Raw genomic sequence first — 210,879 nt, 5'->3', positions numbered from 1 at the left:
CTCCATCTGCCACTTCTCGGCCCATTGGCCCATCTGGTCAAGATCCTGTTGTAATCTGAGGTAACCCTCTTCACTGTCCACTGCACCTCCAATTTTGGTCTCATCTGCAAACTTACTAACTGTACCTCTTATGCTCACATCCAAATCATTTATTAAATTGACAAAAAGTAGTGGACCCAGCACTGATCCTTGCGGCACTTCACTGGTCACAGGCCTCCAGTCTGAAAAACAACCCTCCACCACCACCCTCTGTCTTCTACCTTTGAGCCAGTTCTGTATCCAAATGGCTAGTTCTCCCTTTATTACATGAGATCTACCTTGTTAACCAGTTTCCCATGTGGAACCTTGTCAAACATATAGATCACATTGACCACTCTGCCCTCATCAATCCTCTTTGTTACTTCTTCAAAAAACTCAATCATCTTCTGATTTATCTGGTAAATGGTATCTGCACAGATATGTATCTCCTTTCTGGATGCCAATTTTTTTCCATTAGAGTCCAGCTATTGCTGCCAGCAATTTTAGTGCCCAAATATTTAATAGCTTTACTTTTGTTTTAATTGTGCTTTGGATGTGGAGATTATTACCCAAAGCAGTTGCCCCTGCAGAAGGGGCACTTCTTCAAAGGCCTGTAGACTACAAAGTCATAAAGTTTCACAGCATGGAGACCCTTCACCTCTTCATGGCTGCACCAGTCATGAAGTATTATAACCATCTATTCTAGTCCCATTTTCCAGCACTTAGTCTGTAGCCTTGTTTCCAATGTCACTTCAAGAGATTAACTTATTTGACAGTTCCTGACACTACCACCCTGTGAGTTCCAGATACCTGCCACACTCTTCATGAAATAATTCTCCCTTAATTCCACACGTTCATTCCACCCTTTTTATCTAAAATTAATGCCCTCTGATTATTGATGCCTCCACAAAACAAAAATGGTTCTTCCAGGATATCTGGTCAGCATGGACGAGTTGGACTGAAGGGCCTGTTTCCATGCTGTACATATCCATGACTCTATTTACCCTGACTTTGTCCCTCAGAGTTTTGTACACCTTAATAAGGTTCCCTCAGGCTTCTCTGCTCCAAGGAAAACAACCACAACCTATCTTCATAAATGAAACACTCCAGCCCAGTCAAAATCCTGGTGAATTTCCAATGCAATCATATCCTTCCTACAGTATGGTGACTACAATTATGCACGGTACTTCAGTTGTGGCATAACTTATACTTTTCTCACATGTTTCCATTTGCCACTATGCTGCCCATCTGACCACCACATCAATATTTTCCTCCTCACTCTTAGCACACTTCCAATTTCCAATCAGAACTATTCTGAAGAAGGGTCACTGAACTTGAAACATTAGCTGTTTTCATTCAACAAGAGCTGCCAAATCTGCTGAGTTTCTACAGCAATTTCTGTTTTTGTTTCAGACCTTCAGCATCCGTAGTTCTTTGTTTTACTTCAACCAATGGGATAAGGTTTATTTATTTTAAATCTTTATAACTTTAAACACATCTAGCAAACATCCCATTAGCTTTCTCAGTTCTAACAGGAATAGCCTCAGTTTCCCCAGTCGACCCATATAACCAAAATTACTCAATCCCAGGACTATTACAATAAAGTTATGGTGCACTTTCTGAAGCCTTTATTGACCTGGCAACAACATTGTTAACGTGTTGTTACTTTATCTCTAGTTTGGCCTGGCATAGCGGCTTCCCGGTCTGGTGTAGTGACCTCCCAGGGCAAACTCATGGTGTTATGGGCAGCACCCTTGGTGTGGGTTCTCTCAGCCCAGCATGGCAGTCTGGAGCGATCTCCCGGCCTCATGATCCTCAAGGTGAAGCTTGGCGTGGTCTGGAGCCAGAGCAGACCGAAGGCTTGGTGCCAACATGGTATGGGTTGGAAGAACGCTGTTCTGGACTTTTATTTCTGCAACGCTGGACATTTAAATTCTCTATTTCCTAAGATTTTGTAACTAAAGATGCAGTACCTAGGTACCTTGTACTTAAGATGGCGCTGCAAGTGGTGATGTATAAACTTTTCACTATACTCCTTGAGTGTATGTGATGATAAAACTAATTCAATTCTTTTCATCTTTCTATCAAGACAGGCTCTTAGCAGTTGCCAGTCTGTATACAGCTCCTGGAAGATACACATGTTTGAATCAATGTTAACTCTCCTTTGATTTCTTCATCCCTTTTCTGTGCACACTCATTGCTTCTTCAAAAGGAATAAAGATTATTGGGAATGCAGTCCCCTGGGAAATCATAGGCATTAATTCATGTCATTGCACCTGATAGCATGAATTGACTCTGAGTTGAGCGAAGAGCAAGAACCTAAATCATTATCAATATTCATGAAGTTTCATTTTGCTGAATCACTGGCATGCTTCACAATTATCTTAGAGACTCACCTCTGTCAACTTCCAGTTTAATCATGATGCATAAATCATTGGATTGAGATTAAACAGTAAGGCTCTCAGCATTAGAGTGGCTTAATGAAAGCGTATGCTTTTTACATCCTGGAATTTCATTGCCCTACTATTGGTGACTGCATCTTTAGCTATCAAGAGGTTAAGGTTTAGAATTCCCTGCTTCAACCTTTCATCCTTAATTGGTGTTCTCCTTAAGGACACATCTTGAAACTTACTTCTTAGGCCAAGCTAATCACCACTTGTCCTAATTTTTCATCATGTAGCACAGTAAGAATTTTTGTTTAATAGTATCTGTGAAATACCTAGAGATGTTATACTATTCTTAAGGTAGATGCTATGTGATACAAAAGCAAGTTATTGTTGTAATGCTGTGGAAAACTTCTTGGATTCGGAGTTCTTGTTACTTTAGATTAGATTAGATTACTTACAGTGTGGAAACAGGCCCTTCGGCCCAACAGGTCCACACCGACCCGCCGAAGCGCAACCCACCCATACCCCTACATTTACCCCTTTAACCTAACACTACGGGCAATTTAGCATGGCCAATTCACCTGACCCGCACATCTTTGGACTATGGGAGGAAACCGGAGCACCCGGAGGAAACCCACGCAGACACGGGGAGAATGTGCAAACTCCACACAGTCAGTCGCCTGAGTCGGGAATTGAACCCGGGTCTCTGGCGCTGTGAGGCAGCAGTGCTAACCACTGTGCCACCGTGCCGCCCACTTCTAATGCAATTGTTAATTTTTTAAAATTAGCAACGTGCACAATGTGGTTCAGTATCTAAAAAAAAAATTAACTTTTAGGATGAGGAAACCTTGTGTTGCAGAGGCAGCAATCCTGCCTCTAAGCCAGAGATTCCAGGTTCAAGTCCCATCCAGGAGCTGATGGCCTGGAAAGAGTAACTGTAAGGTCTGTATTCTTTTACTTTTCTGTATTTTTGATTGCAGACTAAAATGGATAAACTTACTTTTTTAAACCAAGTACTGGGAAAAGAATTGCCTATCTTTTAAAAGTGAGTTGCTGGAAGTCATTGTAAGTTGTTTTTACACTGTTGCTTTGCAAAAAGTGGATGAGGTAAATTAGCATGCCAGTGTGTTTGTGTGCGTAATAAGATTTGTCTGATAACAGATAGTTGATTCATTTATGCAATTGTGATCAACTGTAGGTGCCAAAGGTCATCAACCTGACAATGCTAATTAGTTCCTGGGCAGCAGAAGAGCTTGTAATGTATTGACAAAATAGACAGGGGATTTTCTCGATATCTCTCAGCAGCAAAGTAACTGGGCTGTTGCCTCTAACTGTGATCCTGACTGTGATCCTGAATAACTGATGCGTTTTCAGCAAAGAATGGAGAATCTAGAAGGAAGGACTTTGAAGAACAGTAGGTATCGGGAAGAGAAAGTAATATCTTATTGGAGTCTGCGAAGCAGGTCCATCAAACTGTATTTTCTTAAGTTTTGTCATTCTACCCATACCACCTACATTATTTTGTATCTGTATGTGCATGCAGGAATTTTAAAAGGGCTAAGAGTGTTAACTAGTAAATTTATATATTAATAGTTCATAGTTGATTCCCTACAGTAGAACTTATTTGTAATAAATAGTAGTTGTTGTTAAGTTAAGAAGCCTGGTTGGTGCTTTCTGTTAACCTGATTGCACCTGATAGGTAAACTGGGGACTCTGTGGGGCATCAATTGCCTAGAGGGCTGGCATAGATCACACTGGTGCCAACAGCATGGGGTACTGTCCCCTTTGCATATTTGTATAAAATCATTTTTTGTGGTGACCTCCAAGAGCAGTGGGGTTCAAGAATCAGTGCACTTTTTTGAATAGAATGTAACAGTGTTCATAACATGGTCATAAAATTCAGTGTCAACTTGTAAATCCTTCTACCCTATACTAATGGCAAGCAGTAGGAGTCGGGAAAATTCCCAGTCAGGCACGTGACACAATGAAATTGAGATCTTGGTGAAAGGTTCCGATCCGAAACAGCAAATCCCCTGCTCCTCAGATGCTGCTTAACCTACTGTGCTTTTTTCCAGCTCCACACTTTATCAACAATGAAATTGAGATCTCTACCATCATAATCCATAGCTCCAAACTACATAATGGAAAATTGCAGGTTGTCCTACCAACATTAACTCTGTGGGGCATCAATTGCCTGGAGGGCTGGTGTAGATCACACTGATGCCAACAGCATTGGGTACTATCCCTGTTCAAGTTGGATTGGGTTTAGGATGTGCCTTGTTGCCATGAATACAATGGAGCTCGTTGTCCTGTAGGTCAGGCCCGTCTTTGGGCAGAGAATTCAAGAAGATTTGTAGATGCAATGCTTTATTAGAATTTTTAAATTATTCCCCAGTGGGGCGAGGGCATCACTGGTTGGCCCATATTTATTGTCCATTCCTAGAATACAGAATAGAATATACTTACAAAACACACAGACAAGGTCGTTGCTTTTTTTGGAAATGATATATTTCACAGAATGCTGCCTCTTAGAATACAAATTTATTGTCATGTTTTACATGAAAAAATATAGGAAAAAGTTTTATAAGTCATCCCACCACGGACCTGCAATGACAGGAGTCATACATAATAATTTTAAAAAAAGTAAAATTAAGACAAAGCTGAAAATGTGTTGCTGGAAAAGCGCAGCAGGTCAGGCAGCCTCCAAGGAGCAGGAGAATCGATGTTTCGGGCATGAGCCCTTCTTCAGAAATGAGGAGAGTGTGCCAAGCAGGCTAAGATAAAAGGTAGGGAGGAGGAACTTGGGGGAGGGGCGTTGGAAATGTGATAGGTGGAAGGAGGTTAAGGTGAGGGTGATAGGCCGGAGTGGGGGTGGGGGCGGAGAGGTCAGGAAGAAGATTGCAGGTTAGGAAGGTGGTGCTGAGTTCGAGGGTTGGGACTGAGACAAGGGCGGGGGGAGGGGAAATGAGGAAACTGGAGAAATCGGAGTTCAGCCCTTGTGGTTGGAGGGTTCCTAGGCGGAAGATGAGGCGCTCATCCTCCAGCCGTCGTGTTGCTATGGTCTGGCGATGGAGGAGTCCAAGGATTGCATGTCCTTGGTGGAGTGGGAGGGAGAGTTGAAGTGTTCAGCCATGGGGCGGTTGGGTTGGTTGGTCCGGGTGTCCCAGAGGTGTTCTCTGAAACGTTCTGCAAGTAGGTGGCCAGTCTCCCCAATATAGAGGAGGCCACATCCGGTGCAGCGGACGCAGTAAATGATGTGTGTGGAGGTGCAGGTGAATTTGTTGCGGATATGGAAGGATCCCTTGGGGCCTTGGAGGAAAGTAAAGGGGGAGGTGTGGGCACAAGTTTTGCATTTCTTGCAGGGGAAGGTGCCGGGAGTGGAGGTTGGGTTGGTGGGGGGTGTGGACCTGACAAGGGAGTCACGGAGGGAGTGGTCTTTTCGCAACGCTGATAGGGGAAGAGAGGGAAATATATCCCTGGTGGTGGGGTCCGTTTGGAGGTGGTGGAAATGACGATGGATGATACGACGTATGTGGAGGTTGGTGGAGTGATAGGTGAGGACCAGTGGGGTTCTGTCCTGGTGGCGATTGGAGGGGCGGGAAGTGGAGATGCGGTGGAGAGCACCGTTGATCACGTCTGGGGGGAAATTGCGGTCTTTGAAGAAAATTAAGACAAAGGTAACCACAGTTCAGTTAACGACTCTTGGGCTTAGGAAAAGCCAATTAAGGAATGATGGAATACCTTGAGATGTAGGTGGGATGAGACCACCATTCTGGGACAAGACTGCCATTCCAGGACAAGACCACCACACCAGGCCACTGGGATACCTCATCGCCGAAGATAAAAGAGTACCTCCACATGGGGATGAGATCTCCAAGCTGAGACAAGACCATCACACTGGGAGACTGCCATGCTGGGCTGACGTTTCCACTTCTCCTTCTTCAGGCCCCGGGGCTAGCTGTGAACCTAGAGCCTCAGCCTAGCCTATGTGTGAGTCCCTGGGGGAGTCAGCCCAAGACCTGTTCCTCACTTGCTGGGAGACCCTCGGCTGGGGAGGTGCAATATCTGGTTTGTCATGGCATTGTTGCTGCTACTCCTACCAGAGGCCACCTCCTTCACTTGCCACTCCTGGGCTTAGAAAAAGGGAAAAGAATAAAATATTAAAAGAAATAAAAAGTGCAAGAGTAAAAAGAAGAAAAAAAAAGAGAAAGAAAACCGACAGGGACGAACGAGCCCCTGACTCACCTGATGAAGGAGCGATGCTCCGAAAGCTAGTGTGCTTTCAATTAAACCTGTTGGACTATAACCTGGTGTTGTGTGATTTTTAACTTTGTACACCAATGAGTTTGAATAGTAGTCACTATTGTAATGTAGGAAAAATGGTGCTCAGCAAATTCCCACAAATAGGAGTGAGAATGATCAGGTGATCTATCTTTTTGTGATGTTAATAGAGCTAAAGATTGGTGAGGATGCTAGGGAAAGCTATCCTGCTCTTCTTTGAAATAGTCTTAAAGAATTTTTGTATCCATCTGAACTGGCAAATGGGACATCAATCCAACAAGCTATTTGAAAGATCATACCTCCAACAGTGCAATGGGTTCCCAATACTGACTAATGTTTCACCTTGATCTGTACACTCAGGCCTTGGATCCCAAGTCTAATTGGATCTTTCTTTGGTTTTACCTGTTCATCATTTAGAAAGAATCTGTTTTACCATTTTAGGCCTAAAATGGATTACCTCAGTCCATAGGAACACAGGAAATAGGAGCTGAAGTCGGCGATTTGGCCCAATGAGCCTGCTCCACCATTCCATAAGATCATGGCCAATCATCCACCTCAATACCATTCCTTTACATCAGTACCACACTCCTTTATATCTTTCCTATTTAGAAAATATCTTTAATATCAAGAACATAGTGATTTGATGTCAAGACTTTAATTTTGGAGCTCAATGTTCCATTTTGGAGCTCTGTCCCAAATTTGTACAACTGCTTGCTCAGCAGCAGCTGTTTAAAGGCGTTGCCATTGATATACTATGCAATTGGAATTAGAATTCCTGCTGTGTGGAAACAATCCCTTCGGCCTAGCAAGTCCACAGCATCCCTCTGAGGAGTAACCCGCCCAGTCCCAATCCTCTATTACTTTACATTTCCCCCTGACTAATGCACCTAACCTACACATCCCTGAACACTGTGGGCAATTTAGCATGGCCAATTCACCTAACCTGCACATCTTTGGACTGTGGGCGGAAACTGGAACACCGGAAGGTAACCCACACAGACAAGGGGAGAATGTGCAAACTCCACACAGACAGATGCCCGAGGCTGGAATCAAACTTGGATCCCTGATGCTGTGAGGCAGCAGTGCGAATCACTGAGCCATCGTGTCACTCCCCTGTTACTTGCTAGTTGATCTCTTCTGGCTGTTGCTTTGATTCTATTAAGTACCAAGTATCTTCTAAAATTGTTTAACATTTCCAAATTTTTAGAAGTGGTGTGACAAAAAAGGTGCGAGGGGAAAAATTTAAAAGGGACTGTGGGGCAACTTTGTTGTCACAGAGGGTGGTGCATGTATGGAATGAGCTGCCAGAGGAAGTGGCAGAGGTGGGTGCAATTACAACATTCAAAAGATACTTGGAAAAATGCATGAATAGCAAAGGTTTAGAGAGATATGGGCCAAATTCAGGCAAAAGGGACTAGTTCAGTTTAGGCTCCCTGGTTGGCATGGATGAGTTAGATCGAAGGGTCTGTTTTTGTGCTGTATGACCCTCAGTACTGTAGGATGTCTTGCCATCTCACTGCTTCTACACAAACCAGTTGCTTCCAGATAAGATGCACTAGATATTCCCCTTAAAATGGCACTCAATTTGGAAAATGAACAGAGACTATGCAGAGAAAGATGCGCTTCCAGAAGAGGAAGGACCAGTATCTCTTTATAATGTGAAAACTTCCAAAGGAGAATCATGCTAGAGTCAAAATGTTAACTTTGTTTCTCTTAACATAGATGTTGCCAGACCTGCTGATTTTCCCCAGCACTTTGTTTTAGTTCAAATTTCCAAAATTGGCATTACAATAGCGCCTCGACATACGAACGACCCCGTTCATGAACAAATCAGTTTACAAACAGGATTGTATGTAAAACTTTGCTTCAACATACGTACGAAATTCAAGGTACGAATGAAGGGACAAACGCAAAAAGCCTGTGTGCGACCGTGTGGTTTCATTGTTCTGCGTTGCTACGCGCTTGTTGAACGCAAAAGCTCTCGGGCCCCATGTGATCTCATTCAGTTCGTCTTTGGCACGTGCGCTGTGAACAGCCGTCCAAGCATTCTTACGCTATTTGAACAATGGGAAAAATTGATTCAGTTCGCGAACCGGGTCCCGGAACGGATTGAGTTCGTAAATCGAGGCGCTACTGTATTTTGTTTTTGTGTGTCTGTAATGCTATGCTTTAATCTACACAGCTTACAATATCATTTACCTGGAAGCAAAATTCACTTGAAAATGCTCCATAATTCCAAAGGAACATAAGCTGCCTTTTCTGCCACCTCCAAAGGGATTTCACTACCAGACACATTTCCCTCCCTTGTCAACATTTCACAGGGATTGTTGTCTCCAGGACACTGGCCCACTCTCCCTCCACTGCCAGCACCATTTTATCCCCACTGCACCTTCCCATGCAATCCTTTCCAATGAAACAGCGATCTACCTGCGCCTCATACAATTGAGGCTCCTGTATTCGCCACTCATAATGGGCCTCCTCAACACTGGGGAGACAAAACAAAGCTTGGGTGACTACTTTGAGGAACAGCTCCACTCTGTCCATAAAAATGACACTGAGCTTCCAGTTACCTGCCACTTCCACACACCACAGTGTTCCTAAACCAACATTTCTGTCTCAGTTGCAATATTCTAGTGAAACTCAATGCAAGCTGGAGAAACGACACCAAATCATCCACATAGGTACCATACAGCTCAACTTTGAGTTTAACAACTTCAGAGAGTCGATGTTCATCACTCATTCCCAAACCCCGGGTTCTAATTGCTAATGTTATCCCTTAGTTTAGGAAGGGTAGCAGGGATAATCCAGGTAATTATAGACTTGTGAGCCTGCTGGAGAAGATACTGAGGGAAAGGATCTATTTACATTTGGAAGAAAATGATCTTATCAGTAATAGGCAACATGGTTTTGTGCAGGGAAGGTCATGTCTTACCAACTTAATAGAATTCTTTGAGGAAGTGACAAAGTTGATTGGTGGGGGAAGGACTGTAGATGTGATATACATGGACTTCAGTAAGGCATTTGATAAGGTTCACCATGATAGGTTGATGGAGAAAGTGAAGTCACATGGGGTTCAGGGGGTCCTAGCTGGATGGATAGAGAATTAGCTGAGCAGCAGGAGACAGAGAGTAGTGGTGGAAGGGAATTTTTCAAAATGGAGAACTGTGACCAGAGGTGTTCCATAGGGATCTGTGTTGGGACCACTGTTGTTTGTGATATACATAAATGATCTGGAGGAAGGTATAGGTGGTCTGATTAGCAAGTTTGCAAATGACATTAAGATTAGTGGAGTAGCAGAATAGTGAAGGGTACTGTCAGAGAATGCAGCAGAATATAGGTAGATTGGAGAGTTGAGAAGAGAAATGGCAGATGGAATTCAATCCAAGCAAATGCGAGGTGATGCATTTTGGAAGATCCAATTCTAGAGTGAACAATACGGTAAATGGGGAAACAAAGAGATCTGGGTGCTCAGGTCCATTATTGACCTACATTCCTACCTTCAGGGAACAGAGTGGTCAAGAAGACAGATAGCATGCTTTCCTTCATCGGACAGGGTATTGAGTACAAGAGTTGGCAGGTCATGTTACAGTTGTATATGACTTTGGTTCAGCTATGTTTGGAAACTACGTACAATTCTGGTCACCACATTGCCAAAAGGATGTGGATGCTTTGGAGAGGGTGCAGAGAAGGTTCACCAGGATGCTGCCTGGTATGGAGGGTGCTAGCTATGAAGACAGGTTGAATAGATTAAGATTATTTTCATTAGAAAGACAGAGCTTGAGGGGGATCTGATTGAGGTCTACAAAATCATGAGAGGTATAGACAGGGTGGATAGCAAGAAGAATTTGCCCAGAGTGGGGGATTCATTTACGACAGTCATGAGTTCAAGGTGTGAGGGGAAAAGTTTAAGGGAGATACATGTGGAAAGTTCTTTACGCAGAGGGTGGTAGGTGCCTGGAACGTGTTGCCAGTGGAGGTGGTAGAGGCAGGCATGATAGCATCACTTAAGATGTATCTAGACAGATACATGAATGGGCAGGGAGGAGAGGGATACAGATCCTTAGAAAATAGGTGACAGGTTTAGATAGAGGATCTGGATCAGCACAAGCTCAGAGGACTGAAGGTCCTGTTCCTGCGCTGTTATTTTCATTGTTCTTTGTTTTGTCTTGTATGAGGCGCTGCCAGTATAGCCAACACTTTCAGGAGGGCAAAACGGGGACATGAGATAGCTTTGGCAAATAGAATTAAGGAGAATTTAAAAGGGTTTTACAAAATATTAAGGACAAAAGGGTAACTATGGAGAGAATAGGGCCCCTCAAAGGTCAGCAAGGCGGTCTTTGTGTGGAGCCACAGAAAATGGAGGAGATACTAAATGAATATTTTGCATCAGTATTTACTGTGGAAAAGGATATGGAAGATATAGACTGTAGGGAAATAGATGGTAACATTTTACAAAATGTCCAGATTACAGAGGAGGAAGTGCTGGATATCTTGAAATGGTTAAAGGTGGATAAATCCCCAGGACCTGATCAGGTGTACCTGAGAACTCTGTGGGAAGTTAGAGAAGTGTTTGCTGGGCCTTTTGCTGAGATATTTGTATCATCGATAGTCACAGGTGAGGTGCCAGAAGACTGGAGGTTGGCGAATGTGGTGCCACTGTTTAAGAAGGGTGGTAAGCTCAAGCCAGGGAACTATAGGCCAGTGAGCCTGACCTCGGTGGTCGGCAAGTTGTTGGAGGGAATCCTGAGGGACAGGATGTACATGTATTTCGAAACTGAAAATGTGTTGCTGGAAAAGCACAGCAGGTCAGGCAGCATCCAAGGAACAGGAGAATGGACGTATCAGGCATAAGCTCTCTCCTGTTCCTTGGATGCTGCCTGACCTGCTGCGCTTTTCCAGCAACACATTTTCAGCTCTGATCTCCAGCATCTGCAGCCCTCACTTTCTCTCATGTATTTCGAAAGGCAAGGACTGATTAGGGATAGTCAACATGGCTTTGTGTGTGGGAAATCATGTCTCACAAACTTGATTGTGTTTTTTGAAGAAGTAACAAAGAAGATTGATGAGGGCAGAGCAGTAGATGTGATCTATGTGGACTTCAGTAAGGCGTTTGACAAGGTTGCCCATGGGAGACTGATTAGCAAAGTTATATCTTATGGAATACAGGGAGAACTAGCCATTTGGATACAGAACTGGCTCAAATGTGGAAGACAGAGGGTGGTGGTGGAGGGTTATTTTTCAGATTGGAGGCCTGTGATCAGTGGAGTGCCACAAGGATCGGTGCTGGGTGCTCCACTTTTTGTCATTTACATAAATGATTTGGATGCGAGCACAAGAGGTACAGTTAGTAAGTTTGCAGATGACACCAAAATTGGAGGTGTAATGGACAACGAAGAGGGTTACCTCAGATTACAATGGGATCTGGACCAGATGGGCCAATGGGCTGAGAAGTGGCAGCTGGAGTTTAATTCAGATAAATGCGAGGTGCTGCATTTTGGGAAAGCAAATCTTAGCAGGACTTATACACTTAATGGTAAAGTCCTAGGGAGTGTTGCTGAACAAAGAGACCTTGGAGTGCAGGTTCATAGCTCCTTGAAAGTGGAGTCGCAGGTAGATAGGATAGTGAAGAAGGCGTTTGGTATGCTTTCCTTTATTGGTCAGAGTATTGAGTACAAGAGTTGGGAGGTCATGTTGCGGCTGTACAGGATATTGGTTAGGCCACTTTGGAATATTGCGTGCAATTCTGGTCTCCTTCCTATTGAAAAGATGTTGTGAAATTTGAAAGGGTTCAGAAAAGATTTACAAGGATGTTGCCAGGGTTGGAGGATCCGAGCTACAGGGAGAGGCTGAACAGACTGGGGCTGTTTTCCCTGGAGCATCGGAGGGTGAGGGGTGACCTTATAGAGGTTTACAAAATTATGAGGGGCATGGATAGGATAAATAGACAAAGTCTTTTCCCTGGGGTCAGGGTGTCCAGAACTAGAGGGCATAGGTTTAGGGTGAGGGGGAAAGATATAAAAGAGACTGGGCATTGCCTCCACCCTTTTCAACTCAACCAACCTAACATCAGCATAAAATCACCTCTCTCCATCTGCTTTCGGATCTAACGAAGGGTACTGGGTTCAAAACATTAACTCTTTCTGTTTTTCAATCCACAGATTCTGCCAGACATACTGAGTTTCTCCAGCACATGCCATTTCAAATAAAGGTGTCACCTCTCAGTTTTGCAGCATGGGAAAACTTTCTGGCTCAATCCTGAGCCTAAAGATTATTCAATTGTAGCAGTTTTTTTTGGTTTGGATGTAGAATTAGAGGACAGCGCAGCTCAGGAGGCGGCCAATCGGTCCATCAAGTCTGTGCTAGTTGGGGGCGGTATGGTGGTTCAGTGGTTAGCACTGCTGCCTCACAGGGACCCGGGTTCAATTCCCACCTCAGGCAACTGTCTGTGTGGAGTTTGCACATTCTCCCCGTGTCTGCGTGGGTTTCCTCCGGATGCTCTGGTTTCCTCCTGCAGTCCAAAGGTGTGCAGGTCGGGTGAATTGGCCATGCTAAATTGTCCGTAGTGTTAGGTGGATTAGTTAGGGGTAAATATAGGGGGTGGGTTTCTCTTTGGAGGGTCGGTGTGGACTTGTTGAGCTGAAGGGCCTGTTTCCACACTGTAGGGAATTTAATCTAGTTCTTTCCAAGAGTTGATTCTGCAGGCTTGCTCACGCTTGTGCATTTTGTTTGCTCTTTGACTATTTATCCAACTCTCTTTTAGGAGCTGCTAATAAACTGGTGTTGCCCATAGTGTTAGGTGCATTAGTCAGAGGGGAATGGGTCTGGGTGGGTTACTCTTTGGAGGGTCAGTGTTGGGCCTGTATGTTTCCATACTGTAGTGAATCTAATCTAAAAACCTGTGTTCAGAGTCCCATCAACAAACTCTTTAACGTACCTGGGTGTGTCTTTTTTCCCAAACAGTAGATCTTGTTTTCCCTTTGACCCACTCTGACCTTGCTGCTCCAATCCACCTCTCTCTTTAATTCTCTGGATCCAGCCTGCAGCCCGTTGCTATGGCGACCACCGCCGCTGCATCGTCCCCAGCCGGTGATGAAAGGGAAGCTCGGATTGGTCGCCCGCGGACACACAAGCCGTCCGCGCGAGCCACGCTCCGGTTGGTTCATTGCGCGCGTTTTTAACCGCCCATCCAATCAACGGAAGCGGGTGTTTCTGATTGGCCCGAGGCCAGCGGATGACGGACGACGATTGGTCCAGTCCGCCGTCTCCCACCCCCGAAGGGGTGGTGGCGGAAAGGCGCTCCCCTATTGGCGCGGCTGCCGGTGCGGTGAGCCGAGTGGTTGAGCTGCACACCGAGGGGGCGGTGATTGACAGGAAGCGGGGGTGTGACTCCAGAGGATCCAGGTCAGTGGTTACGTCAGCGGCTGGAAGTAGGTCAGTGGAACCTTGCGACATTGTATCCGTGGCGGTGGCGGTCCAGGTTCAGGTTCAGTAGCGAGGTGTAGAAGCCGACGACAAGGCAGCACACCCGCAGGAGGGAATACCTTTTAGCTCTCCGCCCATTGCAAGGTGAGTGACCCACTGCCGCAGCTCAGGCTGCAGATATTTGCGGGGGTTGGGCTTTAATACTCTCTCTTCCCCCCCCCCCCCCCCCTCCACTCTCGATCTACAGGTTAATCCAGTTTGCACTCGCCTGGAACTGGAGCCAATGGATCCCCACTTCCTTCTCGCTGCATCCCCACTTGTTCCCCACGCATCTCCCCTACAATGTATTTTACACCTTTGCAGACATTGCTTTCAGTTCGAAAGAGGTTAGCATTCGTGCTTTTCCCTTCCTGTCATAACAAACGAACCGTTTTTCTCTCTATCTTTTTATCAGTAAACAACTTCCAACTTGCACTGCATCATTCAGAAGCTACTTCGTGCAATCAAGCAATTTGCAGTGGTGGAAATGCCCTTTTTATTTATGACGTTTGTGATTTTGTTTCCTGTGGTCTGATACTGTGTTTGTGTGCGTGTGTGTCTGATCTAGTAGTCATTGATGCAGGGTTTTGCCAACCGAAATCTCTGCTCTCCATTAATACTGACATCTTGTATTCTTCCAGTTCTCTTTGCCCTCACCATCCTGGCCTCCTGCTGAATAGGCCCTAAATTCCGGAAATCCTTCCTTAAAACCTCTTCGTCTGTCTTAGCACCTTTCAAGACATTTCTCAAAACCTGCACTTTCTGATGGAACATTGGGTCACCTTACTTAATAGTTCCTGACGTTTCACTTAATAATGCTCCTGTGATGTACCTTGAAACTTTTTACTCTATTAAAGTTCCTGCGTACATGCACATTGTTGCAGATCAATGAGGTGTTTTGGATTGGTGTGACATAAATAAAATGTGTATGCCAAAATTAAAACTAAACAAATAATGTTGAAATGCAAGTCCATCTGTTTTTTTAAAAAAAGGTAAAAGTTAGCATCTGGGGTATAGATTTTATTTCCTTTATTCTTTTCAAGGGACATGGGTATCCCAGGCAAGAACTGCTGCCCACCACCAACTGCCCTTGAACTGTGGCATGCTAGGCCTTTGGGAGGGCAGCTAAGAATCAGCCATATGTCTATAGGTCTGAAGTTGCATGTAGGCTATATCAAGTACATATAGCAGATTTCCTTCCCTAGTTAAAAGATAATTTCTTCTCTAAAGAGCCTTGGTTTTATTTTTGTTTTGTCAATTGGCAAAAGTTGGCGTGGTTGATATTACAGCGACCAGTTTTATATTGCAGATTTGTAAGCAAAGTTCAAATTCTATCAGTTGCCATAGATGCATTTGACCTTGTGTTCCTCAGAGCATTAACCTGAACCTCTGGATTACTAGTCTACTGGTATTACCACTATGTCACCATCTCTCTCTTAGAGTCGTAGAGATTTACAGCATGGAAACAGACCCTTCTGTCCAACCCATCTATGCCAACCCAATCTAGTCCCACCTGCTAGCACCCGGCCCATGTCCCTCCAAACCCTTCCTATTCACATACCCATCCAAACGCCTTTTAAATGTTGCAATTGTACCAGCCTCCACCACTTGCTCTGGCAGCTCATTCCATACATGTACCACCCTCTGTGTGGAAAAAGTTACCCCTTATGTCTCTTTTATATCTTTCCTCTCTCACCTTAAACCTATGCCCTCTAGTTCTGTGGTCTGTTATGTGGTAAATGTTGTACCTTACGTTGGATTCACTTCTGTAACCATGTTTTTCTGACCTCGTTGAATTTGACAAATGTTAACTGCTATAACTAGCTATGGAAAATGCCTTATTTTACATATTTGGTGGTCTTAAAGCTGTATCATGTTTGTATGTTTTTTTATTCCTAAAAAATTCCTAAACATCTGATTAGCATTTCATTTATTACATTTATAAACTTCAGCTGCTTTGACCCAATAACCTGGAATATTCCCCCTAAATATTTATTTAGTTCTATGCCTCTTCTTCCTCGTTTAACATGCTCTAAAACCTGTGTCTGATGAGGCTTTTGGCCTCCTGTCTTTGATAATCTATTGCATAGTTTAGTATGAAGCATTTTAGAATGTTTTGCCATGTTATTAAGTCTGATTCTCATATTTGGAGCTGATATTCTGAGATTGAGTTGTGCATTTCTGCCCATTTTGCATTGTGAACTGAAAATATATTATTATTTTTAATTTCTTTATGTAAAGTGTACCTTTGTTGCTAATGCCTACCTCAGCATGTATGTCAGGTCTGTGTATTTGCGTATGAAACACCTTTTGTAAACCCGATGTATCTCACTGCTGCACGGTTAAGGCTCAGTCAGGAGTGTTGTGATTTTTGTATGTATTAACTGAGTGGGATATTTCCTCTCATTTCTGTATTCTTGGTATTGTAATAGTATTCTCTGACTTTTTTTTTAGGGGAACATTTACCATGTTTGTTCTAATAGTGACTGAAGGAAAACTTCATTACATGTAAAATGCTTCCACACCATGCAAAACAAAACACTGGTCATTTTTAAGATTGAGGCCTTACTCGTAATCAGTTTAAAATTTGTCCATCAATTTTAATCAGTGGAGATCATTACAGCTAGTCCAACATATTTTGAAGAGGTTACTCTATGAAGATAAATTCTGCTTGCTCTCTACAATTTCCCTCCCGCTAGCCCCCAAACACCACTAGGCACTCAAACAAGTTCAAGGTAATTTTAGTGATGGCCATTAGAGGCTGCAGTCAGTCACAGCCACCTCCATAACCTAAGGGGTGTTTTAGTTTCTGGGATAAAATCCAAAAGTTGTAAATTATTCTGCGAAACAAATCTGTAAAGCTGTTTAAGAGTTATGACCTTAAAAGGTGCTGAAAATGTCCACAATCAAATATCCATAACAGCAATAAAAAAAGACTGCTGATATAGTGTTTTCATGGCTACTGAGCTCTTTACAGCTTGGTTTTAAAGTGTAGTTGCTGTATAATGTCGGCAAAATGACAACCTATTTGTGCACAGCAAACCTCCGCAAACCACAATATGATAATGAACAGGTAATCTGTTTTTGTGAAGTTTATTTGAGGATTACACATTGGCCAGGATCTTGGGGAGAAGAGTTTTGCTGATCTTCAAAATTGTTTGATGTTTACCCAGTTCACAGTTTAATATCCTGCCTGAAAAGGGACCATATTTTAGCTCTGTGCTGAAGTGTCAGCCTTGCTTTTTGTGCTGAAGCCCTAACCTGAACTTGGAATTTGGAAGCAAGGGGTACGACCCACAGAATCAGAGCTGACACTGATCTCTGGAGGGTGTCTGAAAAATAGGTGTCAACAGTGTAAAGTTTGAAAAATTACCAATGTTTCCATTTGTGGACGACCAGAGCTAAGGCCATATTTATAAGATAGTCACTAATAAATGCAATAAAGAACTTAAGAGAAACTTTTTTTTTAACCTAGAAGCATGCAGAATTCTCTACCCAAAAGAATATTTATTAGAATAAGAAAATTTTAAAAAATGATCAGGAGTGTATTATACAGCCCTTGAGCCTGCTATGCCATTCCAGATGATCCTAACATGATAACCATATGTGGGAAAAGGACATGCTGATATGGAGGAGGTTCTCATGGACCATAACACTAGCATGGACCGTTTGGGATTAATGGCCTTTTCCTGAGCTATAAATTCCAAAGCATTCCATGTAACTCTGGGGAATGCCATGGAAGGTCAGTTATTAACCCTGGTCCCATCCTATATCAACTCTACGACCACTTTCCCCATAACTGATTCTTCCATCAGTGCTTCCTCTGGCCACCTACCACACTGAATGCTGTAATTTCAGCTGTTTCACTTTTTTATACGTCAGTAGCCTGTGCATTTCACTTTACCATTCATAATTAAAAAACACAAATACAGGAGATCGGATTAGGCTATACAGCCTGTAAAGCCTACACTGTCATTAGTACAGTCATGGCTGATCTTGGACTTCAACTCCACCTTTCCACTCTTACCCCAGATCCCTGAATTCTGCATGATTTATCTTTTCTTTTTTCCCTTTTTTAATATTATCCAGAAGTGCTCTCACACCCGACTGAATTTAGCAGTGAGAACATTGTTCAATCACTGTGACTTTCTTTTGTGCGTTTTTATTCCTTTTGTTAAATACTAACCACCATTATAATCACCTGTGCAGTCAATAAATTTATTTCCAAGGAAAGTTCACATTGCACATAATGGGCTATCAAAAGTGAGGGGAAGGTAGGGAGAGGGGGAATGGGCTAATGTGCTTGTTTACAGCTCCCTGTTGTTGGCTGGACAGGTTGATAGGGTGGTTAAGAAGGCATACATGGTACTTGCCTGCCTTTATCAGTTGAGGTGTAGATTATAAGAGCTGGGAGGTAATGTTGGCGCTGTACAGAATTTTGTTTGAGCCGCAGCTGGAATAGTGTGTGCAGTCTGGTCACCATGCTGTTGGAAGGGTGTGATTTTACAGGAGGGGATGCAAAGAACATTTCCCAGGAAGTTGCCTCGGATGGAGCATTTCAGTAATGAAGAGAGGCTGGATAAGCTTGGACTGGTTTGTTTGGAGTGGGAGGAATGAGGGGGGGGTTTGTGGGGGACAGGTGCCTGACATAATGTCATGAGGGGCATGGACAAGGTGAAATTAACAAGAGGGCACAATTTTGAAGTGAAAAGCAGGGGGTTTAGAGGGGATTTGAGGAAGAATATTTCACCCAGACAGTAGTAATGATCCGGAATACACAGCCTGGGACTTGGGTGAAAATTTAAAGTGTCATAACATTCAAAGTATTTGAAAGTGGGACGAGTTTATATTTTTGATGGTACAAACTTGATGCGCCACGCTTTCTTCCGTACAGTATGATTCTATGATCCTTCATACTTCCCCTCCGTCTTCACAAATCAAAGATATTGCAGCTTCCTGCTCTAATTTGTTTTGTTAGAGAGTTGAATGATATAGTGTGGCACAGATAAGGGAAATATTAATCCCAAATGAATTGACATGAAAGCTATCTCTATGTTGATATTGCCAACCCTCAGTGCTGCTTTCCAGGTGTGCTCATTGCTTACGTTTTGCCGATCTATTTCTTATGTATCATATTTGTGAAGGCAGTGAATAATCAGTTGATTTCTGGATGTGTGGGGAGGTTGGATGTTGGGAATCAGAATGTCATTCGGAAAAAAAGCTGCAGGTTAAGTTCAAAGTTGAGCCACTTTAAATATTCCCAGGGAAATGCTTGCACGCTGAGAGACGTTCATATTAGTCATGTTTGGTGTCAGCCATAGTGCAATAGACAGCCCCCTCTCCCTTCTGATAGGTCATGGATTCAGGTCACCTGCAGCAATTTGAGTACAAATATCTGACACGTTGTACTATGAATGCTGCACCTTTGGATGTTCCATCTTTTAGATGACACTTTAAATCGAGGCTTCTGTCACTCAGGTAGGGACATAAACTTCCATGGGATGCTTTGAAGAGCAGCAGGAGCATTCTCCCTGTTGTCCTGACCAATAGTTTAACCCTCAAGCAATACTTACAAATTTAGAAAGCTGACTATCTGTGATTATCAAATTGCTTTTTTGTGAGAGCTTGCTTTATGCAAATTGACTCCTGTATTTCCTACATTACAACCAATGCATAAGCGCACTTTGAAAAAGTTTTTAATTCACTGCAAAGAACTTTGAGGCACTTGAAGTTAATGAAAGTGCAAGTTCTTTCTATGGTCACAATCATATTTTAAATGACCATAAAATCCCTTGCTGCAAGTTGCCAAGTTTCAACAGTACTGTATTGGTTGAAACTTTCTGTCAGATACAAAGTTGGGAAACTGACCTCCAAGAACTGGGGAAATCCTGTTCTACCATGGATCCATGGACCTTAGTTTGCAAATGTCCTGTGGACACAGGGATTTGGGCTATCTCTCTGCCCAATTACTTCCCCACTTATTTGACTCCTCCACCTACTTGTGCAAGCACTGATCAATATTCCAAGAAAAACCATTGATTTTTTTCAGTATGTAATAATCTGAAACTGCTCAATGTCTTTTCTTTGTTTACAGTTCATGTTTTCATCATGAAAGCTTGCACATTGTCACAAGGTAATTGTGGAAAGTGTACAAGATTGAGCATCGATTTTTCTATGCTTTTAGGTATTTCATGCAGTAATAGCTGCATCACTTAAATTTGCTTTCCTTTTAATAATGCTTCTTTGAAATTGTTGCTCATGGGAGCAGCAAGAGGTAGTTCAGCCCCTGAAGGCTGTTCCATTGTCCAATTAGGTAACAGCTGCCCCTGTGAGCCTCATTATTCTTATCTGACAACATCTAACTGTCTCCGTTTTGAAACTATCAATGGACCCCCACTAGGCCCAACACCCTTTAGGGGTGAATTCCTAATTTTCACTGCCCCTATTTTTGAAGAAAGTCTTCCCTCCATTACCTCTAAATGAACTGGCTCAAGCTTTGAGGTGATGCCCCCTTGGCATGATCTTTACCCCAGCAAAGGAAGTAAGGTTCATAAAGGAAAACCGTCCATTTCTTCTAGTATCTTAAACATCTCAAGGACAGCTCTATTGATTTTCTCTGATTAAGGGAATTCAAACTTAGTCTATTCTCATAATTTAACCTTTTTATTCACAATATCGTTCTGATAAATCTCTGCTCCCTCCAGAGCAAATAGATTTGTTTTGACGTACAGTGCCCAGAATGTACACAGTGCTTCCAATGGAATCTACTGAGTTCATAATGTCAACATTTTACATTTCAGCCTCTTTGAAACAAAGAAAATTGATAAAAATGTTTTTGTACTACTCTAACACTCAGTGATTTCCTGTGAACCCAAAATCCCTCTCTTCACATCTTCCCAAAGTTTATTGTGTTGAATGCTTTCATAATCTTTGAACACCTCCAACAGGTTACTCCCCACCTTCTCTTTTGTAAGAAATCTTTCCAGATGGATTTAAACTCTTAATTCTGGTATTAGGCTTGTATATCTTTTTTTTGCACCTTTCCTGGTGGCTGTTAATCTAATTTATAACATTGGGGATCTCTGCACAGTACTCTGTATGAGATCTAACAAAGGATTGACGCAAACTTAACACATCCTCTCTGCTTTTTAATTATCTTCTTGGAAGTGGACTTCAATGCTTTGTTTGCTTTTTTCCATGGCTGCATTATCCTCCATTGTTGCTTGTATTGATTTGTGTATCTAGATTTAACTCTGTCATATCTATAAGCGTAACCTCATCTGTCAAAGCTTATTGTGAGAGACAAGGGTTAATTCAGCACTGATGGTAGCACCGATTCTTTCTCCAACAGCTGATTCATCTGACCTACTTTAGGATTGACCTTGATTTATTGCTTAGTAGAGGTGTTAGCCTCCCATGTAATCAGCTTTGGTGTATGATTAAGCCAGTCACATGACTGCTCCTTCAACAATCGAGCGATGAGAAAATCAGGTCTTGCTGCGTGGATTCCCTTTTGTAGCACTTCAAGTCGACTGAAGGTTTGGTTGCTTTTAGAATGACTATATTGCTGTGCAAATTAGCAGAAAGAAATGGAGCAACCTAATGAGATAAACTGTACTGTTTCCAGGCCATCACTGTTGGCATTTGCTCAGATTTCACAAGGGAACTTAATCAGGAAGTCGCCTATGTGGCATGTATTCAGATGGCCTTTATTGTATCTTGGCAACATGATTGGTTCGGGTAATTTGTTTTTTTTTTATTTTCTCATAAAGCTCCCTGACATATTGTTATCAAGAAACCATGTTCTATTTTTGAGTGTGTACAGCTTATGCAAGAACTTTTGAGTACTGCTACAGTAATACCATAAACTTAGTGTATAAATCTGTACTGAAACATTTGCTGACAGCTGAAAATGTATGGAGTTTAATCATTCTTTTAATGTCATTTTTCTTGGGATGTGTATGTGGATGATATATTGAGCATTTATCACCCAATCCTTAGTTACCCCGGTTGGTGGTAGCTGCTGCCTTGAACCATTGAATTCCATGTAATGAAGGTGTTCAAATGTGTTACATGATAGATTTCCATGATTTTGACTCAGCAATGATGAAGGAGCAGCGATGTACATCAAAGCCACGATGGTGTGTGACTTGGAGGGAACTCAGTGACTTGGTAGTGTTCCTACATGTCGGTCTTGTCTTTCCAGGCGGTGAAGATCATGGTCTTTGGAGCTTCAACAGAGGCTGGTAAATCCATGGAACTCATTGCTGCAGAAGACTGTTGAGGCTAGGTCATTGAGTGTATTTAAGACAGAAATCAGTTCTTAATCAGTAAGGGGAGGAGGCAGGAGGATGGGGTTGGCAAAGATATCAGGAGGAGAAAGTGAGGACTGCAGCTGCTGGAGATCAGAATCGAGAGTGTGGTGCTGGATAAGCACAGCAGGTCAGGTAGCATCCAAGAAGCAGGAGAGTCAACGTTTCAAGCCATTCCTGATGAAGGGCTTATGCCCGAAACGTCAATTTCCCTGCTCCTCGGATGCTGCTTAACCTGCTGTGTTTATCCAGCACTGCACTCTTGACTGAGAAACATTTCAGCCTTGATTGAATGGTGGAACAGATTCAATGGGCCAAATGGCCTAATGCTGAACCTATATCTTATAGTTTTATAAATTTCAGCTCTGTCTTATTTTTCCTTGCCTTCTGAATCAGGACTCTGTTATTTTAATACTTCAATAGCTCTATGTACAAATAGCTTTTGTTGTCTTTCTCTCCTCCTTTGGTTGATATTCTCAGTGTCAAACTATAATTGTTTTCCCATCACATTTGTCTCCTAGGATTTGGTTGATTTTGGCAAGAGAGGAATTTCCCAGAAATCTTCCTTCAAATTTTTTTTTGAAAAGGAGGACGAGAATGGTATTTCTTACTACATCCATCTTCTAGCTCTGCAAAGTAGTTCAGACGTCCCTCCCTCCAATCCAGTTAGGGTGGATTAACCTCTGTCCATGATCACCATCTCGGGCTAGCTGTGGTTGAACAGTAGGTGTCAGTCTGGGAGGAACAGTACCTGTTTTCAAACACTACATCATAATAATCAGTTGTCAGACACCGATGATGGCTCCCCATGTTGTAAGGGAACCTATATGTGGGTTAACTCTAACATAGTCTTGGTGAAACTCAGTGTCGGATGGCCAAATCTCCAGAATTTCCTGGTTTAATCTTCAGGATAGTAATGTGAGCCACCTAGGACAAAAATCAGAGGGACAGTAAATTTATAGTGGTGGGATTGCAAAAATGAGGCATGGGAGGAAGAGGGGCAAAAAAATTCCTGACTGCCAACCAGGTAATGAAATATCTATTTACTTAGCATTGCCAAGATGTGCATGTGGTCGGGGTGCAAAAGTTCAGGAGATGAAAGCTCCAAGAATGGACCCAACCGTTCTTCCTCCAAGCAATCCTTTCTATCCTTGTCCTCCAACACTGCCCCCTTCCATCGGGTATGAGCAATGTCAGGATGTGTTGAAACCTGGACTAATAATCTTGACAATGTAATTTCAGATCCCACCATGGTTTTCTGAGAACTAAATTCATACAAAAATAATCAAAATATTTGCTTAAAGAAGCTGGCTGGTCAAAGTGTGCATGGACGATTGTAAAAACAAAACCGGTTTGTTGAAGTCCTTTTGAAGGGAAGGGAACCCGTTGTGACTCCAGTTCCACACGATGGCAGTCCACTCTGGTTGAACGTGTTTCAGGAAGCTTACGCACATGCTCTTTTGCCTCCATCTGCTTTGCCTGCAAACTCCAATTCCATATCCGCTGTCTTCTGAAATGGTTTAGCTAACCCACTTAGTTGTATGCCGACCTTGCCAAGGACACCTACATTGTGAGAATGTATGACAAAATGTGTCATGCAGCTGTCCTTTGAAGGCTTCTGTATACCATTTTTACTAACAATCTGAATGTATTAATACTCCATAAATGCTATTCCCTTGTCACTGACTCTGTTCCCTTCCTGGAATCTACGTGAGGCTTGACCAAACTATAGGGTTGGTATCTTGGATGACCCGAGGCTGAGATTTCAGTCTCCAATTTCAACGTCATAATGATTAACCTAGACTCAGAGTCATACAGCATGGACTCCGACCCTTCAGTGCAACAGCTCCATAATCCCAAACTAAACTAGTCCCACCAGCCTGCGCTTGGCCCATATTCCTCCAAGCCTTTCTTATTCATGTGTGTATCCAAATATCTTAAGTGTTGTAACCGTACCTGCATCCACCACTTCCTCTGGACGTTCATTCCACATACAAATGACTCGCTGTGCGTAAAAAAAAAAGTCCTCATGTCTTCTTTTGTAAATCTTCCTTCTGTCTCCTTCAATGCCCCATTGTCTTGAAGCCTCCACGAGACATGTGCCATTCACCTTATCTATACCAGTCATGGTTTTATAAACCTTTATAAGGTCACCCTTCAACCTCCTACACTCCAGTTTAGAAACAAAAGTTCCAGCTTAGCCAGGTTGTCTTTATAATTCAAACCCTCCATTCCTGGCAACATTCTGGTAAGTCTTTTCTGAACCCTCTCCAGCTTAATATCCTTCCTATAACAAGACAACCAGAACTGGGCAAAATACTCCAGAAGAGACCGTACCAATGTACTGTACAACCTCAACATGATATCTACTTCTACATTTATAGTTGACCATGCCCTCCCAGATTCAGCTCATCTGCTTGTGAAGCCCTCAAATCTCCACTCCAGACTTGACTACTCCAATGACTTCCGAGCCAATGTTATGTCCTCCATAAAGTACACTCCTCTCTAAACATCCTGCTGCCAGTGCTTACTTCAGTACGTTCCATTCATTCATCATGTCAATTCTTGCTAATCTACACTGGCTCTTAGGCTAGCAAAGCATCAGTTTTAAAGTTCTCCATTCTGGTTTGCAAATTTTTCCGCAAACTCACCCCTTCCTAGCGCTGTAATTTCCTCCAACCCAACAATCATAGATCTCTGCACTCCTCTAATGCCCATTTTTTTTGCATGTTCCAAATTTTAATCATTCCACCATTAATGCATGGGCCATAACCCACCTGGGACCTTTCCCTAAAATGCTCTTTAATTGCAAGTTGTTGTTTGTACCCTTGATCAATATTTGTTTCTCAATGCATAAAAATCAATTATTTGGTCATTTGCACATTTGTTTGTGAGAGCATGTGCGTGAATTACCTGTCACATTTCCTCCATTACGAGTGAATGTACTTCAATAAAATGTTTCATTGGCTTTAAACGCTTTGCAATCATCTCAGGGATGTGAAAGGCGCTACAAAGGGTCCTCGATTATCCGAAGGACACAAGCGGGGAGTATTTTGTTCGGTTAATCGAATGCTGGCTTATATAGTTTAGCCAACCATCGGGACTTTGTGATCTTGCCAGATAATCCGATATTCGGATAATCGAAGTTCCTCTGTATATCAATACAAGTCTTTCTTTCTTTCCACCACCTGAAATGGACAAAGGGAAAATGGAAGGAGGTAAGACCGTCTTTTAAATGGATAGACTCTAAGGGTGGCTTTGTTTCTCTGTACACATTGGAAAGTAAGACAATCATTAGAAATTTAACAGCAGCAAAGCATGCCATTTGGTTCATCATGCTAATATTTATGCAAGCTTTGGTTTATTGCCTCATGCAAAAAATGACACCACTAACAAAACTACACTCCCTCAGTATTTCATGGAAATGTTGGTCTGGATGGTGCATTCTACACCCAGAGAGGCAGGGGATGTGGGTTTTACCAGTTTGATTTCTCATTTTACATAATGCAAATTCTTGGTTTGTGATAAGGTGATGCCTGAGGACTCTCTGAGCACTTAGTGGAGTCTCTAAGGCTACAATCGGGCACCTTGAACTCTCCTCATCTAAACTTCTAGGCGTCAATTTGGTTCTTTTGTGAGGATGTCTGCGTATATTTTGATGGAAGTTGGGGGTCTGGGGGTGTGTGAGGTGGGGGCTGCGCATGTGAAATGCATAATAATAAGGTGGTATGTTGACCTGGAAGGTAACTGTAATTCTGTACTTTAAAATGTTCCAGATCATCCAATGGCAGACCAAAATATGGACATCTCCTCAACAATAAATGATTTTATCTCATCTGATCCAAGTGGATTAATATTGAACTCCTTGGGCACAGCAAGCATGGACTTTAACCGGAAGCGCAAAGGAAGTTCCACAGATTATCAGTAAGTTTAAATAATGATGGCTTTATCTTCAGTTTGACAACCTCTCTGCAGCAGATTCTCAATAAGAAATTCCCTCTTTATTACAGAATCTACTTGACTCTTTCCACATCTCCGTGTCTTTTGTTATCTATTTGTAATGGGGTGGATAGGGTAGATGCAGAAAGGGTGAGAGATGGTAAGTAGATTGTGTGGGCAGGGGCTATGTGGGGGTTTGATGTTTGGGAATCCAGACCAATATAAATGTAAATATTTATTTCAGACGTTCGTTAGTTTGTTTTAGCTATTAAGTGGGTCGTCTCCAATTCCAGAAACATGGGCACACCACTAAGGTGACAATCCCCTGCCTGGTGCTGCCACAGTCAGAAATGGCAGCTGTGAAAGGAAACATGACTCTAAAAGATTCTCTGCGTTATTCTGAAGAAGTGGAAGGAAGCTGTCCCTGGTTTTCTACCCAATATAAATCCTTCCATCAAAATCACACAGGAGCAAAAATTATCTGGTGGTTGTCTCTTTACTATTTGTGGGAGCTTGTGTGTCCTGTGTTTCTTACCTTACACTGTCCTGCCTACATTTCAAAAATTACTTTGTTGGCTGCACAGCCCTCTGGGATAATGTCAAAGGCACTCAAGTTTTTTGGCTTTTTGTTTCTTGGAGAGAATAGTCTGAGATATTCTTCAGTGACATTGAATTAGGGCACAACCAAAATCATTTATGAAGCTGTTGGAAGTTTTTAAAGATGACCATGGGACCTAAGAAGATACCACCACTCTGAGTTCAGGAGCTTAGAATTGGATAACGGCTTGATCGAGATATCAGTTTACAAATAGGCCATGCTGCATCAGATCATCATCCTGTGTATTTAAAACATTGCATGAGTAATTTTGCATTTTTTAAACTGAGAGATTCTGTTGTTAGAATAATTGATTTTTATGGTCACATTTCAAGATTGCAGCTTACATATGCTCAATTTGTTAAGAACTAATTCATGTATTCCAGTTTATAACAATTGGCTTGGATGTCAATTATTTCTTTTGCGCACGCACACACTTTTGATGTGATCAGTTTTACGGAAGAGCTTGCAATTATATCGTAGTTCTCTTTATGAGTTGCCAAGTGCTCAACAACCAAGTACTTTAATTGAAGCGTAGCCAGTGTTGTTTTTGAACAAAGGACAGGAGATAAGCAGACATTAACTGCTAGGTCTTGGCCAACAGCAACCATGGTTCTATAAGAAGTGGCTGTTGAGATAGAAAATGCATTGGTTTCTAGTTTCAAAAATTTGCTACATTCCAGGAAGGTCTGGTCTGACTAGAAAATGGTGTTTGTGACTCCTATTCAAGAAAGAATGGAGACAGAAAGCAGGAATCCACTGGCCAGTTAACATCTGTCATAGAGAAAATGCAGGAAATCTATTAAATTATGGCAAGGCATTCAGACAGTGCCATTGTAATCAGACAGAGTTGACATGATTTTATTAAAAAGAAATCATGATTGATTAATATGTTGAATTTATTTGAAAAAGTTGCAAACAACATGGATAAAGGAGAAGATGTGAATTTGCTACATGTAGATTTCTGGAAGACATTTGACAAAGCAATATATCAAAGTTAAAATTCACACGACACCAGGTTATAGTCCAACAGGTTTAATTGGAAGCACTAGCTTTTGGAGCAGCGCTCCGAAAACTAGTGCTTCCAGTTAAACCTGTTGGACTATAACCTGCTGTCTTGTGAATTTTAACTTTGTACAGCCCAGTCCAACACCAGTATCTCCAAATCAATACATTAAAAGTTACTACACAAATAAGTCCTGATGGCATTGGGAATAACATATTAGCATGGAAAGAAGATTGGTTAACTAAAATAACCTAGAGCAGGCACTTTTTGAGTTTGGCAAGATGTGGGAAGTGAAGTGCCAGGAATCAACCCTGAGACCGCAACTATTTACAATTTATTATCAATGATTGGGTGAAGGGACTGAGAGTGTATGTTTGCTAAATTTCTTAATGACACAAAGACAGGTTTGAAAGTATTTTATGAAGACTGCATAAGGACTGTAAAAGAATATAAATTGGTTTCAAGATGGTAAAAATCTACCAAATGGAGTAAAATATGGGAAAATTGAAACTCCTCCACGTTGGAAGGAAGAATAGAAGAGTATGTTACTGAAATAGAAATTGCTGAACTCTGAGGTGTAGAGAGATCTGGATGTCCTGAACATGAATCAGATAAGGTTAATGTGCAGGTACAGTAAGTGACTAGAAGGGTAAATAGAATGTTGTCATTAATTGTAATGAGAATGGAATATCAATATCATAATGTTTTGCTACAATTGTATGGAAAATTGGCGGGGCCACATTTGGGTACGGTGTGTAGTTTTGGTCTCCATATTGGGGAAAAAAAAGGATGTCAGTACATTAGAAGCAGTTCAGAGAAGTTTCATTTAAATGATACCTGGACTTGGGGTAGGTTGCAGCTTGCTTAATGACGGACAGGCTGGCCTTGTATCCTTTGGAACTTAGAAGAATGAGAGGTGATCTTATTGAAAGATCCAGAAGGTACTTGACAGTGTGGACACTGGAAGGATGAGACATGAACTAGGGGACACAGTTTATAAATAACCCCCTTTTAAGGTGAGGATGAGGAGAATGTATCCATGAAAGTCATGTGTATTTGGATCTCTTCCCTAGAGAGCAATGCAGCCTGAATCGTTGAATGTTCTTAAGGCAGAAGTAGGTAAATTCTAAACTAATAAGTGAGTCGAGTGATATTGGGAGTAGGAAAGTAGAATTGAAACTCCAATAAAATCAGCCATGATCTTATTAAATGATGGAGAAAGCTCAAATGGGTTGAATGGCTCATTCCTTCTCCTAATTTCTATGTTTGTAGTAGAGCAGTATGTAGTTCTGGTAGGTGTAGGAAATTATAAAAGAACACAGTAGATCTGCAAAACTATAGTAGTTAAGGTTCAGTGTAGATAAATGTAGGTCATTCACTTTGAATCTGAGAAAATAAATTGGCACATTTCTAAACAGTGTAATATTAGGAGTTCAGAATGTTAAGGGGTTTTGTTAGGATAGATCTCGAGAAACTATTTCTTCTTGTGGAAAATCCAGAACAAAGGAATACAGCCCAAGCCATGACAGTCACCCATTGAGCCAACTCATAGACCTCACTGGGGAAGGTAGTTCCTCAAGAACTGTTGACCTGAAATGACAGTTCTGGTAGCAAATGGGTTTAGTTGAAAATGGTGATTGAATGGTTTTGACCAACAGGTCTATTATCTAGCATTTTAAGCCATTGTAAATTCATTTGTCATGGAAGTAAAAGGATTATTGTCCTTATTTTTTCTCCGACTTGATGGCTTTTAGTTTGAAAATATGAAACAACTTAGCACATGTCCACTTCAGAAAGCTAGGAGTTGGGAGGAGAGAGACAGGATGGTGTAATGAGTTGTTTCAAATTGATCAGTAAGTGGCACCAGAGCAGAGTCTTTTTCACACTGATGAGTCACTCAGTTCGATCAAACAGAGTGCTTTCTGAGCTCTGACATTTTATGATCTATTAGATTTTGACTCATAGATTTAGCTATTTAGACACTCCACAGACCAGTCAGGAATTAGACATTTTTCTATTTGGAAAATTTGTTTCCAGCTATAAACTGTCACTAATATAGTGAGTGCTAGGTCTTTTTTATTTCCATGAAGGCTTGATGTAGCTGGGAGTCACTGGATGTTGGATTTTAGTCACAATAGGCTTAATTAAGGAAGGGGGCTGATCTTCACTGAATGATGTCAGTAAGATTTTTAATGACAAATTGATCACTTTTACTGATTTTTATTAACCAGTCTTTAAAAAGTGTTTTTTTTTTGAGAGTCTAGTTCAAGTTCTCAAACTGTTATCATGCTATTTTGAATTGTTGATAAATACCTAAAATAGAATCTTTGTGAAATTTCATCTGTACTGTAGAGACCTTTTTAACAAGTGATAGTTCGTACAATGTAATGGATGACTTTGTAAACTATGAATCATCTTGATACACAGGTAGAAGGTGTGTTTATAGAGCGCCTTCCAAGACTTCAATGTCCCAAAGTGCTTTACAGCCAGTGAAGTATATTTGAAGGGTTACCACTTCTGTGATGTAGGAAAGTGTATTAAGAGGTTATTCAAGTGTGGACATGGGATTTTGGTGCTTCGATTTAAACATTGTCTATAGTCAACACCAACCTTACAGTGTGGGTTTTCATGAAATATTGTAACAAACTGTTTTTGTAGAACAAAGGGATACAGCTGACTCATACCACCTCATCATTGTGTTACACCTTTTTGAGCTGAAAAATGTGTTGCTGGAAAAGCGCAGCAGGTCAGGCAGCATCCAAGGAGCAGGAGAATCGACGTTTCGGGCATAAGCCCTTCTTCAGGAATTTTGATCCAAGTCTGTTTTCAGCCTTAACATAGAATACAGAACATCCAGCTCTTGACTCCTCATGTTCAGTCATGAATTCGCTCTCCCTAGCTTGTGTGCCCTCTTTCTGTCCACTCTGCCCCATCTTCTCATCCAATCCTTCATTTGCCCATTTGTTCCTACCTTCTGATTTGATCTGTGCCTCCCCCTCCCCATTCACCCCAACATTTGTTGGGTTTCCCTTTTGGCATCTCGCCCATTGGCACCCTCTTTCATTTGCCCACGCTTCCTTGGATTCTTTGCTTGTTCGCTTGCAATGTCTGCCTGGATCATTTTTCTTCTGCCATGGCCCTTTTATTCCACTGCCCACGCTACTTTTGCCCCCATATTTCCCTCTATCTCTTGTGCAAATATGCACAGAGCCCTTCTGCTTTAGGTGGTTCTATTTGCTGAAAAATTCCATGAGCCACGTTGGAATAAGAGATGGTAGTGTTTGGCTTGGACAGACTAATAATTCTGTAGCTGTTGTTTGCATTCTGGAACTGAGGAAAGCCTTCCAAAGATTATTTGTTTGTGTTGCTTTCAGAGATGGGATGGACACTGACAAAGAGGATCAACACAACAGGTATAATCAGATATTTTTTTAAAATTGAGACTTCATGCTTTAGAAGAGCTAATTGTTTTGTTTCTGGTCAACCTTAAAGATACCTCATGTGAAAAATTTGGATAGTAGTAGTGAGTCATATGTATTTGCTCGTTTCTTATTGATTCATGCACTTTTTACACTCTGATTTTTACATGAGTAATTTGCAGATCTCCATTGTCCTCTGAGGTATAGGATACTTTGTTTAACAACATGGGGACATATCATTGTGTTGGGTATAAGTTAAAGTAGCAGCTTGCTTTTATATTGCACACTTTGACATAGTAAAATGTCCCAGGGCAATCAAGAAATGGGACCTCCTGCTAAGCTTCCTTGTTCTGGAACAATGCTGTAATTTCCCTGTTATGACACTGAGCAGAAATTGCTAGGTTGCAGCATAGGAGGCAACATAGCAAAATAGGTTGATCATCCTTCCAATTATAGAACCTGACTAATTCTGGTTCCATGGCACCCATCCCATTATCATCTTCCAACAAATTGTCAACAAAACTAAACAAAAAATATCCCCAAGTTGTAGACAAAGTTTTGTGAATGTTAAACCATCCCTGGAAATGGTATCATGTTTTTGTTACCTCTGCACCTGACTAATTCATAGCTTTTCTGGCTGGTGCTTCAGCTAAACACTCCCTGAACTGAAATTCATCCAAAACAAACCTAGTTATTACCCATCCCCTTGCCTGCTCATCAATCAGAGCAGCATTTCTTCCAAGTTAATAGGCTGGGTTTTCTGAGGCAGTCTTTCACAGATCAGCACTCCACCCAACCCCCACAAAAAAAATGAAGGAAGGGAGCTCCTCATGTTGGCTGGGATCCCCCCTCAGTCGAGGCAAAACGCTCAGAGACACAGTATAGTTTTACTTTCTTCATTTTTACTCCGGGCTCTGGAGGGAGAGAGCACAATTGCCCAGGTGCACAGAGACATGAGTTCATGGTCTTCACTCCGGAACAGCAGTTTCTTAATGAATTAATACTAATTTTACAGGGAGGAGCATCTAGATAAGACAACATACGTATTGATTAGGTGACCATTACAATCAACGAGTGTCAATAGTGAAGATTAAACCATCTGGTGTTACACAATGAATGTTCTTAACCTTAACTGGCTTCACATAATGAATATTTTTCACCTTGTTAAACTGACCTTATATGTTGAATGCTTCCAATATTGTTAAATGGCTCTACATAATGAATGCTTTTCCACCTTGTTAACCCATTGCCCTTGCCTTCCGCATCTTATTGTTAACTGTAAGTTGTTATCTGATCTGAGTCCTGCTCAGCTGAATCTCTTGTTTCATAAAACTCAACTTAACTCTTTCCCTACCTGCTTACACCCTATACACGTTCTCATTCCCTCCTTTTATTATTTCATGATAACCAATGGCACTGCCAGCTTTCATAAGACTCTGACAGCTAGCATCTAAGCAAGTTATTGACACACAGCATACAGTGATTATAAAAATAAATTACTAGTCTGTTACAGTAGATAGAATTTGATGAATCCTTCCATGTAGGGAAAAAAATTCAAGTTTTATCTTTGATTAGATTACAATAGATTAGATTAGATTACATTACATTACAGCATGGAAACAGGCCCTTCGGCCCAACAAGTCTACACCGACCCGCCGAAGCGCAACCCACCTATGCCCCTACATTTACCCCTTCCCTAACACTACGGGCAATTTAGCACGGCCAATTCACCTGACCTGCGCATCTTTGGACTGTGGGAGGAAACCGGAGCACCCAGAGGAAACCCACACAGACACGAGGAGAATGTGCAAACAGTCAGTCGCCTGAGGCGGGAATTGAACCCAGGTCTCTGGCGCTGTGAGGCAGCAGTGCTAACCACTGTGCCACCGTGCCGCCCACAAACCCATAAACTTCTAAATTGTACTGCCTAAACAATTTAGTTAATTATAAACAATGGTGCTGAAATCAAACACTTGCGTACCTCATTCAGGTTATTCAAAAATTATTTTCCTTTAACAAATGAATACTTGACTAATGTGAAAGCTGTCAGGAAAAGTATTTCCAAAATCTGGAACAGCAAGAAAACAACAATGTTTCCTGTGCTTAGGCCATTTAAGAGGTAGTTTCAGTTCAGATTTAAATCTCAAACGTTCGTGGGAAACAAATGCAGAATATATTAAAATATGTTCTCTAAATGAAAGTTCCCAAGTGAAACAGTCGGAATTACTGTGGCAACTTTGATAGAAATCAACATTGTTTGAATTTGCAATATGAAGGGGGCCAATGAAGTCTGAACAAGAATTGAAAGAACTGAAACAGCCTTAAGTTCTAATATGCTCTAAAAACATCAAACTCAAAATGCACTCTTCCTTTTGTGAACACTTTGCATTATAAACACAGCAGCAGCAAAGATATCCTAATACAATACTCTCATCTGGTTAAAGCATGACTGCTGACCCTACTGTTTTTTTTTAAACAGGCATTGTAATATTTCAAACACATCAGGGGCTCAACGCATTCATTCAGTTTGTCTTAAGGTTACAAGTTTGATAGTTTTAAAAACGACATAATATCGTACAATTTCAATGTAATAACAAAATCTCCCCCACTACACAGCCCACAAAATACATTGAATAGAAATCCTGATTCAAACAAGGCAAAGCAGTTACTTAAAAAGGCTTTTCCGAACCAGTATTTTAACAAATTAAAGTATTTAAATATCAAACACTCACAGCATGGCACAATTTACATTGCAACTTTCCGTTTTCAACCCAAGTATTAGTACAACCTTAATTTCAGTGTTTTCTCTTTTTTTTTGTTTTGCTGAAATTGTACTTAGAAAAGAGAAAACCCTCCGAGTGGACTGCATGCTGCCGCAGTCCAAGCCACACTCTTTTTCTCCCCCGTCCCGCCATGAACACAGATTCACAGAACCTCAAATTTTGCCATTAGGGGACTTTAATCCCTTTCTTACTTTACTGTTCACAGAGTGCTCATATCTCACTTAAACCCACCCAGGGGACTCGAACCCCAGCACCGTGCAGAGGACTCTAACCTTAAAAACCACACACCCCTGCCCCTCCTCCAATGCAGCGCAGAAGGCTTGAAACTCTGCCTGCCAGCATGCTTGTGAAACTGTGTCTATCGACTGAACTAATTACTGTTTGAGGAATCCATAGAATAGAGAGCAATCAAGCAAGGGGACCATCTCCAACACACAGGAATATCGAGAAGGATCAAGGTTTAAAATCTTACCTTGTGGGTCCGTCCGTCTCGAGATACCGATGTTCTGGGTGGCCGCTGACACTGTTCGATCATAACTATTCATTTGGATCCTGCCGGCTGCGCCAATATTGTCGTCCCGTTCTTCTCTCTTTCCCCCCCCCCTTCCTCCCCCTCAGTTAAAGCAAAATGATCAGAGACACAGTATGGCTTTACATCCTTCATCTTTATTACGGGCCCTGGAGGGAGAGAGAACAATCACCCATGTGCACAGGGACATGAGTTCTTGGTCTTTTCTCTGGAACAGCAGTTTCTTAATGAATTATTTAGTCATTTTACAGGGAGGAGAATCCAGATAAGGCAACATACATATTCATTAAGTGGCCATTACAGTGAACGAGTGTCAATAGCAAAGATTAAGCCATCTGATATTACACAATGAATGTTCTTAACCTTAAATAGCTCCACATAATGACTACTTTTCCACCTTGCTAACCCATTACCCTTGCCTCCAGCACCCTGTTGATAACTAATTTCTTATCTGATCTGAGTCATGCTCAGCTGAACCTCCTGAGTTTTGTGAAACAAGAACCTCACTCTTTCCCTACCTGCTTATACCCTATACATTCTCACCTATTTCTGAAAGGAGATTCTGCTCAGGATAACTGTCAAAGATTTGGCACAGATTTGATGGCCCAAATGATCATCCTTATGTAGAAGGTGGTGACATTGTGGTAAGGTCATGGGACCCGTCATCCAGAACCCAGACTAATGCTCTGGAGACATAGGTTTGAATTCCACTATGGCAGGTGGTGAAATTTGAATCCAATAAAACAAAACTCGCTTAATGGTGACCATGTAACCACTGTTGATTGTCATTAGTGAACCAGATGGGTTTCTTAAAATGGCCTTTAGGGAAGAAAACCTCTCAACCTTACCTGGTTTAGCTTACATGTGACTCCACACCATAAGAATGTTTACTTTTAACTGCCCTCTGAAATAGGATACAGTGAGGTCTGCAGATGCTGGAGGTCAGAGTTGAGTGTGTTGCTGGAAAAGCACAGCAGGCCAGGCAGCATCAGAGGAGCAGGAAAATCGACGTTTCAGACCAAAGCCCTTCATCAGGAATGAGGCTGGGAGCCTTGGGGCGGGGGCGGTCGAGAGGTAAATAGGAGGGGGGTGGGTCTGGGGCGAAGGTAGCTGAGAGTACAATAGGTGGATGAAGGTGGGGGGTAAAGGTGATAGGTCGGAGAGGAGGGTGGAGCAGATAGGTGGGAAGGAAGATTGACAGGTGGGACAGGTCATGAGGATGGTGCTGAGCTGGAATGTTGTAACTGGGGTAAGGTGGGGGAAGGGGAAATGAGGAAACTGGTGAGGTCCACATTGATGCCCTGGGGTTGGAGTGTTCCGAGGTGGGAGATAAGACCTTCTTCCTCCAGGCGTCGGATGATGAGGGAGTGGCGATGGAGGAGGCCCAGGACCTGCATATCCTTGGCAGAGTGGGAGGGGGAGTTGAAATGTTGGGCCATGGGGCGGTGGGGTTGATTCATGCGGGTGTCCCGGAGCACTGTCCTCATGACCTGTCCTACCTGTCAATCTTCCTTCCCACCTATCCGCTCCACCCTCCTCTCCGACCGATCACCTTTACCCCCACCTCCATCCATCTATGCACTCTCAGCTATCTTCTCCCCAGCCCCACCCCCTTCCCATTAATCTCTCCATCCACCCCCCCACCCCCCGCCTCATTCCTGATGAAGGGCTCCAGCCCGAAACTTCGATTTTCCTGCTCTTCTGATGCTGCCTGACCTGCTGTACTTTTCCAGCAACACACTCTCAACACTGTCCTCTGAAATAGCCAAGTGAACCATTCAGTTAAGATAGTTAAGGATGGGCAATAGATGCTGGTCTAGCTAATGACGTCCACGCCACATGAACAAATTTTTTAAAAGATTACGTAAGATTCGATAATGTGTCTAATGTGAGAGTACGAACTGGTGCCCTTTTTTTTTTTAAACATTAATCTACCTTCTGTATTTGAGAAGTTGGACAGGTGACTCTCAGATCTTCCATGTTACCTGGTATCTAACAAGCCAGCCAAATGTTTAACCAAAGATATGTGGCCCATATTCAACACTACGGTGTTTCTATACAGAATTCAAAATCTTCCACAAACCTTAGCACTTGTACCTTGACTTTCCATTGAATTTTTTTTCTAAGTGCAGCCTTGGTTTAGTGGAGAGTGCTTACTTTAAATCAGTGAACTCGATCATTTGAATGGTGTAAATCAGTTCCATTTGCAAATCTAAATTTCAAATATTTTTCACAACTTAAGCCAACGAGTCCACCAAAATATTTCTGAGAATATGATGGGTTTTATCATAACTTTACATATCTCTCTTATCTAGGATGGAATGTACAGATCAACACGGCAAAGTCAAAAATGCCAGGTAATCCTCCAGTTCTTTGTACTGTATTTTTAAAGCTCGGAATCAGAACTCAAGAAGCTGGGATTGTTCTTCTGAGGGATGAAAAGAATAACTGGGAAATTGCAATAGAAATTTCCAAACGAATCGGGAAGCAAATGGATTAAACTGGCAGGGTAGTCAATAATTAGAGGACTCCGAGGCAGTGTGTGTCAACATACACATTGTAGGATGAAGGACCTCTCTGACATTTTCTTGGGCTGGAAATGGACAGTGAATGTTGAAACAAATACAGAAATTGCTGCAAAAACACAGCAGGTCTGGCAGCATCTGTAGGGAGAAAGCAGAATTCACATTGCGGGTCCAGTGACCCCCCCCCCCTCCAACAAGAACATGTTGACAAAGCATTTTAAAAAGGATTGAATCCTGTCATTCTGTAAAATATCAATTAAAGTGCATCCACCTAAAATCATTTAACGGTGCAACTGTCTATTAAGCTGAATCTGGGAGAGTTATTGCATTCTATTGCTCACATTTCAGAGAGGCTCATAGCCAGATTGAAAAGCGGCGTCGGGATAAGATGAACAGTTTTATTGATGAGTTGGCATCGATGGTGCCAACATGCAATGCCATGTCACGGAAGTTGGACAAGCTCACTGTGCTTAGGATGGCTGTACAGCACATGAAGACCCTAAGAGGTAAGGAACTAGGAAGTGAAGGTTGGCTGCAATTTTGTGATGTCCAACAAACCTATATGAGATTTGTTTATTTGTTGCATAAACAATTTTACTATTTTTCAAACTGCATTGTGCACAAGCACTGAAATTGGAAGACTGTAAAAGACCTCGGTCCCTCTGGCTTCACCTACAAGCCTGGTAGTCACCTAATACAATGACAATGGAGTTTTGGCAAGTGATAGAAGTCAGATGTGGTGGCTTTGTGGTTACGTTACTTAAGAGCCATAGAGATATACAGCATGGAAACAAATCCTTTAGTCTTAAATCAATCTAGTCCCATTTACCAACATTTGGGCCATATACCCCTGACCCCTTCCTATCCAAATTCCCATCCTTTTTAAATATTGTAATTGTACCAACCTCCACCAGTTCCCCTGGGAGAACATTCTACATATGCGTGAAAAAGTTGGTCCTTGGGTCGTTTTTAAATCTTTCTCTCACCCTAAATCTATGTGCTCTAATTTTGGAATCTGTTCCCCTGAAAAAAAGACCTTGGCTATTCACCCTCTCTATGCCCCTCATCATGATTACTTAACTGGTAATCCAGCCACCTGGACTACAACTCAGAGATATGTGTTCAATGGCAGTTGGGATATTTAAATTTCGTGAATTAAATAAATCTTAAATTCCAAAGAAAATTTCCATACTGGCAACCATCAACCAAGCAGATTGTCAACATGTCCTTTAGGGAAGAAGATCTGTTCTTCTTCAACCTAGCTTTGTTTTTGATTCCATATCCATAAGACTGTGGGTTTTTTTTTAACTCAATTATCTCTGACGGGGCTGAGTAAGCGACTCAGTTGTATTCTCTGCAGCCTGGTCAAGAGGAATTAAGAGATGGGGCATAAAGGCTGGCCTCGCTCAGGGACTCCCACCTCTGAACATATGATGAAAATATATTCGATCTCTATCAATGAGTCTGCCCAGACTCAAAGTGAGGAAAACTCGCAATTGCAGGAGAGATTTGGAAAAGTGGAAGTCCGAAACCATCTGTTTTTCAGCAGATCAGTTTCCCTTTCTGAAGTTATGATAAGGCAACTCTAAATTCCAGTGAGAAAATTATGGAATAAAATGTAATAAATCTGTAGCAATTGCACATCAAACTGGGATAATATGTTGTAAATCAAGCCCCACTACTTCTGGAGTCATACAGAAGATTTGAATTGAAGCTATGTACAGTCCCCCAATTTACTTGACTGTCAGACCAAGGTTGATTGAAAGCAGAGACCAGATTTCTGTACTAAACACGAGTTATTAACTATTCTAAGTAATTAATCTATGTCTGATTTATTAAAAGTCACAACTCTCAGTAACTGCTGCAGGAAAGGTAATTGGTTTTCACTGCAGCGAACAGCAGCTTCAGCTGGGGCGAATAATGGTTTGAAATGGAATTAAATTTTCAATCTAATCTGATTTTAATATTAATTCTTATACCTGTTTTATCATTTGTGGTTTCAGGAGCCACCAATGCTTACTCAGAGGCGAACTACAAACCTGCCTTCCTTTCAGATGATGAGCTGAAACATCTTATCCTCAGGGTATATTTTTATTTTTCACAAGTTCCTTTTTAATAAAATTATCGTTTGGTTTGCAGTCTCTATAGGCCTCTTGCTATGTTTATGAACCCTGACGAAAGTGGGTAGAGCAGATGCTGGAGATCAGAGTCAAGGTCAGAGTGGTGCTGGAGAAGCACAGCAGGTCAAGCAGCATCCGAGGAGCAGGAAAAATCAACATTTTGGGCAAAAGCCATTCATCAGGCATCTGATGTTTATGAACCCTGTCTATTTCTACAATACTCAGGGCATTGTGTTTTGTGTAACACATCAGAAAAAAGAGAATCAGTTTCTAACTACTTTCTTGATCTTAAGAAAGTCTGACTTCACCCAGGGACTGAGCAATAAACTGTCAAGAGTCATACAGCACGGAAACAGACCCTTTGGCCCAACTCCTCCATGCTGACCAAGTTTCCCTATAAAAATATTCAATAAGAATTATCTCCGAATTGACCTCTGAATTATGGGTTTTAGATCACTTCCTTGCATATGAATCACAAAAGTGACAAATTGGGCTCAGTAGTTAGCGCAGCTGTCTCTCAACCCCAGGGGCACATGTTCAGTTTCACCCTCGGATGACTGACTGTATGGAATTTGTATGTTCTCCCCATGTTTGCAAGGGTTTCCTTCAGGTGCACTGGAGTTCTCCCAAAGTCCAAAGATGTGCAGATTGGGTGGATTGGCCATGCTACATTGTCCCCTAGTGGCCAGGGGATGTGCACGCTAGGTGGGCTAGCTATGGTAAATGTGGGGTTATAGGATTGGGGTCTGGGTGTGGATGGGACACCCTTCAAAGGGTCCGTGTTGACTCAATGGGCTGAATGTCCTCATTCAACACAGCTGGGCTTCTATGATTCTAAATTAATTAGCAGTGCACCACCAGGATAGTGCTTTATCAGTGAACAATGCCACGGATGTTCTACTAGTACAGCCTGCTCCACTTATCCCAGAAATAAGTTGGAACTCTCTACTATTGGGAATGGCTGAGGTGAATGGTACAGATATATTTAAAGGATCACTGAATAAATACATGAGGGAGATGTAGAATGATGTGTTGATGCAGTGAGATGATCATGAGATGATATTGATGTATTGGCGTATTTTATGCTGTATTTGCAATGTAATGGTCAGAGGACCTATACTACTGAGATTGTCCTGCTATGTATGATGGCTGCTATAAAGCAGCATGTGGTCTTGTTACTTTTTATTTGTAACTATCTTTCTTTGAAGTACAGTCAGTATTCAGTCTAAATATGTGGAGGTGTAGTGATGTACATACAGGGGATTTGAAAAACTTAAGTATACAGAAGATATTAAATATTAACCCAATATTAATTACCTACCTTAGTTCTTACATTCAGTGCACATTGTTAAGGTGGAAGCATGTGAGTAAACATAGGAATTTCTGAATTAATAAGCCGATGCAAAAATTCCAGCAATGTTTGAAATTGATATTAATGTAAATGGATAATGGTCATCACTTTGTCTTACATAACTACCCATCATTTAAAAATATCTTGTTAATGACAGATAGCAAAAGAAACAAGTCCTTAGGTTCTTAAGTAGTCATCAAGGATTGACTTCAGGCAGGAATATGAACGCTGCAAGTCTTGCAAATATCTGACTTTCACATTGGAGTTGAAACAGTGTCATCAGTGCCAAGCTGTGCAAGCTGCATTCAGCTTGTGCATGGTTAGGTGCAACTTGTTTGTGCCCATATGTAGGGAAAGTGTCATTGCCATATCCATAAATTCTGAATGTTTCTAGAAAATTGACAGAAGAGTCACTATTCTCTTTGTGACAGAGAAACAAAGCAGATATGCAATAATTGGATAAAATTTGTGAATGTCTTACTGTAAAACAGGAACATATGTCAGGGGGAAGGCCATTTGCATTCAAGCCGTTTCCATAATTCAGCATATCTCGACTTTATCCACCCGCCTTGGTTGCATATTTATTTATACTCTTGTCATATAATGATCCATTGATCTCAGATTCAGAAAATGGTTAACTGAGTTAACATCTATTACTTTAAGTGGCAGAGTTACACATTTCTACCACCCTTTACACACTATGCTTCTAAATGGCTTGATCCTGATTAGAATCAGGACCCCTCCCTGAGACCCTCCATCAGCGAAAATAAGTACCTCCTCTAAGAGTTCCTTACAAAATCCTAAGCATCTCAAAAAATAAAAGTTATACCTTAACTCACTACATTGCAGAAAATGCAAGCCTAATCTCTCTTTGTGATCTAACCGTTTGAGCCTTTCAGTTGAAGTTGCATATAGTTCACGTGTTTTGCAGCCATAGCTGATACAGTGGTAGCCTTCTCTTGAAACTTTGAAGCAGAGTTTGATAGATTGAGTGCAGATAGCAAGGGGACAGGGAAATTGAATTATGGAATTACTTTAATTCCAAGGTCTAGAATCACAGCCAGTGAGTTTCACCCCTGCTATCAAATGGTATCTACCTAAAAGAAGTGTGAAGTTAGGTGCATGGAGTGCAATGTAGCAAAGTGAACCAGGTAGGTGATGCAGTGTTTAAGGTCGTTAGGAGTGTGTGGAAGAAATCGGGTCTGGGTGGGGCAAGGAAGGGTAGGAGTCAGGCCTGGAGGTGGAGAAGGGAATGGTGGTGATTGAGAGGGATAGGGAGAGGAGAGACTGAGTGGAGGTTGGGAGCATGGCGAGGAAGCCCACTCAGATCCAGAGTTGGGTAAGGGGGTTAGAGGAGTAGGAAAGTGGGGAACTAGTTTGAAGAGGGTTTGAATCCAGAGTGGGTCATACTGGGGACTGATGATATTGGGTGTGATGGGTTATGGGCTCCCTGGGAGTGAAATGGGTTTGGGGGGGGGTGGTTTCTGAAGCTGGTGAAGGAAATGGTTTTGTACCGAGTGGGGGAGGTTATCAGGTTTGGTGGTTGGGGGGAGGTGATGGGAGGAAGGAGAAGAGGAGACCAGCTCCTGGAGGGAGGCAGGAAGGGGATGCCAGGTTATGGTCTGGAAGGTGTAAATAGTCAGGGGGCCTGTAGTTGGGTTTATGTGGGGTTGGTTGAATAGTTATTCAGGGTCAGATAATGTGTTCAGTAATCTAACTTTTTCTGAGTAACTATTTACTTAATTTCACCTGAACCTTTTGAATTCTCTGATTTAGTGGATGTTTTCAGAAGGTTCCAAATGTTGAGGAATTGCCTAGTGGAATCTTCAATTTCCTGTGTAATTTTTTTGAAGGTTGCTACAAAGAGGATCCTGCAGGATCTTATGTGCAGCTCTCATCTGCACTGGAATAATGACTGGCCAGTGACAAGTCCAGATTACTCCCTCTGTATTCAGTCCCCCAAAATCCTTCATAATGTTTAAGGCAGCTTCTCAGACAAGAGTATCTTAGCCTTTCAATTTTTTTTCCTCATTCATATGCACTTGCATTTATGATATCGTCCTTGTAAAGTTTCTCTCTATATCCTATCTGTCCCTCTATCCTCTTTTCATGATGTGCTGATGAGAATCACACAGTACGCTGTGGTCTAAGGTTCAGAAACCGTATAATGCGAATTCCCTACTTTTCAATTTATTCCTCTTGAAATGAAGTCAAGTTCTTGATTTACTTTTCCTTATGGCCAAACTAACCATGGCGCATCTTTGTGATTTGTGTATTTGTACTTCAAGATCCCCTTCTTCTGTCCCAGCGAGACTTGGACTTTCCAAGGAATGTGACCTCCCTCTAGCTCCTACCAAAATCTCTTTTATGTGTTTAATTTGGTAGTTATTTGTTTATATTAAAGTCCTCCTGTAATTTGTTGCATTCCTCCTCCGTATTGACTGTCCCCAATTCTCTGCTCTGCAATCTGCAACACGAAACATTGTGTTTCAATTTCAGTGTCCAAACTGTAAATGCAAAATGTTATCAACAGTTGTCCCAGCACTAATCCTGGTGGAACACTGTTTGTCACCTTGTGCCACTCTGGATAAACCTACCCTGTACTCCCGCTCTTTGCTTTCTGAGTTGAAACCACATTCTCTGACGTTATTGATTTGTCGAGTCCGGAGTGCCTATATTAAAGACCTGTTCAAAACCTAGTTAAGTTACATCTACTGTATGGCCATTGTTACCTCCTCAAATTATTAAATATGTTTGGTCAAATCCTGTTATGAATCTCCTCCTGTAACATCCTCATTTTCCTATCATGTGCATTCCAACCTGTCCCTAAAGGACTCCACTTCATTTCACCTGCACTCACGCAATATGAGCGCTGGGGAAAAATAAGCACTACTGCAGTTAGGCAGTAGTGTGGGGGTTAGCAAAAAAAAAATGAACAGCAGATTCTCTGAGGGAGCTGGAAGAGAAAAAAAAATAAACAGGAGTGTCAGAGGTTCTGTTCTGTCTAGGTGCTGGTTCTGAGAAAGCTGAATCTCTGGCAAGGATTCAAAAAAGAGAGAGAAAAAAAGCGCTCCACTTCATTCTCATTAGGATTTATTACCCAGTTGTGATAAATGACCGCTTGCTAATCTGTTTATATATTGGAGTGGGTATTCACTTATTGTAGTGGAGAGAAGAGGGACAGGTATTGTCTTTTACTTGTAAAATGTTTACTCATCAAAGATTTGCTGTTCCTCTAGGCGGCTGATGGATTTCTTTTTGTTGTGGGCTGCGACAGAGGGAAGATACTTTTTGTGTCTGAATCGGTTTTCAAAATTCTCAACTATAGCCAGGTAAAGTCGTACAGCCACTATACCATTCGAGTGTTGTAATGGGTCCAAATGTCTTCAATATTGCAGCTGTATTGATATAGCCTTCAGTAATCAGAAATGGTTCCAGCTTGAAGTTTAATGATCATTGAAGAAGAATTTTGCAGGACTTCAGGGTGGAGCTGGGAAACTGGATTAAATTAACCTATTTGAAAAATTAGTTCTGGTGTAGGCACAATGGCCTTAATCTGCTGTGATTCTATTCATTCATTGTTGATAGTAATTAAATATATTCTCTATATTTGATGCAGTAAAAGTGCCTTTGTTCAAGTTTCACTTTATTGAACGATAAATACTCAGCGCTTTGGGATACAGTTTTAGGAAATTGATAAAGTTACAAGACGGAATATGAGAATTATTTTACATATGGTGCTATGAATTCGAGTTGGCCAAAAAAAGTGGTAGAAGCAGATTCAATTGCACCATTCAAAAGGAAATTGGATAAATACTTGTAAAGAAAATAATACTTCTGAGTTTATGGAGCCACTAGTTGGGAGTGTGTGAATAATGGGATAACTGTTTCAAAGAGCTGGCACGGGCACAGCGCCGCCTGGGGCTCGGCGCCAAGGGAGCCCTGCGCCGCTTGGGGGGGCTCAGTGCCGAGAGAGCGCTGTGCCGCCTGGGGCGCTCGGTGCCAAGGGAGCCCTGCGCCGCCTAGGGCTTGGCACCGAGGGAGCGCTGCGCCGACTGGGACCCGGAGCCGAGGGAGCGTTGCGTCGCCTGGGGAGGCTCGGTGCCGAGAGAGCGCAGCGCCGCCTGGGGGGCTCGGCCCTGAGAGAGCGCCGCGCCGCACCGCCTTGGGGGCTCGGCCCCGAGAGAACGCTGCGACGCCTGGGGGGCTCAGCCCCAAGAGAGCGACGCATTGCCTTGGGGGCTCGGTGCCGAGGGAGCGCCACGCTGCCTGGGGGGCTCGGTCCTGAGAGAGCGCCGCGCTGCCTGGGGGGCTCAGCCCCAAGAGAGCGCCGCGCTGCCTGGGGGGCCATGTGCCGAGGGAGCGCTGCGCTGCCTGGGGGACTCGGTCCTGAGGGAGCGCCGCGCTGCCTGGGGGGCTCCTTGCTGAGGGAGCGCCGCGCCGCCTGGGGGGATCGGTGCCGATAGAGCGCCGCGCCGCCTGTGGGGCTCGGTACCAAGGGAGCGCCGCGCCGCCTGGGGGGCTCGGTACCGAGGGAGCGCCGCGCCGCCTGGGGAGCTCGGTGCCGAGGGTGCGCCGCATCGCCTGGGGGGGCTCGCTGACGAGGGAGTGCCGCGCCGCCTGGGGGGGGCTTGCTGACGAGGGAGCGCCGCGCTGCCTGGGGGGGCTCGCTGACAAGGGAGCGCCGCTCTGCCTGTGGGGTTCAGTGATGAGGGGGCCCTGCGCTGCCTGGGGGGCTCGGTGATGAGGGGGCCCTGCGCTGCCTGGGGGGCTCGGTGCACGGGAGCGCCGCGCCGCCGTGGGGGTCCGGTGTCAGGGGAGCGCCGCGCTGCCTGGGGGGGCTCAGTGCAAAGGGAGCCCTGCACCGCCTGGGGGGGCTCGGTGCACAGGAGCGCTGCTCTGCCTGTGGGGTTCAGTGATGAGGGAGCGCTGCGCTGCCTGGTGGGTTCAGTGCCAAGAGGGTGCTGCGCTGCCTTGGGGGGGTACGGTGCATGGGAGCCCTGCACTGCCTGGGGGGGCTCGGTGCCGATGGAGCACCGCACTGTCTGGGGTTTGGTGATGAGGGAGCGCCGCGCTGCCTAGGGGGTTCAGTGATGAGTGTGCGCTGCGCCGCCTGGGGGGCTCAGTGCCGAGAGAGCGCTGTGCTGCCTGGGGGGTACACTACCTGGGGGGCTCTGTGCTGAGAGCGCGCTGCGCTGCCTGGGGGCTACAGTGCCGATTGAGCGCTGTGCTGCCTGGGGGGTTGTGATGAGGGCGCGCTGCACTGCCTGGGGGATTCAGTGATGAGGGAGCGCTACACTGCCTGGGGGGTTCAGTGATGAGGGAGCGCTGCTCTGCCTGGGGCACCCTCTTGCTAGGGGGATCGGTGCCGAGGGGGCGTTGCGCTGCCTGTGGGGTTCAGTGTTGAGGGAGCGCTGCGCTGCCTGGGGGGTTCAGTGATGAGGGAGCGCTGCGCAGCCTGGGGGGGCTCGGTGCCAAGAGAGCGCTGCACTGCCTGGGGGGGGTTCAGTGTTGAGGGAGCGCTGCGCAGCCTGGGTGGCTCAGTGCACGGGAGCGCTGCTCTGCCTGTGGGGTTCAGTGATGAGAGAGTGCTGCGTCGCCTATGGCTCGGTGCCGAGGGAGCCCTGCGCCGCCTGGGGTTCGGTGCCGAGGGAGCCCTGCGCCGCATGGGGCTCAGTGCCAAGGCAGCCCCACGCTGCCTGTGGGTCCACGTTCTTGCTACAGTCAGTGAAACACAACAGCGCCTTTACTTCCTTAGTAGGTTAGGGAAATTTTGCATGTCCAAAATGACTGTTAGCAATTTTTATAGGTGCACCATAGGAAGCATCCTATCTGGATGCATTACAGCTTGCTATGGCACCCGCTCTGCTTAAGACTGCAAGAAATTAGAGATTCGTGAACTTGGTCCAGTCCATGAATTAACCTGCCTTCCTCGGGAAAACCAGCTGACTCAGGAAAGCAGCGCACGTAATAAAGAGCTCTTCCATCCCTGTTATACTCATTTCCATCCTCTTCCATTGGGCAGTAGATCCAAAAGTTTGAAAACATGTACTAACAGATTCAAGAACTTCTTCCCTGCACTGCCTTTTGAAACGTAGTCTTTGTTGTTATGCGCTTGAGACAGATGTGGCTCTGAAAAGTGCGAGAGAATTGCAAGTCTATCTTTTCTTTAATTAGACCACGCTCCTCTCTTCAGGTTGTCCAATAAGGGATTCGTTGGTGGTGGTTCACAGAGTTTTTCCTGAGGTGATCCTGAGTTGAGCAGGAAACTGCCTAAATCATTCCAAGTCAGTTCGAGTTATCATTCTAAGTTATCAGTCGTTAGTGTTAGTTTTTCTCTGCACCTTCTCTGTACCTGTTACATTGTACTCTGCATTCTGTTCTATTCTTCTGATGTATTTGCGTAAGGTGTGATTTGTCTGGATAGCATGCCAAACAATACTTTTCACTGTATCTCAGTGCGTGTGACAATAATAAATCAAATCAAATCAAATGAGAGAGCACTGCACTGCTTGTGTGTCAGTGCTGAGGTGGTGCTACACTGCCTGAAGATCAGCTGGGGGAGTTCTACCCAGTGTCCTGACCATTATTTATCCTCGCTGAAAATGTGTTGCTGGAAAAGCGCAGCAGGTCAGGCAGCATCCAAGGAACAGGAGAATCGACATTTCGGGCATGGAAGGGCTCATGCCCGAAACGTCGATTCTCCTGCTCCTTGGATGCTGCCTGACCTGCTGCGCTTTTCCAGCAACATATTTTCAGCTCTGATCTCCAGCATCTGCAGTCCTTACTTTCTCCTACATTATTTATCCTCGAACCAACATCACTAATTCAGATATAATGCTGGTTAGTTACCAGAGATTGAGGAATTCTTGCTAATTTACACCTTGCTAATCCAATAATATCTTGGCAAATTATAGACTATCTGCTGTTGTACCATCTGAGAGCAGCTCATTCGAACTGACTTGGAATGATTTAGGCAGTTTCCTGCTCAACTCAGGATCACCTCAGGAAAAACTCTCTGAACCACCACCAACGAATCCCTTATTGGACAACCTGAAGAGAGGAGCTTGGTCTAATTAAAGAAAAGATAGACTTGCAATTATCTCGCACTTTTCAGAGCCACATCTGTCTCAAGCGCATAACAACAAAGACTACGTTTCAAAAGGTGTAAGGTCTAGACAGTAAGCTCCCAGGAACCATGATGTAATAATCACCAGATAATCTACTTTAGTGCTGGTGATGGAGAGAGAGGTTTTCCAGGAGAATTACCCAACCCTTTTATAAAACGGGGTCATGGGGATCTTTCACATCATCTGATCAGATGGGCCCTTATTTGAACATCACCTCCAAAAGAGAGTATCTCTGACAGTGCACACTCCCTCATTATTTCACTAGAGTGGCTACCTTGGTTTTTATGCTCCAACCCCTGAGTGGGACTTGAACCTTGTGATTGAGATGTGCATGTACTACTGCCTGTGCAATGGTGGATTCATGCCTTAGTGAGAAGCTTGTGATCTTGAGCCCTCTTCAGGTCTTGCCTGGAGACTCTGGTACAGGACCAAGCCAATGCAGATGGAGGATCAAGTCTCTTTGCTATCTCTCTGTTGTGGTGGGAGTTGAAAATCCCTCTGCACTATTCACAGAAAGGCTTTGGAGTTTTCCTGTCCTGAAGCAAATTCCACGTTGTCTGTCTCATCCTTGTTTGTAAGATAATGCAGTGCCTAATAACCCATGCAGCCATATGTATTGAACTTGGAGGTGATTGGTTGATCGTGAAGCACTTTTGCAAATGGTAGATGTATAAATTTGGGACTGAGAGTTTCTCTTATAATAATGTTTTCCTGTCCTTGATTTGCAGACGGATCTGATCGGTCAGAGTTTGTTTGACTACCTCCACCCAAAGGACATTGCCAAAGTCAAAGAGCAACTCTCTTCATTTGATGTGACCCCAAGGGAGAGGCTAATAGATGCCAAAAGTAAGACCAGTTGCGTCCATAGTTAAAGCAGTAGCTATTGATCATTAAAGGCAGGATATAAAGAAACAAAATGAGGAAGGTTGACGGATCAAGAATTTCCCCATTTTACAAATATGTTATTGTGGAGCAATGTGTCCAATAATCGACACCAACAAGATTAACTGTTTCCACCCTGTGTTTGAAGTAAGTAAATGTAAAAGTAAGCTGTTGTAATACAACTAGCCCTCATTAAACACTCCTAATATGAATCTATACTAACTAAAAAGGTGTTAAACAAAAATCACTTTCTCATTAGAATACATGAGTGTCTCTGACCTGAAATCTTTACAGTAAAAACCTGTTGGCTGCTTGAACTAAAGTGGTCCACAATCCTGTACTATTCCCTGATGTTTACTAATTACAGATCTTGCATCATCTTGCTGCTTTCCTCAACCTCCCTATTCACTGCTGCCTTCAACCTCCAACTTTCTGCCTTCAACTATGCGCTCTCATTTCCTCTCACAATCCCTGTCACAGTGAGGGCTGGAGAGGGAGGCAGTGAGTGAGAGCAAAGGGATGCAGTGAACAGAGAGACAGCGAGGTGATGTGCAGGAGGGTTAGTGTAACAGTAAGGTTTAGACAGGAGGGGCAGGGCAAATGGGTGTTGGAGGGTGGGGTTGAGAGAGATAGGAAGCAAGATATAATGGTGGGTAGTGGACAGAGAAGAAGGGAGGTGGTGAGGAGGAGGGTCAAGAGAGGGAATCTGTGCTTTTCTAAATAATAGATTGAACATGCTGTGACCATGCTAATGGAGGCAACCACTATTGGGGGAACCTAATTCAGAAACTGTGCTAGAACAGCAATACTTATTAATTAAATGGCAATCTTTGTAATATTTCAGTGAGTGGCCGATCTGAAGGGAGGTGGTGAAAACTGGGTCTACTGATTTATTCAAACTGCAGTTAGAGAGATTTCTCTCCGTTGATAATATTTTGGGACCCAGACTGAGAAATTTCAGAAACAAAAACGGCAATTGCTGGAAAAGTTCAGCAGGTCTGGCCGCATCTGTGGAGAGAAATCAGAGTTAACGTTTTGGGTCCTCAGAGCTGGTAATCTCTGATGAAAGGAACAGCTGATTGCAGACCTGTGCTTTTCAAGGGTCTCCTCCACTGCATCATCTATTGGAGCCTCAATGATAAAGATTGGTTGTTATTGTTAGTCCACAGATGTTAGGATCGAATCCCATGAGCCTTACCTGTGGAGTTTATCAATGGTGGAAGACATTCTTACGAAAAGTCATTGACCTGAAACGTGAGCTCTCTTTCTCTCTGTCCACAGATACTGCCAGATCTGCTAAATACTTATATTATATTTCTGATTTCCTGCATCTAGGTTACTTTGCTTTTCTTAGTTTGAAGGTGGAATGAATGGGTTTTTCTAGCGTCTTATCGCTTCCTGTAATCCCCCTCAGTTTTATTAATGTGCAAACTGGTATTAATAATTTTCCAGACTGTCATGGGTTATAATGAGCTGGATGTTTTGCCTTTCACCCAAGTGTTGACATTGCATTCATTCTGTGCTGCTTCACTGGTCTCTCTGATTAGCTGGCTTGCCGGTAAAGACAGACATAACTCCAGGACCCTCTCGATTGTGCTCGGGAGCAAGACGCTCGTTTTTTTGCCGGATGAAATGCAACAGGCCTTCTGTCAAATTAGAGGAAAAAGACTTCACAGCCAACTGCTCCAAGAAGAAAGGTGATGTACCACGGTTTGTTTAACTTTCTCTTTTCTGTCAAAAAGTCAAGGTGTGGGTACAGCAAGGAATTAGAGAGCAGAGGGTATGGTTTGCTTTTGTTGCAAAGATGTTGGAGTAGAAGAGTAGTAAAGACATACCACAACTATGTATCAGGCTACGGTGAGACCATGCATTGAACACTATTATAGTTTGTTTCCTTTATCTAGGAATGGATCCACCTCCCTTAGTGGCAGTGTGGCAAAGGTTCAGGCGTCTGATTAAAACACAAAGTGTTGGAGAAATTCAGCAAATCTGGGAGCATCAATGAAGAGAGAAACAGGGTTCATGATTTGAGTCTGATGTTATTTTGGTTCTGAAGAAGTCATCTTAGACTCGAAATGTTGACACTGTTTCTCTGCACAGATGCTGCCAGACCTGCTGATTTTCTACAACATTTTCTACAGTGTCTGTTTCAGATTTCTAATATTTGCAGCACTTTGCTTTCAATAGGTTGATTTGTGAGATGGGAGGGTTCTCCAATGAGAAGTGATGGAATAGAAGAATGAGTGAGGATCTCGTTAAATGTGGCCAGTTCTTATACTGTTTGGCAGGGTTAGTTTTAGATTAGATTAGGTTCCCCTACAGTGTGGAAAAGGCCTGTTGGCCCAACCAGTCCACACCGACCCTCTGAAGAGTAACCCACCCAGGCCCATTTTCCACTGACTAATGCGCCTAACATTATGGGCAATTTAGCACGGCCAATTCACCTGAACTGCACATCTTTGGAAAGTGGTAGGAAACTGGAGCACCCGGAGGAAACCCACACAGACACAGGGAGAATGTGCAAACTCCACACAGACATAGCCCGAGGCTGGAACCGAACCTGGGACTCTGGCACTGTGACTCAGCAGTGCTAACCACTGAGCCACCGTGCTGTTAGTATTGAGAGGATTTTTTTTTTATCTGGTTGTAGGGCGTAGAACTAGGGGCATTGACTCTGGGGGAAGAGGCCCATATTTAGGAGGAAATTGATGTCGAATTGTTTCATTCAGAGGGTTGTGAATCTTTGGAATTCTCAGTCTTTGTCAGGCTTTGGATGCTCAGTTGATTTGTATATTTGGGATTGAAGAACAGATTTTTGGATAGAGGAATTAGAAGATATCAAGAGTGTGGGAAGGTGGAGTTGACAGCGATCAGCGATGATCTTATTGAATGGTGAAACCTGTTTGAGAGGCCGAATGGCCTTCTCTAGCTCTTCTGTGCTTTGTTCTTCTGAAAATAACTACTCCACAATCTGCATTTATGTAGCATTGTTTTAATGTAACATCGGCATTCCATTGGGACAAGTGTTAAACAAAAATTTTAATACTCGGTCAAGTAGAGATGTCAGGACAGATAAGAAAAAACTTGGTGGAAAGTATAGGTTTCAGAGCTGAGGGTTCTGACAGCTACCAATGGCCGAATTAAAACCAAGGATATGGAAGAAACCAGAATTGGAGGAGCTTGGATAGCTCTTGACAGTTAAGAGGGCTGGAGGAGATTACATAGCTGGGGAGAGGTGAGTTTCTGGGGAGGTTTGAAAAAAGCCTGGGATACAGGCAGCAGGGATTTCGGCGACCAAATTTCATGGCAATGTAATTTAGGACACAAACCAGGTATGTTTGGACTCGAGCCTAAAGGGAACAAAGATGTGTACCGTGTCTAACTTCACCCGTGTCTCAGCAATGTTACAGAAGTGGAAGTAAGCTGTCTTGGTGATGGGGTGGGTCTGGGTCATCTTATCTGAAGTTGGTTGCCTGAGAAGTGACTTGTCAGCGGTACCTTGCTGAAATGCTTCTGGAGAACTGAGAGGTTGTGACAACACTAGGGTAATGTCACAGCTTATCCAGTATCTGTGGACAGGTAGAGACTTGTTGCTGTGTCTCATTGCTGATTCAGCTGAGGCATTCTAAACCTGCCACAAGTGGTTTAAAACAGACAGTAATCCAAGACCCTGGATCACACATCGAATAGCACGACCACATAAGTCCTGTGTCCATTATGAAAGGGTGCTTTCTGTCGGCTTCAGTATTGAGGACATGGAACACAAAATGTTGTTTCATTCAGATCTGTCCACTTCATCCTTTCATCTCTCTGTAATCTCCTCCAGCCGTACAACTCTCTGAAATCTGTGTTCCTGCTGTCCTGACCATCCTGAATTTCATTGTTTCACTATTGCTGGCCAGGACTTCAGCTGCCTGATTCTTCAGCCCTGGAATTCACTCCCCTAAGCCTCTCTATATACCTTTCCTTTCAGACATCCCTTAAAGTCTATCCCTTCGTCAGAACGTTCCTTCAATTGTGCTAATGTTGCATTATGTGGCTCAGTGTCACATATTGACTGAAGTGCATTGGGACTTTTTAGGGTGCTATATAAATGAAAACTATTGTTCAATATTTTACATGCTATCCGTGCACCCACTCACATTTTGATCTTGCATCCCACTTATGCTTTGCAGTTGACCGTAAGAGTTTCTGCACCATTCACAGCAGCGGCTATCTGAAGAGCTGGCCGCCCACCAAGATGGGATTGGACGAAGACAATGAGCCTGACAATGAAGGCTGCAACTTGAGCTGCCTTGTCGCCATTGGTCGGTTACATCCTCACATTGTACCGCAGCCAATCAGTGGCGAGATCAGAGTAAAATCAACTGAGTACGTTTCCCGACACGCAATAGATGGGAAATTTGTGTTCGTGGACCAGAGGTGAGAAATGCATCAAAACCCTACGTTCACAGTTATCGAGCGGTATTGATGGGGAGGGTTTGTTAAACTGTACCGTGGAAAATAATCGGATGATTGACGCACTCACTTTGGCAGCAAGTACAATGATATTGGAACAATATGGAACAGAATGGCATGGCTCCTGTGGAAGGATGGTATGCAAATTTGTGAAGAGTTCCATGTTAAAATGATCATGTGGTAGTGTCCCTACCTCTGGGCCAGAATGTCAGGGTACACGACCCACCTGCCACGAAGATGTGTCATAGTATGTATGAACAGGTTGATTTAAAATATTATATTAAATAATTGAAATAAAAGGCTAGTCTCCATAATGATGACCATAAAACCTTTGTATTATGATTAAAGCCCCCCCTGGTTTGGTAATGTCCTTTAGAGAAGGAGATCTGCAATCCTTATTTGGCCCAATCTTTGAGTCAAGATCATGCTATGTAGCAATAATAGTTAGCTCTTAACTGCCCTTTGATATGGTCTAGTAAGTTGGTTGATTGCATTGTGAAATGAACACCTCTTTAAATTAAGTCTTCACTGAACCTGCCTGCACTGACAGGAATCACTGAATCCAGAGGAAACAGATTTAAGGGTTGTTACCAAAGGAATGAGAGAAAGGAGATAGTTTTTTTTTTGTTTTTTACTTATGTTGTTTTCATTTGTTTTTTTTGCGTAAAAGGGTGTTGGATGCAGATTCAGTAGTATCTTCCAAAGGGGAATTGGAAAGATACTTGAAAAGGAGAGATTTGCAGGGCCATAGGACTACAGGACTACTCTTTCAATGAGGCAGCAGAAATGTACTGGGTCAAACAACCTTCTCCTGAGTTGGAGGTTGGATAAGTGCTTTGTCTTTGTTCTGATGATGGGGATGTGTTCCATCAGAATGGCTGAAGATGCACCAATTTTCTGTTTCCAGGGCGACTGTGATTCTGGGATATTTGCCACAGGAGCTCCTGGGAACCTCATGTTATGAATATTTCCACCAAGATGATATAGTACATCTTGCAGAGTGCCACCGACAAGGCAAGCACAACCTGTTCTTTCATTTCTATTGGAATTGCAAAAAGCACAATGTATGGGAACCAAGGACAGACCATGGCCTGTGTCTCACCTTTTGTGGATGTGGCACACCATTCGCTGGGGCAGAGAGGGGTCTCAGTGTAACATTTCATTTCCACAATAGCACCCCTGACTGTGAGCAGCATTCCTCTAATCCAGCAATGGGATGCAGGCTGAAGTCTTTGTGCTCAGGACCTTGAAATCAAGCTTGACAAACTCCTAACTCAGAGGAAAGGGCATTATCAACAGAGCCACAGTGACAGTACAGCTATCGTTAATCACTTAGAGTTTGGAAGGTTCTGTTGATAATGGCAGTAAGTCAATAATGTTGGAACTGAGTGGGTGAGCTCCTCTGCTGAGTGAGTAGGCCCTGAGGTGTGAGTGGGATAGTACAAATGCATTAAAAACATGTTTGGGGCTAATTAATATCCCGAGTGGCCTAATTTTCAGACTTGGAATGTGTTCAAAAAATTGGAGAGAACGTGTAACTTTCACCCCATTGACCTGTTGCTGCCATGTTTGTTTGCAGTGTTACAGAGCAGAGACAAGATCACCACCAGCTGCTACAAGTTCCGAATAAAGGATGGTTCCTTCATCACGCTGCGCAGTTACTGGTTCAGTTTCCTCAACCCCTGGACCAAAGAAGTTGAATATCTTGTTTCCACAAACACTGTTGTTTTGTGAGTTTCTTTTTCTGATTGCTTAGATTGGTGGAAGGATAGATTGAGGGAGCTTGGAAGGGGTGTTTTGGGTGTATAGTGGGATGCTAGAACAATATCGCTTGGTCTTGAACAGACTAGAGAGTAAATGAACAGCAGAAAATGCAGACCATGCCTCCACCTTTGAAGAGTGCTCTCGCTCTCCCTCGCGCGCGCTCTCGCTCTCTCTCCCTCGCGCGCGCTCTCCCTCGCCCGCGCTCTCGCGCTCTCGCGCTCTCTCCCTCGCCCGCGCTCTCGCTCGCTCTCCCTCGCCCGCGCTCTCGCTCGCTCTCCCTCGCCCGCGCTCTCGCTCGCTCTCCCTCGCCCGCGCTCTCGCTCGCTCTCCCTCGCCCGCGCTCTCGCTCGCTCTCCCTCGCCCGCGCGCTCGCTCGCTCTCCCTCGCCCGCGCGCTCGCTCGCTCTCCCTCGCCCGCGCGCTCGCTCGCTCTCACTCGCCCGCGCGCTCGCTCGCTCTCCCTCGCCCGCGCGCTCGCTCGCTCTCCCTCGCCCGCGCGCTCGCTCGCTCTCCCTCGCCCGCGCTCTCGCTCGCTCTCCCTCGCCCGCGCTCTCGCTCGCTCGCTCTCCCTCGCCCGCGCTCTCGCTCGCTCTCTCTCCCTCGCCCGCGCTCTCGCTCTCTCTCCCTCTCCCTCGCCCGCGCTCTCGCTCTCTCTCCCTCGCCCGCGCTCTCGCTCTCTCTCCCTCGCCCGCGCTCTCGCTCTCTCTCCCTCGCCCGCGCTCTCGCTCTCTCTCCCTCGCCCGCGCTCTCGCGCTCTCTCCCTCGCCCGCGCTCTCGCGCTCTCTCCCTCGCCCGCGCTCTCGCGCTCTCTCCCTCGCCCGCGCTCTCGCGCTCTCCCTCGCCCGCGCTCTCGCGCTCTCCCTCGCCCGCGCTCTCGCGCTCTCCTTCTCGCCCGCGCGCTCTCGCTCTCGCTCTCTCGCACGCGCGCTCTCGCTCTCGCTCTCTCGCACGCGCGCTCTCGCTCTCTCTCTCTCGCACGCGCGCTCGCTCTCTCTCTCTCGCACGCGCGCTCTCGCTATCTCTCTCGTGCGCTCTCGCTCTCTCGCGCGCTCTCGCTCTCTCTCGCGCGCTCTCGCTCTCTCTCGCGCGCTCTCGCTCTCTCTCGCGCGCTCTCGCTCTCTCTCGCGCGCTCTCGCTCTCTCTCGCGCGTGCTCTCGCTCTCTCTCTCGCACGCGCTCTCTCGCGCGCTCTCGCTCTCTCGCGCTCTCGCTCTCTCGCGCGCTCTCGCTCTCGCGCGCTCTCGCTCTCTCGCGCGCTCTCGCTCTCTCGCGCGCTCTCGCTCTCTCGCGCGCGCTCTCGCTCTCTCGCGCGCGCTCTCGCTCTCTCGCGCGCGCTCTCGCTCTCTCGCGCGCGCGCTCTCGCTCTCTCTCGCGCATCCTCTCGCTCTCTCTCTCGCGCGTCCTCGCTCTCTCTCTCGCGCGTCCTCGCTCTCTCTCGCGCGCGTCCTCGCTCTCTCTCGCGCGCGTCCTCGCTCTCTCTCGCGCGCGTCCTCGCTCTCTCTCGCGCGCGTCCTCGCTCTCTCTCGCGCGCGTCCTCGCTCTCTCTCGCGCGCGTCCTCGCTCTCTCTCGCGCGCGCTCTCGCTCTCTCTCCCTCGCGCGCGCTCTCGCTCTCTCTCCCTCGCGCGCGCTCTCGCTCTCTCTCCCTCGCGCGCGCTCTCGCTCTCCCTCGCGCGCGTCCTCGCTCTCTCTCGCGCGTCCTCGCTCTCTCTCGCGCGCGTCCTCGCTCTCTCTCGCGCGCGTCCTCGCTCTCTCTCGCGCGCGTCCTCGCTCTCTCTCGCGCGCGTCCTCGCTCTCTCTCGCGCGCGTCCTCGCTCTCTCTCGCGCGCGTCCTCGCTCTCTCCCTCGCGCGCTCTCGCTCTCTCTCTCTCTCGCGCGCTCTCGCTCTCTCTCTCTCTCGCGCGCTCTCGCTCTCTCGCTCTCGCTCTCTCTCGCGCGCTCTCGCTCTCTCGCTCTCGCTCTCTCTCGCGCGCTCTCGCTCTCTCCCTCGCGCGCTCTCGCTCTCTCTCTCTCTCGCGCGCTCTCGCTCTCTCTCTCTCTCGCGCGCTCTCGCTCTCTCTCTCTCTCGCGCGCTCTCGCTCTCTCTCTCTCTCGCGCGCTCTCGCTCTCTCTCTCTCTCGCGCGCTCTCGCTCTCTCTCTCTCGCGCGCTCTCGCTCTCTCGCTCTCGCTCTCTCTCTCTCTCGCGCGCTCTCGCTCTCTCTCTCTCTCTCGCGCGCTCTCGCTCTCTCTCTCGCGCTCTCGCTCTCTCTCTCTCTCTCGCGCGCTCGCTCTCTCTCGCACGCGCTCTCGCTCTCTCTCTCGCACGCTCTCGCTCTCTCTCTCGCGCGCTCTCGCTCTCTCTCTCTCTCTCGCGCTCTCGCTCTCTCTTGCGCGCTCTCGCTCTCTCTCTCTCTCGCGCTCGCTCGCTCTCGCGCTCGCTCTCTCTCTCGCGCTCTCTCTCTCTCTCGCGCTCTCTCTCTCTCTCGCGCTCGCTCTCTCTCTCGCGCTCTCTCTCTCTCTCGCGCTCTCTCTCTCGCGCTCTCTCTCTCGCGCTCTCTCTCTCGCGCTCTCTCTCTCGCGCTCTCTCTCTCGCGCTCTCTCTCTCGCGCTCTCTCTCTCGCGCTCTCTCTCTCGCGCTCTCTCTCTCGCGCGCGCTATCGCACTCTCTCTTGCACTCTCTCTTGCACTCTCTCTTGCACTCTCTCTTGCACTCTCTCTTGCACTCTCTCTTGCACTCTCTCTTGCACTCTCTCTTGCACTCTCTCTTGCACTCTCTTTCGTGCTCTCTCTTTCGTGCTCTCTCTTTCGTGCTCTCTCTTTCGTGCTCTCTCTTTCGTGCTCTCTCTTTCGTGCTCTCTCTTTCGTGCTCTCTCTTTCGTGCTCTCTCTTTCGTGCTCTCTCTTTCGTGCTCTCTCTTTCGTGCTCTCTCTCTCGCGCTCTCTCTCTCCGCACGCAGGTGTGCATTCCTCTCTCTCGCGCACCTCTCTCTCTCTCGCACTCTCGCTCTGTGTCTCTCGGGCGCTCTCGCGCTCTCTCTCGCTCACGCGCTATCTCTCTCGCGCGCGCGCTCTCCCTCTCGCACGCGCGCTCTCCAGCTCCTCTTGCGCGCGCGCTCTCGCTCTCTCTCGCGCAATCGCTCTCGCTCTCTCACGTGTGTGCTATCGCTCTCTCTCTCGCGCGCTCTTGCTCTCTCTCTCTCGCGCGCTCTTGCTCTCTCTCTCGCGCGCTCTCGCTCTCTCTCTCGTGCGCTCTCTCGCTCTCTCTCGCTCTCTCTCTCTTGTGCGCTCTCTCGCGCGCTCTCGCTCTCTCTCGTGCGCTCTCTCGCTCTCTCTCTCGCGCGCTCTCGCTCTCTCTCTCGCGCGCTCTCGCTCTCTCTCTCGCGCGCTCTCGCTCTCTCTCTCGCGCTCTCTCTCTCGCGCGCTCGCGCTCTCTCTCTCGCGCGCTCGCGCTCTCTCTCTCGCGCGCTCGCGCTCTCTCTCTCGCGCGCTCTCGCTCTCTCTCTCGCGCGCTCGCGCTCTCTCTCTCGCACGCTCTCGCTCTCTCTCGCGCGCTCTCGCTCTCACTCTCGCGCGCTCTCGCTCTCACTCTCGCGCACTCTCGCTCTCTCTTGCGTGCATTCTCGCTCTCTCTTGCGTGCATTCTCGCACTCATGCGCTCTCTCTCTCGCGCTCGCTCTCTCTCGCGCTCGCTCTCTCTCGCGCTCGCTCTCTCTCGCGCTCGCTCTCTCTCGCGCTCGCTCTCTCTCGCGCTCGCTCTCTCGCGCGCTCTCGCTCTCTCTCTCGCGCGCTCTCGCTCTCTCTCTCGCGCGCTCTCGCTCTCACTCTCGCGCGCTCTCGCTCTCACTCTTGCGTGCATTCTCACACTCATGCGCTCTCTCGCGCTCGCTCTCTCTCGCGCTCGCTCTCTCTCGCGCTCTCTCGCTCTCTCTCGCGCTCTCTCGCTCTCGCGCGCGCTCTCTCGCTCTCGCGCGCGCTCTCTCGCTCTCGCGCGCGCTCTCTCGCTCTCGCGCGCGCTCTCTCTTGTGCGCACTATCGCACTCTCTCGCGCGCGGTCTCGCTCTCTCTTGTGCGCGCTATCGCACTCTCTCGCGCGCGGTCTCCCTCGCTCTTGCACTCTCTCTTGCACTCTCTCTTTCGTGCTCTCTCTTTCACGCTCTCTCGCGCTCTCTCTCTCGCGCTCTCGCTCTGTGTCTCTCGGGCGCTCTCGCGCTCTCTCTCGCTCACGCGCTATCTCTCTCGCTCATGCGCTATCTCTCTCGCACGCGCGCTCTCCAGCTCCTCTTGCGCGCGCGCTCTCGCTCTCTCTCGCGCAATCGCTCTCGCTCTCTCACGTGTGTGCTATCGCTCTATCTCTCGCACGCGCTCTCGCTCGCTCTCTCTCTCTCTCTCTGGCGCGCGCGCGCTCACGCTGTCTCTCTGGCGCGCGCTCACGCTGTCTCTCTGGCGCGCGCTCACGCTCTCTCTCTGGCGCGCGCTCACGCTCTCTCTCTGGCGCGCGCTCACGCTCTCTCTCTGGCGCGCGCTCACGCTCTCTCTCTGGCGCGCGCTCACGCTCTCTCTCTGGCGCGCGCTCACGCTCTCTCTCTGGCGCGCGCTCACGCTCTCTCTCTGGCGCGCGCACTCGCTCTCTCGCATAGCTCTCGCTCTCTCGCGCGCGCACTCGTTCTCTCGCGCATGCGCTCTCTCTCGCGCTCTCTCACGCTCTCGCTGTCTCCCTCGCGCGCGCTCTCGCTCTCTCTCGCGCCTGCTCTCGCTCTCTCTCGCGCCTGCTCTCGCTCTCTCTCTCGCGCCTGCTCTCGCTCTCTCTCTCGCGCCTGCTCTCGCTCTCTCATGTGTGTGCTGTCGCTCTATCTCTCGCACGCGCTCTCGCTCGCTCTCTCTCTCTCTCTGGCGCGCGCGCGCTCACGCTGTCTCTCTGGCGCGCGAGCGCTCATGCTGTCTCTCTGGCGCGCGAGCGCTCACGCTGTCTCTCTGGCGCGCGCTCACGCTCTCTCTCTGGCGCGCGCTCACGCTCTCTCTCTGGCGCGCGCTCACGCTCTCTCGCATAGCTCTCGCTCTCTCGCGCGCGCACTCGTTCTCTCGCGCATGCGCTCTCTCTCGCGCTCTCTCACGCTCTCGCTCTCTCTCGCGCCTGCTCTCGCTCTCTCTCTCGCGCCTGCTCTCGCTCTCTCTCTCGCGCCTGCTCGCTCTCTGTCTCGCGCCTGCTCTCGCTCTCTGTCTCGCGCCTGCTCTCGCTCTCTCTCGCGCGCCTGCTCTCGCTCTCTCTCGCGCGCCTGCTCTCGCTCTCTCTCGCGCGCCTGCTCTCGCTCTCTCTCGCGCGCCTGCTCTCGCTCTCTCTCGCGCGCCTGCTCTCGCTCTCTCTCGCGCGCCTGCTCTCGCTCTCTCTCGCGCGCCTGCTCTCGCTCTCTCTCGCGCGCCTGCTCTCGCTCTCTCTCGCGCGCCTGCTCTCGCTCTCTCTCGCGCGCCTGCTCTCGCTCTCTCTCGCGCGCTCCAGCTCTCGCTCTCTCTCGCGCGCTCCAGCTCTCTCTCGCGCGTGCTCTAGCTTTCACTCTCGTGCGTGCTCTCACTCTCTCGTGCGCGTATTCTCGCTCGCTCTCTCTCTCTCTCTCTCTCTCTGGCGCGCGCGCGCGCTCACGCTGTCTCTCTGGCGCGCGCGCGCTCACGCTGTCTCTCTGGCGCGCGCGCGCTCACGCTGTCTCTCTGGCGCGCGCGCGCTCGCTCGCTCACGCTGTCTCTCTGGCGCGCGCGCGCTCACGCTCTCTCTCTGGCGCGCGCTCACGCTCTCTCTCGCATTGCTCTCGCTCTCTCGCGCGCGCACTCGTTCTCGCGCATGCGCTCTCTCTCGCGCTCTCTCACGCTCTCGCTGTCTCCCTCGCGCGCGCTCTCGCTCTCTCTCGCGCCTGCTCTCGCTCTCTCTCTCGCGCCTGCTCTCGCTCTCTCTCTCGCGCCTGCTCTCGCTCTCTCTCTCGCGCCTGCTCTCGCTCTCTCTCTCGCGCCTGCTCTCGCTCTCTCTCTCTCGCGCCTGCTCTCGCTCTCTCTCTCGCGCCTGCTCTCGCTCTCTCTCGCGCCTGCTCTCGTGCGCTCCAGTGCTCTCTCGCGCGTGCTCTAGCTTTCACTCTCGTGCGTATTCTCTCGCGCATGCGCTCTCTCTCGCGCTCTCTCACGCTCTCGCTCTCTCTCGCGCCTGCTCTCGCTCTCTCTCTCGCGCCTGCTCTCGCTCTCTCTCTCGCGCCTGCTCTCGCTCTCTCTCTCGCGCCTGCTCTCGCTCTCTCTCTCGCGCCTGCTCGCTCTCTGTCTCGCGCCTGCTCTCGCTCTCTGTCTCGCGCCTGCTCTCGCTCTCTCTCGCGCGCCTGCTCTCGCTCTCTCTCGCGCGCCTGCTCTCGCTCTCTCTCGCGCGCCTGCTCTCGCTCTCTCTCGCGCGCCTGCTCTCGCTCTCTCTCGCGCGCCTGCTCTCGCTCTCTCTCGCGCGCCTGCTCTCGCTCTCTCTCGCGCGCCTGCTCTCGCTCTCTCTCGCGCGCCTGCTCTCGCTCTCTCTCGCGCGCCTGCTCTCGCTCTCTCTCGCGCGCCTGCTCTCGCTCTCTCTCGCGCGCCTGCTCTCGCTCTCTCTCGCGCGCCTGCTCTCGCTCTCTCTCGCGCGCTCCAGCTCTCGCTCTCTCTCGCGCGCTCCAGCTCTCTCTCGCGCGTGCTCTAGCTTTCACTCTCGTGCGTGCTCTCACTCTCTCGTGCGCGTATTCTCGCTCGCTCTCTCTCTCTCTCTCTCTCTCTGGCGCGCGCGCGCGCTCACGCTGTCTCTCTGGCGCGCGCGCGCTCACGCTGTCTCTCTGGCGCGCGCGCGCTCACGCTGTCTCTCTGGCGCGCGCTCACGCTCTCTCTCGCATTGCTCTCGCTCTCTCGCGCGCGCACTCGTTCTCGCGCATGCGCTCTCTCTCGCGCTCTCTCACGCTCTCGCTGTCTCCCTCGCGCGCGCTCTCGCTCTCTCTCGCGCCTGCTCTCGCTCTCTCTCTCGCGCCTGCTCTCGCTCTCTCTCTCGCGCCTGCTCTCGCTCTCTCTCTCGCGCCTGCTCTCGCTCTCTCTCTCGCGCCTGCTCTCGCTCTCTCTCTCTCGCGCCTGCTCTCGCTCTCTCTCTCGCGCCTGCTCTCGCTCTCTCTCGCGCCTGCTCTCGTGCGCTCCAGTGCTCTCTCGCGCGTGCTCTAGCTTTCACTCTCGTGCGTATTCTCGCTCGCGCGCGTTCTCTCTCGCTCGCGCGCGTTCTCTCTCGCTCGCGCGCGTTCTCTCTCGCTCGCGCGCGTTCTCTCTCGCTCGCGCGCGTTCTCGCTCTCTCGCGCGCGCAGTCGTTCTCTCTCGCGCGCGCAGTCGCTCTCTCTCGTGCGCTCCAGCTCTCTCTCGCGCGTGTTCTCGCTCTCACTCTCGCGCACGCGCTCTCACTCTCGCGCACGCGCTGTCTCTCGCGCACGCGCTGTCTGTCGCGCAATCGCTCCAGCTCATTCTTGTGAGCGCGCTCTCGCTCTAGCTCTTGCTCTCTCTCACGCGTGCGCACTCGCTCTATCTCTCGCGTGCGCACTCGCTCTATCTCTCGCGTGCGCACTCGCTCTATCTCTCGCGTGCGCACTCGCTCTATCTCTCGCGTGCGCACTCGCTCTATCTCTCGCGTGCGCACTCGCTCTTTCTCTCGCGTGCGCACTCGCTCTATCTCTCGCGTGCGCACTCGCTCTATCTCTCGCGTGCGCACTCGCTCTATCTCTCGCGTGCTCTCGCTCTCTATCGGCACGCTCTCGAGCACTCTCGCTCTCACTTGCGCGCGCCCGTCGCTCGCACGCGCTCTCTCTCTCTCTGGCGCGCGCTCTCTCTCTCTCTGGCGCGCGCTCTCTCTCTCTCTGGCGCGCGCTCTCTCTCTCTCTGGCGCGCGCTCTCTCTCTCTCTGGCGATCGCTCTCGCTCTCTCTGGCGCGCGCTCTCGCTCTCTCTGGCGCGCGCTCTCGCTCTCTCTGGCGCGCGCTCTCGCTCTCTCTGGCGCGCGCTCTCGCTCTCTCTGGCGCGCGCTCTCGCTCTCTCTGGCGCGCGCTCTCGCTCTCTCTCTCGCGCGCACTCTTGCGCTGCTTTTGCTCTCTCTCGTGCGCGCTCTCGCTCTCTCTCGTGCGCGCTCTCGCTCTCTCTCGTGCGCGCTCTCGCTCTCTCTCGTGCGCGCTTTTGCTCTCTCACGTGCGCTTTTGCACTATCTCACGTGCGCTTTTGCACTATCTCACGTGCGTTTTCGCTCTCTCACGTGCGTTTTCGCTCTCTCACGTGCGTTTTCGCTCTCACGTGCGCTTTCGCTCTCTCACGTGCGCACTCGCTCTCTCTCACGTGCGCACTCGCGCTCTCTCTCACGCGCACTCGCGCTCTCTCTCACGCGCACTCGCTCTCTCTTTCGCGCGCTCTCTCGTGCGCGTATTCTCACTCTCTCTCGCGCGTGCTCTCACTCTCGTGCGCGCGCTCTTACTCGAGCACGCGCTATCTCTCTAGCGCGCTCTCCAGCTCTCTCTCTGGCGCGCTCTCTCTGGCGCGCTCTCTCTGGCGCGCTCTCTCTGGCGCGCTCTCTCTCGCGCTCCCGCGCGCAATCACTCTCTCTCGTGAGCTCTCGCGCACGCTCTCACTCTCTCTCACACGTGCTCTCGCTCACTCTCTCGCGCGCGCTTTCGCTCACTCTCCCGCACGCGCCCGCGCTCTCGCTCTCGCGCCCGCGCTCTCGCTCTCGCGCCCGCGCTCTCGCTCTCGCGCACGCGCGCTCGCTCTCTCGCGCGCGTATTCTAGCTCTCGTGCGCGTATTCTCTCTCTCGTGCGCGTATTCTCTCTCTCGTGCGCGTATTCTCTCTCTCGTGCGCGTATTCTCTCTCTCGTGCGCGTATTCTCTCTCTCGTGCGCGTATTCTCTCTCTCGTGCGCGTATTCTCTCTCTCGTGCGCGTATTCTCGCTCTCGTGCGCGTATTCTCGCTCTCGTGCGCGTATTCTCTCTCTCGTGCGCGTATTCTCGCTCTCGTGCGCGTATTCTCGCTCTCGTGCGCGTATTCTCGCTCTCGTGCGCGTATTCTCGCTCTCGTGCGCGTATTCTCGCTCTCACGCGCGCTCCAACTCTCTCTCGCGCGTGCTCTCGCTCTCACTCTCGTGCGTGCTCTCACTCTCGTGTGCGCGCTCTTACTCGAGTACGCGCTCACGCTCTCGCGCGCGCCCTCGCTCACGCTCTCGCGCGCTCCCTCGCTCACGCTCTCGCGCGCGCCCTCGCTCACACTCTCGTGTGCGCTCTCCGTCTCTCGCGCGCCTACTCTTGCTCTCTCTCTCTCGTGTGTGTGCTCTCGCTCTCTCTCTCGTGTGCGTGCTCTCGCTCTATCTCTCTCTCGCGCGCGCTCACGCTCTCTCGCACGCTCTGTCTTACGCGCACTCTCGCTCCCTCTCGCTCTGTCTCTTGCTTTCTCGCGTGTTCTCGCTCTTGCGCGCTCTCGCTCTCTCGTGCGCACACTCGTGCACCCTCTCGCTCTCTCGCGCGCACACTTGTGCACGCTCTCGCTCTCTCTCGCGCGCGCTCTCGCTCTCTGTCTCGCGCGAGCTCTCGCTCTGTCTCGCGCGTGTGCTCTCGCTCTCTGTCTCGCGCGTGTGCTCTCGCTCTCTGTCTCGCGCGTGTGCTCTCGCTCTCTGTCTCGCGCGTGTGCTCTCGCTCTCTGTCTCGCGCGTGTGCTCTCGCTCTCTGTCTCGCGCGTGTGCTCTCGCTCTCTGTCTCGCGCGTGTGCTCTCGCTCTCTGTCTCGCGCGCGTGCTCCCGCTCTCTGTCACGCGCGCGTGCTCTCGCTCTCTGTCTTGCGCGCGTGCTCTCGCTCTCTCTCGCTCTCTCTCGCTCTCTCTCGCTCTCTCTCGCTCTCTCTCGCTCTCTCACGCTCTCTCACGCTCTCTCTCGCTCTCTCTCGCTCTCTCTCCGCGCGTATTCTCGCTCTCGTGCGCGTATTCTCGCTCTCTCTCGCGCTCCAACTCTCTCTCGCGCGTGCTCTCACTCTCGTGCGCGCGCTCTTACTCGAGCACGCGCTATCTCTCTCGCGCTATCTCTCTCGCGCTCTCTCTCTCGCGCTCTCTCTCTCGCGCTCTCTCTCTCGCGCTCTCTCTCTCGCGCTCTCTCTCTCGCGCTCTCTCTCTGGCGCGCTCTCTCTGGCGCGCTCTCTCTGGCGCGCTCTCTCTGGCGCGCTCTCTCTGGCGCGCTCTCTCTGGCGCGCTCTCTCTGGCGCGCTCTCTCTCGCGCTCTCTCTCTCGCGCGCAATCACTCTCTCGCGAGCTCTTGCGCACGCTCTCACTCTCTCACACGTGCTCTCGCTCACTCTCCCGCGCGCGCCCTCGCTCACTCTCCCGCGCGCGCCCTCGCTCACTCTCCCGCGCGCGCCCTCGCTCACTCTCCCGCGCGCGCCCTCGCTCACTCTCCCGCGCGCGCCCTCGCTCACTCTCCCGCGCGCGCCCTCGCTCACTCTCTCGCGCGCGCCCGCGCTCACTCTCTCGCGCGCGCCCGCGCTCACTCTCTCGCGCGCTCCCGCGCTCACTCTCTCGCGCGCGCCCGCGCTCACTCTCTCGCGCGCGCCCGCGCTCACTCTCTCGCGCGCGCCCGCGCTCACTCTCTCGCGCGCGCCCGCGCTCACTCTCTCGCGCGCGCCCGCGCTCACTCTCTCGCGCGCGCCCGCGCTCACTCTCTCGCGCGCGCCCCGCGCTCACTCGCCCGCGCGCGCTCTCGCTCTCGCGCTCTAGCTTGCAGTCTCGTGAGTGCTCTCGCTCTCTCGTGCGCGTATTCTAGCTCTCGTGCGCGTATTCTAGCTCTCGTGCGCGTATTCTAGCTCTCGTGCGCGTATTCTCTCGTGCGCGTATTCCCGCTCTCGTGCGCGTATTCTCGCTCTCGTGCGCGTATTCTCGCTCTCTCGTGCGCTCCAACTCTCTCTCGCGCGCTCTCCAGCTCTCACTCTCGCGCGCAATCACTCTCGCGCGCAATCACTCTCGCGCGCAATCACTCTCGCGCGCAATCACTCTCGCGCGCAATCACTCTCGCGCGCAATCACTCTCGCGCGCAATCACTCTCGCGCGCAATCACTCTCGCGCGCGAGCTTTCGTGCACGCTCTCACTCTCTCTCACACGCTCTCTCGCGCGCGCCCTCGCTCACTCTCTCGCGCGCGCCCTCGCTCACACTCTCGCGCGCGCCCTCGCTCACACTCTCGCGCGCGCCCTCGCTCACACTCTCGCGCGCGCCCTCGCTCACACTCTCGCGCGCGCCCTCGCTCACACTCTCGCGCGCGCCCTCGCTCACACTCTCGCGCGCGCCCTCGCTCACACTCTCGCGCGCGCCCTCGCTCACACTCTCGCGCGCGCCCTCGCTGTCACTCTCGCGCGCGCCCTCGCTGTCACTCTCGTGTGCACTCTCCGTCTCTCGCGCGCCTACTCTCGCTATCTCTCTCTCTCTCTCGCGCGCGCTCACGCTCTCTCTCACGCGCACTCTCGCTCCCTCTCTATCGCGCGCCCTCTCGCTCTGTCTCTTGCTTTCTCGCGTGTTCTCGCTCTTGCGCGCTCTCGCTCTCTCGCGGCACAATCGTGCGCGCTCTCGCTCTCTCTCGTGCGCGCTCTCGCTCTCTCTCGTGCGCGCTCTCGCTCTCTCTCGTGCGCGCTCTCGCTCTCTCTCGTGCGCGCTCTCGCTCTCTCTCGCGCGCGCTCTCGCTCTCTCTCGCGCGCGCTCTCGCTCTCTGTCTCGCGCGAGCTCTCGCTCTCTCGCGCTCTCGCGCTCTCTCTCACGCGTGTGCTCTCGCTCTCTGTCTCGCGCGCGTGCTCTCGCTCTCTGTCTCGCGCGCGCGTGCTCTCGCTCTCTGTCTCGCGCGCGCGTGCTCTCGCTCTCTCTCTCTCGCGCGCGTGCTCTCGCTCTCTCTCTCTCGCGCGCGTGCTCTCGCTCTCTCTCTCTCGCGCGCGTGCTCTCGCTCTCTCTCTCGCGCGCGTGCTCTCGCTCTCTCTCTCGCGCGCGTGCTCTCGCTCTCTCTCGCGCGCGCGTGCTCTCGCTCTCTCTCTCGCGCGCGTGCTCTCGCTCTCGCTCGTGCTCTCGCTCTCGCTCTCTCTCGCGCGTGCTCTCGCTCTCTCTCGCGCGCGTGCTCTCGCTCTCTCTCGCGCGCGTGCTCTCGCTGTCTCTGGCGCGCGTGCTCTCGCTGTCTCTGGCGCGCGTGCTCTCGCTGTCTCTGGCGCGCGTGCTCTCGCTGTCTCTGGCGCGCGTGCTCTCGCTGTCTCTGGCGCGCGTGCTCTCGCTGTCTCTGGCGCGCGTGCTCTCGCTGTCTCTGGCGCGCGTGCTCTCGCTGTCTCTGGCGCGCGTGCTCTCGCTGTCTCTGGCGCGCGTGCTCTCGCTGTCTCTGGCGCGCGTGCTCTCGCGCTCTCTGGCTCTCGCGCTCTCTGGCTCTCGCGCTCTCTGGCTCTCGCGCTCTCTGGCTCTCGCGCTCTCTGGCTCTCGCGCTCTCACTCTCTCGTGCACGCTCTCACTCTCTCGTGCACGCTCTCACTCTCTCATGCACGCTCTCACTCTCTCGTGCACGCTCTCACTCTCTCTCTCTCGTGCACGCTCTCACTCTCTCTCTCATGCGCACTCTCACTCTCTCGTGCACGCTCTCACTCTCTCGTGCACGCTCTCACTCTCTCTCTCTCGTGCACGCTCTCACTCTCTCATGCGCACTCTCGCTCGATCTCTCGCTCGATCTCTCACGCACTCTCGCGCGCGCTCTCGTGCATGCTCTCGTGCATGCTCTCGCGCGCGCTCTCGCTCACTCTCTCGCGCGCGCTCTCGCTCACTCTCTCGCACGCGCCCTCGCTCACTCTCGTGTGCGCTCTCCGTCTCTCGCGTGCCTACTCTCGCTCTCTCTCTCTCTCGTGTGCGTGCTCTCGCTCTCTCTCTCGTGTGCGTGCTCTCGCTCTATCTCTCTCTTGCGCGCGCTCTCGCTCTCTCTCGCGCGCGCGCTCTCGCTCTCTCTCGCGCGCGCGCTCTCGCTCTCTCTCGCGCGCGCGCTCTCGCTCTCTCGCGCGCGCTCGGGCTCTCTCTCGCGCGCGCACTCGCTCTCTCGCATGCGCTCACGCTCTCTCTCACGCGCACTCTCGCTCCCTCTCTATCGCGCGCCCTCTCGCTCTGTCTCTTGCTTTCTCGTGTGTTCTCGCTCTTTCGCGCTCTCGCTCTCTCGCGCGCACACTCGTGCACGCTCTCGCTCTCTCGCGCGCACACTCGTGCACGCTCTCGCTCTCTCTCGCGCGTGCTCTCGCTCTCTGTCTCGCGCACGCTCTCGCTCTCTCGCGCGCGTGCTCTCGCTCTCTGTCTCGCGCGCGTGCTCTCGCTCTCTGTCTCGCGCGCGTGCTCTCGCTCTCTGTCTCGCGCGCGTGCTCTCGCTCTCTGTCTCGCGCGCGTGCTCTCGCTCTCTCTCTCTCGCGCTTGCTCTCGCTCTCTCTCGCGCGTGTTCTCGCTCTCTCTCGCGCGTGTTCTCGCTCTCTCTCGCGCGTGTTCTCGCTCTCTCTTGCGCGTGCTCTCGCTCTCTCTCGCGCGTGCTCTCGCTCTCTCTCGCGCGTGCTCTCGCTCTCTCGCGCGTGCTCTCGCTCTCTCGCGCGTGCTCTCGCTCTCTCTCGCGCGTGCTCTCGCGTTCTCTCTCTCTCGCGTTCTCTCTCTCTCGCGTTCTCTCTCTCTCGCGTTCTCTCTCTCTCGCGTTCTCTCTCTCTCGCGTTCTCTCTCTCTCGCGTTCTCTCTCTCTCGCGTTCTCTCTCGCGCTCGCTCTCGCTCTCTCTCGCGCGCGTGCTCTCGCTCTCTCTCTCTCGCGCGCGTGCTCTCGCTCTCTCTCTCTCGCGCGCGTGCTCTCGCTCTCTCTCTCTCGCGCGCGTGCTCTCGCTCTCTCTCTCGCGCGCGTGCTCTCGCTCTCTCTCTCTCGCGCGCGTGCTCTCGCTCTCTCTCTCTCGCGCGTGCTCTCGCTCTCTCTCTCTCGCGCGTGCTCTCGCTCTCTCTCTCTCGCGCGTGCTCTCGCTCTCTCTCTCTCGCGCGTGCTCTCGCTCTCTCTCTCTCGCGCGTGCTCTCGCTCTCTCTCTCGTGCGCGTGCTCTCGCTCTCTCTCTCGCGCGCGTGCTCTCGCTCTCTCGCGCGCGTGCTCTCGCTCTCGCTCGCTCTCTCTCGCGCGTGCTCTCGCTCGCTCTCTCTCGCGCGTTCTCTCGCTCGCTCTCTCTCGCGCGTTCTCTCGCTCTCTCTCTCGCGTTCTCTCGCTCTCTCTCTCGCGTTCTCTCGCTCTCTCTCTCGCGTTCTCTCGCGCGCTCGCTCTCGCTCTCTCGCGCGCTCGCTCTCGCTCTCTCGCGCGCTCGCTCTCGCTCTCTCGCGCGCTCGCTCTCGCTCTCGCTCTCTCTCGCGCGCGTGCTCTCGCTCTCTCTCGCGCGCGTGCTCTCGCTCTCTCTCGCGCGCGTGCTCTCGCTCTCTCTCGCGCGCGTGCTCTCGCTCTCTCTCTCGCGCGCGTGCTCTCGCTCTCTCTCTCGCGCGCGTGCTCTCGCTCTCTCTCTCGCGCGTGCTCTCGCTCTCTCTCTCTCTCTCGCGCGTGCTCTCGCTCTCTCTCTCGCGCGCGTGCTCTCGCTCTCTCTCTCGCGCGCGTGCTCTCGCTCTCTCTCTCGCGCGCGTGCTCTCGCTCTCTCTCTCGCGCGCGTGCTCTCGCTCTCTCTCTCTCGCGCGCGTACTCTCGCTCTCTCTCTCGCGCGCGTGCTCTCGCTCTCTCTCTCTCGCGCGCGTGCTCTCGCTCTCTCTCTCTCGCGCGCGTGCTCTCGCTCTCTCTCTCTCGCGCGCGTGCTCTCGCTCTCTCTCGTGCGCGTGCTCTCGCTCTCTCTCGCGCGCTTGCTCTCGCTCTCTCTCGCGCGCTTGCTCTCGCTCTCTCTCTCTCGCGCGTGCTCTCGCTCTCTCTCTCGCGCGTGCTCTCGCTCGGTCTCTTGCTTTCTCGTGTGTTCTTGCTCTTTCGCGCTCTCGCTCTCTCGCGCGCACACTCGTGCACGCTCTCGCTCTCTCGCGTGCACGCTCTCGCTCTCTCTCGCGCGCGCTCTCGCTCTGTCTCGCGCGCGCTCTCGCTCTCTGTCTCGCGCGCGCTCTCGCTCTCTGTCTCGCGCGCGCTCTCGCTCTCTGTCTCGCGCGCGCTCTCGCTCTCTGTCTCGCGCGTGCTCTCGCACTCTGTCTCGCGCGTGCTCTCGCTCTCTCGCGCGCGTGCTCTCGCTCTCTGTCTCGCGCGCGTGCTCTCGCTCTCTGTCTCGCGCGCGTGCTCTCGCTCTCTGTCTCGCGCGCGTGCTCTCGCTCTCTGTCTCGCGCGCGTGCTCTCGCTCTCTCTCGCGCGTGCTCTCTCTCTCTCGCGTTCTCTCGCGCTCTCTCTCTCGCGTTCTCTCGCGCGCTCGCTCTCGCTCTCTCTCGCGCGCTCGTTCTCGCTCTCTTTCGCGCGCTCACTCTCGCGCTCTCGCTCTCTCTCGCGCGCGTGCTCTCGCTCTCTCTCGCGCGCGTGCTCTCGCTCTCTCTCGCGCGCGTGCTCTCGCTCTCTCTCGCGCGCGTGCTCTCGCTCTCTCTCTCGCGCGCGTGCTCTCGCTCTCTCTCTCGCGCGCGTGCTCTCGCTCTCTCTCTCGCGCGTGCTCTCGCTCTCTCTCTCTCTCTCGCGCGTGCTCTCGCTCTCTCTCTCGCGCGCGTGCTCTCGCTCTCTCTCTCGCGCGCGTGCTCTCGCTCTCTCTCTCGCGCGCGTGCTCTCGCTCTCTCTCTCGCGCGCGTGCTCTCGCTCTCTCTCTCTCGCGCGCGTACTCTCGCTCTCTCTCTCGCGCGCGTGCTCTCGCTCTCTCTCTCTCGCGCGCGTGCTCTCGCTCTCTCTCTCTCGCGCGCGTGCTCTCGCTCTCTCTCTCTCGCGCGCGTGCTCTCGCTCTCTCTCTCTCGCGCGCGTGCTCTCGCTCTCTCTCGTGCGCGTGCTCTCGCTCTCTCTCGCGCGCTTGCTCTCGCTCTCTCTCGCGCGCTTGCTCTCGCTCTCTCTCTCTCGCGCGTGCTCTCGCTCTCTCTCTCGCGCGTGCTCTCGCTCGGTCTCTTGCTTTCTCGTGTGTTCTTGCTCTTTCGCGCTCTCGCTCTCTCGCGCGCACACTCGTGCACGCTCTCGCTCTCTCGCGTGCACGCTCTCGCTCTCTCTCGCGCGCGCTCTCGCTCTGTCTCGCGCGCGCTCTCGCTCTCTGTCTCGCGCGCGCTCTCGCTCTCTGTCTCGCGCGCGCTCTCGCTCTCTGTCTCGCGCGCGCTCTCGCTCTCTGTCTCGCGCGTGCTCTCGCACTCTGTCTCGCGCGTGCTCTCGCTCTCTCGCGCGCGTGCTCTCGCTCTCTGTCTCGCGCGCGTGCTCTCGCTCTCTGTCTCGCGCGCGTGCTCTCGCTCTCTGTCTCGCGCGCGTGCTCTCGCTCTCTGTCTCGCGCGCGTGCTCTCGCTCTCTCTCGCGCGTGCTCTCTCTCTCTCGCGTTCTCTCGCGCTCTCTCTCTCGCGTTCTCTCGCGCGCTCGCTCTCGCTCTCTCTCGCGCGCTCGTTCTCGCTCTCTTTCGCGCGCTCACTCTCGCGCTCTCGCTCTCTCTCGCGCGCGTGCTCTCGCTCTCTCTCGCGCGCGTGCTCTCGCTCTCTCTCGCGCGCGTGCTCTCGCTCTCTCTCGCGCGCGTGCTCTCGCTCTCTCTCGCGCGCGTGCTCTCGCTCTCTCTCGCGCGCGTGCTCTCGCTCTCTCGCGCGCGTGCTCTTGCTCTCTCTCGCGCGCGCGCTCTCGCTCTCTCGCGCGCGTGCTCTCGCTCTCTCGCGCGCGTGCTCTCGCTCTCTCTCGCGCGCGTGCTCTCGCTCTCTCTCTCGCGTGCTCTTGCTCTCTCTCGCTCTCTCTCTCGCTCTCTCTCGCGCGTGTTCTCGCTCTCTCTCGCGCGTGTTCTCGCTCTCTCTCGCGCGTGCTCTCGCTCTCTCTCTCTCTCTCTCTCTCTCTCTCTCTCTCTCTCTCTCTCGCCCGTTCTCTCGCGTTCTCTCTCGCGTTCTCTCGCGCGCTCGCTCTCGCTCTCTCTCGCGCGCTCGCTCTCGCTCTCTCTCGCGCGCGCGCTCTCGCTCTCTCTCGCGCGCTCGCTCTCGCTCTCTCTCGCGCGCTCGTTCTCGCTCTCTCTCGCGCGCTCGTTCTCTCGCTCTCTCTCGCGCGCGTGCTCTCGCTCTCTCTCGCGCGCGTGCTCTCGCTCTCTCTCGCGCGCGTGCTCTCGCTCTCTCTCGCGCGCGTGCTCTCGCTCTCTCTCGCGCGCGTGCTCTCGCTCTCTCTCGCGCGCGTGCTCTCGCTCTCTCTCGCGCGCGTTCTCTCGCTCTCTCTCTTTCGCGCGTGCTCTCGCTCTCTCTCTTTCGCGCGTGCTCTCGCTCTCTCTCTTTCGCGCGTGCTCTCGCTCTCTCTCTTTCGCGCGTGCTCTCGCTCGCTCTCTCTCGCGCGCGTGCTCTCGCTCGCTCTCTCTCTCTCGCGTGCATGCTCTCGCTCTCTCTCACTCTCTCGCGCGCGTGCTCTCGCTCTCTCTCGCGCGCGTGCTCTCGCTCTCTCTCTCTCGCGCGCGTGCTCTCGCTCTCTCTCTCTCGCGCGCGTGCTCTCGCTCTCTCTCTCTCGCGCGCGTGCTCTCGCTCTCTCTCTCTCGCGCGCGTGCTCTCGCTCTCGCTCGCTCTCTCTCGCGCGTGCTCTCGTTCGCTCTCTCTCGCGCGTGCTCTCTCTCTCTCTCTCTCGCGTTCTCCCGCTCTCTCTCTCTCGCGTTCTCCCGCTCTCTCTCTCTCGCGTTCTCTCGCTCTCTCTCTCGCGCGCTCGTTCTCGCTCTCTCTCGCGCGCTCGTTCTCGCTCTCTCGCGCGCTCGTTCTCGTTCTCTCTCGCGCGCGTGCTCTCCCTCTCTCTCGCGCGCGCGCGCTCTCGCTCTCTCTCGCGCGCTCGCTCTCGCTCTCTCTCGCGCGCTCGTTCTCGCTCTCTCTCGCGCGCGTGCTCTCGCTCTCTCTCGCGCGCGTGCTCTCGCTCTCTCTCGCGCGCGTGCTCTCGCTCTCTCTCGCGCGCGTGCTCTCGCTCTCTCTCGCGCGCGTGCTCTCGCTCTCGCTCTCGCGCGCGTGCTCTCGCTCTCGCTCTCGCGCGCGTTCTCTCGCTCTCTCTCTTTCGCGCGTGCTCTCGCTCTCTCTCGCGCGCGTGCTCTCGCTCGCTCTCTCTCGCGCGCGTGCTCTCGCTCGCTCTCTCTCTCTCGCGTGCATGCTCTCGCTCTCTCTCACTCTCTCGCGCGCGTGCTCTCGCTCTCTCTCTCGCGCGCGTGCTCTCGCTCTCTCTCTCTCGCGCGCGTGCTCTCGCTCTCTCTCTCTCGCGCGCGTGCTCTCGCTCTCTCTCTCTCGCGCGCGTGCTCTCGCTCGCTCTCTCTCGCGCGCGTGCTCTCGCTCGCTCTCTCTCGCGCGTGCTCTCGCTCGCTCTCTCTCGCGCGTGCTCTCTCTCTCTCGCGTTCTCCCGCTCTCTCTCTCTCGCGTTCTCTCGCTCTCTCTCTCGCGCGCTCGTTCTCGCTCTCTCTCGCGCGCTCGTTCTCTCTCGCGCGCGTGCTCTCGCTCTCTCTCGCGCGCGTGCTCTCGCTCGCTCTCGCGCGCGTGCTCTCGCTCTCTCTCTCGCGCGTGCTCTCGCTCTCTCTCTCGCGCGTGCTCTCGCTCTCTCTCTCGCGCGCGTGCTCTCGCTCTCTCTCTCGCGCGCGTGCTCTCGCTCTCTCTCTCGCGCGCGTGCTCTCGCTCTCTCTCTCGCGCGCGTGCTCTCGCTCTCTCGCGCGCGTGCTCTCGCTCTCTCGCGCGCGTGCTCTCGCTCTCTCTCGCGCGCGTGCTCTCGCTCTCTCTCTCGCGCGCGTGCTCTCGCTCTCTCTCTCTCTCTCGCGCGTGCTCTCGCTCTCTCTCTCTCTCGCGCGCGTGCTCTCGCTCTCTCTCTCTCTCGCGCGCGTGCTCTCGCTCTCTCTCTCTCTCGCGCGCGTGCTCTCGCTCTCTCTCTCTCGCGCGCGTGCTCTCGCTCTCTCTCTCTCTCTCTCTCTCGCGCGTGCTCTCGCTCGCTCTCTCTCGCGCGTGCTCTCGCTCTCTCCCTCTCGCGCGTGCTCTCGCTCTCTCTCGCGCGTGCTCTCGCTCTCTCTCGCGTGCTCGCTCTCGCTCTCGCTCTCTCCCGCGCGCGTGCTCTCGCTCTCTCTCGCGCGCGTGCTCTCGCTGTCTCTGGCGCGCGTGCTCTCGCTGTCTCTGGCGCGCGTGCTCTCGCTGTCTCTGGCGCGCGTGCTCTCGCTGTCTCTGGCGCGCGTGCTCTCGCTGTCTCTGGCGCGCGTGCTCTCGCTGTCTCTGGCGCGCGTGCTCTCGCTGTCTCTGGCGCGCGTGCTCTCGCTGTCTCTGGCGCACGTGCTCTCGCGCTCTCTCTCGCACGTGCTCTCTCGCAAGTGCTCTCGCGCTCTCTCTCGCACGTGCTCTCGCGCTCTCTCTCGCGCTCTCACTCTCTCGTGCACGCTCTCACTCTCTCGTGCACGCTCTCACTCTCTCTCTTGTGCACGCTCTCACTCTCTCTCTTGTGCACGCTCTCACTCTCTCTCTCTCGTGCACGCTCTCACTCTCTCTCTCTCGTGCACGCTCTCACTCTCTCATGCGCACTCTCGCTCGATCTCTCACGCACTCTCGCGCGCGCTCTCGTGCATGCTCTCGCGCGCGCTCTCGTGCATGCTCTCGCGCGCGCTCTCGCTCACTCTCTCGCACGCGCCCTCGCTCACTCTCGTGTGCGCTCTCCGTCTCTCGCGCGCCTATTCTCGCTCTCTCTCTCTCTCGTGTGCGTGCTCTCGCTCTCTCTCGTGTGCGTGCTCTCGCTCTATCTCTCTATCGCGCGCGCTCTCGCCCTGTCTCGCGCGCGCTCTCGCCCTGTCTCGCGCGCGCTCTCGCCCTGTCTCGCGCGCGCTCTCGCCCTGTCTCGCGCGCGCTCGGGCTCTCTCTCGCGCGCGCGCTCGGGCTCTCTCTCGCGCGCGCGCTCGGGCTCTCTCTCGCGCGCGCACTCGCTCTCTCGCACGCTCTCTCGCACGCTCTCTCGCACGCTCTCTCGCACGCTCTCTCGCACGCTCTCTCGCACGCTCTCTCTCACGCCCACTCTCGCTCCCTCTCTATCGCGCGCCCTCTCGCTCTGTCTCTTGCTTTCTCGTGTGTTCTCGCTCTTTCGCGCTCTCGCTCTCTCGCGCGCACACTCGTGCACGCTCTCGCTCTCTCGCGCACACTCGTGCACGCTCTCGCTCTCTGTCTCGCGCGTGCTCTCGCTCTCTGTCTCGCGCGTGCTCTCGCTCTCTGTCTCGCGCGTGCTCTCGCTCTCTGTCTCACGCGTGCTCTCGCTCTCTGTCTCGCGCGTGCTCTCGCTCTCGCGTGCGTGCTCTCGCTCTGTCTCGCTCTGTCTCGCTCTGTCTCGCTCTGTCTCGCTCTGTCTCGCTCTCTCTCGCGCTCTCTCGCGCTCTCTCGCTCTCTCTCGCTCTCTCTCGCTCTCTCTCGCTCTCTCTCGCGCTCTCTCGCTCTCTCTCGCGCTCTCTCGCGCTCTCTCGCGCTCTCTCGCGCTCTCTCGCGCTCTCTCGCGCTCTCTCGCGCTCTCTCGCGCTCTCTCGCGCTCTCTCGCTCTCTCTCGCTCTCTCTCGCGCTCTCTCGCGCGCTCTCTCTCGCGCGCTCTCTCTCGCGCGCTCTCTCTCGCGCTCTCTCTCTCGCGCTCTCTCTCGCGCTCTCTCTCTCGCGCTCTCTCTCTCGTGCTCTCTCTCTTGCGCGCTCTCACTCTCATGCGCACTCTCGCTCGATCTCTCGCGTGCTCTCGTGCATGCTCTCACTCCCTCTCACGTGCACTCTTGCTCGATCTCTCACACGCGCTCTCGCTCACTCTTGCGCACGCTCTCGCTCACTCTCACGCGCGTGCTCTCGCTCTATCTCTCTCGCGCGTGCTCTCGCTCTATCTCTCTCGCGCTCTATCTCTTGCGCGTGCTCTCGCTCTATCTCTCGCGCGTGCTCTCGCTCTATCTCTCGCGCGCGCTCTCGCTCTATCTCTCGCGCGCGCTCTCGCTCGATCTCTCGCGCGCGCTCTCGCTCGATCTCTCGCGCGCGCTCTCAATCTATCGATCTCGTGCACACTCTCACTCTCTCACGCGCACTCGCTCGATCTCTCGCGCACGCGTTCTCGCTCTCTCGCATGCGCTCTCTCTTGCGCTCTCTCGCTCTCTCGCGCGTGCTCTCTCTTGCAGCGCTCTCGCTCTCTCTCGCGCGCACTCTCGCTCTGTCTCTAGCTTTCTCGCGTGTTCTTGCTCTCTTTCGCGCTCTCGCTCTCTCGCTCTCTTTCGCGCTCTCGCTCTCTCTCGCGCGTGCGCTCTCGCGCTCTCGCTCTATCTCTCTCGTGCGCGCTCTCGCTCTATCATGCGCTCTCGATCTCGTGCATGCTCTCACTCTCTCACGCGCACTCGCTCGATCTCTCTCGCGCACTCGCTCGATCTCTCGCGCACGCACTCGCTCACTCACGCACGCATTCTCGCTCTCGCACGCGCTCTCGCACGCTCTCTCGCACGCTCTCTCGCACGCTCTCTCGCGCGCTCACTCGCGCGCTCTCTCTTGCGCTCTCTCGCGTGCTCTCTCTCCCTTGCGGCGCTCTCGCTCTCTCTCGCGCGCACTATCGCTCTGTCTCTAGCTTTCTCATGTGTTCTCGCTCTCTCTCTTGCGCGCTCTCGCTCGCTCTCTCTCGCATGCGCTCTCGCTCTATCTCTCTCTCGCGAGTGTTCTTGCTCTCTCTCTCTCTCGCGCGTGCTCTCTCTCTCGCGCGTGCTCTCGCTCTCGCGCGTGCTCTCGCTCTCGCGCGTGCTCTCGCTCTCTCTCTCGCGCGTGCTCTCGCTCTCTCTCTCTCGCGCGTGCTCTCGCTCTCTCTCTCGCGCGTGCTCTCGCTCTCTCTCTCGCGCGTGCTCTCGCTCTCTCTCTCGCGCGTGCTCTCGCTCTCGCTCTCTCTCGCGCGTGCTCTCGCTCTCTCTCTCGCGCGTGCTCTCGCTCTCTCTCTCGCGCGTGCTCTCGCTCTCTCTCTCGGGCGTGCTCTCGCTCTGTCTCTCGCGCGTGCTCTCGCTCTCTCTCTCTCGCGCGTGCTCTCGCTCTCTCGCGCGTGCTCTCGCTCTCTCTCGCGGGTGCTCTCGCTCTCTCGCGGGTGCTCTCGCTCTCTCTCGCGGGTGCTCTCGCTCTCTCTCGCGGGTGCTCTCGCTCTCTCTCGCGGGTGCTCTCGCTCTCTCTCGCGGGTGCTCTCGCTCTCTCTCGCGGGTGCTCTCGCTCTCTCGCGGGTGCTCTCGCTCTCGCGGGTGCTCTCGCTCTCTCTCGCGGGTGCTCTCGCTCTCTCTCGCGGGTGCTCTCGCTCTCTCTCGCGGGTGCTCTCGCTCTCTCTCTCGCGTGCTCTCGCGCGTGCTCTCGCTCTCTCTCGCGCGTGCTCTCGCTCTCTCTCGCGCGTGCTCTCGCTCTCTCGCGCGTGCTCTCGCTCTCTCGCGCGTGCTCTCGCTCTCTCGCGCGTGCTCTCGCTCTCTGTCGCGCTCTCTCGCGCGTGCTCTCGCTCTCTGTCGCACTCTCTCGCGCGTGCTCTCGCTCTCTGTCGTGCTCTCTCGCGCGTGCTCTCGCTCTCTCTCGCGGGTGCTCTCGCTCTCTCTCGCGGGTGCTCTCGCTCTCTCTCGCGGGTGCTCTCGCTCTCTCGCGGGTGCTCTCGCTCTCGCGGGTGCTCTCGCTCTCTCTCGCGGGTGCTCTCGCTCTCTCTCGCGGGTGCTCTCGCTCTCTCTCGCGGGTGCTCTCGCTCTCTCTCGCGGGTGCTCTCGCTCTCTCTCTCGCGTGCTCTCGCGCGTGCTCTCGCTCTCTCTCGCGCGTGCTCTCGCTCTCTCTCGCGCGTGCTCTCGCTCTCTCGCGCGTGCTCTCGCTCTCTCGCGCGTGCTCTCGCTCTCTCGCGCGTGCTCTCGCTCTCTCGCGCGTGCTCTCGCTCTCTCGCGCGTGCTCTCGCTCTCTGTCGCGCTCTCTCGCGCGTGCTCTCGCTCTCTGTCGCGCTCTCTCGCGCGTGCTCTCGCTCTCTGTCGTGCTCTCTCGCGCGTGCTCTCGCTCTCTGTCGCGCTCTCTCGCGCGTGCTCTCGCTCTCTCTCGCGCTCTCTCGCGCTCTCTCGCGCGTGCTCTCGCTCTCTCTCGCGCTCTCTCGCGCGTGCTCTCGCTCTCTCTCGCGCTCTCTCGCGCGTGCTCTCGCTCTCTCTCGCGCTCTCTCGCGCGTGCTCTCGCTCTCTCGCGCGTGCTCTCGCTCTCTCTCGCGCGTGCTCTCGCTCTCTCTCGCGCGTGGTCTCGCTCTCTCTCGCGCGTGGTCTCGCGCTCTCTCTCGCGCTCGGTCTCGCGCTCTCTCTCGCGCTCTCTCTCGCGCTCTCTCTCGCGCTCTCTCTCGCGCTCTCTCTCGCGCTCTCTCTCGCGCTCTCTCTCGCGCTCTCTCTCGCGTGATCTCGCTCTCTCTCGCGCGTGCTCTCGCTCTCTCTCGCGCGTGCTCTCGCTCTCTCTCGCTCTCTCTCTCGCTCTCTCTCTCGCGCTCTCTCTCGCGCTCTCTCTCGCGCTCTCTCTCGCGCTCTCTCTCGCGCTCTCTCTCGCGCTCTCTCTCGCGCTCTCTCTCGCGCGTGCTCTCGCTCTCTCTCGCGCGTGCTCTCGCTCTCTCTCGCGCGTGCTCTCGCTCTCTCTCGCGCGTGCTCTCGCTCTCTCTCGCGCGTGCTCTCGCTCTCTCTCGCGCGTGCTCTCGCTCTCTCTCGCTCTCTCTCGCTCTCTCTCGCTCTCTCTCGCTCTCTCTCGCTCTCTCTCGCTCTCTCTCGCTCTCTCTCGCTCTCGCTCTCTCTCGCTCTCGCTCTCTCTCGCTCTCTCTCGCGCGTGCTCTCGCTCTCTCTCGCTCTCTCTCGCGCGTGCCCTCGCTCTCTCTCGCGCGTGCCCTCGCTCTCTCTCGCGCGTGCCCTAGCTCTCTCTCGCGCGTGCCCTCGCTCTCTCTCGCGCGTGCCCTCGCTCTCTCTCGCGCGTGCCCTCGCTCTCTCTCGCGCGTGCCCTCGCTCTCTCTCGCGCGTGCCCTCGCTCTCTCTCGCGCGTGCCCTCGCTCTCTCTCGCGCGTGCCCTCGCTCTCTCTCGCGCGTGCCCTCGCTCTCTCTCTCGCGTGCCCTCGCTCTCTCTCGCGCGTGCCCTCGCTCTCTCTCGCGCGTGCTCTCGCTCTCTCGCGCGTGCTCTCGCTCTCTCTCGCTCTCTCTCGCGCGTGCTCTCTCTCGTGCTCTCTCTCGTGCTCTCTCTCGTGCTCTCTCTCGTGCTCTCTCTCTCGCGCGTGCTCTCTCTCGCGCGTGCTCTCTCTCGCGCGTGCTCTCTCTCGCGCGTGCTCTCTCTCGCGCGTGCTCTGGCTCGCGCGTGCTCTCGCTCTCTCGCGCGTGCTCTCGCTCTCTCTCGCGCGTGCTCTCGCTCTATCGATCTCGTGCACGCTCTCACTCTCTCACGCGCACTCGCTCGATCTCTCGCGCACGCGTTCTCGCTCTCTCGCATGCGCTCTCTCTTGCGCTCTCTCGCTCTCTCGCGCGTGCTCTCTCTTGCAGCGCTCTCGCTCTCTCTCGCGCGCACTCTCGCTCTGTCTCTAGCTTTCTCGCGTGTTCTTGCTCTCTTTCGCGCTCTCGCTCTCTCGCTCTCTTTCGCGCTCTCGCTCTCTCTCGTGCGTGCGCTCTCGCTCTCTCGCGCGCTCTCGCTCTATCTCTCTCGTGCGCGCTCTCGCTCTATCATGCGCTCTCGATCTCGTGCATGCTCTCACTCTCTCACGCGCACTCGCTCGATCTCTCTCGCGCACTCGCTCGATCTCTCGCGCACGCACTCGCTCACTCACGCACGCATTCTCGCTCTCGCACGCGCTCTCGCACGCGCTCTCGCACGCGCTCTCGCACGCTCTCTCGCGCGCTCACTCGCGCGCTCTCTCTTGCGCTCTCTCGCGTGCTCTCTCTCCCTTACGGCGCTCTCGCTCTCTCTCGCGCGCACTATCGCTCTGTCTCTAGCTTTCTCATGTGTTCTCGCTCTCTCTCTTGCGCGCTCTCGCTCGCTCTCTCTCGCATGCGCTCTCGCTCTATCTCTCTCTCGCGAGTGTTCTTGCTCTCTCTCTCTCTCGCGCGTGCTCTCTCTCTCACGCGTGCTCTCGCTCTCACGCGTGCTCTCGCTCTCTCTCTCGCGCGTGCTCTCGCTCTCTCTCTCTCGCGCGTGCTCTCGCTCTCTCTCTCGCGCGTGCTCTCGCTCTCTCTCTCGCGCGTGCTCTCGCTCTCTCTCTCGCGCGTGCTCTCGCTCTCTCTCTCGCGCGTGCTCTCGCTCTCTCTCTCTCTCTCGCGCGTGCTCTCGCTCTCTCTCGCGCGTGCTCTCGCTCTCTCTCTCGCGCGTGCTCTCGCTCTCTCTCTCGCGCGTGCTCTCGCTCTGTCTCTCGCGCGTGCTCTCGCTCTCTCTCTCTCGCGCGTGCTCTCGCTCTCTCGCGCGTGCTCTCGCTCTCTCTCGCGGGTGCTCTCGCTCTCTCGCGGGTGCTCTCGCTCTCTCTCGAGGGTGCTCTCGCTCTCTCTCGCGGGTGCTCTCGCTCTCGCGGGTGCTCTCGCTCTCTCTCGCGGGTGCTCTCGCTCTCTCTCGCGGGTGCTCTCGCTCTCTCTCGCGGGTGCTCTCGCTCGCTCTCTCGCGTGCTCTCGCTCTCTCTCTCCCGTGTGCTCTCGCTCTCTCTCGCGCGTGCTCTCGCTCTCTCTCGCGCGTGCTCTCGCTCTCTCGCGCGTGCTCTCGCTCTCTCGCGCGTGCTCTCGCTCTCTCGCGCGTGCTCTCGCTCTCTCGCGCGTGTTCTCGCTCTCTCGCGCGTGCTCTCGCTCTCTGTCGCGCTCTCTCGCGCGTGCTCTCGCTCTCTGTCGCGCTCTCTCGCGCGTGCTCTCGCTCTCTGTCGCGCTCTCTCGCGCGTGCTCTCGCTCTCTCTCGCGCTCTCTCGCGCGTGCTCTCGCTCTCTCTCGCGCGTGCTCTCGCTCTCTCGCGCGTGCTCTCGCTCTCTCTCGCGCGTGCTCTCGCTCTCTCTCGCGCGTGCTCTCGCTCTCTCTCGCGCGTGGTCTCGCTCTCTCTCGCGCTCTCTCTCGCGCTCTCTCTCGCGCTCTCTCTCGCGCTCTCTCTCGCGCTCTCTCTCGCGCTCTCTCTCGCGCTCTCTCTCGCGCTCTCTCTCGCGCTCTCTCTCGCGCGCTCTCTCGCGTGCTCTCGCTCTCTCTCGCGCGTGCTCTCGCTCTCTCTCGCGCGTGCTCTCGCTCTCTCTCGCTCTCTCTCGCTCTCTCTCGCTCTCTCTCTCGCTCTCTCTCTCTCGCTCTCTCTCGCTCTCTCTCTCGCTCTCTCTCTCGCTCTCTCTCTCGCTCTCTCTCTCGCTCTCTCTCTCGCTCTCTCTCTCGCTCTCTCTCTCTCGCTCTCTCTCGCGTGCTCTCGCTCTCTCTCGCGCGTGCTCTCGCTCTCTCTCGCGCGTGCTCTCGCTCTCTCCAGCGCTCTCTCGCGCGTGCTCTCGCTCTCTCTCGCGCGTGCTCTCGCTCTCTCTCGCGCGTGCTCTCGCTCTCTCTCGCGCGTGCTCTCGCTCTCTCTCGCGCGTGCTCTCGCTCTCTCTCGCTCTCTCTCGCTCTCTCTCGCTCTCTCTCGCTCTCTCTCGCTCTCTCTCGCTCTCTCTCGCTCTCTCTCGCTCTCTCGCTCTCTCTCGCTCTCTCTCGCGCGTGCTCTCGCTCTCTCTCGCGCGTGCTCTCGCTCTCTCTCGCGCGTGCCCTCGCTCTCTCTCGCGCGTGCCCTCGCTCTCTCTCGCGCGTGCCCTCGCTCTCTCTCGCGCGTGCCCTCGCTCTCTCTCGCGCGTGCTCTCGCTCTCTCTCGCGCGTGCTCTCGCTCTCTCTCGCGCGTGCTCTCGCTCTCTCTCGCTCTCTCTCGCTCTCTCTCGCTCTCTCTCGCTCTCTCTCGCGCGTGCCCTCGCTCTCTCTCGCGCGTGCCCTCGCTCTCTCTCGCGCGTGCCCTCGCTCTCTCTCGCGCGTGCCCTCGCTCTCTCTCGCGCGTGCCCTCGCTCTCTCTCTCGCGTGCCCTCGCTCTCTCTCTCGCGTGCCCTCGCTCTCTCTTGCGCGTGCCCTCGCTCTCTCTCGCGCGTGCTCTCGCTCTCTCTCGCGCGTGCTCTCGCTCTCTCTCGCGCGTGCTCTCGCTCTCTCTCGCGCGTGCTCTCGCTCTCTCTCGCGCGTGCTCTCGCTCTCTCTCGCGCGTGCTCTCGCTCTCTCTCGCGCGTGCTCTCGCTCTCTCGCGCGTGCTCTCGCTCTCTCGCGCGTGCTCTCGCTCTCTCGCGCGTGCTCTCGCTCTCTCTCGCGCGTGCTCTCGCTCTCTCTCGCGCGTGCTCTCGCTCTCTCTCGCGCGTGCTCTCGCGCGTGCTCTCGCTCTCTCTCGCTCTCTCTCGCTCTCTCTCGCTCTCTCTCGCTCTCTCTCGCGCGTGCTCTCGCTCTCTCTCGCGCGTGCTCTCGCTCTCTCTCGCGCGTGCCCTCGCTCTCTCTCGCGCGTGCCCTCGCTCTCTCTCGCGCGTGCCCTCGCTCTCTCTCGCGCGTGCCCTCGCTCTCTCTCGCGCGTGCCCTCGCTCTCTCTCGCGCGTGCCCTCGCTCTCTCTCGCGCGTGCTCTCGCTCTCTCTCGCGCGTGCTCTCGCTCTCTCTCGCTCTCTCTCGCTCTCTCTCGCTCTCTCTCGCTCTCTCTCGCTCTCTCTCGCTCTCTCTCGCTCTCTCTCGCTCTCCCTCGCTCTCTCTCGCGCGTGCTCTCGCTCTCTCTCGCTCTCTCTCGCGCGTGCTCTCGCTCTCTCTCGCGCGTGCTCTCGCTCTCTCTCGCGCGTGCTCTCGCTCTCTCTCGCGCGTGCTCTCGCTCTCTCTCGCGCGTGCTCTCGCTCTCTCTCACGCGTGCTCTCGCTCTCTCTCGCGCGTGCTCTCGCTCTCTCTCGCGCGTGCTCTCGCTCTCTCTCGTGCGTGCTCTCGCTCTCTCGCGCGTGCTCTCGCTCTCTCGCGCGTGCTCTCGCTCTCTCGCGCGTGCTCTCGCTCTCTCGCGCGTGCTCTCGCTCTCTCGCGCGTGCTCTCGCTCTCTCGCGCGTGCTCTCGCTCTCTCTCGCGCGTGCTCTCGCTCTCTCTCGCTCTCTCTCGCGCGTGCTCTCGCTCTCTCTCTCTCTCGCGCGTGCTCTCGCTCTCTCTCGCGCGTGCTCTCGCTCTCTCTCTCTCGCGCGCGTGCTCTCGCTCTCTCTCTCTCGCGCGCGTGCTCTCGCTCTCTCTCTCTCGCGCGTGCTCTCGCTCTCTCTCTCTCTCGCGCGTGCTCTCGCTCTCTCTCTCTCTCGCGCGTGCTCTCGCTCTCTCTCTCTCTCGCGCGTGCTCTCGCTCTCTCTCTCTCGCGCGTGCTCTCGCTCTCTCTCTCTCTCGCGCGCGCTCTCGCTCTCTCTCTCTCTCGCTCTCTCTCTCTCTCGCGCTCGTTCTCTCTCTCTCGCTCTCTCTCGCGCACGCGCTCTCGCTCTCTCTCGCGGGCGCGCTCTCTCTCTCTCTCGCGCGTGCTCTCGCTCTCTCTCTCTCGCGCGTGCTCTCGCTCTCTCTCTCTCGCGCGTGCTCTCGCTCTCTCTCTCTCGCGCGTGCTCTCGCTCTCTCTCTCTCACGCGCGCTCTCGCTCTCTCTCGCGCTCACGCTCTCTTGCTCTCGCTCTCTCTCTCTCGCTCTCTCGCTCTCTCTCTCTCTCGCGGGCGCGCTCTCGCTCTCTCTCGCGCGTGCTCTCGCTCTCTCTCGCGCGTGCCCTCGCTCTCTCTCGCGCGTGCCCTCGCTCTCTCTCGCGCGTGCCCTCGCTCTCTCTCGCGCGTGCCCTCGCTCTCTCTCGCGCGTGCTCTCGCTCTCTCTCGCGCGCGTGCTCTCGCTCTCTCTCGCGCGTGCTCTCGCTCTCTCTCGCTCTCTCTCGCTCTCTCTCGCGCGTGCCCTCGCTCTCTCTCGCGCGTGCCCTCGCTCTCTCTCGCGCGTGCCCTCGCTCTCTCTCGCGCGTGCCCTCGCTCTCTCTCTCGCGTGCCCTCGCTCTCTCTCGCGCGTGCCCTCGCTCTCTCTCGCGCGTGCTCTCGCTCTCTCTCGCGCGTGCTCTCGCTCTCTCTCGCGCGTGCTCTCGCTCTCTCTCGCGCGTGCTCTCGCTCTCTCTCGCGCGTGCTCTCGCTCTCTCTCGCGCGTGCTCTCGCTCTCTCTCGCGTGCTCTCGCTCTCTCTCGCGTGCTCTCGCTCTCTCGCGCGTGCTCTCGCTCTCTCGCGCGTGCTCTCGCTCTCTCGCGCGTGCTCTCGCTCTCTCGCGCGTGCTCTCGCTCTCTCGCGCGTGCTCTCGCTCTCTCTCGCTCTCTCTTGCTCTCTCTCGCGCGTGCTCTCGCGCGTGCTCTCTCTCGTGCTCTCTCTCGTGCTCTCTCTCTCGCGCGTGCTCTCTCTCTCGCGCGTGCTCTCTCTCGCGCGTGCTCTCTCTCGCGCGTGCTCTCTCTCGCGCGTGCTCTGGCTCGCGCGTGCTCTCGCTCTCTCTCGCCCGTGCTCTCGCTCTCTCTCGCGCGTGCTCTCGCTCTCTCTCGCCCGTGCTCTCGCTCTCTCTCGCGCGTGCTCTCGCTCTCTCTCGCGCGTGCTCTCGCTCTCTCTCGCTCTCTCTCGCGCGTGCTCTCGCTCTCTCTCGCGCGTGCTCTCGCTCTCTCTCGCGCGTGCTCTCGCTCTCTCTCGCGCGTGCTCTCGCTCTCTCTCACGCGTGCTCTCGCTCTCTCTCGCGCGTGCTCTCGCTCTCTCTCGCGCGTGCTCTCGCTCTCTCTCGTGCGTGCTCTCGCTCTCTCTCGTGCGTGCTCTCGCTTTCTCGCGCGTGCTCTCGCTCTCTCGCGCGTGCTCTCGCTCTCTCGCGCGTGCTCTCGCTCTCTCGCGCGTGCTCTCGCTCTCTCTCGCGCGTGCTCTCGCTCTCTCTCGCGCGTGCTCTCGCTCTCTCTCGCTCTCTCTCGCGCGTGCTCTCGCTCTCTCTCTCTCTCGCGCGTGCTCTCGCTCTCTCTCGCGCGTGCTCTCGCTCTCTCTCTCTCTCGCGCGTGCTCTCGCTCTCTCTCTCTCGCGCGCGTGCTCTCGCTCTCTCTCTCTCGCGCGCGTGCTCTCGCTCTCTCTCTCTCTCGCGCGTGCTCTCGCTCTCTCTCTCTCTCGCGCGTGCTCTCGCTCTCTCTCTCTCTCGCGCGTGCTCTCGCTCTCTCTCTCTCGCGCGTGCTCTCGCTCTCTCTCTCTCTCGCGCGCGCTCTCGCTCTCTCTCTCTCTTGCGCTCACGCTCTCTCGCTCTCGTTCTCTCTCTCTCGCTCTCTCTCGCGCACGCGCTCTCGCTCTCTCTCGCGGGCGCGCTCTCTCTCTCTCTCGCGCGTGCTCTCGCTCTCTCTCTCTCGCGCGTGCTCTCGCTCTCTCTCTCTCTCGCGCGTGCTCTCGCTCTCTCTCTCGCGCGTGCTCTCGCTCTCTCTCGCGCGTGCTCTCGCTCTCTCTCTCTCACGCGCGCTCTCGCTCTCTCTCGCGCTCACGCTCTCTTGCTCTCGCTCTCTCTCTCTCGCTCTCTCGCTCTCTCTCTCTCTCGCGGGCGCGCTCTCGCTCTCTCTCGCGGGCGCGCTCTCGCTCTCTCTCGCGGGCGCGCTCTCTCTCTCTCTCGCGCGTGCTCTCGCTCTCTCTCTCTCGCGCGTGCTCTCGCTCTCTCTCTCTCGCGCGTGCTCTCGCTCTCTCTCTCGCGCGTGCTCTCGCTCTCTCTCTCTCGCGCGTGCTCTCGCTCTCTCTCTCTCACGCGCGCTCTCGCTCTCTCTCGCGCTCACGCTCTCTTGCTCTCGCTCTCTCTCGCTCTCTCGCTCTCGCTCTCTCTCGCGGGCGCGCTCTCGCTCTCTCTCGCGGGCGCGCTCTCGCTCTCTCTCGCGGGCGCGCTCTCGCTCTCTCTCGCGGGCGCTCTCTCGCGGGCGCGCTCTCGCTCTCTCTCTCGCGGGCGCGCTCTCGCTCTCTCTCTCGCGGGCGCGCTCTCGCTCTCTCTCTCGCGGGCGCGCTCTCGCTCTCTCTCGCGCGTGCTCTCGCTCTCTCTCGCCCGTGCTCTCGCTCTCTCTCGCCCGTGCTCTCGCTCTCTCTCGCGCGTGCTCTCGCGCGTGCTCTCGCTCTCTCTCACGCGTGCTCTCGCTCTCTCTCGCGCGTGCTCTCGCTCTCTCTCGCGCGTGCTCTCGCTCTCTCTCGCGCGTGCTCTCGCTCTCTCTCGCGCGTGCTCTCGCTCTCTCTCGCGCGTGCTCTCGCTCTCTCTCGCGCGTTCTCTCGCGCGTGCTCTCGCTCTCTCTCACTCTCTCTCGCTCTCTCTCGCTCTCTCTCGCTCTCTCTCGCTCTCTCTCGCTCTCGCTCTCTCTCGCTCTCTCTCGCTCTCTCTCGCGCGTGCTCTCGCTCTCTCTCGCGCGTGCCCTCGCTCTCTCTCGCGCGTGCTCTCGCTCTCTCTCGCTCTCTCTCTCGCTCTCTCTCGCGCGTGCCCTCGCTCTCTCTCGCGCGTGCCCTTGCTCTCTCTCGCGCGTGCCCTCGCTCTCTCTCGCGCGTGCCCTCGCTCTCTCTCGCGCGTGCCCTCGCTCTCTCTCTCGCGTGCTCTCGCTCTCTCTCGCGCGTGCTCTCGCTCTCTCTCGCGCGTGCTCTCGCTCTCTCGCGCGTGCTCTCGCTCTCTCTCGCTCTCTCTCGCGCGTGCTCTCTCTCGTGCTCTCGCTCGTGCTCTCTCTCGTGCTCTCTCTCTTGCGCGTGCTCTCTCTTGCGCGTGCTCTCTCTTGCGCGTGCTCTCTCTCGCGCGTGCTCTCTCTCGCGCGTGCTCTCTCTCGCGCGTGCTCTCTCTCGCGCGTGCTCTGGCTCGCGCGTGCTCTCGCTCTCTCTCGCCCGTGCTCTCGCTCTCTCTCGCGCGTGCTCTCGCTCTCTCTCGCCCGTGCTCTCGCTCTCTCTCGCGCGTGCTCTCGCTCTCTCGTGTTCTCGCTCTCTCTCGCGCGTGCTCTCGCTCTCTCTCGCGCGTGCTCTCGCTCTCTCTCGCGCGTGCTCTCGCTCTCTCTCGCGCGTGCTCTCGCTCTCTCGCGCGTGCTCTCGCTCTCTCGCGCGTGCTCTCGCTCTCTCGCGCGTGCTCTCGCTCTCTCGCGCGTGCTCTCGCTCTCTCGCGCGTGCTCTCGCTCTCTCGCGCGTGCTCTCGCTCTCTCTCGCGCGTGCTCTCGCTCTCTCGCGCGTGCTCTCGCTCTCTCTCGCGTGTGCTCTCGCTCTCTCTCTCTCTCTCGCGCGTGCTCTCGCTCTCTCTCTCTCTCGCGCGTGCTCTCGCTCTCTCTCTCTCTCGCGCGTGCTCTCGCTCTCTCTCTCGCGCGTGCTCTCGCTGTCTCTCTCTCTCGCGCGTGCTCTCGCTCTCTCTCTCTCTCTCGCGCGCGTGCTCTCGCTCTCTCTCTCTCTCGCGCGTGCTCTCGCTCTCTCTCGCGCGTGCTCTCGCTCTCTCTCGCGTGTGCTCTCGCTCTCTCTCTCTCTCTCGCGCGTGCTCTCGCTCTCTCTCTCTCTCGCGCGTGCTCTCGCTCTCTCTCTCGCGCGTGCTCTCGCTCTCTCTCTCTCTCGCGCGTGCTCTCGCTCTCTCTCTCTCTCGCGCGCGTGCTCTCGCTCTCTCTCTCTCTCGCGCGTGCTCTCGCTCTCTCGCGCGTGCTCTCGCTCTCTCTCTCTCTCGCGCGTGCTCTCGCTCTCTCTCTCTCTCGCGCGTGCTCTCGCTCTCTCTCTCTCGCGCGTGCTCTCGCTCTCTCTCTCTCGCGCGTGCTCTCGCTCTCTCTCTCTCTCTCACGCACGCTCTCGCTCTCTCTCTCTCTCGCGCTCACGCTCTCTCGCTCTCGTTCTCTCTCTCTCGCTCTCTCTCGCGCACGCGCTCTCGCTCTCTCTCGCGGGCGCGCTCTCTCTCTCTCTCGCGCGTGCTCTCGCTCTCTCTCTCTCGCGCGTGCTCTCGCTCTCTCTCTCTCGCGCGTGCTCTCGCTCTCTCTCTCTCACGCGCGCTCTCGCTCTCTCTCTCTCTCGCGCTCACGCTCTCTTGCTCTCGCTCTCTCTCTCTCGCTCTCTCGCTCTCTCTCTCTCTCGCGCTCTCGCTCTCTCTCGCGGGCGCGCTCTCGCTCTCTCTCTCGCGGGCGCGCTCTCGCTCTCTCTCTCGCGGGCGCGCTCTCGCTCTCTCTCTCGCGGGCGCGCTCTCGCTCTCTCTCTCGCGAGCGCGCTCTCGCTCTCTCTCTCGCGTGCGCTCTCGCTCTCTCTCGCGCTCATGCTCTCTCGCTCTCGCTCTCTCTCTCTTGCTCTCTCTCTCTTGGTCTCTCTCTCTCTCTCGCCCACACGCTCTCGCTCTCTCGCGGGCGCGCTCTCGCTCTCTCTCGCGGGCGCGCTCTCGCTCTCTCTCGCGTGCGCTCTCGCTCTCTCTCTCGCGTGCGCTCTCGCTCTCTCTCTCGCACGTGCTCTCGCTCTCTCTCGCGCGCGCTCTCGCTCTCTCTCGCGGGCGCGCTCTCGCTCTCTCTCGCACGCGCGCGCTGTCGATCTCGTGCACGCTCTCACTCTCTCGCGCACTCTCGCTCGATCTCTCATGCACACTCTTGCTCGCTCTCACGCGCGTGCTCTCGCTCTCGCGTGCGCTCTCGCTCTCTCGCTCTCTCTTGCGCGTGCGCTCTCGCGTTCTCTCACGCGTGCTCTCGCTCTCTCTGGCGCGCGTTCTCGCGCTCTCGCGCGCTCTCTCGCTCACGTGCACGTGCGCTCTCTCGCTCACGTGCACGTGCGCTCTCTCGCTCACGTGCACGTGCGCTCTCTCGCTCACGTGCACGTGCGCTCTCTCGCTCACGTGCACTTGCGCTCTCTCTCTTGCACGCGCGCTTTCGCTCTCTCTTGCGCCCGCGCTCTCTCTCCCTCTCTCGTGCGTGCTCTCTCTCCCTCTCGCGCGCGTTCTCATGCGCGCTCTCTCACCCTTTCTCTCTTGCGCACGGGCGAGCGAGAGATCACGCACAAGAGAGAGAGATAGCGAGCGAGAGAGAGAGAGCTTGCGCTCTCTCTGTGTCTCTCTCTCCCTCGCTCTCGCGCTCTCTCTCTTGCTCTCTCTCTCTTGTGCTCATGCACGCGCTCTCGGAGAGAGTACACGAGCGAGAGAGAAAGTGCGTGCAAGAGCACGAAAGAGAGAGAGAGACGAAGCGCGTGCGCGCCAGAGAGAGTACGCTCTCTCTCGCCTGCTCTCTCGTGCGTCGCACTCTCGTGCTTTCGCGCGCGCGCTCTCTCTCTCATGCTTTCGCGTGCTCTCTCTCTCGTGCTCTCACACGCTCTCTCCAGTGTGCTCGCGCGCACTCTTTCTCTCTCGCGCTCGCGTGCGCTTTGCGCGTGCGAGAGAGAGACTGCGCATGCGAGAGAGAGAGTGCGCGCGTGAGAGAGTGCGCGCGTGAGAGAGTGCGCGAGCGCGAGCGAAAGAAAGAGAGCGAGCGCGAGCGAAAGAAAGAGAGCGAGCGCGAACGAAAGAAAGAGAGCACGCGAGCAAGAGAGAGAGAGCACGCAAGAGAGCGAGCGAGAAAGAGAGCACACGCGAGAGAGAGAGAGAAAGAGAGCGCGTGCGCAAGAGGAAGAGAGCGCGAGCGAGAGAGAGCGTGCGCGAGAGAGATAGAGACCGCGCGCAAGAAAGAGAGTGCAAGATAGAGCGCGCACGCTCGCGCGCTCTCGCTCTCTCTCTTGTGCACGTGCTCTCGCTCTCTCGCTGGCGCGCTCTCGCTCTCTCGCTGGCGCGCTCTCGCTCTCTCTCTCGCTGGCGCGCTCTCGCTCTCTCTCTCGCGCGTGCTCTCGCTCTCTCTCTCTCGCGCGTGCTCTCGCTCTCTCTCTCTCGCGCGTGCTCTCGCTCTCTCTCTCTCGCGCGTGCTCTCGCTCTCTCTCTCGCGCGTGCTCTCGCTCTCTCTCTCTCTCTCTCGCGCGTGCTCTCGCTCTCTCTCTCTCGCGCGTGCTCTCGCTCTCTCTCGCGCGCGTGCTCTTGCTCTCTCTCGCGCGCGTGCTCTCGCTCTCTCTCTCGCGCGCGTGCTCTCGCTCTCTCTCTCGCGCGCGTGCTCTCGCTCTCTCTCTCGCGCGCGTGCTCTCGCTCTCTCTCTCGCGCGCGTGCTCTCGCTCTCTCTCTCTCGCGCGCGTGCTCTCGCTCTCTCTCGTGCGCGTGCTCTCGCTCTCTCTCTCGCGCGCGTGCTCTCGCTCTCTCTCTCTCGCGCGTGCTCTCGCTCTCTCTCTCGCGCGCGTGCTCTCGCGCTCTCTCTCTCGCGCGCGTGCTCTCGCTCTCTCTCGCGCGCGTGCTCTCGCTCTCTCTCTCGCGCGCGTGCTCTCGCTCTCTCTCGCGCGCGTGCTCTCGCTCTCTCTCTCGCGCGCGTGCTCTCGCTCTCTCTCGCGCGCGTGCTCTCGCTCTCTCTCGCGCGCGTGCTCTCGCTCTCTCTGGCGCGCGTGCTCTCGCTCTCTCTCGCGCGCGTGCTCTCGCTCTCTCTCGCGCGCGTGCTCTCGCGCTCTCGCTCTCTCTCGCGCGCGTGCTCTCGCGCTCTCGCTCTCTCTCGCGCGCGTGCTCTCGCTCTCTCTCGCGCGCGTGCTCTCGCTCTCTCTCGCGCGCGTGCTCTCGCTGTCTCTCGCGCGCGTGCTCTCGCTCTCTCTCGCGCGCGTGCTCTCGCTCTCTCTCGCGCGCGTGCTCTCGCTCTCTCTCTCTCGCGCGCATGCTCTCGCTCTCTCTCTCGCGCGCGCGCGTGCTCTCGCTCTGTCTCTCTCGCGCGCGCGTGCTCTCGCTCTCTCTCTCGCGCGCGCTCTCTTACTCTCTCTCTCGTGCTCTCAGTCTCTCTCTCTCATGCTCTCGCGCTCGCTCGCGCGTGCTCACACTCGTGATCTCTCTCTCTCGCGCGCGCGCGCTCTCTCTCTCAATCTCTCTCTCTCCTTCTCTAAGAAACTCCTCAACAACGTACCTCTCTGACCAGACATTGTGTCTGCTGCCCTAGTAACTGCTTACATGTCAGATTTCCTCTGATGATGCTCCCTTGGGATTGATTGCAGCATTAACCGCGCTAGATAAATCTGTTATTGTGAGATATAACCAGGAGCTGTTATGTGCAAATGATAGGGTCCATCCTGCTGAACGACACAAGAATGTGCTCCAGAGCTGGAGTGTTTTACGGTACAGGAACAGGCCAGTTACTCTCTCCTGCCTGTGAAGAGTTTTTAGTCCCACATTTCCCACTGTCCTCTTCCTCAAGCTCCTGTCCAGATCCCCTTTTAAAATTGTTTATGGATCCAGCTTTCACCACCTTTTTCAGGTAGTCTTCCAGATCCTGACTATTCTTTGCAGAGGGAGGGGTGAATAATTCTCCTCATCACCCTCAAACAGAGGGTGCACCAGTTTCCTCCCACAATCCAAAGATGTGCAGGTTGGGTGAATTGGCTAGGCTAAATTTCCCATAGTGTTCAGGAATGTGTAGGTTAAGTGCATTAATCAGGAATAAATGTAGAGTAATGGGTTTGGGTGCGATAATATTCAGAGGGTCAGTGTGGTCTTGTTGAGCCGAAGGGCCTATTTCCACACTGTCGAATTTTTTTTATCTATGATCTCCCACTGGATCTTAACTCTACATTAACTCATGGTTTTAATTCTATTTCCTCTGGTCACTGACCCATTCACCAGAAGAATTGTACTTTTCATTCTCTATATCAAAACTTTATTAGGTTGCTACGTGCTTTCCAACCAGACTGAAGTCCCCGATATCTGATGAGCTTCGTCCGTACCCTTCCTGAGGAAGGATAAGCCCAAAACTGCCTATGAGTCTCTAGCTGAGACTTAACCATGGCATTATAAAGTATCGGCATGATTATTCTGTGGTTGTATTTGATGTAAACCGGTGTAGCAAATACACTCATTTAAACACCTTACGAGGTTGCCTTGCCACCTCTCAATGTTGCCACATTTACTGTCATCTCACTGAAGCTGCTAACTATTGGTTGCCTTTATCATTTCAGTGCCAGCTCTCTGGATAGAGGGGATGGAGCTACTCTGCCTCTCTCTGGTTCTCCTCCGAACATGGACAGCGTGTTACAGACTGGAGAAGGTATGCGGCAGGTTTTAATTTTTTTTTAAATCATAAACGTGTGGATCTTTGCTTTTCTTAGAGAGGGATTTGCAGCTGTCTCCTGTTCTCCCACAGATGTCGCCTCACCATCTAAGGTAGTCCAGCTGATTTTGGAAACATGAGGAGGCCGTTTAGTCAGTGAGATTGGTTGCGTGTCAGTCGCAATATAATCTGCCTTTGGCTCATATCCCTCAATACCCTTTGGGTAACGAGCAGTCTATTTGTCTCCAGGTTAAAGTTAGCTGTCGACCTACCATTCAAATGGAAGGTTCTAGAGCTGAAATGTTCATTGTTCCTCTCTCACCACACACCTGAATGTTGTCCAGCATTTTCTTTTATCGGGTTATCAAACCCACCGTCACCAGTGAGACGATGACAAAAAGGAAGGGTAGGATAAGAGGGAGAAGCAAAATCAAAATGGAATTGGAGGAGAGTTTGTCCAGCATTTTCTGTTATTATTTTAGATTTCCAACATCTGCAGTATTTTGCTTTTTACTTATCCTTGACTTTTAGCCGGACTGCTTTAATCAGCAAGGTGAGAGTGAGGACTGCAGATGCTGGAGATTAGAGTTGAGAGTGTGGAAAAGCGCAGCAGGTCAGGCAGCATCTGAGGAGCAGGAGAATCGACATTTCGGGCAAAAACCCTTCATCAGGAATGAGTGTTAATCAGCAGTTGTATGTGAAAGCCTCTTTTGGGGCTTCTTTACCTCATCAGGTTTCTAATGGGGCGAAAACGTATGATAGGGAGAGTGGGGCATGGCAGATGACTCATCTCTGTCCCTGGTTCTTGTACGATAACCCAGCCATCTTTGGAGTCTACGTAGTGAATCTTCACTGCGCTGCCTGCCATGAAAGTATATGAATCCTTGCATATAGAGGCCAGAACGATCATTAATACAGTGGGTCTCACAAGTACTAGTCTGGTAACATAATCATTCTGCTACTGTACCTCATACACTTCTAAGCTCTTGTCCTTCTCTCTCACTGTCTAGCCAGTTCAAAGCGTGCACTCACCACTGTCCCTGGAATTCCTGGGGGCACCCGTGCAGGAGCTGGGAAAATCGGTCGCATGATTGCTGAGGAAGTGATGGAGCTACAAAGGTGATTTGTTTGTCATTGACGTATCTGTGGGGATTAAATGACTTTAGGCAATGAGGATAGAGTGGCATTATACAGTGCTCTGCGCCTTGTTCAAGCATTTAGCCTTTTACGTTCTCTTATTAGAAAACTGAGCTATCGTAGATTGAGCATCCCCATGTTGGTCCATAGTTTGACACAGTAACATGTAGCCATGGCTCAGTGGGTAAGGCAGTTCAGCAACCCCCCGCATCAATGTTGTGGGTTCAAATCCCTGTGTGAACACGTGAGCGCAAAAACCAAATTGCCATCCTCAGTGCATCACTGCGGGTGTGCTGCACTGTCTGAGATCTGGAGTCCTGGCTTTGAAAAGTTAAGCAAGCCCCTGTTACCCACCATGAGAAAAGATGGGTAGTTCTGCCATTCGTTGGGATCAATATTGCACTACCATGAACAACACTTAAAAACAGAAAACCTGGTTATTGTTACATTCCTGTTTTGGGAACTCGCTGTGAGCGTTTTCGCTCCCGTGTTTCTTCGGTTACAACAGTTACTGTATGACCAAAAAGACTATTTCTATTGCTTCAAAGTATTTTGGGATATTGTGAAGTTCTGGAATGTGCATCCGTTGTTTCTGTGTGTGCTGAATGGCTACGGGAACATTGAATAGAGGTATTTAATATTTTAAATTTTTTTATTGATAGAGTAAGGGAGGAGAAACTCTTTCCGCAGGCAGGAGGATTGATCACCAGAGGGCACACATTTAACATACACAGGAACCTCGATTATTCGAAGGACACGGATGGGGAGTATTTCGTTTGGTTCATCAAATGCCGGATAACTTAGTTCACCCAAGCAATCTTTCCGGATAATCCGATATTCAGATAATTGAGGTTCCTCTGTAATTGGCAAAAGGGCTGAGGGGATGAGATTATTTATGCAGCAAGTGGAATACCCCACCTGAGTGGGGATGGGAAGCAGATTCAACAGCAACTTTCAATAAGGAGTAGGTGAAATATTTGAAAATTTTGCAGGTCTATGGGTTTAGTATAAGGGAGTGGGCTGAATTGGATAACTAATTTCAGTGAGCTGACCACCATGATGGGCCAACTGATTTCATGCTTGTCGTATGGTTCTAAAAGACAAAGTTGCCATAATATTACAGGACCATAGGGCTGCTGTTTTGTAAAAGAAAGATAACTGGTGGTAGTTTAACATGCCTCAGGTGAGGGGAGAAGTTGAGAAGAAGGCTCCTTCATGGAGTCCTGGACAGTGCGGCAGTTGAACCAACTCTTCGTTACAAGCTTGCTGCCCAGCCGACTGAGCCTTGCTTCTGTGACTTCATTCTAAGATTATTCTATCGTTTTGGCATATTCCTAATGTTTCCGATAATAATCCGCTAGCAGCCCGGCTGTTACATTCAACCCAAGAGAAGCTTCTGGCTCATTTGTGCCACTACCAAGGTCACTGATTTGAATTTCCCCTCACCTTGCCTGATGTTGCTTCTGTGTTAGCATGTCTGCTGCCGAAACCTTCCTTGTGCCTTTGCTACCTCTAGACTTGACTAATACAATCCTGGGGGTTTCCCATATTCTATGAGAGACCTACAGCATGGAAATAGACCCTTTGACCCATCACTTTCACCCGGACCAAAAGCAACTACCAAACTATTCTAATCCCACTTTCCATCACTTGGCTCATAGCCTTGTATGCCTTGACATTGCAGCTGGATTTTTAAATATTTAGGAGAGAGTTTCAGCTTCTGCCACTCTTACTAAGTTCCAGATTCCCACGAGCCTCTGGGTGAAAGGTTCTAAATCTTCTGGTCCTTGTCTAAATCTATGCCCCTTGGTCATTGATCCCTTTATCAAGAAAAAAAAATTCTGTCTTCCCTATCCATGCCTCTCATAATTTTATCTCAATTATAGCCCTCTGCTATCAATTTCCAATCTATCCAATCTCTCCTCTTAACTGAAACTGAAATAGCCCAGACAACATCCTGGTAAATCCCCTCTGTCCCCTCTCCAGTGCAGTCTCATCCCTTCTGTAAATGTGGATTCCACATGTGGAACTGCGTACAGTACTCTAACTATGGTCTCACCAATGTCTTATACAGTTCAAGCATAACCTCCCTCATCTTAATTTCTTTGCCTCAGCTAATAAAGGGAAGTATACCATAGGCTGCCTTAACCACTTCATTATCTGCCCTGGTGGGGCATACACACCAACGTCCTTCTGATAGTCTGGGCTACCTAGGTCCTATCGTTCTTCATGTTTATCCTGCCCAAATGCATTATCGAACACACTCGGTAGATTTAAGGTAATCTAAAACTCTGCTGCTCACTTTTAATTCGCCCCATTCTTCTGCCACCCTTGCGCCCACTGACCTCCATTTGTCTCCATTAGTTCAGACTTTAAACTTTCCTCCTTGTTTTCCAATCCCCCCCACCCATCATGGTCTCCCTCCTCCCTATGTCTGTAATCTCCTCCAGCCCCACAATCCGCAAAGGTATTTGTGCTTCTCTAATTCAGGTCTGTTTTGCATCTCTGAGTTTTATTGCTGTGGGTTCTCTGGGCCAACATGGCACCTATTGTTAAAGTTCGTTTGAGAATGTAACTTTAAGAAAGTTCTGGACTTTTCATATGAAAGAACTGAAATTATTCTAAAAGTGAGAGATTTAACAAACAATCCAGGTCTTTTTCAAAATATAATTTCAGTTACATCGCACTATAAACTTTTGCTATAATTTCTGTGTCCAACAATCTTGTACGCCACAACCACTTGATGAAGGAGCAGCGCTCTGAAAGCTAGTGCTTCCAAATATACCTGTTGGACTATAACCTGGTGTGATTATTAACTTTCTCCTAACCCTCCACTATACTATCTCACTGTCCTGATTTAAGACATCCTCAAAACTTATCTCCTTGACCAGGCTTTTCATCACCTGATATATTATCCCCTTGTTTGTCCTGGTGTCGATTTTGCTTTATAATGTTCCTGTGAAGTGCTGAACATTAAAGCCGCTATATAAGTTGTTATTGAGATGTGACTTTGTATTTGACAGGATTAGAGGATCCTCCCCTTCAAGCTGCAGTTCCAGTCCGCTTAACATCACCAGTACCCCACCACCTGACACATCATCTCCTGGCGGAAAGAAGGTAGGAAATATCTCTGGGTTTGTACCATCTTTGGTTCAGGGTCAAAGAAGTGAAGGTAGCCAATGCTGTTCTTATTGTCTCCACTTGATGGCAATATTACCCCAAAAAGACAATGGCAAGAATTGCAAGTTGCTGGAGAGGTCAGGCTGTTAAACTACATTCAATTAAAAATCACACAACACCAAGTTATAGTCCAACAGATTTAACTGGAAGCACACTAGCTTTCAGAGCGATGCTCCTTCATCAGGTGAACCTGTTGGATTATAACCTGGTGTTGTGTGATTTTTAACTTTGTACACCCCAGTCCAACACCAGCATCTCCAAGTTATGACTACATTCAGAGTTGAGTGTGTGGTACTGGAAAAGCACAGCAGGCCAGGGAGCATCCGAGGAGCAGGAGAATCCACGTTTCGGTCAAGAGCCCTTCATCAGGAATGAAACTTGTGAGCTGAGGGGGTGGAGAGATAAACAGGAGGGTGGTGGGGATGGGGAATGGTAGCTAAGAGTGCGACAGGTAGATGGAGGTGGGGCTCTTGCCCGAAAATGTTGATCCACCTGCTCCTCAGATGTTGCCTGGTCTGCTGTGCTTTTCCAGCACCACCATACTCTTGCATCTGATCTCCAGCATCTGCAATCCTCACTTTCTCCTGTAACTACATTCAGCCCTGTACTATGTGCAATTAAAAGACCTCCCATAACCTCTAGCTACCAGTGAAAAATTAATTCTATGGGAGAATCAACATTAACAAATCAAAACTCCCTTAGAGTATCTTTAGTTTGTCTAAGTTAAGCAGTTATTGAGACAGTCATCTTTCAGATGAAATGTTGAACAGAGTCCCGTCTGCTTCATCAAATCGATGTAAAAGATCCCACAGCATTTTGAAGAAAAGCTTTAGTTGTTTTGTCTCTGAACTCCGGAATTCCCCCCTCTACCTCGCCTTCTCCTTGAACACTACTTTAAAACCTACCACTTTGACCAAGATTTTGGTCATCTGACTTAGTGTGACTCTGAGATGCATCAGAAGACATTTTGTTTTGTACTGCATCTGCGAAGTGTCATGGGATATTTTGTTGTGTAAATATAAAGCTGTTGTTGTACGGCTAAACTGAGACATTGCCAGTGGATTGGTTGTTTAGTTGAATCCGATTTATTCTGTGACAATCTGATGTTGATGATGCTGTGTCTCTCTGTAGATTCTGAATGGTGGTTCTACAGATGTGACGAATGCAGGAGCATTGGCCACGCATGTAACAGACAGCACGGGCTATCCATACTTGGACAACACCTCTCTACTTAGTAAGTTTTGCACTCTTTGGTATTGCTTGGAAATCATGTCAGTTTTACCCAGTTCAAAAACTGTAAATTGCATTGGACACTTGTTGAGTAGCAGCATAAAATAAGGTTGAATTATGGAAATGACAGCACAGGAGGAGACCCACTCAGCTTTTGCTGGTGCTGGCAGTCTGTTATAACATTTTGGCTAATATGCCCTATTCAGGTCGTCATCACTTACCAGGAAGGATATGAGGGGTTTTGAGACCATGCAGATCTGATTTATCAAACTGTCTCCTTGAGTAATCGATCTTCACTGCAAGGTTAGGTTGGAGAAGTTGGGGATGTTCTTGGGAGCAAAGGATATTGAGTGGAGAATCTAATAGAGGATCACGAGATTAGGTTTCGATTAGGTAGACAAAGAAAAGCTGTTCCAATTTACCTGATGATACGAGGTCACAGATTTTAAGGTTTTGGTGGGAGATGCAGAGGGTTTGTGAGGAAGACCCTAGTAGAAGCAGAGACAATACATAATTTCAGAAGAAAATTGGATGTGCACCCTGCAATTTTGTTTCCAGGCCTAATCTGAAGGAATAGGCAGAAAATGCCTGTCTCACTCTATGGAGAGCAAGGGGCATGGACTCAAATAGGCCCAGTGGCCTCCTGTGACATAGTATTTCCGTCATTCAGCCATTTCCTATTTCCTATCCCTTTTTTAAATTCTTCCTTCTGCGACATCATTGAAACATAACAGAAATACAATAAAGAGAAAACTGGATAAACACAAGGGAAAAAGGATAAAATGGGCTAGGCCAGTACGGTATGATGAAGGGAGCCCAATAATCTTGTTTCTCTGATGTTGGAAGTGTAGCACTAAGAGAATGCTACACTGTCTGATATGTTAACTTTCAGATGAAACATTGAACTGTAGTTTTTTTTTGCTGTATGTAAAAGCTCCCAATGCATTAATTTGAAGAGTAGTGATGTTATGTTTGTCGTTGTTGGTCAGTACTTATCCATTAGTCGATATCTATAAAACAAATGATCTGGTTACTTGGTTGTTGTGGGAGTTATGTGTGGAAATTGCCTGCCATGTTTCCTACATTCCTACAACAGTGACTCCCCTTCAAAAGTACTTAATTGGCTGGAAAGCACTTTGGAATGTCCCAAGATGATGGAACGCTCCATTTAAATGCAAGTCTTTTTTTCTTTACAACCTTCAATGCCCCACCCCACAATATTCACCAACAACCCTGTCCATCCTTGCAAAACCAGGCAATCAAAGTCATCGTTAGCCAGTTGGACAATTGTCAATTGTATGTCAAATAGATTTCGTTTTCCCAACCCAAACTGCAATTTTTTAAGAGACGAGAATGTTGAAAATATGAGAAATAATATCCGCCAATTTTTTAGTGGCTCCAAGGTTTTTAGCTTCTAGGTTGTTAGGGCCTCTTGTTCAGAAATAAGCATTTTATTCACAGAGTCTTCCAAATATCCCTGAAAGATTCTGAACTCTAGACTAGAGGCTCTCGATGACATGGCTAATCAAAATGTGCAGAAATATGAGAAGGAACAAGTTTAAAAAAAGCAAGTCCATGTCCTTTGGCTCATTGTAGGCTCTAGCTGAATGGACTCCTATTCTCATTGTAGAACAGCATCAAGGGGAGAAATAGTCTATACCTGCATTCTGTAAACAACACTGACTTTCTGTCTTCAAATTCTGGTGATAGGTCAGCACATTAATCTATCTTTTCAAGTCTGAGGTCCGATATATTGTATATTTCCTACATTTTACTTTTTATTAAATATAGATTTACCTACAAGTCAGATAACATCATGAGCAAAATATTTATTTTAACTTTGGGAACTTTAATGGGTTGATTTAATAATGGTGCAGGAGTTCGCAGTTATACGGGATGATTTATGGGTTGTGGAAGTAGTTACATGTTCAACTAAGCCCTGTGATTAAAGTGCTTGATGTAGTTAATAGTGAATGGGCCATTTAATTTGAGATACTCAACACTGATCTAGCTGACTGCCTGTAATAAAAGCTGTGTAGAATTTCAGTATCCAGCTAACAGGAGCTATGTGATAGATTCTTGTCAAGGGATACTCACTTCTCAATCTTTTTACATTTTATTAATCTACAGTTATTGTATCTTGATTTTGTGGTGGGAACAGTGAAATTGTTAGCACCGGCTGCCATTATTGCACTGAAACTGACAATTTTTGGAGTGTGCACATGGATAGAATAAAGTGGACACTAAGATATTCTGAGCAGTCATTCTGCTGCTCTACAAGGTACACTGTTGAGCTTCCCCCAGCAATCAGTAGGGAATCTTCAGAATTAGCAAAATGTTTCACTGTTCTGCTATTAGTCTCACTAAAAGGTTACACCTCTTTGGAGCTCAGTTGGTTTTTAAGAGCATTGTAGTGTTTGGACATATGATTTCAGCAGGAGTAAAAATAACAAATAACTCCTTATATTTGTCTTTAAATGGTCATCACTTTATTTTGAAACAGTAACCCATGGATCTCGATTCTCCTACAAGAAGATACACCTGCATGTTTTCAAAACCCTTCAGGATTTTTTATGTCTTAATCAAGTCACCACATGTACTTAAGAACTAAAAGCAGATAAAAACTTATTCTTTCCTCATAAAACAACCTGCCCAAACCAGGTATCAGTTGAGTAAATGTTCTGTGAACGGATTCCAATGCATTTATATGCTTTCTTAAATAAGGTCAGTATTGTACATAATTTTTCAGATGTGGCCTCTTGAAAGTCCTGTATAACTGAAGTAAAATCTCTCTTTTTGCATTCAATTCCCCTTTCAATTCACAATAACATTCAATTAGTTTTCCTGTTATTTGTTGTACCAGCACACTAAGCTTTTGTGATTCATGTGTGAGGACGCCAGAATCCTCGTTATTTAAATATTATGTTTTTTTATTCTTCCTATCAAAACAAACAATTTCACATTTACCCACATCTGTCAGATTTTGACCTCACTATGTCCTTTTTGTTACCTTCGAATATTCTTTTCATAACTGAAGTTCTTGCATGTCTTTGTGTCAACAAACTTAGCAACCTTCAATTCAGTCCCTTCATCCAAGTCACTTACTCAAACAGTAAAAATTTGTGGCAACAGCACCAATCCCTTTGGCACAGAACTTATGTCATTTTGCCAACCAGGAAAAGACCCTTTGTCTTGTTACCTCTGGACTTGTTTATTCACTTGTGATCTCAGCTGGTCTCTCGGAATTTCCTTCCTGCACATCTCTGTATCCTGACTTTGTTTTTGTCCTTTAAGACCTCCGTAAACTACCTCTTTAGCCAAGTTTTTGGTTACCTGACCAATAGTACCTTACATGACTTTGTGTCACCTTTATGTTCCTATGAAGTGCCTTTTGGAATTTTAAATAACTTATTGCATGTTTAATATAGTAAAATTCTATATTCAGATTTACAATTTGTGAAGATTCAAATGATCTAGTTCTCTGCAGAGTGCAAGTTCCACTCAATGTATTTCATAAATTCTTCAGCACCACTAACATTTGCACCCTATTTGGAATTCCCCATCATGTACCCCTTTGCTTTTGTAACATCTTTATCCAGCCCTAGTTGTTTTGTGGTTGCTATATTGCGCAAAGTTTGTCTTTATCCAATTTCACCTTCACTTCCCCTTTTTCAGGTGGCAACTCTCACCTAGGTATTGATATGATTGAGGATCGTTCATCCAGTAGTCCCAGCAATGACGAAGCAGCCATGGCTGTGATCATGAGCCTTCTGGAGGCAGACGCAGGGCTTGGAGGTCCAGTCGATTTTAGTGACTTGCCATGGCCCCTTTGAACAAGTGGTTTATACAAAGAGGAGTGTGTTAAGTTGAACACTGATGAAACTTCTCATCAGAACTTTTGCCAATGTGTGTGTGTTGCTTATTGACTTGCACGTAGCTGAAACACTCGTGTGGATCCTGCAAAGATGCTTCAATTCCATCCCAACCCATTGCATTTGTGGAGCAAGTTGCTACATTAATCTTGGTGAGTTTCCATTGGGGATGTTTTAAGCCTGTTTAAAATTTTCTTGCACTTTCTGGAGCCTAACTTTGGAAAACACCAAGATCCCCATGTGTGCAATCCTTTCTGCAAAGCTAATTGTGTCAAAGTTTGTTTTTCTTGCATTGTTCTGTCCCATATTATATATATATATATATATATACAAATATTTATTGTATTAGCCATGAAATGCTGCTGTTTTAAAATTGTAGAGTTGATCTGGTTTGCCATTTGTACAGTTTATTTTTACACAAATCACTTTGTACAGAGAGAATTTGCTGTTTTAAAACCTTGATCTTAGTTAATATATTTGTATATAAGTGTGTAAACTGGATTTGTACTGATGCTGTCCTTTTATCCCATAACATGGAGATAAAAGACCCTGATGTTTTAGTTATATACATTAAATTCATTTTAATTTATTCCTCTACCCAAATTACTGCCATGTAGAATATTTGCCATTATATGACTATACCATGCCAACAGTATCCCACAAAAACAATACATAATAATGTGAAGAGGCCCTGCTTGGAGATGATAAATAAAAGTTTTCTGCAGAGCCTTGAGCCACCAAATAAGATTCCAGGAGCATGAGCCATATGTAAACTGAATGCAGATGAGCAAAGGAACTGCTGTCCAGATAAAAAGGTGACTAGCTTGCTGTATGTTAATGATGGGAATTTCAAAGCCCTCTCATTATCTATCTTGTTCCTTCCTTTCTCCAACTTTCATATAACCTTGCAGTCTCTGCATGCCTGATTTTTATTGGTCACTGTCTTCAGCTATGGAGCTGGGCCCAAAGTTCTGAAATTCTTTCCCTAAAGCTGTCTGAAGATTTCTCCTTGGCCAAGTTTTTAGTCACCATTTCCTTCTGGGAATAGTTGTCAAATTTTATTTGACAGTGCTATTGCCGAAGCACCTTAGGATATTTGTTTGTTAAAGGGCCTTTGACTAGTTGTAGAAATCAATTAATGAACCTACAACAGACCCAGACAAGGTTAAAGAAAACTGCCAGTGATAGAGATCTTTGAGAATTAAAGGCTCAAACTGAGTTGTTGCTCCCGAGCAGACAACACTTGGATGGTGTTATAACTAACTATACTCACGTTACCTCATTAGGACATCTCAAAGTGCTTTATAACTAAAGTTGCAGAAGGTGGTCTATAAATGCACCTCCCTGTACAGTAAGTGGAAAGTGTCTTAAGTTGATGGATAAACTCCAAAGTTGCATCCTTGAATCCACAAGTGCTTTTTTTAAAAAAATGTTTACGCACTTATTCTATAAAGTGAGAAATATTTACTCTCAACTTGCTAAGTTCGTTGTCATTGCTCTTACTTTCATAGAACTACATTCTTCCAGTGATATTCAGACTGAGGATTAAGGGATTTTCAGTTAGTCAATTGGATTAACAGATTAATGTAAATGATTACTTGGATTTTGAAATTATAACCTTGACTACGTTTCAGCACCTTTAACCACCTCGTTTTATAAAACAAAATGTAGGACTTTAAAGTACACCTTGGGTCAGAAGGAGGTTCAGATTCTTCCCTGACACATACAAGAAAAGTCCTTTTTGAAGACATGCTAGTAATAAGAGTATGGAACTGATTGTGAACTGTGAATGATTTCTCAATCTTGTTTAATTTATAGCCAACCGTCTCTCTGTATTATCAGATTCAGTATTAACATGACATCTAATGCTGCAGGTTCCTGGTCAGTGTTTTCTGCAGGCTAGTAGATACCCTATTCGATCTGGATAGGGCTTTTATAAAACACCCATTTCTGAGATGCATTCTATGGGGGCCATTCAGCACACTGAAATCTGACCCTGATGCTCAGAACATCCTACCCTATCCCTATAACCCTGCACATCTTTGGACTGTCCAAAAAAAACTTAGAGCTCAAGAAGAATCCACACAACTAGGGTAGAATTGAACCTGCGTCCCTGTGAGGCAGCACTGCTAACTACTCAACCACTTGAATTCTGTTACGAGAGAAATATTTATTCTCATCAGTAATTTGTGCTGTATGAAATTAAAAATTTTTATTCATGCACCATGAACTGTGGCTCAGAAGGTTGTGGATTCAGCTTCCACACCCAAGATATAAGCCACTAATCCAGACTAAAACTGTACGACTGAGCAAGAACCTATTGCCTTAATGGACTCAGGGCCCACTTGTCCTTTCGGATTGACAAAAGCTGGTTTATGTTGTGGAAGAACAGGGAATTTCAACATTTAAAATCAGAAGATCTGGGGATTCTTGGCACATGCTCAAAAATAAATTGAAGAGGTGGAATTGCTGCAAGATCTTGTGAAAAGTAACCTGTTTGAGAAAATTTCACACAAAAGAAATGCTTGTGATGTTTATTTATATAATCATTCATTAGCTGTTAGAAATACAAGAAACACTCCTGCAACATGTACACAGACTTGAGAAAATTAAGAGACTTCAAATGGCTTCACAGGACAGCAATAATCTCTGGCATACAGCAATACCTAGAGTATAGACATTTATCCCACACCAAAAAATACCTGTACCTGAAGAGTGTTTATTGAACCACCAGGGCTAATTTGGTATGCAAGATGTGAATATTCCCTTCACTAAAGTGTCATCACACATCATGTTGAATGTGCTGTGCCAGCAGAAGTTTAATTGCATTTCACAGAACACTTGGCTAAAAGACAAGTACAGACCAAAGCCATTCCCCAATATGTAGCACCTAGACTGCAACAGTGTGCATTTAAAAATAATGTAGAGGAAGAAACAACAGCTTTCCCTTCTGACAGCAAAAGCAGGTTGCTTTTGACCAGATAGATGATAAATGTTGGAACTTAAGACGTGTAGCAGGTCACTTGGTTACGATCACACTTTGTTCTTATTGGTGTACGATACTGACACACTGTTTTGCACAGAAACGCATCAGGACGACATCAATCAGCAGCAGCATGCTTAACAGCCTCCTCCTCTTCCCCCAGCCCTGTCACATACATTGTCAGACAGCTGGGGGTTGGGGGTCCAGCTCCAGGTCATTGTTGCTGTTGGCAGGGTGATTGGGCAGAACATCCAGCTCATCCACCTGGGGTGTAGGGTGCATGACAACAAGCTGGTCCTGTGGGATGTCTGCTGCTGCTGCCGCCAGATTAGTGATGGACTTGCTCTTCACGCACTGGAAGTCAACGTGACGACTCTTACCCTCCTCCTTCTCCCAGGACATCCTGATGAATGGTCGCTGGACATAGTTGTAGATGACCTCAGGCCGGCCACCTGGCCTTTTCTTCACTTTCTCCTTGTACGTGGGGTAACCTGAAAACATAAGGTATCAGTGTTACTGGGATTGAGCACTTAGCAGAAGCTAACATTTCTGGATTGTGGGAAGGTGAGAGGAGGAACAAGAAGCAGAAGAGGAGGTGGGGTAAATGTCAAAGGGAAGGGAGATGAAACTTAATTAGCCAACACCTTTTACATTGAGTTGCTTTGTGGAATTGACAAAGAAACTATTCTGAGAGCAGCCACTGTTTATAGGGATGAACAGCTATTCCATATTAATGACGTTGCTTGCTGTCTTAGTATAACGGAGATCTACTAGATCTGTTCTGTCCACTAAGGAAAAAATTAATTAGTCAATTAATGACTCATCAGTAAAATGATGGAAGATTGGTCAATAGTGGCCAGTTCAGTTAAAATCCTTCAAACCCCCTGTCCTTGCAACACTTCAAAATGACAGTTCACTGGCAGCTTCCCAAGGGCAATAAAGGATCTACAATAAATGTAATGCTAATACCTCATGATTAAAAAGGAGAGGCAGAAAGTTCAACTGATAATACAAAACTGGTACAAAGACATCCCAAAGAGTTTGGTCATTTGTTCTCTGCTACTAGACACTACAGCCAATATACATGGCTTATCAGTAAAACTAAAGAACAGAAATAACACAAATTTATGCCAGCAGTTCCTCTTCAAAATGAAGATTGAGGGATAATCATAGCAGTGAACCAATGCAAAACTATGGAGGGGGATGCCTTAAAATTCAAGCAAGGCTGTTTAGAAATGGTGTCAAGAAGCAGTGTTTCATTAAAAGGATAATGGAACTCGAGAACTCTGCTCCATAAAGATCGTGTAAGCTGAGGTTATAAGTAAAATTTCAAAGGCAAGACTGACGAGATTTTTATTAGGTAATTGCTCACATGCACAGAACCACGTTGTGAAAATAAAGTTAAGGTACCATTCGGCCATCATTTTACAAACAGGCTGATGACTCATTCCTTTTGTTCCTACCCGAGGGTCCATTTTTAAAGATCTGTCACAAGACTGATGCACTGTGCAGAGGATTCCCTCGTTGCAGTTCAAGAGAGGGTTATAAGAATCGTGCCCATCCATCCCAGGATTGGCTTTGGATACACACATGCTTCTGAAAGCTAGCTTGAAATCAAGCTGAAACGGATGGAATGAAAACCTTTTCTGTATAAACTAAGTTTTAAATCACAGCCCCAGGTTATAGTCCAACAGGTTTATTTGGAAGCACTAGCTTTCGGAGCGACGCTCCTTCTCCATCAGTTAATTGTGGAGCAGTGCTTCCAAATAAACCTAATGGACTATAATTAGGTGTTGTGAACTGGAGCTGTTGTATTTCAGTTTCACCTGGATGAGGGAGTGTTATGTAGAACTGCTACAGATATGCAATCCGAGGTCACATCATAACTCGTGCAGGGAAAAGAACAAGGTGCCACACTGCCAACACTGAGCTGGAGCTACACTGCAATGCCCTTGGGTAACACTAGAGACTGATGGCATAAGAGAGCAGTGATCTGGAGTGAGCGTCTCTGAATATGATATGCAAGGCATCATTGTGGGTCACAATGGTGGAGCAGTTGGTTTTGTCCTGATGAATATTTTCTATCTTTAAGAAACCTGGGATGGAAATGCTGCTGGAGGGCAAGAATGTGGAGTGGGACAACTCTGCTCTCACCTAACAAATTGTTAACAATCCTTCAGTTGGATGATGCTAAGTTAAAATGTACTTGAGTTTACTGATCGCTTACCATTCTAAACACTTGCCATGATGTACAAAGTTAAACCAATGCTTTATTCAGGCGACAGAGCTTACCTTCAATACCCAATCTTATCTTCTTCAAACCTCGCTCTTTCAGAACAGTCTTGGCTACGTCTCTGTTCTCGATATATTTGAAGAATCGGTATAATTTTGTACTGTAAATAACTTGAGAAACAAGACTAACATTACCAGTTATACTTTGGTAAGGAAATATGAATTAATTTGTATATATTTTCTTTCAAGTACATTTAGCACAGGCTCCAAAGCATTGGCTCACTCTTATACCTTCCATATTTAGTTGAAGCGTGTTAGTTCTGATACCTGCTGTGTGGGATTTGACAAGGGTTATTCCAAGCAATGAAGCTTATGAAAAATGTGGGAAAGAGACAATGTTTCATGTTACCTATTTTATTAAATAATTACATAATTTAAAAAAAATTAAAACAAAATCTTTGACACACTCAAATTGGTTGGCAAGTGGAAAGAAGTTTAGGAAAATTAATCTTTGGCAAATAGTTTTTGCTCACTCTTTGTTGTCGTAAGCTCACCTGTTTAACTAGATGCCAAGGCAATGAAAGAATGGTTCCCGAGCTGGGTAAAAGTTTGGACAGTAAGATGCAAGCGAGCATGATAGTTATAGCACGTGGGTCCTCTATAAATAGTCTGGAAAAAGTGAGGAGTGCAGATGCTCGAAATCAGAGTCAAAGAGTGTGGTACTGGAAAAACACAGCTGGTCAGGCAGCATCTGAGCGGCAGGACAGCAAACGTTTCGAGCATAAGCTCTTCATCACGAATGATCTCTGAAACATTCCATAAATTGGCGTCCTGTCTCCCCAAGTAGAGGAGACTACATCGAGAGCAACAGACACAGTAGATGACTTGCATGGAAGTACAGCTAGATTTCTGTCAGATATCCTTTGGGGTCTCAGAGGGAGGTGAGGGAAGGCGGCATGGGTGCAGGCTTTGCACTTCTTGCAGTGGCAAGGAAAGGTGCCGGGAGGGGAAGGTGGGTTGGTGGGGGCATGGATCTAACAAGGGATGCCCTCCAATGAAACTCCTCCACTTCCCGCACCTCTGCCCTTGAACCCCACCCCTCCAACCACAAGGACAGAACTCGCCTTGCTCCTCACCTTGCACCCCACCAACCTCCAGATACAATGCATCATCCTCCGCCATTTCTGCCACTTACAGACAGATCCCACCACTAGGCATATATTTCTATCCCCACCCCTATCTGCGATCCGGACAGACCATTCCCTCCACGACTCGCTCATTAGGTCCATGGCCCACACCAACCCACCCTCCACTCCCAGCACCTTCCCCTGCTACCGCAAGAAGTGCAAAACCTGCACCCAACCTGTGTCCAAGGCCCCAAAGGATCCTTCCACATCAGTGATTTACCTGTATTTCCATACACAAGTCCATTCACCTGCTCCTCAGATGCTGCCTGACCTGCTCTGCTTTTCCAGCACCACACACTCGACTCTGATCTCCAGCATTTGCAGTCCTCACTTTCTCCACGTCATGTACTGTGTCCTTTGCTCTTAATGTGGTCTCCTCTACACTGGGGAGACAGGACGCCAACTTGCGGAACATTTCAGAGAACATCTCTATGACACACACTAGACAACCTCACTGCTCTGTGGGTGAACACTTCAACTCCCCCTCCCACTCTGCCAAGGACATGCAAGACCTTGGCCGCCTCCACCACCAAACCCTAACCACCTGATGCCTGTTGAAAGAACACCTCATCTTCCTCCTTAGGGCCCTCCAACCACACAGGATCAATGCTGATTTAATCCGTTTCCCCATTTCCCACCCCCCCCAAACTTATCCCACATCGAACCTAACAGTTTGGCACCGCCCTTTTCAACTGTCCCATCTGTCCATCTTCCTTCCCACCCGCCCACTCCACCCTCCTCTCCGACATATCACCTTCATTCCCACCATTTACCTATTGCATTTCCAGCCACCTCCACCGCCAACCCCCCCCCCCTTCACCCCCCCTCTTTCTCCCCCCCCCCCCCTCTATTTATCTCTCAGCTACCTTGGGCCACCCCCTCATTCCTGATGAAGAGCTTATGCTCAAAACGTGGAGTCTTCTGCTCCTCAGATGCTGCATGACCGGCTGTGCTTTGCCAGCACTACACTCTTCTACTATAAATACAATCTGCCTGGTTAAGTTTTAGAACTATAAAAAAACAGCAGGAAATTACTGTGCCTGTGCCCTCTTTGTTCAGAACTATTAATCCAAGTTATCTGCACTTTGCTCTGAGCCACTTTAATATTCTTTTCCTTCAAAGTATTCATCGAATTCTCTTTTGAAAGTTGTTACTGAATCTGCTTCCATCCTTTTCATTCCACATTACAACAGCCTGTGTATTTAAAAAATATTCCCTCTGCCAATGAACCTAACAAGTATCCTCTCGGACAGACCTTTCTCACAATGGGAACACTTATAGTATACTCATTAAAAAGCTGCAGGATGGGCTGATTTTTACACATTCAACCTTATATAACAGCAGTTCTGCCTCAGCTGTTTTATTTAATACGACCCTGAGCCTGAAGGGTCAGCTTGGATTTGTGACAAGACCTCTCCAGTTATTTCATGGAAATTTTATCAAATAAAGTTTGGCACTGAACCACAAGATGATACTAGGACAAGTGACCAAAAGCACTAAAGGCAAAGCTTTTAAAAAGTGTCTTAAAGAAAGGAGAACCATGAAGGTTTAGGGAGGCAATTCCAGCGCTTTGCACCCAGGTCACTGACAGCAAGAGAATCAGTGACCTGAAAAGTGAATAAAGGGAGTCAGGTTGGAAGCTAAAAGGCAGGGCAAGCAGAATAGTAATCTCAGGATTGCTCCCGGTGCCACATGCTAGTGAGGCTAGAAACAGAAAGCGAGTGCAAATGAACACGTGGCTGCAGAGCTGAGGAAGGAGAGGGGGCTTCAGAAATGTGGATTATTGCGGTACCTTCTGGGGAAGGTGGGACCTGTACAAGGAGGACAGGGTGCACCTGAACTGGAGTGGCACCAACATCTTGTTTGGTGGAGTTCTTTGGGAGGGTTTAGTGTGACGGGGGATGGGAACTGGAGCTATGGATCAGAGGTTGGGGTAGCTGGTGAACAGGCAGATACAGCAAGTCTGAGAGGAAGGACAGACAGTTGATAGGGCAAAGTTGCAGTCAGTGTGATAGGTTGAAGTGTATCTATTTTAATGCAAGTAGTGTCAGAAATAAGGGTGATGAACTTAGAACAAGGATCAGTACTTGGGGCTATGATGTTGTGGCCATTACAGAGACTTGGATATCACAGGGGCAGGAATAATTGTTGGATATTCCAGGTTTTAGATGTTTCAAAAGGAATAGGGAGGGAGGTAAAAGTAGTGGTGGTGGTGGGGTTTATGGGGAGTGACATTGCTATGCAGGGATAATATCACAGCTGCAGAAAGGGAGGTTGTCGAGGAGGGTTTGTCCACAAAGTCAGTATGGGTGAAAGTCCGAAAAAGGAAAGGAGCAGTCACCTTACTGGGAGACAGGTTTTGGAAAGGTGCAACAGGAACAGGGTTGTCGTCATGGGTGACTTGAACTTCCCTAATATTGATTGGAATCTCCGTAGTGCTAATGGTTTGGATGGAGCAGATTTTGTCACGTGTCCCCAGGAAGGATTCCTGACTCAATATGTAGAGGGGAGACCATACCGGATTTAGTGCTTGGCAACAAACCAGGTCAGGTGTCAGAACTCTGGGCCGGACAGCATTTCAGTAATAGTGATCACAACACCCTGACTTTTACTATAGTCATGGAAAGGGATAGGAGCAGACGGTATGGGAAAGTATTTAATTGGAATAGGGGGAAATTACAATGCTATTAGGCAAGAACTGTAGAGCTTAAATTGGGAACATATATTCTCAGGGAAAGACAGAAATATGGAGGCTGGTTAGTAAGCACTTGCTGCAAGATAGATTTGTCCCACTGAGGCAAGGAAGGGATGGTAGGGTGATGGAACTTTGGGAATAGGGAGATAGGGATAGGGAACAGCTAGTCAAGAGGAAGAAGGAAGCTTATTTAAGGATGAGGAAGCAAGGATCAAACAGGCCTCTACAGGGGAGCCAGGAAGGAAGTGAAGAATGGATTTAGGAGAGCTAGAAGGGGGCATGAAAAAGCCTTGGCGGGTAGGCTTATGGAAAACCCCAAGAAATTCTACACTTATATGAGAAACAACAGGATGGCCAGAGTGACGGTAGGGCTGATCAGGGATAGTGGAGGGAACTTGTGCCTGGAGTCAGAGGTGGTGGGGAGGTCCTTAATGAATACTGTCCTTCACTATTCACTACTGGGAGGGATTTTGTCATTTGAGGACAATGTGAAACAGACTGATACGCTAGATGTTAAGGAGGAGGATTTCCTGGAAATTTTGAAAAACAAGGAAAAATATGTCCCCTGGGTCAGATGGGATATACTCAAAGTTACTACGGGACGGGAGGGAAGTGATTGCTGCACCTTTGGCGATGATCATTGCGCCTCACTGTCCACTGTAGTACTAGTGGATTGGAGGGTGGCAAATGCTATTCCCCTGTTCAATGGAATAGGGATAACCCTGGGAATTACAGACCAGTCTTACGTCGGTGTTGGGCAAATTAGAGGATTCTGACAGACAGGATTTATGATTATTTGGAAAAGCATATTTTGATTAGAGATAGTCAACATGGCTTTGAGAAGGGCAGTCATGCCTGACAAGCCTTACTGAATTCTTTGAGCATGTGATAAAACACATTGATGAAGGTAGAGTAGTGGATGTGGTGTACATGAATTTTAGCAAGGCATTTGATAAGATTCTCCATGATTAGCTCATTTATAAAAAGTGAGGAGGCATGGGATATAGGGAAATTTGGCTGCCGAGATACAGAATCGGCTGGCGCACAGAAGACAGAGGGTGGTAGTAAATGGAAAGTATTCAGTTTCAAGCTTGGTGACTAGTGATGTTCCGCAGGAATCTGTCTGGGACCTATGCTCTTTGTGACTTTTACAAATGACTCGGATGAGGAAGTGGAAGGGTGGGTTAGTGAGTTTGCCAATGACATGAAGGTTGGTGGAGTTGTGGATAGATTAGAGAACTGTTGTAGGTTGCAACGGGACATTGACAGGATGCAGAGCTGGGCTGAGAATTGGCAGATGGAGTTCAACCTGGAAAAGTATGAAGTCATTCATTTTGGATGTTTGAAATTGAATGCAGATTACAGGGTTCAAGGCAGGATTCTTGGCAGAGAAACAGGGATTTTGGGGTCCATGTCCATAGATCCCTCAAAGTTGCCACCCAAGTTGATAGAGTTGTTAAGGCGGTGTATGGTGTGTTGGTTTTTATTAGCGGGGGATTGAGTTTAAAAGCCACAAGGTTATGCTGCAGCTCTATAAAGCTGCAGATTAGGCCACACTTGGAATGTTGTGTTCAGTTCTGGTCACCTCATCATAGGAAAGTTGTGGAAGCGTTACAGAGAGCAGGTCTTATAAAGAAAGGTTGAGGAGTTAGTGCTTTTCTCATTGGAGCGAAGGAGGATGAGAGGTGACTTGATAGAGGTGTACAAGATGATGAGGCATAGGTAGAGTGGATAGCCTTTTCCCAGGGCAGTAACGACTATTATAAGAGGGTGTAATTTTAAGGTGATTGGAGGAAGATTATGGGGCGATTTCAGATGTAGGTTCTTTACAGAGTGTGGTAGATGCGTGGAATGCACTGCCAGCAGCAGTAGTAGAGTCAGCAACAGTAACAATACTCAAAAAAGTGGTTAATTTCACACAAATTGATTTTGGACATCTCAATGTTAATGAAGGCATATTTTGTTTTATTTTTATGTGTAATTAAAATCCTATTAGTAAACAGGAGTTTGAATATTGCATTATTCTTAAATCAAGATAACGGAAATAGTTTACAAAGCATCATTAAGTCAAATTAACTCAAAATGCGATTTCTTCATTGGGTTTTCACAGTGCTGGGGAGTAAGCAAGATGTTATAGCTAGTGTTTTACTGTTAAATAAACAGATGTAGAATACACAGAATTACAGGCAATTTACAGAATAGAAACAGGAAATTTGATCCATTTAATCCAGACTAGCGTTTACTTTCCCTCAAACCTCCATTCCATCCTACTTCCTCTAACTTTATTACCATCGTGGAGATGAACAGAGAGACCTGTGTCCAGGTGTATAAATCCCTGAAAGTTGCCACCCAGATTGATAGTGTTGTTAAGAAGGCACACTGTGTGCTGGCGTTTATTGGTTGGAGGATTGAGTTTCGGAGCCATGAGATTATGCTTCAGCTGTACAAGACACTGGTAAGGCAGCACCTGAAGTATTGTGTGCAGTTCTGGTTACTGCATTATAGGAAGGAAGTGGAGGCTTTGGAAAGGGTTCAGGGGAGATTTACTAGGATGTTGCCTGGTATGGCAGGAAGATCTTATGGGGAAAGAGTGAGGGAAGGCTGTTTTTGTTGGAGAGAAGAAGATTGAGAGGTGACTTAAGCGAGATGTATAAGATAATTAGAGGGTTAGATAGGGTGGACAGTGAGAGCCTTTCTCCTCGGATGGTGAAGGCTAACATGAGGAGACATAGGTTTAGGACAGATAATAGGGGTAGTTTCTTTACACAGAATAATAGGGGTGTGGAACGGCCTGCCTGCAACCATAGTAGACTCGCCGACATTAAGGGCATTGGACATACATATGGATAATAATGAAATGGTGTGGGTTAGATGGGCATCAGATTAATTTTGCAGATCGGCACAACATAGAGGGCTGAAGGGCCTGCACTGTGCTGTAACGTTTTATGTTCTATAACCCTCTCTTCACTTACCTAGGGTTCCTTACACTAAAACAGTAACTTTTCTTCAAAAGTACTCTGTTGGCTTTAAAGTGCTCTCAAATATTCATTGGCCACAAAAGCACAACAGAAATGTCGATTTGGATTTCTTTTAAATATACGGAAGCCATCTGCCTCAACCAGCCCTTGTGAAAGCAAGTTTCACATCCTTACCACTTTGTGAGACTGTATGCATCTTATATGTGTGACTTCACATTCTGCTCTTCCACATAAGTGGAAATTTCAGTTTCCTTGCTGCAAACATACCAGAAATTCCTGATACCAGCACTTGAGATAGTCTTTGTACTTGATAGTAAATGCATCCTCTGGGTATTGGAACTTCAGGATGGTAGACATATGGGATCCTTACTTATTGAATGGGAAGCATCTGTTGGATTAAATATTCTCTATTCTGCTCTCACCACCCATTTTTCCATAAAGTACAAGGAGCACAAGGGTAGTTACCCAAGTCTTCGCCACCTCAGCCAAAAATGTTCCTTCAGATAGGGGTGATAGGTCAGTCCGTAATAAGAAAAGGTGGAAATGTGTTAATGGTATCAGATTTTAATTCACCCTGTCCACGCTGTTGGCAAGAAACACCGAACAAAATTCCCAAACTTTCCTAGCTCAGAAGCATTGAGATGTTTCCTATGCAGTTACTGGGCAGGACAGGAGCATTTGAAGATGATCAAGGTGGTAGCAAATAGGAATGTTTAAGTAGTAAGGGACAGTATAGTCAGGGCATAGACATAGTTCTGTAGTTGAGGGCAAATATCCAGTTGATTGTATTGTCTGCCCAGTGCTAGAGTTGAAGACATCTACTTTGGGATGGAGAGGAATTTACAGCAGGGAAAACAAAACAACTGTGGATGCTGGAAATCTGAAACAAAAAGGAAACGGGTGGGAAAAACTCAGCACGTATAGCAGCATCTGTGAAGAGAAATGAGAGTTAACATTTCAAGTCCAGTTCTGAAGGATCAATGGATCCAAAATGTTAACTCTGCTTTTTCTTCACAGATGCTGCCAGACCTGCTAAGTTGTTCCAGCAGTTTCTGTCTTTGAACATGCAGTGGGGGTTAGAGGATGATCCAGATGATCACATGATACCAACCTCATAGGTGACTCAAAGGGATCATGCTTGGAAATTAGGAGCAGAATTTGAAAAGGAAAGATCATTCCCTGAGCAACAAGCAAATTGGCAGAGAGTAAATAAAACTCAAGAATTGACTGCATGTCTCAACAACTGGTACAGGAGAAATAGCTTTTAATTTGTGGAATACTGGCAATAGGTTTGGGGCAAGTAGGAGCTGTACACAGCTGGGATGGTCTTCATCTGAATTATGCTGGGACCAGTGCCCTGACAAGATATGTGGGCGGTACGGTGGCACAGTAGTTAGCACTGCTGCCTCACAGCGCCAGAGACCCGGGTTCAATTCCCACCTCAGGCGACTGACTGTGTGGAGTTTGCACGTTCTCCCGTGTCTGTGTGGGTTTCCTCCGGGTGCTCTGGTTTCCTCCCACAGTCCAAAGGTGTGCAGGTCAGGTGAATTGGCCAAGCTAAATTACCCGTAGGGTTAGGTAAGGGGTAAATGTAGGGGTATGGGTGGGTTGCGCTTCGGCAGGTCGGTATGGACTTGATGAGCCGAAGGGCCTGTTTCCACACTGTAATGTAATCTAATCTTAGTAATCTAATAACTAGGGGAGTAGAGAGAACTTTAAATAACCTGTATGGTTGACTGGCCATGGTGTGGTCTGTGTGCGGTCACACACAACAGCTTGAGTGCGTTGGTGCACACGTGTGTATATCTGTCTGCCTATTCGTGCACACCTATATGTTTGTGTGAGGAATGGAATCACATGAGGGGAGAGGAGACTACATGTAAAGGAAATTACACGATAATAGAACAGGGTAGTAATTTACTTAAGCATAACTAGAGAAGGGTCAAAACATAAACATAACAGCACCAGATAAAGTTACTGATTGAAAAAATGGTGAAAGACAAAATTAAAGACACTAAAGTATCTGAATGCAACATGGCATTTGTAACAAAATGGATTAATTGTTAGCACAAATAGAAATTAAACACAGAAAAATGCAAAATAGCAGGAGCAATCCTTCAAGTCTGCTCCACCATTCATTATGATCATGGTTAATCATCCAACTTAATAAACTGTTCCTGCTTTTCCTCCATATCCTTTAGCCCCAAGTGGTATACCCAACATCATCTTGAAGTTTTGGCCTCAACTGTTTTCTGTGGTAGCAAATTCCACAGGTTCACCACTTTTTGGGTGAAGAGATTTCTCATCTAATTTCTAAATGGTTTACTCCGTATCCTCAGTGTGATCCCTGGATCTGGAAGAATAACATAATTCTGGCAATGATGACAGCATCCTTGGCAAGTAATGGCATTGAATCTATGACTTTGTGCTCTTAATAGCACCACAGTTTAAGCATCTGAGTTAACTGGCCATCATAAAATATTTAGAATTATTACAATGCTATTTGTAATTTTATTTTATTTTTATGGAGTATGGGTGCCACTGGCAAGGCCAACATTTAGTACCCATCCTGAATAGTCCTTATTATGACTGTCTTGCCGGGCCACGAGTGAACCAAATGAATTTTTCCTAAGAAATAATAGTTGCTATTACCATTATTTGATGACCATCATGACTACAGCTTTCAATTAACAGAGGGGTCAGGAAGTTATAGAACCATAAAATCCATACAGTGTGAACCAGCCCACGGAATCCACACCGACCCTTCAAAGAGCAAGCCGCCCAGACCCACCCCCACTCGTTCCCCCTGTAACCCTGCATTTCCCATGGCCAATCCACCTAACCTGCATATCTTTGGACAGTGGAAGAAAACTGGAGCATCTGGAAGAAACCCACCCAGACAAAGGGAGAATGTACAAACTCCATATAGTTGCCAGAGGGTGAAATCAAACCTGGGTCCCTTGCGCCATGAGACAACAGCGCTAACCATGAGACTGCTGTGCCACTGGGTGGAGTAGTTCTGTTTTATTTAGAATGATAATTAGTATAGTAGCTCAAAATTCAAAGATGTAAAATCAGTTTGAGTCAAGAAAAGAAATGGAACAGGTACTAATTCCATAGGCTCGCCATTACCTAGGTGAAGATTGCTATCCTAAATGGCCTATCCTTTATCCTTTGTGTGCACCCAATGGTTTTGGACTCTCCTATCATTAAAAAGTGCATCCTTCCTGCAACTACCCAGTCTAGTCCTGTCAGAATTCTATAGATTTCTAGGAGATTTCCCACTATTCTTCTAAACTCTAGTGAATGTAGTCCTAATGGATCCAGTCTCTCTCTCTATTTCAGTCAGCCATTCCAGGAATCAGTCTGGCAAAGCTTCTTAAGCAAGAGTATTCTTCCTCAGATAAGGCAATCAAAACTGTACATAATACTCTTAATAGTTTTAATAGTCTTATCAATGCCCTGTACAGTTGAACTAAAGATATCCCTGTTCTTGCACTCAAATCCTCTCACTGTGAAGAACAACATACCATTTACCTTCCTCAATGCCTGCCACACCTGCATACTTGTTTTTAGCATCTGGTGTAGGAGATCACCCAGGCCTTGCTGCACTTTCTCCTTTCCCAATCCATCTCCATTAAGATAATAATCTGCCTGCTTATTTTTGCTATGAAAGTGGATAACCTCTCATTTATCCATATCATACTGCGTCTGCTTGTACTTGCTTGTACAGTATGAGCAAAACCAATGTAGTCTACAAAATCCCTTGCAAGGACTGCACAAAACACTACATAGGACAAACAGGAAGACAGCTAACGATCCGCATCCATGAACACCAACTAGCCACGAAATGACATGACCAGCTATCCTTATTAACCACACACACGCAGATGATAAGCAACATGAGTTCGACTGGGACAACACTACTATTATAGGACAAGCCAAACAGAGAACAGCCAGGGAATTCCTAGAGTCATGGCACTCATCCACAGATTCAATCAATAAGCACATCGACCTGGACCCAATATACCAGCCACTGCAGCGGACAGCTGGAACGGACAACCGGAAGCGGCAGATACAAATCACTATAAACCCCGGAGGAAACATCACAGAAGCACTTCACAGGAGGCTCCCAAGCACTGAGGATGTCACCTAGACAGGGGACGAAACGTCTGCAACACAAATTCCCAGCTCGGCGAACAGAACCACAATGAGCACCCAAGCTATAAATCTTCTCCCAAACCTTGTACCTGCCCACTTAATTTGTTCAAATTGTACTGAAGCTTCTCTGCATCCTCCTCACAGAATACCTTCCTACCCAGCTTTGTCTCATCTGCAAACTTGGAGATATGACAGTTTCATCTAAATCATTAATATATAGTGAATTTCTGGGGGTCAAAACACTGATTCCTGTGGACCTCAAGTCAATACTTGCTACTCACAAAAAGATGGGTGAAATTTAAAGAAGAACACTAGTTATCCAGAAGGTTGCTCAGTGATTGCCACGAATACTTCAGGGTATGATGCCATGCTTTATTTCTTTTATTTCATTTGTGCGATGCCAAATTACATGCAGCACAGGTAGTAATCTGGAGATTAATACCTTTGAGGCTGTATTTCTTAATTTTGAGGCGAGCTCCGCTTATTGAAGATGCAGTATCTCTTTCCTTATCCTGTGTCTTTGGTACCTATATGGATCAATCCATCCCCAACCCTAAGAAATAGACAATAGGTGCAGGAGTAGGCCATTCTGCCCTTCCAGCCTGCACCACCATTCAATATGATCATGGCTGATCATCCTTAATCAGTATCCTGTTCCTGCCTTATCTCCATAACCCTTGATTCCACAGTCCTTGAGAGCTCTACCCAACTCTTTCTTAAATGAATCCAGAGACTGGGCCTCCACTGCCCTCTTGGGCAGAGCATTCCACACACCCACCACTCTCTGGGTGAAGAAGTTTCTCCTCATCTCTGTCCTCAATGGTCTACCCCGTATTTTTAAGCTGTGTCCTCTGGTTCGGCACTCACCCATCAGCGGAAACATGTTTCCTGCCTCCAGAGTGTCCAATCCTTTAATAATCTTATATGTCTCAATCAGATCCCCTCTCAGTCTTCTAAACTCAAGGGTATACAAGCCCAGTTGCTCCAGTCTTTCAGTGTAAGGTAATCCCGCCATTCCAGGAATTGACCTCGTGAACCTACGCTGCACTCCCTCAATAGCCTGAATTCTTTCCTCAAATTTGGAGACCAGAACTGCACACAGTCCTCCAGGTGTGAACTCACCAGGGCCCTGTACAGCTGCCGAAGAACCTCTTTGCCTTCTATACTCAATCCCTCTTGTTATGAAGGCCAGCATGCTATTAGCCTTCTTCACTACCTGCTGTAGCTGCATGCTTACCTTCATTGACTGGTGTACAAGAACATCCAGATCTCTTTGTACTGCCCCTTTACCTAAATTGATTCCATTTACGTAGTAATCTGCCTTCCTGTTCTTGCCACCAAAGTGGATAACCATACATTTATCCACATTAAACTGCATCTGCTATGCATCTGACCACTCACTTAACTTGTCCAGGTCACCCTGTAATCTCCTAACATCCTCCTCACATTTCACCCTGCCACCCAGCTTAGTATCATCAGCAAATTTGCTAATGTTATTACTAACACCATCTTCTATATATCATTAACATATATTGTAAAAAGCTGCGGTCCCAGTACTGACCCCTACGGTACCCCACTGGTCACTGCCTGCCATTCTGAAATGGAGCCGTTTATCACCACTCTGTTTCCTATCAGCCAACCAACTTTCAATCCAAGTTAGTACTTTGCCCACATATACTGAACCCTGACACTGGGCAGGCATCACAGACTCCTGGACTCTCGTTATTTGCTTCAGAGAACATTTCAGTTTCAAATCTCCCTTTCTTTACAGTCCAGTATTAGGTAAAAATAAAGGAGATTGAAGGAAGAGACAAAATTCATGAAATTACAATCACTGGGGAAGAGGCATTGAGCAAACTGATAGAGCTGATAAGTCTCTGGGTCCTGGTGGACTTCATCTATGCATTAAAAGAGGTGGCTAAAATGTGGTAGTAGACGTGTTGGTGTTAGAAACCAAATATGACTGATGGAATTATATCCTTTACTATGTGAGGAACTGAACATAAAAGGAGGGATGTAATGCTTCAGTTATATAGGAAGTCGGCGTGACCACATCTTGAATACTGCGTGGAATTTTGATCCCCTTAACTTTGGAGGAATGTAAATGTGATGGACGCAGTCCAGAGAAGGTTTTCTTGATTCATATCTGGAATGAGGGGTTTCCCTCATGAAAAAGGATTGGACAGGCTTGACTTGTTTCCACTTAGAAAAGCAAGGGGTGATATGCTTGAAGTTGAAGTAGTGCTGAATTGTCTTGACAAGGTAGTTGTGGCAGACACTAAACTAGGGGACACTTTTAAATCAGGGTCATTGCTTTAAGACAAATGTGAGGGGAATTTTATTTCTCTCAGAGATGCACAACTGTGAAGGTTTGTAGCTCAGGTTGAGGTTTAGGGTGTAGGTTTGATATCCAGACGTTTCATTACCTGGCTAGGTAACATCAGTGGCGACCTCCAAGTGAAGCGAAGCTGTAGTCTCCTGCTTTCTATTTATATCTTTCTCCTGGATGGGGTTCCGGGGGTTTGTAATATCATTTCCTGTTCGTTTTGAGGGGTTGATAGATGGCACCTCGATCTATGTGCTTGTTTATGGCATTGTGGTTGGAGTGCCAGGCCTCTAGGAATTCTCGGGCATGTCTTTGCTTAGCCTGTCCCAGGATAGATGTCTTGTCTCAGTCGAAATGGTGGTTTTTTCCATCCGTGTGTAGAGCTATGAGGGAGAGGGGGTCGTGTCTTTTTGTGGCTAGCTGGTGTTCATGAATCCTGGTGGCTAACTTTCTTCCTGTTTGTCCTACGTAGTGTTTGTGGCAGTCCTTGCATGGAATTTTATAGATGACGTTGGTTTTGTCCATGGGTTGTACTGGGTCTTTTTGTTAGTTTTTGTTTGAGAGTGTTGGTGGGTTTGTGTGCTACTAGGATTCAGAGGGGTCTCAGTAGTCTGGCTGTCATTTCTGAAACTTCTTTGATATATGGTAAGGTGGTTAGGGTTTCTGGCTGTGTTTTGTCTGCTTGTTGTGGTTTGTTCTTGAGGAATCTGTGCAGTGTTTTTTGAGTAACCGTTCTTCTTGAATACGTCGTATAGGTGGTTCTCCTCTGTTTTTCGAAGTTCGTCTGTGCTGCAGTGTGTGGTGGCTCGTTGGAATAGTGTTCTGATACAGCTTCGTTTGTGTGTGTTGGGATGGTTGCTGGTGTAGTTGAGTATTTGGTCAGTGTTTGTCGGTTTTCTGTATACGCAGGTTTGTAATTCTTTGTCTTTTCTTTCTACTGTGACGTCCAGAAATGCGAATTTGTTATCAGTTTCTTCCTCCTTGGTGAACTTTATGCCTGTGAGGGTGTTGTTGATGATGTTAAATGTCTCTATCTTGTTTCGTTTTGTGATGACAAAGGTGTCATCTACGTAGCGAACCCAGATTTTTGGTTTGATGATTGGTAGGGCTGTTTGTTCTAGCCATTGCATTACTGCTGCTATAAATCCTGATAGCGGAGATCCCATGGGTGTGCCGTTGGTTTGTTTGTAGACTATGTTGTTGAAAGTGAAGTGGGTGGTGAGGCACAGGTCCACTAGCTCCATGATGTTTTCATTGGTAATGTGATTGATGGTGGTTGGTGTGTGAGAGATGGTCTGTTCTAAAAGTGTGGCGAGTGTTTCCTTTGCTAGGTCGATGTTGATGGAGGTGAACAGTGCTGTTACGTCGAATGAGATCATTGCTTCGTCTTCCTCTATTTTGGTGTTTTTGATGATTTTTAGGAATTCCTGGGTGGAGTGGATGGAATGCTGTGACTCCTCTACTAGGTACTTCAGTCTTGCGTGTAATTCTTTGGCCAGTCTGCAAGTTGGTGTTCCGGGTAGTGAGACTATAGGTCTGAGGGGGGCTCCTGGTTTATGGATTTTTGGTAGTCCGTAGAATCGTGGGGTGTTGGTCCCGTCGGGTTTCATTTTTTGGAATTCCGTCTTGTTTAATTGTCCGGAATTGTGTAATTTTCTTAGGAGATATGTAATTTTATTTCCTAGTTGTGGGGTCGGGTCTAGCGCCACCTTTTGGTAGGTGTTGGTGTCTGCGAGTAGTGCATTGGCTTTCTCTATGTAGTCCCTTCTGTTCAGGATGACTGCGATCCGACCTTTGTCTGCAGGTAATATAACGATGTTTTTGTCTTTTTTGAGGTTTTCTAGGGCTTTCTTTTCTTGTGTGTACAGTTTGTTTCCTTCCTTTTTTGGCTCAGAGTAGGTGCAACTGCTCCGAGAACTAATCAATGACGCTCTTCACAGACTCCGAAAATGCAACAGGGAAATTGCGTGCCAAAAACCGTTACTCAAACAAGCAACAAATCAAGAATGGACAGACGCGGTAGATCGAGCCATAAACACCAAACAACGACAAACACAGATAAAGAAAAATCGGGACCTGAAGAAAAAACTTGACAAACTCACAAAAAAAGACAAAAACCGATAACACAGGGGCATGGATAAAGAACTTATCAGACCGGACCCTATCAGACACAGAAGAAGCGGTACTAGTCAAAGGATTAAATTTCAATTACTGAGACGCTGACAAGAAGGATTTCCTAGCGGCATTAGAAACCACATTGAAGGACAACAAACTCACGGAATAAACAACAAACGATCAGACAGACAGTTGCACCTGCTCTGAGCCAAAAAAGGGAAGGAAACAAACTGTACACACAAGAAAAGAAAGCCCTAGAAAACCTCAAAAAAGATAAAAACAGTTATATTACCTGCAGACAAAGGTCGGCTCACAGTCATCCTGAACAGAAGGGACTACATAGAGAAAGCCAATGCACTACTCGCAGACACCAACACCTACCAAAAGGTGGCGCTAGACCCGACCCCACAACTAGGAAATAAAATTACATATCAGCTAAGAAAATTACACAATTCCGGACAATTAAACAAGACGGAATTCCAGAAAATGAAACCTGACGGGACCAACACCCCACGATTCTACGGACTACCAAAAATCCATAAACCAGGAGCCCCCCTCAGACCTATAGTCTCACTACCCAAAACACCAACTTACAGACTGGCCAAAGAATTACACGCAAGACTGAAGTACCTAGTAGAAGAGTCGCAGCACTCCATCCACTCCACCCAGGAATTCCTAAAAATCATCAAAAACACCAAAATAGAGGAAGACGAAGCAATGATCTCATTCGACGTAACAGCACTGTTCGACGTAACAGCGTGAATTGGCCACGCTAAATTGCCTGTAGTGTTAGGTGCAGAGGTAAGTGTACGGGAATGGGTCTGGGTGGGTGCGCTTCGGCAGGTCGGTGTGGACTTGTTGGGCCGAAGGGCCTGTTTCCACACTGTAAGTAATCTAATCTAAAAAAAAAACCTCCATCAACATCGACCTAGCAAAGGAAACACTCGCCACACTTTTAGAACAGACCATCTCACACACACCAACCACATTACCAATGAAAACATCATGAAGCTATGGACTTGTGCCTCACCACCCACTTCACTTTCAACAACATAGTCTACAAACAAACCAACGGCACACCCATGGGTTCTCCGCTATCAGGATTTATAGCAGAAGCAGTAATGCAAAGGCGAGAACAAATAGCCCTACCAATCATCAAACCAAAAATTTGGGTTCGCTACGTAGATGACACCTTTGTCATCCCAAAACGAAACAAGATAGAAGAGACATTTAACATCATCAACAACACCCTCACAGGCATAAAGTTCAAGGAGGAAGAAACTGACAACAAATTCGCATTTCTGGACGTCACAGTAGAAAGAAAAGACAAGGGAGAATTACAAACCTGCGTATACAGAAAACCGACAAACACTGACCAAATACTCAACTACACCAGCAACCATCCCAACACACACACACGAAGCTGTATCAGAACACTATTCCAACGAGCCACCACACACTGCAGCACAGACGAACTTCGAAAAACAGAGGAGAACCACCTATACGACGTATTCAAGAAGAACGGTTACTCAAAAAACACTGCACATATTCCTCAAGAACAAACCACAACAAGCAGACAAAACACAGCCAGAAACCTTAACCACCTTACCATATATCAAAGAAGTTTCAGAAATGACAGCCAGACTACTGAGACCCCTCTGAACCCTAGTAGCACACAAACCCACCAACACTCTCAAACAAAAACTAACAAACTTAAAAGACCCAGTACAACCCATGGACAAAACCAACGCCATCTATAAAATTCCATGCAAGGACTGCCACAAACACTACAGAGGACAAACAGGAAGAAAGTTAGCCACCCAGGATTCATGAACACCAGCTAGCCACAAAAAGACACGACCCCCTCTTCCTCATAGCCCTACACACGGATGGAAAAAGACATCATTTCAACTGAGACAAGACATCTATCCTGGGACAGGCTAAGCAAAGACATGCCAGAGAATTCCTAGAGGCCTGGCACTCCAACCACAATGCCATAAACAAGCACATAGATCTAGATGCCATCTATCAACCCCTCAGAAAACGAACAGGAAATGATATCACCACAAACTCCAGGAACCCCATCTAGGAAAGATATAAATAGAAAGCAGGAGACTACAGCTTCGCTTCACTTGGAGGTCGCCACTGATGATGTTACCTAGCCAGGTAATGAAACATCTGGATATCAAACCTACAGCTCAGCGAGCAAATCTACACCCTAGATGCACAACTTTAAAACATGCTGCCTTTGCAGGTGACCTTGGGGGTGCATTAAATATTTGTATGTCAAAGGTTGATCGATTCCCTAGCCTAACAGGAATCTAAGGTCATCATAGAGAGATGGAAATTCAGAATTTGGAATATAAACTAATCAGCCACAATCTCACTGAATATCAGGGCAGGGTTAAAGAGCCAAATATAAGTCAGGAATCTTTTATCCAAGATCTTGGGACCAATTTTTTTTTTTGGATAACAGATATTTTCGGTTATAGGTCCATTTAGATCTGTCCAAGTCCTTTGGGAATAAAAACCTTGTTTGGCCTGAATAGACCCAAAAGTGAATTTTTTTCCAAAGGGCTCAAACAGAACTATGGGCACAAAGCATTCAGGCCTTTTGAATAAAACTTCTCTTTTTGACAAATTCAGGTCAAGAGAAGTTGTTTTTTTAACCCCCCCCAAAGGCTCCAAATTCACTCTCTAGAGATCTGCTCAGGTTCTTAAGTTTTTAGGTCTTTTTAGTTTTTGGACATGTGGATAAACGATACTTGTAGCATACTTCAGTTCCTAATTCATTTATTCATGTGTTTCACAACAATCAGGTTGAATCAAGATTGACCAAAATTAGTAGTTTTAAAAAAATATGAATGTAGCATGTTCCAAAGCACATTATAGCCAAGAAAGTACTTTTAAAGTGCAATAATATAGGAAATATAGTACCCAATTTTCACATAGCAAGCTCTTACAAATATCAATGTGATAATGCCCAGATGATCTATGGTTTTCAGATGTTGGTTGAACAACTTCAGTCTTTGAGAGAATGCACTGAGATCTTCTACATACATCGGAGGTGGCTGATGGGGCTCCAATTTAATATTTCAACCGAAAGATAGCACCTCAAACAGTGCAGCACCAGAATGAAATGTTGGCTTAAATTTTGTGCTCAGATCTCTGGATTAGGACTTAAATGTACTGTCTGCAGAGGCAAAAACATTATCCCACTGAGCTGTTCTAACTAAAGAAAATTATAGATGATAAAATGCAAGCCATCTACACTGCAAGCCATCTACACAGATGGACAAAGCAACCCTAAGCCCAATAGATAGTTATGCCAACTTGACAGCAGTACTTGGCACCATTAGCTCTATATCACTGGAAACCCACAAGCAACTGTGGCAGATCAATGCTGTACTGATCTGCAATGCTTTAGTATTCCATTGTTCAAAAGAACAATAGAGCTTCTTCAATGAGATTGGCAATTTATACATATTCCAAACGAACATTAACTCCCTGCTAAGAACAAACTAGAACTTTAAAAACTTTCAAAGCAGCAAACAAAAACATAACATGAGAAAAGATATCCAAGAACTGAGAACTGAAAAAGATAAATGGCAGATGGGATCAGTAGAGAAATGTGAACAGAAGGCTTATGAAAAACACTGCCTCCAAACGTGCTTCTGAAGCTGTGCTATGCATTAAAAATTGCATGAATAAAGAAAAAGCCAAGATTAATGTAGTGGGATTACACAGCATCAAGCTGATAGCTTACTTTGCGAATACTCCTCTCCCATTTGGGGTGGATACTCCTCATCCCAGTCAACCACATCATCATCGGTTAATACTACGATGTGGCACTCTCGATCACCACTCTGGGCACTTGCCACCATCAGTGGAAGTATCATTTCCTCCAAGTAGGATTCAAACTGTTTGCGTGCGCCATCGTTGGAGAGTTCATGCATGAGAGCACCTTAAAATAAAAAGCCCATTTAATAATTGTTCTACTGGACAGCCAATGCAGAAGTGAATGAACAATCCCAGCTTTTTAACTCAAAACATATCAACCAGTCAAGTAATTATTCTTCAGTTTCAAAGACTGAAGGGCAAATACCTGTCCCTCACAGGTTTGAGAACAGGGAGATTATCGCTGTGTGCATCCTAGTTATTTCTGGCACAAGACAATTGGAACATCCTCCTCAACAGCAGGAAGAAGGGAAAAGATTGGCCTGCGAGTGGCTTGCACTAATCATGCTTTACTTGCCATTGCCATGTCCAATAAAGCCAACAGTAAAAGGTTTCATTCCTGTGCAGCATGCGGTTATTCATGGAGGCTTGCCTTCTCACTTTATCCCATGCTTGTACAGTGATTACCTTCAAGTTATACAGACCCAATTGCCTCTCTCTAATGGCGAGAAATGCCCCACGATCCTTTGTGAACTATGGCTAAGAATCTTGTCTTCTTGCCGCAACAAAAAAGTAATTGTTCCTTATGCTGTACATCTCTATGAATCTATGGCTTCACCTCTATCCCCCATTGCCATCCCACCCTGCATTCCCCAGTCCTGAATGGGGTAAAAGGCAGCTGCTTGTTTGCAAGAATAACTGTGCAGCCTTTTCAAGCTATCCAGGTCCACAGGTGTTTCAACAATTGATGCAAACAGATTTTACAATAGTTCAAAAGTACTCTAAAATGCTCTCCATTCAATTGGTCTATTAAGTCTTCTTCAATCCCTTCAAACAGAGCACTCCAGACCACAACCCAATGCATTAAACAAATTCTCATCTCACCTCTGGTTCTTCTGCTGATAAGACTTAAATCTGAATCCTTTGACAACAGACCATTTTGTCACAGTTCCTCCCTCCCTCAAGCCCTTCATACGTTTAATACATTGTCAGATGTCTTCTATATTTTCCCTGCTCTAAAGCAATAGCTATAATTGACACCGTCTGAGTTTTTGACATCTTTCTCAAGTGTGGCACTCAATTGGGTGTAACACTCCAACTGGGATCTGCTTCTTTATTCAACACTTCTTTGTACTTTTACACTCCATGCCTCTATTTATATCAAGCTTCCTAGCTGCTTTTTTTTTAAAAAAAAGAAAAGAAAAGCTCTCAGATGTTCTACTACCTTCAAATATTTGTGGGCTTTCTCCCCCTAGGTGTTTCTATTCCGACACTACCTCCAAAAATGTTACTGTTACTGCCTTTCTACATTCTATCAATTTTGAAATTGGGCTTTAGAACAGCATGCAAATAGGAATGAAAGTGGAGAGGAGATTGATAAAGGGAGATTTCAAATGAGGTTTTGGACATTCTTACCATAAGACCAATATTTACGATATTTGGTAGCCAAGGAAAATAATTATCACTGAATGGTTACAGGAGAAAAATTGCCCATGGAGTTCATCAGGTCCACAGTGCTTCTCTGCAACAGGAATTCAGCTCCTCACTTGCCAGCCCTGTCACCTTGTGAAATCTTTATCATGTGCTTATCCAATTCCCTTGTGAAGGCTACAGATAAATCTACCTCAAATCACAATAACAGACCTCCCCATTCCTGCACCCGCTTTCAAATTGTAACCTCTAGTTTACACTGCCTTGCCTCATTTTCCTAATAAAAGTATTGGGGCACTGACCATTAATAAAAGTAATATAGCATTTATAGTGTGAAACAAAGCAAGCATGTTACAAATTAATAAAATGTATTGTAAAAGCTATTAATTTTACAAAAATAAAAATCAAGGAACTTTGAAGGAGCCGAACACTTTTGAAGTTCAATTCAATTATTCATCACAATGCCAATTATCAATGCAATGGAGAAGGAGGGAAGGAGGTGGAATCACTGGAGACCTCTTCTGAAGAACCAGCGCAAGCGGATAGAACAAATGGCTGCCTTTTGTGCTGTTCGATGTTAGCAAATTATGCAGTCTACATTAAAAAATGATATTATTGAGCATCATGACTGAAAATACTTTAAGCTTTCCTGCGATACTGCTGACGTACTTACTGAGATCTCTGCATTTGATAGTACTGTAATCAAAAGAGATACAGAGGTAGTCACAAGCTTCTCTCAGTTCAGGTATTGAGATCCCATCAGGACAGCGGATTATGCCAGTCTTGTAGTAATCCTGAAAACAAATGTACAAATTTACAAACAGGAGCTAAAATGACAAAGTGAAACAAGGTGAATCAGTGCAGTAATGCCTGAAATGGCAAAAGAGATTTTGCTACTTGAAGCAACTATCAAACGATACACCAAAGAAACTACACAGGAGTACAAATGAAAGCTACTGTACTGAAAACTGCAGAAAGCAACATATCCAAGGTGCAGTTTCTAAGCAAAGTAAAGCTATTCGTCCCAGTCTTTTTTTTTTAGAAAAACTGTTTTATTCTGCGTGAAAGTCAAGACCAATTGTAGCTTTCAGATAGCGTGGGATTAGAGGGCAAAAGATAATTGAACCAAACTACTTCCCCTAAATTACATACTTTATTCCTATCTTGTATTAATGTGCTTAACTGATTTCAAACAAAGATAGATAGTGAGGGCTTTGAATAAATGAATGGGGTACAAGGCACAAGTTCAAAATTTGCAATGTCAAAACTCAAGAAATAGTTTGACCTGAAAGGGAAACGAAACAGACTTCTCAAGAGGCTCGTGGATCAGGCAAATACCTGGCAGATGTAATTTTACAGAAAAGTACAAGTCCTATAAACTTATCAACACAACAAGAAAGGGCAAAAATAAAATAAAGTTTACAATTCTGAAGGAGATGCAGGAACAGAGGGATCTGTGCACAGAACTTGTTGAAAGTGGCAGAGCATGTTGAGATAGGGGTTAGCAATACAAATTGAAAGCAGCTATATTTTTGACCTAATGGTATTTTTAATCAAAATTAGTGGTTGAGATTTGCAGAAACTATTCACTCAAAGATGTGATGCAGTTTAAACTAAACAAAATATAGATGGCTCTAGCTCTGGGCTGAGTCATATTAATTTCAGATAAACAATGACCAGGAAAACATTTTCTGACTCACAAAGAGTGTAAACGAGTTGATGCAAATACCAAGCATCTTTGAACAGCTCTGCTTTGGTTTGATATCAAGTCGGAATTTTTGGGAAGTTTTGTATTCGTGAAAACTCAGACATGATGTCTGAAAACAACAAGATAAAAGATTGGCAAATTCTAAAAAAAATGTGGATTCATTCTTAAAGGATCTCGAAAGCTGCAAAAGAAACAAAAATTGGTTTGTTGTTGACTAGCACAGAATTTGTTTCTTTTGAAATGCAATTGATTGGAATTCTCCAAGACAGTTTGTGAAAAGTCAAACTCATCAGGTTTAAATTGCTTTATTGTCCTCTGATCTTCAAAATATTGGCAACAGGTGATGAGGAAATACAGATTGAGAAGCTGATTTTTTGCAAGTAAGTCGCCAGCCTCCAACTTCCTCAGCTACGTTTTAGAGTTCATACTATGGGTGACGCAACAATTAGATGGCAAGAGGCACGTAACCTTGGCAGGTCTTTTTCCAGAGGAGCTGTCAATGATGGATAGCATTCCAACACGGGGGTTGGTAGCAAGACTGCAAATCAGGCCCATTATCATTGTTGTGCCATTTCCACCCCTCTAGAAATCGCAACTGGTAGGGAAGGGTGCAATGTGGAAGACTATGGCTGTTGTGCTAACCAACTATAAAATACAAGGCAGCAATGTGCAAAGATACTCCCCTTGGAAAAGTGATACATGTTGGGCTTGAGAAGTTCTTTTTGATGCAGTGTGAATAATGATCTGGAATTCATTGCCTACAAGAGAGTGATGGAAAAGAAGATAATCCATAATTTCAAAAGGAAATTGCAAAGGCACTAGATGGTTGGGCTATGAAAACAGAATAGGTAATGAGTGGTGAGGGTACAGCTCAGCAACATAGACAGAGCTAGAAATAATAGTCCACTTGGGGATTTGGAGCAGCTACAACACCGTTTTAAAAAGCAGAATCTCAAATGACAATTTCTCTATTTCTACCAAAGGTTAACAAGTGGCAAATTCCATTACAGAGTTGAATATCTGGCACAAACAGTGGTATTAGTGGGGACATTGGGAGAGGGTGGTTTTGAGTGGCAGGACTACATCTGTACTGGGAAAGAGAAGTCATTCCATTGGATTAAACCAGATGTGACAGACAGTTTGCTGAAAATAGGGTTTCAGTAAACAGGGTCGAACTCGGGAAAAATTAAATCTGAGAGAAATATAATTTTACAGAAGGGTTCCAGTCAGCCCATTGTGTCTGTACCAGCTTCTGAAACAGCCACCCTGCTAATCCCATTCTTCAGCCTCATCTCCGAAGCCCCTAAATTCATCACTTTCAAAAGAAGTTAAACTCTTTTGAAACTTCCTGCGGAATCTGCCTCCACCGCTCTCCTAAGCAGCACATTCACAATCCTAATAACTCTGAGGTAAGGAGTTTCTCCTCATCTCACTTTTAGCTCTCTTGCTGACAATCTTGAAATCGACTTCCTAGTTACTGACATGCCACCTAGTGGAAACAGAATATCATTCTTTACCCTGTCAAAATTTTTAATAACTCAGTAAGATCACCTCAATCTTCGAGAATAAGCCCAATCTTTCTGACCTTGCCTTGTATCTAAAAACCTTCATTCCTGATATCGTTCTCGCAAATCTTCTCTGCGCTCTCTCCATGACTTTAATATCCTTAAATAAAGTATCTAGAACTTAACTCAATGGTCCAAATGTGGTCTGATTAATGATTGATATAAGCATAGCATCACTTCCTTGTTTTTATACTCTACATCTCTATTTATAAACCCAAGGATTCTATAATCCTTCTCAACAACGGTTTCAAACTTGCTGTGCAATCTTCAGAGAATTATGCACTTGACCCCAAGGTCCCTCTGCACCTGTACTCGCCTCGGAGTTGTACCATTGAGCCTGTATTGTCTCTCCATGTTCCTTGTACCTTATTTCTTTTTAATGCAATTTATTTGCTGGGGACTGCCCATTTGGCCAATTTGTCAATGTCTCTCTGAAGATGCTCAGCGTCATCCTCACAATTCACTATTCTCCTTGGCTTAGCATCATTGACAAATTTAGAGATTTTGTCCACAACACTGATCTCCAAATTGTTTCCATAAATCAGAAAAGGTAAGGGCTCTAACACCAATCCCTCAGGAACATCAGTTTCAACTCTTCTTCAGTCAGAGATATCCATTTATATCTACCCTCAGTTTCCTATCTTTTAGCCAATTTCTAATCCATGCTGTCAAGGATTTATCAATCCCAAACTTTTTTAATTTGCAAAACAACCTGCCACGTGGCATTGTATCAAATGCCTTCTTAACGCCCAAATGTACAAGATCTACAGCACTATCCTCATCCATTGCCTGCGTCTCCCTATCGAAGAACACACTTAAAATTTGTCAAACGTGACCTGCCCTTGACAAAGCCATAGTCAATTGGACAGTGTTAACTCCTTTTTCTTTAAGTGTATATGTATCCTATCCCATATTATGGTCACCATCAGTTTTCCCATATTGATGACAAGCAAGTAACGGTACTTTATCTGCTTACCCAAAGCAACTATAACAAGATAGATAAATTAATGGCATTTTTGGGTTAAATGGGTTTGATTTATTACTAATTCGGATGTGTTGTTGCATGGTGATCAAGATTGAGAAATAAATACAAACCTTTTGAAAAGACAATAATTAAAAATGTGCTGAGGTGGGAGTACAGATATACTTAAAGACATTAATAGGAAAACACAGAAGATAAAGCTAACTATTTCCACTAGTTGGGGAACTATTTCTACGAGTTGTGGATTATAGAACTGGGGGCATAATCTGAGAATTAGTGCCAGACCACTCAGAAGAGGTGTTAAAAAGCACTTCTATACATAATGGGTTGGGTTGGGCAGGGCGGGGGGTGGAGGTGTCTGGAACTCTCTTGCACAAGGCAGCAGTGGGTGCTACATTAATTCTTAATTTTAAATCTGAGATAGATCATTTTTTTTGTTAAGCATTAAGGGAAATGGGTGAAAATTCAGGTATTTACATTAGGCCACAAATCAGCCATGATATCACAATAGCTTAACAGTCTTGAAAGGCCTAACCTTGTTCCGAAATTCCTATGAGCAAGACGACCAATCATAGATGTAGATAAGAAATAACAAGGGCCAGAAAACTCTGGTGACAGTAGTTTAAAGATCACTAACAGAAGCTGCATTATTAAACAGATTATTCAAGAAATAAGAGATAATAAACAAAAAATTCAAGGAGGATTTGAATCTTCAAAGAGACTCAATTAAATTGGCAGAACTAATTTGGGGGATGAGTTCATGGAACCAACCAGGGAACAGGCTATTTGAGATCTTACCTTGTGCAATTAGATCTAGTTAATTAGTATTTCAAAGCAAGGGATCCTCTGGGGAAGGATGATCTTAATATAATGAATTCACATTGAGTTTGAGAATGGCACAGTTATAACATATTATAGTTTTAAATAAAACCAATCATGTAGGAATGATGGGCAAATTAAAGATGATACATCTGAAGGATAGATTAAATTATACCGTGGCAGATAAGCAATGGTAAAAAATGTAATGAAATATTTAAATGAGTGTTGACAAATATACATTCAATCGTGAAATAAACTCTCCATAACAGATCTATCTGTAGCTAACTAAGAATGTTATAGATTACGAGGGAGTACAGATTTAAGGTGATTGGTAGAAGGACTAAAGAGATTTGGTAGAAGGATTAGAGGAGACATGAGCAGAAACATTTTCAACTGAGAGAGTGGTGGGTGTCTGGAGTTTGCTGCCCAGTTTAGGCAGAAACCTTCAACTCATTTAAGTGGAACCTGGATCTGCACCTGGAACTCGCTACTGACCAAGTGCTGCTAAGTGACATCGGAATGGGTATCTAATTTGTTCAGCTAGTGTAGATACGAGTTGAATTGCCTGTTTCTATGCTGCAACTTTTCAATGTTTCTATTAAAATAAATTCATAATATTGCCATGAGTAGTAAACTTGAGGAGTGGGAGAGTTTTAGAATCCAGAAGAGGATGACCTAATAAACAATATGGAGAAAATCTACTGTAGATCTCAGCATTTCGGTTGACCTTTGAAGCCTCAAAAGGATCTCAAAAACCAGAGGGTGACTTACACACAAAGTGTAAAGCCACCAGTGTGGGTGGTTGCCACTTTAAGGTATCGTTAACATGTGATGCAGGGTGGACAGGTCTTAAACTCCCACACTTCTTCATAACACTGCCCACATTGCCTTGATCCCTTGTACCCAGTGATAAAGTAATATATGGATTTGTGGGATGAAAAACTGATGATTACTAATGGATGCACAGAACAGCTGAATAAAGAGGGAGATTTACTTATACCAAGTACATCTAAAACCAACACTTTTGGCATTGAAAAAATTATGTTCTTACATCCTACGTCGATTTATGCAGAATGATATTTGACAGAAAACAAAAAAATATAAAACAGACTGTGACAGCACCAATGATAACCATAAAAAGGAATAGAACAGTACAAATAAATACGGATTCCTGAAAGACCAAAACAGGGCCGAGAGTGAGGCTGTTTCTCTGTTTGGATAATCTAAAACTAAAAAGTACACGCTAAGAATAAAGGTTCGGTCAGTTCTGACTTATGTAAGGAAACATTTCTCTCCTCAGAAGACTAGGAATCTTTGGAATTCTTTATTACAGACACCTGCAAGTGCACAGTTATTGGACAGGTTTAGGCAGAGATTGTTGGAATCTAACACATTTAAAATATGTAAAAGTTGGGCAGTTAAGTGGAGTTGAGATCAAAAATCAGGCCTGAATGATTGAGCAGCCATAACCTTATTTAATGGCAGAGACGGCTCAAGGGGCCATATAGCAAAATCTGCAAATTTGATTATGACCTGGAAATATACTGCCGTGCCTGTGCTTTCACTGGGTCAAAATGTTGGCACACACCACTTAAATCAAAAACTTACACCTCACTGACTGCAGGGAGTTAATGTCATGGCTCACCTTGTCAAGGGCTATCAGAGGATGGGGAATAAACCGGTCATGTCAATGATGTTCGCAACCAGAATAAATAGAACAAAATGTGCTTTCCAATGATAGCAGCCGTCAGTATCTATTAACTGCTATGATTATGTAGCTAAAGGAGGAATGGAAACCACAAAGTAAGAAAAATGCTCAAGACATAGCAGCATCCTATTGAGATGATTTATCAGGAAACTGAGGTAATATTCAGCAGGCAATTTCAAATTTGAACTAGGGAATTAACTGTCAGACCCCGTTTTCCAACATTCAAGTTCGCGATTTGGAAAGAAAAGGCACTTGACAAAGCAAATAAAGTAACAAAAATCGTATCCTGGATAACAGTTATATTTAGTTTTATCTCCACTCTCTTGCAAACAGAAATATTCTCTGCCTTACTCCAGTATTTTCTGGCATTGCATAAAATGGGTATGGGTACACAGGAAATGAGAACAAAGCAGATTAACAAATCAGTCATTAATTCCTTAAGAACATCACAGGTATCTCTTCTCTTTCAATGGGTCAGACTGAACAGAAGGAACTGCATTATTCAACCATAAGGTCAGCCCTGTGATAAAAACTACTCTTGAGCTTCTGTTGATCGCTGGGGAGCCTCCTGAACACAGGACCAAAATAAAGTTATGCAGAAAAGCTGTTAATAGATATTCCAGAAATCAACCCTTGGAATCCATTTTTGCTCACATCAGTATCTTGCTGACTGAAGGCTAGTTCAAAATTATTCTCAAAGTGGAGCATCACTAATGAATTAATAATTGCTCACAAGTTGACCGCGAGTTCAAATTGTTTGAAACACTTAGGTGATTGAAAAAACTGATTACTTGCATTGTATTCAATGTGCTTTAAATTAAGCTGTTAAGAGTAATGACCCAAATTTATTTTGCTACACATTCTCATGTAGAGCAGAACACTGGTTTGCTTCTTAAAAGACATTCACTGGGAGTTTGTTTCAATATTACGGACTTACCAAAATAGCTCGAAATACTGTGGAACTGATTCCTTCTGCCACCTCGTACTCTCCTTTTTCATTTGGACGTGTAAAATTGTGTTCTCTCCCCGATCCAAACATCCTGCAGGAACACAGAACATTGTGGTTAACAACATATTTATCAGCTGCTTCTAGACACCCTAATCATGTTAAAGGGAAAAGCATTACATGTTTTGAATTAGCAATGCCTGACAGATACTGACACTGGAGCTACTATCACATATTCAATGAATTAATTAAGCAGCAGAATCGAATCTGAAGGACAATATACCTTCTCAACTTTAAACAATTTAGGATTGGAAAGTTGAAGGAAGGCGAATAAAACATGAGGGGACATGTTTTTGAAATGAGGTAACACAAAAACGTAAGTGAATTGAATGAATGAATAAATAAATAATTGGATTATTAAATTCCCTGGACTAGTTAAGGTACATCCCAGAGTACTGAAAGATGTGGCTACAGAAATGGTGAATGCATTGATTGTTATCTTTCAAAATTTTACAAAATCTGAAAAGATTCCTGCAGACTGGAAAGTAAGAAATCTACTCATGAAGGGAGGAAGACAGAAAATGGAGAACATAGACCTGTTAACTTTCTGCCAATAGGAGGATGTTTTTGACCGCATGGGCTGAAGTGCCTTTTCCTGTGCTGGAGCTCTCAATGTCTCGATAATAAAGTTTCACAGGAGGTCAATAAAAAAAGAAATTACAGCACACGGGATTCAGAGTAATATATTGGTACAAACAATTGGTTAATGGATAGAAAACAGACATTAAGAGTGAACAGGTCATTTTCAGCATGATGGGCTATTCCTTGTAAAATACCACAAGTGCAAAGTTGTGCTCTCAGCTGTTCATAATCTATGGAAACTTGAATGCGTGAACAACATGTAATGTTTCCAAATTTGCTGATAACAACTAGATGCAAATGTAAGTTGTGAATAAGCATCAAGGGACAGACTAAGTGAATGAGCAAGTTTATGGCCCATGAAACAGACTGAATAAATGCGAAGTTATCCACTTTGGTAGGAAGTAAACAGAACATTTCATAAATCATGAGGGGTTGGGAAGTGCGCTACAGCAAGCAATTAGAATGACAATGGCATGGTGGCCTTCATTACAATGGAATTTGATTACAGTAGTGAAGATATCTTGCTGCAATTGTATACCACCTTGATTAGATTGCACCTGGAGTACTGCGTACAATTTTGGTTGTATCCAGGCCAGGATATAGAGGGAATTAAAATGAGGCTTACTGTATCAACCTCTGGGTTAGCAGGATTGTCTTAGAAGAGTCTGAGGGAGCTGGCTTGTATTTGAAGGTTTTGAAGAATGAAAAGTCATCGAATTGAAAGTTACAACCCTAACAGAGTGACAAGGTGTATAGCGATAGTGTCTCTCTTGGATGGTGAGTCCAGAGCAGGGAACATAAATACAGATTAAGGATTGACATTTCACACTCCGATGTGGAGGAATTTCTTGACCCAGAGGGTGATGAGCCTTTAGATTTCTCAACCCTTGACGGCAGCTCATTTATTGATCATGTTCAAGAAATCATAGATAACATCGGAGGGTGTGGGGGTGAAGTGTGGAAAAGCAGTGTTGTCGCAGTTGACCAGCCATAATCCAAAAGAATGTCAAATCAGTCTGATTAGTCCAGTAGTTTTTGAATAATGTGCATGATAAGTTAAGAAGGTGCTGCAAAATTTTCAGGAAGCAGTGCTGCTTTAGCTGCTGACATCATGGAGTTGGCAGGGTGGGTAAATAGCTCCCAGCATCTGATTGGTGAATGGCACTGTCACTCAGTGTGTAGAGCAGTTAGGTCTTTCATTTTTGGGCTTTGCCCTTTTGTTGGGGTGAACTAGCCAGATCACAGAGTGCTGTTACCACAGGTTATTTGGGCAATGCCAAGTGGAGCTTAGAATGTGGGAAGTGTGGTATCTGCAGTGCACAAAGCTGCCCCTCTGTTGGAGCAGAGTTTGGCTCATCGCCATACCCGAGCCCTGCAAATGTCTTTGGGGTGGGGGTGTGCGTGCAGTTACAATTACCAGTGACTGGTGTTGGTTGTGATTGGGCTCCACAATGGCGTGCATGGCGATTTTTTTTTTGGAGGGGTGTGGACTCACTGATAATTCAGTTTCTCCGTTCTTACTATGGCAGTAAACACAAGTAAATGTGATATTCGTGAGTAATCAGTGCAGATGAATGAAATGCGCGAGTCGTGGAATTGTTTGTCTCATTGAATTTAGCCTCAGTACTGAAAAGGTTGGTAATCACTGGAATAGTCTACCCCAACTCTTGCAGTAGCTCACCTGCCCAGCATTGTATTGGGTTGTGCAGTGAAAATAGAAGGATCCACAACAAATCTGGTGTTGTCAACAATCAGCGTAACCCGTTCTGAAGTGCGGATGCTTCGAGTGCCTTCTTTGACATTTTCGTAGACAAAAACCATTTCTCCTCCCGATTTGCATGTCCCATCGATGGTGGGTGGATTACAATTTCGGCTGATATTGCCGACACTGCTGGAGCCATTTGGGGAAATCTTTTGAAGACGAGGGCTGTTTGGCCGTGATGTTGAAGTGTGATCCTTTTCTCTGTCTACATGCAAAAAATATTGCAAAGTAAGAATAATCCATCTGCATTTGCAAACACTTCCTCCTTATTACGTACTGCATGTAATTCACCCAACAATCAAGAGAAAGAGTATTTTTGTTTAGGTTGTCTGGGAATATCAACTTCCCTGAAGAATTAAATTCCCCAGCTAGTCAGTCCAAGTCCAAATCAGATTTGGTGAAATAAAGAGATTGACCACATAAACTACATTGTTAGCATCAACCAGTGCAACAAATCTGGCACAGTTCCTCTCCATTTTGGTAAGAGAATTTCAAGTTGACATTTTTGTGGCACAGTAAACACATTTCACTGCAAAAAAAATTAGAAATTCTATAAAGAACAAGCTGTTTATCATAACACTACTGAATTTGCATTCATAATATCTTTAAAAGTAGAAGAATGCTTCATAGACATGTCAGCAATAAAAATCTCACATCAATCCACTGGAGTAGATACCAAGACAAATGACCGAATGTTTGGTCGAAAAAGCTGGATTTCAAATTGATGTCAGATGAGGTGAAAGAACGAGAGGCAAAGGGGTTGAGAGAGGAAATTATGGCTTAGAGTCAGAAATAGAAAGCAATTAAAATTTTGGATAGACAAGGGCTTGAGTTGGAGCAATAATTCACAGGTTTGTAGGGCTGGAGGAAGCTAGAGACGGGAGGAAGGAAACAAGGCAATGGAAAAACTTCAAAACAAGAGAACCTTAAAACTGGGGCCAGAAGTCAGTTTAAGCACAAGGATTATGAGTGAGTAACACTTTCACAAGTTAGAATATAGTAGCAGCTTTGGATTGTTGTTGTATACAGGTGTATCAACTAATGACAGATTCAAGTACACCAAATTCAAAACATCATCTGAGCAGAGAACAACAAAACTGAAGTAATTGAAAAAAAATTAGAACAAGAATCTCTTTAATCTTGCAGTAATTAGCAATTTATTCTTTCACTTCCAGTTAGTGGGCACTGGTTACAGACTGCTTCTGCAAAACTGTTCAAGAAATCTGAACCACTTGCGACTCCCTTGCATGTCCATTACAAGAACTCATTATTAAATTGATTGCCAAGCCTATGCACTTGGCTCAATTTCTACTGTGTCTCGTGTCCATTCTTCCACTTTCCACAGGTTAACTCCTAATGTTGCTTGCACAAATTATAATTACAAGTAGTTTTTACAGGCTTTACAACTTCACAAGCTGTGGCTTGAACATGAGCAAGCAGAAATCAAATCTTTAAAAAGGTTGCTCCATAAATCTAGGAAGTACATTCCATAATAACACCAATCGGTGGACGGTGATATCAATCACTTTACTAACTCAATCAATTACAAACCAGAATGTTCTTACAGGGAAATAAAAGTAACAGAGGTGGTTTGCTTGGGTTTCAATAAGTCTTGGGTGCTGTCGACCAAATGGCAGACATTTGCAACTCTGCATTATTTCAGTAAAATGCTTGCTTCTGATCTTTAAGCATTACCTGTACACTTTGGAGCAGTGTCTGCATGCAAGCAAATGTAAGAGAATTCTAAAGCCAGCCCCCTAAAATGGAAACAAATAATCTGACCAATTTTATGTTCAACATTTGCACACAAAAGAACTACTCATACAAAAATTTCATTGCATTGGTACCCACACATTGTAGGCTAAATAGCAAGAAAGTGAAATCCAATGAACGTCAATTCAAGGGCAAGCCTCTTAGGACTAATGGATCTAGTTATATTGGCTTGTTCTTGCTAACAAAGTTGCATCAACAGCAGATCCCAGTTGAGGAAATAATGATGCGAGCAGACCCAGAAAATACTCTAATATCCTTTATACTACATTGGCCAGTGAGGGGAGGGATGGAACAGCAGTGGTAATCAGTGTCTTCAGCTGCCTGCGTCATATGGTGATATTTATAGCTGTGCATCACAAGCCTTCTCTGCCATTAATGTATGCAGAGTGTTAAACTGATTCATCATTACTTCAGAAGACAACTTTTTTTTCCCTATCATAAAGATATTTTTTCAACAGCAGTACAGTGGCGTTATGTAATATGAAAGGGGGAGTTTGTGGTCATAAAGGTACCTTTCTTGACATCTCAAAATATTTAACAAACCTCAACAAATTAATGTGCTTTTTTGCAGGCAAATACAGAAAACCAATGTTTTAGTAATGTAGGTTGAGGAATAAATATTGGCTGGGAGACTGGGGAGAATACCACTGTTAATACAGTCATGATTAGAGTAGGCACTTTCTAGATTATATAGAGTCATAGAGATGTACAGCATGGAAAAAGACAATTCGGTCTAACCAGTCCATGCCGACCAATATCCCAACCCAATCTAGTCCCACCTGCCAGCGCCCGGCCCATATCCCTCCAAACCCTTCCTATTCATATATCCATCCAGATGCCTCTTAAATGTTGCAATTGTACCAGCCTCCACCACATCCTCTGGCAGCTCATTCCATACACGTACCACTCTCTGGGTGAAAACTTTGCCCCTTAGGTCTCTTTTATATCTTTCCCCTCTCACCCTAAACCTATGCCCTCTAGTTCTGGACTCCCCGACCCCAGGGAAAAGACTTTGTCTATTTATCCTATCCATGCCCCTCATAATTTTATACACCTCTCAGGTCACCCCTCAACCTCCGACGCTCCAGGGAAAACAGCCCCAGCCTGTTCAGCCTCTCCCTGTAGCTCAAATCCTCCAACCCTGGCAACATCCTTGTAAATCGTTTCTGAACCCTTTCAAGTTTCACAACATCTTTCCAATAGGAAGGAGACAAGAATTGCACGCAATATTCCAACAGTGGCCTAACCAATGTCCTATACAGCCGCAACATGACCTCCCAACTCCTGTACTCAATACTCTGACCAATAAAGGAAAACATACCAAACACCTTCACTATCCTATCTACCTGCGACTCCACTTTCAAGGAGCTATGAACCTGCATTCCAAGGTCTCTTTGTTCAGCAACAATCCCTAGGACCTTATCATTAAGTGTATAAGTCCTGCTAAGATTTGCTTTCCCAAAATGCAGCACCTCACATTTATCTGAATTAAACTCCATCTGCCACTTCTCAGCCCATTGGCCCATCTGGTCCAGATCCTGTTGTAATCTGAGGTAACCCTCTTCACTGTCCACTACACCTCCAATTTTGGTGTCATCTGCAAACTTACGAACTGTACCTCTTGTGCTCGCATCCAAATCATTTATGTAAATGACAAAAAGTAGAGGGCCCATCACAGATCCTTGTGGCACTCCACTGGTCACAGGCCTCCAGTCTGAAAAACAACCCTCCACCACCACCCTCTGTCTTCTACCTTTGAGCCAGTTCTGTATCCAAATGGCTAGTTCTCAGTGTATTCCATGAGATCTAACCTTGCTAATCAGTCTCCCATGGGGAACCTTGTTGAACGCCTTACTGAAGTCCATCTAGATCACATCTATCGCTCTGCCCTCAATCTTCTTTGTTACTTCATCAAAAAAACGCAATCAAGTTTGTGAGACATGATTTCCCACGCACAAAGTCATGTTGACTGTCCCGAATCAGTCCGTGCCTTTCCAAATACATGTACATCCTGTCCCTCAGGATTCCCTCCAACAACTTGCCCACCACCGAGGTCAGGTTCACCGGTCAATAGTTCCCTCGCTTTTCTTTACGACCCTTCTTAAACAGTGGCACCATGTTCGCCAACCTCCAGTCTTCAGGCACCTCACCTGTGACTATCGATGACACAAATATCTCAGCAAGAGGCCCAGCAATCACTTCTCCAGCTTCCCATAGAGTTCTCGGGTACACCTGATCAGGTCCGGGGGATTTATCCACCTTTAACCGTTTCAAGACATCCAGCACTTCCTGCTCTGTAATCTGGACATTTTGCAAGATGTCACCATCTATTTCCCTACAGTCTATACCTTCCATAACCTTTTCCACAGTAAATACTGATGCAAAATATTCATTTAGTATCTCCCCCATTTTTGCTGGCTCCACACAAAGGCCGCCTTGCTGATCTTTGAGGGGCCCTATTCTCTCCCTAGTTACCCTTTTGCCCTTCATATATTTGTAAAACCCTTTTGGATTCTCCTTAATTCTATTTGCCAAAGCTCTCATGTCCCCGTTTTGCCCTCCTGATTTTCCTCTTAAGTATACTTCTACTTTCTTTATACTCTAAGGATTCACTCAATCTATCCTGTCTGTACCTGACATATACCTCCTCCTTTTTCTTATACAAACCCTCAATTTCTTTCGTCATCCAGCATTCCCTATACCTACCAGCCTTCCCTTTCACCCTGACAGGAATATTCTTTCTCTGGATTCTCGTTATCTCATTTCTGAAGGCTTCCCATTTTCCAGCCGTCCCTTTACCTGCGAACATCTGCTTCCAATCAGCTTTCGAAAGTTCTTGCCTAATACCGCCAAAATTGGCCTTTCTCCAATTTAGAACTTCAACTTTTAGATCTGGTCTATCCTTTTCCATCACTATTTTAAAATGAATAGAATTATGGTCACTGGCCCCAAAGTGCTCTCCCACTGACACCTCAGTCCCCTGCCCTGCCTTATTTCCCAAGAGTCGGTCAAGTTTTGCACCTTCTCTAGTAGGTACATCCACATACTGAATCAGAAAAGTTTCTTGTGCACACTTAAGAAATTCCTCTCCATCTAAACCTTTAACACTATGGCAATCCCAGTCGATGTTTGGAAAGTTAAAATCCCCTACCATAACCACCCTATTATTCTAACAGATAGCTAAGATCTCCTTACAAGTTTGTTTCTCAATTTCCCTCTGACTATTGGGGGGTCTATAATACAATCCCAATAAGGTGATCATCACTTTCTTATTTCTCAGTTCCACCCAAATAACTTCCCTGGATGTATTTCCGGGAATATCCTCCCTTAGCACGGTTGCAATGCTATCCTTTATCAAAAATGCCACTCCCCCTCCTCTTTCTATCCTTCCTGTAGCATTTGTATACTGGAACATTCAGCTGCCAGTCCTGCCCATTCCTGAGCCATGTTTCTGTAATTGCTATGATATCCCAGTCCCATTTTCCTAACCATGCCCTGAGTTCATCTGCCTTCCCTGTTAGGCCCCTTGCATTGAAATAAATTCAGTTTAATTTATTAGTCCTACCTTGTCCCTGCCTGCCCTGACTGTTTGACTCACTTCTGTTCTCAGCTGTACCCGTCTCAGAGCGATCTCTCTTTTTTTAGATTACAGTGTGGAAACAGACCCTTCGGCCCAACAAGTCCACACTGACCCGCCGAAGCGCAACCCACCCATTCCCCTACATTTACCCCTTTTACCTAACACTACGGGCAATTTAGCATGGCCAATTCACCTGACCTGCACATCTTTGGACTGTGGGAGGAAACCGGAGCACCCGGAGGAAACCCACGCAGACACGGGGAGAACGTGCAAACTCTACACAGTCAGTTGCCTAGTCGGGAATTGAACCCGGGTCTCTGGCGCTGTGAGGCAGCAGTGCTAACCACTGCGCCACCATGCCGCCGTCTTTCCTCACTATCTCCCTGGCTATCTCCCAACTTACTAGTTTAAATCCTCCCAAGCAGTTCTAGCAAATTTCCCTGCCATGTTTTATTGAAATCTGTCTCTTGATTAAATGTTAAAAATATAAACCATAAGTTAGCCTGGAGCACTACTTTTTTTAAAAAAAGCAATAAGACAGTGCTATTTTCTGGGTCTGTAGATTGTGAAGGGGCAAAGATGGTCTTTAGTAGAGTGACATGCTCTTCCTGTTGGATGTGGGAGTTTAGGGAGAGTTTCCATGTTTCTGTCTGATTATGTCTGCAAGGAGTGCCTTTGGCTGTGAATCCTATCATATCACATGGATCAGTTGGAGTGGCAGCTCGAGGCAATGAGGAACTTACAAGAGCTAGATGTGTGATGAATGGCAGTTATAGAAAGGGAGAAAAGGCGCAGATACACTTAGGTAGGTGTGTTAACTCTAGGAAAGATAGGAGGGGTAGACAGGTAGTGCAGGAGTCTCCTGTGGCTGCCCCCATGTAAAACAAGTATGCTGTTTTGGAAAACATAGGGGGTGATGGACTCTCAGGGCAATGCAGCACAAACAGCCAAGTTTCTGGCATTGAGTCTGGCGCTATTGTAATGAGGGGTATGTTGGGTTCCAAATGATTGTGATAGAGAACTCTCTAGTCAGAGGCACAGAGAGACATTTCTGCAGCCAGCAGCAAAAGATCAGGATGGTGTGTTGCCTCCCTGGTGCCAGGATAAAGGATAGCTTGGAGAGGGTGCAGAATGTTCTGAAACAGGGAGAGGGACCAACAGGAGGTCATTATTTCCAATGTGTACAATGACATGGGAAGGAAAAAAAAGGATGAGATTCTGAAGGGAAAATATGCAAAGCTGAGCAGGAATTTAAAAAGGAGGTCCTAGAGGGTGGTAATAGGAAGTTAGAACAGATGAATGCGTGGTTGAGGAGCTGGTGCAGGGAAGAAGGGTTCAGATTTCTAGATCATAGGAATCTCTTCTGGCATAGAAGCGAAATGCACAAGGAAGACAGATTGCACCTGAATTGGAATGGAAAAATACACCATCTGGGAGCTGCTTGGGAGGATTTAAAATAGTATGGTGGGGTGGTGGGACCGAGGGAGATAGTGAGGAAAGAGATCAATCTGAGACTGGCACAGTTGGGAGGAGTGAGTCAAACATTCAGGGCCAGCAGGAACAAAAAGAAAAAGGTAGGATGACAAATTAAGCTAGTAGAAAGTGAGGACTGCAAATGCTAGAGGTCAGAGTCGAGAGTGTGGTGCTGGAATAGCACAGCAGGTCAGACAGCATCTGAAGAGCAGGACAATCAACATTTCGGGCATAAGCCCCTCATCAGGAACTTGAAACGTCCATTTTTCTACTCCTCCAATGCTGCCTGACCTGCTGTGCTATTCCAGCACCACACTCTTGACTCTGACAAATTGAACTGCATTTATTTCAATGCAAGAGCTGAACAGGGAGAACAGGTGGACTCAGGGCATGATTAGGCACATAGGAATGGGATATCAAAGCAATTAGAGAGATGCGGCTCAGGGATGGACAAGACTGGCAGCTTAATGTTCCAGAATACAAATGCTATTAGGAGGATAGAAAGCAGGGCAAGAGAGGAGGGGGAGTGGTGTTTTAGATAGAAGATAGCATTACAGCTGAGCTGAGGGAGGATATTCCTGAAAATACATCCAGGGAAGTTATTTGGGTGGAACTGAGAAATAAGAAAGGGATGATCGCCTTATTGGGATTGTACTGTAGACTCCCTAACAGTCAGAGGGAAATTGAGAAACAAACTTGTAAGGAGGTCTCAGCTATCTGTAAGAATAATAGGGTGGTTATGGTAGGGGATTTTAACTTTCCAAACATAGACTGGGACTGCCATAGTGTAAAGGGTTTAGATGGAGAGGAATTTGTTAAGCATGTACCTACCAGAGAAGGTGCAAAACTTGACCTACTCTTGGGAAATAAGGCTGGGCAATAAGGTCTCCAAATAGACCTCACCAGCAAGGATATATTTCCCTCCCCTCCCCTATCAGCGTTCCGAAAAGACCACTCCCTCCGCGACTACCTCGTCAGGTCCACACCCCCCACCAACCCAACCTCCACTCCCGGCACATTCCCCTGCAACCGCAAGAAATGCAAAACTTGCGCCCACACCTCTCCCCTCACTTCCCTCCAAGGCCCCAAGGGATCCTTCCATATCCGTCACAAATCCACCTGCACCTCCACACACATCATTTACTGCATCCGCTGCACCCAATGTGGCCTCCTCTACATTGGGGAGACAGGCCGCCTACTTGCGGAAGGTTTCAGAGAACACCTCTGGGACACCCGCCCCAACCAACCCAACCGCCCCATGGCTGAACACTAATTCCCCCTCCCACTCTGCCAAGAACATGCAGGTCCTTGGCCTCCTCCAACGCCAGACCATGGCAACACGACGCCTGGAGGAAGAGCACGTCATCTTCCGCCTAGGAACCCTCCAACCTCAAGGGATGAATGCTCATTTCCACCCCCCCCCACCTTATCTCAGTTCCAACCCTCGGACTCAGCACCGCCTTCTTGACCTGCAATCTTCTTCCAAACCTCTCGGCCCCCACTCCCTCTCCGGCCTATCACCCTCACCTTAACTCCTTCCACCTATCGCATTCCCAACGATCCTCCCCACCTTTTATCTTAGCCTGCTTGGCAGACCTTCCTCATTCCTGAAGAAGGGCTTATGCCTGAAACGTTGATTCTCCTGCTCCTTGGATGCTGCCTGACCTGCTGCGCTTTTCCAGCAACACATTTTTCAGGTGACAGATGTCAGTGGGGGAGCACGTTGGGGCCAGTTACCATAATTCTATTAGATTTAAAGTAGTGATGGAAAAGGATAGACCTGATCTAAAAGTTGAAGTTCTAAATTGGACAAAGGACAATTTTGATGGTATTAGGCAAGAATTTTCAAAAGCTGATTGGGGGCAGATGTTCACAGGTAAAGGGAGCTGGAAAATGGAAAGCCTTCAGAAATGAGATGAGAGTCTAGAGAAAATATAAAGCCGATAGGTGTATTCTTAAGAGGGAAATTAGGAGTGCAAAAAGGAGACATGAGATAGCTTTGGCAAATAGAGGTAAGGACAGTCCAAGGAGTTTTTATAATTACATTAAGGCCAAAAAGGTCACAAGAGAGAGAATAGGGCTCCTCAAAGATCAGCAAGTCTGCCTTTGTGTGGAGCCGCAGGAGATGGGGGAGATACTAAATGAGTATTTTACATCAGTATTTACTGTGGAAAACAACATGGAAGACATAGAATGTAGGGAAATATATGGTGACATCTTGAAAGATATCCATATTACAGAGGAGGACGTGCTGGATGTCTTGAAACGCATAAAGGTGGATAAATCCTCAGGACATGATAAGTTGTACCCTAGAACTCTGTGGGAAGCTAGAGAAGTGATTACTGGGTCTCTTACTGAGATATTTGTATCATCGATAGTCACAGGTGAGGTGCCAGAAGACTGGAGGTTGGCTAACATGGTGCCACGTTTAAGAAAAGTGGTAAGGACAAGCCAGGGGGAACTATAGACCAGTGAGCCTGATGTCGGTGGTGGGCAAGTTGTTGGAGGGAATCCTGAGGGACAGGATGTACATGTATTTGGAAAGGCAAGGACTGATTCGGGATGGGTCAACATGGCTTTATGCATAGGAAATCATGTCTCACAAACTTGATTGAGTTTTTTGAAGTAACAAAAAGAGGGTTGATGAGGGCAGAGCGGTAGATGTGATCTATATGGACTTCAGTAAGGTGTTCGACAAGGTTCCCCATGGGAGACTGGTGAGCAAGGTGAGATCTCACGGAATACAGGGAGAACTAGCCATTTGGATACAGAACTGGCTCAAAGGTAGAAGAGAGAGGGTGGTGGTGGAAGGTTTGTTTTTCAGACTGGAACCAGTAGAGTGCCACAAGGATCAGTGCTGGGTCCACTACTTTTCGTCATTTTATATAAATGATTTGGATGAGAGCATAAGAGGTACAGTTAGCAAGTTTGCAGATGACACCAAAATTGGAGGTGTAGTGGACAGTAAAAGTGGTTACCTCAGATTACAACAGGATCTTGATCAGATGGGCCAATGGGCTGAGAAGTTGCAGATGAAGTTTAATTCAGATAAATGTGAGGTGCTGTATTTGGGAAAGTAAATCTTAGCAGGACTTATACACTTTTAATGGTAAGGTCCTAGCGAGCATTGCTGAACAAAGAGACCTTGGAGTGCAGGTTCATAGCTCCTTGAAAGTGAAGTTGCAGGTAGATAGTGAAGGCATTTGGTATACTTTCCTTTATTGAGTACAGGAGTTGGGAGATCATGTTACAGCTGTACAGGACATTGGTTAGGCCACTGTTGGAATATTGTGTGCAATTCTGGACTCCTTCCTATCAGAAGGATGTTGTGAAACTTGAAAGGGTTCAGAAAGGATTTACAAGGATGTTGCCAGGGTTGGCGGATTTGAGCTATCGGGAGAGGCTGAACAGGCTGGGGCTGTTTTCCCTGGAGCATCGGAGGCTGAGGGGTGACCTTTATCGAGGTTTACAAAATCAGGGGGGACATGGATAGGATAAATAGACAAAGTCTTTTCCCTGGGATGGGGGAGTCCAGAACTAGAGGGCATAGGTTTAGGGTGAGAGGGGAAAGATATAAAAGAGACCCAAGGGGCAACTTTTTCACACAGAGGGTGGTACGTGTATGGAACGAGCTACCAGACAGTGGTGGAGGCTGGTACAATTGCAACATTTAAAAGGCATTTGGATGGATATAGAATAGGAAGGGTTTGGAGGGATATGGGCCGGGTGCTGGCAGGTGGGACAAGAATGGGTTGGGATATCTGGTCGGCATGGATGGGTTGGACTGAAGGGTCTGTTTCCATGCTGTACATCTGACTCTACACCACTTTTGGAATATTGCGTGCAAATCTGCTTTCCGCCCTAATGGAAGGATGTTTTGAAACTTGAAAGGGCTCAGAAAAGATTTACAATGATGTTGCCAGGGTTGGAGGATTTGAGCTACAGGGAGAGGCTGAATAGGTGGGGGCTGTTTTCCCTAGAATGTTGGAAGCCGAGGGGTGACCTTCTAGAGGTTTATAAATTCATGAGGGGCATGGATAGGGTAAATATACAAGGTCTTTTCCTTTAGGTGGCGGTGTCTTGAACTAGAGGGTGTAGGTTTAGTGAAGGCATTTGGTATACTTTCCTTTATTGAGTACAGGAGTTGGGAGGTCATGTTGCAGCTGTACAGGACATTGGTTAGGTCACTGTTGGAATATTATGTGCAATTCTGGTCTCCTTTCTATTGGAAAGATGTTGTGAAACTTGAAAGGTCTAGTGAGAGAGGGAAAAGATTTGAAAGGGATCTAAGGGGCAACGTTTTCACGTAGAGAGTGGTATATGAATGGAATGAGATGCCAGAGGACGTACTAGAGGTTGGTACATATACAACATTTAAAAGGCTTTTGGACAGTGATGTGAATAGGAGGGATATGGGCCAACTGCTAGCAAATGGGACTAGACTAGGTTAGGATATCTGGTCGGCATGGACGAGTTGGACCACAGGATTGGTTTCTCTGTTGTACATTTCTATGACTCTAAATAGTGTCATGGATCTGGTACAGTTATGAAACAGCAAACAAAATTCATTTTAACTGAATGATATCACCTCAAATGGTATTGCATTCCCTCAAGACTATATTGCATTTCTGCCTAGACTGTGCACATGAGTCTGTGCACCATGGCTTGAACCCATGGTCTTTTGACTCAGAGGCAAGAATACTAGAGCTAAGACAGGCAAGGCTGCAAGATAGGCTATTTGTCTGAGAGCATACTGCTGCTCCCCCAAACAGAAACCAAAGAGTAACAGCTGACAACTTCACAGGAATACCCACAAAAGAGTAAATCAGCATTTATGTAGCACCTTATCACAAGGCAGAATATCTTAAGTGCTTTGCAAAGAATATAATAATTTGTAAAATGTGGTCATGGTTCAGTTAATAATGACAAAAAAATCATTCCAGCAAGGCACACTGACAAAAATAATAAAATTAATCTTTGCGAGCACTGGGTGCCCATGACACCAATGTGTCCTTATTCTCGTTTGTTAGGCATAAAAGTCTGTTTAGCATCTCATGCAGAGAAAAATGCACCTCCAGCAATTTAGAACACCCTCTGCATTGCAGAGAAGTGTCAATTACAGATAGTGTATTGGTGAAAATGCCATTATTTTTCTGAGGAGCACGGATTTTGATCAAACAAATGTTGCTGCCTTATAATCCCATGTTAACAGTGTTTATGGTTTAGCTTTGCCAACTATTCCTTGAAAGATGCATTTCTAAGGCCACACATATTTCATGAACTTTGCTTCTCTATTTTCTACTGAAACAAATATTTGCCAAAAATTCTAAAATACCAACATTACAACTTGCTACATTTTCGCCAATCGACAAATGACAAATATCATCTCAATGATTCGAAGTTTGGGTTTCAACCTTTAATTACATATTTGCAGAGAACTCTGATTATTTCGATTATTCTCTTGATATTTTAATTACAGCACAAACTTTGTGAAGATCAATCATATGTATTTTAGATTGATAAGCTACAGGAACCAAAAATAACCACAACATCTGCACTCTCTTCAACCCACAAAAAAATATTACATACCATGAAGACAACTATATTCCACATTTGCACATTCACCTTCATTACACATTTTAATTCTTATTTCTCGCCCCTTTGGTTCTGTACCCTTACCCCAATTAGTTTTTCAACAAGTTGCTAAACAGTGATCTTGATCCAAGGTCATTTCTAATTCAATTTAAAGTCAAGCCTTACATGATGGAAGCACTCTAGGAAAAGCAGCTAGCCTTTGCTCTCTCCTTTCTATCAAGATTTAACACACCTGTCAAAGAACAGAGATGAAGAGTTTCTTTGCAAATTCATTTTTAATATTTATCAAGGTGATGGTCATCAGGGCAGTAAACAACACATTTTTCCACAATTGGTACTCAGTGTTAGAATCAACATTCCCACGTCAAGTTTTGCATCATCAGGCAGTATTTCCTCTGAACTTTTAACTCAGTGTTTGAAAAAAAATTATCTCCACCAATATCAAGATAATGTGAGAATGTGCTGAAACAAAAAAAAACTTAAACTTGTCTTGTTTCTTTCTTGATTCCTTCTACGTTGCATTCAGATAGCTGATCTGCAAACTCACAGCTCACCAGGGCAAATCATTTGCTTATTTACTATACCTATTATAACAGTCAGGAGAGGAACAGCAGTATGTGACTATCAGATATGGAAACCCTAAAGGAGTCTCAGCCCTTGCAATTATTCAACAAGTTCAGTGGTGTTGGAGTTGTGTGAACAAAAGCAGGGACTGCAAGGAAGACGACCAAACTGACAACACCACCACATCTGGCAATATTTGATGTGTGCTATGCGTGCCTGTGGAGAGTTGAGGGATGTACACGAGGAGATACTTGGAGTGTTATTTAAAGTTCAAAACAATAGCCCAGGTCGCAATATGGACAACGATAAGCAGGGTCTCATAAGAAGGGACGTTAAAAAATGTCCATCAGCAAATAAAGTCTGAGTAGGAAAAAATGGTTAAATGACAGAATTGTAAATTCTTTAACAAATGGATGAATTGATGGAAATAACAAAAATAACACTATGATATAATAGACAATGCAGTTTGAATGGAGTTACATAGGAACATAGTTATTAGCGGAAAAATCTTACAAGTCCCATGACAGTTGCCACACTAAATCAGAATCCTGTATACATCAAGAAATAATGTAGGCTTGTAAGAAAGGAGATGCAATAATCACAGGCAAATTTAATTTTCATACAGTTTGGATGAATAAAATTACAAAGGTAGCCTGGAAAAGTCCATCAATATGTGAGCTACTTTCTTCAATAAAAACAAACATTCTTGATCAAACAGGAAATAAGCCATTTTGGAGCTTGTACGGTGTGATAAGGTAATATTAGTGACTTCACAGTAAAGGATCTTCACCGTAAAGGGGATTATAGAGTTAGAGGGTCATTGAGATGGACAGCACAGAAACAGACCCTTCGGTCCAACTCATCCATGCCGACCAGATATTCCAACCCAATCTAGTCCCACCTGCCATTATCCGCCCCACAACCCTCCAAACCTTTACAATTCATATACCCATCCACATGCCTTTTAAATGCATTTTCAGCTCTGATCTCCAGCATCTGCAGACCTCACTTTCTCCTGTATATTTAATAAGTCAATCTTATGCAAGCTTCAACCTTAACATTTGCTAAAAATTCCAAATTCTTTCTTACCACCTGCTCACTGTCAAAATCTACAGACTCTGTTCAATTCAATTTATTCATAGAATCCAGAACAGCGCATAATTGAAATGCCCTGTCCCTGCACACTTCATGTGCTGTTAAGGTTACCTCCCTCACCAGTGCACAGTGCCTTTCTTTCAATCCTTCTCTAATATGACAATATAGCATCAAAACACAAGAGCATATATGCAGCCAAGTTCATAAGTTGCAATTTTGCAAGTCACTGAGATTGCAGAGCTGACAAATAATTGCATAGCAATGACAGAATTCAACATATCAGAGAACAGAAGTATTGTATATGGGAAGCATTACATCAGTGTGTGCAGAGAGACAGTGAGCGCGTGGGAGTCAGACAGGGAGGTGTAGAGTGGAGCATTACAGCATGGACAGAAGAATGGCTGATGAACAGAAAGCAGAGAATACGCATGCAAACATGGTTCTTATTCAAGTTGGCAAGATGTACCAAGTGGTGAGCCACAGCAATTGATAAGAGAACTTAAATTTTTACAATTTATATAAATGACTTGGGTAAACGGATGGAAGATAACAATTACCAAATTTGCTGGCAACACAAAAATAGAAGGGAAAATAAGTTGTGCAAAGAGGATATAAAGGTGCCTCCAAAATATATATATAGATGTGTTAAGTGAGGGGTAAAAGATGTGACAAATGGAATATTATGCGAGAAAGCGTGAAATTTGGCAAGTAGAATAAAGAAATATTTTATCTAAATGTTGAGAGATTAAAGATGCAGAGGGATCAAAACATCCTTGGCTATGAATCAAAATTGATGGAATGCAGGTACAGTAAGCAATTGGAATGGTAACAGAATATCATGTATTGCCAGGAGACAATCAGATCAGCCACACTGAATGGCCTGCTACTGCTCCGAACCTGTATGCTCGTTCAAGGCATGTGAGAGGTAGTAAGAGAGAGAATGGAAGAGAGGTGATGAGACTCATATGGAAAGCAGAGAGAAAGGGAGATATAGGAAGAAACTCTACAGAACTTAGGCAGATATCTTTGAAGAAATATACAGAGGAAAAACAAGCATTTGGTTGCAGCTGGAATACACAGTTGGAAAAAAAAGGTCACCGAAAATCACCAGAATGGACTCCATTTCTTTCCGAGCGAACAGAAATCTTGCTCTGAAAGCAGGAAAAAAATTTAGGCTTTGCAAATTTTAAAGCCAGCCCATGGTTGGAATCCTAGTTTTAAAAAGACAACAAATTTGTGCTGTGATAGAAGACAAAGATTTCATAATTTCAGTAAAAGTTCAACATCAAAAGTACTTTCAAATTCCTTTAGCATTAAGTTTTGGTTGTGAGGTTTACAAGAACAGTCTCCAACCTGACAACTGTGTAACCAGCTGATATACTGCAAGCTGGAATTTAACTTCTCAAAAATTACTCATTTACAAATTGACCCCTATTTTCTGACTAAAAGTTGTGTCTCAGATATCGGAGTTCTACATATTTTTGGGATAATAGATAACTTGCTAAGGAGTTCTCAGAATCAGAAATTGTGGTAGTAAAAACAAAAAAGCCAACTCACCACCATGATGCTGTCTAGTTGGTGAAGTTACATTCCTAATACATGGAGTAAGCTGTCCTTCTGTCCTTTCATGTGATGAGTCACGAGAACGGTCACTCGACCTGCGCCGATCACGAGACCGCTCATAACCAGTAGCTGCGTGGAGGCTCATTTTATTAATTCGTGCTGTCCCAAGCTTTGGGGTGCGTGAAGGTGCACTGCGAAATGAAACAAACTTAAGAATCCTGAAAATAAAACAATTCTCAAAAAATTCCATTACTATTTCCTTTAATGCTTGGCGAAGGTATAAGAATTTTTAATCTGTAGACTGAATCTTTATAACACACTTATTACAGATAATTCTCCAAGAAATTCTACATTGTAACAAACGTGAATAATATAAATACTTATACTATTTTTTAAATCATCCATTTGGCTGTGGGTCTGAAGTCACACATAGGGCAGACCAGGTGAGGACAGCAGTTTCCTTCTCTGAAGGACATGAATAACCAGATGGGTTTTTCCAACAATCAACAGTAGTTTCATGGTCATCATTAGACAATTAATTCCAGATTTTTATTGAATTCAAACTTCACCATCTGCCATAGCGTGATTAGAACTCAAGTCCCCAAAACATTGCCAGTGTCTCTGGATTAATAGTCTTACAATAATACCATTAGGCTATGACCTGCTCCTTGGGTGTCCAGAATCATACAAAGAGACATGTCAGCAAATGGCATACAGGTAAAGATCTTCTATCTATGCACTCTGCCCCACATGACTTCAGTACCATATGTACCATAATAGGTACAATGCATCCCACTCAATATCATGCAATTGTCTGGCAGTAGCAAAACCAAAGGTTAAAAATCTAAGTTAACTTCTTTTGTTAGACAATCCACAGATTTAGGTGACTGACAAAAGAAAATGGAAGCAAAACAAGGAAAGCGGATTATGATCTAGAATATGCTGTCTGAAATAATAGTGGAATCAATTCAATACTAACAACCTAAATGGAATTGGATAAATATAGCAATATGGACAAAAATTGTGGGAAGTGGAACTAATTAGATAGCTCTTTCAAAGAGTTGGCTAATTGTGTTATAGACTAAATGGCTCTTTCTATGCAATCATCTCAATTTTATGAAAATGATGTGGAAATTTTAATGCAAGTGTATAGACTATCAGTGGGAAACATCTGTTTCTATATTTAGAGCATGAAATTATCACGTAATTTAGTAAAAGGTTTCCAATATATAGTTAAGAACAGATCAGCAAAGAAATGGTGAGGGTTTCTGATGACGCAAAAATTAACTATTCCGCTCGACTCTGCATTAAAAAATCAAAGAACCAAACTTAAGGAGATTCATTAAAAGTAATAAGGAATTATTTTATTTGTTTTGTCCCCACACCGAACAGAAACACTGAAGAACAACCCAGGACATTTTTTTTCAATAAAAATGAATCAAACAAAAAAACTGAAACCAACAAACAGTGCTGACAGGACAAAAGTCCAATGTCTTTGAGAGCCTGCTGAGGCACAATGGCCCAAATGACCTACTTCCATGTTATAAATTCCATGATGCTATTCTTGCAACAGATAAATCATTTTGCTCCACTGATACCTGTGTACAGAACAATAATTACCCCCAGTCTACAATTTGTACCAAGTTCCATTTTGAATAGGAAACAATTCTTGAAACATACCACAGGAAAATACACTTCTGCCCAAAAACCCCCCAACAATCAAATATTAGGAAAAAAAGTGTTCCAAATGCAGAAACTAATTTAATGCCATTTTAACTCATGAATGTTTTCGAGCCTTGGAAAACCTCTGGACTAATCATTTATCAGAAGGCAGATAATTCGAATCAAGGATAGTCAGCCCATTCCCTATGTCGTCATTTTTGCCAGATGAAGTTGAAAAAATATTACAGGATGGACTGCAGATTTCAAAAGATCCTATATTTTACATAGAAATGTTACAAGAAGAAGCTTGAGAACTTATTCATTTTTTATTTGAAACTCAGTATGTATGGGAGAAGATCAGCACTGAAAACTCAACTAACCTTTGCAAAGCTAACAGTGATGACGGGTCGCAACGCCTGAGTGTGATCAACCCTTATTCTGTTGACAGTGATTAGCTCAACCCTGACACAGAGATGAGGCTGTATTTAGAAAAAAATAGTCTTCAGTTTTTAGTTCATTTCAGTTTTTGAACGTATCATTACAAGATACTTGACCTGTACAACGTTTGACTTGAATTTGCCCCTTTGTGACTTAACAGAAAGCAGAGACTAATTTTGCTTTATGGCAACCTTGCAAGCATCTCTCTTCTCATTTCAATTTCAATCTTAATATTCATTATTCAACTTATTGTGGCTTCCACTTGCAAAGTTAGATCTTTGCAAATTCGATCTATTAACTATTAAAATCAGCTCAGGCTAGCATCAAGGAATGTCTTTTTAGGGTATTAAATCAATGGTCTAAATCATACACCATACGAATACAGCGTGCTACTTTGAAACTAAACCACCAGAAATTGAAATCTTCAAAACCAGTACATTTACTGCATTTATACGAATTTTGAATTACAAACCAAAAGAGTGCTCAATTCACTGTTGCTCACTTTCAAGAAATAGAGAACTATCACATTGAACACAAGGTCAGTGAACATCATTCTTGAAAGTCTTAATCAATTGGTCAATGGGCTTAGGAGTGGCAGATGGAGTTTAGTATGGATAAATGTGAGGTCTTGCATTTTGCGAAAACAAACAAGGGCGAGACTTGGACAATTAAAAGTAGGGCCTTGGTAGTTTTGTAGAACAGAGAGATCGAGGGGTTCAGGTACACAAGTCTTTGAAGTTTGCATCACATGTAGACAGGGTGGTTAAGGTGGCATTTAGCATGCTTGCCTGCATTACTCAGATCTGAAGAGGACATCACGTCAAATTTGTACGTGATGTTGGTGAGGCGGCATCTTACATACTCTGTCCAGTTCTATTCACATGGTTATAGAAAGGATACTATTAAGCTGGAGAAGGCTCAGAAAAGATTTACCAGGATATTGATAGAAATGGAGAGTTTCAGTTATAAAGAGAGGTTAGATAGACTGGGACTTTTTTTTTCCCCACTGGAGTGTAGGAAGTTCAGGGGTGACTTTATAGGAGGTTTATAAAATCATGATGGGTTTTGGTAAGGTGAATAGCATAAGTCTTTTCTCTAGGTTGGGGGGTTTCAAGACTAGGGGGCATATTTTTAAAGTGAGAGGAGAAAAATTTTAAAAAGACACGAGGAGCCATTTTCTTACAGTGAGTGGTTAGTGTGTGGAACGAACTTCCAGAGGAAGTGGTTGATGCAGGTACAGTCACAATGTTTAAAAGACATTCGGATAAGTACGTAAATAAGAAATGTTTGGAGGAATATGGGCCAAGCATAGGTAGTTTGGACTAATTTAATGGGATTATAATCAGCATGGATTTATTGGACTGAAGGGTCTGTATCTATGCTGTATGACTGTATAACTGCAGAATAAACTTTAATGTTTCCCAAGCACCCTTTACGACCTCAGTGTCCCAATGTGCTTTACAGCCAATGAAGTACTTCTCAAGTGTAGTCACTTCTGCAATAGTATACATTAAAGTGAATTTGTGCACAGGAAGGACTCTGAGACTATCTGTTTGGCGTGACTCTTCTTGACGGATAAATATTGTTAAATTCTGGAGAAAACTCCAGGTTCTTCTTCGAATAGTACTATGAAAACTCTTGTTCTCATCTGAGACGACAGATGAAACCTCAGTTTCATGCTTTACCTGACAGTACAGCCATACCAACAGTGCATAGTGTGATAGGAGCTTCTGAAAGGGTTACCCACTGAGACATGTTTGACATCTTGATTTAGGAGAAAAAAAAATGAATTAGAAACAACCGAAATAGGAACCATTGAAAGCAGAAAAGATAAATCCACCCTGGAATCATTTTAAATTAGTATGATCCCAGTTGATGCTATTACTGGACAAGTCAGATACCAGCCAGGAACTTGGCATGAGTAATCGCATTTAGATTTATTTTGGTTTTAACTAAGTGGACTCTTACTGAAACGTAGGCTTGCAGTGCTTCAGAATTTGATTAAAACAGAAGCATCTTAACCAAAGAAATCAAGAAAAAAAATAGAATAAATCAGTCCAGCTTCTTATGATACATATTCAAAGATTTCTAAACACGCTTTAAAAAAGTGTGATTCCATTAATCTCAAAACACACTTTTATAAATTGAACAAGTACCAATTTTTGTCCAGTACCCAAAACTATACTTATAGAGGAATCATATCACAATTCCTGTGTCTTTGGCAGATACAAGTCATTTGTAACTTAAACTTTTAAACTCAAATGCAGATTGTTCCTTCTTGGAAACAATGTTAGCTTCAATCCTTTTCTGAAGAAGGGCTTATGCCCGAAACGTCGATTCTCCTGTTCCTTGGATGCTGCCTGACCTGCTGCGCTTTTCCAGCAACACATTTTCACCACTATGTATCCTGAACAAAAACAGAAATTGCTGGAAAAGTTCAGCAGGTCTGGTAGCACCTGTGAACAGAAATAACAGTTAACATTTCAGGTCCAGTGACCCTTCCTCAGTTAAGTTTTATAGAAAAAAAAACAAGCTTTGGAATTTTCTAACAAACCTGGAGGCCCCATTCTTCACCTTAGTGTCATTAAAAAAAATAAAATAATGAAAAGTTCATTTGTGGTGCTCAAAACCCATTCACCCTACAGCCAGATCACAAAAACTGTTTTAAAATAAATCACTGTAGCTACAGAAAAGCTTACAAGTTAATTAATATCAGACCCAATGAAAATGCACTCGTTACTAACTCAAAAACTAACACTTACTAAAAATATTTTTAATCTATCATTGCAAACTTTGCATCACATCTCACCCCCAATAAATAAAAGAAAATCTATCTTCAATAGGCATCATTATTCACTAAAAGTTATTAATTCTAAAACATTCTAATTATATGGTAACATTGCTTTGCAACTCTGTGTAATCATTTTTACACATCAGAGTCTCTGGCATGTGCATTGTCAAAGTATTTGCTGAAATATTTTCTTTTCCAAGCACACAAATAATTTTCAACTTATGAAGTTGAAGAATTACGTTCTATCAAAATAATTGTAAAGTTTTTGTCATGAAATATTTTGAAATAAAATCAAAGCATTCTGATCCAGATAAGTAACAGTTTTATCCAGATCTCAATGTGTTTCAAAATCATGTGGTTGAACAAACATTGAACATAACATGGAAACTGACCCTTCGGTCCAACCAGTCCATACCAGATCATAATTCCAAATTAAACTAGTCCCACTGCCTACTTTTGCAATAGAACAGCTGTCACACTGATGTCAGTGACATCAACAGCCAGTTCAAATGGTTTTGCATTATACAGTATAGCTACAATTGGTGCCACTGTAAATCCAGCTTTCAAGTTTACAAAGGCAATTTAACATATGTCCATTCAAATTTTCTGTTCCTTCTCAATGGGTTTTTTAAAGGTGCAACAACAGTGAGTGTATTTGGAACAAACTTGCAAAAAAAAATCTGCTCATGTCAACATAAAATTTCTGTTTCACTTTGGATATAGAAAAATCCAAAATAGCCAGTATTTTCGCTTCTTTAGCCTTGCCCCACAACATGACAAATAAGTTATTCTGGCATTGGCAAACTCACTCTAAACCAAATTTAAAACTATTGTCTTTTTGTAGCTGACCAAATAGCTCAGTTAAGTGGTATAAGTATTCTTTCCATGGTTTAGCAAAAACAACCAAATCATCGATATGAACAGTAAAATGACCACTACTCGCGGATCCGCGTACTTTTGTGTTTGGTGCCAGACCTGATATTTTTGTTACCTAATTATAAAAACTGAAAGAACAAAAAAGACTTTCGGTGTTTTGGAAAGCATCAAGGTAGAACCAGTTCCTCAGACCTGATGGGATCTAACCCCAGAATGGATGGAGGTCAGGAAGGAAATTGTTGGGGCCTTGTATGAAATTTTCATATCCTCTTGAATTACAGGAGAGCTTGCAGAGAATTGCCAAAGTTGCTCTTTTGTTTAAGAAGGGAAAAAGGACAATCCAGGAAGTTACAGGCAGGTGATCCTTATGTCAGTGGTATGAAAATTATCAAAGAATATTAGGGACAGGATTTACTCAGATTTGGAAAGAAAAGGGCTTATTAGCGAGAGGCAGCATGGTTTTGTGCAGAGGAGGCTGTGCTTCACAAACTTGTTTAAGTCTTTTGAAGAAGTGACAAAGATGATTGATGAGGGCAGGGTGCTGAATGTTGTCTACATGTACTTTTGCTATGTGAACACCAAAGCCTTTGACAAGGTTCCTTACGGCAGGCTGATTTAGAAGGTGAAGTCAGATGGGATTCCTGCTGAGCTGGTAAGATGGACTCAGAATTGGCTTGGTCATACAAGATAGACAGAAGCAGTGAAAGGCTGTTTTGCTGACTGGAGATCTATGACTAATGGATACAGAAGTGACTTGGAGGAGAATGTAGATGGCCTGATTACTAAGTTTGTGGACTATGCAAAGATTGGGGGAGAATTGCAAGAGGATACAGCAGAATAGTGATAGACTGAAAGCTTGGACAGAGATATAGCAGATGGAATTTAATTCAGACAAAATGTGAGGTGATGCATTTGGAAGGTTTAATTCGGGAGGGAAGAGTGCAGTAAATGGCAGGACCTGAGATGCATTAATGTACAGATGAATCTGGGTGCAGTTGGCCACAGTTCCTTGAAAGTGCCAGCAGAAGTGGATAAGGTGGTCAACAAGGTGTATGGCATGCTTGCCTTCATCTTTCAGGGCAGAGCATAAAAATGGCAAGTCATGTTGCAACTGTACAGATCTTTAGTTCAGCTACATTTGGAATATTGGCCACAGGTCTGGTCACAACATTACCAGAAGGGTGCAGAGGCTTTAGAGAGGTTACAGAAAAGTTGACTGGGATGTTGCCTGGTTTGGAGGATATTATCTATGAGAAGCGATTTGAGATACTTGATTTGTTTTCACTTGAATGTTGGAGGCTGAAGGATGACCTGATAGAAGTAAACAAAAATTATGAGTGGATAGTCAGAGCCTTTTCCCAGGTAGAAATGTCAATTACGAGGGACATAGGTTTAAGATAAAAGGGAGTAACTTTAAAGGAGATGGGAGGGGCAGCTATATTTTTTTTTAAACACAGCAGATAAGTACCCACAATGCACCAGAGGTAGAGGCAGAAGTATATCACCTCGTAGATCACATGGTAGAAGCAATAACCACGTTTAAGAGGCATCTTGACAGATACATGAATTTGCAGGGAATATAGAGATACATAATGCGCAGAGTCAAAAAGGTTTTAGTATAGAAAGGAGGCACGTGCCAGCACAGGCTTGTTAGTTCCAAAGGTCTGTGCCTGTGCTGCATTGTTCTTTGTTTTTTGTTCTTAGTTTAAAAAAAGTCCCAATAGATCGCGCAGGTCCAACATGCCACACGGGGGGTTTCTACTATACCACTTTCCTTGTTATTATACTATTTGTGGGAGGTTCATGTCCCTATCCCCCACAAATAACATAGAACATAGAAGAATACAGCGCAGTACAGGCCCTTGGGCCCTCGATGTTGCGCCGATCCAAGCCCACCTAAACTACACTAACCCACTACCCTCCATATACCTATCCAATGCCCTCTTAAATGCCCATAAAGAGGGAGAGTCCACCACTGTTACTGGCAGGGCATTCCATGAACTAACGACTCGCTGAGTGAAGAACCTACCCCTAACATCAGTCCTATATCTACCCCCCCTTAATTTAAAGCTATGCCCCCTTGTAATACCCGACTCAATACGCGGGAAAAGGTTCATACTGTCGACCCTATCTAACCCCCTAATCATCTTGTACACCTCAATCAAGTCACCCCTAAACCTTCTTTTCTCTAGTGAAAACAGCCCCAAGTGCCTCAGTCTTTCCTCATACGATTTTCCTTCCATACCAGGCAACATCCTGGTAAACCTCCTCTGCACCCGTTCCAATGCCTCCACATCCTTCCTATAGTATGGCGACCAAAACTGCACACAATATTCCAGATGCGGCCGTACCAGAGTCTTATACAACTGCATCATGACCTCAGGACTCCGGAACTCAATTCCTCTACCAATAAAAGCCAGTACGCCATATGCCTTCCTCACCGCACTATTTACCTGGGTGGCAACTTTCAGAGATCTGTGTACATGGACACAAAGATCCCTCTGCTCATCCACACTACCAAGTATCCGACCATTAGCCCAGTACCCCATCTTTTTGTTATTCTTCCCAAAGTGAATCACCTCGCACTTAGCTACATTGAATACCATCTGCCACCTTTCTGCCCAGCTCTGCAGCTTCTCTATATCCTGCTGTAACCTGCCACATGCTTCCTCACTGTCAACAACTCCTCCGACTTTCGTATCATCCGCAAACTTGCTCACCCAACCTTCTAACCCCTCTTCCAGGTCATTTATAAAAATGACAAACAGCAATGGTCCCAAAACAGATCCTTGCGGAACACCGCTAGTGACGGCACTCCATGAAGAAACTTTGCCATCAACTACTACCCTCTGTCTTCTTCCATCCAGCCAATTCCTAATCCAAACCTCCAACTCACCCTCAATGCCATATCTCCGTATTTTCTGCAGTAGCCTACCATGGGGAACCTTATCAAACGCCTTACTAAAATCCATATATACCACATCTACCGCTTTCCCCTCATCAACCTCCTTCGTCACCTTTTCAAAGAATTCAATAAGGTTTGTGAGGCACGACTTGCCCTTCACAAAACCATGCTGACTATCCTTGATCACATTATTCCTATCCAGATGTGCATAAATCCTATCCCTTACAATTCTCTCTAAGACTTTGCCCACAACAGAAGTGAGACTCACCGGCCTATAGTTACTAGGGCTATCCCTACTCCCCTTTTTGAACAAGGGAACCACATTTGCTATCCTCCAGTCTTCTGGGACTACTCCTGTAGACAAAGAGGACATAAAAATCAAGGCCAATGGCTCTGCAATCTCCTCCCTTGCTTCCCAGAGAATCCTAGGATAAATGCCATCAGGCCCAGGGGACTTATCTATTTTCACCTTTTCCAGGATTTCCAACACCTCTTCTCTACATACCTCAAAGCCATCCATTCTACTTATTTGTGATCTAATGTAATTTGCCAGAAAAGAAGACAGAAAACTAATAAGCAGAATCCACTGAAGAATATGGGCAATTCTCTCTGTCATCATGTATGCTTCCCAACACCCCTAAACCTAGGCAATCAAGACCAATCCAGACAAAAATTGAGCTATTCCAGCTCTGAACACTGGCTTATCTAACATATTGCTTTGTAATATTTTGACTCTGCAACATCACTAGTGATACAAAATAGCTTTGTCAGAAGAGATGATACATCTGTGCAATCTCAAATAATTCACCAATACAATTGTGGGACACATACCTGTCCCTCCAAACAACAGCCAAAAACTGAAAATTTCACTATTCTTTCCTTACATCCCTCCATTATTTTCAGTTTCGCAAAATTAGTTAGGATATAGATTAAGGGTGAAACTCTTCAAAAGATGACATGAACTAGGCTACAAATTCTGTAGTTAACAGCTTAAAATCACATTTCAGGATATGATTTGAAGCCATGTCCTTCTGAGATTTTGTCAAAAAACTGTTAATGATCATGAAACACAGGTAATGTCATACTTTTAAGAATGTTTAAATCCAGTAACCAATTAATAAATAGCAGTATTTGACTAAAATAGCATTAAGGTGATTCAAAACATTTAATGATTTTCTTGTTAATATATCTTGAACAAGAGATAGTAACAAGCACTTGAGGGATGGCCTGTTAATTAAGCCTCATTTGTTTCCTGCCTCTTAACTGCTTTCCTCTTCAGTACATGTTCAATTAAAACAGAATAGGTATTGAGGTCAGGAAAATCTCAAAATAATATTTAATTTGAATTGTAAGCTATTGGAAAGATATTGTTTAAGAAAGCAAGATTTGAGATGCATTCATGCCAGCAGCAAAGGGAATGTGTCACTTGAGAATTCAGTCAGTGACGTAAATCGGATAGGCTATAAAAAGATAAAGTTCTCAAAATTGTCAGTCTGCAGCTACAACATATTCATGAGAAAAATGGATTGTTGGAGTGGCCTCAGCCCTTAGGTTGATTACCAAGCTGAAGTTAAAATGGCAAGTTGTCAAAATATAATTAAAAAGTAAGCAAAGTTTGCTTGCTGCAACTCCACAGTCCTGATTAACCGCAGATTTGGTTTGGAATATGGGTCACTGGAGATGCACTGAGTCAGTGTGGTTTAGAGAGGCAGCAGGACAAAACAAAAGGTAAATGCTGAGCAATAGTTCTGCATACATAGAACCTTTGAAATAGAGTGAAGCTCAATGTCCAACTTACTTCTTACATACAAGTTAACACACAGCAAAGGAAACAAAACACTGAGACCAACAATGCCGTTTGGTGTTGACTCATAAGTTAATACACTTCCTAACATAATAGGTACATTTTCTCACCGTTTTTGAGAGCTACAACCAAGGACTTATTTTTCAAAATGACCAGGAATAGTTCAGAAACTAATCTTTTTGGGGTGCCACCATTTCCATTAAAAAAAGTGCCTTCAACCCCTATTCAGTTTCATCATCCTTCCCAACCAACTTCAATTTCTGTTTTCTACCACCCTCATGATCTTCTCTGTTTTGCCAAAAATAAATGACCAGAATGGCCTTTATCTCCGGAATTTAGATGAATAAGACCAGGTCTTAGTAAAATATACTGCAATGCAAGATTTTTAACCTAGTGACATATGAGTTTTGGTCTGTGTACTTGAAGGAGTTTAATGATTAACTTGTCAATATTTCTACAGGCATGATTTTCTAATTAAAGAGTAGGAGTCTGGCAATTTAAGGAACTCATTGTATTTGGAGCATTTATGACCAGATGTAGTAAACATTGAGATGCATTAGGTTGCTTTCAGCTTGGAAGGATCAGAATTTTGGTTTTGTTTTGACAGGAATGAAGGTAGAGGAGCCCACAGTTTGGAAAATTTTTTGGTTCTTGTTTGTAGAAGTTAGACATTCAAAATGGTTTCTCCTGAAGGATATAATTTGGAATTGTTACAAAGTAGCTTATCTTAGTGCAACAGCTTTAGTGTAAAAGTTCCACACTGCAAATGTTTTTATAAACATGGAAGGGGATACTTGAAGCGGAGCCAAACAGAGACGCAACGAGAATTCCTAGAAGCATGGCATTCCAACCAGAACTATCAAAAGACACATCGATTTGCACTCCATTTACCACACTGAGAAAGAGAACAGGAACTGACGTCACCACAGGAAATGACATCACCAACCCAAGGAAAGCTAAACACAACTGGAAAGTGGGTCACTAACATCAGTGTTTCACTGAAGGCCTACTAATATTGTTAGTTAGTATGGTGACAAAACGTCTCAAAATGAACTTTCCAGCTCAGCGAGCTAATACATATACAGAACCTATGATATCTCTCACATAATTATAGGAAATAGTCATATTGAAATCCGCAAGCAAATCAGAGGAACAGAAAATCTGCGGATTTAAGACATACAAGTTTTAAAGAACTTAAAGGCATGACAATGCCAAAGTAATAAAGGAGAAAGCCTGAAATCATAAAATAGTTAACATGCGTGCATTTGAAGAAGATCGAGCACATCAAAGTCCATTGCTGGATTTCAATGCAAGACTGTACAAGTCAGAATGTCCAAGAAATATTCCGCAAAGACAGTATTAGGAAAGGATAAAGGCACTAAAATTATTGCCATAACACAGAGAACTTGTTTCTTGAATTGAACTAAGGAGGGAAAGATGGTTCAAGTGTTATTAATATTTGAAGAAATGTTCATACACTTGAGGTTCTGAATACTGTATCTCCAAAAAACAAGGAATTACCTTATGCATTGAATCAAGAAATAAACCAATAAATATGCTGAGAAACAATGGAAATGATAAGTCACTGATGCTGGCTGATGATACTACTTGTCTTTCAGAGGAGTTAATGATAGAGAAAGTATTAATTGGTGGTACACATGGAAGTTCCAAACCGGTTTCAGTACACAGAGCCAGGTTAAAGTTTGATTTGTTAAATGAAGAAGCTATAATGGGAGTAGTGAAACAACTTCCTATAGAAGAAATTGACTTAATTTTGGGATGGGACTTGAGCAAGTATACTTTAAGTATATTAGCCTTATTAAAGGAAGGTGGGAAAAAAAAAGATGAAAGAAACTGAAATGTTAGGAGAAAAACATCTTCAATTGTTTCCTGCCTGTTGTGACTAGATCTCAGTCTCATTGAATTAGACAGCAAGTAAAGGAGTCTATGAAACAGAAAGATAATTTGGAAATTTAAGTAACAAATAAAACACTTCAAAATTTAATTGAAAAACAAAGACGACAAAGAAATGCAACAAAATTTGGAATTGAAAGTTGTCCCAAACAGGTCAAGTATTAATACTTGAGACAAACTATGAGTGAGAAAATAGAGACCACTTCGAATACCAGCTAATAGGAAAGGACAGTGCTCTATTAGTCTCAAATCATTTTACTACCACAACAAAATTCTAAGAGTGGTTCACGAAACTCCAGAGATTTAGATTTCAGGACAAGCCAAGTTAAAGAATTAAAGCATTTTATTGGCCAGGATTACAGAATGACAGTCAAATTTTGCCAGAAATGTCATTTACATGCAAGATAATGGGAAACATCCAACAATCAAATAAATCTGTGTCTTTAATTTTAATACAAGCATTTTAAGAACAACTTAGCAGGGTCTTAATAGATTGTGTAGTACTCCTACCTAAAACCAGGAATGGGAAGCAGAATCTTTTAACGGTCATGGATATTTTCAACAAGACTTCCTGAAGCAGTGCCTTTAGGAGAAATTATGACAAAATGGGAGTGGAAAAGTTAGTTCTTTTGATTTTACAAGATGGATTACCCAAAGAAACACAATCAGATCAAGGTATAATTTTTATGTTACAAACATTCAAAGAAATGATTGATTATTAGTTTAGCAATAAAACAATTTACATCTTTGGCTTCTCACCCACAATCTCAAGATGCGTGGGAAAGTTGGCATCAAACTTTGAAGACCATAATTAGAGCTCATTGCCAAGAATGTTCCAGTGATTTCCATGAAGGAATTCCTTTGTTACTATGTGCCATTAGAGACACTCTTAATGAGGTCTTCTGGATTTTTGTTCTTTTGAACCAATATGGAAATGGGATGAAAGGGCCACTTAAATTGATTGAAGAAAATTTGATAAATCAATTCAGATGTGATATTTCCAGCTTATGTTTTAAATTTGAGAGAAAATGACCAAAACAAAGAGTTGGCTAAAATCATTTGAACATTACTGAACAAACAATTAATACTGGAGTAGATAAAAAAGGCTGAAGCCCAAAATGCTTTTGTTGGAGACAAGGTGGGAACATTTTTCCAAGCTCTGGGGAATACGCAAACGCAAGGTTCAGTGGACCTTATCAAACCAAAAAAAAATTTCTGAAATGGAAATGGTGGAGCATAATCCAGACAGAAGAATCAGAATACTTATAGGTGTGAAAGAAATAAGGGTGAGTAGAGATATCAGAATTTATGGAAAACTAATCAAACGTTAAGTAAAGGATGTGCCCTCCAGGAATCAAATTGGATAATATGGTTGTGCTAAAACAGTTAAATGACATTGTGTTTCCTCTTTGTAAAAACTATCCAAGTAAATTTCTGAAATTATTCAAGAATCGTAAATCTATTTGAACGAATAGACCAAGGAAAACTGTTTTGGCTCATGAAGCCATTGTTGGGGGATGCATTACGTATAAAACAACACCCTTACTGACTCAATACAGAGAGATTACCTCAAGTGGGAATAGGATTACCTTTATAATAAACAAAGTCATTGTTGAATCAAGTCATGGCAGTTGGACATCACCTATCGATGGTGCCAAAATTGAATATATTACGATAGTTCTGGACTGCCTGTCATGGAGGCAACATGCTAAAAAGTTGGCTCATCCTGAACCAAATTGTATGACTGCACTAAGCAAATAAGATGTGCATGCTTTATCACAAAATCAAATTGCTAAAAAGGTTACTGACAGGTTTTGTTGACTGATATTTCTATCAGCTTTTGCAAATTAAATGGTCTTTATTAATACAACAACATTCCAAATTATTAACAATTGAAGCCACTGAAGGACTAAGTGATTGTGCTGTTCACCATTATTTGGTTGTTTATAACCAAACCTGGGAAAAACATTAATCATTAGACTAAACTGGTGATCGACTACATAAAGCCAGTTTGGTTGTAAACTTGGCCAAGTAATAGTACCTTACTTGTACCATACTGTAGGACACGAACAAGCATCTACAGAAGTGAAAGCAACCATTTAGGATTTTCCCATGCAGAGGGCAAAAGGTGAAATTTTGCATTATATTGGCACAAATAAATTTTATCACAAGTTTATCCTGAACCTCAACACTGTTGGTGCATGTTTTACAAACCTTTTGGAGAATGAGGAACATTTTAATGCCTGCAGGCAAATCAGAGTATCTCTAAACACTTGATAGCTGTACTGACAATCTCAGCAGTTTTAGCCATGCCAAATGATGAGAAGCCATTTAAACTGGCTGTTGATGCCACAATAATGGCTTGATGGCTGTCTGATTACAAGTCAATGAGATGGACATCAAATGACCTCAGGTATTTTTCAAATAAACTGACTGTATGGTGCAGAAACATTCAACAATTGAGATGGAAACTTTAAACCTTAGATAGACTCTACACCATTGTAACATGCAGATCACCGACAATGTGGAAACTGTTATTTATACGGACCACAACCCTTCAGCTTTCTTGGTAAAATTCTGGGACAGAAGCTTAATTCTCCAAATGTATACTTTGAAAATCATTTGTGTGTCTGGAAAAGAAAACATTTGAGCAAACATTTTAGAAAGAGCACAAATGAAAGGCAGAGTGCTGTGGTGCCCATGGACCTATGCAAAATATAGTTGCTGTGTAACTCATTGCATGTTTACAGTCACAAAAATCATACCAAAGTTTCAACTGTTAAGTGAGCCAGAGAATAGTGTCAAGACCATTTCCATTTTCCTTTGAAGATAGATGATGCAAGGTGTGTGATTTACTTTAATATTATTTGTTTTACAGTTTAGATTTTGGTCTATGTGCATGAGGTGGTTTAATGATTAACTTGTCAGTATTTCTGCAGTCATGACATTCTTTTCCAATCAATAGGAGAGGGGCAAGTGGACAGAGTAAACATTAAGGAACATGAACTTGCCTTCAGTTTAGAAGGACCAGGATTTTTTTTGGATTAGGGAAAAACCACAGTTTGGAAAGCTTGTGGTTTTTATTCAAAAAAGTTAGATGCGTGATATAGTTCCTTCTGAAGAAAGTAGATTGTTTAGAACGGTTGGAAGTAGCTTATCATAGTGTAAGGGTTCAAGTGTGAAAATTCCAAACTGAAAGCATTTGGTTAAAACTTGGAAGGGGGTATTTGAAGCTGAACAAATTTAAGCTCAGTTCTATGACTAATTAAGGAAGAACCTATCATACATTCAGTCTCTGAAAACCAGGAATTAAAAGAAAATTAAAATAATCAAATGGATACGATAGAGAAAAGTGATGTTTCTCAGGTGTTTGAATGGTGTAAAGTAATATTGTTTGGATCGATGAGATTGTATTTTTCAAAAGCTTTTTTAAATTCTTTTTTCTTAATAAACTTGCTTTACTGTTGAAACCAAATTTGTAACATTGCGCACACGTGTTTGTGAAAGACCAGCTTATTAAATAAAGATAAAATACAATCTATTAAGCCAGATTTCAGTTTGAGATCTGACTTACCCAACAATAATGGTGGCACGGATCATAACAACATAAGTTAGTGATTTGGCTTGACAAGGTAGACACAAACATTGAGACTTTCCAGTTAGAGGAAACAAACTAAGAGATGTAGCCTTAGATTAGGCAGTTGGTTATTTAAAACTGAGACTAGGAGAAATTTCTTCACTCAGAGACATGAATCTTTGGATTTCTCTCAGCCAGAGTGTTGAGAATGCTTAAACTTTGCTCATGCTGAGAGATGTTTAGATCCTTAAGAGAATCAAAGGATATAATGATATATCATAGGCTGGGGAAAAAGGATTTGAGATTATAGATCAGTCAAGGTCTCACTAACAGGTTCAAGTTTAATATGGCTTATATTCCTTCGTGCTCTTTTGTCTATTACATTTTTTTAGGCACCTGCATTGAGACTTTACTAATTAGAAATGGAATTCTATTTAGTACTATTTGGAGTAGTGAGGTTAATGTCATGAATGCATTTAGCAATAAGGTAGGAACATACATGAAGAACAAAATAGGACAAACAGGTAGCTAGTTTGTGTACACTAAATACCAGCATTGACCAAATGGGCTGACTGGCCATTTCTGTGCTAGCTTCTGTAGAATTCTCTCAGCCTTTCCAAACCATGGTTCACCTATTGCCTAAACAGTACAGCAATGGCAATTTAGTAAAGCCACAGAGCACCTGCTGTACTGATGTGGGCATGCACTGCCATACAATTAGAACAGAAAAGACCCTTCAAGACCAAAGCTCAAATGAACCATCAGTTTCACTATGGAGATAACATGTCAGCATTTACAAGACACACAAATTGTAACAGGATCACCTTGAAAGATACTCTCAGCTGCAGCATCCCAGAACCCTTGCAAATACCCAGGATTCATGAAGGGAACAAAAGATGAATTTAGTCTTACTTATTTCTTTCTTATAATTTCCGTAATTACAATGGCACCAGCTTATGGCAATTTAAATGCTTTTCACTGTATTTTTCTAAATGCAAGTGACAATAAGGTAATATTTGATTCTCAGAGAAACAATTGAAAAGTTTTAGCACTGAAGGTACACACTTCTTTAAAAAGTAAACAATCTAAGAGAGTGAATCAGCAGAATGAAGATTAATAAAGTGGACAATATAAGTTAAAGCTTTTTTAAACAGCTAGACAGACTTCCAAGCACTACTGACTGCAGAGTCAAGTTGGACATCAAAATGTTACTGGCAAATGAACCATTAACAACTGCTGAGTCAGCTTACATTCAGAGCAGTGAAGTGACAATAAGTCAGCATGGCTGCTCCAAATAAATAACTTCAAAAACCATACCAAGCAAAACAAAATGTTGTGTAAAAAGAGCAAAATATAACTATCCAGCAAATAACTAGTCACCTTCAAGTTTAATTCAAGACGAAAAATTAGCTTCTGCCAAGTTGAACTCCTGTTAATGAAATTTACTAGACTAAAAATGGATAATTTTAGATGCATATATAGATATTCAGACAGACAAATGCAATCTATCACCAAGTGTATGATACGTCAACTAGCATCACTTAAAAAAAAGTCCCCACATGCAGTGTGGATTTGTTCACAAAAATCTGTTCAGTTACAGCTTTTTTCTACTAAATCAACTCAGTGAAGCTTAAAAGATTATTAAATGAACTGATGCAGTCCAGCACAATACGACTAGAGGCTCTCAGAGCTAAGATTAAAAATGTAGGTTACGTATTTTTCACTCCGAATACAGAACACCATCTTTCCTTAAATGATTTCAGCTGTCCCTAATTCTATTCCAACAAGTTTGCATTGACTCCTTCTCACAAGCAGCAGTACAGAGAAATCACCTTAAGTTCTACATCAAAATTGAGATTAGTCAAATACAAATATCACAACTCCTTCTGAAGACTGAAATACTGTACATACCCTGATGTTTTATATGCAATGGGTAGAAAGCAGCAAGCCAAAAATTTCTGAATGCAACACCAATGCAAAAACCAGAACAGTCGCACTCGTGGAAAGAATGCAGCATCCTTGGGCATCACTTTTGAATCTCAGCATCTCCAGGACTCTGTTCGTCATTTCACTGTCTTATTTATGAGCTGCGGGAGTCCAGCAGTAAACCACTGCATCGCTTCGCCGTCTTCAGAGTTTTTAAGCTTCTATGCTGTCTGATTGTCAGAGTAACCTCTCAGTTCACACGTTTAAATCACAGCAACAAATTCCAAATCACTTCTGTGGTAGTTGCTGACTGGCAAGAGAGCTGTTGTGCAGGTGCTGACGTCTGAAACCCAACCCCCCATACTGGTCTCCTTTGTCTGCATTTGTGGCTGCAATTATTCCAACTCTAAGCAGGGGAGATGATGGTGCGATTTGACATCAGATGCAGAAAAGATTTTCTCCCCTCCTTTCTCTCTCTTCCCAGTAAGCCACCAGCTGCTTCTGTTACCATCTGTCAAGCTATTCTTCACTGCACTTTAGTCAAGGCGACTAATGCACAATGAAAAATTCAGAACAGGCCCACCAACTGTTCCATCCACCAAGAAAATTGGATGAAGCACAATTTGTCTCCTAGCACCATGAGCAAAGTTTACACTTATAAGCATTGATATATCCTAGGGGGAAAAGAAATTACAAGAAAAATTTAGAAATAAATGATGGAATAAAGAAAAATGAACGGTTATGAAATCTCTGAATTATTGAATCAGACAGTGCAGAAGACGACATCTTGGCACATTGTGCCGTGCCGGCTCTTTGAAAGATATTCTAATTATGCCCACTCCCTTGCTACTTCCCTGTAGGCTGGCAAAAAGAATTCTGCACATTATTAATAACGCCCAGTACATTTGTTGCACATTTCAGTATCATAATGGAACCACAACAAATTGCTTTTCCGTTGCCCTCACACATATCATAAAGTTGAGGAAAACGATTCAAATTGAATTAGAGTTGAAATACCTGCTCTATCCTTAGCCAATGCTTGTGGTTGCCAGAACATTTGGAAGATTAAACTAGGAAGTGAGGGAATGGAGAACAGAGATACAGGCAAGGCGGGGTGAGGAGCACCCGAGCAGCAGGAGAATCAACGTTTCGGGCATAAGGTTCTCCTGTTCCTCGGATGTTGCCAGACCTGCTGTGCTTTTCCAGCACCACACTCTCGACTCTCATCTCCAGCATCTGCAGTCCTCGCTTTCTCCTAGTACTTTTTAACAAGTCAGCTTTCTCGGATTACATTGTTTAGAATTTGCAGTAGCAAAGTTAACAACGTAATATCCATATCAGTAATAGCCACCTGAAAACAAGATTTTGAAGAGATCATGTAGAAATTACAGTCTGGGGCAGCCAGGAGTGAATACCTGTGGATCAACTCTTCACCTGAAGCTGTCTCTCCAACAAGTGCAAAAAACCTTCATATTCTGCCAATTGAAATACTTCACCAGTTGCCTTTCAAATAAAAGTTTAGTCTTAGCCCCACTATCCACTTACAAAAGCATAACAATCAAGCAGTTAAAGAAAATAGAAAGCAAGAAAATCAGGGAGAAGAGAATTCAACACAAATCACACTGTTCATAATTTACAAGTGAGTTTTGTCTCGACTACTGTTATCAACCCACACCTGGTCAGCCAAATACTCCATCTTCCATATTATATTGAAGGAGAGACTCTGAAATAGCACGAAAGACAAGGACATCCAACACTGGATCACTGTGCAAAGTCTTCTACATACTATGCCAACAAGCAGGTCACAACCCCGAAAGTCAGAATAAAAGTCGTGGTGTACAGAGTAGATGTCACCGCACTCCTGTATTGCTGTGGGGTCTGGAAGATATTAGTCACACACAAGACACTAGAGAGATTCCATAAGCAATGCCTCTGCTGCATCCTCTAATTTTGATCCTGTTTTCAACGAGAGGATCATCGAACAAATTAAGTGCCCTTCACCACTCCAATCTCAAGCTAAACATCATAATCACCCTCCAGGCGACTGGTAAGCATTATCACATCATCAATGCTTTAAATTGGGTCACTTCCTCCAGTCTTCCATGCAAAGGACAGCTGGTTTTAACAGCCTCTTCTCAGTTTTCCACACAGCGTGTAACCAATTATTAACATTGTCTTCAAATTTGAAAGTTACATATAACTCCCTGCCCCCAAATAGATGATCTGAGCAACACTCAAACAATACGCTCAGCACAGATCAGCCTTGAGAGCGAGTGTCTTAATGTTTCCAAAAGCAACAGAATGTTCTCAACTACTCAAATCATAAAGTTATTTACGACAGAACAGCAAGGATTAGGTACAAACTAGTAAATTTAAAACTGATATCGGCAAACACTTCCGCCAACACAAATAAAAATCAAAGGATCTACTGGGGGAGTAGAGGCAAAAAGCATGGAAATAATTTAATAATTAATATCACAATCTCATTAATCTAAAGAGTTAATTTGCTTTGCTGACCTGTAAAGAAATTGAATACCCCAGGAGTAGGGTGGTATGTCGTTGTCTTATAGGTGCAAATGTGGGAGGTTTACATTCCCATCCCTTGCCATTCAGGGATGATTTACATTGTTTTTATCCCCTATTCAGAAATCAATAAGAACTTATAGTTGGAATTCTGACTACTCCCAGAGCTGGCTATTAAGGGATGATTTGCTTTGTTTCTGGAGGTTTTCTTGTGGGCATTACTAATTGTGACATAAAGATTTTATATAAAGGAAGTACTGTTTCCTTTGTTCAGGGAGAGCTTTTGCCACGACCCTGTATACCTTGCAAGGCGTAGGTTAAAGATTCCTCCAGAGCGAGACTCCTCTGACACACAAGTATGGCGAAGTATGTTCAGGTGTTTCTCCAAAGCTTGTATTGTACTGTGCTTAATAAAATGTGGTTGCTGTTCACTGAAGTTGGTATGTTACAGTTGCATCAAGTGTGTAAGGACCTCAGAAAAAAAAACTTAGATGCTGAAATGATGATGATTCGAGGCAGTTTGAGAACAGATGAATCAAAAGGACCCAATGTCTCCTTACCTCATCTAACTAAAGAGCATTCTTGAACCCTTTCAGAATCCAAGCCAGGTGCTTCATGAAGAATGGATTGCACTAGATAATATGCCCAAAGTCAATCTTCAGAGCAATAGTCCTAACAGATTTGTAAACATCATGATCCTTTCAGCTAGGAGTGGGTGGGGGAATTGGCAAATGAGCCTCAACTATATCGGTCACAACAGCCCGTTTCTAACATCAACAACTCACATTTGCACAATAGTTTTATTCCAAAGTCACTGAACAGAATAATTCCTTCAATTTAAAATATCAAACTCATCCTTCTCACATATCTTGACTCATTGAAACTTCAACAACTATAGAAACTCATGCAATGGATCATTCCATCACTTTGGAATCCAGAAAGATCGGGATGTGGAAGTATCATAATTGCCAAACCATTACTTTCACTACCCTATAATTGCAGATCACAAGCAAAAATTGACCTTTGTTTTATTTGATCATGGGAGTCAAGTGTTGCTGGCTCGGCCAGCATTTGTTGCCCTGAAGGCAGTGGGTTGCGGGCTGTGGTTTTCAACAGCTGCAATCCTTGGAGTGTGGGGACACCCATGGGGGTGCTTAGAAAATCGTTCCAGAATTATGATCCTCCATCAGTAGAGGAATGGAAATATATTTATAAGTGAGAATGGTGCAATGCTCAGAGGGCAACCGGTGGTGTTCTCTCACGGCAGCAATCCAGGTTGCGGGTTTAGATGGTACTGTGGGAAAAGCCTTGGTACCATGCACCTTGCAAATGGTACACACTGTTGCCACCGTTTGTCAGTGGTGAAATGAGTGAATGTTTAAAGCGGTGCATGGGGTCCCAAGCAAGGAGTCTGCTTTGTCCTGGAATGTTATCAAGCCTCTGGACTGTTGTTGGAACTGCACCCATCCAGGCCAGGGGAGACAGTGTTCCATTTCACCTGACTTATGCCTACAGATGGTGGACAGTCACTGGGGAAAAACAGGAGCTGAGTTTCTAGCCAGAGAATTCCAAGCCTCTCTGTCCTGCTTTTTGTAACCATTTTAATTATAAATCTGGTCTAATTCAGTCTTTGGTGCTTTACTGCAGAGAAAATAACATCTTCCATTTCAGAGATGTGAAAGCCTCTGGCTCTCATTCACACCACAAAGCTACCTGGGAGTGAATCACATAAATGTTGACAAGGATAAGGTGTTTATTATCAATGAGTAAGAGAGTCAGAGTTATACAGTATGGAACAGACCCTTTAGTTCAACTTGTCCATGCTGATCAGATACCTCAAATTAATCTATTCCCTTTTTCCAGCACTTGGTTCCTATCCCTTTAAATCCTTCCCATTCATATATCCATCCAGGTGCCTTTTAAATATCGCAGTGTACCAGCCTCCGCCATTTTTTCTGCAAATTAAATTTGATATACACACCACCCTCTGCATGAAAACATTGTACCTTAGGTCTGGTTTAAATCTTTCTCCTCTCACGTTAAACCTATGCCCTCTGGTTTTGGACTCCCCTACCCTGGGGAAAATATCAGATCAGATGCATCAAGAGGACCCAATGTCTCCTTAGCTCATCTAACTAAAGAGCATTCTTGAACCATTTCAGAATTCAGGCCAGGTTCTTCTTGAAGAATGGATTGCACCAGATAATATGCCCAAAGTCAATCTTCAGACCAACTGTCCTAACAGATTTGTAAACATCATGATCCTTTCAGCTGAGAGTGAGTGGTGGGATTGGCAAACGAGGCTCAACAGTATTGGTCTACACTCAATGCTCTGACCAATAAAGGGAAGCGTAGTAAATGCCTTCTTCACTATCCTGTCTACCTGCGACTCCATTTTAAAGCAACTATGAATCTGCACTCCAAGGTCTCTGTTCAGTCATAGTCCCCAGGACCTTCCCATTAAATGTTTAAGTCCTGCCTTAATTTGCCTTTCCAAAATGTGCCACCTGAAATTTATCTAGAATTAAACTCCACCTGTCACTCCTCGACCCATTAATCCATCTGATCAAAGTGCCATTGTACTCTGAAGTAACCTTCTTCGCTTTGCCACCAATTTTGGTGCCATCTGCAAACTTACTAACCATACCTCCTATATTCACATCCAAACAGCTTATATAAATAAGAAAAAATAATGGACCCAGCACCAATCCTTGCAGCACACTGTTGGTTACAGGCCTCCAGTCCAAAAAGCAACCTTCCACCACTACCCTCTGTCTCCTAACTTTGAGCCAGTTTTGTATCCAAATGGCTAGTTCTCCTTATATTCCACATGATTGACCTTGTTAACCAGCCTACCAAGCAGAACCTTGTCAATCGTCTTATTGAAGTCCATATAGACAGTGTCCACCACTTTGCCTTCAGTCTTCAAAAAAACTCAATCTAGTGAGACACTATTTCTCATACAAAGTCATTCTGATTATGCCTAATCAGTCCTTGCTTTTCCAAATACATGTAAATCCTGCCCCGCAGAATCCCCTTGATTTACTTGCCCACCACCGATATCAGGCTCACCAGTCTACAGTTTCATGGCTTTTCCTTACCACTTTTCTTAAATAACGGCACCACATTAGCCATTCTCCAGTCTTCCAGCACCTTACCATGGCTATTGATGATACAAATATCTCGGCAAGGGGCCCAGCAATCACTTCCCTAGTTTCCCATAAAATTCTATGCACTCCACAAATCAATCAGCTACTTGTTGCAAGTCAAATCTCACTTTGTACACACTAGTATACCGCAATTAAATTTTCCCCATTGGTTGAAGCAGCAACTGCGTAAACAGTACTTACAATAAATGCTAAAAATCACACAACACCAGGTTATAGTCCAACAGGTTTAAGTGGAAGCACACTAGCATTCGGAGCAACGCTCCTTCATCAGGTGATTCATCTGATGAAGGAGCGTCGCTCCGAAAGCTAGTGTGCTTCCAATTAAACCTGTTGGACTATAACCTGGTGTTGTGTGATTTTTAACTTTTTACACCCCAGTCCAACACCGGCATCTCCGAATTATTACAATAAATGCTGGCAGCTTATTTTTTAAAAAGTGTAACAACCCCTTCTACAACCCTTGGTTTTATAAAGTCCATTTCCCATTTCAGTGCATGTTCAAAATACGGAAAACACAAATACATGGTCTTCACAGCACCCCGTAATTAAGCATTTGAAAATGACTTGTTGCATCATACTCTGCATTATTCACTTTGAGCTTCTGGCAAAGTGCGATATGCCTGAGTACTGTATAGTGCTTGAACAGCAATTGAAGAACTCTACATATAATTTGAAATCAGGAAGACAAATACATTACTTCCAAAATGTTATCATTGAAAAGAAACTTGGGTTGCAGGGTATGGTATAGAAAATTTCATCAACACAGCTCAAGACACTAATTATCACTAATTACAGAGGACAGAGTGACTGTGTTGAATCCCACAGTTTGTCTTGCCCAAATATGTAATTAATTTATTGCATTGCTCCCAAACATCCCACAGTCTGTAAACACCACACATAAAATTTAAATATTCTTAAGGCTCTCAACAGCAACCAGTCTAATGAACTCCAACAGATACAATTGGCAGCACAATTAAATGGCCAGCAGACCAAAAACAGTAAAGTAACAAGTCACATTTACTACATGCCCATAACATAGAAAAACCATTCTAAAGCACAATAGAGGCATAATCAGAAAATAAATGTCATGTTAAGGTGGGCAAGGATCATGAAGGTTCTTAGAGAAGATGGACCTCGGGGAGAAAATTCCCAAACAAGCAAATGCACGGAAAGGCCAAATTTTGGAGACATTAGTTTGCGTGAGGGAAGGGAGATTGAAAGATTAAAGGCAATTACTGAGATAAGGAAAGGCAAGATCATGAAGGAATTTAATTAAAATAATTACAGATATTATGTAAAGCATTTGAAGCATCGAAGCCAACACAGATCGGTCAAAACAGTTATAATCAGTAATCAGGAAAAGACATTTGAGACAGCTCGACAATAGAGCGCCTCAAGCCCGAGGCCAGGAGAAATGTGGGGTGGAGGGAGCAACAGCTAACTATTTTGGGGGAAAGGAAGTCAAGGAACAAATCCAGTTCAGTGATGCATGGATGGCTAAGCAAACTGTGGGTCAGATGTACTCAGGTCTGAGGCTCTTCACCTGAAGAAAGCAAATGTAGGTCTACGTCTACAGAATGAGCATCATAGAAGGGAGGAAAGCTTTTGCTGAGTGATAATGATATTGGAGGTGGAAGGGAGGGAGTGCTGAGCAATTGGTAATTGCAGATGCAATGCAGGAGCACTCATTTAGTTAGTGCTTGGTGATGAGCAACAATGACATCATGGATTAATTCCCTGTATCTATTTGGGACCTGACTTTTCTATTTATCCCATTGTGATATTATAACATCATTGAGACATGATTAGGAGCCTCAGGATAAGGAGGATGCTGGGGGAGTGGGATGGGGGGCAGAGCAAGAGGAGTGGGCGCCACAGTGAGGGGGGAGGGCGTTAGAGAGTATGAAATAGCGAGAGAGAAGCCTGGTAGCTGCATGGTGAGAGCTTGAATGTGTTAAGAGAAATACTGCAGTAAACCCCCCCAGAGAGCTACAAGATGATCAAATAGACTGGTCAAAAGCATTATGCTGAGGAGGACAAAACCACAGCAGGAGGTAAATGCAATGAATTAAAAACTTAAAAGGAGAGCTAGTGGATGTCAGCTATTTGGATTCCCAGAAGGCCTTTGACAAAGTGCCACACAGAAGGCTACTACAGAAGAATCGAGTGCATAGTGTTAGGGCAAGGTTCTGGCATGTGACAGGATTGGCTGAGTGTCAGAAGGCAAGGAAATGGGGATAAAAGAACCCTTTCAGGATGGTTGCCAGTGACTAGTGGTGCTCTATAGGGGTCAGGGTATTGGGATCTCATCTATTCATATTATACATTAACAATCTGGACAAGGAACTGTGGAAAATGTTGCTAAGTTTGCAGATGACACAAAGATAGGTGAAGTGACAGTGTTGAGGATAGAGAGATGTTGCAGAATGACTTGGATAGGCTGGAAGAGTGGGCAAAGACGTGGCAGCTGGAACACAATATGGAAAAATGAGAGGTTATTCACTTCTGTAGAAAGCGTAGAGGTGAAGACTATTTTTTAAACGGGAAAATAAACTTCAGAAATGTGAAGCACAAAGGGACTGGAGAATCTTGAACTAGAACTCTAAAGTTAACCTGCAGGTTCAGATGGCAGTTAGAAAGTCAAATGTAATGCTGGCATTCATTTTGAGAGGGCTAGAATACAAGAGCATAGATGTACTGCTGAGGGTGTATATGGCTCTGGTCAGACTGAATTTGGAATATTGAGCACAGTTTCCTGCCCTGTATCTAAAGAAGACGTGTTAGCATTGGAGGGGTCTAGAGGAGATTTACAAAAATGATCCCAGGTATGAAGGGCTTGTCATATGAGGAGTGATTGAGGACTCTGGTTCTGTCCTCAATGGAGTTTAGAAGGATGAGAGGGGATCTGATTGAAACTTAGAGTACTGAGGGGCCTGAATAGATTGGAGTTGGAGAAGCTGTTTCCAACAGGAGGGATTAAAACCCAGGGGCACAGATCAGAGTGAGGGGACAACCCATTAGAACTAAAATGAGGAAAGATCTCTTTAGCTAGAGAATCTATGGAACTCATTGCTGCAGAGGGCGGTGTAGGCTACGTTAAAGTTAAAAATCTCACAACATTATACCCTGATATGGTGTGATTTTTAACTTGGTATACAGTCCAACACCAGCATCTCCAAACCATATGCGAAGTTATTAAGTGGATTTAAGAGAGAGAGATAGATAGCTGCTTGATTACTAAGGAGATCAAAGGTTACTGCGAGTAGCAGGAGGATGAGTTGAGAAACATATCAGCCCTAATCAAATGGTGGAACAGACTCATTGAGCCAAATGATCTAATTCTACTTCTAAATACAAAAGTTATTGTTTTTGAATCAAAGGTGGCATTAAAGAGTGACAAAGGGTCATCGGATTTGAAATGTTAATCCTGCTTCTCTCTCCACAGATGCTGCCAGAACTGCTGAGTTTTCCCAACACTTTGTGTTGCAGATTTCCAGTATCCACAATTCTTTGTTGGTACTGTTTTTTTTAAAGATGGTAATAAATTACACAAATAAAAGAACAGCCACAGATGAGTCGTATTTTGACAGTTGAGTACAAACCTAAAATAGACACATGAAGGTGGCAGATGTACCTTAATTCGCAACTGTTAATATTTTTAAAAATTGCCTGCAACTTGCACAAGGGGTGTGATTTATCTCACTCGTGATTATCCCAAGGAGTAAAGTGTGTTAAAACAAATAGCATGGAAAAACTGTTCTCAATCAGATCTGACAGTGAGAAATCTTAATATATGCAGAAAAGTTTTGTGCAGTTTAGTTGTAACTTGCATAGGACAAGCACGGTGGGAGCTGACAGATTCATTTCAGAGGGAAACACGTTAAAACAGTCAACAGATGGAGAAAAATTAAATGGTTTAAAATACATTCACTCACTTCAATGCTGAAAGTCAATATGTTATGTTAAAATTCTATGCCTACAATGGGTTTTAATTTCAGCACCTTCCTCAGACAGTGGCAAACAAATTCTAAAAATTAGTTCCATTCAAACAACCTTGCACACTAGCATTTTTCAAATAGACGGATGTATCAGGTGCACTCTTGTTCTAAAAGAACATTCTAAAGGCCAAGATTGCAATACTTGTAATCCCACACTTACCTGGCGTGTTTATAGAGTCTACGAGGTCTGTTGTGAGATCGCCGATCCCAATTTTCCGGATCACTAGAATTACTGTCATAAGGGTATGGCCGTGCAGCCATCCCACTCTAAGGACCTCTGCTTTGCCAATGCTTTTAGTTGACACACAAGGCACTCATAACCTACAAGAAAGTATATAAGGTATCCTGTTACTGAAAAAGTTTTTTGAAATGAATATTTTACATTAGTCAAAAGGTTGAATAAGGCTGTTAAATGTGACCTTTTACAATAGCAATCGTATGCATTTGAAATAAGAACAGATGACCAAGACATTTTTACAAACGTTCATCATTTTAAAACTTACTTTCACCCATCCCCACAACAATATCAACAACCTTTGCCAGTTTTCTCTTGTCCTTAGCTTTTACAACTTTGCAGTGCTGATACAACAAATCTGTGTCATTCTCCACCTTTCCAACTTTTTCCATTAGCCTGCTAATGCCCTTTCTTTGCAAAAATAAGAAAGAAATTGCAGGGCCAGGTGTAGACTTAGTAACCTTAAGCTTGCTCTGAAATAAGCTCAGTACTATTTGTCCACTGTTACAAATGGGAGGCTGATTAGATTATTATACCTTGTGTCAAGTTGGTTGGAGCCAGGAATTTCCCTGCTGTAAACGTGGAGGACCCAGAGATGCAAACCTAAGGCTCTATGATGCCACTTTTGGCAGCAAGGTGTACTACAAGATAATGAATTTATCTCGAGCTGACTATGTTGGTGAGCCACCTCTTGAACCATAATTATCTATGTGGTGTATATACAACCATTATGAACTCAGGGAGGGAATTGCAGCTTTATGATAAAAAAAGGACAGGCATAAAGTAAATTGCTTTTACAGAGAGCAGTTGCAGTTATAACAGGCTAAATTACCTTTCCGTGCTGTAACCATTCTGCGATCATTACTCAACATTAAAAAATTTTTTTCCTCATATCATGCAGTGCACCTCTTGTCTAAAAGCTTAAATTTGGGATGTCATGATTTCTTGTTGCCTGACACTTGCATGGCATGAATGTTAGCTGCTGTAAATCAGCACAAATCAGAATATCGCCCAGGTTTTGCTGCATGTAGGCAAGATCATAGAATAGTTCATGGAATCTCTCCATTATGGAAACAGGCCCTTCAGCCCAACAAGTCCACATTGACCCTCTGAAGAGTAACCTATACACCCCTGAACACCATGGGCAATTTAGCACAGTCAATTCATCTAACCTGTACATCTTTGGATTGTGGGAGGAAACTGAATCGCCCAGAGGATACCCACACAGACACAGGGAGAACATGCGAACTCCACACAGACAGTCGCCCGAGACTAGAATCGAAACCTGGTCTCTAGTGCTGTGATGTAGCAGTGCTAATCACTGAGCCACCGTGCTTTGAAGAGGAATACCTTCTCAGAATGACAGATGATAGGGAAACAAATGCAACATTTAGAGCATCCTTAAAACGATTAGTAAAACAATGGGCAAACAATATTGATTAGCACTTGGGGGAAGAAAAACAGACAAAGCTTCAAATGGTTTGAGAAGAGTGCTAGAAAGCATGCTGATAAGTTGGGTATGCAGATTGCCTAGCTTGGTTTCTGCAAGGTTAAGTTGCCAGGAAGACAGAAAGAAACATTGGGAGTACAACAAACAGGACAGTATCTTGAATTAAAAAGGATCTTTTCCAGTAAGTAATTGCACTTTCAGGACAATAGGTGGCGAGCAGCATAATTGCACATTATCCCTTTCAAATATTCCTGAAATCGAGTGACATCAAACCAGTTTGCACAGTGTGATCTGTTCGACCCTTAATATTTTTAAATGAGTAATCATTTCGCAATTGATGCTTCAGTGCAGCAAATTATTCCTATTAAAAATCAACATTTTCAAGTATAGCTACTGATTCACAGCTCAAACCTGCTCATTGATCCCTCTTTATATTCAGAGATTAAACATGCTTGTTGTATTTTTCTGGAGTAATTAAAAACCTGGAAGCTGAGAGAGACTGGTGTCAATGTTTGGAGATGAAATAACTGCTTTAGTTCCAAAGTTTTAAGGATGATATCATGCTCACTTGCATGGGTCAGATGAAGTCACACATACTAATCAATGGTTGTGGAAAGTGTAACCCGTCATATGCTAAATCAACTAAGCTGCAGTCAGGGCCAAACATTTCAGAGAATCAAGAATGTGCTGCAAAATCTATAGCTACAAGGTCCGAAACCTCTTGAGCTTCCAGCCGAAGGAGTTGACCCCGACTGAGTGTTGCAGACTGGCACATTCCAAGGTCCAGGACTACGTGTTGAGACGCGCTGAAGCCTGGGGCAGCTGCCACCAAGGCGCGGTGGGGAAAGACCACTGTGTAACGTCTGCCTGCCTAAGCACAGGGAGCCGACGCAGTAAGGGGGCTCTGCTGACGGTGGCTCAGTGGTTAGCACTGCTACCTCACAGCGCCAGGGACCAGGTTTCGATTCTAGTCTCGGGCGACTGTCTGTGTGGAGTTCGCATGTTCTCCCTGTGTCTGTGTGGATAGTAATCATACAGACCTGTATGTATGTATGAATGATTACTGTCTCTGTATGCAAAGAAATGGAATATTTACGTATGTATGGCATGACCAATTGTACAGATCAAAATATTTTTGAAATAAAAAAAGTTCTGCAAAATCTATAGCTACAAGGTGATAATAAACCTACGTATATCAAACTTTCCTGTTGTGGTATCACAAACAACAACATCAATTGGCATAGTAAGTGTTATGACACCAGAAATCATGTATTCAAACGTCCATTACCTTCTGCAGCAGCCCCCGTAAAGTCAAATTTTCCCCAAGCTTGTAGAGTTAGATGGCACTATTTGAACAATGTCTTCTTGTTCAATGTCAGGACTCCAAATCCACTAGCAAGTTTTCATTTTCTGCTCAATTTGCTTCTACCTCATCGCTGACCACTTATTAGGGATTACGTTCACTTTCTTACTCCTCCTGTCCCATTTCATCTCATCCCATTCTATCCCAAAACTCTAACAAGTTCTTCAGTTGTGCCATTGCAGCCTCCATCTTTGCTGTACTTCTTCCTTCTCCCACTACTTGCCGTTCAATGAAGATATATTAATTGAACGTTTAATCGTATTCAGATTGTGTTCAGTTCATTGGGATTTTTATTAGCATGGATAAACTAGATTAAAATGGTGGTCATTGGCCTTGGAGGTGCTTGTTTGATTGGAGCAGGAATGTGGTCAGTGGAGGGGGAAGGCGAAGAGACATGTCCATTTGTAACCAGCAGGATTTGTGCCTGCTAAAGAATGGTTCCAAGCTGTGCGCTTCAAATCTGTGGCCAACACTTTCACTTCTGAGCCAAAACGCTAACAGTTCAAGTCCGACTTATGGGCTCAAGTACAACTATTCAAATAGCTATTCCATTACAGTAGTGAAGAAAGTTGGCAACATTGGTAGTGTTATCTTTCAGATGGAAACTCATCTGGGTTTTTAGCTGAATGCAACAGATGCCATGCTGCTATTCTGAAGAGGAGTGCAGGAGTTCTATTCAGTATACTGGTCAATATTTACCCCATGATCAATGCCACAAGTTCATGTAACTTGTATGCTTTTACGTGTAAATTATGTTCCACTTTCTTACATTACATTAATGAGTATACTCCAAAAGAATTTCAATGGCCCCAAAAATCTTTTAGGATATTCTGTAGTCATGAAAGTCATACACAATTCAAAAACTCTGAGGTGTTTGTGACAATGTCAAGGGCCATCCAAAAGGCAGAGGCTGAAAGTACTCATTTCTGCCATAACTCTGCTTCCTGTAGAGGTGCTGGGCATTTTCAGATTAATTTAGTTCAGGGGACAGACAAGGTTTACAGCTGGACATTCCATTCAATTCCCAGATTCAAGATACCCATTAATAGGGCCAGGAAATGTATATGTTCATGTTTACATTTATTATTCAGGGACTGGATTACTCTTAAAACTTACAATTCAAGTTGTGTATCTGCTCGAGTTTAATTTAACAATATTGTCTAACTTTAAGTTTAAGAATTAATTCAACAACAACCATATGCAGAAGAGTTAGAGGGATATAGGCCAAATGGGATTAGATTAGTTTAGGATATCTGGTCAGCATGGACGAATTGGACCAAAGGGTCGGCTTCTGTGCTCCAAGACTCTAAATGATTTTCACCTCCAGACTTCAGGGAAAAGCTTCTAGCATATTGTAAGGTATCATAAGAGCTTAGATTCAAATCACTCCTGTAACCCACCCTTCCCACCTTATCATAGACTTTGCCTTTGTTCTTCCATTCTCTCCTCTCTGACTGTGTAATTGCTTAAAATCTTAACATCCCTACTATTTTTCAGTTCAATTCAAATATAATCAACCTGAAACATAAACTGTTTCTCTTGTCAAGGATGCTGCCTGATCTGTCAAACGTATCCAGCAGTTTTTGTTTTGTTTCAGATTTCCAGCAAACATTGTGCTTCACTTTTAAGAGCATCAGAAACCAGGGCTGCACGAGATCACTTGACCCTTTGCGAGTGTATGATGCATGTCAACAGGGTGATGGCTCAACTTCACATTCTATCTCCATATCACTCAATTCCCTTAGTATCCGAAAATCTATTGTTACCTATATTGAATATGCTTAACAACTGAGCATCCAAGCTTTTACTGACTGATAGTTCTTCTGTAACAGGATGGTTATGTTCTCGTGTAATCCTGTTATGGAAAAGTCAGTTTAGAAACAGCATTTCATGTGTTGGCAATATAACTGCATGACAGCCAACACATTTTAAAAGTTCATGCGTTAGAAACAATGTTTCCAATTTGTCAATCATGTTATAGCGAATTTGCATTAAAATGCACATTATAGTAAAACCACCTGTATATGGTACAGAATTGCTTTTTGAAGTGTAGAATTCCTGTAAAACTTGGTTTCATTAATCTACAACACATACTAAATGATCTCCCCAACCAGATTTTAAAAATCTATTTGGGATATCAAAACTATTGGGACAAAACTAATTACAGTATAGGTGTAGAAGAACATATGAACTTTCTAATTAGGAGCAAGAGAAGGACACTCGGCTCCTCCAGCTTGCTCTGCGATTCAATAAGGTCATGGCTAATTGTATTACCTCATATTCCCACCTGTCCTTGATAACCTTTCACCCTCTTATCAAAAATACACTCCCTCCGCATTCAAAAAAATTCAAGAACTCTATTTGAAAATACATTCTATTTTGTTCAAAAAACACAATTTGTAGGCAGTTAGTCAATGTGACAATTTCCTACTTTGAAAATAGAACTGGTCCGATTAAAGATTGAAATACAGACAGACTCTAAGCTCAAGCCTTTAACGCATTGTCGGAGCCGAGATGTCACTTTTTTAAAAATAAAACCATAAGTTAGCTCAGGAATGTGACTTAAAAGATGCTCTGGAATTTACATATTAATGAATCGAAACCTGGAACCCATTCTGCGTGATTAAAGACTTAACAGCAATCTAGATTTGTTCAAAACATCGCATCAGTTGTATGACACTTTGATTATAAATTCGGTGCCCTATGATCCTGCCCCACTAGCTACCTGATGAGGGAGCAGAGCTCCAAAAGCTTGTACTTCCAAATAAGCCTACTGGACTATAACCTGGTGTTAAGTGACCTTTAACTTTGTCCACTCCAGTCCAACACCAACACCTCTACATAATGTCTACTACCTTCAGAAGAGGAGTTCCAAAAGTTTCATAAAACAAAAAGAAAACCCTATCTCTGTCATAAATTGCACTTATTTTCAATCCTCGACCCCTTGATTCTCGGAGAAGAGGACTTATCCTTACATTCACTATAAAGGCCCCTTAAGATTTTATATATTTCAACCACATTAATTTTTGGACTTCTAAACTCCAGCAAAAAAAAAAAGACATCCTGACTGCCCTTTCCACATAAATCAACATACCCATTCCAGGTATTGTTCTGGGGAACCTTCTCTGAATTGCTGCCAACACATTTACATCCTTCTTTAATTAAAGACGGATACCACGCCAGATATGGTCTCACCGTCTGATACAACGGAAGCATAATCTTCCTGAATTTTACAAATCCCCTCTCAATAAACAATAATATTTTATCAGCTTTCCTAACAACTTGCTATTCTTTCATACTAACCTTTTGCAGTTCATGCACTAGAACACTCCAAATTAATTTGCATGTCAGAGTTTTGTAATTCCTCCACCATTTACATTGTGCTTTTTCTTTTATTCTTCCTGCCCATATGAACCATTTCACATTGTCCCACTGATACTCAATATGCCAGATCTTTGCTCACTTACTTAACCTATTTACAATTTTTGTTGTCTCATTGCCACTTCACAACTTACTTTCTGACCTGTACCAAATGTAGGAACTATAATTCAGTCCCTTCACCAAAGCCATTTATATAAATTTAAAAATATGGAGACACTGGCACTAATCCTTGTTGTCTTGTCAACCAGAAAATGACCCATTTATGTCAACCTCCTGACAGCTAGCCAAATTTCTGCAGTCCTTGTTTTTACCTAAACTTCTATATATGCCAATATGTTACCAACTACACCACATTCATATTTTCTGCACTATCCTTTGATGTGGAACCCAATCAAATGCCTTCTGCAAATTTAGTGGTACAATGCTTCCACACTTTATTCACAGCCCATGTACTTCCTCAAAGAATCGCAAGCAGGTGGTGAAACATGATTTTTTTTCCACACAACCACGTTTGCTTTGTCTGATCTTCTGTTGTGGTCACTTAAATCAGTTGATTGGATGGCAATTCAGGTTTCAGGTTTGCAATTCAGATTGATGCTTCAATTCCCACAATGGCTGAAGCTACCATGAAGGGCCCTCATTCTTGACCTCTCCCTTTGCCTGCAGGTTAAACAATCACTAATCAGCTATTTCTAATGACACAGCAACCTATAGTCCCATAGGACCAGATCATCTTGCCTGACTAACTTTTCTAACTATAATAGTTATAAATTTAACTAATAGTAGTTTCTCAACTTCACTGGGAGATGTTAAGCCAACTGATTTGTGGTTACTGCTTTCCATATCCCTTCCTTTTTGAATGAAGGGGTTGCATTTGATGTTTTCCAATCCAATGGCACCTTACCCAACTCAAGAAATTTGGAAAAAATAAAACTAATGGAAGAACTCACTCACTGATCATTTCTTTAAAGACTGGAATGAAGTTCTTCAGGACTCTAGGGATTTAGCAGCCCGCAGTGTCAAAATTTGCTCAGTACCACTTCCCTGATTGTATTTTAGAGATTCCCCCCCCATCTCTTCCCTCCTGGGTTACAGCTATTTCTGGAATGTCACTTGTATCATCTGTAGTGAACATGGATACAAAATATCAACATAATTCATTTTCCATCTCATGTCCCTTGAGTTCCCCAGACTCACTTTCAACAGGGCCAATGCTTACTGTGTAAACTGTTTTCTTTACTAAATTATCAAAACTCTACCTGCTTCTATATTTGCAGCTAGCTTTCTCCTGTATTTGACTTTTTCCTGAATTCCCACTCCATTTTTTCTAATTATATGCTTTTCTAGAAAAGTCTGATACTATCTTTAATTTCTTAGTTAACCACAGATGACAGGGCCTCCCTTGCAATGTTTCTTTCTCATTGCAATATATCGACTGCATATTAATCCAGAGATTTGATCATCATCTTTCAGGTTCTACTTCTTAATTCTGTGCCCAGTTCCTCAAACTGATCACATAAAACATTGTTTCTTGCTGTGCCTATATCATAGGTAACTACATGGACGACAACACTGGAACTTGCTCTGCTATCTTAAGGCCTGAATTCTCCAGCCCTGAATAGATGCCTCCAACGGTTGAACCAGTCATGCAACACAACCATCTAGACTCACTGTGCTACAAAAAAAAGTGTCAATCTCCTTTACAATATGATCTACTAAAAAAAAAATGACATTCCATTTTGCTCCCCACAGTTAAATGGCTTCCTACCACAGTGCCATGCCCAGTTTGCTTATCTACCCTGCAGCCCTCATTCTCATTCATATAAACTGAAAGAACTTCAAACCTATTGAATAATTGCAAAGACCAAGGCTTCAGTATTACCGTCTTTTGGTTTCTCTCACCTGACTGATTTGCAGTCGTACCATCCTTACTCTGGTAATCAAATCAGAAGAACTTAGCCTAAAGGGTGAGAATGCCTCCTGGAATAAAATGTGCAGATAACTTTTCCCCTACCATGAGTTATGGTGTCTGTAGCTCAGCCTCCAGCTTATGAGCTCTGAGCCAAAGCTGCTCAAACTGCAAACACTCAATGGAAGCATGTTTGCCCTTAATCACATTAAAATCCAGGAGCATCTAATAACCAAGTAGCTAAAGATATAGAGCCATAGAGATGTACAGCACAGAAACAGACCCTTCGGTCCAACTCGTCCATGCCAACCAGATATCCCAACCCAATCTAGTCCCACTTGCCACCACCTGCCCATATCCCTCCAAACTCTTCCTATTCATATACCCATCCAAATGCCTTTTAAATGTTGCAATTGTACCAGCTTCCATCACTTCCTCTGGTAGCCCATTCCCCACACACACCACCCTTTGCATGAACAAGTTTTATATCTTTCCCCTCTCACCCTAAACCTATGTCCCCAGGGAAAAGACCTTGTCTATTTACCTTATGCGTGCCCCTCATGACTTTATAAACATCTACAAGGGCACCCCTCAGCCTTTGACGCACCAGGGAAACCATCCCCTGTCTATTCAAGCTCTCCCTATAGCTCAAATCCTCCAACTCTGGCAACATTCTTGTGAAGCTTTTCTGACCCCTTTCAAGTTTCACAACTTTGTTAAAAATAGGGCTTCACAGTAGGCCAATACTTTAATCGAAATTTGCTGTGCTAGAATTTCAGTATCTGAACAATAAAACACCTTGCTGCAGTGACATAATCATTCAGAAAAATTAATTTGAGATATTTGCAAACCAACAAGGCCATTCTATGAAAATTAATTTCTCAGGGTAAGCTTCTGGTAGTTTCTCCCATCCCATTTTATTTCAAACACCACCTCAGAGCCAATTGGAAGGAATCAACAATCCCTCTCTTCCAACCAGTTCCTCATAACAGATGAAATGTCGCATTGGAATCTTGTGTTTCTCCACCAACAGTAAACACCTGCGTAATGCTCTGTCACTACTTTGAGCAAACTATACAGACAGCACCAAGATCATAGGCCAGCTCAATTTCATAATACTAATCTAAAACTAAGATTGTATTTGTGTTTTATTCATTCACAGGATATGGGTGCTGCTGGCTGGGCCAACATTTACTGCCTATCCCTAATTGGCCAGAGGGCAGTTAAGAGTTAAGCTTTAAAAAGGAAACACTTCAAACTAAATTTCTCAAAAATGTATTGCAATGTTCAAACTTTGACATGAGGAATGCCCATGTTTGTGTTGATACTCAGACCCCCTTATTTTCTTGATCAATCCTCAATTCCTATGCACAAACAACGTCTACTTTCATCTCTAAACTGTTAAGTGCCTCTGCTCCAAATCGCCCCAACTACTGTGGAGATCTTAATTTGTCCAAATACCTCCAGTCAATCATATCAATATTCAGTTTGCGATCCTCAAAAACTACATGAACTGTTTCCAGTTCAAAACTTTGCTATCCACATCTATTCCGAGAAGTCCAAAAATACCCACCTAAGAATAAAATTCTGTCCTTTTTTTTTAAAATGACTCAACCTGACTCACCCCTTCCAGCATGAAAGTTTTCTTCAATCTTGAACTCCTGTCTTCTGACATCTTTCCCCCACCTCTCATAACACTATCAGCACCTATACTTTCAGCCAAATTTCATGCAACTACAATTCCCTTTGTTCACAACCTCCCTCTTTGCATGCTCCTGATTATTTGAGGAGAGATTACCTTTCAGTCACTTTCAATGACATCTTTAACATGCCACCAGATGCTTTCATGAATCGCAAATAGGCTGGTCAAACAAGTGGCCCATGACTGGTGAGGGAAGGAACAGGAGAGTACACTTGTGCATGTGCACCTGAGTGCACGTGTTGGGGAGAATAAGCCAATTTGTGGGAGGAAGTGACAGAAGTGAGAGCACAAAAGATGAGAGAGTGGGAATGAGGCATTGAGAGAAAACATAAGCCACAGACTGAGATACTGAATAAGAGAAAGTACATGGGAGCAAGGGTAGGCAAAGTGCATGCATGTCCTGAGACTGAGTGAATGTGACTCACCCAACTTTGCCTTCCTCCTCCCCCTCATCCCCAAAAACATATCCACAACGCAGGCTGGTGAGGAAAGGCTGAAAGTTCCAACTTCCTCATTTGCATGAATTCTGGAGGCTAGCTCCAAATGTGCAGAGGTGAGTGCAAAATCAGTGTTAGTTAAACATGACTTAGCGCAATCCCAAATCCCTTGCCTAGTGATCATGACAGATGTGATTCCTTCTAGCTCTGCTTCTTAATCAAGGTGCAACAAAAAAAAGGTTGCATTAATTAGCTCTGAAGCCTCGCACTTTTTGATGGTCAATTTTATTAATGACTCATTTACTTAAATCAATTTAGTGAGTTGGAATTTTATTTTTGAAAGTCACATCTTTTGCCAAACTTCATCTTTCTGAAGTCTGTCACCAGCTCCATAAGTGAGAGAAGATTGAAATATGGAACATCACGCAGAAACATTGGACAATGTTGCTCAGGAACACTAAGGTTCTCTTTTCATTAAACATGCCAGAATAATGCAAGAATTAGCTGTTTCTGAATGGAAAGAATTACAACATATTTCACAAGGAACTATCATACAAGGACAAAATAGAGGCACAATATGTGTTTTTGTATCATTCATGGATTAAAAGAATACATATAGCTGCTTCAGCTTCTGAAGTTCCTTCACTGATGGCATGTGGGCACTGTTGGCTTGGATATTATTTATTGCCAATCCTTTGCTGCCCTTGAGAAGGTGGTAAGGAGAAGTTTCTTGAACTGCAGTCCATTTATGAAGGTCCTCTCACAATGCAGAGGCATTACATATCAGGATGGTGAGTAGCTTGAAAGGAAACTTGTAGGTGGTGTTCCCACCTGCTCCCCTCATTATTCTGCACACCTCAATGAACCAACCCCCCCACAACCTCCATCCACCCACCATCCTTCTCTGCTCCAAGGAGAACAACCACAGCCTATCTAGTCCCTCCCAGGTGAAATATTCCAGCCAAAGCAATAACCTCATCAACCCCTTCCACAATCAAATCCTCCCTACAGGATGCCAACCGAAACTGCACACATTGCTCCAGCTGTGGCCAAACTAAAGTCTTTTATGGCTCATCATCTCTCACTTTTCAAGCTTAAATTCTGTTTGCTATTGTTCTGATGAGCCCAGCTATGCTGCCTTGTAGTCTAAGGGCTTCCTCCTTCCTATTCACCACACCAGCAATTTTGTCATCTCAAACTGACTGATGAAACTTCTCATTCATTTCTAGATCGTTAATGAAGACTGAAACAGCAAGGATACCAGCTCCAAACCCTGCAGAATAGCTCTGGATACAGGCTTCCAACCATCACTCTGCCTCCTTCATTCCCCCTCTGATACAAAGGGGGAATGTGCAGTTCACAATCAAATGCAGCAAGAACTGGACAATCAAATTTGGGCTGACAAATGGCAAGTAACATTCACCAAAGATGATCTCCAACAAGACCCTATTGCCACTTGATGTTCAATGACATAACACTCACTGAATCTCTCTCCCTATTAATATTGTGTGTCTGTGTGTACACGCATTCCTCCCTTTGACCAGAAACTCAACTGGATGACTCATAAATACTGTGACTACAAGAGTAGTTCACATGTAAGGAATCCTGCGGGAAATAGCTCACCTCCATTGTCCCTACAGCATACTAAACAATCAACCAATGCAAAGGATAAATCAGAAGCATGATGGAATACTCTCTTGTCTGAATAAGCACAGCTCCAACAACACAAGCTTCAAATAATCCAGACCAAAGCAGCATCACACCCACAAGCATCCACTCCCTGCATCATTTGTATTCAACATTAGTACTGCATACCATCCAGAAGATGCACTTCAGAAATTCACCAGGCTCCTCAGACAGCACCTTCCAAATCCATGAAGCCCTACTATCAAGGACAAGAGCATCAGATACATGGAAACACCAAAGCCTATTCACCATCCTAACTTTTTTCAAATTCACACAACACAGAAATGGCCATTCAGCCCAGAGTTTACACTGATACGACTATTACTAAAGATGCACTAATCACAATTTCTTGCACTTATTCCATACCCTTGTATGTTATAATAGTTGAAGAGTTCATCCAATGATTACAAAGTTTCCAGCCTCCACTACCTTCCCAGGCAGTGCATGGCAAATTCCCCTGCCCGCTGAATGAAAAAGTATTTTCCCAAATCCACTCAGTCTCCTGCCCTAAAACTATGCCCTCTTGGGTTGACACCTCAAGCAAGGGCAACAGCTGCTCCATTCACCCTGTCCACATTCCTCAATCTTGTACGCCTCAATCATATCCCCGCTTAGCATTCTTTGCTCTATAGAAAATAATCCACACTTCTCATTTCTTCTTATACTCAATTGCTCCATCCCACGCAACATCCTGGTGAACCTCCTCGGTATCCCCTCTAGTTCTATCACATCCTTCTTGAAGTGAGGTAAACAGATCTGCACACAGTACTCCACCTAACCAACATTCTGTATAAGTCAATATTTCCTTCTTGCTCATATATTCTATGTCATAACAGTTGAAAGCAAATGTCCCATTTGCTTTGGGACTAATCTATGCACATACTCTGCTACCTTCAGGGATCTGAATAATTTGATCAGATGAGCCAATAGGCTGAGGAATCGCAGATGGAGTTTCATTTAGCTAAAATTTGAGGTGCTGCATTTTGGAAAAGACAAATCAGGACATGAATTATACACTTAATAGCAAGGTCCTGGGGAGTGTTGCAACACAAAGAGACTTTGGAGTGCAGGTTCATAGTTCCTTGAAAGCAGAATCGCAGGTAGGTATAACAGCGAAGAACGCATTTGGTATGCTTTCATGCATTGGTCAGTACATCAAGTGTAGGAATTGGGAGGTCATGTTACAGCTATACAGGACATTGGTTAGGCCAATTTTGGAATAGTGTAATTCTGGTCTCCCTCATATCAGAAGGATGTTGTGAAACTAGACAGAGTTCGGAAAAGATTTACAAGGGTGTTGCCAGGATTGGAAGGTTTGAGGCTGGAGGTGTGGTGGAAGCTGGTACAATTATAACATTTAAAAGGCATTTGGATGGGTATATGACTAGGAAGGGTTTAGACGGATATGGACCAAGTGCTGGCAAATGGGACTAGATTAGGTTCGGATATCTGGTCAGCATAGACAAGTTGGACCGAAGGGTCTGTTTCCATACTGTACAACTCTAAATAGTCTCATGGATCTGGTATAGTTATGAAAGAGCAAAAACACAATCAAATTCATAAGACAGGATTTTCCTCTCACAAAGCCATCCTGACTATCCTTAATCAGTCCTTGCCTTTCCAAATACATGTAAACCCTGTCCTTCAGGATTCCCTCCAACAACTTGCCCAGAACCGATATCAGGCTCACTAGTCTTTTTTCTCTGTCTTTTCCTTATCACCTTTCAGCAGCTTGGGAAACATCTCAACTAGATCTGTGGGTTTATTCAATTTTAAGTCTGCTTAAACATTTTCCTTCTCAATTGTGATTTGTTCAAGCATATCTCAAACCTCTTGCTCAAGTTCTATGGATAGTATATGACCTGAGAGGCATAATTCAGCTCTATCATTCAGATGTAAAGTATGATTCAAAATTCCATGGTAGCCATGATGAGATGATGTTGGACTGGGGTGGACAAAGTCAGAAGTCACATGATATCACATTGTAGTCCAACAGGTTTATTTGAAATCACAAACTTTCAGAGTACTATTTCTTCACTTAACAAAAGGGCAGCACTCCAAATGCCTATGATTTCAAATAAAGCTGTTGTACCATAACCTGATATTGTGAGACTTTGAATTTAAGACTCAACTACACCTTCCGGTTATGTCCACAGCTTGTCACTAAGGTGCACAATGGGTCCACTCTTTCCCTGAAATATATATTATGTATTTACTTTAGATTAACTAGTGCTTTCTCATACTCTCTGTTCACTTTCATAACTTCTTTTAAGTAACTCTCCACACTTCCTACATACCCCTAGGGCTTCTGACATTTCAGCCTTAGAGATTTAGGCAACTTATAGAAGATTCAGAAAGGAATAGGAATGTTAGACACAGAAGCAAAATAGACCAGACAGTCCCTTGCGCCAGCACTGTTATTCAATGCGATCAAGACTAATCTTCCACTTGAACTCCACTTTTTTGCTCGCTCCCTGCAAATCTCAATCCCTTGAAAGAGCACCCGTCTGTCCAGCTCAGCTTCCAACACATTCAACGTTAGAGTAGGGTAGAGTATTCGAAATATTCGCAGCCATTTGCGTGAAGAAAATCTGCCTCATCTCAGTCCTTAATGGTTTGCCCCCCCATCCAGAAACTGTACCTTCATATTCTAGACCTTCAGCCCAGATGCAACACAGCCGTCAGAGTAAACCCTACAGATAACTGGACAAACATCTGAAACGGAAACACTTGCAAGGTTGTGGTGAAAGAGAAGAATCGGACGAACGAGATAGCCCATTTGAGAAGCTAGCACGGGTACCAATGGGCCGAATGGATTCTTCTTGTACTTATTCACTCTCATTCTGAGATTCGCTCTTTCCATGGTGACGAGCCGGAGTCGCCCGACCCGCTGCAGCCGTTGGATCTGACCGTCGCCAAACCTCTCCCAACGACTGGCCCCTGGAGCAACCGACCGCGGCCGGAGACAGACAACCCACCCACTGGCTTATTGAAAGGGGAAGCTGAAGCCGGGGAACGGCGATTCTTCATCACCCCCCCCCCCAAAAAATTATAGACGACAAACGGCCCCGACAGCCAAGACTTACCAACCCGCTCCGACTCTCGGACTAACTCCCACCGCAGGCCCCGATAGATCAGCACAGGCCCCGAGCTCACAAACTCTCGCGAGAGTCCCGCGGCCGCGCTGGCGCGCCTGCGCATTACCGTCACCGCCGCCCCAACCCCTCAGAACTGCGCCTGCGCGTGTAGTGGAGCGAGCGCCAACGGTAGGAGATTTGCATCTGGAACTCCCTGGATTGTTAGTGAGAAGGAAGCTGTTGATTGATTTAATTTATTGTTGTCACATGTACCGAGAAACAGTGAAAAGTATTGTTCTGCGTGCAATGCAGGCAAATCATTCCCATACAAAGTACATCAGTGTAGTAGAACAGAGTGCAGAGATAAAGCTGCTGAGAGGGTGTTTGGCCCATTGTGCCTGCACTGGCTTGTCCAATGACCATTAATACCTTGTACCAATTTCCTACTTTTACCCCATACCCTTGCACCCTATTTCCATTCAAATAATCACCTAAAGTCCTCTTGAATGCCTCAGTTGAACCTGCCTCCTCCACAGTTCCAAGTGGTACATTTCATTCCATAACTACTTGTTGAGTGAAATGTTTTTCCTCATTTCACCACATACCTTTCAGTCTGAGCCCTCATACGAGTGGGAACAGTGTCGATGGTCGCAATCAAGGACCATAGTGAGTGAAACAATGAGGGAAAGAGGAGAAGGTTACATTGCAACCAAGGGAAGGCCAAGGTCTCCATGAGGGGGAGGATAGTGAAGAAGATAAACAATGGAAGATTTCTCATACTATTTCTGTACAGAACTTCTGTAATTCTGCACAGTTGGTTCTACCCACTGTGATAATAGATTTGACTGTCACACTCATTCTATCCTCCCCACTTCACCCATTCTATCCACCGCCCTCCACTGATAAGGTGTAATATTAACATTTTGTCAGCAGCAAGCTGTGTGTTTGTCTCTTAAGTTGGTCCTTGCCCAACTTTAACAGGAATCTCATCAGGAGACCTTATATCAGATTCATGGCCTGTAGTTAACGATTGCCTTGGCTCTACATATTCCTTCTCTAGGCACTCTGTCCACTGTCCGGGTCCCTCGATGTATTCCCAAACCCGAACATGAACTCTTTACCCTTGTTCGCAAATTCATCCTTCTTCCTGGCAACTGTCACAATCTTGGTATTACTTTTGACCCTGAGTTGAGGTGAATATTACCTCAGGGATAACGAATTTCAAGATCTTAACCTGTTTTTTTTCAATCTTTCTTGCCAGTCATGTGTTAAAATTCATGGCTTTACATAGCTGAAATTAGAGGTAAATATCTTAGAATGAATTCTCCCATCACTTCTCACTGAATAATTGTAAAAATGCCAGGAGAATGACAGAATTCACTCGCAAAGTTTGCTTCAGACTGTTTTATTTAAAATTTTGAGCATTTTGTCTTCAAAATTGCATTAAGACAATCTCTGTATTGTGAATGAACATTAACAAGTTTTATTTAACATAACTGTTCACATGCCATGGTAAGGGAGAACACCTTTTTGCAACCTTAGAGATTCAGTCTCCCATTCTGTCTTCATCCATCATCACAAATACATCACTCAAATTGGTCACAATCAATAGCTATTCTGAAGAGTATTTTTAACCCTTTACTCTGAAGCAATTTCTATCCATTATGATTACACTCAGACACTTAATCTAAGAAACAGGAGACTTTTCAAACAAGAAGCTTTTTAATACTTAAAACTGTTCATCCATTAAATTAGATCACGTCTGATCTGTATCTTACCTCCATTTTCTCACCTTGGTTCCCAATCCCTAATAACTCGGCGAAAAAAATATCAGTCTTGGTTTTGAAATATTCATAAGACATTAAACCTCAACAGGTTTTGGATAGACAGGTGTCTTGATTTTGTGTGAAAACATGCTACTTGACATTAATCCACCCACATCATCTACTGCATCCGCTGCAGCCGGTGTGGCCTCCTCTATATTGGGCCTCCACCCACATCATCTACTGCATCCGCTGCAGCCGGTGTGGCCTCCTCTATATTGGGGAGACAGGCCGCCTACTTGCGGAGCGATTCAGAGAGCACCTCTGGGCCACCCGGACGAACCAACCCAACCAACCTGTGGCACAGCATTTCAACTCCCCCTCCCACTCCACCGAGGATATGCAGGTCATTGGACTCATCCACCGCCAAACCACAACAACCCGACGGTCGGAGGAGGAGCGTCTTATCTTCCGACTGGGAACCCTCCAACCGCAGGGGATGAACTTGGACTTCACCAGTTTCTTCATCCCCCCTCCCCCCACCCTGTCTCAGCCGGATCCTTCCAGCCCGGCACCGCCTTCCTGACCTGCAGTCTTCTTCTTGACCTCTCCGCCTCCACCCTACTCCGACCTATCACCCTCACCTTGACCTCTTTCCACCTATCACATTTCCAACTCCCCTCCTCCAAGTCCCTCCTCCCTACCCTTTATCTTCTCCTGCTGAACACTCTCTGCTCATTCCTGAAGAAGGGCCTGTGCCCGAAACGTCGAATCTCCTGTTCCCTGGATGCTGCCTGACCTGCTGTGCTGTTCCAGCAATAAAGTTTCAACATTAATTCACTTTAAGATTGTGTTCCCTGGTTTAAACAGAGGAAACTGTTCCTCTCAGACCTAAGCTCTGCAGTCTTGCCACGTCTAGTCATGACTAGTTTTGTCGAAATATTTTCAGTCAATTCAATTTACATGGGATCAAGAAATGGTTGGATGCACTAGATACAGCAAAGATCATGGACTCTGAGAACATTCTCACAATCGTATTGAAAAATGTGCTCCAGAATTTGCCACAACCCCAGCGAAGCTGTTCTAGGAAAGCTTTAACACTGGCCTCTTCCTGACAATATGAACAATGCTTATGTGTGTCCTGAATACAAAAAGCAGGACAAATTCAATCCAGTCAATTGCCACCTCATCAGCCTGTAATAGTTCAAAGCTAAAGTGATGGAAGGTGCATAAACAAGCAGCATTACTCATTAGTAGCCTGTTCACTGCTGCACAGTTTGCATTCTGGCAGTGCCACTCATTTCCTGACCTCATTACAGCCTGAATCAGGGTCTCTTCTGTTCAGATGGTTAGAACATAGAACAATACCGCAGAACAGGCCGTTCGGCCCTCGATGTTGCACCGACCTGTGAACTATTCTCAGCTCGTCCCCCTTCACTATCCCATCATCGTCCAGGTGCTTATCCAAGGATTGTTTAAATCTCCCTAATGTGGCTGAGTTGACTACATTGGCAGGTAGGGCATTCCACGCCCTTACCACTCTCTGAATAAAGAACCTGCCTCTGACATCTGTCTTAAATCTATTACCCCTCAATTTGTAATTATGTGCCCTCGTACACGCTGACATCATCATCCTAGGAAAACGACTTTCACTGTTTACCCTATCTAATCCTCTGATCATCTTATATGTCTCTATCAAATCCTCTCTTAGCCGCTTTCTTTCCAATGAGAACAGGCCCAGGTCTCTCAGCCTTACCTCATAAGAATTTCCCTCCAGACCAGGCAACATCCTGGTAGATCTCCTCTGCACCTTTTCCAATGCTTCCACATCCTTCCCGAAATATGGTGACCAGAACTGAACACAATATTCCAAGTGTGGCCGCACTAGCGTTTTGTATAGTTGCAGCATGATATTGCGGCTCTGGAACTCAATTCCTCTACCAATAAAACCTTCTTAACAGCACTATCAACCTGGGTGGCAACTTCCAGGGATCTATGTACATGGGCTCCAAGATCCCGCTGCACATCCACACTACCAAGAATCTTTCCATTGACTCAGTACTCTGCCTTCCTGTTATTCTTCCTAAAGTGCATTGCCTCACATTTAGCTGCATTGAACTCCATTTGCCACCTCTCAGCCCAATTCTGCAGTTTATCCAAGTCCCCCTGCAACCTGTAACGTTCTTCCACACTGTCCACTACTGCATCAACTTTAGTGTCATCTGCAAATTTACTAATCCATCCACCTTTGTCTGCGTCTAAGTCATTTATAAAATGACAAACAACAGTGGTCCCAAAACAGATCCTTGTGGCACACCACTAGCAACCGGTCTCCAGGCTGAATGTTTTCCATCAACCTGAGCAGGGACTGAGCAGGGTAGCTGGAGCAGTTGAGTTGGCCTTCTCTGCAGAAAAGGATATCCAAATCAAAAGGAGGCCTCATTGAGAGAAGATGAGATAAACAAATGAGTTCCTCAATCAGAAGTAAATAAATGCTGTAATTCAATGCAAATATTCTGCCTTCCTTGTTTAACCTTAATTTCACTTCATGTTTATAATGGCCTGATGCCAGTGGAATAAAAAGTGTCTGCTGCTTGATCTTTGGGCATGGAGAATTTTAAAATCTCATGTTACATTTCTGACATATTTGACAGGATTCCAAACACAGTTATCAAGTCATGACAGATGAGGTTGAAAGTTGCCAGGTCGTGACAGAGGCTGATGGTGGAGGAGTTGAGATTGGCAATGACCATTAGGGTGGCTGAAGCTGCTGCAGTACCATTGGAGGCTCAGGCACCAGCAGATGAAATAGGACCTTTAGGCCAAAACCAGGTAGAGGTTCCACAAACTTACTCCCTTGACAATACAGAGGATTGAAGCAGTAATCCTAGTTGGACATTCTATTTACTGATGAGTAGGAAGCAAGAGAGATTTGATGGAAAACATATGGTCATCCAGTGATTAGAGACTGGATTAAGGATGCACAACTGTTCACGGTGTTCAATATGAGTGAGAAGGCAAAATTTCAATGTGAGAAAGCCTTTGGGAAATACTAGGAAAATGTTCAAAGATGTCTGCAGCAGACCTTTGAGGCACTGACAAAAGCTTTTTGCGTCAGCAGTAGCCTGATTCAGAGACAACGGAGGTATTGTGAGTACAAGGAGAGGACTTGTTCTCTGTATATCTGAAGCTGGTGACGTTGTTCAGCAACATCATGCTCCTCAATCCATTTTTCAAATCAATCAGGGGCAAGCAGCTGAAGGACCATCAAGCAGAATCAGTGAGGAATGGGATTATGAAAGGGAAATCATGTTTAACAGATCTTCTGACATTGTTGAGGATGTGATTGGTGAAATAGACAATGAAGAACCAGCAACGTGGATTTGGATTGAAAGAAGCTTTTAGTAAAGTCCCCCTTAAGAGTCTAGTGGACAAAATTAATATTTAAATGTTTGGGAGTAATATAATGGCATGAATTAAGAATTGGTTGACTGATCAGAAAGAGAGAACAGAAATAAATATATCTTTTAGCAGATGGCAGGCAGTGATTAATAGTGTACTGCAGGGATCTGAACGTGGGCCCCAGCTATTCACGATATAGATAAACTATTTGGATGAGGGAACCAAATATAATATTTTCATGTTTGCTGATAATATAAAACTAGGTAGGATTTAAAATACATCCACTGAGGTTTGTATCCTATCACCAAGTCACCCTTTATTTACATGTATTTACGTCCTTGACACTGATCCAGCTCCATCAGAGCCAGCTCTCAGACTGAACAAGATGTCTGACACTACTTATCTGTCAGGCAGAACTCCTGATTAGACCAAATTAACAGGTCCAATCAGGGAACTCATATTTTGTGAGGTCAACCTAGCTAACCATGTTGCAATCATGACAGAGTTGTGAGCTGCATGAAGAATGCAAGTATATTTCAGGACGATTTGACATGTTGAATGTGTGGGCAAACACATACAGATTCAGTATAAAGTGGATCTGGATGAGCATGCAAAGTTGTAGGGCATTGTAGGCTAATGACCAAGTGCAGGTAAGTGGGATTAGTGTAGTTCAATGTTTGTTGGTCAACATAGACATGTTGAGCTGAAGGGCTTGTGTCTATGCTGTATGAATGTATGACTTTGTTGTGACAAATGGAAAGGCAGAGTATTTTTTAAATGGTGATAGGAAATATAATGTGTAAAGTGATCTGGGGTCCTTATGCACCAGTCAATGAAAGGAAACAGGTAGGTAAAGCACACATTTTGGAAGCAAATGGTAGTTTGGCCTCCTTTGCGAGAGGATTTGAAGTAAGACATCTTGGTGCAGTTGTACAGACCCTGGTAAGAACACACCTGGGTCACCCTACCTAATAGAGGATATACTTGCCACAGTGGCAGTGTAGCAAAGGTTCACCAGACTGGTATTGCAGTTGGTAGGACTGTCGGTTCAACTGGACCTATACGCTTGAGAGTTTAGAAGAATGAGAGGAGGTCTGATTGAAAAGAATAAAATTCTAACGGGGCTAGACAGACTAGGTGCAGAAAGGATGTATCCCCTGATTGGGGAGTTTAGAACCGGGATAACAGTCTCAGGATATGGAGTATACCATTCAAATCTGATATAGGGAAACATTTCTTCAGTCCGTGGATAATTAATCTGTGAAATTCACTACCATACAAGGTTTGAAGGCTGGGTCACTGTGTGTATTTAAGAAAGAGATTGATAATTTTTTAGATATTAAAGGCAACAAGGGGCATGGAGAGAAAGCTGGAACATAGTTTTTAAGTTCACTAATGGGAAGTGGGCATTGGCTGCTAGACCTGAATTTTTTGCCTGTCCCTAGCTCCTTTGAGAAAGTTGTCATGAGCTGTCTTTAAACTACTGCTATCCGTGTGTTGATAAACCCACAATGCTATGACAGTGAAGGGGTGGAAATGTATATATATCCAAATCAAGATGTTGAGTGGCTTGACGGGAAATTGACCTTCTAGAATGAAGTGATCATGGGTTTGGAATGTGGTGTCGAAGGACCTTTGGTGAATTTCTACACTGCATCTTGTAGATAGTAGACACTGCAGCTAATGGTGATGAGTAGCTAAATGTTTGTGGATATGGTGCCAATCAAACTGACTGCTTTGCGATAGATGGTTTCAAACTTCTTGAGTGTCACTAGAACTAATTCATCCAGTCAAGTTTGAACTTGAGCCTTGTCGATGTTGGATAGACTTTGGAGAGTGAGTCACTCATTACAGTTTTCTAGCCTCTGACCTGCTCTTGTTGTTACTGTGTTTATGTGGCGAGGAGAAATTGAGGACTGCAGCATTGGTCTCTGCGAAGGCCCCAGGGCTCTTCTCTGTGGAGCAGAGCCTGGTTTCTGAGTTCATGAAACTCAGAGAGAAGATTGATTCAGTGATGGAGGAGACCTGGACCAAGCTGGAACCAATCTCGGCCATGCTGCAGAAGTATGACCAGGAGTTCCAGCGTCTCGGGCAGTGCCTGGTGGAGGTGGAGCAGAGGACCACGGCTTCTGAAACCGCAGTAGAATCCTTGGCAGGTCAGGTCCAGGCCCTGGACGGCAGGTACAGGCCTTAGTAGATCAGGTTGATGACCTGAAAATCGAGGCTGTTGGAAGAACATCCGCTTGATCAGCTGCCGGAAAGGGAAGAAGAAGGCCAGCTAGTAAGCTTCTTGGAGCAATGGCTCCCACAGTGTTTGAAGCTGGAGGTCAGGGTGGGCCACATGGGAGTCGAGCGGGCCCACTGAGTCGCAGTGCGCAGGCCTGGATCAGTCCAGCGACCCCGCCCGATCCTATTGCAACTCCAGCATTCTAGAGATAAGCAAATGGTGTTAGAAGCTTCTAGAGCAGTGGGGAAGGATCCACAGACTCTGATATATAAAGGATCAATAATTATGTTTTTCCAAGACATGTGGCCGTGATCCACAAGAGGAAGGCGTTTGAGAGGTAAAACGGAGGCAGAGGGACTTGGATATTCAGTACGCTATAAGATATCTGGGTCCGTGTTTAATTTTGACTCACTGGAAAAAGCAAAGGACTTCCTGGACACCTTAAAAAAAACTGGCTGGTTCAACTAATATGGACAATAGTGTTCACTTCGTTTTCTCTGCAGCTTGCCTCGTTTAACTGGTCTTGTTTTTTTAATATGTGGAGGTACTTTTTTTCTCTTTCTCTCTTATCCCTTCTTTCTCCCCTCCCATTATCCTTTGTTTTTTTTCTATTATTCCCTTTTCGTTTCTCTCTCTTACTATGGGATGATGGGGAGGAGAGTTTGTTTTTTACCAGGATTGCCTAGCGTCAAAGTATCAATGGGATGTTTTGAGTGCCCACTTTTAATTTTGTTGTTGTAAGATGCGTGTAACTTTTTAAACTTTGTTTTGCCTGGGTTTGGGGCGTGGCTTCAGCTAGAAGGAGCCACGGAGGGATTAGTGGGTAGTATGAGCGCCCCCTATGGGCAAGGGGGGAAGTCTCTTCTAAATTGTGTTATATGTCGGTTCATTGTAGAAGTAATTGTTAGAAGTGTTGATTTGGTAGTTTTTGTAGTTGTATTTTCAAGTTTATACGAACTGTTTACTGCTTTCACTTGGCATGCTCTGAGTGGGGTTCTTCTTCCCGGAGGATCACGATCTATTTCGTTCGGCTACGGCTAACCCTTCATTTAAATAGTGCACCTGGAATGTTAAAGGGAGTCATTCACTGATTAAGACAATAAAGATCCTTTCAAGCCTTAGAAAAGAAAGGGTCAATGTAGCCTTGCTGCAAGAAACACATCTAACTGGTAAGGAGTACTTAACGTTACAGTAGGGAGGGTTCAGTCGGGCATTTTTCTCATTCTTTAACTTGAAAAATAGAGGAATTGCTATACTCACCCAGAACAATCTCCCATTTCAGCTGTTATACTAAAGTAAGAATGAATATGAGTGGTTTAATACATGGAGAGGAGTATGGGATTTTGAATGTATATTTTCCCCCGGAACACCCCCTCAAATTTTTTAACGATGCGCTCTCCAGGTTGATGGCTCTTGGGTAACGTCATACAATTATAGGGGAAGACTTTAATTGGCTTTTGGATCCCAAGGTAGATATGATACCTAGGGGTCTTGCGGGTGTATCCCCGCAGTCCAAGCAGCTGGTGGACCTGAAGAGGGAGCTGGGGTTGGTGGATGCGTGAAAATGTCTTCAGCCCGTGGGTAGGGACTTTATCTTTTTCTCTAACCCACATAAGTGCTACACTAGGATTGACATGTTTTTTGCCTCATTGACCTTGTTGAATTCGGTGCTGTCCTGCAGAATTGGGAACATAACCATTTCTGATCATGCGGCAGCATATATGGAGGTTAAGGCCTGTGATGATGGGACAGGCTCGTGGCATTAGCGCATGGATCATTTGCTCCTGAAGAATAGCAAGTCGACTGAGTATTTTTTGCAAGAGTTGAAAATTTTGGGGGGCATTAATTTGGGTATGGCCAGTAATCCGTAAGTGCTCTGGAAGACTGCCAAGGCCTATGCAAGGGGTTTGATTATTTCTTACTCGGCAACCCAGAAGGCGGCAGAGGGGAGAGCAGCAGTGTATGCTTGAGGCCCGCCTGAAGGTAGCCGAGATGGCATACTTTGACAGACCGTATGTAACCAAATTGCAGCAGATTACAGCCCACAGGGCTGCTCTGAATGCTGCACTCACCCAGTCAGCAAAGAGGGAGATTTCCTTTGTGAAACAGAGGCTATTTGACTTTGGTGATAAACCATAGAGATATCTGGTGTACCTGGCCAGAAAGAAGAGTGCCCTCCAATCTATCACATCAAGTTATTCAGGGTTGCAGATCTTCTAATAGTATTAGAAAAATATTAAATATAGTTCAGGTATGCCAGTAAGGGTGATTCTGGGCTTAATGGTCTCCCTGGATGCAAAGGAAGCATTTGACCAGGTGGAGTGGCCATACCTCTTTTATGTCCTGGAACGGTTTGGTCTTGGAGGGGTCTTTGCCAGGTGGGTGGCAGTGTTATATAGTGACCATAAAGCAGTGGTTCTTACTAGTAGTATAAGATCTGACAATTTTATTATTGGTAGGGGCAACCAACAAGGGTGCTCCCTTTCACCATTGCTATTTACATTGGTGATTGAGCCATTGGCAGAGGCCATTCGGAGGGATCCTAATATAGTTACCCTGGAGGTAGGATCAGGAGGGCATAAGATCACCCTTTATGCAGATGACATTGTTATTTTTCTAGCCAACCCCCCGATGATATATGTGCCGCGTTTAATCTAAGTGATTAATCTATTTGATTCTTTCTTGGTGTATAAAATCAATTTTATGAAGTTGGAGGACAAGCATGTGGTGGGTCTTATTGCAGCACCCGATTTTGGAGGTGGAATCTGATTTCCTTTCAGGTGCCCATGGGGATTTCTGTATTTCGGCATTTTTATCACCCTGGCCTTCGATCAGTTATATGAAACTAACTCTGTACAGTTATCCTGGTTGTGTAGAATAGCTTTGGTCAAAATGAATGTTCTTCCTCGTTTATTATATCCCATGCAAATGCTCCCTTTGATGCTGTCTAAGCAAGCACCGGAGGCTTAACAGTTACCTTGCTTCTTTTATCGGGAATCATAGACAGCCTCTTATTAAGCCCAAATTACAGCTTCCGCAGGGATTTGGTGGGGGGGGGATGTGGATTTTCCAGATTCTAAGTAATATCCGTTAAGTTCCCTATTATCCAATGTGGCTGATTGGGCTTGCCCGGACCCGCGGTCAATTTGTCTGGACATCGAGGCCTCCCATACAAAATGCCCCAAATGTGGACAAGATGAGGACTGTTATGGACCATTGCAGGAATCCAATTGTCCTTAACACGGTTAAAACATGGGAATGATGCGACAAAATGAGGGTAATTTACAAAAAACTTCCCCTTTTACTCCCACAGTAGGCATGTTAGGATTCTGGCCGGGATCAATGGATTCTGGATTTATGCTCTCGGAGTCTAGATGAAGATCTGGACCCTGGGTTCCCGGTTCCATAATCGGTCTGGTCCTTTATGACTTCACTCTTTATTTCTTCATACAGCCGGGTACAAATCATCCAGAAACACTGAGGTTAAACACTTCCGTGTTCCTCAGAGAAGCTGCGCACATGGCTTAAAACAAAGACATTTTTATACTTTTTTTCAAGAAAGGTACTGGATTCTGGGTAATCCAAGATGGAGGACGGGAAAATTTCTGGCTAAAAGAGCTGCTCTTTTTTTGAGGTATTTTAGGTGCTGGAGGTGATTTCATCGAATTCCAGGAGCAGCAATTACTGTTTAATATGCTGTTGCATTGTTTTGGAACTTTGGAAAAAAAAGTCAAAACAACAGCAGTTTTAAAAGGGAGAAGAACAGACAAAGGAAGCACATGGTAAGGACAGTGCAGGCGAGAGAGAGAGAACCTGCACAGTACTGCCTTTGCTGTTTTTGAATTCATGAGTCGCTGGACATCGGAGTGCATCTGGGAAAGTTAACAGACAGTGAATTTCACAGCTAATCTTGGAGGAACCGGTTTGGGCGAAGTTCACAACACAGAATCAGATAAGTTAATTTTTGTTTTAAGTCTGTCCAAGAGAAAGGCTGTATTAGTGAGTACAGTGGGTTCTTTCTTGATTATATGTTTTTGGAGATAAGTCTCTTGATTAAACTTAAAATATAAGCCGTAGCTATTAATTTAACCTGGTGCAGTGTTTTGTAGAGGAATAAGACGATGTTATTTTCTGGAATTGTAGATTGTGAAGGAGCAAAAATGGCCTTTGCAGTGATATGTACTTCTTGCCAGATGTGGGAGTTTAAAGAGAGTATAAGGGTTACTGCGGATTCTATCTGCCATAAATGCTGTTGGATGCGAATCTTATCAGATCGAATGGATCGGTTGGAGAGTCAGATAGAAGCGATGAGGAATTTGCAACAGCAACAGTGTGTGATGGATGGCAGTTATAGGAAGGGAGAAAGTCTCAGATGCAGTCACATAGATGGGTTAACTCCAGGAAGAGAGGTAGGCACCTAGGGCAGGAGTCTTTTATGGATATACCCATTTCAAACAGGTATGCTGTTTTGAAAAAGATAGGGGTGATGGATTCTCAGGGGAACGTAGAACGAACAGCCAAGTTTCTGGTATTGAGACTGGCTCTAATGCAACGAGGGGTATGTCCTTGGAAGAGATCAGTTGTGTTAGGGGATTCTGTAGTCCGAGGTACAGACAGACGTTTCTGTGGCCAGCAGAGAAACAGCAGAATGGTGTGTTGTTTCCCTGGTGCCAGGATTAAGGAGTCTCAGAGAGGTTGCAGAATGTTCTCACAGGGGAGAGGGGTCAGCAGGAGGTCATTGTCCACATTGGAACCAACAATACAGGAAGGGAAAAGGTTGAGATTCTGAAGGGAGATTACAGAGGGAGTTAGGTAGAAAGTTAAAAAGGAGGTCCTCAACGGTAGTAATATCTGGATTATTCCCAGTGCTACGAGCTAGTGAGGGCAGGAATAGGAGGGTAGAGCAGATGAATGCATGGCTGAGGAACTGGTGTATGGGAGAAGGATTCAAATTTTTGGATCATTGGAATCTCTTTTGGGGTAGGAGTGACCTGTACAAGAAAGGTGGATTGCACCTAAATTGGAAGGGGACTAATATACTGGCAGGGAAATTTGCTAGAACTGCTTTGGAGGATTTAAACTGGTAAGGTGGGGGGTGGGACCCAGGGAGATAGCGAGGAAAGAGATCAATCTGAGACTGGTATGGTTGAGAATGAAAGTGAGTCAAACAGTCAGGACAGGCAGGGACAAGGTAGGACTAATAAATTCAACTGCATTTATTTCAATGCAAGGGGCCTAACAGGGAAGGCAGATGAACTCAGAGCATGGTTAGGAACATGGGACTGGGATATCATAGCAATTACAGAAACATGGCTCAGGAATGGGCAGGACTGACAGCTTAATGTTCCAGGATACAAATGCTACAGGAAGGATAGAAAGGGAGGCAAGAGAGAAGGGGGAGTGACATTTTTGATAAAGGATAGCATTACAGCTGTGCTGAGGGAGGATATTCCCGGAAATACATCGAGGCAAGTTATTTGGGTGGAACTGAGAAACAAGAAAGAATTGATCACCTTATTGGGATCGTATTATAGACCCCCTAAGAGTCAGAGGGAAATTGAGAAACAAACTTGTAAGGAGATCTCAGCTATCTGTAAGAATAATAGGGTAGTTATGGTAGGGGATTTTAACTTTCCAAACATCGATGGGACTGCCATAGTGTTAAAGATTTGGATGGAGAGGAATTTCTTAAGTGCGTACAAGACAATTTTCTGATTCAGTATGTGGATGTACCTACTAGAGAAGGTGCAAAACTTGACCTATTCTTGGGAAATAAGGCAAGGCAGGTGACTGAGGTGTCAGGGGGGGGGGAACTTTGGGGCCAGCGACCATAATTCTATTCGTTTTAAAATAGTGATGGATAGACCAGATCTAAAAGTTGAAGTTCTGAAATTAGTGAAAGGCCAATTTTGACGGTATTAGGCAAGAACTTTCGAAAGCTGATTGGGGGCAGATGTTCGCAGGTAAAGGGCGGCTGGAAAATGGGAAGCCTTCAGAAATGGGATAACAAGAATCCAGAGAAAGTATATTTCTGTCAGGGTGAAAGGGAAGGCTGGTAGCTGTAGGGAATGCTGGATGCCTAAAGAAATTGAAGGTTTAGTTAAGAAAAAGAAGGAAGCATATGTCAGGTATAGACAGGATAGATCAAGTGAATCCTTAGAAGAGTATAAAGGAAGTAGGAGTATACTTAAGACGGAAATCAGGAGGGCAAAACGGGGACATGAGATAGCTTTGGCAAATAGAATTAAGGAGAATCCAAAGGGTTTTTACAAATATATTAAGGACAAAAGGGTAACTAGGAAGAGAATAGGGCCCCTCAAAGATCAGCAAGGCGGCCTTTGTGTGGAGCCACAGAAAATGGGAAGATACTAAATGAATATTTTGCATCTGTATTTACTGTGGAAAAGGATATGGAAGATATAGACTGTAAGGAAATAGATGGTGACATCTTGCAAAATGTCCAGGTTACAGAGGAGGAAGTGCTGGATGTCTTGAAACATGTAAAGGTGGATAAATCCCCAGGACCTGATCAGGTGTACCTGAGAACTCTGTGGGAAGCTAGGGAAGTGATTGCTGGGCCTCTTGCTGAGATATTTGTATATCATCGATAGTCACAGGTGAGGTGCCTGAAGACTGGAGGTTGGCAAACGTGGTGCCACTGTTTAAGAAGGGCGGTAAAAACAAGTCAGGGAACTATAGACCGGTGAGCCTGACCTCGGTGGTGGGCAAGTTGTTGGAGGGAATCCTGAGGGCCAGGGTGTACGTGTATTTGGAAAGGCAAGGACTGATTCGGGATAGTCAACATGGCTTTGTGCGTGGGAAATCATGTCTCACAAATTTGATTGAGTTTTTGGAAGAAGTAACAAAGAAGAGTGATGAGGGCAGAGCAGTAGATGTGATCTATATGGACATCAGTAAGGCATTCGACAAGGTTCCCTATGGGAGACTGATTAACAAGGTTAGATCTCATGGAATACATGGAGAACTAGCCGTTTTGATACAGAACTGGCTCAAAGGTAGAAGACCTTTGGTGGTGGTGGAGGGTTGTTTTTCAGACTGGAGGCTTGTCACCAGTGGAGTGCCACAAGGAACGGTGCTGGGTCCTCTACTTTTTGTCATTTACATAAATGATTTAGATGCGAGCATAAGAAGAACAGTTAGTAAGTTTGCAGATGACACCAAAATTGGAGGTGTAGTGGACAGCGAAGAGGGTTACCTCAGATTACAACAGGATCTAGACCAGATGGGCCAATGGGCTGAGAAGTGGCAGATGGAGTTTAATTCAGATAAATGTGAGGTGCTGCATTTTGGGAAAGTAAATCTTAGCAGGACTTATACACTTAATGGTAAGGTCCTAGGGAGTGTTGCTGAACAAAGAGACCTTGGAGTGCTGGTTCATAG

The 210,879-nt window shown here is 45.9% G+C and overlaps 2 protein-coding genes and 1 non-coding gene across 11 annotated transcripts; 2 read left to right on the top strand and 1 right to left on the bottom strand.

Moving 5' to 3' along the window:
* The first annotated feature begins 14,123 nt into the window (after nucleotides 1-14,123).
* On the top strand, nucleotides 14,124-102,079 carry bmal1a (basic helix-loop-helix ARNT like 1a). 5 transcript variants are annotated; one of them, XM_087996399.1, is made up of 17 exons: nucleotides 14,124-14,252; nucleotides 26,236-26,383; nucleotides 31,374-31,412; nucleotides 37,046-37,087; nucleotides 37,604-37,761; nucleotides 39,259-39,338; nucleotides 43,966-44,058; nucleotides 48,585-48,702; nucleotides 50,286-50,435; nucleotides 52,914-53,160; nucleotides 54,104-54,210; nucleotides 54,776-54,926; nucleotides 91,972-92,060; nucleotides 93,074-93,182; nucleotides 96,224-96,317; nucleotides 97,512-97,614; nucleotides 101,286-102,079. In XM_087996399.1, exons 2-17 carry the CDS (start codon nucleotides 26,244-26,246, stop codon nucleotides 101,441-101,443), a joined length of 1,878 nt encoding a protein of 625 aa, XP_087852525.1. In that variant the 5' UTR covers nucleotides 14,124-14,252; nucleotides 26,236-26,243; the 3' UTR covers nucleotides 101,444-102,079. The 5 variants fall into 5 exon arrangements, with proteins under 5 accessions (XP_087852525.1, XP_087852526.1, XP_087852522.1 ...); XM_087996400.1 differs by lacking the exon at nucleotides 14,124-14,252 and adding an exon at nucleotides 21,637-21,685; XM_087996396.1 differs by lacking the exon at nucleotides 14,124-14,252 and adding an exon at nucleotides 21,692-21,887.
* LOC122558146 (U6 spliceosomal RNA) lies at nucleotides 53,263-53,365 on the top strand. Its single transcript, XR_006314047.1, has one exon. It is a non-coding gene; the product is annotated as a U6 spliceosomal RNA (small nuclear RNA).
* A 1,923-nt stretch (nucleotides 102,080-104,002) lies between the features above and the next one.
* Nucleotides 104,003-196,203, bottom strand: LOC122557720 (BTB/POZ domain-containing protein 10). Of its 5 annotated transcripts, XM_087996403.1 has the most exons (10): nucleotides 181,007-181,144; nucleotides 166,163-166,235; nucleotides 155,305-155,403; nucleotides 153,257-153,453; nucleotides 137,539-137,824; nucleotides 135,207-135,309; nucleotides 128,161-128,281; nucleotides 125,926-126,123; nucleotides 106,758-106,868; nucleotides 104,003-104,956 (listed from the first exon to the last, which is right to left on the bottom strand). In XM_087996403.1, exons 4-10 carry the CDS (start codon nucleotides 153,405-153,407, stop codon nucleotides 104,646-104,648), a joined length of 1,281 nt encoding a protein of 426 aa, XP_087852529.1. In that variant the 5' UTR covers nucleotides 153,408-153,453; nucleotides 155,305-155,403; nucleotides 166,163-166,235; nucleotides 181,007-181,144; the 3' UTR covers nucleotides 104,003-104,645. The 5 variants fall into 5 exon arrangements, with proteins under 5 accessions (XP_087852529.1, XP_087852527.1, XP_087852528.1 ...); XM_087996401.1 differs by lacking the exons at nucleotides 155,305-155,403; nucleotides 166,163-166,235 and adding an exon at nucleotides 196,096-196,203 and having other exon boundaries at nucleotides 181,007-181,167; XM_087996402.1 differs by lacking the exon at nucleotides 155,305-155,403.
* Nucleotides 196,204-210,879: the final 14,676 nt, after the last annotated feature.

Source organism: Chiloscyllium plagiosum, unplaced genomic scaffold, assembly GCF_037043375.1.
Source record: "Chiloscyllium plagiosum isolate Xiang-an unplaced genomic scaffold, Cpla_swu_hap1 HiC_scaffold_18, whole genome shotgun sequence".
Classification (NCBI taxonomy): Eukaryota; Metazoa; Chordata; class Chondrichthyes; order Orectolobiformes; family Hemiscylliidae; genus Chiloscyllium; species Chiloscyllium plagiosum.
Note: the sequence above shows the minus strand (reverse complement) of the source record. Positions and strands in the feature narration are given on the sequence as shown.

Coding starts and splice junctions, on each gene's coding strand:
- bmal1a (XM_087996396.1), top strand. CDS start 21,737: ATGGAGCAACCTAATGAGATAAACTGTACTGTTTCCAGGCCATCACTG. Junction 37,762..39,258: donor GCACATGAAGACCCTAAGAG/GTAAGGAACTAG, acceptor TTGTGGTTTCAG/GAGCCACCAATGCTTACTCA. Junction 93,183..96,223: donor GAAGTGATGGAGCTACAAAG/GTGATTTGTTTG, acceptor TGTATTTGACAG/GATTAGAGGATCCTCCCCTT.
- LOC122557720 (XM_043705629.2), bottom strand. CDS start 171,256: ATGCCCAAGGATGCTGCATTCTTTCCACGAGTGCGACTGTTCTGGTTT. Junction 135,310..137,538: donor CCCAATACAATGCTGGGCAG/GTGAGCTACTGC, acceptor GTGTTCCTGCAG/GATGTTTGGATCGGGGAGAG. Junction 126,124..128,160: donor TATCAAATGCAGAGATCTCA/GTAAGTACGTCA, acceptor TTTTATTTTAAG/GTGCTCTCATGCATGAACTC.